Genomic DNA, 287,501 nt, shown 5'->3' with positions numbered 1-287,501 from the left:
TAAAATAACCTTCTTGAAACATCATCTGCACTGTCCTTTTCTCATTCTGGAACACATGAAACATGTTAAGCAGAAAACACAGAAATACAGAAATGACCACTCTGGTTGTAATTGGTTTCAGTATTGAGATTAGAGTTCAGTCCAGAAAACATTATTTACACTGGTCGTGGGTTTAATATACTCGTAGCATTGATGTGTTCCTACCTCTTAACTGTAGCTCCAATGAAGGTATCCATTTTAGAAGCATAAAACCTACTTTTCCATTTCTACTGGTGCCAGATTACTTTACCCACAAGTCCCTTGTTATGTCATTCTTTTTTGTGGCATGTCAGATGAGGAAACTGATGCATCTGATGCAGCCATGAATCTAAATTCTTCATGAATAAAGTATACGTTCTCCTGAGACAATTTGTCTTTAGCTCATTTTTCCTGAAAACAAACATTGTTCTGTTGGTAAATAATAGCAGAGGAAGAGAATCCTCAAATTCAGTCCCAAAAGCAGACTGTTTTTGAAACAGCATCTTTAGTTGTGAAATCCCCAACAAAGTCAGTGCACGTGCTCAGTGGCTTTGACCCAACCAGGATCTCAGCTGCACGAGAGCCACTTCTGATGGGAAGTGACAGAAACAGTTACATGTTTGGTTGTCAAACTGGAGAGAAGATGTAGCTTTCCATTGTTCTAGCTGAAGGCCAGTGTTTTGTCTTGGGATAACAGAGAGGAGGAAAGCTCCCATCTGTTGTTATAGGAGACTGACATCTGATTTCCATCCCCTCGCTGTTTCAGTTCCTGCCCATATTGTACCTTGTTCAGTTGGAAATACGTTTCCTTAGTGTCTTCTTTCTTAAATTCCACTGCCCACTTTCCTTTAAAATATATAGCATTGACCAGGACAAGTACAGTGGAGGGATCAATAAACCCAGCAGCAAATAGGTCTTTGATTTTACCTTTAAAAATAATGAATTAAAAAGAATTATTACTTTGTTCAGGCAATCAGCTGCATTTGACTATTAATAATTAATCCTGTAAATCTGAAAAGTAGTATAATGCTGTCAGACAAATAACAAAAACTTTATGTACAGCTTTTGAAGCCAGGAACTCAAGGCATTTTTGTACTTCTTCCTACATTTATTTCCTATTGAGCAAAAAAATGCAGTAAGTGTTTAATATATAAAAATCTTGCTATCTTTGGAAAAAAAGGTGGAAACTGAAATTCAGACATGATATTCCTAACTGGTTGGATTGCAAACCAAACCACCTGCACATATTCTTCTTTACCTTTTGTCTCATTTTCCACCCAGAAGTTAATCTTCTTTCTGGCTTCTTCTTCAGTGTATTTAAAATCGACTGCTTCCAGTTCTGCTCGATAGAATTTCTTTGTGGAATCCAAGTATTGCTGGAAAGTACAAATGACAGAATTTTATTGCAACATGATGAGTTTTATAAGATTGATAATTTCACGCCTTCAAGATAATTCCATGTACTAGATCAGCAAGAAAGGAATGAATAAAACAGGCATATGTAAAAAAAAAAAATCATTGAATTAACTCAAGCATGAAGTTTTTAGAGAGAGATTATTTATAACAAATCATATTTACAAATATATTTTTCTATATTTTCAAGCTGTACTGAACAGCAGAAATGTCTCATCACAGTAAAAAATATCTAAGACCAAAACTTACTACCTTTCTTTAAGTTTATATATCATTGTTCTGCTGCCTGTCTTCCCCAACCACCAAATGAAGAAGGTTGCCTTATTTTGAACAAAAAAACGGGATTGATAATATCACAATGAGATATGTGTGTGTGTGTGTATGTTACTCTGTGTAGATATATGTACTGTAAAACTTATAACTTGGGCACTCAGTGTTCCACAGGAATGTTTTAAGATGGTCAATTCCACTTAAATTAGACTAATTGACAAAAATCTCAAAGGTGCTGCTTTCTTCTAAGCCTTGTTTGAAAAGGCAGCAGGAATTAGAGAGTCCCATATTCACATAGACTCTGAAGAAAAGGTGGAAGAGTGAGTACAGTCATTTTATTAGAAACAGAGAAGACACTGGGGGAGAAAAAAAAGTCTTCTGCTGGTCACAGAGCTTTGTTTCCTTGGATAGAAATGACGCAGCAAGCGGCAGCTCTGTTAGACACCGGGTGTGCGTGGCAAGGATATATTGACAGTGATTAATGCTATCACATTTTCTGGAATGCCCAGGGAGAGCTCTTACCGTAGATCTGTTTCTTTATATAAAAGCTTTTAAGTCATGGCTTCCCAGTGCTCTGCTGTTCCCAATGTCTAACCGCTGGTCCATTGAGATGGAAAACCTCCCTGACCGCAAGGGCTGTGGAGTGCAGTCATTTGGCAGCACACCCTGACAGCGCCGTTGTGTTTCATTTCCTTTTGCACTTTATGATGGAAGAAATTCTGCTGAGCTCGTAACTACCAGGAGCTGTTAAAAAGGACAGCACGGCCACTTACCTGGAAGAACGGATAAGTAATTTCTCCAAAGAGCCTGTTGGCAATGGTGAGAGAGCTGCCTGGTCTGGGTTCACTGACTGCAGCTAACAGAGCCTGGAACTGGGAATGGACTCCTCCAGCTTCTTGGCACTTCGAACAGGAAAACAGAAGTTTCTTGGTAGGCTTGAGCTTTCCTGTGCAAAGCTGGACCTGAGGGTGAAGTGCAGCCTCCCTCTGTACGAGAATCCTGACTCCACCCAGTTGATATTGCATCAAGACACCACCTCCAGCTCCCCCTGTACCAGATGTACAGAATGACGAAACGATTCCCCTTCAGGCCCATGCCAGTCCACCTCCAAATCGCATTGTATCCTACAGTGATTGCTCTGCGCACACTGAGCTAAAGTCTGCTGGCTTAGATCCTGGGAGGAGCAAGCTCCGAGGTGCCTTTGGCGTGCCCTGTAGACAAACCTTTGCAGGTGGCAGTTTAAGCACTTATCACATTTTAGATTGGTACTACTGTTTTGGTTAGAAACCTGTAATGAGAAGGCTTAGCTGTTGAAATGTGTGATCTCACAAGGCCCCTTAAATAACTAATAAAAGAACAGTAATAAGCAGGTCTGCAAATCTAGACAGAGAGGCTGCTCAGCCCTGCCGTGCTTTCTGATTAAGTGACAATCTGCAAGGGAAAGGGGCTGACAAACTGGAACCTGTTGCTTCATCTCAGAGCTGCAACTGTGTCTTACCTTCTCAGAAGGGTATCTGTTTCCCTGGCTTGTACTGCTCAAAACTTCACTGAAATGAAATACCTGCAATGTAAATGTTGGGTGAATGCAGCTGAATGACGGTACCTCAAAGCTAAAACAGAGTGCTGCAAGCCTATCCCGAAACACAGCCAGACACAGTAAATGTGGAAAGTCCAGTTGTCCTTGCAAGTGAACAAGAAGTTTTCATAAAGGGCGAGTTCATGAAATCTTTTAAATCTTTCTTCTTGGAGTGATACCTCCAAAATACTTTCTTTAGCACTGACGTATTCATTGAATGATCAGTTACGTAACAGTGGTTAGTCTGAAAAAGTTTGGTATTAGGAATAGCATAAGAGAGGGGTTTTTTAAAGGTATGCTTGCACATCAGACCTTTCGATGCTTAGGAACTATATCAGATGGCACTATCAGCCTCTTGGCTCATATCTTGCCACCGTCCCCTTCTCAGAGCAAAGGAAACCCACCTTCTCAATCTGTTCCAGTGTGTTGCCCCTGGCTCCGAGGACAACCATCCCAAAGGCAGCTGAGAGACTTAGCGGCGAGAAGAAGATGTTTTCATTTCTTTTTATTTTGCCCAGCTCTCTGAAAAAGTCGAGACAGAACTTGGCATTGGCTGCACTGAGAGAGCACATTGTGATGCTGCGATCGCCTGCAACAAGGGAAACAAAGATTTAGTCTTCTCATCTTTACACCTGCTAAGCTTAGATGCCTTGGTAGAGCACAGTAAGGTTTTCTGCAGTAGCATGGCTGAGTTGTTCAGCACGTCACAGAAGACTCCTGACTCACCACATCTGGGATTTCACAGTGAACTTCACATTGAAACAACTCATCTGAAAACCAGCACCCTGAATGGCAGGAGAAACGTATTTTCAGAAACAGTATTCTGAGTTCAGCTGTTTCTCTGGCTCAAGTAATAGCTATGGTTTCATCACTTAGCACTAACCTTGTCCTAACCACAGTCCCAGCTCACTTTATGTCCCAATCTTTCTTGCCTCAAGTCCTCTAGGCATAGCACTTATTAATTACACCCCTTGATCATACCTCACTCTCTGTGCCTCTCTCTAAAAACTTTGTGCGTGTTAATCAGCTGTGCCTCACATACTGTGTCCTTCTAAGGCTGGTTGCTTAACGAACATTTGGCAGAAAATTGAACTACAGATAGGCTCACTCAGCAAGATTTTCAACAAAGGCACATTGTGTATTAGTGGAAAATTCCAGTCATATTTTTTATTTTATCTGCAGCTTTAACACTTGTCCCAGATATACTTCAGTAATGATCACAATTATTACTAGCAGATGATCCTGAATGTTCTGCAAAACTCTTCACATCTTACACCTAGGACAGAGTTCCTTTCTTATGAAAGTCTTTTCCCAGTGTCTTCATCCAGTAAAGTGATGCAGAGGCATCTGATCCCTTAGAAAGTCAGTTCAGTATTTTAGAGTTTCCACTATTCTAAGTCATTTTTGGTTTGATTCTTACCGAGATGGAATAACTTTCTCCACAGATATGGAAGATACCTTTCCCCCATTACACAAGAAAAATTATCCATGTAAATATTTAAAATATGGAATGGTGTAGAAAGATTATGTTCTCATAAATTACCAATCTGGATCATGCAGAAGAAGTGGGAAAAGGTTTGGTTTTAATCTTCTTTTAGAAACACACCTGGAAAAGCCATTGTGCAAGTTAAACGCAGCTTCATCACACAGCCCATACATTTTAATGCATTCCAAAACATTGCACAGCATCTTGAAAATATTCTCACTTCCTCAAAATGTTATATGCAGTATATATGTGCTAAGCAGATATGTACATCACTAATGCACATATCAATCTTTAAACATTTCATAGTTATGTCATTTGTAACGTAAAGGTTAGAATTAAAGATCAGGGAGATATTTACCTTCTCCTCAGGACTGATGGTGTCAAGTTGACTGCTGAGCTTGATGACAGGGCTTCTGGAGCAATGGGATATAAAGCCATTGCCACTCCCAGTGGCAGCATAATTTTCGTTCATGATGAATCACATTCCTGTCTGTTGCAAGCAGTTAGTATATTTAGGGGACCTTTTGTGGTATCTTGATTTTTTCCTTATCCCCAGGAGTTCAGAAAGAAGTCACCCTTTCAAATGCATACTGAGATGTAAAAAAATTCTACCTAGTTATAAAAAAGAAAGCAAACACCTAGAAACAAAGGAGTTTTCAGGTTTTTTACCTGTAAAAAAGTAAACTCTACAAAATTTGATGTGTGTTGTTGTCAGAAATGGCACCACAGAATGCAAACACATGTTTTTGTAATATAAATTAATTATTAAAACCTCTGCAGGTGGCACAGTAGCAAGGGGAAAAAAAAATATAAAATATAAAAGTACCTATTTGGCCAATTGTGATGTGAGGCAGTGGTTCCAGAGCAGAGGTTGGGCAATTCCCTTTGCCTGCTCCGGTTCTGTGCTTCTGAAGACTTCTGTCTTAAAGATCCCTTCCAGGGAGCATTCCCTACCTGTTTTCTTCCTCAATTGGAAATTTATTCCTTAATGGAGAAGAGGAATTTAGCCATTTATTCCAGAGTTTGTTGAATATCCAACAGCATGGACAAGCAGTAGCTTGCTTTCATTTGCATGACATCCTTGAAGAGCGTGCCCGGTACACGCACAGCACGACTGTGCCAAGTGTGCACATTGGGCATGCTGCAGCTGAGCACTCTGCGGTTGTTGCAGCGGTGCGGCACAGATTGTGCACATTCGTATCAACCACGCAGCATGTGCAGACTAACTCTGGTACAGCTGGGATGCTACGCTTCCTGCAGAGACACTGCAGTTAGGGGCTCCCCATGCACCATCTGCATTTCCTTAGGTTTTCCGGGTGGAAACACGAGAGTCCTGTTCCTCTTCTGGGGATTCCTGATATTTCTGCTGTAAGTGGGGAAGGCATTTGTGGCACAAGGGGCAAAACACAGAGAAGCTACCTCTGTCCACATAGTCTTCTTTCAAAACCCTGCATTCTGCAGATGTGTTTACAAGAAAGCTGGATGAGTTTTGTCCAGGCAGGCTTTCCGCAAGACACTGATATGTCAGCTAAGTTTAGCCCAGGACTTCTCATTACTCCTTATTTTTATCAGTGACTCTGAGGAAGTGTGGTCCTTGCCTTATATTGCTTCAGCAAAGCATAGGCAGCAGGGACAGAGCAACCTCATTATAAGTAGTAGTATGTTTCTGGGGCTATTTTCCTAAAAAAAAAAATCTTCCTTCACATTTGGGTTGATATGGTGTGTGGGTGGGCAAGTATTTGCATGAGTGTATGCAAGCACAAACACTTATAACACTGTTTTGTAAGAAGTACTTAGTTATTGTTATTAACATATACTTACATACATATACTTACATATCAACCCAGCCAGATACTAGGCTTCCCTGGTATTTAGGAAGCTCTGGAGACAGTTTCATATCAGTCATAAGACACCCATGAGTTTATTTCTTTTCCAGTTTGAATTTTCTCATATCTTTTTCATGCACAGATGTTGCCTGAAGGGAAGAAAGCCTTGGAGTCTAGTTTTGCTTGCTTAATGTTGGGGCAAGAAAACTTCCCAAAGAAGTGCCTGTTTTGCTTTCCTGGTTTCTGCTGAGGACGTGGCTGCTCCTCACACAGTCACTTCAAAACCCAGCTCCTGAGCTTGTTCCTCATGTTGTCACCTAAAGGAAACTGCAGAGCAGAACCGGGCAGATGCTGTTCCCTTTCTTGCAGTGGTGGGCTGTTCTCTGCATTCTTATTTTTGGCAGTAGGCATAGCACAGTTGGAGGAAAAATGTTGTGGAATATAAGAGGGGAAAGTATGTCAGTAGGAGCAGCAAGATGCAACAGCTCTAAGTCAGAGTGGCATTCAGTCATCTCCCAGAACAGAAGAAGGGAGATGGTTTTCAAGTAGCAAGACACAACTATGTATTTCTCTTTCAGGAATACTGGCAACTTTGAATCCGAATTAATATAGCGAATGTAAAAGTACAATCCTGGAGCACAATAAGTCGTGTCCTTTAGGCACAGGGGTGTGTGCTAGAGCCACAAGTCCCCTTAAAATTCATTCTTCTGTGTGAACTTCTGAGAGGAAGTTCAAGTTACCTGGTACGCTAGCAGAGTGAAACTCTACGCTCCTAGCCCTGCTTAGTTTTCTGATGCTTTTGAGCTCGTTTTAACTGCCTTAAATGAATAGGTTTGTTGTTGTTATTTCTCTGTCTCTTTACGTACTTCTGTTCCTATTACATTTTGAATTATCCTGAAGATTAACTGTCGCTCCATTGCTCTATTTTGTGGAGGTTTGTTTCACATGGATCATTTTCTGTCAGTGGTTAAATTATAACTAATGAAGTAGCTGGACGGGCATGAATTCCCAGAAAGGAACATTTTCTGCGGCTCTTCTAGTCTGTTCCTTTGGTATTTTCTGCTCTTCTAGGTTAGTATAATGCAGTTTAGAGAGTGGTTTAGACAGGCATAGGTCTCTAATGGGAATGTCTGGGAAACACGGGTGGTTTTGTTCAAGGAGATTGAAGGATCTCCTGCATCATAGGTTCTGAGGAGACTCAGTAGGCAAACGCCTGCTGGGAAAGACAAAGCTATAGCTCATCCTGCCTTTGGGCAGGGAGCTGGACTAGGACTCACAGCACCCCTCTCAGCCCTGTGACTTCCTTCTTGCTCTTGGAATAATGCAAAGGTTCATTGCCAGCCAGAGGAAAACGAAGAGGACTGAAGATGGTCATGGTAGTCTCAGAATCAGGAGACTCTCTTTATTCCTTTCCAAGGATAAGCCTCCTAACAAAAAAGGATAAATAACAGGAGGAATATTTTTGAAAGGTTACAGAGAAGTAGTTGCTGAGATGCACTGTGTGGAAAGGAAGATGAAGATATGAAAGCACTGCAAGTACAAAAGAAGTGACAGATTTTGTTTCAGATGGTAGACTATTCTGGAGAGAATGCAGACTTCAAAGACAGCCCTTTTAGCTGATGGTCAGATGCTTGTCATGGTAAAGTTGCTTTCAGACACAGAGGAGTGGATCAGTGGATCACAGGCTGAGCTGCTTTCTACCCCTAAAGTTCCCCACATTTAGATAAGACTGTAAATAGTGCCACATCCTTAGGGACAAGTTTTGTTCAGCACTGTTTACCTGTTTGCAGTCATTTTGGCTGAAAGTCTCAAACTTTTCTTTCACTTGCCAGGGACGTTTCTATTACTGTTTCTGATGGCCTTGGGGCCAGGACCAAGGGAATGAAGACTTCTCTGTATGATTTATAAATCGCAAAGGGTTCTGATGACATGGATGAGATAAGCATAGGAAGGCCAAAATGAGGAACAAGAGAGCCACTCAGTGATGTCAATCAGCAGAACAGAATTTCACAGCAAGAAGCAACAACTCACTCTGTGCAGAACAGACTATCAGCATGTCCCTTGTGATTATTCTTTGCTGCAAGTGGACACACTGCAGTAAGCGTGGATAGCTATAGTTCTCCCTTGGCTTTTTTCTCACCATTTGCAGCCATATGCTTCCCTTGCCGCCAGTGTCTGCAGGGAAGCAGATTCTTGTTGAGGAACCAGAAGCTGATCTCAAGTTTGACAGCAAAGGCTCCTCTTGTCCCTTTCATCTGACAAAATGCATATTCTGCTACCATGCTGAGACTGCTCAGGTAGTAATTACAGAGTACCTGATGTGTCTGAGGTTGCCTGTGAGTAAAGGTACCCTTGGATAAGTAGGGTTGCTGAGTGGCAAGAACAAAACAGACTCCTGTGATTTTCACTGGGCAAAGGACCAAGAGGGCCCACCCTATTTGCCAGACATCTGCTAAGTAAACATCACAAAAAATAACAAACCGTATACATTGTATCAGAGCAATTAGAGTGATAAAGCATCTGTGGTGATCCACAGCAACTTTAGTATGACAGAAAAATACTTCTTGAAGTTGATGAAGAAGTGGGAAAGACTTCAGATGTTGCTGATGGTCTCAGCTCATTTGGGAAGCACCACGTGCGGTAAGTCTGATATTAATTCCTGTGGTTTTCAGGCTGTATGAGTCAAGAACTTAGTGAAAAGCAAGTATCATGTTCTAAATTGCACTGCTGTCTGCTGACTCTCCAATACTGAATTTATGGGCAACAGAGTGCAGGAACTGATGAGTGTCAACTTTGCAGAGACTTGGGCCACCTCATGCTGGTCATTCAACTTGCCAGGGAAGAGGTGAGCCAGCACTGTTTTTTTTCCACCTGAACTTCTTCCTGCACCAGAAGTCTTTCCATGATTGCAATGGACCCCTTTACTCTCCAGGGAGATTTAGACATGACGCAAAACAGCATCCAAAAATTCTTCATCTTTGATTCACTTATCTTATCAGCATCCAAAAAAAGCTCTAGCAATGCAGCCAGTTCTGCCTGTTGTACCTTCTCTGCTCACACCCTTTCTCACCTGCTCATAAGCCATAACTAACAGGCAATTGCATTTGTAAGCAAGGATGTCTGCATGTGTCTTCTTAACTGGCTTCCACAGCGTAAGGGGTTATGGCTAGACAGATAAATATTTCTGCATGATAAGCCTATTTTATAATGCCAGCTGATCCAGGCCTTGTGACTGGTTTCATTTACAGTATCTCTGGATATCATTCCTTTGTGGCAGTTTAAATCATTTTATAAGCTAGGTCTTTTTACCTAAATAACAAATGCAGCATTTTTTAAAGCTGTGAGATACAGAATGTCCATAAATATTCCTCTCCTAGCTCTAACTCAGATAGTTAAACTTCTGTCCATCTCAATGCACAGCTTTTCTTGTCAGCCAGCATTGTGGGGTGCAGTGACGAAGATAGATAGTAGAAAACCTCCTTTGTATTTTAAAAAAGGGGCTGTTTTTCTGTATTGATTAGCCACTGAAAAAGGTAATAGATACTTTCATGCAATGGAGCTGTTGTTTGGGGTTTTTGAAAGTGCAAAAGACATTGATTTCCATTTTGAAGTTCATTCCTACAAAGGTAGTGACTGGTTACTTTTTTTTTAACAATGAAATGTATGCACGAGTGAAAATTCTGCTGAGATGAAACATCAGGATTTTGGCATTTCAGTCTAGGCAACAGTCAATAGATGATATTGCAGTGGTCTCTCTGGACATTAGTTCTTATTATTTCATTGCTGAGGCCCTGATAATCCTCCAAATCCATCATTCTGCAGCCCAGAAAATGATGAAAACCCAGAGCACAAATTCAAAGTGAAATTTGCCTATCATAATTCTGGTGGATTTTGGGGTGCTTCAAGTGACAGAAGTGGGAGTTAGGCATGTTTATGCACTTGTGAAAAGGAAATTCCTTGTTTTTTATCACTTAAACATTTCTCCTTGGAATCCTCAATCTTTTTTCAATGTTACTGAGGATGTTGAAGAGCGATAAACTCTCATGACAAACATTTATTGTTTCGTCACTGATAGAGGCATAGGTAATATCGTAGGAAAAGGTATATCTTCAGAGAATTAGGGATTACCACAAGAATTTATACAGTGCTAATTTAAATGAAATTTGGTGAGGAATTCCCAAACATTTTGGAGAACACAACACATTCAACACAGATCAGTGTTCATTTTCACGTTGTTCTTGGAGCTGAGTTGTAAAGAACAAAGGACTGCTCGGAAACATTTTGTACCTGAAGAAGTGGGAGAGATTTACTGCAAAATCTGCATTCAGCCACTGGCCACAATCTACATGGTCTGCAGACTCCTTCCTCTGGGGCTCTGGTACCCAACCATGGAAAATACAATGGATGGGCGATGGTTTTGGCATAGACGCAGCTGATAATAAAATCTGTTGTCCATATGGCAGATGAAGTTTCCAAGAGTAACATGTATGAAAAAGGAATGAAAACTCTATTCCCACCAACAGATCTTGTAATAACTCTGATACACTGAGCAAATCTCTGTTGTTCTTTTGCAACTCTGTGCAGCCATTAATTAGCTTTCATTGGAAATGACAGAAATGTGTGGCTAGAAGGAGCCTTGAGATTGTCTAGTGCATCTGCTGCCCTAGGGCAGGATCAAAGATGTCTGGATTACAGTTGATGAGTGTTTGTTGAACCTAGTTTTAGAAGCTTCTAGACAAAGAATTTCCAACCTCTGTTATGCTTCAGTGCTTCCTTATCCCTGGAGTTTTAACTCATCTCTGTCCTAAATTGTCCTGACTGTGAATTAGAACAGTTACATCCAGGCATCTTTAAACTTTGACATATGCTACTGGCCAAGTCACGCAAATACTTATTAGCCAATTTATTCTTTGCACAAGACATAGTGTTTGGGAGTGTCTCCCTGGTCATAAAATATAATTATTGTAGATGTACTCATGACCAAGAACTTATTACTACACTAATCACGCTACCCAAAACACTGCGGGTATTGTTAGCTACCGAGCTACTTCAACAAATTATGGACTTGGAAACGTGAAACGCCCTTCAGGGCTGCTCAGCCCTGTAGAGCATTGTATAATTTTCACAATTCTGAGAAGAAAGGTATTGCTTTTGGCCATCAGACTGGATGTTAAAGGTAATTGTTCTTCCTCATTCCCATGACCATCCTTGTGGTATGATTTCCATAGCTAGTCAAATTATGCCATTGCTCGTTAGTCTAATATGTTATTAGCATAAAAGTTAGTGTGGGGATGTTCTTGCCAGTACTTACAGCTAGTGAAATCCGATGTATTGTGGTCCAGAAGAGGAGTGTAAGTGATAGCCAATATTGTGTACATATTGTTAGTGACCGAGTTTCTGAAAACAAAATAAAATTTGGAAATACCCTTCCCAAGCTGCCAAGCCCTGTGAGGAACTCGCAGGTCTACAGTTTGAAAACACGGGGTCAAATTTTCAGCCAATGTAAACCGATTCAGCTCCAGAGGAGGTGTGAAAAGAGAATTTGTTCCCATGGAAAAAGGCTCTTCTTCAGGCCATGGAATAATATGGATGTGCAAATGGTATGTTTTCCCCATCCTGCCATGGAATTTGTATAATATATCATTTCACAATTCTGCAATTCAAATTCCCTATCTCCATGCCTGGGGTAACCAAGGACTACTGAACTGTCCTGAAAATGAAGTTCTCTACATCTCTCCCCATTTCTGCTTTCTCTCAGCTGCACTGATTTTTTCCATTGATAAAGTTGTTGCTTTCGTATTATCCTGGATAATATTTGACAGCTTCTTTATTTCTGGCCTGCCTGTAACCCAGATACATCACCTTGTGAATACCAGATACTTGTATCCCAGCTGGTTGTAAACATTTATGTATAATCTAATGTAGAACCTGTGACCAGTATCACTTACCAACAACCTTCATAAAACAAGATACTCTTACTACACAGAATAAGATATTAGAGAAAAGCTAACTTTAAAGCAATATGCTTCCATGAACTATTATTTCATGCAGAATACGCAAAGTAGTCCCTGCTATTTTGGTCTTGCACGCTGGTTGGATGCGAACAAGAATGCCTTGACAGAACATGATGCCCAATAGCTTCGGTAGTTGACCTGGGACACCCGTGTGAAATCTGTTCACACACAGAAGTGTCTCACAGTGTTCCAGATGAAGGCAGGTATCTAACTACAAAATGCTGATGAGGGAACATTAAAGGTGTCTGGGAAATCATGACACAACGCTTCCCACGCAACTATTTGTGGGCCTGTAGAACAGTGTCCCCGTGGTACAGCAGCACACACAACCACTGCTGCTGCTGGTGGAAAGTAACATTTGACCCTTTTCCTAAATCTCCATCTTGTACAAAGTAAACTTTACCACTAAGCCACAGGAGGTAACCAGGAGCTGGAACGCCATCAAATTCTTGTGGGGTGACTTCAAAGCTCTGATCCTGCCAGCAAGCCGCCTCATTTGAGAGTGGGGAAAGCCTGCAACTACATGTCTTCATTCGCAGAGCTGCAGCTTACTATATATTTAAGACGTGGTTCATTTTTTCCCCCTGTATTTGGAAACCAGCTACAGGATGTGCTCATAAATATATTCTCCCTTTGCCTGCCTTTGTGCTACATGGAGAGACGCAACAGTGTGGGTTCTTTTCTAATTTGAGACTTCATGATGGCCCTTTTTCCTTCCTGGTAGGCATAGGTGTCTGAGCAACTCAGCTGGAGACTTGGGGCTGAATTCTGTTCTCAGGCATGGGTGTAAATCTATCATAACTCCCCCGATATCAGTTCACTGGTATTTTAATAGCTTATAAATGCACACTGTGCAAGTGCAGAAAATTGTATAGGCAGAAGAGACCAGAATTAGACCCAATTTAATTTTGTGGTACAGCTCCATTCTCTCTGTCCCGGTTGTGAATCTCAACAATCAGGACTGCAGGTTTCCAAACTTTCGGCTTACTAACATTCACTAAAACCTACATGTACTGCAGTACTTCACTCACTCTTGTACAGACAGAAAATGAGCTTTGCTATGCAGAAGCAAATGGAGGATATGGTACTTTAGAGGAACTTTCATCCATTATGAAATTCTGGATTGAGAAAGCCTTTCCCCTCAGTGGTCACCCCTCTATTGTTTAGTAAGATAATTTCCCACTCATCAGGCAGAGGGCTGTAGAACTGGCAGGATGAGAGATTACAAACTTAGAACAGTCTTGCTCCAAGACCAAACATCTTATGGTCTTGAAGGAGTGTGGTTTTTCAGGCACGTGTCAAATCCCAGAGCTTTGGGGAAGAGTTTTCTTTGAAAGGTTTCCCAGTGATACTAAAAAAACCCCCACCTTTTGCATCCATTATTATTTTTAGGATGGCGTCAGACAAATGCAGGTGGAGGACATATAAGTTCCTGGTGGTGGTAAATTACACCTCACTATGCTTTTAGTTCATGAATGAAATACAACAGGCAAGAGACAAGACACGTGGCAAGATGTTCAAAAGATTTGAGTACCTAAGGCATCTTTCAAATCAGCATTCAAAAAGCCAGACCAATTAAATGCTTTGAATACCTCTATTGCTGCCTCACTATATGGTTCAGGAAACTACTACAGTTTAACAGGACTGCTACAGTTAAAATGACTTCTAAGCTATAATTCATTGTTATAAATGTATCAAGCTTTGGAAAACTCCACGCACTCATGGCATGCAATGGGTCAGACCATGTGTCTACAGATGATGCTTGCAGCAGGAGAGAAAAAAGAGAAGAAAGCAATATTCAGCTTTCCCCAGAAACAACATACAGGCATGGCACAGCTGAGAACAAAGGAGGTGCAGCCAACTTTTTGTTGTCAGACAACACATCACTGCAGGGTTTTGGGGTTCCTCCTGAAACCTGCCCAGGCTTTGTCAGACAGACAGCGGGCATCATTGTGAAGGTGTTCGTGGCTTGGACTTGCACAGCAGGGAAATGGAACTGCTCTGGTGCCCTTAGGGACCCCTTATGGCACAACACTGATGAGCCTGCACTCCCTCAGGAGGTGCTGCATCACACTGCAAAGGCTCTCTGCCAAATCACAGCCAGGCAAAGATCATAACCCTTCCAGGGCCCACCAGAGAGGAGAAGGCCTTCTCTCCCCTGTGCTGAATGGGAAGACCAGCTACCTATGCCCAGGGATAGCTTTTGTGTCTCTACCCCTGTGGAAAGGGCTCTTGTCGCTTCAGAGGTCCTTCCCAAAGGGGAGGACTGGAGAGGGTGCCTGAGGAGAAGAGTGAGGGACAAATGCAGCTACATATCTCCATGCCCAACATCTGTGTGGAGCTGCACTCAGGGCATGAACACAACCTGTGGGTTTCACTGCCATCGTGGCAGCCAAGAGCCTCCCTGCATGGTGGTGTTAATGCGCTGGAGATTGGGTTGCTGGAGACATGTGGGAGGAAAGCAGGGGGTTCCACACTGAGCTGTCTCTGTCTCTGGGACCTGGCAGCTGGGGAGAAAGGTCTGCAACACCTGCTGGAGGCTGGCCCCACCACCAACCTTGCTGTACAGCTGAAGAGGGGAGGCATCATTTTAGACTTCTTATTTATACAGCACTTCACCCAACTGTTTAGACAACCCGACTCCAATGAGAGTTTTCATGGCTAAGAATGAAATAAGAATTAAATAAGCTCCATTAGCATTGTTCTCGTTTGAGAAGAGCTCTAAACAGGAAAGGCCCATTATAATGTTTTTCAGTAGTCGTGCCTAAGCAGCTTGGTGTTTTTTCTTGGGATCAAGATTATGGATGTCAGGAAATGCTGGTGACACTTGATAGCAACATGTTTTTTATGCCTTACTCCTTTCTACTACAGTATTGTGCTCTCTTTGGGAAGAAGGATGTAGAACCTGCTCTACGCTTAGGGGGAACATTGGCCAAATGCACTTGTGGGGCCAAGGGGCATGCAAAGACCCACAAACACATCTGGGCTTCCTGACCATCCAAAGTCACACACTTGTCTCCCTCCCTTCCTGTAATTTTCACCTTGAAAAAGGATCATCCTGTTTAAGTCTGGCAACACTTTACGCAGCAAAGCAATGGGGTATCTTCTGCACGTCCACACAGGTTTCAGAGTTTGACGAGAACAGGGCTGAACTCTGCTCTTACCGTGCTTTTGGATGAAGTGTTGCCATTTAGCAGGTAAGTCTGCCTTGCCCTGCTTCACTTCATGCTACAGTTCAATGTTATCACACAGTTCAGGTACTATCTCACCTTTCCAGTGGTGCTCTTGGTTCCTGGACTTGCCATGCTCAGCACCTCGTGAATATGAGGCACCTGTGATATAAATGCAATATAAATCTATGTAAATAGATTAACGAAGACACAAAGAACACATTGAGGCTGCTCTGGAGCCTTACAGGCACTGCAAGTCAGATGCAAAGGAGAGCTTTGAGACCCGTAGCTGCCACCTCTTTCAGTTTGCTGTTTGTGAAGAACATGGCCTGGACTGCCAGAAGGCTCCTGCCTCTTTTCCATTTCCAAATGTAAGCCTCTAATAGCAGATCCCAGGAAAAGGGAAAGGAACTCACCTTTTCCATCTCTTCGGTTGTGTTGCCTCTGGCACCCAGCTGGACCATGCTCAGGGCAGCTGAGATGCTCAGTGAGCAGAAGAAGGTATTTTCATTTCTTTTTACTTTGCTCAGCTCTTTGAAGAAGTCCAGGCAGAACTTGGCATTTGCTGCACTGAGGGAGCCCATCGTGGCATGGTCAAGGCCTACAACAGGACAACTATGTAATCCATCTCACAAACGTTACCGTGGTCAGAGCACACAGTGCGGAGAGAGTTGGAAACACAGAGCCCTTCTCAGGAAACTCAGGAAACCCCAAGCACTGACTCACTCCCAGGAGAAGGTTTCAGACCACACTTAGCACTTCATAGAAAAGTGCACCCCACACCCTGACCCAAACAACCACCTCTGGGCAAATCACCCCTTTAGTCATACTCTTGCTCTTCCCCTGTCTGCTCCAGCTAGCTCCACACTCACTTTCATGCCCTTGATTTTTTTTGTAAAGGCTGTACACTGTGTAAATACGGTCACGTAGTCAACATCCTGTTTTTCTTGCAAGAACTGCTACATGGTTTAGAAGCATTGGCCAACCTTCAGACACTGTGCTTCACTGAAGTATATTGTATAAAAACTTATTTTGTTTGTATATTGTGTAATACATGAAGCACATTGTATGAAAACAACCAACAGAGAGACCAGCAAATTGGATTGCCAAGTCATAGCCAAACAACAATGTGGAAAGGCCTTCCTCTGCCTCCTGAATTTCAGGTAGCAAGTTCATACGTGTCCCAGCACTTCTAAGATCACTGCCTTGCCATTTATCTCCTTTTGCCTTTTAAGGGAATTACCAAATTCCCTCCTGCTATTGAGCGAACTTGTTCACTCGAGCAAAGAATTTGGCTACATACTTTCTACATCCTGGGATTGCCACATCCATGAAATGTGGAAGTCAGCCATGTAGGCAGAAACACCACAGCCTGCCTTTGTGCATGACTGCAACACACTTTGCTCCCCTCCAGCTTCTGTTTCCAGTACTATCTCTACCCTGAGGGAAGTTAAAGCTGAGAAAGTTACCTTCTCCTCGAAGAGCTGACTCTGACAGCTTCTTTGCTGATGGAAGGCAGTATCCTGCCCCGTCTTAAATCGAAACCAACCACTGTGTAGTCTGGCTCCCTACCCAGTTTATTTCTGAAGAAGGAGCGTGCCCGGGAAAATCAAGGGCCGACAGACAGAGTACCAGGAGAATGGCTTTTCACGTCCCATAGCAAAGTGGGAGACACGATCCAGTCTCTTCTGGTTTTTACTCTCTGAAACAAGTAGTGAAGGAAGGTGTTGTGGTTTAACCCAGCCGGCAACTAAGCACCACACAGCCGTTTGCTCACACACCCCCTCCCCCAGTGGGATGGGGGAGAGAATCGGAAGAGTAAAAGTGAGAAAACTCGTGGGTTGAGATAAAGACAGTTTAATAGGTAAAGCAAAAGCTGTGCACGCAAGCAAAGCAAACCAAGGAATTCATTCACTGTTTCCCATGGGCAGGCACGTGTTCAGCCATCCCCAGGAAAGCAGGGCTCCATCACACATAATGGTTACTTGGGAAGACAAACACCATCACTCTGAACATCCCCCCCTTCCTTCTTCTTCCCCCAGCTTTATATGCTGAGCATGGCATCATATGGTGTGGAATATCCCTTTGGTCAATTGGGGTCAGCTGTCCCGGCTGTGTCCCCTCCCAGCTTCTTATGCACCCCCAGCCTACTCGCTGGTGGGGTGGTGTGAGAGGCAGAAAAGGCCTTGACTCCGTGTGAGCACTGCTCAGCAGTAACTAAAACATCCCTGTGTTATCAACAGTGTTTCCAGCACAAATCCAAAGCATAGCCCCATACTAGCTACTATGAAGAAAATTAACTCTACCCCAGCCAAAACCAGCACAGAAGGAAATATATCTTTTTACCCTCCCACAGAGGAGGCACCCTGTTGATGCTGCTGCATCTCATTAGCTTGCTCTGCTGAATCATCTTAAAGATGTGGCAAGCATCTGCAGAAAGCATACAGTAACAGCAAGAGGGAAACAGAAACAAATCAGAAAATAAGAGCCTGATAGGCAGTGTTCAGAGAGGCGCCTCTCCCTCTCCCTGAAGTACTTATGTGCATCTGATAACCTCTGTCTCGTGGGGAGCCCTGATAGTCCTGTAGCAGATGATAGAGCTGGGCCCATAACTACAAGGTGTTATTTCTTCTTTAGTCCAGGCCTTCCCAGAGAGGTGCAATGGTCCAGACTGTGCCCCAGCAGCTTCTCTGCCTGAGGGCTACGCTTAGCTGGGGTTGCCTCAGCATAGGCACTTTGTCTGTCTCGGGGATCTCAGCATGTTTTTCTTCCTGTGTCAGCAAGAGCCAGAGAGCGGAGGGGGCACACGGTAGCCTTCAGCAGCACATCCCAACCTGAGTTTTGAGCATCTCCCGGACTGTGGGTCAGGAGGTGGCAGGCCTAACCAGGTGCTACAGGACCTGGTCCAGAGGGCAGAAGGAGTCCCAGTTACACAGCTTTAGGAACAGATCCTGGCACCAGGATGCTCCCATATGGCGAGAATTTTAGGGAACAGGCTTTTTCCATTGACCTCATGCAGGAAAAGGGCAAGAGGAGGTGAAGTGAAGGCACCACCAGCCCCGCCTAGGAGAGCTCAGTATGGCCAGCACTGCTGGTCACGTGCAGGGAAGAGCCCTGAGCTGGAGCAGCTCCTTCGTTCAGACTGGTGCTCCTTGCCCCTCCAAGGCTAGATGTGGATTTTCCCCACGACACCACAGAGAGTTAGACACTGCAACAGGAGCACTTTCAGCTGAGGTGCTCAGCTCTGTACTCCAGCTACGGATTTGGTTTTCTAACCCCTAGGTCTAGCCCACATGTTTCAGCAGAACTGTGTGGGGAGCTTGAGGTGTTGATGGTTGTCCTGGTTTTGGCAGGGATAGAGTTAATTTCCTTCCTAGTAGCTGGTACAGTGCTGTGTTTCGGATTTAGGATGAGAACAATGTTGATAACATACCGATGTTTTAGTTGTTGCTAGGTAGTGCTTACACTAGTCAAGGACTTCTTAGTTTCCCATGCTCTACCGACTGAGAAGGCTGGAGGTGCACAAGAAGCTGGGAGGGGGCACAGCCAAACTGGCCAAAGGGACATTCCATACCATGTGACGTCATGCTCAGTACATAAACTGGGGAAAGCTGGCCGGGGGGGCCGCTGCTCGGGGACTGGCTGGGCATCGGTCGGCGGGTGGTGAGCAATTGCACTGTGCATCACTTGCTTTGTGTATTATTATTATTATCATATTATTATTATTATCATATTATTATTATTATCATTTTATTTCAATTATGAAACTGCTTTTATCTCAACCCACGAGTTTTTCTCACTTGTGCTCTTCCAATTCTCTCCCCCATCCCACCGGGGGGTGGGGGGAGTGAGCGAGCGGCTGCATGGTGCTCAGTTGCCGACTGAGGTTAAACCACGACAATGGTTTTGGCTTGAAATGTATGTGGGGCTCATGAGGCTTTTGTTGAGCTCCACGGTCATTGTCAGTCTGAACCTCTGGATGGAGTTGTTCCTGTCTGGGGGCACAGGAGGTACACCAAAGGCCCCTGGGTATGACTTCCAGGATCCTTCATATTCATCATCATTCATGAACAAGGAAATGGGCACCACGCTGCCAAAGCACTTATTCATCTTTTGACCCTGGAGGCTGTTCTGCTCCACAAGCAGCAGCCAGCTTTTTCACAATGTTTCCCCCTGGTGTCTCAAGGCTGGTTGTGGGCCGAGCGCTGTGTTTATTTTAGGCCAACAGGCACTGTGCTCGGCACTGCTCCGGGCAAAATATTGTATTTCTCACAGAAGACCAGCAGCTGACTTCATTGAGCAAAATGCAGCTAAACCCCCATAGAGATATCACATGATGATTGCATTAATATAATCTGAAAATACGACTTGGGGGACTTTCCCCTATTACGAAGCTCTGGATTGAGAAAGCCTTTCCCCTCAGTGGTCGCCCCTCTACCATTTAGTAAGATAATTTCTCACTCGGCAGGCTGAGGGCTGTGGAAAAGGCAGGACTGGTCATTGCTGGCCTGTGTTTGGGACTGCTTCGTACTGACAGATCGCAGGGGAGAGAAGTGACAGGCAGCAGAGCTGGCTGCGGTGGGGGTCTCTTGGAAAAGGAGCTGTCAGGGGTGTAAGCGGAGGCAGAGCTGCGGCTGATGCTGCGGGGTTGCAGGCTGCAATGAGTGCTGCGCCAAAAGCTAAGCTGCCTCGCGAGGCGTTGTGCAAGAAAAGAAGACATCCATCAGGATATGCAATAGAGGTCCTTCAGTGGTGCTTTTCTATCGTGTTTAAAACTGTCAGTAAGTGTATGGAAAAGCTAAACCCTGTTTCCAAACTGTAGCAGTCAAGTGAGGGAGTAATGCGAAACAGTCTTGGAGCTGTGTACGTGGCAGTGCTCTTATACAAAAGCTGTGACACACCATCTCATAATTAAGAATCTATAATTTCACGTGTGAGGATTCAGATGAAAAAGCTGCACAGCAGCACCATCTGAAGAGCTGAAAGGAAGCTCACAACTGAAGTACTTTATTCACTATTTTCTTTTGTAGGCAGATATTAAGAAAGTAAGGAAAAATTCATGCTATCAGAAAGAAATAGACCAAAATACTTCTATATCGTTGTTATCATTAGGATACTCACCCACATATAGATACTTTTTTTCTGTGTTACTGGATTAAAACAAGAATAGTCCTGGGAGCAGCGACTGGAAACCACAACCCATCTACAATACAGTTATTGAACTGCAAAGTTATCAGTCCTTGAGTTCTCTTCTTGTGTCATTAAGCTGCATTCATTCCAGTAAGGGCTTCAAAAGGAAGATGGGCAGTTTTCCCACCCAGCCTATGGTGAAACCTAGTGCCTGATAGTGCTTGGTGCACTATGCTGGGAGACGCAGGCTTGAATTCCAGCGAGGGTATGGGATACACTGAAGACAGGCCCTTCACCTCCTGAGCCACATGAATTTCTCCACTACAGAAGTTATGTACCATTTGCACTTAAAAAAATGAAGTCACTCTAATGGCATTTTCAGGGAGCCCTGTTTGAATAGCTTGTACGAGGTCTGCTTTGAATGCATTCACTAGATGTTCTCCGAGGACTTGCGCCTCATTCCACCTCGTTCCTGAATTTCAGCATGGGCAAAGCGCCTCATTGCTCACGTCAAGGCAGTTCAGATCAAGCAAAGAAAAATGCTAGCTGCTAGAGAATTTACAAAAGGTGAAAATAAAAAGCCTACAAATTTTGGATACTTCCACATGCATAGGAAAGGACAATTTTTCTTTCAGATGGTTTTTTGGATGTACACACTTAAAGCCAGCCTATGTTCTGTTTAGGAAGGGCACATCACTATTTTAGTGTTGCTTGTCCTTTCTGAAGCCATCTATAATTCTGTGCATTAAACATGTCATTCACTGATTCTCCATTACATATACACAGAAAAATAAAGTTAGGAAGTGTGACTTCTGAATCTGGTTTTCATAAAGCCTATGAATACTATGATGTAGTACCCCCTAGAAGTGCTTATAACTCCATATAGAAAATGATCGTACTTTACCAAGAAAATAAAATCAAGGATTTACTAAGAGATGATTTTTTAATAAATATGGAAATTAAAAGTCTAGGTTATCCTGCTGCTGTTACTGTGTGACTGACTGTACAGCTGGAGTAGAATAGCACCTTGTACAGTACAGAAGGCATGAAATTACTTACATTGCCATCAGTCAAGGCCAGCCTTTGATGCGTGGTAATTTTATATTGTATCAAATAATACATTATTATAATTAATATTAATAAATTATAACCAAATAAAAGTTAACCTATTTACATTGATAATAAATCAATGTAATAAATTATGTACGATTTATATTGTATATCATACCTGATTGAACTTTGAATTTTAGTCCTGATAATCTGTTTATAATACTTTGTGCGGGTCTTAGCCAGAAGATGCTAACTAGTAGCACTGCTGTCCAGCTACCCTTCAGTCAGACCGTATATTTACTCCCTTGCTGCTCTGTTCAAGGGGAACAAGCCCTGGTATTATCTGAATATAGATAGATGCTACTATACGTTTACCCTGCCAAGTTGACTCTACTGGGCTAATGGAATAAAATATGGTATAACACCATATTTTATTTTTTTTGACAGAAGTCAAAAAAAGAAGTGAATTCAAAGCATTACTTCTGGATGATTTTCTGAAACCATCCAAGAAAGTGAGCTGGCACTTCCATAGGTGTGTTGGAAGTGTGGGATGGATGGTCCATGAGAGAGGCGATGGGAAGTTGATAAATACTGGAAGGGAGACTGGAAACTAGAAGTTTTACAATGTGTCAGACATTTTTTTGTAGGGTTGGGGAGATAAGAATATTTGTAAGAAATCAGTGACAGGATTGTTTCTAAACAGCATTTGATTACTGTTAGTATTTTTACTAATGATACTGCTGTGTTCAGTCTTAAGATCAGAAGGAATTACTATACTTATCCGAGTTTCTATCTAAAATAGGTAAGTCTCTAGCAATCCATAACACCAAGACCAAAACCAAAAATGACTGAGAGCCAAATTCTGAGAAGTTCACAGAACAACTTAGAAAATAACAGGTCGAATAAATCCTGCAAAGAAGCCTCTCTTGAAATGTACCAGTTGAACCTTTCTGGTTTATTTTTAAGCCTTTGTGGTAAAGCTTTCCCCGGAGTCAAATCAGTGTTTAAGCTTTTTACAGCAGTACTTCTGGGGATCCTGACTCCTCTGGAAATTTAAGTATGCCGTCTTTATTAGATCTGAAATACATGTTGAATTGGTTTCTAAAGTTTAACTCTCTTTGAAGATAAGTGAGTAATATCAATAGTTGTGTACGGGATAGGCATTTCACTTTACTGCTCATAAGGTACCGACTGATTTTGTGATTTAAGGGCCAAATTGTGGCCCTTCCCTCAGTTGATAACAGGGAAGAAGTGAGTACCTAATTCTGTGAGACGATGAGCACCACGTGACAGAGCATCCACAGCTGCTCACGAATCCTCTAAGAAGGGCTGTGGCCCCACAACTTGGAGAAGAAAGCTGAAACGCTGTGCAACCCAAATGCACTGTGCCAAGTTTAAAGAGGAGCAGCAGAGACTTGCTGTGTAAATTTCTACTGCCGCCGCTCGCCTCGCACCGAGAGGAAACCACTTGCAAAGTTAGCTCAGACTGAACACAAACATTAAAAGTGATACTGTGAAAGTGAAACGTTCAACACTGATCATGTCTCTAAATCCAGTCTCAGGCCATGAGCACTAAAAAGTAGTATTTCTTCACCTTATAGCTTAAAAGCTATATATTTTGCCAATAACCATTATTCCAATCACAGTCGAGTTTCTCGCACTTCCAGTTCCAGACAGAAGTAGGAAAACAAGGCAGATCCTACATAGTCAGTAAGCATAACACGGGATATTAAAGTCAGCAGAATTTGAGATTTTTAAATGTGCATATATCTTTTGGGTCTAAGACACAATACCTAATAACTCTTCTCTGTTTTACCGACTCAGATATTTTGTGATACAACGTGGTTACTATGAACTAGTTTGACCAGCTGTAAATCAGTAACCGACCAGAGCTGAGTGGGGTTAGCCAAATTCAGCTAACCAGCGTGCAAGACACAGAACCATAGAATGGGGTTTGGGTTGAGGGGGACCTTTAAAGATCACCTAGCCCAACTCCGGGGCGCTCGGGACAGGGCAGCAAACACATCTGAACCTTGCCATTTGCAAAGGGGATGCCTGCTCCCCTGGCGAGCTGCTCGCTGTGGGGAGAGAAGAGGCATTGGACCTTGTTTGCACAGATGGGGATTGGTGGAGAGAGGCACTCCCTTCAGTAGAGTTTGCACCGAGTGGAAAAAAAAAATGTAAAAAACCTATGTTGCATAGACGTTTGTTTTTTTCCTTCACAACATTAGTCTCCTTTTCATAGTTCACGAGATTGTGGCAGTAGTACAACCGCTGCCATGGCACGTACCAGAAATGGCCCAGCTTCATCTCTTACGCTGCGCAGGGCTCACCACACATCTTCACAGCTCCCGTGCTCTGGCGGCACAGGAACGGCCCGGCTTAGCCGGTGCTAAACGGAGACTTTTATTGCAAACCTCCCCCTCTATTTCTTTCACCTTCAGGACTAAGCTCCTGCATTCTTCACTGGTAGCAAGTGCAGATCCATTCCCCTTCTAACCCACAGTGTGGTCGGAAACTTCTGTTTTAACTCAAGGGTGCCAAAAAAGGATATGTTGGGGGTTGGGGACTGTACAACCATTTCTGAGAGAAGACAGGAATAAAGGGAAGGTTTTTTTCTCCTGTGGCATTTGCCACTTCATCACAGGAATCCCCGTCCCTGCATTTTCAGAAACACTGTTGATTTTTGAGGTTGCAGTGCTCAGAACTTCCCTGGGGAATATAAACACTGTATGATGACAGGTTTAGGTAACAAAAACATGGTCCAATAGGCAAACTGGGCTGCCAGTCTCCAGAAGGGAAACATGGACCGCAGCCTGGAGAACTACTGCTGCAGCTGTACTGCACCATCAGATTAGACAGTCAAGAGTAGTTTGTCTATTTGACTCTTTTATTGTCCTGCCCCTGACTGTTCTTGCTCAGTTATCATTCCCTCTTATTTCCTAGACTTTCTTGTCCAAAGGGCCCCAGGTAACTTATGGTGCATAAGCTATGGTAATCATGAATGCAGAACATGAGGGTGCTTTACACCCAATTATATGGCCAATATATATTTTCCTTTTCATGGGTTGTAAAGCACGTTGCAAATGTTAATTTGTTAAACCTCATGCAGAATCCCTCTGAGGAAGATGTTACTTATGTTAAACCAGCAAATTAGCAGTAATGTCTCCCTATCAGTCAGCGGCAAGTTTTATTTTTCTCCCGCAGACTACAAGCCTTCCCAGGTTATGATTAACTGTGATTTCTGTGATTTACACTGCCCTTTACAAAACCTTTCTTCGTTTCTCAGAGCATGGAGAGAGCTCTATCTTTCAGATCTGCATCTCAGATCGTTAAAATTCACCAGGCAGCAGCATGTGAGGAAGAAAACACATTTCTTGGAAGTTCATGGCTATAGTTTTCCACGTCAGTAACTTCAGTGGGGTGCTTTAGACCATTTCCCTCCTATTCCTTGAGATTGAAATCACCTGATTTATCCCCATATAAAAGGCAGCCTTCTTTATTTTGTAAATAATTAACCCTCTTTAGAAAAGTGTGTTTTCGTATCCTGTTCCTGCAGACACCGTGCATATAAAATTCTCTTTGGAGTCACTTGAGAACTTAGCGGCGGCTTAGGGGAGGTTGTCCAGGGAGGTGGTGGAGTCTCCATCCTTGGAGATTTTCAAAAGCCGTCTGGACATGGTCCTGGGCAACCGGCTGTAGGTGGCCCTGCTTGAGCAGGGGAGGTGGACCACATGACCTCCAGAGGTCCCTTCTGACCTCAACCGTTCTGTAAGCTTTTATTTCAAAAATGAATGCAGAAAAAGTCCAGTAAAAAGAGGGCCCAAATCCTGCCCTCCTGTACACATAATTACTGTTGTAATCAACTCCCTTTCTAGAGGTGTCCATGAGGGCAGAATCCTGTCCTTTTCCCTGACTAAATATTCCCACTGTTATTATCATAAAAACCAATGCTACTAATAAAAACTCACACAAAAAGATCCAGGGCTCATGAAAGGACTACATGTCACATCATTCTTCCAATTGGTAAGATGACACTTTAGATGTAGGCATACATCTAAATAAATAAATGAAGCCAAAGCTGCTTCTAGCATAAGCTTTTTATATAATGCAGAATAGCACAAAGGCAGATCCAGTACACATCACTGGGGAGAAAGCGGTACAGTTATCAGTACGTAGGTATATTTGCTGTAAATAAGTATCTCCTACTTGGCAGTTGCTACAGGAAAGGGAATTATCACGGCCAGGTCTCCACTGTGCAAAGGATTTGCCACAGCTACATAACGCAGATAAGAAAAAAGTGTCTCTAAAGCATCTCTCTGCTGACCAGGACCCAGCTGGCCAGGAATCAAAAAATACAGAGCAGGGGCTACTCTGTTTTTACTGGCAGTTACTGAAAATTGTTGCAGACAATTCTCCTCAGACAGCAGCATACCAATTCCACCTTTGCAAGCCCAGGAAGGTGCTGTACTACACTACATGGCTGGGCTGGGGAACTGTAAGGAATACAGGAGCATATGTGGGCCTCGAGGAAACAAAATGTTATTTATATCCAGTGAAGTTAAGGCAAAATTTACTCCTATTCTGGATTCAGATCAGTATTTGCAATTCAAGGAGCCTAGTGGCAGAGCATCCAATTGATGGGTTCTAAGCTAAACTGCTTGCAGTGATTACTTTGAAATGCAAACTAGCTGTCAAAGGATTAAGAATGCATTGGGAAAAAAATACTATTTCTGATTTTCATCCGCGTGTTTCTCAAAATGTTAGAAAATGGCCCTGATTTTAAGGTGAGCAGAGTTTGCCAAAGAAAAGAATGGTATTGGTAGGATTGTGTCTAATAAAGAATAAGAAAGGGTGGTCAGCCATAAACACCTCTGTGAGAGGAAGAGACCTCCTCACAATGACAGCTCCTGTACCAGCTGCTGCTATGGTGCCTTCCTCATTGACTTCCACGTATGTCTTATGGACAACCTTTGACAGCACCAGAGATTTTGCAAACGACATTGCAGAAAGATCAGCTTTTGATTCAGTGAAGATGTCAGTCATCCCCATCTCTTGTAATACCTCATTGAGGTTAAAGGTGCCTTCCAGCTTGAATCGGGGGAGGTAGACCTCCACTCTTGTCTCAAACATGTGTTCTGAAGAGGCCCACAGCATTAAATTTTCATAGGTCATTGTGCTTTCAATCTAGAAGATGGGGAAAAAAAGAGCTTAAAATAGGTGGGCAGCTTTGAAAAGTTCAGATCTTTACCCAGCCTTAATTCAGACAACCAACTTTCAGCCATAGTCCATGATATATACGGCATTACCTGCTCCAGCCCACTGGTAGATCCATCAGCCATGTCACCTGGCAGCAGGATGATCATGCTCAGTGACTTCTGAGCATAAGGGAGTTCAAGGACCTGAGCACCCATCTCCTCAATGTAGCCTAATTTAAACGTGCCTTTCTGATACATCATCTGCACAGGCTTTTTCTCATTCTATTTAAAAGAAAATTATACAGTCACTTAAGCAAGACAGCTCTTAACATTTAAACTTATTATAGGTGTCATATCAGTAGTCAGGGTTTCAGCAGTAATTGTTGTTAGGCTAAACATTTTTCTTTATTTTGTTGCATCTACAGTGACACACAAAACATCAGCTTTGCCATGCATAAATAAAGGGGTTAATTCTCTGGAAAAAAACCCAATTTCTCTGCAACTGCTCAGATGGTGAAGCTGCTTAATAGTGCTACACTTCCAAACAGGCTGATGCTGGTTGGATTTGCAAGTCCTAACTTGGACTGGGATAAAGAAGAAATAGCACTGCAAGAATCAGGCTGTCATTTATCAGACTGATTGTTTAGACAGGAAGCAATCAATAGGTTAAGAGCAAAATCATAGCCTTTCTCAGACACGCTCTTCCAGGTTTTGTTAACTTGCCTTTTTTGTGATGGGATTGTTTGAAAGCTGTGTAAAGACTCAAGTTTCCTTTTACAGTTAGCTAACTTCTTAGCTAACTTCTAAAGCAGTGAAAGAAGAATTTTGGTAGATGACATATTTTCAGAAAAAAGTTCTGCTAGTATTGATTAGCATATGAAGAAAAATCTATACAGCTTCTCCCAATCTCATAGTTTCTCCTATGCAGCAGCGCATCAAATGTTCTCAGCTATAGACCATTGCCAATATCCATATTCAAAGATATTTAAAGTCACAAATATAAGCACTCTATGACAGTTTCTTACTGGTGTCTTAACAATGGAATGCAACATGGTAACTAGAAATCTACATTTTTCTGACCTTTCTCTTTGATCTATGAGGAACACTCAGAAGAGACCTTTTCCCATACAAAGCTCTGCAAGTTAAGATCAGACCTAAATCTGTTGGGTTTTTTTCCTTTCGTTATGGATGAGAACTAATAGAATATTGGCACAAGATATGGAAAGAAGGCAAAACTGAATTAAATGAAAGTCTTTTCTGATAACATCTGTTAGGCTTAAATGGCACACACAATACTTGGAGGAATGTGCTTGTTAAAGAACTAACTTTGCAACCATATTGACAATACCTTAGTTAAACAATGAAAGCTTTGCTGATATCCCTAAGGCAGGAAAAAAAGGCTAAAAATTAAAATACGTTTAAAATAAACCTTCACATGTTGCAAATACTACAAGTAAACCAAAATACCCTAGAAGAATTTTTCCTTTTTCAAATTGCAACTGTGTATTTGTAGTTTGTTACTATCTGGCCTAGTTTGTTTGGTCTGTTTGTTTCAATCTCTCAAATGCATAGCTAATGTTAAAATGTATTGAATGTATAAGCACCAGGATGACCCCCTGGAGCCTGTATGAAATGGGATGTTCAGATTCGCTTCCATCCATGACAACTATCTGTAATGACTATGTTCAAAAGTGCTAATCAAGGCTAATACTTGTGTTTTGCCAGTCACCAAAGCAAAACGCTTGAGTTGTTGCAACTTCTGAGTCTTGCACACTTTTTTAGTAAAGATTATGCTTTTCTGTGAAAAACCCTCCTGCTACCTCTTCCCAACAGGAGAGGCACGTTAAGTTCCCAGCACACCCACACCTTGCTCACAGGGCAGCTGAGCCCTGGACATTGTGCTTCTATGTTATACTTGCTTCATTGCTCATAGTATCTAGGGTAAATAATGTTAAGATTTACAGAATGCAGATGTACCTGATTCAGTTTAAAATCTCTCTGTACTGTTTTTTGTTCCTCAAACTTGTGTTCCCAGGATGCTTTGAAGTAGATTACATTCACTAGCACCAGCAATGCACGTGCGTCGATCACACCAGGAGCAAATAGTTCCTTGATTTTACCTAAAGGAAATTTTGGAATACACAAGTATTTGCTAGTTGTCATTAAGACTCTGGACTGAGACTCAATTACTTGTCTGTGAACTTAGTTTTGGAGAAACTTAGAAATCTAGGTCTTGGTTTATTCAAAGGACAGGGACAATATAGGCAAACAAATGGTAGATTCCTCTGCACTGTTACCAGCAGTGAGCACCCAGAGCAACGATGGCTCCTAACCCTGTGCAAGGTGGCTCCTGAACATTCAGCCCTCTTACTGGGAGCCAACTGGGGTTAACAGCTCTTTCCCACACCCGTCACAGGCCGCTCTGCCAGTACAAGGACAGGTTTGGTCAGGAGCTGGGCAACTGAGAAATTACAGAAGCCTTCAAATCTATTTGCCTGTCCCCCAGTAAGTTCTGGTTTATGTTCAGCCACAAGATTTAGAAAATTCTCATCCCACTGCTACTGCAGCTCTGGCAAAGCTAAGGGAAAACAGCATATATCATGTTTAGTCTAATCAGCAAGAGCCAATGGCCCCTGCTAGCCTGTTAAGGGCAAAAGCTGGTTGTTTGTCACTTGTGATAGTGAGTCTCGCTGGTGGTCACACCTCTCATCTTTGTGGGCATCACTACATATAACCAGGTCCTCGGTCATCCTCCCTCCTCCCCCAAGTTGTTCCCAGTCTCACCACGAAGCTCACGGCTTCCATCCCCTGCTGTCCTGTATCTGCATTTGTGGCTGTTCGCGGAAGCAATTTGTCTGGTCAAGTCTTATAGGTATTATTGCAATTATCATGCCAGGCATAAGGGTGGGAATACAAAAGTATTTGACAACAAACACACCTTTAATTCAGAAATAATTTAGCTGATAACTTAGTCTAATATTTCAAGAGTGGATGGGAAGAGAAACCGTCTTTAAACAGCATAGGATAGAACACACAGAAACGTGAACAAGTCTTTGCTTTTCATACCATGGAATTTCTTTTGTTGAAGTAGTGGAAGAAGGCAGTGATAGTACAGCTATGGTTTTGCTTTGTTTTACCTTGTGTCTCCCTTTCAACCCAAGTGTTAATTTTTATTCTGGCGGCTTCAACAGCACCATGAAAGTCCACTGTTTGCAGCATTGCTCCATACAGTTCCTTAGCGCACATTAGAAATTGCTGTAAAGCAAAATAAAGATTATGAATTGGTCAAATCTGTTAAGCACTTATTCCCTTTTGAAAGAAATCAATGGTTCAGAACTATTTTAGAAATGGTGAGGGACCTGTTGACTCCATAAGGCAAAATTTGATTTTGGAAACATCAACTATCTGAAGTTTATTCAGAGAATCTTTGAAGAAGAGATAATTATTCTATTGCATAGGCAAAAAAGTAAATAAGTAAAAAAAGAAAGCCACAAGAAAGAGTCTTCCCATGGAGAACTGCATACCTGAGGTCCGGATAAAAATAAAAAATTAGAGAACATGCAAGATGTGTTGTTTAATGCTTAAGTATCCAAATCATTCAACAGAACTAATTGACAGCAAAGCGAAGATGTGACTAGCAAGATATCAACACTAGGTAATCTAGAGACCACTCTGTCATTCAGTAAGAAAGGAGTAAGAAGTTCAGCACAGCAGCTCTACGCATGGAACTATATAACATCTCGGGTGATAAGCCCTCTCCAAGCTTACTGCTGCCCCAGTCGTGCCACTTGCAAGCCCAGAAGTAAGTAGCTTACAGGCAGCTTGACTAGGCCATTTTTGGCTGTAGTCACACCTCTGGCTGAGTGTAGACATATGCCAAAAGCGAACAGACTCCTGCTTTATTTTTGCTCTATAGCCATTGATATCTACAGGGTGGGGGTTTTTTAAACAAAAGAATTGAAAGCTGACACTCTTGTCTCTTTTCCACCAGCCCCAGGAGATACGGCTCCAAGAAGCACATCAAGTGCTCCAAAATAGACACGAGGGAGGCAAAAGCGAGGCTGACAGTTACAGAGAAGCTTGAGGTCAGGGCCACAGCAGTTAGCAGACACAGCTAACTTACCTGCTGGAGTTCAAATCCTTGTTGTAGAAAGAGATTGTTGGCCAGGGTTAAAACATAGCTTTCACCAAGGTTTTGTAGTTGTAAAAGCAGTGCCTGGAATGCCTTATGGTTAAGGTCCCCATCCTTGTTACACTAGGAATATTACAAACACAACAATTATAACGATTCCTCCATACAGCTTTGTGCGTGTGATCTTGACTCCCTCCAGTGGTAGACTCCAGTGCTTTATAACTAGTAACCTACCATGCGGTGAAGAAAAGGCTCAGGTGCTCCCCACCTAAGGATGTACCTGTGAGAGGGATGACTGTCTTTTCTGGCTTTGTTCTGGCTCCATTTCTGGGGCTGCACTCTCAAGATCAGATCCAAGGCTCATTCTTCCTGCAGTTTTCCTGACATGGAGCACCTGCAGTTGAAGATGCCAAATTATGGCAATTGTAACCAGGGTAAAAGCATTTTCCTTGTTTAAAAGATTTGCTATGCTGTCCTGGGTAAATGGTGTAGATTTATGAAAGTTATTTTCTCAGCTTCAGTCAGGCTGAAATGACAGACTTGAAATTGTTCATATATTCATGTTCAAATTCACATTTCTATACTAGCAAACCAAGAAGAACTTGCACTTAATCCCTCAAAATGTTACTCTCCACTACCTCAAAATGTTTACATTTGATATGTATTTTTATTGCTACACTTACCTTAAATTTCAAAACAAAAAGTTGCCTCAGGCAAAGAGACAAACATAGTTTTCTTTGAAAACATCAAAACTGGCTTTTTGTAATCTTTGTAATCTTCTTAATCTTTGCATCAGCTTAGGAAATATGTCAAAACCACGGTGCTCTTAATGGAAACCAGTCCTTGTTTCTAATGTGCAAATATCTTGCTGAAAAATTTCCAGCAGCTTCTCCATTATAATAATGTTCCATCATACATAGATTTAATCTTTTTTATTGAGGATACTGGATCCCCATTGCTTTCCTAAAATAAGCAAGAGTCCCTGTGTATTGGGTTTATGTGCCAAGGTTATGGTAGCCAGGGGGCTGCAAGGGTGGCCCCTGTGTGAAGAGTTTGGGGGCTGCCCCCATGTCGAACAGAGCTGGTTCCAGCTGGCTCCAAAATAAGTCGAGTCTGTTTTGCCATGACAGTAATTGGTGAGTGATGTCCCTGTCCTTATCTCGACCCACAAGCTTTTTCATCTTATTTTCTCTCCCTGTCCTTGTTGAAGAGGGGGAGTGAGAGAGGGGCTGGGTGGGCACCTAGCAGCCACCAGCCAATGTCAGCGCACCACACCCTGGGAATCTCGTGAGGATGGCATGTCTACCTTGGTTGCGGGTAACCCAGCAGTCAGACTGTGCACATGGCAGTGTTAGGATATGATGGATGAAGATCTACCCGTACAGAGCCAGCTACTGACAAGAACCTCTGCCTTAGGATTATTGGTCTTTTACCAGTCATGGGCACAAACAAGAAAAGAGAAGAAGGATTGTAGAAAGCAGAACTTGCACTGCGGAGAGTAAAGCCACAGCGATTGAAGGGGTAGCTTTCTTCACCCCCTCCCTGCCCACCTAGGTCCCTGTGAGCTCTACAGGTGAGACATTTTGACTCTTGAATGTCATAAGTGATAAGTGAGCTAACGCTTCCAGCCACCCAGGTGCAATCACTTCAGGTTTCTGCAACTCTCCCCACTACCCACCCAGACTCACACTTTCAGGATTCTCATAGCAACCATGAGAGGAAGCGCCTGCCCATAATTTTGAAACAAAGTCTGATATTCTGGCAGCAGGCTGGGGGAAAGCCAGTGTGCCCCACTGTGGTGTATCGCCTCCTCTCATTCAGCTCTTGCTCCATGCCCCTGAGTCTGCATGGGGGCATGGTGCAACTCACACAAGCAGATGGCAAGGATCATAGCACACCAAGCACAGCTCTGCAGGCAGCAGCTGTGCTTGTATTCGTGCTTGTTTCCTATGAGACCCTCGCACACGTGTCGTGCTAGGATGTCCAACATTTCCATTAAGGGAACAGCAAGCAATGTGGAAGCATCTCAGCATGTTTCATTAATACTTACTTTCTCTATCTGAGCAGCAGTGTTGTTTTTTGCACCTAGATGGACCAGGGCCAGGGCAACAGAGATGCTCATTGGAGAGAAGATGATGTTTGTGTCCTCTGCATTTCTGTTGAGCTTATTGTAGAGATCAAGGCAAAACTCAGTAATTGGTCTAGAAATGGAGCCCATCATGAAGCAGCTGCTGACTGGGAGCACAAAAGAAAGAAGAAATTTAATGCAGCTTGTTGCCTAGCTAGATCACACCGTGAAGCATCTGTCTGCCTTGAGATTGTCCCATAGCTGGTTGCTAAATAATAGAAGTTTGCTAAATTCTGAGAGTTTGAAACAGCCAACCTTGCACACATCTGTCAGTCCATGCTACACAGCAGGAGCAAGGACACAGCGGGTCTGGAAAAGGGACCCAAGATCACAACATATGTGAATTCCTCAGAAAGGACCATTTTTCTGTCTTATCCCATGGTGTGTCTTATTTCAGATCATGGTATTGAAATCAGTCAACTGTGGATTAACATTTTCCTTCTCCAAACTGGTTTGACGTATACAGTTATATCAACTCTTTCCTCCTGTAACAACACGCGATTAGTGACAGAAACTTGGTGACAGAAACTACGCCTGCATATAACCATGTTTGGTAACCAGAGCTGTGGTATGAGGGTTTCAAACAACAGGTTTATAAAAATAAGATCACTATTAATTAAATGTCTTCATATATGAAAAAGGGCTATTAACAGCTATGGAGACTGAACTATATATGGAAACATAAACAGTTTGAAATACACTTTTTCCCTCCTCATGAATTTTCCAGGAGCCACAGATCCAGGCAGGACACACAATTAAAATCTCCAAACAAAGCAATAGCTCAACAGCCCAGAAAAGAAGTCTGTAAGTTCCTGCTCAATGATATGACAAGATCTGTGTCACTCTTTTCTTTTGTACTAGAAACATAACAGTCTGATGCCTTTCCCGTGGGTCATTTACATTAAATCCACTCTGCTAAGAACAAGCTGGGACTAAGTTCCAGCTTGGTGCTTGCAAGCAGGAGGCCATCTGAAAAAAAGGGGTTTAGAAACTCCTTTCCTGTCCCTTAGGAGAAGAACTGTAAAGCTGTTGTGTGGATACCAGTGGGATCACACGAGCTTTTCTGGAATCGTTATACGCAAAAAACACCACATCACTTTCAGTGTCAAACAAATGATATTTTGGACAGCACACCAGAAAAATGTGTGAAAAGCAAAACATACACTCCTGCCTGCTTGCAGACACAGAGATGAGTAGCTGTGTCCTGTGTTCCAGAAAGATGCTTTATTTAGGGGAAAATATACAGCCACAGTATGGAGCGAAGGCCCTCATGTCTTCCACAGCACAGATCTGGCTAGCTCTAGCTTTCAGCCTGCATCAGGACAAGTGTGGGTTGGGTCCATAGCAAACTGCCAGAGCTCCTCTCCGTTGAAAAGATGGTGAGTGCACAGCTGGGTGGTTATTCTCACCTCCCACAGAAAGCCATGGCACATCAGGTGCTTTTTCTCAGCCCTGTGCCCCCTGGCTGCTGCAGCCCGCAAGGCCAAGTTAGGTGAGGAGCTCCAACCTGTGTCACCAGAAGACTAAGGGTGCAAAAAGGTGGGTGCAAAGCTGAACTTCAGGATTTTTCATCAGCAGAGCCCTTGTATGGCCTGTCCTGGGCTGTCGGTATCCAGCAGGCACTTTGAGAGGGGTCTAGAGCCTTCTTGGGAAGGGGCTGCCTTGTGTTGGGGACCCCCATCCCCTCCCAGCCAATGCTCTCCTGCCACCCCATTCATCCACTGAGGCCCCAGCTCTTCTACCACAGCCACAGCCCCACACACACACGCAGAGCCTGCCCTTCACAGAGCTTTCTTTACTCCAAGAACTACTCAAAATGTCTTGCATTGCCCTCAAGGATGCAGAGCTGCCTCTTGCTCAGCCATAAGCCAGACACAAACTTTGCATGAGAAGCTGGGGCTCAGGCGCCAGAAGTTACCAGGACTTAGAGAGTTGTTGTGGCTCAGCTGAGATCCAGCATTTGTCTGTGCAAACCATCTTAGCCCGCAGCAAGTGCCAGACAATGGGAATGAACTCAGCCCACAGGAAAACAGACTTAGCCTAAGACAGATTGCTGCAGTGGATTGGAATAGCTGAAAAGTCAAGTTGCTGAATATATGAAGGTGCCACATGTGGCAAATGCAAACATTTCTTGCCTTTTGACTAGCTTGAAAAGCACAGCAATAATCAATGCTTCATCATGTTTCTGACTGATTCTCTGTGGAAAGAACCGGCAATGCTGAAAGAAAAAGTTCATATATGTTTCATACCAAGACATTTGTTTTACCCTCAAGTCCAGTACTTCACATAAAGACCTAATACAAGTGGGCAAAACAGAGGAGAAATACCCAAAAGGTTCTCTGAACAAACAAATTAAAAATTAGTTATATCTCATTAATTCTGAAAACAGCTGTTCTAGCTCTGCTGTTTGTGTCTTTGTATGTTTGGTCTTTCATTTTCCTTTTAATAACACAGTCATCTTACCACAAGAAAAAGACATTGCACTAAATAATGATTTCTCTTTTCTTCCACCTTCATTATCTACTATCCAGAACCTTCCGAAAACAAAACTCAGCGCTTCTTCAGTGCGGAAGTTTGTATTGCTCCACTTCCACACCTCTTGAAAGATCTGAAATGGAGCTGTGAAATCGTTCATGGCGAATGTAGGTCATGAGGCATATTGTAGGTGTGCCCAAACCTCAGAACGAGTCAAGGAGAAAAAAAGAGTTAATAAACTTCCTCAGCAGGAAGGAGGCACCTCCACCCCACCCTGCAGGGAGAGGACCGACTGCCAAGCGTGGAGGGAGAACCCAGAAGCTGGGAACAGGTTTTAAAAGCGAGTGCCTGGCCTACCAAGGTGGCCACTCCTTTAGAAAAAGCAGCAGGCTGTCCTCAGGGTGACACCCAGGTGCAAACACTACGGCCAACTCCATGGTTTTGTGAGTGGGAACTACTTAGAGAGCTGCCCTGGAAACCCAAAGCAAGGGAAGGGAGGTGTGGTCTGGTGGAGGAACTTTCTAACTGCAGAATGAAAGGATTTAGTGAACTTTCTTCATCTAAATTGGGGCGGGCACAAGCATATGAATGATTCCACACCATAAAGCCATGTGTGTAGTCTGTGTAATCATTCAATCAGTGAGAGTTTTGGAGTTACTGCGAGGACTGTGAGGTTTGGAGAACACCTACATGGTGGACAACAAATGGTAGCATTACTTTTGAAAGATCTTGGAGTGGTAAGGATAGAAGATATAAGACCAAAAGAAGAGTTCCAAGAAGATCATAGCTGCTATTCTGCACTAGCCAGTGTCTGCACTGAACATTAGCAATAGTGCAGAGACAGCAAGCAGGGTTGGGGCTTTACAGCTGATGAAGGGAGATGCTTTGCATGATGGTTCAGTAGCCTTTAACATAGTCCAGCAGATGGAAATTGCTGGCACTGTTATATGTGAGCAAGAAGCTACCCAGGAAAAGAGCTTCCTTCAGAAGAAACCACTGTATACCAGAGACCTTGTAAAGATGACAAACTTCTTCCATGGCTATGTTAAATGAAGACTATTCGTCATCTGTTCTCTCTTCACAGTTTGTTTTTGGCTAAGGGTAGATGAAATCAAGACACAAACTCTCAAAGAATAAAAAGCTGTGCTCAAAGCTATCATAATTAATAGGTGTATTAGATTATATTATGCAGTCAACAGGAGGAGGCAGTAAATAAGGTGGAGAGACTAAGAGAGCTGTAGCCTTGTTTTTAAGGTAATTCTATATTTAATACAAGGTAAAGCAAGAAGGAACCTGTTTTACCTGATGCCACATGATAATTTCCATTGCATGTTTTACTTATTCAATCTGCCTCCCATTAAGGTGCTTTAATGCACGTTCATTTCTCATACACAAAGGGAGACAGAATCGGCAGAAATGACATGTCTATCCTAGGAAAGGAGCACATGTCAGATAATACTGTCTCCTCACATGAAAAATCTATTATTGGTAGAAGTGACTTTCTTATTTTTCATGACCACTCACACAAAAAGACATTTCCAAGTGTTTCTGTGCTGATTTGGAGCGAAAGGGACAAACAGCACATAAGAAAAATGAAATTTCCTGCAACACAGAAATTCTAATCATCCCTATGTGACACAAAACATTTCCAAAGTAACATGCTTTAAATTAAAAACCAATACATTTCAGTACGAAATAATTTTTCAGGGGAAATGTTACCAAGCTCATTTTCTAAACAACTTAGCTTCTCAGGCTGCTACTTTTATGCCAAAAAGGGCTTTTTCTGACTGTTTCTATTATTTTGCATCAGTATCTCCAGGATGTATCTTTTCTACCTCTTTCTAGGCCAATTATTGCTGCATAAACAGACGTGGATGTACATTGGCCTGTTACAGGCTGTACAGTGGCAAGTTATTTGCTATGCCTATGTGCAGCTGCATAGGCTTCTCAACATCGTGGCCAAACCCAAGAGCTAGTATGTTGATAGCGAAGACTAGCATCCCCAGTAACAAAACAAAATCTGAATACCACTCCACCCTTCCTATTTTATATAGTCATTGTTTAAGAACATAAACAATCCCCCGGCAGCAGGGATCAGGGCACAGGGGAAACGCCTAAGCACCCAGTCAAAGAACTGCATGCCCTTTCTCTCGTCTAGTGAACATTTCAAGGCTTTTTCTTGTGCCACGGAAACCTGAGTAAAGAAGGGAAATTTACCTGTATCTCCCACTTCATGGGTGAGTTTGCCCAGGTCATCAGCACCATCACTTCACCTGAAGCCCATTTCTACCAGAGTGGGTAGAGGTGCTCTGGAAGAGCCTGCCCTTCAGCCCTTCCAGAGGCACAGGCAGAAAAGCATCTGCTTTCTGGTATAAGCTACTGAGCTGATCAGTCCTGTGGCAATGAGAGCTTTCTGGATGGGCAGAGAGGTCCTGGGGAAATTTCAGATTCAAAAGTCTGTGAAATTTAGGCAAGAAACTTTAAATTCATAGCTTTGGACATGTGTTCCTAAATTCCTCATCTATGTCCCACTGAAGACCAGCTCCCTTTGTGTGAGCTCTTGAGCCACCTGAATTTTAGCAGTGTGTTTTGCTGCCTGCACCCTGTAAAGGTATCTCCCCCTCTGTCCCATCTGTAAACATTATGTTTACTTTAACAACCTGTAGACTATTTTGGATCTGCCAAAAAAAATCACAAGTTATTTAAAAAAAAAAAAAAAGAATCGTTTACCTTCTTGCCCAAAGAGGTTAAATGAAGAGCACAACAGCTGAGCTCTGGAGCACGTTCTTGTGAATACTGTATTACAAAAAAGCTCCCACTCTCTTGTGGGAAAGCTGAGCCTCTAACCAATTGTTGATGATAGCAGCATGTTGCAATTTAATGCAAATGCCATCAACATGAAGTTTCCTGCAGAAGACTGGAAAACCTGCATATAGCAATATGCTAATAGTCTTTCTCTCAAAGCTGCCCAACAAGTTTGGCAGGAAACATCTGCTGGCAACATCTCCTGATTGCAATGCCAAGTCACCCTCAGCTGAAAAACTGGGCATTAACCCTGGAGATCCATGGCTGTACTGTACTACTGTGCGTAGTCCCTTTAAAATTTGATGGGGTCTGGCCTGGACAGAGGGGTGTGCAGGGTTCATGCCAGGATTCAGAGAAACCTTGTTTGGGGCTGAGCTTGCTTGCAGAGATAGAGCAAATGAATGGGAAATGCATGAGCTTTATGTTGCCTACAGCCATCTCCCTCTCTCAGGTAAGTAGTCAGCTTTATGCGTATGGAAGGAGCTTAATTAGAGAGGGGAAGAAGTATTTCCTTGAACTGTAACAGGAATCCCCAGCCAGGGGGTATTCTTTTAAATCATTGGAGTTAAGAATAAAAGAAGGCCAGGCGTGGTTGATCACATAGGTTATGTCTCCAGCATAAAGCGAGATGGAAGTAAAGAGATGGGAAGCACGGCGCTGCACCAGCACAGTGTTTGATCTCCCCTAACCAGCACCACTGAGCTCAGGTGCAACACTGGGTTATGGCAGCTGGACTCAGGGGTCAAAATTAAGTCCTCTAAGGTTGTATGTGGCTTTGCAACGCTGAAATTTTTCTGTCTTTCTCACCTCTTCTTTCTTCCTACAAAGCTGGCTTTGGATTCATAGGTTATTTGAGGGATCAGACATGGTGAGGGGAGAAAGGAGGAAAGAGGAGGAAGGTCTCCCAGAACCATCTTGCCCTTCCCACACTTCCCTTCTAGTGCTGAAGCTGGGCCACCCTCTTCCTCAGGCACAGCTCCCACCAGCTTTGCTGTTTCCTGCTCCTCTGCCAAGGTCTCAGCCCAGTTGCCCAGGCTCCAGTGCTCCAGTGCCCATCCAAAAAAAGGGATTTGTAAACAATGCAAGATACAATGATAAAATGAGTGTTCTTGTTACCCCTATTCTTTTCCGCACTTTTTTGCTTCCATTTGCCATTCACTTCCTTGTTTCTGTTTTTCCTTCCTGCATGTTTCTGTAGTGTTCCTTAGTCTTTCTCCTCAGTTCTTTCTGTCTCTTTATCTGTTTTTTTTTTAAATTTATTTCTGCACATTGCCTTACCATGTACCTTTTCTTCTTCTGCCTTTATGAGCCCTAGCCTCTTTTCAGTGACAGTCTAATATTTTTGAGTATCTTTCAAGACTTTACTTCTTCCAATCTCTCTGCTTTCTCCCTCCCTCCTATATTAACATCATTCCTCCACTGATTTATTTTACTTGCTCTGTACATATATTCTCTCAGAACTTCCTTGACATCGATTTAACTGCTTTGCCTCAGGAAATGTCAATGTATGTGCAAATACTGTCTTTTCTAGGCCCTTAGGATAGTATATTCATGTTCAAAACTGTACTGCTTTTCCAATGGGGCCAATTGGCTCTATGTAGCATTTTTCAAGTTTCAAACCCAAACTGCTCTTCCCCACAACTTTTGTTACCACAAGACATGTATCCCTTCTCTTCTACGAAATGCTGGGAGCAGGAAGTGGGCAATGACTGTGCAGCTGAGCAAGTGATGTGATGACTAGACACATAATGCTGCAGTTTGCAACTGCCTGCAAAAGCCAGCCACGGCTTGCTTTTTTCCATCAGGGCCATCACCCATCACTGGATAGTAATGCTCTGTTGAAAGGTGAGGTGGAGCAGCTTGGCGATCCGAGCCAGTCCTCAGCTATGTTCACTTTCTCCATCGTAACCAACGCCTTTCAGCACGTAAGTGTTCCTATACACAAGCTCCCACACACGTTTTCCCATATCCTCCCATGCAATTTCTTGCCCAAGGCCCGGAGGCCAGCATGGGTGGAACCAAACAGTAGACCGTAACAGCATTTCTCACACCAGCAGGAGCCTTACTGATACTTCTCCCTCACATGGTGCAAGATGGATAGGTTTCATACTGGGGCTGGTAGAGAGAAGAGGCAGAAGTGAAAAATGAACCTGAGCTTTTCATGGGCAAGCTACCCTGTTGATAAATGACCGATAAATGGGTTTGCCTTCTGTAGACTAAGACAGCTTTGTATCTCTCGCATCTGCTTGCCTTGCATAGGCTAGGATACCTTGGTATTAGTCAGGAAGTGGAGAAAGATGGGCCCCACCCTGAGGCAGCGTTTCTCTCTGCTTTCATGGGATAACCCTTCCTGGCAAAGCTATCACAAGGAACTCTCTGAGAAGACGTGCTTATGTGAATTTGTGTGGATGTGCTAAATGCTCTGATCAGCATTTAAACAGAGTATGACCTCCACTGAATGAAGACTAGCACCTGGACTGGAATGTTTTCAGAACCTGAAAAAGCTGAGAGTGATGTCTGAGGTTTCCTCCTTCAGGAAATCTCATCCAGGCAGAAAAAGAGGGATGGGGCAATCTGCCAGAGGTTTTCATCAGTCTAGCAGACCAGCACAGATGTAGCGATGTGTGATATGGCCTGCTGCACAACTGGAACTACCTGCCCAAGAGTCAGTGCCCAAACACAAACAAACTGTACAGACCGTAGGCAACTAGTCCATCTTGCCTATGTATGGACTGCCTGTGCAGCTGCTTAGTCAGTCATCAACCCCACCTGACCCACCTCCTACAGGAGAACCAGTAGAAACCACAGTGATGACAGCTCTGGATAACTGACCCCAGCCTCCAAAACAGATCAGACAATGATGGGGTGTGTAAAACATTTCCCAACCATTCAGCTATCACTGAAGTTATTGAGCTGGTAAAGATCTTTGCAAGCAATTCATTCTCAGACAGGATGGGCTGCAAAGTAATTGTTATATTTTGCATTTTTCTTCTGACTGCTATCCCTGTATCAGGACACCTGATGCCTATCAGCAAAGACCCCCAGAGGTCTACAGGGTCTCACCTCCCATTGTTTTTGGTGGAAGTTAGTCCCCTCAGTACCTTCAAAGATATGGGCCAATGACTCCAGTTAACCCTCTGGTATTAAAATGTATTAGAGCCCATTAAAGGTCCACAGAGGGAAGGAAACTGGTAAAACCACTGAATCATTGTGACTAAAGGCTTCTTGTGGATTGGCAAGGTCAAGAATCAAAACAGAACTCCTGTCTCCAAATTCACAATAACCACTGTTCTCTGGTGTTAGAAGAGAAGTATGCATATTAGGGGTTGCATGTTCCCATTTAGAAATCTCTTTCCAGTTTCTTTCAGACCTGAAGCACCAAGAGGAATTCTCAAGTAAAATGCTCCCATTTTTTGAGGATACACGATTGAATTCTCTGTATATTGTGATGAGCTAGTAACATAGTCCTTACTGGGAACTATCATCATGTGGTCCAGAAGGGCAATCCAGACATTGATTTAGTTTTTTATTTTGACTTTGTGGCCTAAGTGAATCTGTTCATTTCCATTCCTGTCATTTATTGGAGGTCAAGAGTGAACACTGACACTGTCAGTGAACACACAAGAGTGAACACGCAGACTGATGCTGGAGGTATTGCAGACATTTGATACGGGTTTTACAGCACTTTATTCTGAACAGTAATTAGGTAAACCAGTACTGAACATATGCAGCAGGCAGTCTTTAGATAGAAATGAAATCTGATTACCATGATTTCATATGGAATTTGGAGACTGGTAATTGCAATGTTAATCTCACTCAAGTTGAAGTCCTTATTTCTTTCTCATGCCTCAGACATTAAGTAATTGTATGGAGTCTCCTTAATGCTGAATCCAGAACTAGAAATGGCAGATAATCTGTGCGTGAAAAGTGTGGCACTTCCAGTATTAATCCAACTGTTTTCTATCCTAGAATTGCATAACGTTCTTTTTCTCAGGATATATACAACAGGGCTCCTCGTAGCTGCAGTGAACTGGTCCCCTCTTCCGTGTCTGAAGGGCAATGAGGCAAAAAATCCCACACAGCAGAGTCCAACCTCTCCAATCTATGAACTGATGTAGCTCATGCTGAAGAGTCTTCTGGGTATACATTTTGTGACCATGATTATTGCCTCTTGCATCCATAGGTCTCAGTGCAGCTGCTGTTTCACGGATGCGAACTCTGATGCCAGCCTGAATTGTTTAGCTACGCTGCAGAACTTGGGCGCTGTTTCACTGGGCATTGGAAGGGGCCGGTAGGGCACCCTGGGCCACCAGAGTGTAGCCAGGTACAAGGGGATGGCTATCACACCACATGTCCACATTTTCCCCTTCTAGGCAGTAGGAATCCACAGAGCGTGGGTCACGAGGGAGAGTGGTTTGGCTAGGGAGCAGGAATGTAGCTCTTCCTCCCAGAGCCCTTTCCAACTCCTGGTCTACCTAAAACAGGTTCTCAGTTCACTTCGTTTTGGGAAAAAGATGTCACAGAGGAACAAAATATACTCGTTGCTGAGGCTGGGATACTTCTCAGTAAAATATGATGTCTTCTTCACAGTGGGAATCCTTCAGCTTAAGGGGATGAAACATAACGAGATAAACTAGTTCTGCTGCATATGTAGAGTACATTGTATTACCCAGCTGATATATGAACCTCTTAGATTTCCTTTCAAAGGTGATAGCCAGGATGCCAAGCTTTACAGGAACATGCACCACCATAAATGTAATTGTGCTTTTTCATAATGAATACACCCTGCTTAAGGGGAACAGAATCGGCCCGAAAGAATCACATTGCGAGTTTTGTTGTGTCTAAACAAAAAGATAAATGGATGGTCAGCTTTAAATTCATCTTTGTGTTGCAGAATCCGATATCCTGGTACTTCTCGGGACTCGCCACCTTGTTCATTTAATTCCAAAGAGACTTTATGGATGATCTTTGACAAAACCACACCTTTTGTCTCACACATCTCAGAGAAATCTGATGCACTCTCATTGAAGATATTCGTCATTCCCAGGCTTTCCAGAAGTGGCTTCAGGTCATAATCACCTTCCACGCTAAACTTTGGAAGAAATACATTCACTTTGGTGTTGGCCATCATGCTGGGATTGGTCCACTGTAATAACGTCTCGGGGGTGAGTGCCTTTTCCAGCTGAAGACATAAAGGAACAAAGGAAATTAATAAGTAGTCCAAGGAAAGAGAAAAAAAAAAAGACCATTCCTGAACTTCCCACTCCTATCAAGCCCCCAAAAAAATAAAGTCCAAAAGGCAACCTTTGCTTTTGAATTCACAACTATAGCACAGGGTTAACATGCTCTCAGTTATATTGATGCAAGTATGATTTAATCCATAGGACAGGCGTCTGGAGCAACTCCACTGTATGTGCATACTCTGACTATTAGCCCCTTACAAGCTTTTGATAGGCAATCACCTCAACAACCATATGAAGGAACCTCATAAAGACAGTTCCTACCCAGGTTACACCCGGCCAACTGGCAGATCCAAAAGTCTTTATTCCTGACCCTACAGAGTAATGAAATTGCTGGTATTTGGGACAGAAAAAGACTCCAAATCCAGAGCCTTATCTCAATCAAACATGCAGCTGTTTGAGCAATTTTTTAAAAACTGGGAAGTGAGGAGGCAGAATTTGGGGCCACGACAAATTGGTATCAGGAAAGGCCTCACTTGCATTGTAAGATATGTGTTCTGTAATTTACTTCTACATATAAAAGTACCTTACAGCTGCAAAGGCAGATTCCTCCTGCCTTTAAAATTTATGGCCAGTTGCAGCAAATTACAAAGGAGACTTGCGTGATCATCTGTCTCTTAAACTTTAAACTTCGAAGAGAGGTGAAAAAATGTTCTAAAATATTCATAGAGAAATGACATAAGAAATAGTTGTTCTTTAGGAAATGCCTTATTCATTTTCAAATTTATGTGCAATTGTAATAAAAAATGGCTCATTTTCAGGCACCTCTGCTCAAAATTAAAACTTAGAGAATCATAGAATCATAGAATCGTTTAGGTTGGAAAAGACCTTTAAGATGATCAAGTCCAACCGTTAACCTAACACTGCCAAGTCCACCACTAAACCATGTCCCTAAGCACCACATCTACAGGTCTTTTAAATACCTCCAGGGATGGTGACTCAACCACTTCCCTGGGCAGCCTGGTCCAATGCTTGACAATCCTTTCGGTGAAGAAATTTTTCCTAATATCCAATCTAAACCTCCCCTGGCGCAACTTGAGGCCATTTCCTCTCGTCCTATCGCTTGTTACTTCGGAGAAGAGACCAACGCCCACCTCACTACAACCTCCTTTCAGGTAGTTGTAGAGTACAATAAGGTCTCCCCTCAGCCTCCTTTTCTCCAGGCTAAACAACCCCAGTTCCCTCAGCCGCTCCTCACAGGACTTGTGCTCTAGACCCTTCACCAACTTCGTTGCTCTTCTTTGGACGTGCTCCAGCACCTCAATGTCTTTCTTGTAGTGAGGGGCCCAAAACTGAACACAGTATTGGAGGTTCGGCCTCACCAGTGCCGAGTACAGAGGGACAATCACTTTCCTAGTCCTGCTGGCCACACTATTTCTGATACAAGCCAGGATGCCATTGGCCTTCTAGGCCACCTGGGCACACTGCTGGCTCATGTCCAGCCAGCTGTCAACCAGCACCCCCAGGTCCCTTTCCGCCAGGCAGCTTTCCAGCCACTCTTCCCTGAGCCTGTAATGTTGCATGGGGTGGTTGTGACCCAAGTGCAGGACCCGGCACTTGGCCTTGTTGAATGTCATACAGTTGGCCTCAACCCATCGATCCAGCCTGTTCAGATCCCTCTGCAGAGCCTTCCTACCCTCAAGCAGATCGACACTCCTGGCCAACTTGGTGTCATCTGCAAACTTACTGAGGGTGCACTCAATCCCCTCGTTCAGGTCATTGATAAAGATATTAAACAGAACTGGCCCCAATACTGATCCCTGGGGAACACCACTTGTGACTGGCCATCAACTGGATTTAACTCCATTCACCACAACTCTTTGGGCCTGGCCGTCCAGCCAGTTTTTTAGCCAGCAAAGAGTATGTAAGAAGAGAATTGTAACAAGAGAAGTGTAAGACCTTAGTAAAATAAATCATAGATACATGTCAACTGAAAAAAATGAGGACACCAGAGTAAATAATGTCAGCACTACTGAGTACCCAGTAAGCATGACTTTAAGCACTTTACTATAGCAAGAACAAAAATCTTAAGATGCAAATTATTTTGGGGATCCAGATTTTCAAATTGGTGCAGATTCCTGAGGTACATCATGGGCACCTTCTGCGCTTTACAATGTCTTCTGTGCACACCCTATCTAAAACAAAATCTTGTTCACAAGCTCACACTTGGCCACAGTGCAAACAATGATGTCACAAATATGAGGTCAGGAACAGAGAAGCAGAATGAGAAGCTAAATTCACACGAAACTTACTTTTTGTTTCCTTCTATATAGCGTCTAAATAACAAAACCTTCCATAAGCATATGGCATTATAAGCGGACTGTTTCCAAGGGAAGCATCATACCAATTCTATTTTTTTCTCTCACCTGCTCCAGGCCAGTGGTCTCATCTTCAATCTCTTTGGGCAGCAGAATGAGCATGCTTATATGTTTGTTAAGGCATGGAAGCTCAAGGATGGCAACATTTAATTCTTTTACATAGCCCAGGCAAAAAGTAGCTTCCAGATTCATCATTTGCACTGGTTTAGTTTCAGTCTGCAAAACACAGAAGAAACAATCTAGCATTCCTTTTAATTCACAAATAAGATGGTGAGAGAGAAAAGTTTGTAAGCTTGCATGGAAGTGGTACATTGAGTTACCATCAGAGAATTTGTTGGCTTTCATAGGTAATGAAACCAGCTGTAAGAGACCCTGTTGGCTTTTTACAGTAGGCAGCTTTCCAAAGAAAAGTGGAACAGAATTCTACTTAATACAACAGCAATGTACCGGGGATGCACCTTAAAAGAGAAATTTACCTAGTATCAGTGGCCCTTTGTGCCTGTTTCACTGAGTGCTACAAACTACACTGTCTACAGGGCATTGTCATGCCAGTGTCAAGCACTGAGCACATCTCAACAGTGAAGGTCAACCTGTTCATACGAATAATTGGTATTTTGGTTCAGGAGCTGAAACAGAATAAGAAGGAATTTCAGGCTTACCTAAAGCCCTATGTCTTTGCTTTTCATGAATGAAGCAAAACAAAACAAAACTCTTCCCTTCATAGGGAAGATTTACAAACTGTTCTGTTCACCTGGAAACTCATTTAAAATTCAAATTCAGTAGAAAAATGTTACTTTAGAAAAAAAAAACCTTGAGATGTTTCACTTAAAAATTTTAGTGTTGATTGTATAATTTAAAAAACTTTTTTAGCTGAAACTGTTGGCTGATGTGGTAATTTATGAGTATTTTCAGTGAACCTGAAATTCCAACTTTTCTCATGCATATATATATGTATGTATGTACATATTTGGAGTATAATCTCTTTATCTCATAAATGTTGCCCAGCTTTGTATCTTGGTTTAAAGATGACTGTCTGGTCACAATATTCATCACTGGTCACAGATTCCTGAAGGCAACAGCCACGGGTGCTGCACCCACTCGGACCTCGTGGCTAAGCAGGGCTGGTACGCAGAGGGCTGCAGTCCTGAGCCTGACTGGAAAGAGGGAGATCGATGGGACACCATCCCTGAAGAGGAAAGCACAGGGCCAGGCACCTAAGTGGTATTCAGAGAGACCCCACAGGTGTAGATGTTTCACTAGCTCTGTGACCACAAGAAATGCAATGTTTTGTGCTTCACCCCTGCTGGTTTTGGGATGCAGCCTCTGGTACAGGCTGTAACCTCTTGGAAGAAGCTACCCATGAGAATGTGCATATCCTTGCAGGCAATGGCTGTTTCTGATCACTTGTACTCAGCTCCTGTTGTCTAAATATACTAACAGGACAGTCTGTTTTCACACTGGGCCTTTGAAAGATGGATGTGAAAGCACCAGCAAAGTTTTAAAACAACACGACAAGCAAACTGGTTTAGGGACCCTTGCAACAGCACATAGGTTTAGACAGAGTCTAAGAATGCCATGGTAATAATAAACATTTCTCATTTTCTCTTGTTGGGATTTTCTTAGCTCAAAGTTTGCATTTTCTTGAGTGGTAACAGTACTCTTTTTTTTTTCAGAACATACCTTGTTGACTTTAAAAGGACATTCTTTGATCTCTGCCTCTGGGAACTTCTTCATCCAGTTTGTGACAAAATAAGCTGCATTAACTAGGAGGATCTGAGTCTGGTCACTTACACTATCCTCATTCAAAATATTCTCCATTTTGCCTGTGAACAGGTTTAAGATGGTTGTTAATACAACAATACATTATCAGTATATCAATTGCTTCAACTGAACATGGAAACATTTCACTGAATTAAAAAATTTGTGTCCTGCACCTCACAGGTAAAAGATTTTAATTCTAATGGAAAATTCCAAAAAGAAGCACTTACTTAAAATTGCAGCTTAATGTTTGAAATGGGATTTGGGATCAAGACAGATCTTCCAAATGACATGTTTTCTTGGCTTATATAGCATGGAATCAAAAATGTCTACTGCTTTTGTTCAGTACCTTAAAGAAGGTACTGAATTTTCAGTTGAAATTCAACAGGTGTAAGCGAAAAAGCATTTGTCATTTGGAGAGCAAGACTTAAAGGGAAGTTCTAGATTAGCAGCTACTCATTTCTAGCCTGATACATGAGAATAAAATAACCAGAATAACAAAAAATGCTGTTCTGATTACGGGTTCATAACCAAATACTGCTACAGACTTCAAAAAAAATATGGAAATGTTGTGTCCCCCCCTCGCTCTGTTTTAGACCTGTTCAAGCACTGCCATAAAAGACACTGAATTCAGAGCACTAGGGAGGCAAGTCCTGCCTTCATGCACGAATTGCACAGGCAGGGCAAGGTGCTTCCACAGGGGCACCCTGTGCCAGCCTGGGAAGGACCAGACTCATGCACCCATGTTTTCATATTTGTACCACACGAGGGCAACAGGCAGCAACCGACCCCAGAGCTACCGCTGCACAGGCTGCAAACAGCCTCTGTTATGGGCGCTGCATGCCCGCATAGGCCAGGGCTGGACCTCTGCCCCCCACAGACTGGGCAGGCTCTGCCTGGGGACCCTCACAGTCACTGATGTGCATCTCCTGTGACTCAGCCCAGCGGTTGGTGGCTCAGCGGTACTGCGGGAAAAGTGCCCGCAGCCCCGTTTCCACAGGAAGGCAAATAAAAATGCACATCTGCTTGTGGCACCCTTGCTGGCAAAAGCAGCTGAGCTGAGCTAAGCTGAGCTATTAATTAACAGCCTGAAATTCAGAGTCCAGCAAGTACTTCCCATTACAATAAAACTTTTAAAGGAAACCAGGGCCTGGGTTCGGTGTATCGATGTCAGATGTTTGTGAAGCTCCACAGCCAGGAGCTGTCATTCTCCCAAACCGTCCTGCTGCAGTCAAATGTGAGCAGCTTTCCCCAAAGCTAATACAAGGTCAGACTCACGTTTCCACCTTCAGAAATGCTGCAGTAGTAACGTTAGTGATTTCAAAACAGGCTGATGTTGCTGAACCTCACGAATCCAAATAGTAGGTCTAGTCCCATTGCTTTCACTATGTATTTACTTCTAAAAGCATTAGTAAAGAGGTGTCACGAGGACAAAGATCTTTTTCTCCAAAGAGGCAAACAGCATCCTCAAGGTTAAGCTGTACTCACCATCAGTTAGCTCTGAAAGAGATTTGTTGATCTTCTGTCGGGTTTCCTCAGTTTTTCCTTTGAACTCTACTAATTCCAGTTCAGATGGAAAAGGCCTCTTTGTGGAGTTGACAAAGTCCTGAAAGACACAAGGCACCAAAGTCATCCTTGGTTAAATGCCATCCACTCAACGGCTCTTTACAGAGCCTGCAACATCAGCATCCTGAGCTTCACCATGGGGTACTTGGGGAGTTTATTATGATGGACAGCTATTAAACAACAGCGGTGACAACCAGGTTGCGCAGCTGCATTCGGCACATCGCTCCCAAGTTTGTCTTCAGCCCAGTGGTGTTACATCAGCAGCTAAAGTAACTTTGGTATTGCAAGAGCGACCACGTTGCCAGAGTTTGAAAGGATAAAACAACCCTCAGTCCAGGCCTGGGTAAGAGAGAGGACTGAGATAAAGGCCACAGGGTGCTCACATCATGTCTGTCCTCACCGGATGAGACGTTTATTGCTGCGGATGGGTATTGGCCTTTGCTGTAGCAGAGGCTGAACAGCAGGCAATCTGATTATAGCATCATTTAAGCATGTTGAGTTTTCTGAAACATCACTTTTAGGCTGCTGTTGTCCTTGCCTGGGGCCCTGTTCCAAAGCAACTTGAGGAAAAAAAAAAACCACAACATTTTTCTCAGTTATTTGCAAGGTCCATAAGTAATAAGGCCAAACACCACCTTCCTCGCTTGTGTTGTTTCAATAGCCAGGCTTCTGCCTCCTCAGACAGATTAAGAAAACTACAGTTTATGCAGTAATTATTTGGGTGTGTGAACTGGACACAGGCTTGCACCACCAACCTTTTTTAAAACTCCTTTTCACTCATACTTACAATGCAAAGACCTTGATGTGGCATAGAAGCTATGTTGCATTCAAAACCTACTGAGCTACTGACCTAAAGCATATTAATGAAAGAATTAGAAGTGTTGTAATAGTTGCATAGCTTGGGGTCAAGCAGCACACTCATCCATCCTCCTACAAACTTTTATGGCAGCAGAGAATATTACGTTGTTCATCATCTGAGTCTAGTCAAGTAACAGCCAAAAGTGAGAGAATTTATTTTAAATAACATTGCAGTCTGACACCATAACCCATCAACACGCTGGCCAAGCAATTCATAGCACCAGGGCTTTTCTGCAATACTTACTGTGGTAGGATTAAGAGACTTGTCTACAAAGAGCCGTTTGACCATTTTTAGTGCAAAGAAAGAGCTGAGTTTGGAAACGTCTGAAGTTACTGTTTGAAACCCAAAAGAAACATCTTTGACATCTTGTAAATGGAGTACCTGTTAAATGAACATAATAAAATACTAAGCATCTTTTTTATTACTATTATCTAAACATGCCTAATAGCTTAGCAAAAAAATAATGCTAGTTTGTGACCAGAGCTGTGGCTTTTCGTATTTAAGCTAACAACAGAGCCTCTCACTGTTGTTACTCAAAAATCATTTATTAATTTTACATACTCCCTCACATAAATCTAGAAACCTGATCCTACCAGAACTTTAACCAAAAGCATTTCTTTCCTGTGAGCAGTCCAAAGAAATCAAAAGAGGTGTTCATGCTGGTGATGTGGCTTAGTCAATTAAAACTCTGTAGTATGGATTCGTAATGTTTTCACCAAACTTACATTCCTGTCCAAAAACCTGGAGCTTTTAAGCCAGATAAATGAGGGTCCCAGTTAGTCTCCTTTCTAGAAGTGGGCTACACCTTTAAAAATGCTTAACAGATCATCAAGTTTTCTGATTGCTGTAACTGATACATGGCATCACATGACATTTCAGCAAAAATTGATCAGATAGGTAACTACGCCTGTTTCGGTAGACAAAGTATGAGCTGGAGGTAGGGCTGCTGACCCACACCTGGCCACCTCCCAGCTCCTGGGAATGACAAGTCCAGTTCTAGGAAGTGTTCGGGTGACCTAAAACTCGCTGCTTTCAGGCACCAGAGGTGAGAGGTTACTGCTGGTTTTGTTTGAAAATAACCCTGTAAATATGAATTGAACTTCTAATGCCTTCATATTACAGGGTCTTTGATGGTGCCTGTTTCATTACAGGCAGCCTGCCCGACCCTCCTCACCTGTCTCAAACTCCTGCATGGGGCATAGCAGGCGCCAGCGACCTTCTTTTCCCTTTGTCCCTCACTCCTGCTCTTTCTCCCTGAACACATCGTACCTTCACAGACACAACAAATTGCTGCTCTGCCTTAGCCACCCCTCCGTGTCCTCCCCTCTCCTTGCTCAGTGGGAGCAGAAGAAAATAAGCTCCCAAGGACACAGCACCAGCACAGCTCTCATAGCCAAACTCCACGGTCATTTCCTCAGAAACAACTTTCTTAACGTACTTCCTTTCCCTCCAACAGTCTTATTTCTTAGCATGTTAAGTGCAGAAAGCTTCTGTGCCTGGAGACTATGTTTGGGGAGAAAGCTACGCTGCTGCAATTTCTCTACCTGGGAGAGCTTTTGGCACAAGTTTGTTAACTGGTATTCCAGAGTAAGACTGCCAGTCTGGCTCCTTTTGTATCTAGTATTTAAAACCCAAGCACGAACTCAGGGGCAGGCAGAAGCTAGGATAGACATGGAAAATAGGAGATATTACACTAAAAAACATACCAAGTTCTCCTTAGTATCTGTAGTCAGCACTTTTTATGTACCACTTGGGAAATATGAAACATAAATGCGCTTGTGTAACAGAGCTCCATTTGTGGATGTGTATGTTAACTTATTATGGGATGGTTCAAAGGAAATTGCAGACACAAGTGAAAACAAAATTGAGGGCAGGTTAATATTTTGAACTCTCCCATCAGAAAGACAACACTTGAATTTTGAAAGGGTGAGGAAGCTGCAGGGTGTCATTTAAATTTAAAAAAAAAAATCTAGAGTTAATCTTTAATTTTTCTTTTAATTTGGAAATGTTGGAAAAATCTGCAATACCTAGAAGATCTTCATGGCTATATTGCTGTGCAGCTCTGCGAATAGCACAAGATTCATTGTAATCTGTGGCATGAGTGGGGGCACAGGAGGCTGTGCTCGGGGGTACCTGCAGTGAATGAGGAAGTACAGGGAGGAATTCCCAAAGGAGGGAAAATATATTCAAATATGTAGAACATCCCTCAGAGCCAGGTGATAATCAGCATATAAATGCATACTGAATTTTCTTCTCATCCACCTTTAGGTAACTGCAGAAACCATGGGCACCCTCACTGGGATAAAAAGTAACTACACAAATCTCTGCGTACACAGAGGCAGCAGAAGAGGCTGCAAGGCTGCCTCCCTGCACCACAGAGTGAGCTTGATAAACTGATTGCATCATGACTGCCATGCTGCATCATGGTGTTGGAAACCCCTTGAACACCATGAGCTGCTTGTAATGAGAAACGTGGTTGAAGTTGTGCCCTCTTCTACTGCATCAGCCTCCTCTTAGCGGTATTGCGGGAGAAAGGGGAAATGTAAGTGACAGGGCTGCTAAGTATACTTGCTGTTGACAGATAATGGCAAAATTATTTCCAATTCTATAAAGCTTAGGCATTCTTGAATAATGAAAAAACAATTATCCAGAAAATGCAGTGATCTTGACTGTGACTTGCAGCCACAATCAACACTATGCTAAAAGGAGACAAGGCTTTAATGCAGCTGTTGAGGACTCTGCCGTGTTCCCTTCCACCTTGAGAAATCTTTTTCTTTATGCCAGATTTTCAACCTCTTTTGCTGTGTGGGGCCATGGAGTGTGGAACCGTTCAGGAATTTTGGATGGATGGTTTGCAGCCTGGCTTACAAGGGAACCAGATGTCCAGTAGAATATTAACAAGAATAAATAAGAAAGCCACCTCCGACAGCCATATAATTTTGCAGCCACAGAACAGGATGCTGACAGCTTACCTGTTTTATTTGGTCTGCAGTATCACCTTTCGTAGCTTTATATGCCAGAGCCAGAGACGTTGAAGTACACAGTGGGGCAAAAATAATATTGGCTGTTTTGTCCTTCTCGCATAGTTTTTTGAATATATCAACTGCAAAGGCAGTGTTCGCTACTTGCAGAGCATCCATTGTCATCCTGGAACAGAAAAGGGAAAAGAGAGATGACTCAGAGTGTAATTCTAGCGCCTGCTGTGGTGGGGCTGGGTCAGAGCACTGAAGGAGGCTGGACACCAGCATGGGGACTGGGCAGCTTGAACCTTCTGGGAGAGGAGAGGAGAGGAGATGAGAGGAGAGGAGAGGAGAGGAGAGGAGAGGAGAGGAGAGGAGAGGAGAGGAGAGGAGAGGAGAGGAGAGGAGAGGAGAGGAGAGGAGAGGAGAGGAGAGGAGAGGAGAGGAGAGGAGAGGAGAGGAGAGGAGAGGAGAGGAGAGGAGAGGAGAGGAGAGGAGAGGGCCTGACCAAGCCCACTCGGCTTCAGAGCACACTGGCAGTGCCTGAGGAGCAGGGAAGGTCTCATCCATGTCCAACCAAGCAAATGCAAGTGGCTCAGTGACAGCCATCATCTTCAAGTGGTGGCAATGCCACCTGTTACATGGAGCTAGTATTACCAGAAGCACTTGGGGAAATCTGGGTAGGTCAGGGTGACCCATGCATATTGGGTCAAATTGGATCACTTATTAATTTAATCTGGGTTTAGCTGATACTCTTAAAATGTGCCAACTTACAAGGTACTTTGCCTTTGCCTCCTGGCTCTCAGAGAGGCCTTTAATAGTCTCATAATCTTTCCTGTCTCTTGCTTCACGGCTAATTGTTCATTAAAGCTTTAGCTTTGGTACATGTCCTTCCTCTAAGGGATGATTCCCCATTGTCCCTAGCCTTGCTAGAAGTCTCCAGAAAGCTGTCTGGTCCTGTAGGTTGAGATTGTCCTAGAAACTTAAAGGAGGCCTCCTAAATAAATACTGCTGTGTGCCCACTCATCACTTACACTGTTTTAACTGCAAATATTTTCCTAGCCATTCTTAGTAACTGCAATTGCCACAGGGCTGTTAGATGATCTGTGCAGTCAGGAATGGGAAGGGTGGTGCCCAAGAGACAGTTGCTGCAGTCCATGCTCTGGGAAAGCCAGAGAGTATTCCCATCTTCCAGACTGCTTTCACATACCTGAAATTGCATTTTGGTGTAAGCACATTTGTGTAGATTCAAGCTAACAAGGGTGAACCACAGAATTTCAGTCAATAGCACAAGTCTGGCTTTAGACCAGCAAGCACACAGAAGACAACCCCTTTGGCATAGTGAATTTGACACTGCTCTGCCCCCAGTATCTCATATCCCTAAAAAAAAGGCAATCTGTTAAAATTGGTGTTAAACAGCTCCATCAAAGCTATTGACAGAGACAGAAAGGAAATGGAAAAGATGAATATTGGGAGAGACTTCAAAACGCATAAGATTTCACACAGAACCTAAAAGGTGTCTCCAGCATTTGCTGTCTCCAGGAAAAATGGCAAAATAGTGGAATAAATATGGTGTGGAGGGGTGATTTTAAAAGGTGTGTTCTTATCCAGACACATACCTATCTACATTTGCATTTCAGGCTCTGACACTGAAGATCTAGGTGTCTGATTTTATCCTATTATGAAAAGGAAAGTCAGTTATTTCTTACATTGGTAGGATGTTTGCTAATCTTTTGAGAAACACCTTAAGGACAGGGATTTCTCTCCATTTGGAGAGAATGTGTGGGCACACAGCAGTCTCAAACATTTACTTATCTAGTTCATACCATTTGCATCCTAGCCAGGAAAGATCTCACTGGGTGAGAGCAGAAAGGTATGAGAAGACAGAAAGGGGAAGAGGGAACATATGTGCAGGGAACTGTCTCCAGCAAGGTACCTTTCTTGACCGTTCACTTTCATCCCGGTTTGGAAAGGCGTTTTGAATTAGAACAATCTCCTATTTGAGTGCACGTGCCATACTGCCCAAACTTAGCTGAACATCTGACACCATTGTACAGAGACGCTGTGGAGCAGTTGTGGTACTTGACAGTAGTGAATGACTCCCAAATAATCTGTGGTATTTATACATTTTTATGGGAGTAACAGAATGGGTGCATAATTTGCCTGCGACATGGTAGAGAAAGACTTTGATTTACTCGTAAGGCCTGTTTCATTAGAGAAGGCCTCTTACAAAATAAATGTCTTTATTTTTATTTTAATTAACTTACACATGTTCTTGGATCTATTTGGTAAGGCAACTGGTTTATTTGGCAACTGGTTTGTTTTGGGCTAAAAGACGCTGTATAAAAGGTTACTGAAATGCATTGCACAATCTAATTAAGTAAAAAAAAAAAAGATACTGGCATAAACCCAAGGTTTTTTAAATCTGTATTTAAAAAGCACACCCAACCAGCTCTGCGCTCTCGCAAAATGTTGGTGGCATATCACTCTCTGACTGTTGGTATTAGCAACAAACTATTTGCTAACAAATCCCCTCCCACTGGAAAAAAAAAAAAAAGGAATTTGTCTTGAAGAGGGGAAACATTAAATATATATCACTGAAGAAAGTTATCCCCACATAAAAATATAGAGGAGTATGCTTTGCAACATCTAGATGCTTTGCCAGAACCCTGAATTCAGAACGGGTCTGGCCGGACTTGTCCATCTTCCAGTAGCCTGGCAGTGCCCAGTGTCAAATTCACTATAAAATAAAGACAGATTATTCACGTGAGGTCCCATTTTGCAGAGTCAGCAGTGTCAAGGTGAGGTTCAGGAAATGCATCTTGGAGATCTTATGGGTGTAAAGGGAGAACTAAGCGCCAGCCCAGCACTGCAACCCTCTATCTCATTTATGTAGTCACAATTTCTCACACATGAAAGCAACTAAATACCAGAAAAGTCAAGCTTGCCAGAAACCATGGGCTCAGCACAGACCTTAAAGGAGGAGAGCTTTGGGCAGAACAGGGGCAAAGGACACTTAAAACAAATTTGAAGGACTGAGACTGCTGATGAAGGAGTAACTTGGAACAACAGAGGCAAAGGAGCAAATGTAAAATCATCCTTTAAAATGCCTCTCTGCAGTTGCTCATCCCCAACGTGCACCTTTGTGCCTGTGCATGTCTTAAATAAACTCCCTTGCACAGGCTACCTATATTACCTTCCCCATTAACTCAACCATTCACACATGAACACACAATACATACGTATACTTTGTCTCCCTCTCTCTCTCTCTCTCTCTGCACCCTCCTCCCCCTCCAGCTAAAATTTGAAGATCTGGGGCAAGTACCAACTTCCCAGGTATTTCTTACTGAGGAGCTGGTGGAAAATTACCCGCGGAACCAAGAATGTGTCATTCGACATCTACCACCCTCAAGAAGAAAAACAATATGAAGAATCTCACAATGCAGAATGTGGCATGCAGTTCACCTAAAAAAAATTCTATTTGCTAGTGGGGTAGAATATCATTCTTTAGTGCTGGCTGGCCTGATATTATTCTATTTAGGCCTTTGGATCTTCCTTACAGGCTAAAAATCAATATTCAACCATAACCGCTTAAAAATACTTCTTGTTCCTTTCTGGCTTAATATTGCAAATGCTATGCTGTCATTCTAACATTAGTATTTTCAGTTATATTGGCAAACCTAGGGTGATTTTAAGATGTGTATGTGCTACCTGTATTTCACTTCCTCGGGTTGCAAGAGATTCAGAGTAAGAAAATAAAATAGGAAATTTTGCAAAATTGAATTAAACTCTTCTTCCTTATGCCAGTGAAAAGCTGTCCCATGGCTTAAAAACTCTTCTGACCTCATTGGTAACTCTGATACTCTTCATGTTGGATCATTTTCTACAAAGTTTTGATGATCCTTTTCAGTGAGGAACACGGGAGGTATTTCATGATGAACCTTTTATTTACCTTTTGTTCATCCATTAACTGCTGATACTCTCAAAGCTTCTTTTGTGCTGAGTGAAACTATTTCTGGTAGTGGTAAAGCTCTTCATTCTTATAATTTCTTTCTTTTAGTGCTACTATTGAAATAACGCTCATTCAGGGCATTTTGTGGGGAAAAAAAGCTCAGTTTCACCCTTAACCTTGAATGATGGGCTGGATAGCGAAGAATAATCTCTATTCCACCATCTTTTTCAGCTGCACCTGGTCAGTTAGTCTTTTATGCTCCATTTATCAATGATGTATGATATTTAGGAGCTCATGACATTCATATTTTTGAGAAGAATTTACTATATTAAATATTACAAAATTTTAAATCTCGTTAAAGCCTTGAGCATCCCAAGCCTTGTGAGTCCATTAAAGCCAGTTCCAGTGAAGTGAGAAGGGTTGAGGCTCCTGTCAAGAGGAAAGCCCATTAGCTGCCCATTAGCAGTCTTAGAAACCAGACACAGCTCCTGAGTCAGTAATCACAGGGAACCCTCAAACAGGGAGGAGTCAAAAAATTGAAAATGAAATTTTAAAAAGGTCTGCTCCATGGATCCTTGCTGAGTCCCTCCTTTCCCGGGAAAGCGGTATGTCAGCATTTCCAGAGAGGCCCGCGGCACTGGGGCATCTTCTAAGCACAGGCAGCTTGTGATCCACCCAGCTTTGCTTAAAACTGTGACTCTGCCACAGCATTATAAAAACACTTTCAGGTACAGAAGGGAGCCGAAAGGCTACTGAACCAGTTTAGAAAAACATGATTTAAACTTGTTTATTGGTATAAGACACCATTTTTGCTTAGTCACTTTCGAATGCAACAACAACAACAACAAAACCAAAAAAAAACCAACAGAGAGGCTTTGTTTACTATCTGCTTACTAAGAGAAAAGCTAAATATAGCTTATCTTTTAAAAATATAATAAGGAGAATAGCAATGTCTGTGTGGAAGTGTCTGACAAGTCAAGTTTGCTCTACGGTAGGGATAATCTGATAAAGCAGAACAAGTATTTGTTTTACTCTTGTCTCAGTTAAGCAGTCCTTCCGGGAGAAGACACCTGTGGCAGATAAAGTGTGGACAGTGCTGGCCATCCAGTGCTGGGGTGTGTATTGGGTTTACAGCTCAGGAGCTGTGAGTGCCAGTGCTGTAGTCTCTCTAGTTCAAACAAACTTCCACCAAGAGGATAAATGATATGAAACAACCCACACGCATGTTTCATGAGTGAGGCATTAATATTTGAAACTAGCTCAAGCATTTAGCGTGACCCCACTTCAGCTCTTACTCAGCAAACACAAAATATAAAGGAAATAAAAGACTTCTGTGAGCCTTTTCTTCTTACTTCGACACAAATGACAACTCTCCACCAGGCAGACTACCTGGCTACGCAACAAGGACACAATTTCCTCTGAACAGACATTTCTTGGAGGAACGCAAGACATCAGACTGATGTGGGACCAGAGCGTCTCATATGGTTGGGAAAAAGCACTGTCAGCAATATAGCAGGGAAAGTGACTCCAGGAAGGAAAGAGAGAAATGAGCCACCGCAATATGCTTTGTTGTACCTCAACAGCCAGTGAATTCTTCAAACTAAATGGTCACTCTGAAAATAAATTGGTAATTACTGGACCTAAGTTCCTGCCCTTCACTTTAAACAAGTGGGCATTAGTCACTTGATTAATAACTCAAAGCAAACAGAGCAGAGTGTACACACCTCTGCAGAAAATGAGAGGAATATTCCTCTGTAACTGAGACTTACAAAACAGTCTAAATCCTACTTTGACACATGGAGCATTTTCACGGCATCATACACAACCTGCTTTTTCTGATATGGGGAAAGCCATTTGCAATAAACCACCATATTTTAATAATTCCTAATGCCCTTGCTGTCTCACCTGCCAGATCCTATTCACCACTTCCAATGAATCTTTTCAGGGGGAGGAAATACAGCATAGCAAATGCAGCAATTTTGGGATGAAACTGAAACGTAGTTTGGGAAGGCTTTTTTGCTCCTTTAATTCCACATGATATCTTTTTGTACAGATTTCCTTATGCTACTCCCTCTACGCGATAATGTTTCACAATGGAGATTTGTTAACTGTTAGTTAGGCATTAATCAAAGTATCAGAGGAAGAAAAAAAGCTGTACTTACTTTGCAAGGCTATAATCCTGGTAAACGAATCAATGAAATGGGTACAGCACGAAGAACTAGCTACCCGTGGTGAAACTTTGCCGAGCAGAAGACTCTGTTAGCTTCCCTGCTCATTGACACCACTCCCACTTTCCCAACCTTAATTTGTGCACACACACACTCCCTCTCACTCTCGCTTTCTTTTTTTTTTTTCCCCCTTAATCATTCTTCATGGCAACTCCTACATTGGAGGAGTAAAATGATTCACACCAGAGTTGTCTTTGCCTGCCCAGCTACTGAAGACAACAACAAGCTCCGGCAGGAAAGAGCAGCCTTTGTGCGTTGCCTTCAGCAAGCACAGAACAAAAGGCACCAGACAAGAACGAACGACGATTACGAAGGAGGGAACACAGGAGTGGATGAGTAATAAAAGACCTTCTGAGCAAAACCAGTACTCCAAGTTACATTGGAATTGCCGCTATTTGCAGAAAAATTGTAATTGTGAAAAAGATGCCAGGAAGATGACCAAAATGCGTAGGCGTGCGTGGCTGGGCACTTTGCATCTGTATACGCATTAAGACAGTGTCTTAACTCTGTCTATGTAAGGGGCATATGTATGTATTTGGTTGTCCTAAAAGCCCAAGGTCAGACTGGAGTTAACGCACAAAGAAAAATATCTGCCCTTCTTGTTGCTGTAAAGCAAGAGCTTCCTCCCGTAGGCAGCCAGGTCTCTGCAGAGGAGCAGCCTTCCCTGCTGCCAGCTGTCCCCAGAGGTGAGAGGGGAACATAAAGCCTCATCCCTTCACCTCCAGGACAGGGACCGCTGGGCTCATGTCATACAGTCCACATTACTGCTGATGAACATGACAGGGTGGGGGAAGAAAGTGAGAGGGAGAGGTGATGGTGCAGCCTACCACGTCTATTTTTATTTGAAAGATGTATGCAGTACTTCGCAAGGAAGAGGTGTCCTAGCCCTGCTCCACACCATTCCCTGGTCGGGCAGCTGAGCCACCCGCAGTGGGGAACACCAGCAAGTACTCCCTGGGAGGCCATGGCTACATGTCAGTCCCCGTGAGGAAACGGTGTGCCACGCCACAGGCACAGCTCAGTAACCCCAGGTGGCCCTGCATACTTTTAGGCTACAAAAGGTAAATGCAAGATAATTGAGTTTGCTTTCAGGTTTGCAGTGCTGGAGTGCCCAGCTGCCCAAATGAAAGGGCTAGGAAACCAAAGGATGTGTTTTCACCGACACAGTGCCTCCTTGGTGACAGTGGGAATTGAGGAGCTGTTATCTCCTGGAATGACACGTTCCTGTGTTGCTCTGAGCATAAATCATGCCATGTCACGGCGTCCTGATCAGGTCTTACCCATGTTTCCTTCCAAAAGGCACCTAAGCTCTTATTACCCAAAGGAAATTACATTTTACTTTCTGCTGTGATGCAGATGGGGTTCACCTTCCGTCATTACCAGACAGCAAATTTAAAATTTGTATGCTTTGCCATAAGTGAATTCATAACAAAGACAGGGTGTGGATATGTTTAAGCAACTAAAAGATACAGGCCAGCTGGCTAAACTATGCCATCTGAGCCATCATTGTTATGTAACTAATTATGCCTCCTGTAAGAGAAATTTTGATGAAAATCCACAATAATGTTGGTTGCCAGACTCTTCTCAGATGTCTGCAGGTAATCTAAAGCCAAATATTGCTGTCTCTGCAGGAGGAAACTTTCTTTCAGATCCGGGTCTACCAAGTATGGTCACTATGATGTGGCTCAGGACCTTCTGGATAAGCTGCAGGGAGGTGGGCAACAGCCAGACTGCCTTAACAGAGACAGCACATCTCACCAGATCCATTTCCTTGCTAGTGATAGGTGGGAAATACAGATATAAGTAAGTCCATCAGTTTCTCTTAAAGGCTGGACAGTGGAAGAAGGAAAGGACTCTACATTGCCAAGCTGGAGGTGTGTAAACATCACTTACCCTCCACTAGATAACTGCTCTGTGGTAGCTGAGGTCTGTACAGCACTACGTAGCTGTACAGAATCCTTCAGCCTGACCTAGTTATTGCTGAGAAATTAATTATTTCTGGTCATGGTGCCATGAAACTAATAATCACTGCTGCAATTGTGATGCTTCAAATGAAGGAGACCACGCTGGCACTGGTAGCTGAGCGGCCCAGAGGGCAGTCCTGCTTCCCCTGAAAATGGATATTTTGGACTCATTTGCTGTTGGAGGTCATGTTAAAATAACTGTGACTTCCCAGTAGCTTCTTATTCATATTTATGGGAATTCCTGACATATGACTGAGTCTTACTTATAGCCCAACCAGGACGATGTGGAAAAGCAGAAGATGCTAACTTGAAAAGTAGAAGATGCTTAACCTCAGGTAGTTGAGGTTTGCAAGGGACAAGAAGTGAAGCAGTTCTCCCCCAGTCCAGGAACACTCTTTCTCAGTCTGACTGAATGACAACTACTTGCATCAGCTTCCCCATCTCCTGCATTTACCTTTCACTAAACTAGTTCAGTTTAATCTCAAAGTATTTTCAACGCACACCTATTATGACCTGTATTTCTATGACCAAGTTAAAAAAAAATAATAGAACCAATAACAGGATTTTTCATTATCAAAAAATCAAAACTATTTTTAAGCCCCCTGTGAGTTGGACACCTCCTACTGTGATTTTATCTCAGAAAATAAGGTAAATAAATAAGGTAGGAACAATGGGGGTGTGACGTAGAACACTTTGAATATTAAAGTCTGAAGCCTTGTAACACAGACAAGTTAGTCTACTGACAAAGTAATAACTGAGCTCTTGTCCTCACTATTCCAGGTCTTCAATAGCCCAAGCAAAACCACAGACTAAGACCTTGCTGGACACTAGGATCCAGCAGTTACATGTGTGTGTCTTCACCTATGAACCAGCAAGCCAGACACGCTTCGTTGCAGAAGGGATGCAACCAGCCAGGTGACCCTCCTGTTAGTCAGCCTGCTTTCTGTCCTTGCTCCCCGGCTGTCCTTGCCTCTCCCTCTGAACACCTCCTAGGAACGCTGTTCCTACATGCTGCTGGAAAGGAAAGGAAAACAGCCTCTTTCACTCCACCCTTTGAACAAGCTCATGTGGGGGGAGGGAATACTCCTGCTGCTCAACACCACCATGGAGAACTATTTCAACTATTTCAGAGACTCAAAGCATCCACTGTAGTCTTTTTTTTTTTGCCCCCCAAACTCACTAATGCTCAGTGCATGTCTGATTGCAATTAATGCTGTCATGCTTTGGAGACCACACGGGAAATCATCTGCAAGTGGGACTGAATAATGAATAGAACAAACTGGTGCATTCTTGCTACTCTGCCAGTCATGAAAGGTCTTCTAATCGAGCAACAGCTTTCACAGTAAGCTTTGGATCCTGCAAGGAAGCCAGTGATAGGAGGTCATTTGTACGCTTTTATTTTGATTCAGTGACCTACAATTTTAACACCATTAGAAAAATTCAAAGGGTAAGATTGCAGTTTCTGTAAACACGTATACACAGCAGAACTTTTCATATTCCTCACATAACATGGGTCTAGATCACTATTTAGCAACAGGAATAAACCATAGCCAAAATATTTTTCATTTTCATAAGAAATAGCAAAGATCAGACCGACAGTTACAAACCACAAGTTAATCTGAAATTAAAATAACACTTACAATAATAAAGTGTTATTCTACGGTTCCGTCGAGAGAGACACAAACTGAACAGTAACAAGCTGTCTCTCTCTCTTTTCTCTTTCTTCCCAAGGCGTTTGCACTGATATGCATAAAGGATGGTGTCACATAGCAACACACTGATTTAACATGTATGGTAGCAATACAGTTTTCTTCAGACACGTCTGCTGACGTAGAAGTATTACTCACCGGTGATTAATAACAGACAGGAAATTAATTTCTCATACTTACATGTGCTCACTTTTGGGATTTTTTTAGCGAGGCTGTTCTGGACTGGGGTATACATTTCATTGGGAAAAAAATGAAATAGGCAACCAAACAGCTGACAGCTTTCAGTGAGAACAAAGCCTTTAATCTGGTGAATGGGAAATGAATGATCCCATGTGCTGGAATCAAGGTTGTTGAGGATCTGACTATTTTCCCTAAAGGCGTTGCTCCCAAAACTTAGCACCAGGCATAATGCTTGGTGTAATACAAATAAATCAGCTTAATAAAGAGATAAATTTCACTGACTACTTGGAAGATCCTGTGAAAATAGCCTCACAATACGACTAGGCAGTCAAAATATAAGGGGAAATCCATATATGTAAGAGAGACAAAAAACCCTGATGCGTTATTCTGAAACTTTCTCTTTTTCCCACTGTACAAAGACTAAGATCAACTTCTGTGAAACAAAAGCAGAGAGACAATGCTTTGGATTAATTACTTCTCACTAAAGCATCTGTGATCCACTCCTTCCAGGAAGAAAAAAACTTGAACCCATCCCTCCGTGCACTGCTGGTTCAGGGTGCCATCTCATGGGGACACAGATTATATTCTTTTTCTTTTGTCACTGCTGCCTGCAGTTACTGCACTAGCTTCCTTTGCCAGGCTGGAACTATGACTCAAAACCACCTGCCTTACGTTTGTCCCGGAAATAATGCAAACGCACTCACATTTGTCGTGTTTCCTCAGTCATTTTTTTTCCATTCAGTGATACTCTCCAATCTTTGAAGTGCTACTCCCTAGTATTGTTTAGGTGAACGGATTCACCTTATTGAAACCACCTTACCATGGGAGTACCGTTACTGAGGATGCTTTCTCTACATATCCACAATTTATTGTGCTTGATTATAGATCTGTGGAGGACCTCAACTAGTGAATTATTGGCAGCATAATAATCCATCAGTAAGTTCCAAACTAAGCATAGGAGCAATTTTAGAATTATCCTCCTTCACCTAACAAAATAAAATCTGTATGGGGATAGGATTGTTCCTGTGACTAGATCAATGTAGAAACTATAAAGAGAGAGGAGATCACATTGACATAAGGTAAATTAGCAGGAGTAACTTTCCCAAGAGGAGTAAAGGGACCAAGCAGCCCTCTCCCTCAGCCACCAAACTAGTTTTAACTCAGAGTTTCAGCAGTTTCTGGAAGGGATTACACAACCTTTACAACCCACCAGAGCAGACCTGGACTCTGACACACAGCTTCCCTGCCAGCTCTGTGTTTGTATTACTCCCTTAAGTGTCTCCTTATAATGTACAGAGGAAGGGGGTATGAGAATTAGGGATTTTTTTTCCCCTCCTTCTTTTATCCATTGTCATCAGCAGATGAGTCACTTTCTTCTGTAATCCAAGTAGTTATGTGTCTGTGTGATTAATGTGGGTGAAGGCACACACTTTCCCAGAGTTGCTTAGTGCAGTTTCACAGCCTGAATATATGCATATTAAAGGAAAATAAAAGCTTAGAATCAATATTTGCTGAAGATTTCACTGGAAATGGGCACGCCTTCACAGGCTGAATTTTCTTCTGTTGTGTGTTTTCAGTGGAGGATGGAGCGAAGGCCTTTGTTGATCCCTGAATGCAGCTAAGATGAGGCGTGAACATGTTAATTCTTGCTTCTCCAGTTGGTATTTGGCAGATCTGTTAAAGGCAACCAAATCACAGTGTGCATTCTTTTGCTCTGCTTGAAGGAACACACCCTGCACATTGTACAATCAGTAAATTATAGAAGTTATAACTGCACACCTATCTTGACTTCCAGGTGTAAAATTTACAAATCATCATCCAAAACCCCACTTAATGTAAACTGATCAGTGCCCATGAAAGCAAGAGAGCTATTCCCATACTCAGCAGTTGATTCAGCTCATACCAGCACTAACCCAGGACCGCTAGATTTGCATCACAAAACACATAGAAAAGAATATTATGTTAGTCCTTAATAGAAAAAGTGTAAAAAAGTTGTAAATTGTAAAAATTTATTCTATATTTTACAAAAGAAAGTGCTAGGACTTGATAATAGAATGCTTCCTTTTCACTTTCCCAGTTACATTTACCCAGCTTTTTCTCAGTCCTTCTGAGATCTAATGATCCCATTAAGCTCTATGGGAAAACTTCAGAGGATACTGCATGCATATTCCAGCAAGCTAGTAAACTTATTAGCACAATAACATTAACATTTATATAACAGGAGTAGGACGTAAAGACGTAATTAGGTCTATAGGAACTTGTGGTAATGCAAATACATATCCATCTGTCTATCTAAGGTCAAGATTCAAAGCCCACTGCGAAGGTGGCTACCGACTTCAGTGGGTTTTGGGTAAAATAGGGCAACAGACTTGTTAGCGAGCATTGTATTGAAAGGTGTGGAGAAAGTGTTGTACATTTTGAAGGATTATAGACAGCTTATGGTAGAATAATAGCCTGCTTCAAAGATCTTCCTGCTTAAGATTAAAATTATTCTGCTAAGAGTGGCTTGGATGAAGAGAAAGTTAAATGACTTCTCTATCCAGTTTCTGCTCTTTTCCATACAAGACCTAGTTAAAAGGCTTAGGGATTAATAAAGAGGGATCTAGGAGGGAAATGCTAGCCCAGAAATCTAGCTCAGACTAGATTGCAGTAGCTGCACAGCCTGCGACTCCTAGTACAGCTGCTGGCCTTTGGTGGTTGTGGGACATCCCTGTGCTCCCCTGAGCCTGCGTAAGTGAGAGGTGCAACAGCAAGTGTCTTACCACTGCGGTGCTCATCCCCCAGTACACCACCACTGCATCTTCCGTACTGTGGAAAGAGGGAACCTACTGATTGGAATACACCTTGGATGGCCCCATTTCTTCCTGCCCTCCCATGAATCAAAGAACTGTGAGAGTTCTTCTGTATTTAAGGTTTTCTGCAGTTCTGAAGCAGAGGGCATGTTTAGACCCTTACTTCTTAAAATACCATTTTAAAGAAAATAACAAGACAAACCACCATTCAGAAGAAAAATGATTTGAAGGAGCTGCAGTATGGTCTAATCCCAGACTAGTTCTCTTCCCCTTTATCTCCTTATTCATTCAGACCGCAAGTCATTCAGTAACGTTGCAAACACTGCTCTCTACAGTCACACAGGCAAAAAACACTTTGCATTTACCGTGAGAATAAAGTCTGCTGGAAGCATCAGAGGTAGCATGTCAGTTTTAAAACTTACTCATGCAGTGTGACTCTCTGTTTTGCAACAGCTAAGTTCAGTTATTCTGCTGTATATTGGAATGGCAAAAGTTATTTCCCTGTCATCTGTGTAGAGGAGTCTGGTAAAACTTTTAAGAGTACCTACTGGAGCGGAACTGCTTTTCTGCTTCTCATTGCCTAACATGATTTAGATTTCTGGTGCTTTGGCAACAGTAAACACCACAGGCTTTCTATTGCACAGGAGAACAGATTCCCGGAAAGAAAATCTGGGTCAACTCACAGATTTGTGTCTTTTTAAGACAGTGAGACACAAGCTGTGACAACCAGCTGGCTTTAACCCTTGCATAACACAGGCAGTTTAAACCTGATCTACCGATTTTATGAGACCCGTGATTTCTCTTTGGATTACAGCGTATATTTTTAAAAAATCTGGCAGTGATTAAAAAAAGACCCCCAGGTGATGAGAGCATCTACAATATCCTTAGGAGTTGTTCCAAAGATTCTACAGGTCATCAAAATCTTAAATGAAGGCAACGTGAAGCAATCCAAAGTGCACAATCCAAACTTGAAGCTTTCTAAACTCTAAGAAGCATTGGCTGGGGAACATTTTTTATTTAACAATAAAACCTCTGAAGTGAGTAGGACTGTAAGCCTGTTAAATGCTGTGACTGTGAAGACATTTCAAAGAAAAATGCTGCTACACCAAACTCAGTAATGCATAGCACAAAATCCCTCCCTGAACTCATATATGGGTAGAAGAGTTGGCAGTTCCAGCTGGCAAAATTGGATATCTTAAATGAATATGAGTCAACCAATACAGCCCTGAAGCCACATCTGCTCAATCATTCATGAAGTCATCATCGAAGAGATTTTATTCCATTCAACCTCAATGAGTTAGCAAGACCTAACATATGAAATGCTATGCAGAGAAGACCTAGGTGAAATGTTTGTCCTTGGCCTGTATACAGAATGCCAGTATGAGTGTCCCTGTCTGGTGAGTTCATGATGAGGAAAGCCTCAGAAATCCCCAGACTTATGCTGTATAGGGCAAATATTACCCTTGAAGACAACACAGCAAAGCTAAGAAAAAATATTGTTTCAGATTTCATTTTTGTTCCTGACAATTTCTGCTGGTACTCAGGTAACAGTAGAAAAAAGTCCTGAAATTCACTATGCTAAATGTTGTTCAAAAAATGTAGAAGTAGTGAACTGTATATTTCACAATTTAAGAAAATAAGCTACATTTTTATTTCTGTGCTTTGTCAAAAGACCAAGTGAACAGTTTCAAAATGTGCCCTCAGTTATATCTGCAACCATTTTCTCAGGCTATTTTCCTGATGTGCTACGCACTATGAAGTAGAGGCGCATACATCTGGAGTCATTCCATTGCCTAGAATAAAGTAACTTAGTCCAGAAGATAACACATTTCATACGTACACACACCTGAATCAAAATCATAGTGCAGCTTCAAGCATTTACATATTTTGAGTTTCCAAGTTTAAAAACTAAACCAGAAGTAGAGTGAAAATTAACATAACTAAGAAATACAAAGATTTTAGCTCAAAAGGTACAAATTTAAGTTTTCTTTTCCAGGGAGGCACAACCAGACCCATTACTGTACTATGCCAGAAAATATATTGCCACCATCCATCACAGACTTTGGATGTCTTCCCAGTGAAACGGATGAGCAAGACCAAGGTCTACAAGCAGGCTTCACGTTCTCCCAAGCCAGGCTGTAAAAGTAGGAAATGGAAGAGGAAATGTTAGTTTTTGAATGCCAGTTTTGCAGAAGTAGATGATTCATCCTCTGAACTTGGTTTAAACTGGATTCTTCTCAACAACCTGTGACCCCACGGCCCTGCCCAGCCATGCCAGGGCTGTGTCTGACCCCGCTTCCCCTCATGGGGGCTGACCTTGACCCCCACCCATGGGCCCACGTCCCAGCCTGGCCTCGGCTCATCCCCAGGGAGGTGCCTGATGCCTGATGCCCAGGGCTGGGGCTGCCCCGGTGCCCCCAGCTGTCCTGCTCCTGGCTGGGGTGGTGGGACAGGCCATGGCCATGCCCTGACCCACCCAAGGAGCCACCTCAGCTCAGATTTGCTCAAGAACTGATCATTCCCACGGAACAAAATCTAAAACCAGTGGCTGGTGGCAGCATCAGCGGGTTGTCCCAGCTGCGAACCACCAGGTCTGGTGTGCGGGAAGGGACAGGTGGCACACGGCCACGATGTGTGACCAGTGACACTCAGGTGGGGAAGAGCTGGGCATGGAGGAAATCCCCGCCCAAAGGCTACTTCCCCCTCCCCTGCACCTGTGCTGAGCCTGCAGGGTCTCCTAGAAGGGCTGGGTTTGTCCAGGGAAGCCTCTGCCTCTCCCACCTGAACAGACACAGGGGAAGGGGAAGGCGGGAAGAGGACACGTCAAAGCGGGAAGGTTCTGGCTTTCAAAGCAGGGCTCTATTTTCCTTCAGTTGCTGCTGCGGCTGCTGAAGAAAGGGGTGCAAAGACCAAGGGCTCTGAGAAAAGGTTCTCTGACCTGTGGTGGACATGCTTGCACTGACACCTCGGGCCATGGGATGGGATACAGAGTCTGAGGACCACTTACTCCTCAAAATCCAGTGCTTCAAGTCTTGCCCCGAAGCTCACCCTTGCCTCTAGTGCCATAGATGTAACATGGCTTTATTTTGGCTTCAGTCTTTCTGGTACCGAGTACAGCTTTAACTCTTTTCTTCCTGGGCTCCATAGCTATACAACACCCTCTCTGTGCCCAGAGTCCTGAGTGCAACAGAAATAAGGGCTCTTAGGACACAGCCCTCCTCCACAATGCTGGCGTGGTGTCAGCGCTATAAAAAGTGGTTACGGATGGCAGCCATCCACCTGGGAATACCGTAGCAGCAGTACTCCCAAAGGCACTACGTTACAGGCGGACACATTCCCGAGGACAGCTGGTGGCTTGGATCTCAGAACAGCAGTGCTCCTGCTTTTCGGCCCAGCATGTTTCCCAGCGCAGAGGAGGAGGCTTGCAGGCCACGTGGCCAGACTGTCTATGCTCAGCACAGCTGCACTGCACGTCCATTGGAGGTCCGGTCTCAGGTGCATGAGCTCATTGTGTGTACACCAAACTGGATCGAGGTAACGTAACGGGATTTGGACAACCTGAATTTTACTTGCTAGTTTTGTTACTGACAGCCTTTGTTACCTAGGTCAGATTGATCTTTCTGCATCATTTCATCAGGCAGAAAAATATAGAAAAATAGAGGTTATATTTTCCTACCTTTCTTCTCTGCCTTGTCTACCTGCACTGTTAAGTTCTCTAAGGCAGAGATTTCCCTTAACTGCATGGCTCTCGTGTCATCTAGTTGATACCGAAGTCTCACTCTGATACTAACATTAGTCATCTCTAGCTACCTCCCAGCTGCCACAGTGGAGGAGAATCACAGATATGAGGCCTGGCTGTGCTGTAGACATGACTTGTTTTATTGACGTATCCAAGAGATGGTAGCAGGAAGCGTTCTCCACGACAGCTTACGCAGCCTTAAGAAACATGGGAGATCATGCGTGCCTGTGCCACCTAATGTCATAGCAATGTGGGTAACAATGCCCCAGGCAATTAGGAGATGGGCTTCGCTGAGGCCAATAGGTACCTATATGAACGTCTTTAATATGTTTTATTTTCACTACGCTTCGTTGTACACAATCGTTATGATATGGATTCTTAGAATACGGTAACACAGGAACTTCAGCACTGGGAACTATTAGATAATGTGACTGTACTTGTCCCTCAAACTGAAGGAATACCCTTGACGTGACACTTCATTAGCTTCTCGGGAATTAATCTTGATGTCATTACTCAGCATTCAGCCAGCGTTTCCTCAGGCAAAACTAGCTGCAAAGACAAATTATAGCAGGAATACTGTATGAGTAAGACTTAAGTAAGGAGTGCGAGATTTAGCCTGTTATCTGCAAAGACACAGGTGCCTTTTCTGATTTTTTTTTTTTTAAAGCTCATTCACATTTGCAGAAACCAGTTGTTTTTTCTGGAGTTTCAGGAGCCAGTTCAGTGTGACTGGAGCAGCACGTACTACTTACACGCCTGTGACGTACTTATTGTTTTAGACCTAGGTCTAAAAGCTAAATATAACATTACAGATTTGAAAATCGTAGGTACAGATGACACGGCCAGAGATATTAGCGACAGGAACATATCTGAGAATACTCAGTTGCACTAATCAGAATGGGAAAGTAAAGACAGAAGGGAAATGGTATCCTCAAGGAAGTAGTGCGTTTTAAATAAAAAGGAGGTTGACAGTAGACCAAAGGCTCCATGATGGCATAATCAACAGTGAAAGGGTAAAAAGGATGTTTTTGCCTCATGCTTTGAAGACGGAATAAGAATAAGAAAGGGATCTAGGTGATTTAACCCACAGAGTTTTCTTGAGCACTTCACACCACCGATGCTATGCTTGAATCCTGATGACAACACAGCTATAAGGTTCCTTTAGAAATCACCAGCTCTCCCGCCACTTGGCCAATTTCAGTTGTCTTTTGTGACAAACTCAATAAACCACACTTTCTCTGCCACGTCTCTTCACCATCTCATTTCCCAAAGCCTGATGACATGACTTAATCTTTGCCACATCATCTCTTTTCACATCTGCAAGCGAGCCGAGGAGAACAGCCGTCGCCGACCGTGCCTAAAAATCAACCAAAGCATCCTCCAGCATGTGGCTGTATGAGGACACTTACCAAAATAAACTGCCAACTAGACGACTTGAGGAAGAGACTACCACGACCTTCCCAGGTGCAGGGGCGGCTGGGGGTGTGCTTTTCACTCTCTGCCCAGAACAGGCAGTCTAATGACAGTGTCGAAAAGGTTTAGTGAACTACGTTATTGCAGAACAAAATCATAAAGCGACGGTGAAATTATTAAGTCAAACTTGCGCCGTGGTTACTTGGAGGTAGTTGGAAGAATGGGGTTTGTGAAGCTAGGGCAGTCTCCCAGCTGTTCCTTTTGGCCCTAGCGGAATTACAGTTGGACGGAGAAGGACAGGGCGCAGGTTCAGCAGACGCCCATACAGCGAGTCAACTTTACAAAACCGGTTTGTCATTTGCTACGTGTTCCCAGTCACTTCCTCCTTCGCGCTCTGCGGGCATCGCACGTCACCCGAGCTTTATTGCCAAACCGCAGGCGAGGAACACGCGGCCGCTCGTGGCTGTGCCCGCACTCCTTCAGGGCTGGTTCTGTGAACCAAAGCATTCGGCACCGGTATCAGATTGTGCGAAGGCAGGGCCGCTGAAGGCAACCAAACCTGGGCAGGGGGCAGGGCAGGGGCGCACGAAAATTTCTTAAACCTAGCGCGAGAGGGGGGAAAATTAATTTCACCCCAATCCCTGGCAACGACCTGACAACATTTTAGAGAAGCAATGCAAAAACCAAGCCAGAACCCTGCCGGTTCATCTGGCGATAACAAAAGCACGCACGCGCAAAGCGCCCTCTGCGGCGGGGCGGGGCGGGGCGGGGCTCCCCGGCGGGGCGGGGCGGGGCGAGGCGCATGGCACTGACGTCAGGCGAGGCGCGCCGGGCAGTGCCCGGAAGCGGAAGCGGGCCGGTCGGTGTTCGGGGTGCGGAAGCGCCTGGCGGAGGCCGCGGTTTCGGTTCTTGGGGCGGCGGGAGGGGAGCTCCACCACCGGCAGCCGCGGGCCCACGCTCTCTTCTCCAGTCTCCTTCCCCCCCCCCCCCCCTCCGCTCCGCCATGGCGGGCACCACCGGCAACCTGCAGGTAGAGCGACGCCGGCCCTGCCCGGGGCGGGGCGGAGCCGGCAGGCGGCGGCGGTCGGGGGGCCGCGGGCAGGAGGGGAGGGGGCCGGGGCCCGGGGCGCCCCCGCCGCCTGCCCGCCCGCGGGGTGTCCTGGGCCGGGCCTGCGGGCGGGGTGGGGGGACAGAGAGCGCAAACGCCTCCTGCTCGCGGGACCGGGGACGCCGGCGGGCGGGCGGGCCGTGCGCTGCCGCTGTCGGCAGGCGCAGCCGCAGGGGCGTGTCGAGGGGACTCGGCTTGGGGCTCGGAAGCAACAGAGGCCCCGGAAGCAACGGAGGCCCCGGGTTAATCCCCTCATCAGCACCGGCCTCCGCTGGCGGCGGGCGCTGAGTCGCCGGGGAGGGGACGGGGACTTGCCGGGCAGGCGGTCATGCCAGACCCGCGGGGCGCTGGGTCAGCGGGGCCCCATGTCCGCCTGGGAAGCACTGTTGCCTCTTGCGGTCCAGGCGCGTAGTTTGGCTTAGGTTTCTTCTAAGACTACTGACTGTAGGAAGTCTTTGCTCTGTTTTTCTATCCGCGTTAACCCTCAGTTGGGGCAGTATAATCGGTTCTGCGGCTGGTTGGCAAAACAGATCCAGAAATGCCTTGTGTTAAAAACAGTGATTTTTTTTCTTCAGCTGTTTTGAACCGTGATCATTTCTGTAAGCTCGTTATGGCCGTGTAATGCTTATACTGGCAAAGCCAGGGGAGATATCGCAGGGTCTAGAATAAGCAGAAGGAGAATAAAACCTGTTTAAGCCAACGTTCTTTCCGAGAGTGATGTTCACCAAAGTATCAAACTGTAGCCTGATAAATATAGTTTGTGCCTTATGGATAGTTAGAGCTGGTCATCTATGCCCTCGTTCATACAACTTTCTGATAAATTCTTTCCTGTTTGATAGCAGTGTTCTTCATCACAGTAGCAGGGTAAGATGCCAGCTGATGTAATGAAGTACTAGAGCTGAAAATCTAATACCCAAGTAATAGTCTTCTGGGTATTTACAAAAACAGAGTATACCAAACCCAGTCAATACATGATGTAGACTTCTTTCTATTTCAGAGGAGCAGGGCTGCAGGATGCCCTGTTTTCTGACAGTTCTGTTTTAGCAGGTAGTCTTTGCCGTTTATTCTTTGGATTTAGCGTCACATGGATCACTGTCTTTGTACTGGATCCAGGAATCATTGGACTGTTCTGTGGTAAAAGGGACTTAAGAACTTTAAGAAGAAAGTAACTTCTTTTTTGGGTTAGTTTTTGCTCTTTTGCTGGATTTGAATGGTGCATAGAGGGGCCTAACAGCCAGCACAAGGTGAGCAGCGAGGAGGGGACTGCCCATTTGTATGTAGTAAACTGCTTATCAGCTCATGGCTTCTCCAAAAACAAAAGTTGAAGCTCTGTTCCAAAGAAACAGATGCTTACAGTGTTCCAACACTTGCCACAACAGAGCTGTAGAATCTGCTTTATTGGATCATTGTTTTTAAATAAATTACTCTCTGATTTCGGGTAGATCTGATGAGATGATCTTTGCTTCCAAGACAGCAATGCAAAACAGTTGAATGAAGAGATTGTGCTGTTTCTTCTCTCATGGCTACCGTTTACTAGCTTTGTTTTGCCTGAAACGCATCGGAGTGTCTGGATAGTAGCATGAGTATGTGCACTGGAATGTCTAATGAAGACTCCTTGCTGCAGTTGAAGCTCTCCGCCTTGCTCCCTGATATTACCATAATCATCATGAGCATACTAACAATGCTTAGGAAAAGAAATGGACTGAATGTGGAAAAACGGGGGGGGGCTATAGAAGATTTAGTTAGTGTTGGTTAATTCTGGCTAACCAACTGTGTTTTTTAAACTTATGTGAACTAGTTGTTCAGACTGACAGTTTTAATTGTCCTGAAGTGGTATAGACATTCCAAGGAGCAAAGTGTAATAAAAGGTAATAAGCACTTAAGAGCAAAAGAATAACGGTGATACCAACAAATCCACAGGCCAGCATATGCAATACGATGGCTTAGATCACAGTCAGTTTTATCTGAAACTAGCTCAACAAACAAACTAAAAATCCATCCGTAACTACTTCTATGTTTTCTGTCTGGTGGGGTTTTTTTCTCCCCTCCCACTAGAGTGGTAATTAGAATTTCTCACTTGGGTATCAAGAGCCTAAATCCTTCTAAAGAGGCTAAAGAAATATCAGTCTTTGAAGCTGTCTCCCAGGACAGGGTTGGAAAAGTGATAGCACTAGTTGCAGTGCATTGCAATCACGTACTTCCTGTTTTGACTGCTATTGACGGGGTTTACTGATGTCATCAGTTATAGTTGAAAGCGTCTGGGTCTGTGACGAAAAAACTTAGAATGGATTTCCAAATCTTTCCATAATAAATGCAAGAGATTGGTAAGGAAAACTGCATGGACAAACCAGTAGTAGCTCCAACTTAGTACACAGAAACTTGTTCTTCTCACTTACACTTCTTTGTGTGCTAGTAAATTTCAGCAGTCTGTTAATCGTTGTTCATAAAAGGATAGAAATATTGTGTCATGTACAAAGCACCACCTAAGAGTTGCAATCAATTGGCTTCAACTTTTGGGGATAAATGTCAAAGAGCCGAAAAACTGGCCATCAAAAACAGTCAGAGCAACAGCTTAAAATGTCTCTTTGATCATGCAAAACGCTCTCGCGCAGCACTCAATTATTTGCTTGTGTTACAGAAAGCAATAGACCTTGCTAACAAGGCAGCGCAAGAAGATAAAGCAGGAAACTATGAGGAAGCCTTCCGCTTGTACCAGCACGCTGTGCAGTATTTTCTCCACGTTGTTAAATGTAAGTGTAATGTAATGGATGATTAAGTAGAGTTTAGTAGTCAAATTGCACAGAGTAATCTCTTACGTTGACATCAGTATTTAAATTTTTACTTTCATCATCAGTTGATACTTGCTAATTGTGGTTTGACTGAGGTCATCTATTTTGCAGCTTTTGCTTTTACTGTGTTGTGTGCTTGCTCCATTCTCGTAAGAAATCGGATTACTTTTTACTTGTGTTTTGTTTTAGTTTTTTTAAGACAGGGAGGCAGGGGTTTGCTGTCTCTCCTCTGGACTTGTGTAGCAATGTTTCAGGCTGGCCACTGCGCATGAGGAAATGTGACAATAAGTACAGGGATCCCTGTATTTCTGTTGTGCTGAAAACCACATGTTATACAAGAAGTCTTTGTTGTATCTACAGAGCGTTTTTTGCTCCTTAACTCATGCCGCTTGCCCTTCTACAACCTCTCTGCTGGCATTTTTTGCTCCTTAATGTCATAGTCTTGCTGTTCATCTTGGCCAACAAAATGTATCAGATGGATTTGTATGTTGTAATTTTTCTTCAGTTTCCATATTCTCATAATTATTATTTTATGCCTTTCTTTTCACACTTCTGTGTACCTTTTGCGTCATGTCCAGTGTTAGTAAGCAAGGAGTGGGCTTTCTTAATGTAGGTACGTCCCTACTCTAAGTGGGCTAGGGTTGCTCGCCTGACATAAGTATACTTACAGATCTCTGTACTATTTTCTTTATAGTGACTTAGGATAATGTATGTTTATCACTTCCTATCCATATATGTCTTACGGACTTATCAGAATATCACTTTCTGTGCTTTTAACAGTACCGATGTACTTCTCGAAACTTAACACATAAACCTAACGTTAAATTTTGATTGCTGATTTGAAACACTGTAATAGTGACTAAGAGAACAGTGTGGCTGTTGAATCACACCTAACTCTTGCAGATGTTTTATTTAATTTTTTTCTTTATGATGTGAGCATCTTTTTAAAATTAGCAGGCTATGGAAAAATAAACTATGTTTCTAAATAAAAACTGCTCAGCACAAGCAGCTTCTTGATGAGCTATTTTAGAAGAGGAGTTATTAAGACAATGTGTAGCAGCTTGAAAGGCTGACAGAAAAGCTTCCGGTGCCATTGTCCTTAATCCTTTACAGTCACATTTTAAGCCAAAGCAATGTTCAAGTGTATATTTGATTTCTGGTAGATGATGACGACATTCCTGTCACTTCTTTCCATGGTATAGCGGAAAAATAAGTAGTTGAGGTGTTTGGTTATGTGGTGAGCCCTGGGAGCGGTATATTGATAAGATAGAAAGAAGACAGATTTAGCATTGTTTTCTGATTGATGCGCGTGTGTTTTGCTGTTAACAAAGCATTGTTTCTCTTCAAACTCTTAGATGAAGCACAGGGTGATAAAGCAAAACAGAGCATTAGAACGAAATGTACAGAATACTTGGACAGAGCAGAAAAGCTGAAAGAATATCTGAAAAAGAGAGAAAAAACTGCACCAAAACCAGTTAAAGAGTCTGGTCCTACTGATGGAAAAGGGTATGTTTTTGGAGAAGGTAAAGCAAAATACTTCCTGAGCTCAGCTTATTCTAAAATTCAACTCTTCAAAGATCATTTTAACTAGTGTCTTTGAAATGCTTCAGATGACAATTAATGCTGAAATACAGTGGGCTAATAAAAGAAAAATAATGTGAATTAGCATCACAGGCATTTCTGTGCTTGTTTACTAAAATGTGCGAACATTTGCATAGGAAATACACTGAAGAATGAAAGCTGTTTCAACTAACACGCGCTTATCGGATTTAATGGCAATGAGCCCAATGACCCTCAAAATTTTTCTACATTTAAATACTTACTAACTAGAAAATAAATTCCAACTGATGGTTACTATGGCCTGAGTTTGATCTGTCTCACACTTGATAAGAGGTGCAAAGCTCTATGTAGGGTGAAGTTCTGTAAGAGGGACTGAATCACTCTAATGCCTTGCTGCTGCCTAGTCTCTCCGCTGCTTTCCTTTTATTCGATTTGTTTTTCATTTTGCGCATCAGAGAGCTGAAGAAGCAGAGCCTCTTTTGCATTTGCTACTGCCTTTACTGGGATAGGAGAGAGGAAGGGTTCAGGATGATACCTTCTGGTGGGACTGCCCTTTTTAGCAGTCCTGAACAGCTAGAGTTGCTCAGTTGTCTCTTGAAACTTCACCTGATTTTCAGTCTCCTTCATTGTCTACTTGTCTCATCAGTTTTATTTTTTGAGCTGTACTGTGTTCTGCTGGTTTATAATAGAAGGAATTGGTAATATCACAGAGGCTACATGTATTTTCATGACCTCCACTCTAATTGTTCACTATCTAGTCTCTTTTTTTTCCTCCTTTAACTTGTTTACTTTGCTCTGACAAGACGAGGGCGTAGAGTTTTATAGTACTAGATGGAACTGACCAAGTCCTGTTGCAATTCCAGGTAGGGGATAAGTGCCGATGTCTACAAATAAACCATTTTAGCGCTTCCATGTTGCTCAATACAAGGGCTTTTGTTTCCTAGAGGCTGTCTCAAAGCATGCAGAAGCGTGTTAAAAGGGCCTAGACCCAGAAGAGGAAGTTGAAAGGATGAGGAGGGTGAATTAGAAAGAACGTAGTGTAGAAAAGCAGGAGTACAATGATGTAAACTTGTAAAGATCTGAAAGCATCTCAAGGTTTCTTTCATTCCTCAGACTGGTGTTTTTTCTGCTTTTTGCATTCTGATTTTTATCCTAAGACAGCAGTCTCTTTTGTTGTATTTCAACATTTTTTCTTGTTTGCAAATCAGGAATGACAGTGATGGGGAAGGAGAGTCAGAGGATCCTGAAAAAAAGAAGCTACAGAATCAACTTCAAGGTAATTTTGAAGCATCCTTTTCTTTAAATAGGGGTGACTTCAGTCAAGCGAATTCCTATATTTTTCCCACCTAAATGTTATGGATTAACTTACTTTCTGAGAGTGGCTCAACTAGTATGTACTCTTCACATACAAAAGCATAGTCTTTATGGAAGTATGGGTTTGTGTGCCATGAAATTATACAGTGACTATGTTGAAATTTATCTCCTGTACCCTGTGCTTCATACTAAAATTATACCATTTGTCAGGATAGCATTTTCCAAAGGGAGAAGTTGCAAGATCCCAGGTAGCTATTGACTAAACTGAATCAGTATTTTTTACTCTTAAGTGTGTTAGTGTTGCCTAGAGGCTAAGGTAACAGACATCATACAAACAATGTAAGCAGGACTGTTCTTAAAAAAAAAAAAAAAAAAGCTTGTGCTTAAGTTTAGGAGTTGAGAACATGGATGCTTGCCCGTTTATAGTAATGGGCAGCATTTTCTCATATGCAGTGATGATGCCCTCCCAGCTGAATAACATAATAGTTTGGGTTTTTGAACTCAAATGCTGAATACAGTGATGCAATGTATAGCAGCTACCAGTAGTTTTGTACACAGTAAAAAAAAAAGGCATTGTTTGATATTTACTACCCTTTAATGGTGAAGAATTGTTCAGAGCTTCCATGCCAGAAGGTGCTTATTGATCTGAAGAAACTTCATTGTGTTCTCCCTAGTTTTCAGTGTAACAAAGATCAAATGCATTTACCAGATTTCTGCTTGTGTAATTTCAGGAGCTATTGTATCATATTTGGAAACTGTGCCATGCTTTTTCTACTTCTGTACGCATTTATTTAGTCCTATGCACAGTTCTCTGGAAGAGTTTCCTGTATTTTAAAATGACAGAAAAATGATGAGCATTGGACTCTCATCCTGTCTCTCACTATAAAGACTTCATTTTTTCCCACATGAATCGGACCTTCAGTTCTTACTTCAAGAAATAGTTTCTTGCACCCACCACTACTTTGATACTTTTTATAAAATGACAACATTCTTGCTTATACAATTGATTGCTTGAAAGTCTGAGGTGTGAGATCCTTGGTACCTTTAAACTTAACACAGGAGTCTGTTACTCAGATAATACAAGCTCTGGGCAGCCTTCAAATTAGTCATCTTCATTTTGCTTCCCACAAAAGCCACAGAAATTTCCTGTATTTAATTTTGCTGCTTTGTTACTCCTAGCTGACTTTGCTTTATGGAACTTTCCCAAACCTATGGGTATTTATCATGATTTTAATTACAATAGCAACTTGGCTTATTGTGGGAGAAGTGACCAGTAACATTCAGACTGGATAGTAGTTGTGGGTCTATTGTCATGTATTCTTGTTTAGAATTTTAAAGGCCTTTTGCACTCTATAGCTTAATCTTCCAGCTATTAATTTACACCTACAAAATTAGGAAGCCTACGATTCCAGTTCCATTTGTTTCCTGGTACAGGTAATCTCTTACGGTGCAGTAATTTCAGTTACCTTGGTATGTCTGGTGCAGATAACTGGTATTTTAACTCTGAAATAATCTCCTGTTCCTATCTGAACTGTTACCTGTTCTGCTAATTATTTTAGTGATGGAGCACGTAGTTCTGTTCACTTCAAGAAAAACTGAAATGTAATCAACCTAGCAAAATAATTTAATGCATTGGAAGCGGGTGGTTGAATTAATTTCAGTATATAGATTGCAAGCTAAGACAGTTTGCAGTCAGCTTTCTCTATAACATTTTTAACATCTTTAACAATATGATGTGGCTTTTGGACTCTAAATTCCAAATTGTTAACAATTGCAATTGTTAACAGAAATTGTTCATGTCAATCTGATGGAAAAGGAATGCAGCAAAAGAAAAAATCTCAAAGGACATACTTAAAAAGTAAGCAAGTGTTACTTGCTTTGTTCGTTAGCCAGTGAGTAACAGTAAATTTTCCATCCTGTAAAAGAAAAAAAGCCTTAAATTACTTCAGAGCTCTGAAGGCATAAAGTGAAAGTGTAAGAAAATAGCTGGTGAAAGCCAATTGTCAAATTATAGAAAGCCCCTTGTAGAGAAATAGGGCAACTGAAACTTTCAGTGTGTGAGTACTTAGGTAAGCATTGGGTTGGTTGGCATTTGTTCATCTGAGAAAATTTCTCTTACCTTTTGGATTTGCCTTGGCTGGGATTACAAGATCTACTATTCAGTCACTAGCTCAGATCCAAGTTGTCCCATCTAAAAGTAGTCAAGACAAAATCATTTTTAGCATGTCAGACTAACCAATCTGAAGTCTGAAGAGAAGGCTAAATTACAGCTCAGTTGGTTAAAGTCAAGCTGAACTTGTTGATTGAGCAAGATGAGACTTGGTGATAAACTTTGAGAGAACATGGCTGGACTAAGAAGATACTTCTGCAGCTAAGCAGGCTCCATACAACCTTTCTGATGCTTTCAGTCCTAGTTCTCAAAGCTCTTTATCATTAGATGGTCTGATTGTTTGCTGCACATCTGGAGATACCCAACAAGTTACTTCATCTGCTGGTAAATCTTATAAATCCTGGGCTAGTGCAGCTACATTCAAATTTTTCAGGAAGTACAATGGTGGTTTAGTGAGGAGATGGTGCCTGGGTACCTATTAGAGAAGGTACTCATCTGTGACTACTAAACACACATTTGCTGGGCAGTTATGGACTAGCTTTGACCATTGCAGGACTTCTGCTAACTCTCCAGTATTCTGGTTATCTGTGGTTTATTGTGGTAAAACAATGTGATAGATTTCTGTAGAAATAACATCCATTTGACTAACAGTATTCAGTGTTTATATCTACTTAGAAATGCCTTGGTTTTATTCAGTATAGACATAGGCGTAGATTTTTTTTTTTCCAAAACAGAAGTTATTGAAGTTGTGAAAAGATATGTGCATCACTAATTTATGCAATCTTTTCTTATAGGAGCAATTGTTATGGAGCGACCTAATGTAAAATGGAGTGATGTTGCTGGTCTCGAAGGTGCCAAAGAAGCACTTAAAGAAGCCGTGATCTTGCCCATTAAATTTCCGCACCTGTTTACAGGTCAGAATTACAGCATTTATTTGCTATTGGCCAGTCAGGACTGGCACCGGGGTCTGAGAGGGGTGTTATGCTGATGTATCAGAGACTCAAGCTGAGCTTAGCAAAGAGATTGTGATCCATTTAACAGAAGATTCATGGCTAGATGTGGAAAACCTCTGAGTAAATTAGAGGGGCTTCATCAGAAAAACAGGTTCAGTCTTTCTACAGTATCTTGAAGGCTGCTAGTTTCTCTCTTGCAGGAAAGAGAACACCCTGGAGAGGGATTCTCCTGTTTGGACCACCAGGAACAGGAAAGTCTTATTTAGCAAAAGCTGTGGCGACAGAAGCAAACAACTCTACCTTCTTCTCCGTATCTTCCTCTGACCTTGTCTCAAAGTGGTTGGGAGAAAGTGAAAAGTAAGTTGGAGTTGCTAGAGGTCCAGGAAAACATTGGCAAGAAGAAATTAATATAGAGCTAGATAAGTTGCTGTAAAGAAACTGAATTTGAGGGAAGGGTTCTGTCTTTTTTTAAAAACAAACTTCAGGTGTTTCTATGCTTCATGCTGCAGTGCCACGTAAAGATATCATGTGCTGCATTTTGTGCTGCTGCAGCTGGACTGCTTTTCAGTGCTCAAGATAGTTTTAAAAACTAGCTCAGAAAGGTTTCGGGAACACCATGGAGCTCATTCCCCTTCTGAACTCAGCTGTGATTGAACACTACATCAGTCTGAAGTGTTGGGGTACTCTGCCTCTTGGCATCTCTCCACTCATTTGTCCCAGCAGCTGTGTCATTAACATGTGGCATTTCTTTGTCCATATGGAGGTGTTTTTTCTTTATCCTGATTTCAAACAAAATCTGGAAGACATAAGAGACTTGCAAAAATAAGTTGAAGGAGAGGAGCAGCCATGAAAGAAAATTTCATGGTTGCCCATGCTAACTCTTCATTTGTTACTATGTGATATGTGAAGAACACCCAGAAGCCTGAAGTGACATATCGGCTGCCGTCTAGAAGTGCAGGAATTTGTCCGTCTAGGCTTCCAGTGAAGACTTCCTGAATTAAGAAAAAGCTCTGGGTTTGTTGTACAGAAAGGACTTTTGTATGAGGATGAGAATACTTGTCAAAACCACGCTTTAATAGTTTGAAGTGTGGGACAACTGAGCAACACTATTTAAAGTTGATAGGATGAGGGAGAAAGACCATTAGATAAAGTGTTTGAACTGGGTTTTTTTTTCCCCCAAACCTGGAAACCTTAAGCTGCTTTTCTTCTGTTGCAAAAGGAATACAGAACTGGAGTCCAGCTTGGCATTTTTTCTGTTTGACTTCATTTGAGACTCTTGCATGAAATTTAGTGCTGGTAATGTGAAAAATTTCCCAGCATGTTCCTATTTATTTTCCTTTTTAGCTTAGTAAAATGTGTTAATAAGATATGGATAGGGCTTGGGTTGGGTTTTTTTGGCAAACCAACTTTCCTTGTCATATAAAAAGTATTTAGTAAAGTTGTGTAAAGTAAATATACATGTTATTTCTTACAAAATCTCTAGAGTTAATCTGATTAGGTTACAAATGTTATATAAGAGAAAGCCATGTTCTTTTGAATCTGTCTAGAGTGGTGGTTTTGTATAGTCCAGGCTGTCTTGTAGAAATGTAAACCGAAAAAGGGCTTTTTCTTGCAAAACATTGCCTGGAGTACTCTAGAATGTTTCACCTCCCTTTATGCTGGGCTGTCTCACTCAGTGTAATGCAGAGTCTTGGAGCTGGAAGCATGTTGTATCTTTGAATAGCTTTATGTTAATACTTTTTCTCTTTTTAGCTTTCTCTAAAGGAAGTGACTGTATCATAATCTTAAGTTATGTGTGTTTACTGGTGTAATCATTAAGATAACTGAAGCTGTTTCCTTTTTTAAGATTAGTGAAAAACTTGTTCCAGCTTGCCAGAGAAAACAAACCTTCTATTATCTTCATTGATGAGATAGATTCCCTCTGTGGGTCAAGAAGTGAAAATGAAAGTGAGGCTGCTAGACGGATAAAAACAGAATTTCTAGTCCAGATGCAAGGTAAGTTTACTTGGTTTTCAGAATCAGAGGAATTAAGATACGTATTTTAAGTTTAGCTTGCATGAGAACACCAAAAAGACCTGCAGTTCCACCCCATTAAATTCTGATGACATTTTAAACCAGTCTCTGTTTATCATCTAAACGGTGAAATGATTTCTGCCCTGATATAGGGGTTGGTGTTGACAATGAAGGAATCTTGGTCTTAGGAGCAACAAACATACCCTGGGTTTTGGATTCTGCTATCAGGAGAAGGTATGATGCATTTTTTTCATGGTGTGAAATTTGCAACTGTTGTGAGGGTTCAGTCTGAGACTACTTGAGGTAGTAATCCAACTCATGATTGCACACATGGCTAATGTTCTACAACTCAGTTCCATGAGACGGACTGAGCCAAACTAATAGCCCCTTGCCCCTTTAAAGAGGTAGGTTGTTCACTCTCATATTGGCCCTGTAGTGTATTTGATCTCTTGGTTAGCTGATTGTGCTTGAGCAAGCAGAAAACTATTCTGTTTCCTTGTTGGTTGGTTTTCTGGTGGGCTTGGGAGACAAGTTACAAAATATGCACCTCAGAAGGGCAAGGGGGGGGTAGAGCTTTCCTTTTCAGCTGTTAACAAACTGTTGAACAGCTTGAGTTATTTTATGGAAATGTAGCCTTATGTTACACAGAAACACCATATTTTTCTACTGGTCAAGCATAATTTGTGATCTTTCAGTGCATGTTTTAACTGCTTTTTTGTAGATAAAGGGCTTCCATACCTGTATCTGATTAGCTGGATCTTTCTTTGAGCTGCAGAGCAGTAGAGGACAAATACAGCTCTGTGACAAGTATGGTTATGTTATGATGAGGACACAGTTTGGATAGTGGTCATTTTTGTAGGCTAAAGAAAGGTTACTTTTTTGTGACTGTCACTGACTTTTATTTATATACTTAATTCAAGCTGGCCATACTTCCATTGGGGGTTGGACCAGGTGACCTCCAGAGGTCGCTTCCAACCTGTATGACTGTAGTTTTGTGTGAGACAGATTTAGAGGTGAATGTGTTGCTTAAAATTTCAAGTCATTCTTGAGATTCCAGCTCTGGGGTCCACAGTACAAGACAGACATGGACCTGATAGAGTGGGTCCAGAAGGGGGCCATGAAAATGATCAGAGGGCTGGAACACCTCTCCTGTGAAGAAAGGCTGAGACTTGGGGTTGTTCAGCCTGGAGAAGAGAAGGCTCCAGGGAGACATTATTGCAGCCTTTCAACATATAAAGGGGGCTTATGAGAAAGGCGGAGAGTTGTTTGGGGGTTTTAACAAGGCCTGTAGCAACAGGACAAAGGGCAGTGGTTTTAAACTGAAAGAGGGTAGGTTTAGATTGGACATAAGTAAGAAATGTTTTACGGTGAGGGTGGTGAGACACTGGAACAGGTTGCCCAGAGAAGTTGTGGACGTCCTCATTGGAAGTGTTCAAGGCCAGGTTGGATGGGGCTCTGAGCCAACCTGGTCTAGTTGAAGATGTCCCTGCCCACGGCAGGGGGGTTGGACTAGATGATCGTTAAAGGTCCCTCCCAACCCAAACCATTTTCTGATTCTCTGCAGTGTGAAACAGTAGCTCTCTAACTCTTGTCCACAAGACTTAAAGGAACTTGTACAACAATGGCAGTAATCAAATTGATTTTTCATGGATTTGGCCCACTTTGTCATGTATATCAAGTTAATTGTGTTCTACAGAATTTGGAGTCGCTCTTATTTTGTGGGTGGGAAGTAATCCCCATTGTGAGAACAGATGCTGCTTCAAAGGAAGAACTGCAGTTATCAACGTTTTCTACTGACAACTGTATTAATATGACTTCAAATTTGCTTCCAACTATGAAGTTTTCTTTAATTTAGTTGGAGACTGTAGAAAGTGGTTGTGTCAGCTTGTTATCAGGCAGTTCTTTCTTTGAATGTGAAAACTGTTCAGATATACTTCCAACACTTAAAGACTTTTTCCCCTCAATTTTTTCTTTTAAAACACAAACTCTGCTGGAGAAAATCTGGAAAAACTTCAGTCTGAAGAGAAGATCTTTGTCATGAAAAGGAAGTAGTTATTCTGGATGTTAGCTTATGCTAGCTACAGTATTACTTATGAGAACAGGCTGTTGAATATTTGCCTTAGATTTTTTTAAAGGTTTATAATACTGAAACTGCTTCTTTCTAATATTGCTAGGAATAAGCTATATAATACTTATTTGCATAAGCTGCTTTCTACTGTGCACCTGCATGAGCTAGCATCTGTGGAACATTGTGTTTTCTTTTTTAAACCAGGTTTGAGAAGCGTATTTATATTCCTTTACCTGAAGACCATGCCAGGGCTGCAATGTTCAAACTTCACCTTGGGTCAACTCCAAATCTCCTAACGGAATCAAATTATCGAGAGCTTGGAAAGAGAACTGATGGCTATTCTGGTGCAGATATAAGCGTCATTGTACGTGATGCACTGATGCAGCCTGTTAGAAAAGTGCAGTCAGCTACTCACTTTAAAAAAGTAAGTAGGAATCAAAAGTTTTTCGAGTTATTTCATCTCTGAGAACTATCTTAATTTTAAAGTTCCTTGCAAGTAAACTGAATTTGGTTTTGGGTAATACTGCACGCTTATGAATGTCCTTTTATTGAGCAGGGAACTTGGGTATTCCTCCTCTTTTTTTTCTTTCCCCCGTCCCCCCTCGGTCCTCCCGTTAAGTCTGGTGGAGCTAGTTTCTGGGTATGTATTCATGCTGTGTAATCCAAGCTCTGATGACTCTTCATGTCTCTAGGTAGTGTTAAAAGCATTCAGTTTGAAGTTTGACTTAAATGGGAATGTTACGGCGGTGCTCTTTTTCTGGATCAAGTTACGTGGGTCTTCATGTTTTTCTAGCGTCTTGAAATAAATGTATCCCTCATCCACATGGGAACAGATGGATTATAATTATGCACACTGTTTACTTGGCATAGTTTTTTGAACTGAAAAATTAAGGTTCTTGTAAAGTTCTGGTAAAAACATTGAATCAATGTTACTTGCAACAGGAGTAAAGATGAAAGACAACTGAGCGAGGTCTGCGTTTCATTGTTCGGGCAGCATGCAGCATCCTATGGATGCTGCTGTAATGTGAAAACTAATTTACACTTACTTAGGTGCACCCTACAGAGACTATATTGAAACTATATTGTTTAGCTTATCTTGCAGTTACCTCTGCATACTATGTACTGACTTAAGAAATACTTCTTCTGAATGTTTGGATCTCAAACTTTATCTGACAAAGAACCAACTAGAGTTCTTCAGCACCAATCTAAATCCATTAAATCTGGGAATGCTTTTTTTTCCCCCAGAGAATTTGCACATATGGGTCTTGTTCAATCAAATTAATTGTTCTCTATAAACTCTTAAGCTCTTAAATGGAAAAAAGTGTGATAATGTTATCAATGGTTATAAAGAGTTCCAAATGCGTACAACATGTATTGGTTAAATAAAATTATATTTTTCCTGTGTAGTATTTTTAGAGTAGACCCACACTAAAAGTATTTTTTGTTTACATTTTTACTGCAAACTTTGATTTTACAGAAATTGATATATCTTGGGTGAAGGTGCGTCGAGGTATTCTGCAGAAGTTTTTGCTGCTGTAAAGGGAAGCGTTCATTTTCTTGCTCCTTAAAAGGGTAGGAGTGGGGTTGGGTAAGGTAGGAAAAATTTCAGATCCTAAGCTGTCAAGAGATACGTACCATGTAACTTGTGTTGGCAGCAGTTCTTGGTCACCTCAATTACAATTTTTTTTACCAGTAACTCAGCCTGACATAAAAGGGTTAAGGGCCCTAAACTGAATAGCTACAGTTATTTTGAAATTGAAGGTAGCCTTTTTTTTTCCATGTAGTTTCTTCCAAGGAACACATTCAGCTTAGGATTCAAAGAGAAAGGAATGCTTAAATCCAATATGGTCCAGAGTATGAGAGGACTATGTAAGTTTCCAGAGTCTGCATTGAGGAAACCTTTGTCAACTTTGTAGTTATTAAAATAAACCTGCAGCCTGTCATTTTTTTTTGGGGGGGGGGGGGGAGGGAACCCAAAACATTTTAAGGGGTTTTTGAGGAGCTTTTCCCAGTTTAAAAACAAAACGCGTATTCTGAAACACTGATTTGATAAGTTTCTTCTGGGGGCAACTCAGCAGTAACACTGATATAAACTGTGTTTGTTTAAAAATAAGCAGCTGTTTTGATATATCAAGGATTTCCTAGATGCTTCCTTCCCTTAAGCAGTGATGCCTGAAGTATTTATCCGTTGTTGACTTTAAGTGACAATGACATTTCTGGCTAAAGGGCTGTTACCTTTTAGCCTTTCAAATTTGGAAGAATCTGAGGCATGTCTCAGACTACCATGGAGCAATGAAATAACCTCAGATGTCACAGTTTGCAGAGCAACCCAAAAGCAATTCTTACCTCTTATCTCCTTTTGCCCGCAAAAAAGGAAGGAAAAAACGCCACAACTGCAGTACTTTGAGGGCTCTGACATAAGCCAAGTTGATTCCACTTGTGTTGCTAGTACTTCAATTGGGTGTGATTTCCTGTTTTTATAAGCAAAAACTTAGCTTTATTAATTGTTTGCATCATAACAGACAACTTGCTCCAGTTAAACAGTACTTTCCTCAATTATTACTAATTCCCTGTAAACCAGTCCTTGCTCTATGTGATAATACAGGTTTGTCAGGGTGCATTGTGAATATTACTATCTGTGCTCTTCAGCATCGTGCTTTAAAAGCACTATTTAAATGGAACAGCAAATGAAGCTCTCTGCTGTTAAAAATAGCCAGTTAATGTGTTGTCTTTCAATCTTTGCATGTGTTTTGAGTTCCTGTGGATGTGTGATGCTTCAGGTAACGATGAAGGAAAATAAAACTGTGGGTCCCGGATAACGTGTTGCAGAAAGGGAACAGACACCTGGTGTAGCTTTTTTGGGTCTGTCCATGTGTCTGGAAAAAAAGGATGGTTTCTGTTCTCCCACTAGATGGCCCTGTTTTCTATCGAGTGCTGCTGAGGTGGTGTCAGAAAAGGTGCTGGGAACTTCGTAGTGCAGTATGGCAAAGATTAAAAAGCCATCTCTGGCTTCCTGACTTGAGGGGCACTCAAGGATAATTATTGCGAAGTTTTTAGAAAGCTGTTAACCAGTGAGGAATGGACTCCCAAAGTGACCAGGGACTAGGAAGGGTGGTCTTCTCCAACTAGATTTCCTGGCATGTTAGTTTTCCACAGAAATCCTCAACCTTAGGAGGAAGCGGCTTCTGGGATTTGACTTGATGTGACTATAAGTATCTGGCTACAGCTGCATGTTTTCAAAGTGAATGACGCCAGTACACTTACACGATTTCTCTTTCACAGGACATGTCTTCCCAATGGGTGGGACACCCGTATAAAATCAAGGAATGTTTTTGCTCTAAAGATGCTGTTCAGCTTCTGGGTTTTGTCTTTAAAATTATAACTCCTATAAACTGAGTATTTTCTTATTTTTAGGTAAAAGGACCATCGGTGTCTAATCCAAATACGATGGTAGATTTGTTCACCCCTTGCTCTCCAGGTGATCCTGAAGCCATAGAAATGACGTGGATGGAGGTTCCAGGTGATAAATTACTGGAGCCTCAAGTTTCCATGGTAGGTATTCTTTTGTAGCATTTCTTTCTTGCTTTGCAGAACTCTGAAAAGACTTTAAGGTAAAGACTGTTTTTCAAATGGCTATGCAAGGCAATTGGATGAGTTGTTTGTTTTCAGAAATCCTGGACATACCAGCTAACATTTGAATTCCCAACACACAGCGCTACAGTACAGCATGCTTGTGAAAAAGCCAGCTCTCTATCCCTGATAAGCATTTCTTTCTTACTGCTCTTGTCTGCTGGCATGCAGCGGCTGCCCTTTCATCCATATACAGCATCTGGCTCTTCCACTGTTCTTTCACTTGTCTTTTACTCATTTAAAACCTTTGGAATCCCTGCCCCGTGATATGCTTCCTTCCCATCACTCTGTAGCATTAATGTTGATATTGGGAAATGGAAAATTATATTCAGTGTAAATTGGGAAGTGATGTGCTGTAGGTAAATATTGCCCATGAAATAAATGCAAGCATAAACAACAGAATGTAAAAAAGATGGTGGTTGTAATGGTAGCTTTGGTTACATTTCGTTATAGGTGATACAGCTCTTTCAGCTGTTTTCTTTGTGCATGTTAAAATACTTGCTTTGGTCTACGGGATAAAATATGTCATTTTAAGACAAACTGAAATTTTAGTTCACTGTTCTAAATTTAAAAAAAAAAAAAAAAAATTGCTGGACACTCATTCTGGATTTTTCCCCAAGAGCAACCAAAGAAGATTCTGAATTTAAGTAAAATGTTTGAGGGAAGGACTTGATATCAAATCTGTGCTGCTGTCAGTTCTTGTGTGCAAACAGTCCTGTAAAGAATGAAAGAAATCAGTGTATTTCATGGGAATCACAAACCTCTCAAACAGTAGGCACTGCTTTGTAAATATAACCGTCGCTATAGTTCAGAAAAGAATTCTCCGTGCATATTTGCATACTGAGGAAGCACAAAAGGATGTATGCAGGTGTAGGCCTGCCCTAAAACTTCTGCCTGCATGGTCTAAGTGGATTTTTAATCAGTCTTTCCTGGAATTAAACATAACAATTCCTTGTGTGCTCCTAATGGTACCTGGACTCTGATGCATATAGTTGCATAGGCAGTTGTTTCGGTGTCCAAAATCAGTTCTTGTCCTTAAAAAGATCAGGCTTTAATTCTTTCTAAGCAGGGTATCTCTAGTCTGAGACAAATATCAAGTCTAGAAAATCATGATGTTAACTTCTGGTTTTACCCCTAATTTTATAGTAATATGAGGTGTTACTTTTTTCAGTTGCCTTTGGCTAGGACTTGATTAGTTTTCTTGCCCCTTTTTATTCATAGGATGTTTTAACTGCTGCTTTCAACTTCATAGACCTTGCGATTTTTCTGAACTCCATTTCCTAGTATCTAAATATTTATCTAGGAAATTGACTGAATTGAAGAGACAGAAATTACCAGTCATAAACAGTAAAACTTTGCTAGAGATGAATCACAAACTACTGTTCTGTATTGTTGGACTATGAAGAGTACATGGGAACATCTGATTATTTTCCACTTTACCCTGCTGTAGATAAAGATGGGTTGAAAATAGTAACTGACCAAAAAAAAAGGAGGTTCAGTTCTCTTCAGTAAAAAGAGATGAATAAAACTTGAATGGATGAGTGGCTTAAACCTAAACCTGGGGTTGTGGTTTTGTTATGAGAAAACTCACTGACAGTTGCCTGTCTTCACAGAGTTAAAATGCTGCCTCTGTGCAGAAATGTTTAGGCTTACTTAAAAGTTTTGTGCAAATAGGAGCTCCTATAGTCATCTTGTTTTAATGGGCTTTTTAATGCATATTTGTCATGGCAACAAGATTGTTAGCAGCGGTACTATACTTATTTCTGAAAAAACACTTTTTTCTCTGGGTTTTTTTTTCTGGCAGGACGATATGCTCAGGTCGCTAGCTAGCACAAAACCAACAGTTAATGAACAGGACCTGGAGAAGTTAAAGAAGTTTACAGAAGACTTTGGTCAGGAAGGCTAAACCAAAGATACATGTGGAGCATTAGAACTTTTTTGCTTTCTTAAGTATTCTTGTATCTTTATTGATGGCACTTCAAATTAAATGCCAATAAAATCACTCCTTTCTTACTTTGCAGAAGGAATAGAAGATGCCTGTGCAAAGACCCTTAAGCTTTTGTATCGTATTGTTTTCCTCAGATGTCTATTTAAATGTCTTCTATTGAAAAATAATATGAAAATACAATTTTAGGGTAAGACAGCAAAGCAATGTGGTAAAGTCTATTAAATACTAGAAAACATTAAATGATTAGTTCAATTTTAGGTATTATATTAGACCTGGGTTTTAATTAATTTATTAGACCATGAGTTTTAAATTCCCAGTAGGCTCAAAAAACCCTTTTTTGAGGGGTGGAAGAGAACATATTTGTCGGGTGTTTTCAGTATCAGTCAATCAGCCTACATATTAATTGCTCTCATTTCACTTAGAAAAACGCAACAAAATTTGCTAATGAAGCATACTGCAAGTGTGGGTTTGCTATTAAAGTAAGAAAGAAAACACTGTGAGGATAAGACTACACGGGCCAGTACTTCGTTTAAATACTGATGAGACTGGTATTTGGCTTTTCCTGCTATGCTGTGTTAAAATTTTGCCTTAAACAGCAAGCTTTTGTTTTTAACTCTACTAGCTGATACACATGTGTCGCTGTGCAATTTAGCAAAAGTTTGTTGAATGCAAGTATCTCGGAAGGTTTTCTGCTGGCTGTTCTTGGGGTTTTTTTAAATTTGGATTTACTTTCTGCAGGAGTTTGACTAAAGTTAGAAAAAAGCATCAGTAATATCCTGTAAGATTCCACATGTTGAGGCTGGCAAGGTATAGGTACACTTTGGAGAATGTATGGGAGGTATTTTGGGAAATAGCGTACTTTCACACGTGAGGAGAGTGTAACGGATATTTTAGTCACAGGCTTTCCAGTGATAAATTAAGTCCGAACCCTCCCGATAACTACTGCAAATAGGTTACGTCAATTTAGTGTTTAAATTTTGTGAGAAGGCTGGCACTTTAGTACAGAAGTAGCAATTCCGTGGATCTTTTTTCTGAAGAGCTACAAATTGAGATGTGCCTGAATGTAACTTAACAACACTACAGAGTCAGCATAGAGTTTGTGCCTTGTAAGTTTGCACTGGCTGTAGATATGAAACATCATTAGGATACCTAGAATACTCTTATGTTCCATTATCGCTGTACAACTCTGTCCTGCATATGCTTTGTTTAACTTGCATTAAAAGAAATCTGCACATTTTGTGTGCGTATATGTACATATACACATATGATCGTCTTTTGATGGGGTTTGGTTTCCTCTATGTACATATTTTGTGTACTTTATAAATCATAGGATGGGTGAAATTTGCTGTACTTAAATGAAGTAAAATGTTACAGTACAACATCAGCATCTTTGAGTATTTCTTCAATGTTACGTTCAAGAATTTACCGCTTGATTTTTTTTTTTAGACTTTGGTTTCTACGTTTAACAGCTAAACAAGCTACTTAGTTAAAAATTCTTTGATCTGTAAGGTGCTAAGATTTTGTTTACTAACATGATGAAACATTCTTTCCAAAATCATTTAGTTACACACAGCTTTACCTTTGTCTTACGTTGGAACACGTAAATGTGAATCAGTGGACTGCAAATCTTTTCGTGGACCTTTGTGGGGGTGGGGGAAGGGGGGCAGGAACTCCAGTGTAGGTGCAGGCAACTACAGTTAGTAAACCTAATCCTAGTTGCAACAGGATTGCTTTTTCTTAGTTGCCTCTTGTGAACTCTTTAGAAGTGAGCCACATACTGGCAGGGCTCTCACTCAGAGGTTTGAAGCTACTATCCGAAGTACTTGTCTCGACCTTTTTAAAACGAGAGTCCTTACTGCAATCTTAAAATTCTCAGGAACTTTTTTTTTGTGGTAGGCTGCTTTGTCCTACGGGTTTGCATAAGCTTAACTGTGTAATCCCTTATCTTTAACGTAGAAGAAAAGTATACTGTATGTTTTAAATTTACATCTTGCTACTTACTCAGTTGTGGGATGACATCTGTAACAGAAGCATTAATGTTTGATGTTTAAAGTTGTTTATTCCAAATAAACATTGCTGCTTAGAATTGCAGCTACAAGGACGACTTTCTGGTTTGCTATCTTTGTAAAATGGGTATAAATTAATACATATCGCAGAGCTTCCTAGCTAAGTTATCCCAGAATAGATGATAGCCAAATGGGGGGGAGGGTGTGAGGGGGCTGCGAAATCACTCTTTAGTTTTCAGTGTTAATCAAAAATACTCTAAATTAAAGAATTTATGAAAGATCATATTTGCTTTACATAATCAAAACCTCTGTAAATACCAGCTAAATTAGTTGTGCATTTTTCATAAGGTCTGATGTATGACTTGTTTTTGGCTAGTTAGCTTACAATTTTTTTTCCCTGACTTCTGGTGTTACTGCTTACTGACTGCAATATGAAAAAATGTCATTTTCGTTCCTTCCTGTGGTAAAATAGTTTTTCAATTAAATCAGTTGTGTATGTGCTTGTTGTGTTTGTCACAGATGGTTTCTTCACATTGACATTAAACTTTGGATTTCCTGTCACTTGTGGTATACATCTCAATGCATATACTCATGGGGTTAGAAAAGCTCACTAAATTAACTTGTTACTTTTTTTTTTCCCCATGTTGCCTGACTAACCTCAAAAAATTGCGGAGTCTTGTTTCTTCCCTGATTTACCTGTCGGCTTTGTTTTGCCATCCTCTAGCACAACGAAAACGTACGAACCTCCTTGTGAGTTTTTGACTGGTTTTGTTTTTCAAATTATCTGCTGGTCTTCGAATATGCTTTTGTTTTAATTAGTGGAGCAGAACGCATGTGGCTGAGGCAGGTACTCTTGAATCGGCTTTTGTTCATGCTCCTGTCTGTCAGGGGTGTCTGGTCATAGTTTGCCCTTTTATTCAACTGAAGCAAAAAAGCTGCTGAATGTTCTCTGGTCAGACATTTTGATCTACTTTTTGTGTTTATTTAGTCTTCCTCCTACTAACATATTCTGATATTTTTTTCATGTTATTTCTGACGATTATCTTGGCAGGAAGCTTTCCAATAGTTCTGAATTTGCTGAAATAATGCAGGAACATCTTTATTTTGCTGTTTACTCTTTCCTTCCTCCAGAATGACAAGCTTGTTTCACGATTGGCTTCCATACATGTTTTTGGTCTTAACCAGATTCATCCTAGTAATCATGGCTGACTTAAAGCCATTGCCATAACTTACGTAAACTATTGCAAGAACTTGGTGGACCATTTCCTACTGTGCTGCTTTTCCAACAGATGCTCAATTCTTATCAAAGCATTGTGCCTTTTATTCTTGAGCAGTTAGCTTTTGTTGTAGCTCGTGGCATAGCTCTAGTGCTTTCCCCTTCGATTTTTCTTTAGCTTTTTATTAACGATAGTTTAATGATTTTTTTTTTATTCCACAAACCCTCTGTCGTCATAATTAGCTGTGTAAAAACTCTTAATTGTTCGTTCATCCTCTGTCCTGACATTTGCGTACTGACAGCCCAGGTATTAGATAAGCTTGTCCTGTTATTTGTCTTTTGGTCCCTGTGACCTAATTACAATTCTTCCTCTCCCTCCCTACCTCTACATAAACACACGCCCTTCTGATGGTAGCTTTTTGACTAGGTCACTGTTTTGTGCCATTTTCTGTTTGCTCACCTTTGCATCCTTTATCCTACCTAAGAGGCTCCAACTTGATGAATGAACGCTCAAGGATACTTCTTCCCTTTATCACATCGACTCAGTGTTTGGGGACGCCAGAGTCCATCTGTCCGTACCATCTGTGCACGGTACCTGCCACGTGTACAATCTGCTAGTCTTTTGCAGAAATACTTGACATCTTAGGGCTCGCTTATTTGGACTTCTCAACCGTTAGCCATGGAAACAAAATATGATGTCCTGTCTGCATCATAGCAGGAGCTAAGTTCTCTTCCAAAAAGGCTTTGGTTGTGTTTTGAGACATCTCCAGGAAATAAGCCACCGACGCCTGAGCGCAGGTCTGATGTTGATAATGGAGCCAGGGATTTCTTTCCTGCTTGGTGACCTATTACCAGGCACTGTGCCATGAATTGGCAAGACTTGCTTTTGCTTGCCCTCCCTCCTCCTCTGCTGCCTCAGCTAATTTAAATCTAAGCTATTCAAGGCAGGGACTTTGCTTTCAAACATGCTTAGTGTCACATGCGTTCTGTCAACTATAAACAATAATTTCCTCTGACTCACTCTATTGTCGGCTGATGACCATCCACAAGTAATTTGTTACAAAAATCTCAGCTGGAGTAGTTGCCTTCTACTACTGCTCCGACAATGTCTTGGCAATAACGAGTCAGCTAGATGAGGGACTGAGAAAGCTGCTATAAATATCACCATCTCATACAGGAAATAGAGTGGTAAATGAGGACTGTTACTTCTAGCTGTGACTTGGGCTCTGGAAGAGTCAAGTGAATTCTTTGCCCAACAGAAAGCTAGGACAAAGGGAAAATTCAAACCATACAAATTCAAATGATCGCTTCTCCTTCCTCCCCTCCTTGAAGGCTGGAGCATAGGCTGTAGCTGGGAGGCTCTGACCTGTCAAGGCCTTATTTTTGTGTAAGAATTTAGAAAATCTGAAAAAGTAGCTGACTACTGTTTTCAAATGTGCCATTTAAAATGCCAGTTGAAATGCTCATGCTCTTGCCTGGCTGAGCCTGAGCTCACTTTGGAGTTTTAATGACGTTTTAATGAATTAATCACAGCCATGAATTGCTCTGTACACAACCAAACAGCAAAGCAATTACTGTTTTTTTAATCTTTACACCTGCTCTTGTTTTGGCCTGGTCTTGTGTGTTCATGTCCACCCTCGCTCTGTCTCTATAATTTAAAAATGTTTCCTTTTTTAGTTTTTTACCTGCCCGGAAACCTCATGCCCATGATGCACATGTCCACTGTGAGTATGGAAACAAGCAGGTGGCCTGCCTGCCCGACAGCAAAGCTTGTGCAGTTGCAGCACAGCAATAGTTTCCAGGGGAGCCACAGGGCCTGCTGACAGAGCCTAACATCTTCTGTGTCCTTCATCTTCGCTGTTCCTTCACCAGCTTCAGGACGGAGAAGGGATGCCTGTATAAACAGATACTGTCATTGCCTAAATGCACGCAGAGGGCTGTGGTGCACCTGCATAGCCATATATGCGAACGCTGGTTACAGACACCTCAAAAAGGTGTGTGTGCCTGTGTGATGACCCACCAAATGCATAACAGATAGTCACTGCAAAGTTACCAGCACTTGTAGCACCGCGATGTGCCTGCTCCTTTCAGGTTTAGATGGGCTCGGTCCAGCAGGGAACGAAGTTGCTGGAGCGTTTGTGGGGTTTTTTTGGGGGGGGCATAGTGGTGGTGGTCTTCCTGGGCAGTCTGAGGCTCTACACAAGGTAAATGTGTCTACGGAGACACGTATGGGGTGAGGGACACCGGTCTGTGCCTCAGATCTCCTGTAGCTGGCACAGGCTGGAAATCGACTGGTGAACTAGGGCAGTGATGCCGATGCTCCGGGCTCCTATGGGGTTTCCGTCCCAGGTGTCAGCTGTGTGAAACAGTTTCCACAAGCTTTGTGGCTATCATCAGGCTTATTCTCTTGGGCCTCCTTTTGTGTAAACCGTGCTCGCCTCACCACAGTGGATACTGGAAATGCGTGAGGCCTCTTAGAAGAAGAAAAAAGTTTTGATGAGAATTTTCCTTTGATGTGAAATGTTAATTGGCAATCTATGCCTGCCTCTTTCCTATTGCTTTTGGGTAGCCTTTTTTTTTTTTTGTTCTTTCTAATTTTGGTTTCTTTTTTTTTTTGTCTGACTTCACACTGTTGGGTTTTTTTTTTCTTAAATGGAAGACAAGGCACCGATTCCTTTTTAAATGCTATTTCAAAGCTCTTTATGTTCTTCTGTTTCTCCAGCTTTTCTACCAAAGCAAGCCTATTCGCAGCAAAGCAAAAGCTGACGGAGTCTCTCCGATTTCCCTTTTTCCCTTCAAAGCGACAGGGCCCGTCTGTACATGCTGTCCTTTCCCTGGCTGACAGCAGGATGGCAATGGGCTGCCCTGTTAGAGGATGGAGGCAGACTTGCAGGAGCGCAAGCAACTCCAATGTATTTCATGGCAATGCAAGGGGGAGTGTCCTGGTTTCGGCTGGGATAGAGTTAATTTAATTAACCATGACAGGGAGAAATGGCTGAAAGTGGAAGTTTCCTTGTTTCAGCAAGCTATTTTGAGGACAGAGGAGAACTGAACTACGTACAAGAGATCTTCTAAATTTCCATTGCAAACAGCCACTTCTCTGCAGTGCATGCCAAAGATAATTTATCAGGGATTGATAACAAGGGCAGATGTTGTGTAACTGCATCCAGGAAATAAACACCAGCCTCTTGGCAGTGCTGTGGATATCCAGTGTGTTACCTGGAACTGGAAACAGACTTAATTTGTGTTAAAAGATTGAGCAAACAAAGTTCTCTGAATTGCTTTGAAAGAGAACCTGGCACGAACCTGGAGGAGGTGTTCCTCCAGTATTTTTAAGAGTGCAGCAACAAAGCAAAGAGCAATGGGAGAGTACGAAGCTCTCCCACACAGCGATGTGGGGTAGGGCAACCAGCTCTAGAAATGTGAAACATTGTCAACGAGAGGCATGAAGAAGCTCTCGAGAGCAATGCAGTAGCTTTACGAGCACAGAAACTACCTGAGAAGATCACCTACAAAAGGTAAGTTTGTGAGAAACCAGAGGCCTACCAAGACTGCAAATCATTAACTCAACCTCTGTAGTAAGATTGGGTCTCATAAATGTGCGCATAATAGACGTGGCTTGACTTGAATGACTTGGGGTGGTATAACTGGTAGCTTAATCCCCAAAGCAGAGAAAACTCACTAAAGTTTAGGACCTGTCAGTCTTCAAAGATTACCTAGAGGTACGTGTTTCCAAAGGCATGATACAAAGCACAAAACTACGCCTATTTTGGAAATACAACAATAGTGGCTTGGGTGGGAGCAACTTCACCACCAAACTGCTGAGCAGAAATCAGGTAAAGTGAAAGAAATAGGGCAGAAGTTGCTCAAAGTACAATTGCAAAAATGTTCCCTATCTGGCTAAAAAGTGAAAGCATTCATGAAAATATGTATCCAGGAAGGTAATAATGATAGAAATAGGGAAAGACTGCCTCTGAGGAAAGGCAAAACATGATACAAACATTGCTCAAGCAATGTGATAGCTTCAATGGCAATTCCTGAGGACTTAACTGAAAACAGCCAGGAAAGGCTTCCTCCCTCAGCTGTCCATATAGAATTACTATCTGAAAACCTAAAAATGTATAGTGACCAAGGAGCTAATTTCTCCACAGGTGAAATTCTGCATTAAAGCTGTTGCTGTATCAAACATGAGCTTAGAGATGGTAACTGCAAGCCACAGCAGCTGCGGATTTCCTAGATAGGTAGGGAGCAAGGGCAGGTGAAACCATGGTAATCTTCACCTTACTGTTCTCAGGGAAGAAAAAAAAGGTATTACAATATCCACATGCACTGCAGGTTTGTTAAACAAGGGGTCAGTGGGATTTCTTAGGTCTGTGAGACTCTTCCCTTTCCCTCATTATCCAGTTTCCCAGCGGGAGGAAGGTGCTACCCCACAGTAAGGACAGCACTGCCGTCTTCTCCTCTTTCACCCCCCTGAAGCAAAGGATTCGCTGTCGAAGCACAACTTCGCTCCTTCTGGACAGCCAATCCTTGCTTTATGCACTCAGCAGTTCGGCTCTTCCCTAGTACACCGGGGAAAGGGGGCAGCTGCCACCAGGATGGAGAAAGGAGTTACAGCATCCAAGTTCACTGGCAAAGGAGGAAAGGCTCTACCGCAGCACAGAAATAGAAGGTTGCAGGGGGAAGGCATGGAAAGCCAAAGCAACTACAGAAAAAACTGACACGTGTCACATCTTGAAATACCGTTATTGTAGGAATGGCTCTACAGACCAATTTTAGGATGACCACCTTCAAAATACAAGGACTAAGCTTTCTGCAATAGAGACTAGAGCACATCTGCCATTAGAAGAACAATCACTTTTTATTAGGAATCAAAACATCCTCTTACCCAGCATTCAAGGTAGAGTAAGTAGTGGAGAAAATCATATGTACTACACCTGAGAGGAAGGAGATTTTGGTGGAACTAGTTTTTCAAACTCACAAGTGTGTTGCTTCTACTTGTACTGTATAATGCATTTTCCTGTATGTGTTCAGTCATGGGGGCTGGGTGCAATAGGGTTGGATAGGCAGCGAGGCGATGGGGGTATTGTGCAGCCTGTCACGGCTTCTGAGTCAGGCAAGCACACGCTTTGCGCCTCTGTGGCTTCATCCGGTCAGACGACTGTTGTTAACCGATAATGTCACATGTGCTGTCTTGTAACATGAACTTCTGTTGTAATCATCTGCTTAAATATAATTTTTGAAGCGGTAAGAACAATTGAGAATGGGTGCTCTTATGTCAAGAGACAAAGTGGATGTCCCTGTGCGAAAAGCCTGCCTTTGCTTCTTACAGATCCTTAAAAAAGTTTTAGCACTGAGCTTTCCACCGCGAAGGACGTCCACAGCCTGTTCCCTCCTGTGCCCGTCCCCGCCTGCTCTCAGCAGTACTTGCTTCAGTGTGATTTCCAAGCCACCCGAGGAGACGGAAGCCGCTCAGCCTTCTCCTCCAACCCACAATCCACAGCATCCCTAACAAATATTTAGCAAGCTAAAGGAGTCTCCTATGTCCAAGTGTGAACAGAAAACTGTTCTAGTGTGAAGTCTGGTATAAGTAGGTGTGCCAAATGAAAAGAAACACAGATACTACATGAAATTCAAGACCATCTTGGTCCCAAGTTTAACTTACGCCTTTTTAAGTTAGACAGTAGAGATTTCCTTTTACTACTGGGTTGTCATTAATTTTATTTCAACACATCTGTTGCTCAATATGCAAAATATCAATACAGTTATTTCTTCAGCATAAAATAAAAAATTATTAATGGATAATGGTTCACAATTTAAGTGGTTAATTCTGGATATTGTTTTAGCTTTTTTTTAAACAACTCTGGCAAACACATCAACCAGTTAAATAAGCTTAAAGAACGGTGTGAAGACAAAAATCTGCTTTAAACAGTGCTTTCAGCATTCTTGTTTCCAGTGGGTGCATCCCAAAACAGCTGCAGAAGCCCTGGGAAACTACCCTGGTCGCTGGGCTATACCTGTGTACCTCACCTGCTTTTGTACCACACAATCAGCCACCAACACCTCCTCTGCTCCCAGCAGGCAGCCTCGGTTCATCCTGAGCCTGGGCTGCCTACAAACACCACCTGCCTGTGTGCTGGCAACCTTGGGGAGTGATTCTGCAGAAGCCCCTGGGCCATCAGCCCTGCCCAAGTTCATTGTGATAAGGACACCTGGAGTAGCTGGAGGCTGCGAGGACGCTGGGATCTGTCCCTGCTGCAAGCAAGCACCTCCTGGATGACCCGCTGAGTACGGGAGCACCGGAAATCTCCTTCTAGGAAGACCCACAAGATCACCCCGACGGCTCTGCAGCACAGAGGGTACCTAGAACAGGGTATTCTGGTCTGGGTAGCGCTCTGGGAGCCGTTTCGCCCTGCAGTACGAGGACAGCTCTATGATCTCTGCCCAGCATGATGACCAGTAGACAAGCTGTTGCCCAGCTACAGGGGGCCTGGTTTTTTCTTTGGGGAAGCACAGCCCGGCAGACAACAGGATGTGATACATATTTCAGTCACACTACTTTAGTCACTACCACATACAGGCCATCATTTCTTTCCTCTTTCCCAAGTATCCTCTTATGGACGACTGTCGGGGACAGACAGTATGTTAGATAGATCCTTTTCTGATCAAGTACAGCAGCTCTCATGTTCCCATTAGCTATTCTTCCCCAAGAGATAAGGGATCAAGAAAGTTGGTTGACAGGAACCACCCATCTAGGCTGCCATTATTCTAAAACCTGGACCTTCACTGCAATCCCAGAATTACTAACATGGCTCTAAGCTCTTGTAACCGTTGACGCTCATTTCCGAAGAGGGCCGTTGGATGCCATACCTACACTTGCTACAAAAAAAAAGGGGGAAGGCTGGAAAAGAAAGCAAGTTAATTTGGAAGGATAGAAGGAAAAAGTTGTTTTCCTTGGCCACAGAAGTTACTCTTTCACTGCTATTTCTTCTTCTAAATGCAGTGGCACAGGCTGGATGGAAATCACATCAAGAAGTCTCTGGCTTTATCACAGTGTAGCCTATAGATCCCGGTCTTCCCCCCCAGCTCCCTTCCCAATATGCAGACAACACAACCAGAAAATACAGCAGGTGAATAGTCGGGCACAATACAAGTGACTCCAGAGGCTGCAACCTTGCTACCTGCTCTTCTAAAACTTTATCCCTTCTCTCGAAGGCATCTTAAAACAAACCGTATTTCTTTTACGTGTACCTGGTATGTTTTGGGAGCATTTATCTTTTAAGAAGATCAAAAGGACACTTCTAATATCAGCCATTTGTGCTGTAGTATTACCAATTCACAAATTTGTTTCCATGTTTAAATGACTACTTTGATTCTTGAGTTGCCACACTTTGGTTCATACTAAATATCTCAACCCACAATATTGTTATTGCAAAAGTCTGTTGAAAGATTTAAATTAACAAAACTGAGGAAGCAGAAAACCACAGCTGCAACAGCTCTTACAGTTTGGCTGCTTTCACCTACTTGTATTGTATTCCCTCTCCGTCTCTAAACACATCACTGTTGTATTGAAGCGTCTTCTAAAGATTAATTAGCAAAGCAATGAGCATGTTTTATCCATTCTTTTCCCCTCCCAGTCCTCAGGGTATATACAGACATTGGTCAGCTTGCTCTTTAAAATTATACACTTCGTGATGTTATTTATGAAGGTCAGATTAAGTATTGCTTTATGTACAACTGCAGTTTGGACTGGAGAGCAATGATGTTTACATTAGCGTTCAATTTCCAGTTCCACAGTCATTGAGAAAACAGTTTTATAGTAAACAATTCCCTTGTGCCAGGAATGCACTTCCTCCGTGAATGAGGTCATATGAGATGAATAAAAACCAGATAACTTGGGGAGGACAAACTTTAGTTTCCGCTGGCATGCTTTAAAAGAATCAAAAAATCTGCTGGGGAATTCATTGGTGAATTATATGCAGTTCATAAGGTCTTCACCTTTGAATATACTCTCCACACAGAAATACATGACACTTTACAATCCAAAGAACAAAACAAGAGCAGACATTATCTGAGCTGCATTGTCAACCTCAAGGTTGTAAGGTGGCATCTTAGCCAAAAGGAAAAAGCAGTATGGATTTCTCCATAAAATCTACTGTAAGGGAACTCCACCGTAGTCTAGAAGGGCTTTTAAAACGTGGTTAGAAAGATGTGATCTTAACTGTGACTGATCAGGACCATACCGTGTGTTCAAGGCTTTTAAAGGCCCCCTACCAATATGTTTAACCTTCATTTTACTAGGAATTTACTGCAGGTTACTTCTTTAACTCACATCTTCACCTCACCTTGAAGTTGAGAGTGATATTGTATTGTGAAAGACACATTTATCTCCGTCTGCTTTGCTTTATATACTGCTGACATTTGAGCTTTCGAAGTCTCACTGTCTCCTGCAGTGGAAGTCTATAAATTGTCTATAGTTATTACCTTATTAATCTCCTCTTTTGTGCTAATTTAATATTGTTGGAAAGGTAACACATACAGACCGTCCTATACGTAAAAGAGGAAATGAACATATTTGATTGCTGCTTTTTCCAGTCCACATCGTATTTTGACTTCTGCTAACAATTAACATACTGTCTTTTCTTAGATGGATCACTAATCAACTACCATTGTTGTCACTGTAGCAGCTATCACCTTATTATGCACGATTTCTTCCTCTCACTTCCTCATGCCTCTGCAGCACTGAACTCAAAATGCCACCAAAGACATATTCCAGGTTAATCCCATCTCAGGACTAATTCTTGGTTTCTCATCCTTTTACTGCATCAAATTCAGGTTCTTTGTTCTCACCTTGAAAACTGCATAATCCCTGCCCACATCTCTGTTCCCATTTCCGCCTACTCACTACTTCTAATCTCCTCGCCAGTATTATTTTCACACCCTTCTGCACACCCTCTTGCCTAGGGGTTTTTGGTTTTTCTTTTTTTTTTTTGTAAACTATTTTGTACAAGTCAATGACTGCATAACAACTAGTGAGAAAAAGTAATTTGAGGGAGTTTTTCAGTTACAAATAATTATACCTTAAATTAAAAAAAAATCAAATGCAGACATTTATACTAAATAAATATCTAAATATCTAAGTCAAATATATGGAATTATTTTATCTGGACTGCTCCGGAAGGGTTTTTTGTTTCTTTGTTTTAATCGTTGTTCTACTATTATGCCTTAAAGCTGAAAACCATGCTTTTATCTTTTTTTCATGCGAATAACACGAAAAACCTGTCGTTTCACCCAGCAGGGAACAGCATGCTGAAAAAAAATTCGGATTTAGATTTTAGAACAAGGGAGCAGCATTAACTCCCAACTGCAGCCAGCAGAAACCGGTGGAGCTCAACCGCTCTGAAAACCGAGTTTTGCAGAATCCACATCTGTTTTTACTGGAGGCGATCATATAAAATAGGCTTTAAAATCTGCCCGTGATAAAGTCAGTTAATTATCTTTCATGAAACGTTTATGTTTTCTACCTCACTGCCACGCGATGTTTTCTCCTCCAAGGGAATAACTCTCTGCTTTCGCCCCTTTCTGGGTGCGTGTCGCAGAAACGGTCCGACACATCTCCACCATTTTAACCTCGTCAATTGGTAACCTCGGGCAACGTATTAAAAAGTTTGTGTACAAACAGGTGCTTAATATTCAAGACGTTTTTGTAACGTCTTTTGCACACGAGGAAGCCGAGATAAGTGCTTAATATTGCCACACTTAACCCACATCGCGCTTTTTTTTTTCCTTCCCCTCTCAAAACTGGCGTTTATTACCCCCTGAAAGGGGCATTCAGGGCCAACACCGAGCACACGCGTCTCCACGCCGCATTGGCGCACGCCGGCCATCTCCAGACGGACAGCTGCGGCAAGCCCACGGGAAGGGGACGCCCCCAAGCAGGCCTCTCGCCAAGAGCCGGTACCTTCACATGGGCCGAGCTCTTCTGACCGAAGCTCTTCTTCGGCCACCTCCGGAGAAGCCTTCCCTCCGCCCCCGGCACCAGCCGCCCCGGGCCCCGGCAGCCATCCCCTCAGCGCCCCCCTCCCCAGGGCGGGGGCGCCGGCCGGGAGTCCCTCACCTCACGGCACCACAGGCCCAGCCCCGTCCCGCCCCCCCCCATTTCGGCGGGAAGCGGCCGCCCGCCCCACGTGACGAGGCAAAGTCTCCGCCCCCCGTGCAGCCCCACCCGCCCCGGGAGAAGACCCCGCGGGGCGGCAGGCGCGGCTGGCGCGACGCAGCGCTGCCGCTCCGCCCGTAGGGGGCGCCCGCCCGATCCCCGCCTCCTCGAGAGGCATTCCCTCTTCCTCGCCGCCCTTTGCCTCCAACGACGACCCTGAAAACGCCCCCGGGCTCCAATCTCCGAGGCCCGTCCCGCCCCTCGGCCAATCCGCGGGCACCTTCCCCCCCTCGCCGGCCAATCCGAACGCGCAGGCCCGCGCCCGCCTCGGCAGCCAATCAGGTGGCGGAGTGGCGGCCGGACTCTCCTCCTCCTCCTACTCGCTCGCCCCGTGGCAGCGCCTTCCCCCTCCCGCCAGGTGCCGCGGCGCAGGCGGGCGGCTGCTGCTGCTGCGCCGGGCTGCGGTCGGCGCCCCCTCCCCGCAGCAGCCGCTGCCGCCTGACGGGCTTCGCCCCCTGCTCGCCGCCACCCTTCCGCGAGCGCAGCCCGAGCCATGCTGCTCCTGGCGGTCGCCTTCATCGTGGCCTTCGTCCTCCTCCTCTATATGGTGTCGCCGCTCATCAGCCCCAAGCCCCTCAAGCTGCCCGGCGCTCACGTCGTGGTGAGTGAGCCGCCCCGGGAGGGGGACGCTCTGTGTGGGGAAGGGGTCCCCCTCGCCGTCCCTTTCTGCCCCACGCCGGGGGAGCGGGCCGTTGGCGGGGCGCCGCCGCTCGGCCTCGGCGCCTTCCGCGGCGCGGGGAGGGGAGGAGCCGGGGGGGCTTCCGCGCGAGCCGCCCCCGGCCGTTTTGTCCGTTGGGCCGGCGCGCGGGTCGGGGGGAAGGGAGGGAGGCCGCTCCCGCCGTGGTGGGCGCGTAGCGCTGTGGGAAGGAGTGTCCCGCTGGCACCCGGGGGGCATGGCGGCGTTAGGGGCCCCCACGGGGAAGGCCGCGCTCCAGGGGGGGAGTGAGCGGAGGAAGCCTCTCGATCACGGGAACGGCGGGCTGCAGGCGGCGGGGGAAGGGGGGGGCTCAGGCGGGGCGTGCGGGCGGTAGATCCCTGCAGGCTTGGAGTTCGGCGGCACCCGCAGGGGGACTGGTGCCAAAGGCCCGCGCTGGGGAGGTTCGGCGTTAGGGGTGCCCGCTGGTTTGCAAGGAATCTTGGCAGCTGGCTGTAGCACCCCAAGCTACCAAAACATGGGAGCCACAAGTCCGAGTGATAAGGAAACGACTTGTACAGATGACTCTGACAACCGCTGTCTATCTCGGTTGGCTTAAGGCAATCTTTTGAGTCACCAGAAATCCAAAACGTCTTCAGTCTTAATGTTGACTTTTTGAGACATTGCTTTTGTATTCTTGAAGTTACTGGATACTTTGAGTTTTGTTTTCTTTTAGCATCTCCCACGGTATTTAAGTGGTGTGTGCACTCATACACAAAAGGCAAAATCTATGGTTTCCTTGGTCTAAAAAACAAGTCAGATGTGAGGAAATGGGAAGATTAATACAAAGGAATTGGTCAGATGACCCTCATGCACCTTTTCGACTTTAAGTACATAGATACCGATGTCTATGAGCAATATTTTTACTGTAGTCAAGATGATAGAAGTAAGTCTTTAGAAGGGAGTCTTCAGAAGAACATACCGTTGACACAATCCATGAGTAGTACACCACTAGAAGTTGTATGGGTGTGTGTCTTGGGGGGGGGGGGGGGGGAGAAGGAGAACAATACCCAGGTGCTTTCAGGTGGATCACAAAGTAGTGAATTTGGATGCATGAGAGCAAGTGAGTTAAGCAGTTGAAAGAATCAAGGTCCTAGAATCAGCTCTTTTAACTTAGCTTTAAATCTCTAAGGTATGTTTTATGCTGAGAAGCTGTAGTTTACTGTTTGGTTAAATTTGTTTTTAAGGGGTGAGTAGCGCTTGCAGATGCCCTTTATTACAGTGGGAGTTTGGGATAATCCAGAAGTTAGACCTTCTAGGTGCAAGTGAATTTACAGCTACTCTATAATTTTTTTTTTTTTGAGCTCTGTATGGTGCCTTTTTTGTTTGTTTTGGGGGTTTTATTATTATTTTTGGAGCTCCTCTTTGGAGGATGGAGCTGTCCCCAGAATAACTTAGACCTGTCCAAGTTGCAACAGTATTCCCAAGTTGCTTTATGCAATAGGTGTTACTTGGATGCTGTGACTGGCTTTACAGCATCATATACTGTGTGAGGTGTGTTCGAGCTGGCATTGAGGTTCTCTGGTTATAGCTCTCCCACAGAAGTAATGCTTGTTAAGGAGGAATCCTTCAATAGGATTTTAGGAACCCTTCAATACTCTGTGAAAGCAAAGGTGAAGCAGACTTAAGGGCCCTCTGTGACTTTTATGCAGAAATAGAATAGCAAACAATAAAAAGTTTAATGGATTTTATTCCAAAATTTTACTGGGTTGGGTTTTTTTATATATTGTGATTATCCCAAGTTTTGTCTGTTCTTTATGTGGTTAAACTCTTTAAAAGCTACTGTGCTGTTTTTTCTAATCAGAATGGTTCATTTTAAAAAAGTTCACATTAAAAATGATGAGAATATTCTTGTTGGAGAAACCTCCCTATAACCGCTGCCGCTAATTATATTAGCAGTTTAAGATCAATTTGATACAAGTGGAAGTCTCAAAAACAGTATTCCTGCAAGTCTTATAAAATTAGGAGTCCAGCTAGAGAAGTAACTATGTTAATATGTTGATGGAGTAAAAGACTGTAGATATATTTAACTTGATACGAATCAAAATCTTCAGGTAAACAGTTTTATTGCTGTCACCACTGGCACAGCTACTCATTTTCTTTTGGCTTTAGTTATGCTCTTAAAGTATTCATGCAAACTAACGAAATATGGAGCAATTGTTTCAGAGTTCACTAGTTCTTAGATTTGTAGATGCTGTTAATAATGCTGGACACTTGTACATTTGGATTTCAAATTTTCTAGTGTAATGCGTAAGGAAAAATATTGGATGATGGTACTGTAAATCAGAAATTTTGTTGAGGGAGGCTTTCCACACTGTGTGTAAAGTGAATTCTTACATCGTATACTGGGAATAAGTGTCTCTGCTGCTGAAATGACTGAGAGACTTCATGAAAATATTTAAGGACCGTAACATTATATAAGGACTTCTTTGAAGTCTTCTCATAGAAAAATATCAAAATCTGTTTAAGTAAGTGATCTGCATTTATAAATTCTTTTTAGTTTATTACTTGATTCAGATAAAACTGTAGATTAACATTTGGTAATCTTTGTCAGGCCTCAGTTAAACCCTTGAAATAAAGGAATAAAACCCACAAATTACATATTTAGCTGGTTAAGCCCTCTCAAGAGGGCAAGTGATTACCTTTGCACAGTAAATATAATTTTTCAAGATATACTTGAATGAAGTTTTTCTGAAGCAGAAAAAAGTCAGTCTTGTCTAGAAACTTCTTTCTGGGGGCCTGTTGAAAGTATCATGAAAATATATCTGTTACATTTCTGAAGGAAGGTCATTGGGCAACTTCAGATGCTATTACATACCAGTTATTGAATTTCCAACTTAAGACAGCATTCTTTTCACTCTTAATCATTCATAAAAAGTATTTCTCTTCACTCCTAACAGTTACGGTTAATAGATGTCTGAGTTATGGCTAAGTAACTGACTCTGGCCGCTTTTTGGGGTAGAAATTTGAAGCAGAAAACTTGTGGGTTTTTTCTCTCTGTCCTCTCCCAGAGTCATTTGCATGATGGAAGCGCTCGTTGTGTTAGGTGAGGCATGCCTTCTGGAGGAATCATTTTTCTCTTTTTCTTAGACAAGAATAGGACTGTTATTCAGAGTGAGAGTCTACAGAACTCTAAATTACAGTCTAATCTTGGGGTCCCCCCCCCATTTCTGCTATGTATTTTGGTGACCCCAGTGAGCACCATTAAATAAAAAGGACTTCTCTGCTATCAAATTGGCACAAGCATCAGGTTTAGCTTATTTAAAACAAAATGCTTTTTAGATGTTTAATACTACTTGTTTTGTTTCTAGCACGACTAGGAAAGTGTTCTCAAAGGGTCTAAAAGTTATTTTTGTGCTGTAGAGCTGCTGCTTCTTGTGCTGTACTTCTCCATGCTTCAAAATCCAGAAGACTATTTTATACACTTTTTATTTTGCCATTGGCTTTAATGCTCTCCTTGGGTCTCAGGCTACATACTAGCACACATCACCTATTCTGTGAGCATAAGCTATTAGTTTGGTAGCTGGTTGTAATAGTAGACAGGAAAATGAAAATAGGATAAGGCAGTCATCACTGCTTCATGTGCATCGTGCTCACTTGCATCACATTTAACTGCCCTTTGTCAGGGGTGTTACACCTGCCCTACACACATTCTCTCTGCTTTTTCTTTCCATTTCTCTACAAAGGTACTTTGCTTGATGGAGCAGAATGCAACAAGAAATTAAGGTGTTAGGACAAAAGCAGCCTTCTGTAAATTTCATGAGTGATTTAGAAACTGTCTTTGCTGAAATACCAATGCTAACCTTCTCCCTCTTGTTTCAGCCTTAATGTTTCTAAAACCAAGTTGAAATTTCTGCGAAAAAAACCACGAACTCAGTGATACGAATGCAGTTTATCAAAGTTTGTGGACTAACAATGGCAGGAAACGTAAAGATGTTCTCTGCTTGGGACTGTCTCCCATTCAGATTGAAAAGGGCCTTTCGCTTGGACATAGTTCAGGATGATCATGCCAAATCCACATGCATAAGGGTCATCTCTAGTCTAGAAGTAGTTTCACCACTTCTGTGCAGAGCCCAACTTGATAACTGCAGTCAACTTTAAGGATGGCCAATCTTGGTGTCTCAGCATTGTAGCTCTTGTGTTGGGAGTGATACAGTCTGTAGTTTGGATGAATCCGAGTGGTTCGTCAAGAGGTCATTTTGAGTCTAGTCAGGCATACTAACCACTTAGAGCAGATTACAGGGATGTTCTGTTTCAGTGGAACTAAATACCTTCTGTCAGAGCACTGTCTAAAAGCATGAAGCCAGCTTGCATCCAGTGCTAAGTGAAAGTTAATAAGCTCTGTTGGAGATACCATATCAATCAAGTCTTGTTTTTGATCATTCCTGATGAAAGTCCAACTCCAAATTAACAGAACTGTCTCATCAATTGAAGTGAATTTCCAGTATCTCAAATTTGAAAGTCAAACACAGCAATTCTCTGTACTTCACCCCAACATTTCCATTTATCAAGGGGGAAATAAACCCTATGATCCTTAGAAGCTGAACTCTGTTATCAAGGATCATAGCTCGAGAAGCTGGAGCCAGACCCTTTTTGGAATGGCTAATTTGGTACCTGTTGTTCTCAAACACAGGAACAGCTCAATAACAGTGCTTGAGGGCTGGTAGCATTGCATTCTGAACATCTGAATTAATACTAGGATTTAATTGTCCCTTCCTGTCAAGAAATTGGTCTGTGTTTTGAGTTGCTGTGATCAGATTTTTATTTTTGCTAACTCCCCTGAGGCTGGGTTACAGTGAAATTTAAAAACGGGATCAGCGGCAATTCAAATGTCTCGAACTAATGAAATGCAGTAGCACTGTAGAACTATTGGCCACAAGGGTAAGTAACCGTAATAACGTCTTGTGTAATGGAGTAGATGTGTACTCTTCCTTTAATTCTGAGCATCTATGTTATAAGTTACCTACCTAACAGACTTCATAGATTTGCTTAGGCTAACTTCATTGTAGCACAAAGCAAAGTTTTCACTAGTGTTAGGGATTTTTTTTTTCCTGTTACATTAGCATTCATGGTGAATGTTCCTGAAAGATGTGTGTATTAGTAACAACCTTCCACATACTAGTAACAGCCTTCCACCTAAATGCTAAAGTTCCAGCTAATTGATATTGCCTTTTGTCACTGACCTGAGCCCTATCCAGTGTTCTTGTGTGTGACTGTGAATAAAAACTTCCTTTTTCTGTTTCTTGCATGACTTAAGACCTTGTCTTTCTGAAATGAACTTTAGCGTTGTCTGACAAGCCAGAGGCTCGGTGCCAGTACCTTCACCTTCAAAGAATTCCTCAAGCACTGGTGTAGTTGACCTGTTCATGATACTCAGCAGTTTGTGCAGGTAGTAATCAGCTGTCTCTCAGTGCTATGCCGAAAATTGGAATTGGAGCAGTCTTCCATGCACATTGATTATTTCATGTGCTGGTGTGCCTGCTGCTGTTGAAAATCTGTAGAAGCAGCTCACGAGTGCTGTGGAACTGAGGTCTGCCTGAATGTATCAAACTGAGTCTTTTAATCTTTTCAGAGATGTATTGAATCTTGCAAGCTATTTTGCGAATACACTAAAATTCTTAACTTCTTTCCATCATGAAGCATTAAATTAATTCTGGGGTTCTCTGAAGTCCCGAATGGTTAACTAACACTTGCGCTCTTGCAGACTTCATTTACTTTGAAAGCAGTCATCCTTGGTTCAGAACACTGCAGACCAGGTTTCACATTTCTAGAACAGGACATGCATCTTGGAGTCATCCTCGAAGGTTAGGGTAGTGTGAAGCTAATCTTGCAAAGAGAGCCAGTTAGAAGCTAATCTGAAGCAGCTATCTCTAATAATAGAGGAAGCCTAAAGAGCTGAAATTAGTCTTTGTGAATTTTACACCCATTCTTGGCCCATTTGTGACTGCAGACGAACCAGTCAGAAACCATGGACCATGTTGTAAATCTTTGTTTGCTGCGATTATTTGACTTACACTAAGCTATTTTGAAGGTTAGTGTTAGAATACTCATAGAGAGAAGAGTTTAGTCATTCATGGGAATGTACTTCTGACTCTTTTGACTTTACTGCCTCCAGAAGTGGAAAGAATTGTAAGGATAATGCATCTCTGAAAACAAAACTCTGAGGCATTGGCAGATGAGGAGACAACACAAGGCTTTTGATAGGGTCTGTAGTTAGAGATTGGGGATCTTTCCTCTTCCACTAATGAGCTCAATGCCTTCATTTTCTCATACTTAGAATGGAGGTGATACTTTACTTTTTCTGAAGCCTTTTGAAAGGTTTTGATAAAGAACAAAAAATGATTTTCAGAGCAACCCCAATCACTTTTTTTTCCAGTTATTAGGAAATCTGTATTTCAGAACTCATTTCATTAACAATTTTTTTTACAATAACGGCTTCTAGTCACTTTGTTCCAATATTTTCTCAATTATAGCCTTTTGATATGCTGTTAAAGGAAAATTCAAATAATTTGGGTATATAAGGAAGATACCAGTGTTTGTTTAAGGATTGAAGGCACATGCAGACTGAGACTGGGCTTAAATGAACAAGTTATCTGAAGGCAGTGTCAGACAGGCAGACATTTTTATTTTAGTCAAAAAGAGAGGTCAGGGTTGTCATCTACATGTTGTTCCGCATGGAGTTTATGAACTCCAGGTTTATTGAGGGTAGTGAGAGAGGTGTTAAGGTGACTTTAACCTGTATATTGGTATCATTTGGCAGTGTATCCTCCTGCAACATATGATGCAGGGCTGTAGTCATCACCCTGCATTTGTCTGTGGATGAACTATTAATTTCTTGTTTGCGTATAAGACTATTCAGTGTTACAGTTTAGAGGAAGAAGAAAAGGTAATGGAAGTTTAGGTGCTGGCATCCCCACAAAACTGCAATTGTGGGATGGCACAGACAGTTGAAGGTCCAGACTGAGGGACTGAGAAATACTCCACAGAGGGCCAACTGTTGAATTAATGGAATTTTTTTAATAAGAAAGAAGGTATTTTCTGTTTATGTTGCTATGATGGTATCTTCAGCAGGCAATCTACAATTGTTAATTTTACAAATAATTTCTGCTGCGATCAGATATGGAGGGGCAGTATGCAATTGTATTATTATGGCTAACATTAATAGTGATTTCAGACTTCTAACTACTTCTGTCTTTTAGAAATAACATACAGAACTTAGTCAAAAGCATGTGAGAGAGCCCATGTGGGAGTGGGTCTAAGTGTGCCTGACATAAGAAATGAGCAAAAAAATACCACTGAGGTAAAACTGGTTTTGGGGTAGAAACAAATGCTCATCAATCTATTCAGATCTTTTTTCATTCATACATTAAAGTTAGTTTACTTATTGAGTATCTTCTGTATTCATACCTCATTGGGTGATATTTTAATCTCAGAATATTTTTAGAATTTTCATTTGATTTGACTCTTATCATATGGGAGAAAGGATGAGAATAGTGGACTAACACTGCCATTATCAAATAACTTTTAGGTAACTGGAGGCTCCAGTGGAATTGGAAAATGTATTGCTATTGAATGTTATAAGCAAGGTGCTTTCATAACGCTGATTGCAAGGGATGAGGTAAGTGTATGTGTATTTTTACTGGCTAAATAAACTCTGTTCACAAAATCTGTATAGGTGGGGAATAATTTTGGAATTGATAATTATTCATACTTTCTTCAGTGTATATTTTAAGGAGATCCTAAGCATTTCAAATTAATGCATTTGAAGAGGAGAGGTGGCTGCCTTTTTAAGGAGTGTAGCCCAACATGGAATTTATGATTAGCTTGCCTTAAAACTGTGCCAGTGCTATCACTTCTGTTAATGGCATTATTATTTCACTATCTAGATCTGTGGCAGAAGACAAAAGCAGGAAAAATCCTATATTCTTTAAAACTGTAGAATTTCCCTACAGTGAGCGACAACTGGGGAATTAAAGACAATTCTTAAAACTCACAGAATATTTTGGTGTCTAATCAGCGTTATGTCATACTTTTTACTAGTGAAAAACTGTTCATCAAAACAGCTTTGGAGGAAAAAGTGTTGCTTTGGTTTTTTTAACTAAGAGGTATTCAGAATTTAGTTGGAATGATTCTGTTTTCATAATGGGTTGTTATTTTATTTGTAGAGAAAAAACGAATTATTCAAGAAAGAAAAGCACTTACTTTTTTTTTGGGCCTCAGTCCCAGCTGTCTTTGATAATTTACTTGCACTTGAGAACTTATTTTGCATAACCTTGAAAGCAGCCAGAAATAACACAGTTTTTCTTGAAAGGAGTATGACAATTTGAATTTACCAAATTTTAGTTTAATTTTTATGATAATTCCATGACAGTGATTGTTCTTCAGAATAGTTTATGTAATATTACATAAATGTAAAATAGAAACAAAATACAAGAGAAAAATTAATACCTACGGTCTTAGGTGCTCTGTATAGTTGTATGAAGCAAAAGCATTAAGTCTATTATAGAAGTCGCTACTGGCTTTAGAAGATGAAGTGAAAAAACAGATAGGCGAGTTCTGGTAGCTTGATGAAGTTCATGTTTTCATCATATATTCATAAATCTGTAAAACGGCAATAGTAAAGTGTTAGAACTAGTTGAGGATAACTTTTTGGGGTTTTAGGGAATGTTTTGAAGCCTTATTGAAATACTGAAGACTCATATTGCTCTCAGAACTGTAATGCTTTAGCTGTTCTTATATCCATTTCAGAAGAAGCTGTTGCAGACAAAGAAGGAAATAGAAAAGTACTCTGTTAATGACAAGCAGGTAAGATCACTGCTAACAGTCGCTGTTGTGTGTTTTATTTAAGATAGTCACTACAACATAGTTCAGTAGTCCTGTCTTTAAAACAAAGCTGTTTGACAAAAATGAGTGAGGACTCAGTATTCGAATTCAAAAATACCGGTTGTCTTACATGAGATGTTCTGATCTGTGCTACATTTGATGTTGCCTAGCTAGTGCATTAGCCTGCTTTTCTTAGAGAAAAAGATTGATGTCTTCAGCTGTAGGTGTAGTATGCTTTTTTGGGTAGTTGCAATTTACTGTCACTCTATAAGTGTTCGTATTCTTCAAGATGAAGTGGAAGAACCAAATTTTTTTCAAACCTCTTGCTTTTTGCAATTCATAAATACAGCGATTGTCTTGGGAAAGAAGTTTAGATGCTTGTTTCCAGGTTTAGTTCACTACGTCGTACTTACAGTACTTTGCCAGGAAAAGGAATACCACAGATATACAAGTTAAATTTGTATTAGCTCTGAGACTTCTAAACACTGAAGCTGCTTAGGTGAATAGACGGTGCACTCGTGCATAAAGGCACTGTTTTAGAGCTTGCGGAGGTACTAGCTTAAAATAGGTAAGCTTGCTACGTTCAAAATATGCGACTTCAAGATGAAATGCTAGAATTACTTTTTCGCAGTACTAATAATCAAGGGAAGAGGGGAAACAGTATTCAGACTGTTAACATCTTTGACTACTTCTTTCTTGTGTTCCAGAACTTTTTCGTTACTTTCATGATTACAAATACAAGCAATTTATTTGTCAGTGAAAAGGAATTTGAATTGATAAATTGGATATTCTGTTGAAAAGAAGCCATGGAAAAAGGCTGAATATTTGGAGGCAATAATGTTAGTATTAGCTGATACAAAATTTTCTTAATACCTCCATTTATAAGATAAGATCCTGCCTTCACTTCCTTATATTTTTGTCACGTGGCTCAAGCCGATTTTTTTTTTTTTCTGTGCATGCTGCCTTACTCAGATCAACTTTATTTGAAAAACTAAGCCATTTGAGCTGAGGAGAAACTATATTTTGCCCATTTTAAAATAAATAAATAAAAAATCCCGATAACCATTTTCCTTTAGCTGCTCTAGTAGTTTCCCAAGCTTAGCATTAAAGTTAATCCCTTGTGAAACAGTGTGTCAGAATGTTCTTGTTAAAATCTGTCCAAGCTTGATAGATGCAGACTTTTTAAAAGGATATTACTTGGTGCATGTTCATAAAAGTTTCAGTTAAAATCTCAGAAAGTGCCTTCAAGGTTGAGCGAACTCCAGTGTGGACTGAACAGGACTGCTTTTGCAGAAGCAGCTTTAGACTTGCAGCCAGGTTAAGCATAGGCAGTGGGAGCGATAGGTAGGCTGGCTCTTCTGTAGCTATTGTTGGGTTGTAGACAAGGTCACAGGGGAGCCTGCCTGATCTAAATGCAAAGAACAGAACTGGAAAAAGCGGGGAGTCTGGGGCAGAGCTCACACTGGAACAGCAGATTGGAAGCTGGGAAGTGAGGGTAGCTGAACCGAGAGAAGCTGTACAAAAGGATTGCTGAAAGACTGTAGAGAAAGATGTTGTCTGATATGGATCACGTGCCCAGAGACCGTTACGTTTGCTCAATGTCGAGCCAAGAGGCAAAGATCCTCAGGAAAGATTACTTTTTATGTGAGCATATGCTGTCACCATTCAGCTCTTGGATATGTACCTGAAACAAGGTTGCATTGACAACCAGGGTCTGGCATCTACATACATTTTAGCGTTCGATTTGGCAAATGTTCTTTTAAAGATGTTTGCATGCGATTTTGAGTGCTGACAGTGCAGCCTTTATGGGTATAGGTGTGCAATGGAACAAAATCCTTGCCCTTAGAGGTTTTTTTGCAATATTTTTTTTAATCCCTTTCCTAATATACAATATTCCTAGTTACTTCACTGGGATTTGAATTGATCTTTTATTGTGAAAGCTTTATTAATGATCCAAGACCATGCAATATTTAGAACAAAAGGTGAGAAACGGCTGGGGATGTTAGACTGTTTCTGGAAGCACGTTCTGTGTCCTAGGCATGGATCTATAGTGCATGCTCTGGAGTGAAGGTAATCAGTATATTGTAGCAGAAGAAAGAACATATGATAATAGAAGCAAAGAGGTGAATTGTATAATGTGATAGTAGTCAATAAAAGCTGTAGTAGTTCCCGAGTGTGTTGTTCACAGTATGAATAACTAATCTATGCAATCTGATATATTAACCAACTGGACCAATTTTGTTACAGAACTGTGATTTTTAACCTCCTCACTGACCTTGCAAAGACATCCAGATAATAAATCAATGTTGTTTTCATTCAACTGCTATTTTGTTCTTCAACTTATGTGAAAGATAAATATTTCCAAAATGTAATAAATGCCCTAAGGGGAGATGCATGCAGACCTGCCAATAACTTGCACCACAAGTTTACTTTGATGTCCAACTACACACAATGCTGGGAGGCAGGAATAGCTAACCTGCTGTACAGGAATGGCAAGCAGATTCTGTTTATGCAGCTAAGAAGTGTTGCAGTCTGACCAGAGGCAGAACTGACAAATGACTAGCTGCCAAAGCAGTTAGTTAAACTGTGGTAGGCTTTTTCTTGTGTGTGTGTGTCCACATGCTCCATGGCAAGTGGTCATGATGATACTTGTTACAAACTGGTGATGACTATGTTTTATTTCGCCTCAAACTGTTTAAATGAGTTGACCGAAGTAACAGAAAGGATGGAAATTGGAACAAGAGTACGGGAGTCCCTCCTTTTGTTGTGATATGAGATTGCTTCTCTTTTCAAGATGATGAATTGCCCCGAAGCTCAGCTGATTGCTCAGCAGCAAGAGTAGCTTATTTGTAAATACCTGGCCAAGCTGGAGTGTGTAGTGATCTTACAGTTTGTAAGTGGTAACCCAAAGGCAGTGCTTCCTTTGGCCAGAAGTTGATTTGAAGGTGCTTCAAAACATAGATTCTGAGCTCATCTTGCCGAAAGTAATCAGTAACTTTCAAGAAAAACGGGGCTTAACTTTTAGCTGCAACAAAACTTAGGTATCACTGTCATCTGTTTCTTGTTGTCCTGCCCTGCCCGCCCCGCCCTCCCACCCCACCCCAGGCCAATGCTTATTTTCATTTTTCTGTATCTTTCAAACTAAACCCCATAATATCTAGTTTCCAGACAAGGAGTAAACATATACACGTTACTTCACTTTTTAGGTATTTATGACACTGTGCCACTAGTCAGCTTCTCACAGAATTTGTATTTTAGTTTTGTACTTGGCATGTCCCAATTAAACAGTATGCAACTAAGTTTACTACTATTCTTCAAAAAAATTTTATGAAAAAAAATGGGTAGCGTGCATTGCTGGTACTAAAGTTAGCAGGTTTTTAACACTTGCTTTATAAATTTTGGAAAAGTTTTTTTGCAGTGCTGATGCTGCAGTTTCAGAGCAACACTCTGCAACCATGCCTTTCTATGATGTGGAAAAAAAATGGTTTCTCTTAAAGATGAGCCTAAGCCACACATATGGTTTGACTTGTGTTTAGCGCTGATGAAAGTTAAATGTAGCACTGTGGAATGTTGACTGCCTTAGTTAGAATAGTTTTTACTAAACTTCATGTAAATAACTCGAGTCATAGTGTGTCTTAGTACAGTAAATTAGAAATGATACTTTGCACATGAGTAGCTCCTTTGAAGATCCTGAAGTGCTTATTTGTTCTTAATATAATCTTTATTATACTGGAATGTGTGTGTGTGAGGGGGAGGAGCTTGGAGGGGGCAGGGATTGCTTTCTCCAGTGTGGGAGAAGTGCAGGCTGTCCTGTTAAAAAGACTTCTTGTTTTTCTGGAAAAGATACGTCATTGGGTTTTGTTTCATTTTGAAAGGCTCGGAGTCAACAGTTACTGGACTGTGTTGTAAAAATGTTCTTTCACTTTCCTTTTCTAGGTTGTACTATGTATTTCTGTTGATGTATCTAAAGACTACGAACAGGTGGAGAATGTTCTAAAACAGGTGAGGAAGTAACTGATTCACCTATGTATCTTAAGCTTATCTGTGTGTGATGTATTTCTAATGGAAATAGTTTCTTATAATGATACTGTGCTATAGGAAGGTTTTTTTCCTGCTATAGAACATCTTAACCTCTATCCCTTCTTCCAGGCTCAGGAGAAGCTGGGGCCAGTTGACATGCTTGTAAACTGTGCAGGAACATCAGTTACAGGAAAATTTGAAGATATTGAAGTGAATTCTTTCGAAGTGAGTGAGCATACTTTTTTGTTTTATTATATGATGTTTCTTATTCAACCGTTAAAAATTAGATTGCATTCCTGTGTCTTTGCAGACTTTGTATGAATAGTGATACACTTGATTTGTGGTAGCTGTCAGAATTAGAACATATCTTTAGATTTACGAGGATTGCCTCTAATTTCTTACCTCACTATCAGTCCATTGATGGGTCAGAACAGTGAATTCTCCCTCTGGGATAGAGTCCTCAAGATGGCGAAAAAGCCTGGCGTGCATTTTTATAGTTTAATGCCCTGTGAAAGGCACTGAATTTCACATGGTCTCATTTTTTTTCCCGGTGAAGATTTTTTTTTATATATATTTTTAACCTGTTTAAGAAAAATTGACTGTTATCAGTGTTCAACTCTGCAAAATTTTTTTGCAGCTTGAGAAGCTGCTGCTTTGACGAAAAGACCCAAAAAAACCCCCAAACTCCTGTACTACCATTACTTTATGCCTACAGCCCCCAGGCCCCCAGTCATCTACAGGTAACATTGAGTCATCTGAAAATACTAAATAGGCATAATTTTATAATAAATTTGAATCATCCATTCTATTGCTTGTATAGGCTATCAGTTGTGTTTTAGGTCTTCTACTAGAGAGTGAAATTGAAGACTTCCCCTTATCCTGCCAAAGATTAAAATCTCTGAAATGCATAAATACATAGAATTTTTCCTGTTTCCTGTTTTAGAAAGCTCTTTAAACTTTGATTTCAGTATGTTCTTATACATCATGCATAAATTGGTTGCTTCCTAGACACTGTTTAGGTTAGATTTTCCCTCAAATATTCTTCTTTTTTCCTTGAAGGCCATATGGTTCACAGTATTATCAGTATCCTGGATGCTATTAACACTTGTAGATAGACTGGATTTCTTTTGGCTTGAAGTGAGATTTTTAGCTATAAAACAGTTTATGAAGCTGTAGAATAGAAAACAATTGTTGTTTCTTTTGCCAGCTGATAGAACTTACAAATCTAGTGAACTTCATTGTTAAAGCAGACTGAAATATGGATTTTTGATAAATAATACGAAACAGGTGAAGGATTGTGAATCTGTGGCTCAAATACCATATTAATATCGTTTGTACAGAGATTAATGGCAGTCAATTATCTGGGTAGTGTTTACCCGAGTCGAGCAGTAATCGCGACCATGAAGGAAAGAAGAATGGGAAGGATTGTGTTTGTATCGTCTCAGGCTGGGCAATTAGGCCTATTTGGTTATACAGCTTATTCTCCAACAAAGTTTGCTCTTCGAGGGTTGGCTGAAGCCCTGCAAATGGAGGTATGTGTGCAATAATTTGAATATTTTTGATTGTAAACAGAAATACTCTTTTTTTTTTTTAACTAGCAGCACAGCACATTTTCATTTAAATAGTTCTCTTTTTGTCTTGTGCAGCACTGCTGATATCTGTGTGCTATGTTGACCCTTTTTTTGGCAGCAGTACAATCCTATTGCTCTGCATGGGATTGCAGAAACTAAGCTGATTTCAGTTGCATAAGAGAGAATAGATTGAATCTGTTCCTAGAACTGAACACATGTGCAGACATTTTTTTAATCTTTTATTTTAACTAAAAGGACTTGGATTTTAAGTCTTTTGAGTAAAAGACTTTTTCAAGGCTCTAAGTTCAGAATGATGCTGAAGATCCTGTGGATGCATGAGGGGCGGGCCAGTGATTCCCAACTTGTTTGTGAGGCCATGGTAAGTGGTTTGTGAACCATATGAAACAGTAAAACTTGCAAGCTAGAATTTGAGGATTCTCCACAAAAAAAATATGTTGACAGTGGTTCACCCTTCTAAATTTGGTATATATGAGCTTTTTATAGTGCAATGATCAAAGCGTATGCTTAAGTCAAGACTAAAGACCAAACAAACACTGTTTTCATTATTCAATGGAACACGGTTGGTAAGTACGTTGTAGTAAGACAGGTAAAATTTATTTGAAAATTACTTCCCTTATTCTTCTGTTAAGAATGTATATTTTAGTTGTTAAGTGTTTATATATTAAGTGTCTGTGTTTGGTTCGAGACCCTTGCATAGTCCCTGCTGTTACCCTGTTCTGTTCAGTGTGGTTGTATGCCTTGATCAGGCATACAATGAATGTGGGGTAAAACTGCCTCTAATCACTTCTGGCCTGCCAAATAGAACAACGTGACTGCAGGGTCTTTCTTCAGACTGGTGACAGGTATTTTTGTGAAGACTGAATTATTCAAAACTAAAAATAGGGCGTTTATGGACCTGTGATGTGGTATTTCAGGAAGTGTTTTCAATATAGAATGTTTCATAATATAAATAAAAATGCTTAGTGCTTTACAACACTTTATTCAGAGGGCTAAGATAAAGCATTTTAATTTAAAGCTTCTTTATTTGTATTGGAGTACAGATTTGCATTGTAGTAGTTTCTGAATAGTAGTGCAGTAAGTGATGTAATTCTGTGACACCTACATACAAATACATAAGTAAATGCAATCTTGACATGAGACCTTCCATTTTTTCCCTCACGCTTTCTACTTATTTTTTTGTCTCCTTAGATTTTGACCCCTTGCAAGTTTATACCATGGGTTGAAAAGCCTTGTGACTTGAGTATACCTTTTAAAGACATCAAATTTGAGTTTTACGTTTTTTGTTGGTTTTTTCTCATATTTGTCCAGCAGTGAAATTATCTTGACATAAACAACAACAAAAAAGCATGCTAATAGGCCTCAGTGAAAGTCTTTTTGGCGTTGTGTTTATGAATGCTGGGTACTGGTATTTGGCAATGGTTTAGTCTTTTTTTTTTAAATTGAAATTGGTTAAATCATAGAGCTAAACTACTTTCACGTTCCTCCTAAATGTCTTAAAAAATGCTTAGATTCATCAAATAATTTACATCAAATGCAAAGATATTTTTATTAAACAAAACACCACAACTATCTCTTTAAGATCTTTGCTGTTTTGCTTTCTCATTTGACAAAGCGCTGAGTCTTGCAAGTGCTGAATATGAGGGTGACTTAACACTAGAAGCAATTTAAATTCATGCTTGCTGTATTTCTTCGGTACAAGAGAAATTAACGAAGTTATGAGGGACATGCAAAGGCTGTCAGTATTAAGATAACACTATTTTACTTTTGTAAAATACAGGTAAAACCTTATAATATCTACGTAACGGTCGCCTATCCTCCAGATACTGACACACCTGGCTTTGCAGAAGAAAGCAAAACAAAGGTAAACGGTTCTTCAGTAATACTGTAAAGTTTTTAAAGCTTCCCTTCATAGTAAGCAATGCATTTCAGATTTTATTCACTCCCGTAGTACTTTTGAAATCGGTGCATGTTAAGGTTTTAAGAAGTACTTTTAAACATTTCAATTTTATCAACCTAACTAGTCAGAGTTAAATAGCTTGTAGGATAATTTTGTGTAGTTTATTGTTCTGGCTTTAAATGGAAGAACTACCTACCTTTAATATCTGAAACACTGCAAAGTCTTTCTGTACACAATTGAAATATTGTTGTGGAATGGTAAACTGTAAAACCACTATTTGTCTTGTTGTCAAAGCTTAATGAGCCAAAAACAATATTCCTATTTTGCATCTTAGATAACATGCAGTTGTTCTGATAGATGTGACAGATCAAAATAAACCTCAGTTCCTTCAGTGAAGTCTGCAAACTAACGACGCTACGCTGTATGAATATATGTAATGACACAATTCAATAGTGGCTGTTGTCTAGTATTAAAGTAGGAAGGAAACTCTTGCATTGTGTTTGTAGTGCAAATGACAAGTATCACATTTCAGAAGGGTGTGTCAGCAGTAGGCCTTTTTCATTTGGCTTACCTTGAAAAGGAAAGTTTTGACCTTCAAAAATTTAGTTGCCTCTTGTCATTTGACATGTCTTTACATACGAAGTATAATTCCAAAAACTATGTTCAGGCCCCCTGTTCAGACTGAAGTATCAGGTAACCAGAGAAAAATGTGTCTATTTTTTATTTGCGTACCGTGAACTAGAAACCTGGTATCTAAGGAGATCAGCCTTTTCAAGATGCCCCATCATGTATAACAGGAAATTTGGGTTGAATTCCATTTTGTCTTTCACCCTTTGTATAGGAATCAGTGGGGATTGTACCACACAATTCTTAGTTCATCATTTCTTGATATAGATATTCTGTATTAAATGTATACTCCCACACATCCATATATGCCAGAATTAGGCATCTGCAGATACCTGTATAGCTTGCATATTCTCTGGGATTTTTTCTTCATAATAGCCTATTTCAGGGAAATACAGTCACCAGCAAAATGCACTGTTCATCTAAGATTTCTCTTTCAGAGAGATTCAGTGAGATTTATCTTACTTGTTAAAAAGGTATTGTCTTTTAAGCAAAGACTTATGCTTTGTTTTAGCATACATGAAGTCTTCGGGTGACTTGCTCCTATTGTGATAGTGCGCCTTAAATCTGCAATATTGCATTGCTCTGACAGTTCAGATACTCGTTTATTATTGTTGCATTTATTTAATACTGCTTAGTTTAGAACACCTGTCTCTGTAGTTTGCATCTCTTTAGGACTAGGTTATTTTTGTCTGTAATCATTGAATATAGTAAAAGAAAATGTCAGGAACTAGGATACAGCTTTCCTGTGTTTAATCATTAAGCTTTTTTTTCTTTTTCTTTTTTCTTTTTTTTCTTTTTTTTTGAGGTAACTGCTTTACAAATGATAACAGTTGCTTTGGCTGGCTGGCTAGCCAGATCAAGTATTTAATGGCCGATTTCTGTCTGCCTTTTTCTCAATATGTCATTAACTTCAGCTGTTGTTCCTGAACAGCTCCTAATTTTTTCCCAAACTTAACAGTATTTTAATTACTGTTGACATCCCTGTGTCTCTTTCAGATTTGGTTGATACTGGCCAGTAAGTTCAAAAGTACGTAGGGGTTAGGAGATGGAGATCTGATGACATAAGCCATATCATTGTAGGAAAGCATGTGAAAGGTGTTTGTATGTGACTTCTGCTGTCAGACACTGATTTTCCCCCCCCCTTAAAATAAACATACTTTTAAAAAAAAAAGTTTTCAGTGAGCCTGGGCAGTGAAATCAGGATTCATAATTCTACAGATATTTGGAAATAGGCCTGTTTCTGTGAAATTTAATTTCTGTGGTACTTTGGATTGATAATGAGAGGGAAACATGTAGTTGCTCAGCTCTTCCCTAGAAGTGCTTTTTTAAAGTACTAATCTCAGAATTAAACTAGTCCCAGTATTTGACTAGGCTTGAATGCTTCAATTAAATTTTGTTATTAAATGTATCTGAATTAGCCATTACAACAAGTCGACTTACAACCAAGTACTCTTCTCCCCATTTAGCGCTGTTTTTTCTTCATCAACAGAACCATCTATCTTAACATACTGAGTATTAAATAGCTTGCTGTGCAGTTAGCTCCATCGTTGCTTTATTTGTTAAAAGGACATGAATGACAAACGTGCTTCTAAATACTTTAAAGCATATTTTTGCCATTTGTTTTTGTAACAGACCAGACTCGTTGGTTTTTTGGTGGGGCTTTTTGTTGGTTTGGTTTTTTTGTGAAAGAATATGTGATTGCTAAAATAGCTGCCATAATTGCTTTCTTCTAGTGACGTAAAGTGGCATAAATGCTCTAAAACACAAAGAAATAAAATGCAGTGATGGATTTTGGTGGATACCAGTGTGTGGAGTTTGAGAAATTAAAAAAAAAAAAAGTTGTTTTGTAGGATCTTAAAATATTTCAGGCCTATCTTTTACTTCATTTCTGGCAAAAGATATAATTAACTAATAGAGGTGTTGAGAAGACATAGTTTAAGCATTTTGATAACTTCTACTGAAAATACTTGAAAATACTTGGGAAAAAAACACTTTTTCATATTTTATTAGTAATAAACTATTAAAAAAAAAAAGTACTACTCAAGGAAAAGCTGGCATTTCCCTTCATAAAATCAGACTACTACTTATGAAGGTGCTTTTACCTTTCTTTAAGTGGATGTTTTAGGTGACAGTATGATACCACTTGCTGACAGTGATGTCATCCATGACAAAAGACCCAAAACCAAAATTTGACCTTCGTATTTTTCTCTTCTGTGTGCTGTTAGTCAAACTTATATTGGTGTTTTTCTACTAAAGCCCTTAGAGACGAAGCTAATTTCTGAAACCTCATCTGTTTGCCAAGCAGAACAAGTCGCCAGAGTTATAGTCAAAGATGCCATAGTAAGTAAATTATCTTTTTAAACTATGTTCTTCGTTGGAGAGACTAGGATCGCATGTAATGCTTGTTTAAGACTGTAAGACAATGGCTAAGCTAAATGCAAAATCAATTTACATGAAACAGTACTCTTTGCTGGTTAGTTTGAACAGGAAGTATTTTCTTTATTCTTTTGCCACCATGCCCACAAATGATTTTATACAATTTCTTGGAACTAAAAAGTATCTGAAGTTGTACATTAGACAGAACAAAAGATGCATCAGTATGATGCAATGTCTCAAAGGCAGATTATGACTGACTTTAAAGCACTAAACTCTATTGACTTTTCATGTATCAAATACCATCTGTCTAACCTCAAAAGCTTGTTGGACTATCTTATTTTTCTTGAAGATGAGTTCATATAAAAATACTTCTACAATAAATGAAGGCAGTCTAGCCTTTTTGGCTTTTAATGTCTTAAGTATGTGATTTATGAGTGATTAAAATACATAAAATGCTGCTCTTAGTGGTTAAAAGTGTATTGCCTTTCTGAGGAATTTTTTTTAATGCTTTGTGCTATGGAATGCTTGCGTGCTTAATAAAGCACCTCAGAATGCAAACAAACATGAAATTTCATGTTCATAAAGCACAGCGATTGAATCCAAAAATCTGTAATTATTTTGCAGTTCCAAATACTCTTGACTTTCAACATGATTTATATCTACAACAGGTGTTCAATTGTGAAGTTTTTTGCAATATTTTCACAAATGCAGCACATAAACACAAAATGATGTGTCTTTTCGGGGTGGTGAGTTTTAAAATCAAGTACTACCTCACATAATATTCTGCTTTGGTGCTTAAGGAAAACTAACCTCGCTAACACGAGCGGTGTTCCCCAGGGCTCAGTACTGGGGCCGGTCTTGTTCAATATCTTTATTGATGATCTGGATGAGGGGATTGAGTGCACCCTCAGTAAGTTTGCAGACGACACCAAGTTGGGTGGGAGTGTTGATCTGCTCGAGGGTAGGAAGGCTCTGCAGAGGGACCTGGACAGGCTGGATCGATGGGCCCAGGCCAACTGGATGAGGTTCAACAAGGACAAGTGCCGGGTCCTGCACTTCGGCCACAACAACCCCAGGCAGCGCTACAGGCTTGGGGAAGAGTGGCTGGAAAGCTGCCCAGCAGAGAAGGACCTGGGGGTGTTGGTCGACAGCCGGCTGAACATGAGCCGGCAGTGTGCCCAGGCGGCCAAGAAGGCCAATGGCATCCTGGCCTGTATCAGAAATAGTGTGGCCAGTAGGAGTAGGGAAGTGATCGTGCCCCTGTACTCGGCCCTGGTGAGGCCGCACCTCGAATACTGTGTTCAGTTTTGGGCCCCTCACTACAAGAAGGACGTTGAGGTGCTGGAGCGTGTCCAGAGAAGGGCAACGAGGCTGGTGAGGGGTCTGGAGAAGAAGTCTTATGAGGAGCGGCTGAGGGAACTGGGGTTGTTCAGCCTGGAGAAAAGGAGGCTGAGGGGAGACCTCATCGCTCTCTACAACTACCTGAAAGGAGGTTGTAGCGAGGTGGGTGTTGGTCTTTTCTCCGAAGTAACAAGCGATAGGACAAGAGGAAATGGCCTCAAGTTGCGGCAGGGGAGGTTTAGATTGGATGTAAGGAAAAATTTCTTTACTGAAAGAGTGGTGAAACATTGGAACAGGCTGCCCAGGGAAGTGGTGGAGTCCCCATCCCTGGAGGTATTTAAAAGACGTGTAGATGAGGCGCTTAGGGACATGGTTTAGTGGGCATGGTGGTGTTGGGTTGACGGTTGGACTCGATGATCTTAGAGGTCTCTTCCAACCTCAATGATTCTATGATTCTATGATTCTATGATTCTAATCTTAAGCATCTGGTATTTCTACACCATGCTTTCCAGCACGTTGGATGATGTGTTAGTTCAGACGTGGTCTTTATGCACTCAAGCCATCAGCTAAGAGACTAAAATAGAAATTAAAAGGTAGCTCTGTACCATAGGAACTCACAGTCCTCTCAGGTGTATGTTGGGAAATAACCAAATCTCATATCCTCTACTACTTTGCATAGATTCACTCCTAACCCTGATTCAGGAACACCACCTTCTCATTTCACTTCTGCATTCCATAGATTTAGTCCTGCAGTGTTTCAGAAAGTGTTTTCCAGCATAAAGTCTGCTGGAAACAAATGGGAGAAGCCTGGGAGTCAGAGCTATAGAGCTGCAATTTTCCTGATGAGTAGTCAAAAACCAACCAAACAAACAACTTTTTCCTGGTGTCTGTCCACCCTCTTCTGCCAGCTGAATTGCTTAGCAGGCTGTGTATCTTGCAGTTTTGAGGAGAGCAAGTTAAAAATCCTTGACGTAGATGAAAGAGGACCTGTTACCTAGCATTTGAAATACAGCCCCCTGCCAAATCTCCTGTGATAGCAAACTAATTTTAACAAAAGGCAAGCAGTATTGTATTCTACAATTATAGTTCTGATTGGCGATCTGACAGAGTTAGGGTGTAATTCTGTCTCTGAAATATATTTACAGATGGGGAGACCATCATGCGTTTTCTCCATCAGTAAGCATGCTTCAAGAATAAAATTAGAGCCTTTCTATCTTGTAAAGATATCTGCAGTAATTTAGCACACCTCCCTCTAAAGAGAAGGTAGCTTCCTTGTCCATTTTTAAGTGAATGCCTTTTGGAATGTTGCTGTATAGCACAAAACATTTTTGAATGTTTTGATTCTTAATTGCATTATTATTTTTTTACATAAAAATATTTGTTGTTAGTGACATCAGTCAGCTATGTTCATCAAGAATAGCTGTTGAAATAAGACACATCATGATTTGCCACAACTGGGTAAATTACTTTTTTCTTAATTGCTGTTTTCCTTCCATCCAGCAAGGGAACTTTAACAGCTCAGTCGGATCAGATGGTTACATGCTATCAATACTGACAAGTGGAATGTCACCGGTCACTTCTATTACTGAAGGTCTTCAGCAGGTAAGATTTGGGAAGGCCCCGTAGTCACAATTTCTTGTAGAACATTATGCAAACACTGATTATTTTTTTATCAAACGGTTGTTAATACTGTGGAGACTTTGGTTTAGGAAACTGAAGTGGTATTTTCAAGCTGAAGCAGCAAGTTGGCAGGAAAGCGAAGATTACTACAGGCTACTCAGTCCTGAACTGTTACATAGTTATGATGGTTTTCATGAGTTTGTTTTCTTGAGGTTATATAACGCACCTGCCTGGAACTTTTTTTATCTCACTAGTACATAATATGCTGCAATCCGGGATTTTAAATGAATTGAAAGATGTTTCTCTCTGTTTCCAGGTTGTTTGCATGGGCATTTTTCGCATCGTTGGCCTATTTTACCTAGGAAGTTTTGACAGCATAGTTCGTCGCTGCATGATGCAAAGGGAAAAATCTGAAAGTGCAGATAAAACTGAGTAATCTTTACTTTGAATTGAAAGAAGAATGTCAAACAGTCCTGGACAGCTTGCTGCTTAAGTGGGACTCAGTTTTTCTCCTGAAGGATTTAGACTGGAAGTACTTGCATATGAGACAGATGAGTCCCCTCAAAAGCTATGAAAGAAAACAGAAGTACAACTCCAGAAAATGCCAAACTATGCAAAAGTGTGAATGAGGATTGGATTTTTTTTTTGGTGGTTTGAGTTGGAGAGAATTTGGGGAACTTGTAAGTGATCTACAGAGTAGAATTTGAGAATGGTCTATGTGCGGTAATTCTGGACAAATGCTTAAGTTTTCACACTTTGGTGCTTATGGACAAAATAAGTACCATGACAGACTGGGCTGAAGTAGATTGAAGTCCCCTGAACAAGTTGGTACCTTTTGCTAACGTTTTGGGACTGTTTTTAATTTAGAATGTTAATTTTTCCTTTGGCCAATCTACAGATCCTTCTGTCAATGACAGCTTTCCTTATTCTATCCAACATACAACCGTGGAAACCTTAAGATGGCAGATACATGATCCAAGCTTTCTCAGTCTGGGAGTAATTAAAAAGTATGCTTTAATATATGCATACTTTCTAAAGGGAGATGAAGAACCCGTTCCCACAGAGAAATGCTAGGAGATGTGACCGGGTCTGTAGCTCTTCTGGCCTTTGAAGTATGTTGTGAACAAACAAAAAAAAATCAAACCAGTATCAAGTGTGTTGATTATGACTTTGAGCGATTTAAGCCATTGAAATAATGTACAATTTTTACAGATACTTACTTTTCTTTATCTGCCAGTTTTTGCTCTGGAAAGGAAAGTAGCTTAATGCTACTGTTATGCACATTATTTTTCAAAGCTGCAAATGATGAGCCAAACCAGTAGTTGATGATAGAATCAGTTGTAATTAAAATGTCAGGCTCTTCCAGTAGCAGGAATGTAGCTTTTTGGGGCAGGGGGTCGGGAGGGGGAGGGGGAGGGGTGTGTGTCAGAATGCCATTCCACACTTAATTTTATCACTACACAGAAACTTTCACATGACAAGAAATTACTTAAAATACTCTCCTCCTATGCCCCACTTCTAATTTGTTTCATTTACATTATATGAAACAAGGCTGCTCAGTAACTGCTTCAGAATGCACAGAACCCAGTGGTTGTTTCTAACAAATCTTAAGCTTAACACTGAAAAAGCTTGATGCATAATAACGATGTTTTAAGGGTGCACTATGTATACTGTTTATTTAATGGACCACTATAGCAAGTGCCTTGTGAGCCGCTTTTTTTTTCCCAAAAGCTGCATATTTCGTATTTGTTAGCACTGTTGTGTTTCAATGTCATATTTTCCATTTTCAGTCAGTAATCTGAATCTAAAATGACTCGTAAAACTGGGCACTTTCACTTCCTTGAAAGTAGTATTTAACAACAAAATAGGCAAAATTGATTGCTTTTGTTAAGATAATATCTACATCTATTTAAGAAGAGGTACTCAATTAAACTGAGATGAAAAATAATAGGTGGTTAACTGGAAAACCTTTAAAATGTAATTTATTGAGGCTGTTTATTTTCCCTCTCTGAATTCGGCTGATCACTCTTCAAATTTTGTTCACATAGACTAAACTTGCTTTAATACCTGGTTTACAAACATATTTTGGGGGGAGGGTCACGTTGGCACTCTCATTTTAAGTGGTTAGACTTTCATTAGACTGCAAATGTTGAGGCATTGTTGAGTTCTTCACAAAGCCTATGTTTTAGGTCCTGCCTCCTGATTTTTTTTTTTAGATACGTGAAGCTGTGCATGCCTATAATATAATATTAATTTTGAGAACAGTGTATTCCTGCATTTTTAAACAGCTGGGCTTCAGTGCAAAGAAATCTAGTGTGCATACGTGTTCCCTGTGCTGCTTAATGTGAATGACATAATGGAACATTTATCATATATCCATTGTCAACGTTGCTGTGTTTCTTAAAGCAACATAACAATGCTCTTTTGACCCCATTATCTATGCTAATTCTTATTTTGATGCAAATCAAATACTCCTTTGACCACCTGCAAAAGATACCAAAACGGGTGAACCAGTTGTGCTGTAGTTTCAAAGAAATGCTTATGTAAATGACTTGACATCAGCGCAAGCTTGAAGGTCAGGACTTAAAACCAGTAAGACTTTGGATACTTGAATTTTTGGATCTTCAACTTGGAATGTTAAAGGGTTTGCATTTAAGAAACATAATCCAGAAGGTCAGAGCACACACAAGACACTATGGCAACTGGGCCTCTTTGAAATATTTCAGGTTGGACATCTTAGATCACTAATCACTCTTTCTTGACTGAAGAGTCCTCCAAACAATGACTGACACAGTTCAGCGCAAGTGTCTGTGAAGGAGGAATAAGGATACTGGGTGAAAGTTACGGCCCTGATCTAGAGAGACTTCAGTTCACACCTAATTTTGCATAGTGTAAGTGGTTGTATTGACAGTAAAACTGTAGGTTGAACCCCTCAGCAATTCTGGAAATTGGAACGAGGCGAGTTTTTTGAAGGAACAAGTAAAGAATAATCTTTTTAAATGTTCTAGTTTCTGCTGTTGCAAGTTAATGCAGTTAATTTTAACTGATAAACTTTTCAACTGTTTTATTGTCAAAAGATAGTAAATTGTCAACTACAGCAACCTTTGGTGTAAATTTTGTTTCCTTATGCACATTCTCTATCTACCAATGTACTCATTTTAAGGTCCAATATTAAGTGAAGGAGATGCCTTGTATCTTGTGGAAGAATGTTTAGCAGCCAAAAAACTGTTTTGCCAGTTTAAATGTTACAAAATCTCTGCATTGAAATGTTTTAGCAGTGTAGTAGATCCATGAAGAACTTCAAATAGGCTTTGTTACTTTTTGTCAAATTGTCAATAATTTAATCACTTGTGCCATATCAGTCGGTGTCTTGTCTCTTGTTTTCTTGATTGATCTTTAAGATTCGATTTAGGCTTTGGTAGTCTTTTCCGTTCCATGTAGTTTCTATTGACCGTCTGCTTTAAGTAAAGGTTTATTGTAACTTTACGTATAGTTTACTTCACCAAGGTGTTCATGTGCAATTTAAATAGATTTAATATTTTACTAAGAAAAACAATATAGGTAAATAAACTTTATTTGCTGTGAAAAACTCTAGGCACTTTTAAATGGTAAAAATATATAGCATTGTTTGTAAAAAGGAACTTGGAACTTTGTGCTTATTGCTTCATCATTTTTGTGCCAGAACTGTAAACTAGTTTTCATATTTTATATTTCTCAAAATAAATGGAGAATCAACAAAGCCTGTAACTTCTAAGTTCTTTGAGGGGATGAAGAGCAATGGATAAATTCATTTGCAGGGCTCGGTGTCTTTCTTTTGGTGGCTTTTTGTTGTTGTTTTGTTTTTTAAATCTGGGATTAGTTCAGCAGGATCCTCTTAATTTTGTAGGACAGCAGAGGGGCAACATATCCCTCCATTTTGGCAGCTTAGGGCAAAGGTGTACAGCAGATGAAGATGTAAAGAATTCAACTGAATATTGTCAGCAGACCCAGTGTCATCAAACCATAATGAAAGTGGGATTAAATTGACAAAATCTGCCTTTATTGCAGGAGGTGCTGCCAGCATAACTAGTGCTTGTGCTCTCTGGAAGTGCTTGTGAATCCTGATGAGCCAAGTGATGCTCGTTCTTCCTAGTGGAAAACAATAGAAATAATAGTTAGGGTAGCTGTCTTTCTGTACCACCACTGAGCATGCAGCTGTATAGAAAATTACTATATTACGTTTCAGCTCTGTGGTAGGAAGGCTTGAGTGGATAGCTAGCTCTAAGGTAACAGTAGGGAAGAAAGCCCCAAGATACTTATTCTCAAAGTAAATCCAAAATCGCACAAGTTCAGTCTTTTAGAGAGATGTTCTGATTAAATTATCAGAGAGCCAAAATCAAAGATGGATTGAGGAAAGTATATGCTCCTTAAAATGCGTTTTAAAGCTGAGGGGCTGATGTGAATCTTCCAATGTTGGAGAATTAAAAAATTTTTAAATGGAAGAACGCCATGTTGCAACAGGAGCTGCTGATTTTTCCTTTTAAAGTAAAAGTAGCAGGTCAAAGTAGATTCTTCTTCATTCCTTTTTGTAATTGGATTTCGGCTACAAGGCTAAATTATATAATCATTTTTTTTTCCCCCCTTGCCCAGCCAGTACTAAGCACACTGAAGAGTAGGTGCATGTTTGATTGTCTGTCAAAGCTGGTAGTGAAACTTCATGAAGTCATTTCCTTTCCTCTGTCACTGGGGGGAGATTCTCATGAGAGCCAGAGACCTTTAAATGAGGTGTCTGTCTTGCCACACCTCCCATCCTCTTTCTCTTACTTCCTTTCTTTCAACCTAGATGCACTAAATCGGTGAAAAAGAAGACTGTGCTAATCTTCCGTTGGTGGTGGTCTGCGGTGGGGGGAAATAATACTGTTAAGCTTTTGGACAGAAACTTGCACTGAAGGAAGCGGAAAGTGCCAATACTTTTTTTTTTTTTGGTAAAAACCCAAAGATGTGTATCTCATTTGATTGGGGGGGGGGGGGTCAGGGGAGAAGCATTTCATAAAGCTGATTGGGAAGGTTTGCTGTTTGGGGAAACCTTGACGAAGGAGTATAATACCAAACCTCCCCTGTGGTAGAATACCACCAAGCCAGTCTGAAATTTTGTTTTGCTAAGTTGAAAACAAGTTTGTTTCAGCTTGGAGGGGAATCCCCATGCTAATTTTAAACCTTTCGAGTTCTAACTATGAAGTTTGTTCTGTAGTAGTGCTGCTAAAGCAATGTAAATAAATAAAAGGGGCAAAAGCAAAACATACATGACTAACACTAAATCATGCTACCAAGCACTGAGAACCAACTCTCTTGGCTGAAATAAGGTGTTAAATCTGTAAAGATACCAGCTGTAAATAATGTATATAAAAATAAGTCTAAAAACAAATTTTAAATGTTCTAGGTAACTTGTAACTGAAGGGAATACCCTTTTCAAAGCTAACGGGGGCTTCAAAGAAAGTAGTTAAAATGAGATGTGTTGATCTTTATGTCAAAGCATTTACTCAAAAAAATGCTTTCCTCCTTTTTACTTTGAGAAATTTTAACAGGTGTAATAAAAGTTTATGGATCAGAGATAGATGTTCCTGTTTGTCCAGCAGACTCTTCCCATTTCCTTTTCCTCCATGCTGAAACTGTCTCCTTCACTCTTCTGCTCTTTCAACTGGGAAGTTGGTCTCCAATTCCTTTTTCCATAGCAGAAAGAAGAAAGGGCACAGGCGCCATTGCCCAAATCACAAGAATAGGTTGGTGGCTTGTGAAAGGTGGTGAGACAGCTCAGATGCTGTCAAGACCAGACCCTGTTGCCACAGAGCGAAGTAGAGATGTCAACGAGAAGGATTTCCAGCGCCGGATGCAGTTGTTTCGCCTCCTTCCAATCCAGACCATGGGGCCTCTGTGTCTTGATGAGAAGTGAAGGTGGTTGAGGGATGAGTGCAGTGAAAAGGAGTCTGAAAGTCAGGAGCTGTTTGCTATGTTGGACCCTAAGGATGTTATCTGAGTATCTCATCCAGCTGCCTTTCCTGATGAGTGCAATTAAGCCCCATGAAATAAACAGTAATTGCAGGTTGAGCATGCTTTAAGCGTTTTACAGTAGCATTCTCTGCTCTGCAAGCGCTTCCGGCCAAAAAGGGTCCGCTCCACACCTGTACAGCATTTGCAACAGCGGCAGGATGAAAGGCAATCTCCCGTTTCAGGAATGCACTCTGAAGAAGAAGTTTGTTCAGGTTAACCTGCCACCATCCTGGTTAAAAATGAGGAAAAAACGCATCCAGGCTTCATGGGTGCTACTTTCCCCTATACTTTTTACATGCAGAAAACTGTTTTTTAAAGCATTTTATACGACAGACCCTAGCTGCTGCCTAGATAGCCATGTTGGGCAACACGAGCAAAACAGGTGAGACGCTCTCGGCAATAAACGGTGTTCTGCAGTTGATAGCAGAGGATTATATGCATGCATGCAAGTCTCTGGAAGAGCATTGTTTTCAAGGCATTTCATGCAGCTTGACAGAGATACCATAGGTCCGTGGGTATCATGGTCTCGTGGACAGAGACAAACGTGGAAGATCATGCAGTTGGTGGTTAGCTTTAGTCAGGGCAAGTTAGAAAGTTCTTGCAGGCACAAAGGCACGCAGAGCAAATACATGCCGGCGTGGAAGCGAGAAGCACTGAATGCCTTGAACAGAGGAACCCAGGTGAAGCACGGCTGTGGGTGGCACAGGCAAATGCCTCACTGGACATAGCACCAACAAGCGTTTACAGTGCCATCGGCATTTACAGGCGTTTGCAGTGCCATTGGCTGCTAGTTTTCATATGTGCAAATTCCCCACCCGTGGGCACAGTCTTAGCGGACTCTTTCAATAAACCCAGTATTTAAGCTGTGCTAGAACATCGTAAGGCAAAGGACCTCTTTGGTTGTCATAATTGTATTTACCTATACCACTCTAAATAACTACTTCTGGGTTACTCAAATTTAGTTTTTTGTTGGGGCTTTTTTGGTTTTGATTTGTTCTACAATAGAAAATCTCTGCAGATTTACAGCAAAAACACATGGCAACGTCCTTGCTCACTTTGAGTGCTGTCACACGGTGCAAACATACACCCCAGTTGTTTCATGCCTGCTCAGGCAGGGCTTTAAACAATCGCTTGCTTCTCTCCAACTGGCCTGCTCATGAGCCAAGGAAATAAAAGGGTGGGCAGGTCACCAGGAACCGGGGTGGCTGTTGAAATCCTGTTGATGTTAATACAAAGGTAACAGGGAAAAGGTGTCCACTTTCAGATTGTCAAGAAGTTCGGTGTTGCCAGGCACAAAGAACTTTTCTAGAGTATTTGTTAATAATGCATCCACTGTACATTGGGCACCTGGGAAGCTATCGAAGAAACAGCAGGCTTTGCAGGATCCTGCCTGTTTGGTCAGTTGCCCAAGCACGGATAAGAAAGCCGCCTCACGAAAATAATCTGTCCTTTACACTGCCAGACCTGACTGATGCCTGTTGTTGATGCTCCTACCTCTGTAATTGTCAAGGGAGCTTTTTTCACATGAGCTTCTCTTTGTATTCCTAATTGAGTTCCAATTCTTTATACAGCTAATTCTTCTTATTAGTCTGATTAACTTTGGTGGGCCAGCGGAAGGATTTGCAGGATCAGATCCTGCGTAGTCAGCATGTTGTTCTGCTACCTAAAAGCACCGTAATGATTTCTTAGCTGACTTTATGCGCTCATTCCATGTTCCTTGATAAATCCTGAGCCTCTCTTGCGGTTTGTTCTACCTACCCCCAAAAGCTATTGCCTTTGTTTTGGATGTCTTTTTAACCCGCTGAGCTCAAACAAACAAGCAAGGTAAAAAGCAGTACTGTGATGCAAACTTGTGACACTTTAATAGATGCTCATCAACCACTCAGGCAGCATTATAATTGGTTTTAAGATGCTGTTCCCTTCAGTTACAGCCATAAATGCAGGTCAGATGCAACGCATTGGACACATTAAGTTAAGAACAAGAAAGGCTGTTTAAATGCATGTAATTTTGGGTTGCTTTTTTACAGAGGCCCAATTTATCATTCTTCAAGGTATAGTTTTTGTTTCCTGTGACTCATCCCTAACACCCTTGCCTCAAGCAAACAGTTCCTAGGATTTTCTCTTGTGTTTTCCATTTTTTTGGTACAGTCTCAGCTGTGTTTGGTATTAAGCTTTCTTGTGAACCATGACCACTATTTTCCTATTAAACTTTTAAAAAGGCTGGGATCTATCATTCTTATAGCGAAGTGCTGAATGCAGAGCTGGTGGGGGAAAAGCATCATTCCTAAATCCATTCCAAACAGAGTATCTCATAAAGTTTTGCCATACCTTTTTCTATCAGAAATCAGTTATGAATTCTGAAACTATTTTATTTTACTGATTATATGCCCTCAGTATACTCTGTTCACTTAGTTGATCTTACTTGCATTTCCACATACAAAATACATTTAAATGCCCTAAGGAAATTCAGTGATATTTTCAATTTCTCCTTACAAAAGTCCATCAATTTTATATGCATCTTTGTTTTCTGCATCAGTCCCACACTGATTTATCCCCTGGGCTTTAAAACTGATCCTGCTATGACATTGTTGTGTAGCTTACCCAGACAGTTTTTCTGTGTTACTTAACATCTGCGTCTGATGTATTTTCAGTTGCAGGACCAACTATATTAGATTTAGTCACTAGCACAGCAACAGACTGAATCAGCAGCCTGGTTGGTTATGGCTATTCTGATTTTCTGTATCACTTGTTCCATTTAAACCATAGCATGGTACATGGAAAAGTCAGATTACTTTCTGTATTCAGAGGAGACCTTTTTTTTTTTCTTTCTCTTTTGGTGCAAGAATATAGAGGCGGTGATTTTGCTTGGTTGACAGATCTCGCCTACATTTCTGCCATCAGAAGCAATCCCTCAGCTCATCACAAACGCCTGAATTTCTGAAGGCTTTTAGACGGACAGAGATCAGGCGTGTTTGCACGCCAGCGTTTCACCATGCCGTGAGTGGCACGCATGCACTGGTGGGGTACAGCCCTTTGCCCATGTCTGCGCAGAGCATCGTCCATCTTCTTTTGACCTCATTTCACCTGCTGTCCTGCAACCTCTGTCCCTCTCAATCCCCGAGAACTCAACCAACCGCGACCAGCCCCCTTTTAAACATCAGGAGGCAGGAGTGAATACGAGACGGAGCGGGGGGGCACCGCGATACTCTCCTAATTCCCCGGGCGCGTACGAGGCGGGTGAGCCCTTCGCTCCTTCCAGCCTGCAGGGACGGGGCGGGGGGGGGGGGGGAAGAGGGGGTCCCGGCTGCCGCGGCCGAGCCGCCGCGCCCGGGGCGAGCAGCGGCCGCTGGGTGGCAACAGCCGCCCGCCGGGGCGGCGCTGCCGGCGGGGAACGGCGCTGCCGGCCCCCGCTCCGCTCCGCACCGCTCCGCACCGCTCCGCCTGCCGCCCCCGGAGCCTCGGCCAGCGGGAGCATCGCTCCTTTCGGGGGGCTGGGTGCGCTCGGCTGTCACTAGGTGTGGTGCCGAGCGCCTTCTTGTGCCCCCCTCTAAATAAGAGACGCCAGAACGATTAAACATCCTGAACGCCTCTTCAGGTACCTGGGAAGGTGCTGGTTTGTACACGTTAAAGACACATTCCTCGGTGCGGCCTCGAAACAAATCCCTGGATGACCCGGGGCACGAGCGAGCTCCGTCAGCGCATGGGGAATCTTTCCCATTTGGGTGCCAGGACCTCCTCTTCTTCTGGACGGAACAAAAGCTGATCACCCGCCCCACTCCAGTGCGTTTTCCTCAAGCAGGGGAGCTGCCAGCCTGTGAACCACGCGTGATGGGTCAGTGTGTGAAGGAAATGTGACCCTGAAAATGGAGACTCGGGGGGGAGGCATTCATCCTGTGTGTCCCCTGTCAAAACTAACTCACGTTCACAGCTTAATTCGTGCCTTGTCTTCCTTTTCGGTTCAGGGTAGTTTATATATGAGATTATCAGCCCAGTCACCCTCAGATCGACAAAAATTGAGAGAACTTATCAAACTTCTCTTTTCCCCCGTCATATTAAGCAGAGAAAGGTGCCGAGTATCTCCTGCTCCCGTTTCACCTGGCTTTACCCTGGGATGGCTCCCCATTTCAGCCGGGGCTGTCCCAGCATCACTCATCCCTGCCCTGCTGTCGCTTGTCGGGGTAGCAGGGGGGCTGAGCCATCACTATTTCCCAGCGCCGTGGGTTTAACCTCTTTGAAGGTTAACTCTGCTTCTTTGGTCAAGCTCCAGTTTAATCGACTCTCCAAACAGTTCGGTTGCCCCCTCTTCAATCTAAAAAAAAATCCTCAGGCCGGGCGCAGGGACAAATCTGAGTCCCGTTTCTGCAAAAAGTCCCAAAATCCAACTCCCCGCCCGTCCCACGGGCACGCCTGAAAACCGACCGGGCGGCGTGCGCGGAGCAGGTGTGCGGGTCCCCGCACCGCCGGGGCTGCCGCCGGGGCGGGGGGGGCACCCGCAAAGGCGGCCACGGGGCCCGGCCTGTCCTCGGCCCCGCAGGGGCTCCGCGGCCGCGCAGGGGCTGCTGCGAGGGCAGACGGCCCCGACCCACCCGCCCGGAGCCCCTGTCCGCCTACATCGGGCCACTTTTCGTTTTAAAAGGGTGATTCGGGCTTTTTTCTCCTCTCCACCCCCCGTTTTATTTTTTTTTAATTATTATTTTTTTAAATAAATCCGCGCAGCTGCAGCCTCACCCCTCCCGCACGGCGCGGGGCGGCAGAGGCGCGGAGCGCGGCGCCGGGGCGCTCCCCCGCGCAGGGCCGGCCTCCCGCCGCGCTGCCTCCCGCCCGCCCAGCCTGTCTCCGCCGCCCGCTTCCTCCGCGCGGGCGGAGGCGGAGGAGGGCGGGCGGCGGCCCGGGCCGCCAGCACCACCCGCGGCCCGAGTGCCGCCCCTCCGCGCCGCGCCGCTCCGCGCCGCTCCGCCCCGCCGCCGCCGCCGCCCCGCCGCCGGCCCCAGGCCCGCGCCGCGATGGAGGGCGGGCCCGGGCTGCGCGGGGCTGCTCGCCTCCCCCCGCCGCCTTTTTTTTCCCCTAGCGCCCCCCCTCCCCATTTCCCCCTTTTCTTGAATGAAGCGTGAGGCGGAGCTCTAGGAAACCACCGCGCCCGGCTGCGCCGCGCGGGGCCGGGGCCGGAGCCTCCCCCTCGGGCTCCGCTCCTCCCCGCCTCTCCCCGCCCCCGCCGCTCCCCCCCGCCGCCGCCGCCGCCGCTGCCGCCGCCGCCGCCGCCGCCGCCGCCGGGAGAGCTCCCCGCCCGCGCCCGCCGCCGCCGCCGCTCGGAGCCGCCGCCGCCGCCCGGAGCCGCCGCCGCCGCCGCCGGCAGCAGCAGCGCGGAGCGCCCGGAGGAGCCGCCCGGAGCCGGCGGGGTGCGCGGGGCTGCGCGGGCGGGCGGGCGGGCGGGCAGCGGCGCCGCGGCCGCGGTCCCCATCGGCACCAGTCACACCGCACACACGCCCCGTCCGCGCCCCTCCTCGGCAGCGCCAGGGGCTCTTCCTCCTCTGATACAAAGCTGCTCGGGAAATGGCATTTCTCCCCGGAGCCACAGTCAAAAGCAATTTTCCTTCTTTATTTTTGTTTCTATTTTTTATTGTTGTTTTCACGCTCTTCCTTGTGAAAAAGAATTAATTACCTAAATACATTTTTTTTTTTTTTTTTTGGTGTGTGCGTGCGTGTGTGTGGAAGCACCGGGCTCCTGCGATCGGTGTCTGAATGAAACTACGTAAATGCGTATGTCTGTACGTTGCACTGGAGGGAAAAACGGAGCACTTCTGCGAGAGCTTGGATTCAAATGTGGTTCATCTGGTCTGCAGGATTTTCCGTCTCTTTGGGGTTGTTCGCCTTCCCGGGCTGCGAGGCGGGATTTTCTGAGCTTTGACACATCTTTGGAGATGTCTGTTAAACAGGAGTCTGGGAAAAAACATTTGAAATCGTAGAGAGATTTTTTTTTTGTCCCTTTCCCGTCCCCTTGGTGACTTGAAGCATCAAAGCGGCCAGAACTTAACATTTCTGAAGACTTGTGATGTTTGGGTTTTGTTGTTGCTATTTTTTTTTTTAGAGGAAACTTGACAGAGGAACATATTTATAGTCCAAGTAAGTACTTTACAGAGGAAATTTAGTTTGTGTAACTTAACAAAAAAAAAAGCAGTGTTGAGGTTTCTAGCTTAAAGTGCGTTGGATTAACGTTCATCCAAGGCTGTTTAGCAAATCGTATTGAGTTGCAGTTTTTACGGTGTGTGTTCGTCCGCTCCTTCGTGTCCGTGGTAGTTCAGCACCTAGGGGAAAATGCACCTGATTTTGAATTGCTATAATATTTTTTAAGATGTATTTCAACACCGAGGAGGAAAAGGTCCTAAAGTAAATTTATAATAAGTAATAAATGTGCACCTGGAAGTATTTACAGCATTTTAATCCCTATTTATACCGTGCATCTCAAACCGAGGAGGAAACACTGAGAAGACAAAAGTACCTCCGAGACCCTGAGAACTCCCCCACACCACCATGAATGAAACCGTGCCTGATACAGTAACTGGATTATAATTTTTGGTGTTATTAATTTTATTATTATTGGCTGCTTTACTTTTTTGGGTTCATCCTGCTCCTCTTCTTCCTCTCTCCCTTCCTCTTGCTGCTTCCTCTTGGAAATTATGGCTCATCCGGGGAGAAGAGGCTACGATAACCGGGAGATAGTGCTGAAGTACATCCACTATAAACTCTCGCAGAGGGGATACGACTGGGCTGCCGGCGAGGACAGGGCACCCCTGCCTCCAGGTCTCTCTCCTCCTGCTGCTGCTGCGGTTGCTGCTGCTGCTGCTGGGACTTCCTCTGATCACACTGGGCTGGTGTCTCCGCACCCCGAGCCCCCAGGCTCGGCTGCTGCTAGCCACGCGCCCCCAGCTGAGGGGCTGCGCCCCGCGCCCCAGGTCGTTCACCTCGCCCTGCGCCAGGCGGGGGACGAGTTCTCCCGCCGCTACCAGAGGGACTTTGCCCAAATGTCCGGCCAGCTGCACCTCACGCCCTTCACGGCCAGGGGCCGCTTCGTGGCGGTGGTGGAGGAGCTCTTCCGAGATGGGGTTAACTGGGGCAGGATCGTGGCCTTCTTTGAGTTCGGCGGCGTGATGTGTGTGGAGAGCGTCAACCGGGAGATGTCTCCTCTCGTGGACAGCATCGCCACCTGGATGACCGAGTACCTGAACCGGCACCTGCACAACTGGATCCAGGACAACGGAGGCTGGGTACGTCCCCCGATCGCTTGTTCCCTCTCCCGCCTCTGGCCCGCAGCCGGTGGGGCTCCAGGGTGGGCAGTGACCGGGGGGTTGCACTCGCGTTGGGGGCAGCAAAAGGTTTGCCTGGGGGGCATCTGCACTGGCGTGTGCCAAAGCAGCATAAGCCTTGTGCCAGCTGTCGAGTTTTACCTCGTTGCGGGGTTACAGTGGAGCGGTTTGGGATGGGGAGAGCGGCTACAGCTCAGGAATGAAAAGGATGAGCGAGGCACCCTCTTCACCAGTGGTCTCTGCTCTCCTACCCCCATCCACCTTTGCCTGCTGGCTGTACCAGCCCTGGCTAAGGCAGGGTCCCACAGTGGGGTGGGAAGGGGCAACAGAGGTGCCCGTCCAGCTGCCGGGGGCAGGCACGTCACGGCAGGTCCCAGGCGCAGAGGCAACAGGGACCGCATGTATGTGCGTGCAGGCATCCCTGCCCGTTGGGGGTGACATGCCAGGCAGGCGCGTGACAAACACGAGATCCCGGTGCTACGGGCGGGCAGGTGGCCGTCGGTGCTGGCGTCTACAGCTGCGGTGGCAACGGGGTTTTACGGTAGAGGATATGTCTAGTGTGAAAAATCTGTCTTTGTCTCGAGATGAAACAAAGGTGCCAGGAGCCGTGTCCGTGGGATTGTTCTGGAAAATGAGTATTTGTTGTGATCCGATGGGTGACTGTGTTTCTGGGGTAGAGATCACCTCTGGCCGGGGCTGGCTTCAGCATCATCCAGAAAGGGAAGATTTCCACTTGTGGAAAATGGACAGCTTTTACACTGGTAGTCAATCAAAAGCCTTTCCTTTTTCTCCCTCTCTCTTTCCAAAATAAGTAACTGCAATGAAATTGGAAGGGTATCTCTTTCCTTTTTTCCTGTATTAATTAATATACTGTAACAAAATGTGGTCCCAGCCGCTCCCCTGCAAACCAAACCTGTTGTATGTGTAAAGCTTACAATATTAATGCGTTGGGGGAAAAAACAGTAAGAGTTATACCAAAGGAGAAACTTGACGTATGGGCTGAGAGCTGGTGTAAGTCACCTAGAAATGGAGGTCTGCTAGGTAGGGGCCCGGCAATTTCAGGTCCGGTCCCCTGTGAAATGCAGAGAGCTGACTCAATTACACAGCACACCTTTAAGAGGCGTGTGTAAAGGAATGTAAAGTACAGTATATGTTTCCCCGTTAACATGGTTTGCAAGCCCGGTGTTTGTGAAGCATTACCACAGTAAATTCTCAGCACCGGGTCTCTTGCAAAGTCAGCGTTAGGCTCAGTAACAGGCCACCCGCATGGACCATCTCTGTTAAAAAATGAAGATGCTGCCTTCCCGCTGCTGAACCCGCCTGACTAAAGGGTATATGTGTCCGGGGATCCAGAGAACATCTATGTGCTGCTGTAACGGAGGGAGTAAGGCTTTGGGGCCCTTTTCTCAGCAGGAATCCACACTGCGCACCTCCCAGAGGAGTGCTGCAGATCCCTGGCTACAAGTCATGTTGGAGGCAGGATCGTTCTCCTGCTCTCCCCTGCTTCCACCAAGAAGAAAAAAAATTCAAGATTCCTGGGGCCAGAAGGGGGAGCAAAAAAATGTGTGTGCGTGCATGTGTGTGTCTGTATTTATATACATATATACAAATATGCTTACATACACAGATGCACACACACACACATATATATATGCACACACACACATAAAATGACTCCAGCGCTTAGTGGTTGGGACCACACTTGGGAGAGGGAGACCTATCCCCTGATCCCCTATTTCATGGATCACTACAGAGGGTTTGTCGGTGGGGTTTTTTTCACAAAGCAGACAACTGGGGAAAAAAAAAATCTGCAAACAGTTCAGGCTTTTGGAGACCTTAGCTGGTTAAAAGGCGAGCAGCTAAAGGGTTAGGGATTTTGCGATTGCACTTCTGGGCTGGGATGCCTAACTTGTGCGTAAGTCCCTCTTCAGGCTGGAAGCCCTTTTGCGGAGCTGGGGCCCTCGGTTCGCTCCAGAGCCAGTGAAGTCATTCTGTTGACTCCAGTGAGCTTTGGATCAAATCCGTAAGCATGCTGGAGATGTATTGTCCTGCGAGTGTATTGTGTAAAGAGAGACATAAATAATGAATAAAACTGAGACTGTGAAAAGACAGGTGTTACCAGGCGTGATTGGCCAGATGAGGCGAGAGCTGGAGCTGTTTCTTGACCGTTAGAAATACAAGAAACTCAGGCTATGAACACTGACTGCCTTTAAAAGGAGAAGATGCTTCGTATCGATAGCCGTTCAGTTGTTTATTGAGGTTTCCCATAAACAAAAGCTCCAGAGTTTGGAAGCATGTGATGCCATTTACTGCCGCGTGTGATTTGTAATGTACACGTGGAAGAAGATGTGCAAAATATTACCCCAGGGTGGCTTTTGCCTGTCTGCCTGGTAAATGGCTGGTACCTTTGAGCCATGGGATTATTAAACACAGGCAAAACCTTCTAGCTGGTTACAAAGAGCAAAAGACTAACATGAAGTTGCAAACACAGCTTTTAGGATCCTCTCTTCAGACAGAAGAAATCAAGGATGGCACGGGGCAGTGGATTTTTCTTGTTTTCTTTTTCTAGCTTTCAGGATCAGTCAGCGGAAAAGCATACCTTAATATACGCACTCGGTCTTCAGCTTGGCACTTGCACCACGCCCCATGTACGAACCTTATTAAAGCATCATAAAAGGCTCTTCCAAAGTAGCTGATCACCTTGCAGGTGGTGATGCTTTGTAGGACCTCGGCACAGCTGCGTGCAAGATCTCCCTGTCACGCGCATTCCTGCAACAAGTGGGAGCGCCAGCTGTTGTAGCCTTCTCCTCCTTTACGTTGAGGCTCCCCGGTATGTTGCGGAGTGGTGAGTTTATTAGAGACTGTGGAGCAGTAGCGAAGAGAGCATCGGAGTTAGTCACGAGCATATGTTACACAGTGAGTAAGTTGGACAGCGTGTGCTTTGAGTCTATTGTATGGGCCTATGTCTTACACTCAGGTCTGAAGTTTGGTTGAAATGTCTTTCTTATTTACCTGTTTCTTTTGAATCGCTTCTATAAATTGACAGTGTGTTTTCAGGACATGAATTCTTTATATTGCAAGGAAAACAAAGAAGGAAAGAAGCGTATCGATGCGCAGGTTGGAAGGGGATATAGCTGGTGAAGTATAAATTTTAGGCACTAGACATCGCTGTTAATGGTGTCTGGGGATTGTTAATACCCTTACAATACACAGCATCATGGGTTTGTTCGAAACTTAGAAAAAGCAACAGATGGGGACTGCCTGCACGGAGGCTGTGTTATTAGCTTGTGGTTCTGGTGGCAAATAAATGCAGCTTTCAAAGATTTTCACGTAGGCCAGGATACCACAATATTGTACTTTGGCCTGATAACATCTTAATTGTGTTACAAAAGAAATAAGAGGAGAACCAGCTCATCTCTGCAATTTCGTCGTACTTGGTATAATGTATGCTTTCTGATTGACAACTTAATGGCTTCATTTCGTTTTTTAGAACTGCAGAAGGACTGGCTTGGCAGCAGGCTGTCGCCTTGGCGACTTTTGACTTTGATGTAGGGAACATTGAAGTGATGCAGCCGGTGCGGGGGAATGTCTTGCAGTGATGGGTTCCCTCTTTGGGCACACAACCTAACGTACGTGGGAGCCATGCTCAGTTCTGGGTGCTTCCAGTCCAACATACGGCTTCATCCCTGAGCTCTTCAAGAAATAGCATGAGAGCTATAGAAGGAGACACAGGCACCGTCATATATGTGTAGACAAATACATTTTTGATGTAAAGAATGTAAAGAAGCTCAGGTGAGAGAAGCAGCAGCGTGTTGAAAATTCGGCCAAGAAAGCATAATTTTAAATGACAATATTTACATTTGAACCAGGAGTGTGATGGTTGTGTGTTTTCATCCGATTCTGTTCTTTTATTGCGGTTCTTTATTCTGTTCGAGAGTTAAGGCCAGATATGGGGAAGGATTTAGATGTCTGAAGTGGACCTTAGGTGGAACATAAGTGCTTGCAGCCTCTGAGTGCCTGCCTAGCCAGAACGGTGGCAGAAGTCCCTGGCTTCTCGCCGTTCCTTGCCCAAGCCAGCCGGGAGCTGCTCCTGCCTTGAGAGAGGGGAGCCACTCGGCACGCTGTGGGGGACACCGTTCCCAAGAATCTCCGTGTCCCGAAGCTGGCAGGCATCCTCTGGCCCGGCTGCTGTCACTCACATGCCATCCTCACATGCAAATGCAGCCGGGGAGAAGCCCCCACTTTTCTTGGTGGCTCCTTGGTTAAGGCCTCTCCTGAGGTAACGGGAGGTTTGCCTACGAGACCTTGTCCAGCCTGGCAGGGGGGTATACACCCACATCTACGACATCTCAGGAGGCTTCGCCTGCCAGATGGCTGCTGGTTTTGCCAAGGTGTCCTCCCCTTTGGCAACAGGGCTCCTCCTCCTTCTGCGGGGGTGAGATTTCATTTGGTGGAGGAGGAAGAACCGGGGTGTCTAATTCCCGCTGTCTGATGTGTTTTCTCAGGTGGCTGTCTACAGCCAAATGAATAAATGCTTCTTGGACAGCAACTAGACCCCAGGTTTCCCTTCTCCTGGGTTGACTGCCCTAGTCACTGAGCTTCCTCTTTTTTTTTCTTTTTGCCTAGTAAATCATTAATTCTCTGTGCTTGGTGGCACGCCTTGGAAAGGAAGTGTGGAGAGTCGCCGTGCCCCGCGACGGTCCGTAGCCCCCTCATGGAGGTGAGGGATGGCAGATGTGTCTGCCTCCAGGACAGTGCTAGAGGTCGTGGATATCGGTGTGACGCAGGGGCCTTTCCGTGCTTGTGCGTGAGGCACCGACCGAAATCTCATCCCTTTTGGCCTCTGGAGCTGCTCTCCCAGCAGCTCAGCCAGGCACCCACCTGCGCAGCACGTTGCTTCTCTTGCAAGTCCTGAGCAAAAGCCTCTCGCTCGTCCGGCGCGGGACGGTGCCTTGCTCAGGGACGGTGCTTTGCTTGGAGCCGGATGCCCCGCGCTGGAGCAGAGGCACTTTTGAGTTTTTTTTGCCAGCGACATGCAGCCTTGTAACGACTCAATCCCCAGTGGGGCTAACCCCAAGTCACTGTTTGACTGGTAAAAGGAAACTATCTGAAATCCACTCAGTTAAATAAATGAATTGTCAGTTTCAAGTGTTACACCTTCTAGGTCCTTTGCCAGTTTTTGTGGCTTTGTGGGTTTATAATCGAATTCTCAAAATATTATCAAAATATTTTTCTTTTTGCTGTTGCTGAGGATCGAGAAATTCATTCTGCAGAGGATCTGTACCGAAGCAAGGAGTAGAAGAGCTAGGGCAGAAAGAGAAAATGATTGTGGTTCTCTAGTCCCTTTCATTTATAATAGCTTTCTCCGTAACTTGCAACAACGTTAGGGTGCGTATTTTCTCAGAAGTCTCGTCTTTTTTTTTTTTTTTTTTTTTTTTTAAATATATGTATTGACCGTGACCTTTAAAATTTCAGAACCAGGGGTCTCGGTTATGGAGATGATGTCATTTGCCTTGATCTTGCAAAGAACCATAAAGTTCAAAAGCAATCCTATTAAAAAGTTTTACTTCACTTTCAATATTGAGAAAGAAGTTAGTTCTGTGCCTGCACTAACACAGGCCTCTCTCAAGCTGCTGCATTAGCTCTGCTGGGCAGTAAGTAGCTTAGTTTTTCGAGTATGTAGCTTGAAATTCAGAGTCGGTAATCCACGAAGAAAATCCAGTTGAATTTTTCTGCCGAGGCACAAGCGTTTCTCCGATGGCAAAGCACGGCTCTAGCAGGAGAATCACAAGACCTATGCAATGATGTGTGAAATTGCATGTGGAGCAGAAGCGTTTTCTCAGCGGCCAGATACCAGGGCCGAGGCTTCCTAAGGCAACACAGGAACTTTGTACTGCATCACCAGCAAACATTAAGCCCTTGTGCCCGATACAGGCGTCCTTGATGAGAGGGTCATCTTTCAGTGGGTTGGACCTGGGACAGTGGAGGGAGGTGGATGTAGAAACGGGAGCAGCGCTTGGGTGTCGCTCCGAAACCTCTGCTGTGGTTTTGGTCTCACGTGATGGTTTGTGCCTGGCGCACTGACGAGCCAGCCTTGCGCTCCGCCGTTGCCACCGAGGGATGCCAGGCCCGGGGCTTGGGGCAGGACCGGCTGAAGTGGCGGCTCTCCATACGCCGCTCTGCTCGCTAATGCGAGCTGCCAGCAATCTTGCTGTGTCCTCGCTTTTCCTCTCACTCCACAGCCGCCTCGCCGGGCTAGCCCGCACTGTTTTCACACTGCAGTCCTACCCCAGGGCTGCTGGCAGGGCAGCGGGCACTCGCTCCTGGCCTGGGGTCTGGGCAGCCGCAAACTAGGTCAGCAGCCTTGGCAGTCGAGCAACCGTAGCTAAAAAACAGCACAATAGGTCTGATTAATAACAACTCTCCTGTGGCAAAGTGAATTTTTGTTGTTTGGCTTTTGCACTTCCATCCCTTTTAGTGATCAGGGTTACGGTGAAGGGTGCGGCTGGGCAGGGGTGAGCGCGCAGCTGTGCGCCCCATGGTGTGCTGGCCAGGCATGCTCCCCGCTCCCATGGCGCACACGCTTGTATTTGGCAGGTGTCTGGTTCTTTGCCTGTTTTGTCTTTCCACTTCATGGAGGACTGGCGGTCCTCGGCTTTCTGCAGGCCTTTCTGACCGTCCCTTTCCATCACCGCTGCTGGTGCCGGGCATTGGGCGTCGGACGCGGTCTTGGGTGCTGCTGCCCGGCCATCAGCCGCGGCATGCGCCGGGTCCGGCCCTTCCCACCTCCCTCCCTGGCCTGTTTTATTTTCCTTCACGCCCTTGGGAGGGTGGAGCCCAGCCCTGTTTGGTTTGTTGGGGTTTTTTTAAATAATTTATTTATGAGCACCTCGTGGCTGCCTCTGTACCTGCTGATTTAGTAATAATAATAACACTTGTTACTCGGTAGCAGCAAAATACTGATTATTTCTGAGGGCAGTACCGGCCTGTTTTATTTTCCATTCCTTGTGTAATAATAGGATGGATGAAGGTGTGCGGTGCCATAAATCTTCTCTTCCCCAGCAGGATAACATCCAGGCCTTCTTGGCAAACACGAATGCCGATGACAGATTTGAGGGATTTTTATTTTACTCTGGTTTTCAGTCTCATTAACAATCTGATGGCTTCCCCCCCCCCCCCCCTTTTTTTGGCTCCTCAAATACTATGAAACCGGATAACGTTTCCAAATGCATCTAAAAGACTGGAATTTATTTTTTGTTATTTTATCCTAATGTTAGTTTGCTGTCATAATTACTGTATATCGATAGACTTTGCTAAATCCCCCTTGCTGGAAAGTTCCTTGTGGGTTTCTGGATTTTACAGTTAATGAGTAAGAAAACAAATCTGATTTTAGAAAGTGTTGCCGTTGACTTCAATAGGAACAGGAAGAGGCACTTAATTGGACAATTGTAGCTATGTTTACTTTGTATATGCGGCAAGAAAAATAAGATCAAATGAAAAAGCCACAGGTTTTCAACTAATAGAGAAAAACAGCCTTTTCTGCAACGCATGATTAACCTTTGGGAGCTGTTTTCATGGGAGAGCTGTGAGTGGAAGTACTGAGTTGCATTCAAGAAAGGTTTAGGTATTTGTAAGAGTAAGGGAAACATCTATACTTATGTTCAAATAAAATTGCTTGGAAGGGCAGTCATACACCTTGGGGTAAATTTAACATCAGCTGCTGAAATGAGATCACCAGGTGCTGAGGGTAGACCTTTCTCCAGGGAATGCTATTTCAAAATTATATATTACATTGCTTCTCCCCCAGAGCACCTGGTGCTGGTCGGTGACTGGGGATACTGGGATGGATGCACTGCTGGTCTCATCCATCCGGGGAAAACTTCTTACTTCTGCATGTGTTTTGTAAAGGTAATTGTAAATGTGCTTGTTGTGTTGCTAAGAGCACCCACATCACTGAATTTACTCCTGTGCTGACTGAAGATCTGTTATGAATTACCACATTTAGAGTTAGTTAAAAGAAATAGCATCTTTAAGTGCATACATCATTTTATCGCTATTTTATTTTATTGAAGCATAAAAAGGATGATTCCATTTTGTTGATTGAAAAGGCAACTCAGTGGGTTTCGGGGTACTTCAGTGACTAATTTATATACATGGGCCAGGTACAATCAAAAAGAAAAGGCCCCATTTTTCCCACATAGTGATTGAAAGAGGCTGTCACGCAGTTGTTCGAGAAAGCAACGGAGAGTCAAAACTTAACTTCCTCTTCTTGGCTCTACTACTGAGTACCCAATAGGATATGGGGCAAATCATTAATATCTCTCTTTTTCAGTTAACTCAGCTATGAAATCGGTATTCTTGCTAGCTATACAGCACACCAGGTCTGGGAAATGTATTGTTGCCCACCGTGCTATCATGAGTTGGGCTGATGGTTTTTAATTGAAAAAAGGAAGTCATACAAGGTACAATATTGAACAAAATGTCCGTTGTGGTAATTTGGGGCTTAGAATAAAATTCAAATCTGTAGCATTACATTTTGTCATTGCTGGAGCTCACTAGCCTGGGAAAGAGCAAAGTGAGTCAGATTGTGAAACTACCTGGGGGTGAGAGTTGAGTGGAGAGGGGAGGTAGAAGAAAGAAAGAAAAAGTTAAATGGAAATTAGGCTTAAACTTTTTCAGCTCCACTGTTCGGATGTGTTTAGCAATGCTTGTGATGGAAACAGATTAAACAGATCAGTTTCAGGTGTTGATTTCTAGTTTTTATTTAGGAAAAGGGTGAGCAGTGTGAGAAATGGCAACTGGCAATGTTAGTGTTTTCCTTTATGTATCAGCACAGTTCATTGGGTGTTTCAAGAAGGAAATTGTCCTTCCTTTTCCATTCCCACCATATGTAAAAGCTGTCTGTGGCAATTCAGGGGAAGGAGCAATAAGCTGTATTACATGCACCTGTAAGAAGTAGCTTCATGCACACCTATTCTTTTGCTTCCATTCACAAGCTTCATTAAGTGTTCAGATACAAGCAGAAAAAGCAATTTTAAAAGATTAAAAAAAAAAAGTGAGTAGTAATCAAGCCTTTGGGCTTGACCATGAGGTTGAAGTTAGTTTTAACTATCTTGCTGAACTGAGGCTTGGGAGACAAAATTCCTGTTGCATGCTCTGGAGAGACTTGCGTGAGTCACTGGAAAGTCAGGATAGGGCCTTGGACGGGAGGCCAGTGAAATGCCTCCCTCTGCGGTACGGGACAGTCCTGTAGCGTGTCTTTGCAATGGAATAACTATTGCCAGCTTTGTCTCCAGAGGAAAGAACTCCTTTCTTAAGAATATTCATCACATGTTCGGACTGTGTATTATAAAATGTAGTAGAGGACCCTATTTCTAATCTTTTTTCTAGAGAAAAAAGAATTAAAAATAATTCAAAGACAAATTCAAATACAGTAGTAAATGAGTTGGCATTTCCATTAGCAGAATAAGATGGTTGGTGTTGTAGGTTAGTAAAATCTGTTGAACTTCTCAAGAATGTACGCACAGCTCAAGTAAAAAATGACATTAAAAAAACTGAAGTAAAAACTCCCTTCTGTTCATAACAGAAGCAAATCCTACATCGTGCTCCAAGTGTCTGCAAATTTTAGTTCAAGTTAGACATATCCAAAGCCCCTCTCCTGAAGTCATCTGGCAAATCACAGTAAATCACGCTGTCTAAATATCTAATCCCCAGTCTGCTGCTGGATGCAAAAGATCCCAAATATAACCGAGAAGGAGGCCTAATGCCTGTGTTATTTTCAGGTTCCAGCTTGACCTGGTCCTTTCTCCGTTGCCCAGATCTGCAATAAATAGCAGCGCTGCCGTGAAGCCTGGGCAAGGGGAAGGCTTTCCTCCTTGCGGGGCTGGAGTGCAGCGGCAGGGCGCACTGGCAAGGGAGGAAATAAAACCGGTCACTTGAAATGTCAGGTGGCAATCAAGGCTGCAAGTAAATGAGCCGGCCTGGAGTCTGTTCAGGCTTCTGCAGTAGCTCATGTCTGTCTGCCTGCAAAAAATTCCTGCAGTAGAAAATTCACGTATTTGGCTCTGGACTGAACGTGTGAAATCCTTGCCTGGTTGGAGTCAATAGCTATTCTTTTTCCAGTACAGACGCTAAAACCGGTGGTATTCAGCCTCATATAGCAGTGAGCGTGTGGGCAGACCCAAAAAGGGATCTATGAAGTGTCGTACAAAGCCTTGGTTGTAGTGGATGGTTGGGCATGTCTGTGCAGCGGTGGAAAACTGGAGCGAGGCTGCCTTGGGTTTTGCCTTGAGAGTGCTCCTCAGCTTCCCTAGGCGTCCTCGCTGTAAGGGGAACCTGGCCCGGCATGCTACAAACGTCCCTCTGACAGTGCCTCTGTGGGCCAGGGGTGGTAGTGTCCACCAGGACCGCAGTGGCTTTCTAGAAATTGGTCCTGTTCAGCTTCGGCCAGTAAAGCCATGCCTCAGCCCCAGGGGCGAGCTGACGAGCCTCCCTGGTGCTTTAGGACCACGAGTAGGGGAGCTCCCTGCTCTGCTTTCCAGCCTGGGTGGCACAAGTGGTGGGGAAACCTGTCAAGGCGTCTCTTCGTACCTTTTTCGTATCTGTTGAAGCTGATTGTTTCACAAGGGAATAGTGTATTTATTTTGCAAGCAATTGGAATTTTTTGCCTTTTTTTATTGTTTTATTTTATTTTCCCCAGCCCAGCAAGAAGGATGTCTGGGGCATGGTAGCACATCCTGCAGGCTGGGACTTCTGTGGCAGTTTAATGGGCTGAAGGAAGAGGCAGCACTGGCACGCTGTTAGGCTGTGTAAACGGGCTTAGGGTTTGTTTTAGAAAACTTTCTCTCTTTTTTCCCTCTCTGCTTCCTTCTCTCCCCCCTGCAGACACAAATACATCATTCTCACAAACGAAACTGTTTAATTTTAATAACTGGCCTAGAGCTAAAACTGACAGTGGGAGAGGAGCTGTTTGGTTTGCAGTCGCTGACAGCTGGAATAAACTACCTGTTCCCTTGGAAGGGATGGACAGCCAGCTTGTTTGGTTTTGAGGACACTTTGATCCCTAAAGAAACTCCTCTCAACAACAACAAAAAAAGACTGGAACTGTGGCAGCTTGGTGTTACTGACTGCTCTTTATACGTAAGGCTCTAAGTATGATGGAGAAACACTGTGTGCAGACGTCCCTTGTCTCTGTAGTTCAGATCCTTCTGTTGAGAGCAACTCCTCATCGTGAAAGGTCACTGTCACCAGCACCTTGGGAGAGACTTGGGGTCCCGCTAAAATAAGTTTCCTGTGATCAAGGTCCAGTCTGGTTTGACAAGAGCTCTTCGGTATAGCTAAATGGCCTGGGTTCTCAAAACCCTGCCTTGAAGCGATGAAGGCTGGGTGATTAGTTAGATATTAAATAATTTTGCAATGACTAGTTTTACCTCTGGCTCTGTAAGAAAGTCAGCCTTCTTATTTTGCCAGTTCTCAGAAGAAAATGGCAGCACTCCCATTTCCTTTTCTCCTCCCTCAGGGCCTGCCACCCTTTTTATTTTTAATTTTTTCCTCCCAGGGCCATTAGACAACATGCAAATTATTGTTAATAGGGCCAGAACAATACTGCGTTCCCAGTGGGATCATTAGAGTCAAAGCCATCGTGTGCCAGCCCTCAGTGCGATACTAATTTTGGCCGTGTCTGCCCCAAGGTTTGGAGGTCAGGCGGAAGGGGACCATGAAGCACGGACCCGAGCAGGACCTGTCCCTGCAGCCCCCCTGCCCCACAGCGGGCTCTGGCCGGGCTGTGCCTGGGCGCTCTCCTGACCCCCCCAGCAAGGCTGGTGTGCTACAACGCACCGGCTCCTTGCTCTACCTCTCCTGCAACCTCATCAGAGGTCCGTCAGAGGAGACAAGTCCTCCCCTGGGTAGAGACCTTGTAGACCGCTTCCCTCCCTCCCTTCCCCTGCTGTTCCACAGAGGCATCTTTGCACCTGAGAAGTAAGAAAGCACTGCGTGGCTCATTTTGACATGAGCTCCCACTTGAAATAGCAAAAAGGGTGGCCATGAGGCTGGTCTTGCCAAAGGGCAGCTGGCAGCCCTCATCCGCCCTGAGGTTTGGCGCGGAGTCTCCAGAGGACAGGGACAGGTTGGGGGAGCTGTGAGGAGGCTGCTCTACCCCACATCTCCCTCCTCTGCCCCAGACCCTTCCTCCTGGAAACCCTGAGAGTCCTCCCACGGAGTGACATGAGGGCAATGAATGTTTTAGCATTAGCCCTATAAACTACATGGACTGTCTGCCACAGCTCAAGGAAGGAGGGGGATTGCCTTCAGACCTTGGCCTTGGACTAGTTTCTGTCTCCACCTTTGCTTCAGAATCATGGGGTTTTGTCAATGAGGTTGTTGGGGAGGGGGATTAGGGCATTTGCAAGGCTCCTTTTGTAACACCTTTTACAGGTAGGTGGCTGTAACTGTATTTAAAAGTGAATACAGGGGAAGAAAGAGAAATGTACCTCTGACATCGCTGACTGAAGTAAAAGCAGAGTACACTGGATGTCTCTGTCAAGACTGGGGTTGTGAGTTCCCTGTTTCTCCTACGAGACTTGCTGAGGGGCGGTTACCCCTGCCACAGGGCAGGGGCTGAAATCCCTGCCTTGGCTGCACTTTTGGAAATGGCAAGGCCCTGACATCATATCTTCACCCCAGGTTTTGGTGCATGAACAAAAGGAACGCTTTGGATTTTATAAAGTATTTCAAGTAGTGGTTTGGGTCTTTTTCTTTTTTTTTCCCCCCTCTTTTTGACCTTGCCAGGGATTCTGCTAACTCCCCAGTGCTGCAAACCCGGATGTGCTTACCTTTAAGAGGTAGCAGTAACCTCGCTGAAGTCCCTGACTTCCAGGGAAGCAGGATGATAGGGCTGAAGTAGAAAGTGAAACTCTCTAAAAACAAAAATGCAAGAGCAGCCCTCTTTCATTTTCCCAACTGAGCATAATGCAAAAAGTAAACAGTTGGCACAAATGACTAATGCAGGTTTGCCAGGGGGTTGATCAAAAACATGCCGAATTCAGCAGTATGTTTTGTACGAAGTTCAACAGGGTTTTGCATCAGATCCGTAGCAAGGTAGGCAAGAATATTTTTTGAAAGAAAAATGTCATTTAAAAAATGTGGAAAATTCTCCTGTTCTACCTCCTACATGTTTCTATTGTCAAACAGTCACTGATCTTATTTTAGACTTGACCTTCGTGTTCTTTCCACAGCACGCAGGCTGAATGACATGTTATTCAAGTTCTCAGACAATATTATGATATATCTGCTTTTATATTTAGCTGTAACTTTTATTCTCCTTATAAACAAACCCACCTAATGCAACCACCACCTATCCAGGGAAAGTATTTCCATTCCCCTCGGTTTAATTTGGACAAATTTGGCATGAAAACATTGAATAGTTCCATAATAACCTTTGCAACAGGATGCCTGCTGTGCTGACATGCAGGTCTAGAGCGACTTGTACCATGTGCCAGGAAATTGCATTCTTAAGAAAAATCTAGACATAAATTCTGAACAATCAACACTTAAATTTTGAAGTCTGGCAGCAAGCTGTTATCTGCCTCATGGGTTTTCTCTTTAATAGCTTTTTACTTTCTGAGCTCTACCTCTCTGTCCTTTATGCGGGCTGTAGGCCTCTGGCCCAAGTCAGCTGAGCTCTGTAAAGTGGAGAGAGGGGGCAATTAGTTGTTTCTCTCTTGTTGTTGTGTGCCTGTGTGCTCCAGCACTGCACCTTGACACGGCGGGGAGGTGATTTCTTACCAGAAGAAAGCAGAGCTTAGCTGGAAGTTACACAAACAGGTGTTTAGCTCTCAGTGGGCATGCATGCAACAGGAGCTTGCTGGGTTGCAGTGCAGTTCAGCCTTGCCTCCCAGCCTAGAGAGCTGGAAAGGGGATGGGAAGGGATGAAGTACCACCAGACCCAACTGTCCTAGATCAGCCGGGGGTGTCCTTCGCCCTGGGACAAGCCAGTTTGCTGAAATATGAGGGGACCGAAGAGTAGACTGACTCCAGGGTGAGAAAAGGTTTCCTCTGCCTTGAGGTTTCTTAGCACTTCAATCTTGCCGCTCATCTCATTGGAAGTGGAGCAAGCAAACAGCATCCTGTGGATGCCCATCTTCCAGAACTGCTGCCGGCTTGGCTGGAAGGCTCCATGACTCTCAGATGTTCCCAAAACCTGCATTGCTCCTACTTAAGGGAGCAACAGCATGGCTGGAAGACCTTTATGCGACTCTCTGCCGAGACCCTCTAGATGCACGTCGAATGTTACATCAGCAAAAAAAGGGTGACTGTAGACAGACACAACTGATCCGTGAGCTTTGCCACTAGGAGATTGCAAGAAAAAACTGGCAAAAAACACACGGCTCCTTGAGAAAGAAAAAAACGACTGGTTTTTGTGATGAGTTCAGTAAAGCAACCAGCCCATTTAATTGGCAAAACATTAAATGGGATTCTAGGAGGAGGCGGGGACAGGGAGGGGATGTTCCATGGATATGAACTCGAAGCAAAATGAAGGGCTGTGAAACCGTGTGAACTGAACCCCATCAGGGAAGGCTTACTAAAACTTGAGCCAGGAAAAATTACAGAGCTCTATAAATAGCTAAATTGAAAATTGAATGCATTTGTGTGTGTGTGGATGCACACATCTATCTATGAGGTCATGTGTGTAAAAGAAATACAGTAGTACTTCATGTGTTGGGGTTTTTTTAAGTAGTGGAAAATGTTTTAATGATTTTTTTTATTTTTATTTTTTCCTAGAGACAGTACGTTATGTTCTGTCCTTAGGGCCAAAAACACAAAGTGCCTATTTTCATGAGGAATCCTACAGAAGGAGGAAGGGAAAGTATTATGCAGTGTAGCAAGGGTATAGTAGCCATTCCACAGTGATTACACATCCAAGCAAAGCCTGCACTAGAAAACTCAAAAATGTATTAGAAGCGGAAAACAAGATGTGTGAAGTGTTTCCTATTCCCTCCCCACACTTAATGACAACCAAGCAAGCAGGGAGGCGGTCGTGGAGTTTAAATTTAACCCCTTGTATTTGATAATAAGACTGTATTCCAGTGGCAGGCACCAAGCATGTTATGTACACACTAGATTGAGGACTTCCTCTGCTTATTAATTTTGCTCCCTCAAAACTTTCAGTTATTTTCATTATGTTAAAATAGTCGAGACACAAACCAGAAGTGACTGGAAGCACTAAATAATGCAGCAGACATTCAGGAATTAAGGTAGCCGAAATGAATCCCAGCCTGAACGACTCCTTAATTGAAGTACAAAACTGGTTTTAGTTTTATACCAATAATTTGTGATTCAAAGTCTGATCCCCCCCATTACCTTTTAATACCTTTCATTCATCCTGCGATGGTCAAATGATGAATGAAATCAGTCTTCTGGGGGGGAAAAAAAAAAAAGAAAAAAAGGCTCTTTTTCATATGGAATTCAAATGAACTAAAGAATCTTTACAGTTGTTCAATTTGAATTAAGAGCAAAACACAGTCTGGAGTGTAATGCCCTCATACCATGAGGGAATCAAATTTGTATTCGAGTCTCCTTTGACGGCTTGTTTAATCGTTTATGATAACATCAGTAGCTTGGTAAATGATGTAATGGGAGTTAAATCAGGATGACCAACATAAACATCTGTCAGTGCATGTGAACATTTGATGTATGACCCCAGGGCCCAGTGCAGCAGTCAGTATCTTGGCAAACAGTCCTTGGACGTCAGCATCACTCGAGGTTGCAGGATCGCACGCTGGAGAGGATACGTGCCGTCTACTCTGTGCTGTTAGCCAGTAATTTGGTACGTGATCTGGCTGGTTGGTATCAGGTGTATCACTAGGCAGCGTGTCCCCTCCAGTTACTCACTGTGGGCAGAACTCACCCCAGTGCTGAGGGTCAGGGCAAGACATTGGCATCGCGGTGCTTCTCCCAGTGAGCCTCAGCTGGCATTGGGTGATGAGTAGGTTTGCGCAGGTCCTTCGAAGAGCAGGAGAGTTTTACAGAGATAACTGATATCATTCTGGGTAGCCACGTAGACCGAGATTCACAGTCCGACTTGTACCCAAAAAATCAGCCTTAGTGTTTTGTGACCTTACTATCAGAGGAATAATTTCCTAGGCTTGGATTATACTGGTGTTACTTTCATTCAAAATCATCTTGTCATCATGTTCTTGCATGGATTTGTGATTTTCTGAAAGCAAGCTGGCTGATATGTTCATGTTCCTCATTAATCTTTTTTTTTTTTTTAAATGAGATTCATATGGGAAGCTGATAGTATCTAATATGGACAAACGTGTAAGTTATTGAATGTGTGTGCCCTCCGCATAAATGGACAGAAAGGATCTGAAAAAAATGTGTTGCAGAGGAAGCACAGAGCTAAGGGAACTCTGCCTGCTATGGTTTGGGTTAAATTGTTCTTTGAAGGCAAAGTCTTTGGTGCAAAGGTAACACAGGTGAGAAATGCCTCAGTGAGGGGTACGGGGGGTGGATGGCTCTGGCTCCCGTGTCATTGACAGAAGCCTCAGCCTATGCAGTGGCCGGACACAAAAACCGTGGTTGGTCCCGTGTGCCCACCCACCCTAAGAGAAGCTTTGCTTTGATGCGTGGAGTTACGGGAAAACTGTTCCCATTCATGCTACAGCCTTGCTGTTATAAACGTGATTGTTTTCACAAAAAAAAAAAAAAGGCGTATTTAGCTATTTTACTCCTTTTTAATCACTTCAAGGTACTGCACGCTTATAATTCACTTCAAAAGAAGTCTTTTATCGGTCTTGAATAAGTACATGAAGTTGCAAAACATAGACATCTTACTGCCATGGCTTTTTAAAAGAGAGCTGGCAGCATCCCTCGGTTTTTATTATGAATATAATCTAGAGTCTATTTGCAACAAGAAGGAATAAGTTACATATTCCAGAGTTAATAGGATTTTTTGGAGATGAAATGCAAGCCATTCAAGAATGCAACTTAAGCTCCATTACTTCAAAATAAATTTATAGAAATAAATATAAATGCAAGCTAAAATATTTTATCTCTTTAAAGAGGCACTACCAACTTTTAAAAAAATCATAATTAGCTGGATATGTTAAAATTAAAAGTGCCAGAACAGCGCACAGTTATTCTAAATGAGAAGGAAGACTGAAGAAATAAACCACCCCTCCTCACCCGCAGATGTGCGCACATGCACCACACATGCCCAATTTGGTTTTTACAAAGTATGCTGTCAAGTGAATACTGTCATGTTCCCTGTTTAATCAGTTTCCTCTTTTATTTGTGTGCTGTTGTATATAAAAGGAAATCTGCTTGTGAAGTCAGGCTTTTTAATAATTCATTCAAAAATGATTAAAGTTCAAGGAGAAAGTTGTTCCTTTAAATGACTGAGCCAAACAGGAAAAAACCATGGGTACCAGAGGGTGAAATTCACTTATGCCTACATTATGTATCGTATGTTTAAATTCTGTGTTCAGAGCTCAACATTAGGCTTAAAGGGGAATGTCAGTAGTTATCAGCTCTATTTGGGTCCTCCTTTACCCTCCATTTGGGTAAATTTCATTTGTTCTGAATCTTCAAACATGCTTTCTTATGCAATATGATAAGAAAGATGATTTTTTTTTTTTTTTGGTCTTTACATGTTCTGTGTCTTCCCAAAACCGGCTGAAAAATCCAGCTGGAATGTTTTTTTTTGCCAGCGGTGATTTTCATCTTCTCTTCAGGCTATGCTCTACTAAGTAGCCCAGCAGCATCCCTGAGAAACGGTCATTATTTCCAGCTAGGTGCTGGGCTCCATGGGGAGTACCAGGTGCGGCAGGATGTTTGCTCCAGGAGAGCGGAGATGCCGATCAGCTCCCGTGCAATGGCCATTTAAACAAATGAAATGGTGCTGACCGATTTGGTGGCGCGACATTTGGAGGCTGGCAGAGGGGTGGTGTGAGCAAGTTGATGGGTGGGCAGGGCACGGGACCAGCTGGGCTTCAGCCCTTTGGGTGACTGCGCCTGTGCCCTGGGAAAGTGCTTGCAGTGGGTTTTTTATTTCATGTTTTCCCTCCTTTCTCTTGTGCAACAAAACAACTACCAAGGGCTTGGATTCAACAATGTGTTTAGACTCGAAACTTCCCTTTGAAATCCCTGTCAACACTTTCCCAACATTCAGCTAAAGCAGTGAAACAACAGGGCATGAGGACGCTGAAGCAGAGATGAGAGTCTCTGCGTTGTACTGTCTCCGGTCTCCGAATGGTCCACGTGGCCCCAGAAAGCCTCTTTCTATTAATGAGAACATTTCCTTCAACTGTTTTGCTTTCCAGAAGCAGCCTAACCAGCTGCGACCTGCGTTTCCAGTATTTGCTGGGGGCTGGTTTTGCGAGTGCTACTCAGAGCTTGCGTGGTGAGACACAAACACTTTTCCATTTCGGGGAGGCTCAGCTGAGGTGGTCTGCACTTCCCCCATGCAAAGCTAGTATATTTGCGTGTGGTTAGCGTGTGTACCATCCTTGGGGATGCTGCCGTGCCTTGCGCTTTGTCTCTTGTCCTCCTGAAGCCACTCTTGAATGAGTGGAGCGACGTTGTCCAAGTCACTCGAGTGTGATGATGCCACTTAGATGCGACTGAAGCCCAAAAGATGATAGAGGCATGAAGAGGAAGAAAGACAGCGCTTGTCAGCACTCTGTGGTCAGCAGATCCAAGGATATTTTTAGGTCAATATTGCAGATATGGTCAGGAGCACCTTGGTCATGGGAATACATCATCTCATTTTTTGAGCTGGAACAGCCTTAATCCAGGCCCCTGGTATCATATGAGCTGGTTCAAGTCTAAGCTCTAGGCGTCTCAGCATGGGAAGCAGTTTGGTAAGGCCCAGAAGTGTCGTTGGGGTGTACCCGCCATGTGTGAAAGGCTGTTAGTGACAGAGGGATCCTGGACCTGGTGGGGTCCATGGTTTTCCTGGAGGAATGGGCAAGTGACAGCTGGCCGTGGCCTGCAGGCAAATAAATAGTTTGATGCTAGGTACGGTACCAGTAGATGGTGCTGAAGAATGGATAGCACAGTTCCTGGATTTTGCGAGGACCCGTTAAGACTTCTTGTTTGGGGGCATTTTACTAGCTCCTTGCATGCCGGTCTTCGAGTGGAGGTCGTATCATAAGCTGGGTGCAACCTGGGCCCTGAGGTCTGAGCCAAACAGGTTATTGAGTATATCGCAAGTTCAGTTTCTCCTGCTAAATTGAAGTTGTTTCATGTTTCAAAATTGTGTGTGTTGCTAGTATAACATTCCCTCTACTAAGCATGCTCTGAAACTGCTTACTCACTGGCAGTAAACAGCATTATTTTAGCGGCTTATCATAACACCCAACAGCTGCTCATTTTCAGCGAAAGGCCAATGTTTATTGGCCTCCTACTGTTGCCTCTGTGCTCTTCTGTCATGTACTGCTTTTGTCTCAGAAGGTCTGCAGTCCTTGCGGGCGTGATCCCAGTCCCAGCAGACTCTCACTTGACCTTGGTACGCTTTGAGTCAGATCCGAAGCCGTCTTTTTTCACCTCGGGTTGTGTCCTACTTGCTACAAGTCAGAAGTGCTGGAGTTCATAACCGAGTAGGTCATCGCTATAGCGTTTTCCATTTGAGGTAGGAAACCATCTGTATGAGAAAAAAAAAGTAGAATTTGAGATTGTTTAATGAAAAATAGATTGTATATTTTACAAGTTCAATTATGAGTGATTTTCCATTTTTAGCTTTATATGCTTTTAATGTTGAGTCTAAATTAGGCCACAGGAAAAGGATGGTTTATCTTCAAAGAAACAATTAGGCTGATTGCGTTCTTCAGATTCGTGGAAAACAGCTGTGGGTGTAGCGGTAGCTCTCAAGCTTTCTTCCATGCTAGCATACAAGATGCGGGTGCAAGCTGGATACTTCTGCTGTGTGGGAGTTTGGAGGAGAGGCTTGGTAAAACTGGTTGGTGAAATTACCAATAGAGCTGTAGAGCTGCAGTGGTAGGACCTTTTAGAGGTGCGTGAGCCAGGGGAGGAGGACAGGAGGAAAGGCAGCCCACATCCTCCTCATGCAACTATTAAGCCTCACTGGATTTTCTTGGACAGAGACCACATTGCACAGATGCATGAATACGTTCTTTTTCACTGCTGCCTGCCCACTGAGAAAAGTTTCTTTAAGTACATAATTACCGTTGCTTTGCTTGAAATGCAACCCTATGGGAGGCATGTCTTGTGCATTTATTACATGTTCTCAAACCTTTGTGGGATGTTTTGGAGGCAAGTGGGTATGTGGCTAACTCTGCTGAATTAAGAAGGGTCTTCAGAGAGGCAAGAGTAGGAAAAGAAAGTGTCTTAAAATGTATGAATTGTACTTAGCTGTTCAGTATGTCTTCTTGCTACTGCTTGTGCAATGTACTTTTAGAATTAAATTTAGAAAACACGACACTAATTTTCATGTACTTGTTTGCATGTTAACTTTCATACACAAAGACTGAATTTATATGCAAAATAAATTGCTAATTTTCCATGTGAGAATACCATTTTGTGTGTGAAAAGGCACGTTCATGAGGGATCACATGTATGCAGAGTGATAGGCCATGAAAGTCACCAGTGATTTGGTTGTATCCAAGCTGGAAGGTGGTACCACAGGGAGAGCGCCACAGAAACCCTTTGGGAAACCCATAGTGGTTCTGCCAGCAGAGACTCCGCTCTTTGATCTTTAAGGTTTTGTAGTGACCGTTCTTCTGATTTCCTAATAGCTTTTCATACAGCTCATCCAGGACAGTTAGTTAACTTCCACTGTTCATATTTGGTACCCAATGACCTGCATGTAGGTCACTAACATATCTCACTAGTCCACAGCTTGACATTTTTGATGACACAGATTTCCCAGGATTTCTCTACTCACGTGTTATTCAGAAACAGGTATGGAGGAGCAGCTGTTCCTGAACGAGTCCATGAACCAGTATTTTTTTGGAAAGAGGCCACGTTGCTCCTGAGCAGTCTTTAGGGTATTGCAGCGTTGGTTTTGGCTAAAGAGGAACAAAGGGCTCTTATTGCAGAGCAAGAGTGGCAACTCCCGAAAGAATTCAGAAATAGCTGTTCTTCAGTAATCCCACATAAAGCCGAGCTCTATTCTTTCAGTGGACTCTGTGGATGTGCTGCAGGGCTTGGTTTGGGGCTTCTGAAGACCTGTCTTCACAGTTTATGTTACTTAGTGGTTGTCTGAATGGTGACTTCAGAAATATTTAGCTTGGCAGGCAAACTGAACAAGCTTTGTTTAAATAACCAGACAGGTACAGGAGGCTATTTGATGTTTGGAATTGCCAACAAATGATGTTGAATATATATTTTCAGCAAAATCTTTTAAGTTTCCTACTGCTTCAAAGTACAAATTCAGAGATCAGGGTTGGTTTGACAATATTAAATGTACAAGTGCTTGAATGTGAGGTGCTGCAGTTTGGTTTGGGCAGGCAGCTATTTGCTGGCTTGCCAATGGTAACAGAAGCAATAGCTGGGCCTTGCAAAAACATGTGTTTCTCTTCTTCTGAGAAGCTCCAGCCCTTTCAGCAAATACAAAAAAATCAGCAAAGTTCTTCATTGTTTTGGTGTCATGGATTTCATCGGCACCTGGAAGAGGAATGCAGTTCATAATTTAAAACCTCTCCAGTCCCCTTCCAGCACAGGCCAGTTGGTGTTTCTGAAAGAGACTCTCTTCATGTGTGTGTCCGGACAGGTCCTGTAGCCCATCTTCTGTTTTAAAGGTGAGAAATACAAGAAGTCATTTTGAGTGGTATTCATTCTACCTAATTTTCATTATACCTTCCTCTGGCCAGGCTGTGATGCCTTTGCAGATGCTGAGGACTGCTGGGGCTATCGGAGAGCAGCTGCTGAGCCTCCCCAAAGGAGCTCGCTCTGGCCCCGGGCTGCAGCAATGGTCAGACCCGCAGGCTGCATTTGTGCCCAAAAAGCCGAGAGTATTTATGTGACTTTTTTTGCAGCAAATGCCGATATTTCAGTACAGTACTTTGCATTGCTCTTTGTCTCTTTGGGTTTGCAAGTTACTGAGACTTAGGAAGCCTTCTTGTTTGTTGTTCCCTCTCTCACTTTCACATGACTTTTTATTGAAGGCCTGAGCACTTCTTAGGCAGAGTGTTAGATTCAACATTCTTTTTAAATTAAATGTACTGGGGTGACCTAATCAGATGCTAGCTGGTTGACCACAGGAATGGGAACCATGATACTCTGTAATCTAGTTTAACGTTAATTCACTCTTTGACCTTAGGCAAACAGCTTAGTTGCTGCAAAATGGGGATGATAATTCCTTTGAAATGTTGACAGAAGATTGAATAAATAAGCAAGTTTTACTCTCTGTGGGTCAGGCAGTCTTATTTTCAAAGGGACTTCAGAGCTTCCATTCTTTCAAATGACTTCGGAGTCAAGGGATGTAGCACAGGCTTCTGGATCACTGAGGACTTATCGTGTTTTCCAATACTGACCCCCATACCTCAGCTTTCTGTTATGCGTGGGGTGGGTTTTTTCAGGATGGAGTGAGGGATTCATGCCTTGCCTTCAGTGGCCATGCCATTTGCCATCTTACACCTTGGGGCATGTAGACACTAGACGGATGGACATCTTACTTCCCCTTCAGGCAGAAACGTGACACTCAATTCCATGATGTTTTTAGTTTTGAAATAGTGTGCCTTTATACTAAATAATGACGTTAATGAACTCAGCTCCGTAGGGTTAAGTGCAGCAGTGGCTTCATTTGCTGCCAGTGAGTTTGCCTCTCTGGCTTTGTCTGAAATTTCCCGTGAAGCCCAAAGCGATCCACTTGCTGTTTAACATCCCAGTGACAAAACACCTCGTGACAGCAGAGCAACCTTTCCAGTTTTTCATTTCTCAGTTGTGTTTTTTAAACTTTGAAGTGCCATTTATTTTGACACCTGGTATTTTTCAGGCCTTTTATTTGGTGGGAATAGCATTAACGTGTATTAAAGGGAGAAAAGCCTGAGGAAATGGTTAGAAGTTATTCCCAGAATGTAAATAATTTCCTAAATTTTGAGCTCTACAAGTCTGATGTGTTTTAAATGGCCTTCCAGAGTGCAAAATGAAACTCAGCATGGCATTTAACCAACAGTTTACAGAGGTGCTAGTTATTCCACTTGGCTATATTTAGGAGTCCAGGAAACAACAATGACAAAAAAAATAGCGAAACATTCTTGCAAAAAAAATTAAAGGAACAGTTTCAACTATAAAACTGATGTCTACAGCAAAAAACCACAGCTGCTAAATGTTACCAAATCATAATAATTGTGACAGAGTTACATCCCGATCTTTCTTTAAGACATCTTCACCCATGTGAAGGCCTCTTGATTTAAACAGGGCTCTGCAGCAGCAGGGGGGTTTATGTTAGAGGATCCTGGTAGAACTGGACTGCTTATGTAAATCAAGGCTTATTTTTGCATTCCGAAGGGTGAAAAAGTCATATGAGGGGAGTGAGACGCAAGACGTGTGAAGAAACCTTTATACAGAAACTCTGCGCTGGTGAAGTCTCGGCTGGATGCTGTGCCTTGCTTCGAACAAAAAAGCAGTTGACCAGTATGAGAGGGAGTCCAGAGGACTCCCCTGTAGCCTGGGGAGCATCGCCCACAAGGAAAATCAGAGCAAACACTGCTTGTTTGGTCTGTGAAAGAGCGCAGAAGGCTAAGGGATGGCAGGATAAGTCTTCAAATGAGCGAGAAGCAGCAAGAGAGCCCGAAGGGGGTAGGACAAGAGCAGAAGTGTCAGAAATTGCGTAGGCATAGTTGAGAGACCACCTCTAGCTTAATGAAACCTTACTTAGTAAAGACGAGACAGTACAATTAACGTAGGTAAGTGGACATAATTAGTCCCCTCTCCAGCAAATAAAGTAGGTAAAGTAACTCAAGCTGATGTTTTGCACTCTGCCTTATGAAGTGATGTAACTTTTACCAACCTTTAAAATACTGATTGTGAATGAGTCAGTGTTTCTCAAGGGCTTTGGTCAGCTGTTCCCGTTTACTGGTCTGGAATCTCACTTTTATCATACAGTCTCACTGAGCTTCCCCTCGTGTTTAAAACCAAAGTTACCATCATTAAACTGAGATACTGTCATAGTATCGAGGTCGGAAATTCACTGTGACAGATGCTACTTAAATATACAGGGAGGCAGAGTTACCTGCTTTTGCAGGTCTGTGGTTGAATTGTTTTCCTGCTACAGTACGGTTCATTAGGGCTGTGATTTCTCATCACGGCGTTTTTATAATGCTAGCATAAATGCAGTTTTATCATCAAAAGGGTGTTTTTTGCTGCAAGAAAGTGCTAGAGAGCGTATTGATGCAAGCTTCCTTCCTTAATCCCCACCCTCCCCCAGGATAAACGGCGTTTGCACCGCCTGAGCTCGCCTGTGCGATTAAGCTGCCGCAGTTCCACTGGTCGGCTATTCCTAGTGCCGACCTGGCCTCAGCCCGGGCTGCTGTAAACACAAGATGCATTGCAGATTAGAGGGCACCCGCTTGAATAGGAGCATCAGTGGGCCCGGGCTGGGCACAGACGCCGTATTGTTAGGAAGGGGAGGGAGCTCGTCTCGCAGGGCTAGTCTCAACATCCTCCGGCCGTGCCAAAGGGAGAGCCTGGGAATGACTGTGTTAAAGGGTGGGTTGACATTTAGCTCTCGTGTTTCTCCTCTAAGAGTTTTGCCGCTATCCAACGGTGATTACTCGACGGGCAAAACACCCCCTTTGCCCTCCTCTCAGGCAGGTAGAAAGTAATTTTATAACCAAGCACCCTCTTTTACCCATCTTCCCTCCTGCCCCCAGCCCCTTGCCATGAACAGGTCGACGGCAGTCGTCAGAGGCATCCCTAATGAGGTCCCTAGCTGCTCGCTGGGCTGATTTGGTTGTAGTTTTTAATAATGCGAGGTTATTTTGTTAGCGGCTTTACTTTCCAAGTCTTTTCCCCCTTCCAGCACCCCTAGGTACAGCTCTACTGGATCAGTTACCATCTGCTCCAGTGTTTGCATTTAGCCTGCAGGGCCTGTGATCTCAGAAATATTTCCTGTAAATGGGATCTCTCATGCCAGGCCTGTCACACAATAGATATATAATTGGATAAAACCTAAACTGAAAACAACAAACAAAAAGAAGAAAACTACATGTTGTGCCATACACAGTGCGTGAGGCTGTCCAAAATGGGATATGCTCCTTGTTTATGTCTGAAGCTGCTCTCGTATATCTTTTTTATTCTCCTTTGCTGTTTAACGAAATCACATTAATGTAATAACTAAATTCCACGGTGCATTTTTTCCCCACTTAATATTGAGCAGCTTGCGGTGTGCAAGCAGAACAGCATTAGCGCCACAACAAATGCATTTGCTGCGTTTTAAGTCTCGATCCTGGTCTTGGATACCAGGTGGAGCCCACATGTAGGTCGCCAATCTTTCTTCTTCTCCATGGGTTGGCCGCGCACAGCATTTCTTGTTCGATGGCAGGCAGGACGATGCACGGCCCGGGAGCAAGGCTGGGCCCTGGGAGAAACAGCAGGCAAACCACAGGCAGCCAATCCCCTGGTCAACAAGAGCAAAGGTGAACATGGCAAATGATGCGTCCCTGATCCTTGCAAAGGAAAAAGAAATGCAAGATGTCTTTAAATCCTTTAAACACAGTTTGAAGGCCTCCTGAGCGGGGTACGGGTTTGCGTAAGGCGCGTGCTGCCGTCTGGGACGACTTGCCTTTGGGACCTGCCCGCCTTTCTGCAAGAAGGTGGAGGTGACAAAAAACATCTGATGTGATGAATCCACACCTAAATGTAAAAAAAACCCAACTGATTAAATAAATCAGAAATCAATCGCTGTGATTTTCCCCTTGCTCATACTGGGAATTTTCTTCATCATCACTGCAAGAACAAAGTGTGTATGAGTCGTGTCCGTGCCATTATTCTAGTAGTAATAAGCTTACAAGTATATTTTCTGTTTTGTTGGAGGGACTGCAAATGCTGTACGCTAGACATAGCTTGCAAAAGCTACTCGGAAGTGCACTGTAGAACATCAAAAAATGAATTGAATTCAGCTTCAGTCAAGACCAGTAATTGGTTTTTATACTTAAAAAAAAAAATCCCCAATCAAAAGCTGTTCATCTGTCTCTGGAAGATAAAAAAAAGCCCAGAGTTTGGATTTGAGTGCCCTCCCTTAAGGTAATAACAGTAATCCTAATAAAGGGCCTGATTTGTAAATTTTTCCCAACAGATTGTCTACGACGTTATACTAACTTAGGCTTATTTATGATAAATGTAGTCTAAAGCACCAGAAATATAAACCTTGAATCCTTTTTAATTCCATCATAAAAGGATTATGTTTTATCAATATAGCTTATCTCCTAGCACTCTGCCTTTTTTCTTGCATTCTTTTTTATGAACCTGCAAAACATGTTTTTTCTCTTCTTTTTTTTTTTTTTTTTTTTTTACCATAGGCAGCAATTTCTGAATCAAGACTAAAATCCTAGTGCCATTTTTGGCAATGGGCTATTTTATTGATTTCCACAATGCCAGCATTTGATCAATAACAGTTAAATATAGGCCTGTAAATTTACCCTTCCTAAAAGAAAGTGGCCTGATGTTTCGTAGCAGCTTCCATTTGCCTTTGACTTGAACTGTAGGTTTAGTGGTTCAGAAAAAAAATTGGGTTTGATGAGCCTTAAAGAAACAAATAAACCAAGCCAGAAGCAATCAAAAATACATGCGAGTTCATAAAAAGTGAGCCTTGGTTTCTTTGTCTAGAAGATTAACACTTCCTCAGGAGGGCTGTAATAGGATTGAGCCTTCCCCATGGTACTTCAAAGACATGTGCTCCTAAAGACTTTTACTGCTTAACTTACGGTATCGTTGGAAGCTTTGCCTTTGCTTTCCTCCCAGTTTCTTTCAAAACTTCAAGGAAGATCTGAACTGAGGATCGTGTTGCTCCTCCTCTTTATTTTTATCCCCCAAACATTTTCTCTCTTTTGTATGCAAATTTTTATCCTTAAAGAACAAAGATGTAAGTTGCATAACAGTTGGAGATTGTTAAACACAAATATCCATCTCTTTCACGTTACTACTTCAGTACTTTCAGGTGCAGTATTTGTGCATTTAATGAGGTATAATAAAACACATAAAATATTTTTTGAATTCAGTGAGACCCACAGCACGTATTTTTGTTACATCCGCAGCGCTGTCGTTCTTTCTCCAGGAGGACACACTGTAAGCTTTGATTTCCCAGGCACTTTGTACGGGGTAATGAATTTAGCTCTTAGTGTTCATCTGAGGTTGTAATGTGCCATCTCCTTTTTTTCCATGCTTGGGCTCTTTTCCCCACTGAGGAGGACAGCCCCCATTCAGATGGTTAGGCTGCTTTCCTTGGTGGTGGAAACCTTCAGACGGAGAAAGCCACTCCCTAGGTAAGTGTTAACTGCTGGCCTGGAGATGGCTACTGCTATGTGTTTAGAGAAAAGAAAGCATCTGTATTACGTGGGAGAAGCTGGTCCTGTGCATGGGTTAGGCGTGCTCTACTGGTTTGGCTCCATAGGTAATAGGTCCTACCCGCTCGGGTTGGGCAGCTTTGAAAAGCGAAGTTGTGGTGACCCAGCAAGTTCCCCTGGCTTCAGGACTACGCAGAGCTGGGCGCTCTGGTTCTCGCTGTGGGTCTTACAGAGACCCGTGGAGCCTGTGTCCTGCTTAAATGCCTGCAATTGCCTTTTCTGGATCTGGCCATGAGTTGATGTGCCCAGTGTCAGGCAAGGAGCAGAGAATCAGACCCAGATACGTGCAATCTTTGGCCAGTTGGCTGAATCACAGGATGAAACTCTCTCTATATGCCCCTAGGAGACATCAAGGAAAAAACCAGAAAGTCCCCAGGTGTCTTGTTCGTTTAGTTCTTGTTCTTTCTATGACAAGTTTTGCTCTCGTACTGATTGAAATGAATGGGATTAGACGGAGCACACCAGTTACGATTTAATTTTTCACTTCAAATGTGCTGTCAACCTCTGTAATTCTATTGCCAGGACTTCTCATAAAGCATCTTGGTATGTTAGTTAATACATTTAAATCTACTTAAAAAGCCTCTCTCTCTTGAGCAAATGGAGCCCTGCTTAACATTCCTTATTAGCTTGCTTAGGGGGAAAAAAAAAACGGTTGTCCTTGCCGTATTGGCTTACAAAGGAGTTGCATTCTTACTCCATGTACTTTGTAATCTTTCGCTCTAACTAGCTTGTTTCCATCTTCTAGCGATTTGGTCATTTTAGTATCTGCCTTGACTAATAATGCGGTGCAGCAGTGCAATCTCAATGACCACAGATAAGCAAGCAAAAGTTGCAGACTAATTCTGGTAGTCGGACGTACCCAAACAGAAATTTCCCGCCCGCCACGCGTCGTTCACCTAAGCCCCAGCGAAGCAGCCCCCTCTGCCCAGCCTCTGGGCCCGCTTGTCACCTAAGTGATTACCAGGAAACATTAAACAAGCTATGGAAAGTACCCTTCGCTGGCACTTCTCACATTACTAAGTCGTGCACAAGGGCTCCAGCCGCGGGGTGAATAATCCCAAAGTTTCCCAGCACGGCTGTGGGGTGGCAGGACTTGGCGCCAGCAGGGCGTTGAGGGCTTTTTGGAGCAGCTGGGTGGGATGGGACCCTCTTCTGGTCCTCAACCAAGGGGAAGGGGGTGGTGGGTACCTGGGGTGCCCCTGCTCCGGTCGGTACCCAGGGCTCTGGCTGGTGACATTGTCCAGGTGTGACCCAGCGTGCAGCTATGGCCCGTGTGATGGAGGGGCAACAAGTGGTGTGTCGTTGACTTCTTCCGTATCGGGATTGGGCTCCTGGCTTATTGCAATCCTGTAAATTAGGCCTTTGCTTGCTATAAATTAACCACCGTATTAAGTGCAAAGTCCAGAAATAAAAGGACATAAATACTTGCGTTTGAAAGCTGTATCATCGTCTGTAGATGTTTAAGTGGGGATTTTATCCTTTAGATTAGAAATGCCACTTATCTCATCCTTCTGGTTATTTTCACTACCCTTCTAACTTGGAGATAAATTTCCCTTAATGGTTTTTTTATGTGTTTTATTTCTTTTTCCATGATGATCAGATCAGTTCTGACTGAAAATGAAGCCAATTATCAAGAACAATAAATAAAAAAGAAATGCGCGTTGCTCCTTCTGCACTGGAAGGAAGAACAGTAAGTTGAGACAAAACAAATTTGGTTGCCAAGTCCAAGTACCAAAGGCAGCAAGGAGAACTCGGGCCCCATCCTAATTAAAGAGATCTAAACACAATGAAAACATATTGTACTGATGTCATATGTTAAAATATTTATAATTGCACAAAAAGGAATTGCAGCCTATTGAAAACATTTACAGAGCTCGCATTTCTGCAAGCTAAAGAGAAGAGTGACTAAAAAGGACTGGTTTTGCTCAACCATGAAAGTTTTGCTCTTCAGGTTTCTCCTGTGAGGTCCAACATTACCTTACCACTTCATCTTATCACTCGCTAAGATAAATGAAGAGCACTGCTGACATCGTATCTGAAGACAGGAGATGGTATCTATCAGGAATTGCTGTTTCCCCCAGGCATTGCGTTGCGATCGGCTCTGCTGGAATAATTTCAGCTGCTGGGAAGCCGTTTGCAACACGAGGGCCCTTCATATCGATCCGGCCTGTGGGGTCACGTACGGGAGGGCCGGGGGCTCCCAAAAGGAGAGGGGTTGGCGAAGGAGAGCAAGGCAGGCGGTTTCCTCAGATACATTTGCCAGGCTCGAGATTCAGTTTGGCAAAGAGAGATACTTTTGCCTGCGTGCTGCAGGGAAATAGCGAGGGGAAACCGATGTGCTGGAAATCACGGTCCCTTTCAGCAAAACCAGAGAGGCAATAGGAAGACCCACAGCCGTATGTATAGAGGTCTTGAAAATGCTGGCAAGTCAGGCTGAACCAATTTTCGAAAGCTGTGTGTAACAGGGAAGGTGGGCAGAAGGCATGGGTGGCTCACGATGCTCCAGAATCTGCTATCTAAACGTGAATCCACCTGTGTACATTGTGTGAACAAGATCCCCGGTATACGTTCCCACAGAAGCTTACTGCAGATGTGCTCAGTTAAATGCTTTCTGTAGTATAAAAATAGGTTTTTGGCTGCACATCATGTACTCACTGGAGTAGGAACTTTTCAAATGTGGCTTAATTTAATATCTTCCTTGTTTGTGTTTATGTTTCTTGGTATTGATTTTCATGTTTTTCTTCCTCAAATGCTGGTGAGATCCTTTTGTAAGTAAGTTAAACTAATACAAGCACCTTCCTAAGTTTCTCTAATATTGAAGAGCTCTATGGCAATGTGCAGAATGCTGAGGTTTCTTATTAATGCATTGAAGAAGAGCATTTATTAGTTACTTTTTTAATTAGGAATTTATGCGGCACCAGAAAGGTGATTGGAACTTGAAATATCTAAAGCATCGTTTTAGGGAAATAAGAATATGTTTAGCTAGTTAATGTCTACCTATGATATTTAATATGAGATGAGACACCAACTTGTAAATCATACAACAGAGGAAAAATGGGGTTACCTCTCTGAAATTACTAATGAGCCAAGAAATGCTATTGCATTTCTGTATGGCTTTGCTATAATTGGAAAAATTGACACTTTTTGTCAGAAAGAGATTGATAGCTCTGCAAGGGTTCAGGAAAGAACAAAAGCAGGTTAGTGGGGGAGTGCTAAAAATACACGTGTGAGGAAAGATGCCTGTGGTTTTTCTAAGTGGCTGTGGGTCACAGCGTGGGGATGAAGACAATCCCACACTCACCCCGCTCACCCACCAAGGGCAGCTTGAAGGTTAAGCCAGTTCCAGTCCAAAATCTATACACGTGGGTGAGCATGAGGCTTTCCCCAAGTAATGCACTTGCTGGGAAGCTGGAGACAGTGGCTGGAGTAAGGTGCCATGCTAACGTGGCTGCATGGCTTTCCAGTGGCGTGGAGGCAATTCAGCTCATGGGTGGCCGGAGTGACTGACTCTTGGTAAGCAGGACTGGTGTAATGAGGACTGACGGCAAGAGCTCGGCGGGGGCAGAACGCCACTGAAAAAGCAAAAATTTAGCTTAAGTGCCAAGGAAATCTTTCTCCGGTAGGTTAACAGCTTATAGGGTTTGCAGTTGTCTCCTGAGGGAAGTGAAAGGTGGCAAACCGTTTGCAGAACGTGAGCCGGGATAGCTCTCCTAAAGCCAGACAAAAGTGATACCCAGGTGAAAAACCTTCAGAGGCAGGGGAGGGATGGATGACCGCTTTAGCCTCCAAAGCATACTCTCTCCACCCCTCAGGTTGGTGGTTCCCCACCTGTGGCACGGACATGGCAATGTTACCCGAGTCTGCGCCAAGTAGCGTATGACCCTCTCATGGTCAGAAGCAGCCATCAGATTTGGGGATACCTGCTAGCTTTTGTCTTTTTCTCTTGATACCGCTAGCAGCAACAGTGCATGGCCAGAGCCCTGCAATGGCTTGTTTCTCAGTGCTTCCCGACCCAGGTTTCCTAGTGCTCCTAACAGGATGGTGCCGGTGTTTGCTTTCCAAGAGGCCAGCCTACCGCCCGTGCACGGCTCTTTGCTAGAGCAACGTGGCTGCTTGCCTTACCCATTGAAGCAGACGTTAGCTTGCCCTTCTGCTGCAAAGCTCTGTTCTCTATTTACTCCTACAACAACTCAATTAGTTTGATGGAAATGAGATGTCAAAATGCCCCAGGCTTCGGTGACTTACCCAATGTCACTCAGAAAGCTTTGGCAGAGCACTGCCTCCTGAAATCTGCATGCCCTCTAGCAATGGGCTATTTCTCCTCCTTACCTTCAGAGACAGCTAGGGCGAGTGAAAGTCTGAGGCGTTCAAAGGACAGTTAAAAAAAAATTCACTTGTTTATTTAACTTTCTAACAGTTTAATCAACATCCTATTATTCTTAGGAAGTTTAGATACGGCTCTACTTTTTTTTTCTTTTTTTTTTTTGCTTTTCCTTAATTTAGTTTGACATATGGACTCCTGGGGTCAGTCCTTTTACACAAAGCTTCAGCCTTGGCAAGATAAATCTAGACTAATAGAGATGAAACATATTTATATGATTTGTTTAATAGAGTATGGACATATTCCTACAATTCAATGTTTAGCAATTGAAGCTTACTATGAACATAATTTGACTATAGGAAAAAACCCCCCTTGCTTATCTTCAAATACTGCGTATGAGACCTGCCTAGCTGACAGATTACAGAGCAGGTTTTAAAGTGGACATGAAAAGAATGCCAAATTCAGCTTTCCTGGTAATAATTGCCGTAGAAAGAAGCTGGATTAGAGCAGCTGGAATAAAAAGTCAAGCACTAAAAGAAAAATGCTAATTACTGGTTTCTCTAATCATGTAAAATGAATGTTTTATGACATTTTGATATGATGCTTTTAGCCTTTCCCACTTTGTCAGTGCCAGCATCCTCTGAGCAGCTCAGGGATGCCGTAATTACGTGCTCGAAGCCATCAGCTGCATTGTGCCTTACCTGACTGATTCAAGCTGAGCTGGAGACATGATATTCTGACTCAGTACTGTGCAAACCACAGCTCATTGGGAGGCAGAAATGAGGACGCCAAAACAGCAACCCCTAGCACTCACTGTAAGCTTTTGGAAGCAGATTTCTTACGGAAACCGAGTCTTGGGATCTAGAGAAGAGCCTTGCATCTGCGGTGTCTCAGTGTGGTAAAGTATCTGAACGTAGGCTCTTGATATAGCTTATTAAGAATATATGGGCTAGTCACAATGTCTGGATATAAATTTAGACCTCCACAAAGTTTAGGAGCATTTGGATCTCAGCTTTGGGGCCAACCCTGCCCCTTCAGTGAGATGAAAACCCTTTACATATTTATTAAATTTGCCTGCCATCAGCCCCTAACCATCTTCGTTTTTGAGAGGGTTGATTATAGATTCATATTTGAAAGGGGAACACTCATCTACCCTTTCCTTTTCTTAAGGCTTAAAATTTTCCTAAGGCCAACATTAATTCTCTATTGATGCCTAATTTAGATGGTGAGATTGGCTTATTTACGAGATGACTTGGGTGCACTACTATTGAAATTAAATCTGAAGTTTAATTTCCCTTTTAATCTGTTTCTTCATCAGAGAGAATCATTATTTCTTGGTAATGCTCTGTAGGAGGAGAAGACTGCTGTTTCTATTTCAGCATTGCACCTCAGAGGTATACTGCAGGATTTGGACTTAATGCATCTCTGTGAAGTTGCTAATTTCCTATATTTATTCAGGTATATGATTTTTAAATAGTATGGGAAAGTAGGGGGAAAATATTCTCATTTCAAGTGGATGGTGCAGACTGTATACGACTGTTTTCCACCCTACCCCCCATCAGGACGTGAAACAGCTGGTATGTCTCTCCAGAGACTAATGTGCTGTCTCTAGCTCCATTTTGCCTTCGTAAGCCTCAGGCATTACTCTGTAAGTGCACTCCAGGAATTAAATTAATTTACAAGCTGAGGAATACACTGTTTCTCCTTACTTACAGGTCTCAGATAGGACTGCTACTGTATGGCTGGGAGGATAACGTGCACGTTGCCATCGAGACTAGCTAGCATCTTCCCAGGGCAGTCAGCACGTTGGCCAGGGCAAAGGCAGCCTTGCAGCCTGCACCCCTGCCTGCCCACGTCATTTCAGGTCCCAGTAATGTTAGCTCACTAGTGGGGTTATTAGGAGATAGTTCAGATAAGCTGTGCCTCCCCTTGTTTTAACCTTTATCCCTGCCATGCACGTGTTTCTTGATACACGAGTTTGGCTCTTCTAAATCATGTCCATCCGTACTTAAAACCAAATAATTTTAAACTGTCTCCCTGGAAAATGACTGCTTCTGGGACCTAGGTCGTGTTTTCCTGCATAGAAAATGCAGCCAGTGTCTGTCTTTGAATCAGTTCGAGCTCCAACCCCAAATACGCACTAGCTGGCCTTAACCAGCTAATGAGAGCAATCCAAAATGGACCATGGTTTTTTGTTCACGTCAGTAATAGCCATGTCAGTTGTAGTTGCTGCAGGAGCTCAGTGGTTCCTCCTTTCTCCCCCCTTTGCCCAAGCCCCCCCGCCTTCCCCCCGCCAGGGTGTATGTTTAGGTGTGCTGCTGCAGTGCTTCATCCCTGACGGCCCTGGCACCCTCGTCTGCCTTCCCGCATTGAGGTTCATCAACATATGCATTTAGTGCCCACCCTCGTTAGCACTGAAATAAACCAGAACTTTGCTCCTGCCTTCAGCCGGAGTGGGGTTCGTCTCTGCAGTGAGTCCGCGATAAGATCTGGTCTTGACAGCCTCACGGAGGCTCTGCACATAGGCGCAGTTGGGAAGTAGGGAAGTATCTCGCCTCATACTGTATTACTCTATTAAAATGAGATTTTTGACACAATGTTTCAATGTTGCCGGTACCTTTAATCCCGCTGACATCCTCCGTCGTTGGACTCAGCCCCGTTCGGGGCTGTCCTCCTACTGCTTTCCATCACGCAGCCAGCCCAGCAGCTTGTGTAATCAATTGAACCCGGCGCATCCAAAGTTTATTTTTCTGTTTCTACATTTGTTGCTAGGGAGGTTCGCTATACCTTGCCTTACGTCCCTTCCAGTGAAACGCCACTCACAGACGGGTTGTGCGTTACAATAAAAAGCTGTACACCTACATGGAGAGGAAGGGCACCGGCCCTGCTGCACGCCGGTGTTAGAAACCCGGCGGTCAAACGGCAGTGTTCGAATTAGGAAAGCAATTTTTAAACAGCTTCAAAGCGTAATTCATGTCACGGTGCAGGAATGCCGAAGGCTTTTTGATCTTCATCGTCATGGACCTAAAGGTGAAGGGCTTTTTTTTTTGGGGTAGTTTCTTAAATCCCCCGAGAAAAGGTAACTATAACAATAAGGGAGCAGATGTGTGGGAGTAAATGCAGCTGTAACTGAATCCAGACGCTCTTCTGTATGTAGGGACATGAAGGGAATGTTCCAATAAAATTCACGTAATAAAAATCTGAGCCCTTTTTTTTTTCTCTTGCTTAAACTTGGATTCACATGTGTAGAATTCCTGTGGACTTTGATGTGGATTGACATTAGCACCGTACAAAACCGGGCTGGGAGAAGGATTTTTAACAGGCGTGGGGTACTGGAAGGTAAACGATCTACGGAGACCTGCAAATTTCAATAGAAAAACACTTGCCCAATTAAAGAGTTTAGCAAACCAGATATTTAAGTGATGCAATCATCCTAATAGGATGAACTACCTGGTCTAGTAAAGAATTTCTCAAACTTTCTGAAAGTGGGACTCCCTTTTGGCTCACCTGTTTCTGTGCCACCCTGAAAGCCATGCAGAAGCAGCTGGGCTCCCGGGGGAGAGGAGAGCAGAGGGAGGGTGAGCTGTAGTCACTGGCTGGAGGTGCCCACGCCTCCGCCCAGCCTGGAGAACGGAGCTGCTGCTGGCGACTAAAGGAGGTGAGCGGTGCCCTGCCAAAGGTAAAGGCTCCCCGTTTGTAGCTGCTCCTCGTTCGCTCTCCTCTCCTCTCAAAAAGAAGTTTGTTGTTGTTGTTGCTGCCCTCTGGCACTTGCTGTCCCCTCACCTTCCTTTGAGCTGCCTGGGTTCATGACCAACAGTGTAGGCAGCTCTCTTTCTTCTAGGAGAAAGGAAAGAGCGGAGCAGCAGGGTAAGCCATCCACTCCTACTTGTTTTCCTGTAGTTCGGATAGCTCTGTACTGAATTAATTTTTTACCAGACAACTTACATTGCACAGTAGTGTATTTTGTTCTTGCCCCACACATGCTTCCAAACGCAGGCGGTACCAGACATTTCAGCACGGCCAAAAGCACCTTCCATCTGCCTCACAGCAGCTGAAATCCTCTTTGTGTACAAAAACAATTTCATTGAATGCACACAAACCCTGTTTGCGCTCGCGCTTGTATTCCTCTTTGCCGGGATGTAGCGGGAACACTGCAGCATTGTCCCGGCGGGACATCTGTAGTGCTTCGCTTCTTCCTTCACATGATATCCTTCCCCATGCCCCCGGCAGCCGCCTCCCTCCCGCACCGGGGAGGACAGCAGCCTTTCGCCAGGAAACATCGCTGGCTGTTTCTAATCAGCCCGGTCGGTCATTACTCGTGAAGTGTGGGCTCGTTAAGGTGCCAGCGACCACGAATTGCCTGCAGGGCGCAACATCAGTTGAGCAGGCAGAACTCGGTGCATTTGCTGAGATGCTGGGTACCCATATAAGGCTCTTCTATGAGTCTGTCTCTGACATAAGACTATTTAATTAGTCCAAACTCCATCAAGCATCAGTTTGCATAACAATTTATCAGAGAAGTGTTTGGTGATTGGTACGTGAAAAAATGGTGAGCTCTCTAAAGCACTGGCCTTGTCTTTTTGTAGATTTTCCAAGGGAGGTATACATATTTCCACTCCGTGTAGCTGTTTATTATTATTATGTCCAGTTTTAAGGAATAATTTTGGGCTTACTCGGGCCCTGTTTTACAGCTGTCCTTAGTGGGCGATACCAGGAATTGAGAGAAATATGGTTGTTACTGACTTGTTTGCAATTGTTTGGCCTTCTAACCATTTAAATATTTAGTCGTTATGCTACTTGCAGAGGAAAATTTCAGTTCTTGTCCAAACGTACTTTGGAAGTATACGTACATAGATTATCTCCCTGGTGTCTTAACTGTAAATATGTAGCTATATGTATCTCACTGTAGCTGGAAAAACTTTGCTGAAAGACATTTTCACTTAGCAGACTGCAAGTTATTTTCTTCCTTTCTTTGGAAGATGTGTACTGGAATTACTGCTGCGTCATAAGGCTCCTCAGCTTCTCTTTTGCCATGTCGTGTACGCTCGGTGCCGCTCACTACTCTGTGACAGGGAGATACGTATGCCCAGTGGAAGCAAGACACAGCGAAAACTATTTTGCATAGAGCTGCTACGTTCAAAACCATCTGCCTGCCTGGCACGTTCCCCTCCAGCACCCCTGGGTGATGTCCTGCAGCACTGAGCATCCTTCGCACCCACTGTGGTGCCTTTCCTTAGGCGCTGGCTGCTGCAGCTGAGGATGCTCTAAAACTCGGCAGTCAGGGATGCTCTGAAAGTTTTGCCCTCTCTGCTCTTTGCCCAGGCTAGGAAATCCGGGTCTTTCTGTTGTGTGTTTTGATTGTAGACTTTCCTGCTTTTAGGAAATTTGGACTCATTTATTTTACTACGTACAGCCCGATTATGCCATTGAAAATTTACTCAGTGTGCTTGGTAGAAATGTCGACGCTTCGTTAGGCAGACAATGCCAGCTCTTACCCGGCAGGGGCTGGCACATGCCCACAGCCAGGCTCCATTTCCCCTGCACCCAGCACACAAAGGCTGTGATTCAGCCGCCTCCTGAAGTGCGGACACGGCTTTTATGTACCTAAGGAGGCCCAGGAACTGATAGCGATTCAAATCCTGCGGTTCAATGTCTGGCTGGCAAGGGGTTAAGTTGTTTTACATGCACTTTGCACAGATGGAAATGAGTATGGAAGCGGTAGGAGCGTGCCAAGGGGGAAGCAGTAGATGCAGTGTGTAGGTCTCTCTTCTTTTATCTTGCCGACCTCAGTGTGGCTACAGCTTTACGCAGGGGGCAAATGGAGCGGAGATGTTAGGACCTGCTTTTTCAAGCCTAGGATGGAGTTTCAAAATCCTCTCCACCCACAGCTCCCCCCAAAGGTCTGGCTTATTTAGGTCTGGGTTATTTGCCGAATACCACAGGGAAACGTGGTAACCCCATCTCTGTCTACATTCCGGGGTGGGGACATCACTGCCCTCCTGTCGAGTGCAGCAGCACGTTGCTGGCAGCAAAGCTGTGGCTCCCACTCCCCCCGTGGGTACAGGGAAGCAGAGGGATGCAGTCCATCATCTCAAGGACCTTCAGGAAGCAGCCGCCCACCTCAGCGGCCAGTGTCCCACCAGAGGGGACAGTGCCGATGTGGCACGGGAGGGTGGGCCGCCCCACGCTGCCAAGGTGGCCTCACAGGGTGCCACTGCCACAGCCTGAGCAGTGCAAAAAAAAATGAGGCTGTCCAGAGATCAGCTGTAGATGTTCTGTGCCCTCCGTGTGCTGTACTGAAAAAAGGAAGTGTTTTTTAAAAAATGAAACAAAAGGGGAAGATTAGGCTATTGAAAACTAATCTGTGCAGAAATTATTTAGTAATAATGATATTCATTATGGTTTTATAGCCTTAGTGAGTAATGAACAGTGACAGGAAAGCATCACAATTGCATCAGGATTTCCTTGCTAACCGACCTTGCTCTACCTGAGACAGAAAGAAACTGAATGCTGAGGGGGAGAGAAGGAGGGGGAGAAAAGGAAAAAGTTGAAGAAGTAGAAAGTAAAGGGAAGATAAAGCATGAGGTAAAGAAACTGAGAAAGAGACAAGATTAGTACCATGGTCTGTACCAACAAAACTTTAGCAGTGTTTCCACAACTCTGTGTTTTAGCGATGTAAAGCCAGACAGTTTAGTTTTTTGGTTTAGTGTTTGTAGCCACAAAAATGTGTATTATTTCCTTCTTACCCACAGTGTCCTCAGAGTCATCCATCCAATACAGAAGTTAATCCCAAATAATCTTGTCGCCCAGAATAGGGAAAGTGCCTTCAGTTTTACCACCATTTATTCACTTTTTACTTACATACATATCTTAGTAGAACTTGCGTTACAGTATTTTGGAGTTGATAACCCTCTTGCTGTTTTTTTAGATAAATAACTTCCTTAGCAGTAAGTTATGCTTACTGTCAGTTTTTCTAACTGTCGTGGCATAGTTCACAAACCTGGTGTTGGAATGGACATGCTGAGTTCATCGTAAGGTAAACTGTAATATAATCCCTTTCCTAGATTTCAGTGCTTAAGTAGAGGAAGATTCAAGAGCCTCTGTATTTTTGTCAGCTATTTATATAGAGAAGATATTATAAGGTTAGAGGTTGGTGGAAAGAAGTACAGCTATATTCAGGCTCACCCATAACCACTGGCTCTGCCCTTACACCTGGGGAGGGAGTTGTTTCATTAATATTATCAGCAAAGCAATAATTTGATGCTGTTATCATTTAAGTTGTCCATATAGCTCAATGGGAGCGGTTCCCAGAGCTTTGATCTTTTTCTGCCGGTATGCTGGTAGGCTCAAGAATATTAGCGTCACATCAGGTCACATTCAGAAGCTTTGCTTTGCAACTGAACAATGTAAGAGCTGACTGCTTAAAGTAGGGAAACTGCACTTTGGGACTAGGGGAGAAGTCCTTCTGTGATCTCTGCACATCCACTAAGTCCATTTCTGCTGAGAGGTTTTAAAAAGTATTTTTTAGAGAAACAGAGTTAAGAAAGAAAACTGCCTCTGTTCCTTCTGCCTATGAAATCAAAGAACTAATGGTGCGGTAGTGGGACCGTGCTAAATACCTGCAACTTCATGGGCAGGAGGTCATAATTTCCCAGTCACTACCCCTAAAACCCTGAAGTTTTCTATGGCAAAGCAGTAACATATGGTGCAGAATGCCCAGACTTTCCGTTTTAGTCACTGTGTTTTTCATCATGTAGGCCTTAAAACACTTGAAGAAAAATCCCCAAGCTGTGCAGAACCTCCCTAAAAACTGTTGGTAGCAGTTTGGCATGAAACAGGGAGAAATTTTTACCCTGGGGATTACCCATAAGAGTGAAATCAGTCATGAAATAGAGACTCATCAGTTTGAATTTGAGGCAGTCTATCTGTTGACTTGCTGTTGTAAGTGCCTTTTGGTATCTCTAAGGCATTTGTCGCTGTGGAAGCAGAGATGCTTTTTGTCTGTCTGTAGTTCTCCTCAGATGGGCCTCTTGGGTTTCGGAGGCCTTTCGGACTACCACGTACATTGGCAGCATTGCCAAGTCTTACGGGGCTGAGTCTCACCCTGACTGATGTTCTTAAGGCCTCCGCTTCTGGAGCTGGTTGCGGAGAAGTTTCTCGGTTGTGGAGAAGTCCTCTGAAAACTCAACACCAGTGCAACCGTAAAGGGTCAAAAACAGAGGCTACACAAACCCCCCAGAATTACATTTTTTCCGAAACCCAACGTGTTATTTTTAAGCTGATGGCTTGGAAGGGTTTTGGCTCTCATGTGGGAATTCACTAGGGAGTTTTCCCGAGAGGGGAAACTCTCTGTCATCTCTGTCATCCTAAAGCAATTAATTCCTGCAGCTAGATCTGTACTGAGCTCCACCATCTTCTTTGGAACTGGACGCCAAAAGTAGAGTGAGCAAGAGGCACAGGTTTATACAGACAGCAGAGATTTGTGTCCAGCTGTAGCATCAAAGTGGGATTGAGCCAGGAGCCCTCTGGTGTTTCAGGCAAAATTGGGTCTCATGACAGCACATATTCAGGAAGGAACCCATCTAGCAGATGACTGGAGAGAAAACACAAATGTAAATTCAGCCCCTCCTAAAACATGTAAAAAGCTAGAACTACAGAAAAAGGCATGTTTGCTGCAAAGTTTGATTATGTGTTTGTATTCTCTTCCTCACCATCTCGACTAAGAGACTTTATTTCAATTGTGTAGTGTGCCTGACGAAGTAATAGTTTCTTCAAACATTTTCTGTTGAAACGAAGTGGCTCTTTGGTTTGTTTTCTGGCTGGAGAAATTGTTGAGATTATGAAAACTAAGAATTCGGTATTTTTCTAATTACTGTCAAAGAATACTAGATAAAACACGTCATTAGCCTTAGATAGATTCATTATAGCGTTTATTAACTGTTTAGTAGTTAGAGATGATTGTGCTTTTCTGCATAGGATGGATTTGAGATATCTAAAAATTAGGCATCCAGCAGACAGACGCTTTCAGAAGGTGATTCATCTTGTCCTAAAATAGGTAGGGCGAAGCGAGATGATTCATCTAGGGAAAAAATCTAAATGATTAGCTTAGTCTAGACTTGCAGTTTTAAGACAACTCAAACTAGGTAAAATGCATCCCACCCTACATTTCTTGACTTCTCTGAGTGGCCTGATAGTCCGAGCAGGGAACTGACAGCGAGGGCTCAGCCGGTGGTTGTGCTTTGTCACCGACGCAGCGGTGTTTATCCCCACCTGCAAAATGGGCCCAACGCTATTTCCATACCCAGCAGTGACGGACGAGTGACAGAATTCACAGGCACTTAAAAAAATATCTCTAGATCCTCAGGCTAAATATATGATATAAAAAGCCAAGAAGGATTACCGTGACCTGGAAGACTACCCATCTATCTAAAGGCAATAAAAATTATAATGATGGCATTTTTCATCTCTTTCTCCATTGTGGGAGAAAAGGGCTGTAAGATTTTCCTATTTCTCATTCCACTGCTATATTTAAGAATAATTAAAGCCATTCTGGCTAAAGGTGATATAATGCATATATTCAGAAGCAGGCTTTCCGTTTAATTTTTCCAGCTGGTGGGCCTGTTAGCCCATTTATTTGACTAATCTTCACACGTTGACTGAAATAGGTAATTGCTCTGTTCCCCCTGAGATTTCACTTCCATTTTTTTCAGGCATGAAAGATATTAGGCTGTGTGTATTTTAAATTCAAATACACTGTAGGATAGATTTATGTCCTTAAATGCTATGCAGATCTAGCTATAATTCATTTCATATAGAACTGGAAAATGGATTAAGACAAGAGTGCTAGACAAGAAAATCCAGAGCCTTATCTGATGAGGCTGGAGTCCTTTAATCCTCACTCCTTGAAGTGACAGCAGTATCTCCCTTCATTTTATGTTCATTTCACGTTTTTATCTTAATGGGAATGCGGGGTGGATTTGTTTGTTTGTTTTTAAATTTTTGGTGTTTCCTTAACGTAGTGAAGTGGGATTGTGGATAAGATACCGAAGGGGTGTAAAACAGGATGGCGCTGCTGAACCTGGTGGGGTTGTGTCAGACCTTGCAAGTCCAGCAGTTGGCCTTGCGGAGTGGGTTGTGCAGACCCACACCTCGAAATGAACAGGCACCGAATATTTTAATAGTCAAAGGCTGTGGACTGGCTATATTCAGAGCTGGACCCGTGCCAGTGAAATGTTGCTAGAGGAAAGAAGCAGCAAGAGTTTTAAGGTCCAATAGCTCATAAATCACCAGGGATAGAAACACATGCCGTATCCCACGGGAACGCCGGGATTATACTGTTGCAACAGTATCCAAACAATGTTCTAGCTGTATACTATCTGAGGATACTAACCTTATATAAATAAAAGCCTTCATTCATGTATATATAGATAATACTTGTCATCTTAATTCAAATTTCAACACGCTTTTGCTGTCCATCGTGTCAGGAACTATCAGACATAACAACCCCCTTCTTCATACAGTCCAGAAACGCAGCATTCAGATGGTACAAAGCAGGGGTTGCTAGTCTGAGGAAATTTTAGCTAGTGGGCTGCTGAAATCGTTTTGGATTTAAACAGCAGGCAGGAGATGGGAGGATAGGGTTCAAGGTGCTATTTAGTATCAAACGTGACTGAAGTACATGATTTTTTCAGATAAAACTCCTGCTTCCAGGATGTGTTAGGTTTCCTGAAATAAAATTGAAGAAGGGGAGTGATATGGCAAGAATTTCTGAATCGATATGCAGACAGTTTCCTAGGTTTATTTGGTTTTCACCAGCTGTTCTTGGATTACTAGTGTTGTATTTTTCAGGTCCTAACAAAAGAGAGTGTCATTTTCAGGTAAGAGGAAATCTTAATACCCAGGTATTGCGTAGTTTATAATATATATATGTGTATTTCCCCTAAGGCAACTTTAATGTCTCCTCCATTTTTGACAAGCTGCAAACCCCATGAATTCTCGCTCAGTTTATTCTGGTGGAGCGTAGTTTTCGGGGTAATAAAATAGGGTTGCACTTACATTAAGTCCTTTGTTACAGATTATTTATCTTGAACTTTGGAAATGACTGAACTAAACCCAAGTCTTCGTGATACCTTTAAATGTGTGGGTGTTGCTCAGAAGCCTATTTCTTATTATTACTGCTTAGGTATTTTGCTCTATTATTAGCAAAAATGCAATCCAGAAGGATGGTATGTCATTGTGTATTAAGGTTTTCTTTCAAAAGTACCTTAAAATTGCTTGATATTTTGTAGCTTTTTGAGGAACTGGGTTAGTGTTTTCTTACCTATTTGCTGCTGCAGAAACCCCATTTTGGCTTCTTGTTGTTTGGGAAAACATTCCAATATGTCACCATCTGTGAAAAGCATGAAATGCTGGCTGAGGCCTGGAACCCATTGATTTCATAGATATCTTGTCCTCCAAATATTTTTCCCATAAACATGAAGTTGCATCACACTTTCTGTTTTTTCCTCCTCCATCCCCCTTCCCTCCCACCCAAACACTTGTAACTGGGCAATGGAAAGCAAAAATTAATTAAACTCCCTTCTCCCGCATACACTTTGTTTTGGTTACAGAGTTTGATTGGAGTATTTTCTTAAAAGATTAAGGCCACTATTATCATTGATAATGAGTAGATAAAATAGATGTGAGAAATTATGAACTACATCTTTTCCAGTGCACTTAATAGTATAGGTTGTCTTAATCCCGTACCCTTCTGGGGTAAGACTTTAGAACTTAATACCAAGAGAAATCATAATCCACAATTTAATATGGCTATTATCTGGTTTTATCTGTCTGTGAAGAAGATTAAATTCCAGATGGTAGAAGTTATAATCCAAGCCTGTTATGATCACCAAAATGAACCAAATAACCAAATGGAAAATGGTCTCACCAGAATTATTTGTTCAGGAGCTTATCTGCTGTAGCCGCCATAAGAAATGCAAAATATCAGAAGTAGATTGGTGCCCCCCAGCAAACTGAGAGCTGCTGTCAGGCAACATACTGGATGTGATGAAAGCCCATTTCCTAGGTCATCACTTCAGACCAGTTTTTCAATCACCTTGTTACTGTCTACGAGCCGTATGTTCCCTCCTCATGTACGTCAGCCTTTGGAGAGGAGGAGGGAAGGAGCAGCAAGAGCGGTATGGGAGAGGATGGGAAATAAATGCCTATGAAGAAGTGCCCTGCGGTCATGCTTGCCTGGTCACACTTCATGGACATGTTCAGGTGCTGCCGGAGGCACCCACAAGAACACCAGAAGTGGGGTGAGCTCTACGGCAGTGCTTCCAGCCCTGGTGAGGTACGGGGCTCATCTGACTGCATCGCCCTGAGGCCAGAGCGGGGATGGTCAAAATGCTGTCCATGCCCATAGGCGGTCTTGGTCTCTGTCCCAAAGGCCTTGCAGTCTGACAGAGATTTGGCAGATGTGCTTTCAACTTGTGCTAAGATTTAAGGCTTAGCGAAAGCTGCCATCTAATCAGTGGTTCGTGCACTGCTTCCCTAGAAAATTGGGCTGTGACATCTCTCTGAAATTGCATAGGTCAGTTGTGAAAAGTATGTAAGAGGAGCAGTTTATATTTTAATGGGCACTACCAGCAGAATTCATGCTGATCTTATTCATTCGGAAACGGCCTATGAAATGGGCAACGCAACACACTTCTTCGGGGTCATTCAGGGAAGATTTCCTGTAACGCATCTCAGAAGCTGCATTTCAGAGAGATGTTAAAAACGATGGAGCATGAGTACTCACATATGTGTCAAATATGTGATGATTCCTCCCATTAACAGTGGCTTCCCTGCCTAGAAAAAAGCATCGTGTGTCTGCCTGTAGATAAGCAGTCCTATTTCCATTTTTATTGAGGAAGAAATTGAGTTGCGTGGTGGCAAAGCAACTTATCTATGGTCGCCCTTAATGGGAACTGGACAGGGCACAAAAACAGGTTCCCCTCTTCCCAGCTTATCTCCTATGTGTCCCAGTTTCTCCAGTCATTCCAAAACATTGACTCCCAGTCAGCTGCAGAGGTTTCCCAGTAAACAAAGTTACTTCATGTAGTCACATGCAGGATCCCTAAAGGATTTATTTTTTTAAAGGCTATGATTTGTAATAGCCCCTTTTCAAGGACTAGCTGTGCTTAGGTGAGGTTAAACCAGAGATTATTCCGAAGTCCTGTTTTCAGTGCAGGCTCTCTGGATGGTTGCTGATTTTGTTCCATTTAAAGCATTTTGTGGCATGAACTCACTTTGTTTCTGCCCACATCACTGCATTCCTGGGATGTTTTTCACAGGCCTTAGCAAGATCATCTGACAGCAACTAGTGAGGTCAATGAACTTTATACACAATTAAACACTTGAAGCTAGGAGAATTAATTGTTATTTTTTTCCCCTGCAAAGTTAGGGAAGGATACACGGTATGTTATAGCCTGTAACAGAGTCAATGTTATGTGTGGTAATCAAGCTAGTTTCACATGATTTAATGCTGAACAGAGTCAGAAAATGATTGCATCCTTTACATGGGCCTCACAGAGCAGTCACCACCCACACTGTTTATTCAGACTCGGAGCTCTGCCATTCACTGTTTAAGCCAGAGGAGGAAAAAAATCCCTTCGTGAATGCTCTTGAAGCCATGTATTCTCAGTGCAAAGTGGAGCTAGGGGGAGGAATCCAAATAAGGTCCTTTCGATTGCTGCAGTTGCAAGGAGGTGCGATTTTCTTCGAACCTCCAGCGGCACGGTAAAGGAAGGATTATTTGGAGCCGGGGATATTGGGGGCAATCAAACCAAACATTTGTTGATGCCACTAAAATTTCCAGAGACAGCTGGGTAGCTTTTCTCCTCCCAGCCTTCCCATCTGTTAGTACCTGGACAAAGAGGTAAAATTACCTCCTCTGCTCTCTGCAAAACTGGTACGGTTTGCTGAAAAGGCATGTGGTGTTGCGGATTTTGTTCAACTCGCCTCTTTCAAGAGTGAAGAGTTTTTCTGCTGTCTTATGCCTTAACTTTTTTGGTAATAGAAGTGTTTGGGAACCAGTTCTTCGCTCCCTCATGCCTACCCATCTGTTACAAAGGAAGCTCTAACCAGAAGAGGTTGCGAGCGAGGATGCGAGACATCTCTGACAGCCTACTAAAATTTTATATGCATCCAGTGATAGTGTTTTTACTCCTTCTATAGCTAAACTACTCTCATCGTGAAGGCTTTCACTACATGTCCATTGATATTTTCCCTTTTACAGTTCTTCACGTTTCTTCTGCCTAATCCCTTTCCTTTTAAAAAGGGATTCCTCACTTCCCCAGGCACTTACATTTTAAAGTTTCCGCAGATCTAAGCCACTCTTAAATTTATATCTGCAAGTTTCTGAGGTTATAGAAATACCAAGAGCATATCATCAGCTAGTCTAGAGACATAAACTAGAACACCCACCTTAATTTTATGCAGCAATTAAAATTTTCATCTTAGGTGCTGGATAATCCGAGTGGCAAGCACGAACTGGTCGGTCCCTCATCTGAGACTGCTCCTGTGCCGTGTTCTATCCAACACGCAATTTTGGGTCCATGAGTGGGAGATTTTGTTCGTCCTCTCCCCACCTCTTAATTGCTGGTCTGTTTGGTGGTTTTTTTCCCTTCTAATTTGTTTTGAATAAATGAAATTAGGATTCCCTTGCTCATTAAACTCACAGAAAAAAAAAAAAAAAGATGAGTATTTTCCTTCTTACAATAACAATTGTGTACTATATAGTGATGTAGTGTTAGAGTGGTACCTTCGTGTTATCTTATTGCCTTGAAACGTTTCAAAACCCACTCAGTTTATGTATTCCCTTGACTGGAACAGTTTTATTCTGAGCTCAGGTATCTCATCCATTTTTCCATTTAAGAACTGATCATAGGATTTGCAATAACTGCATCCACGTGCTTTTGTTCTTCTCGCCAGACTCTTGCTTCATAAACTAGAGCTGAACCACGGTAAACCCAGGGATCTGGAGTGTCCTCCAGGTTGCTATCTAAAAATACTTACGGCATTTTTCCAGTCACCCAATATCTAAGAAGATGGATTTGTTTTGTGTTCATTGTAGTTAAACATTATGGGTGAAATTCTTCTTGGAGAAGCATAAACAGGGCTCTCACTGACTTCAGTGGGAGCTGCATGTGCGGATCAGGGAATAAAACTTGTCCAAAGTGTCTCCTATTAGGAGGTTATGGGGCACGTGAGCTTACAGAGCACAATGACTATTTCAGTCATTGTTTTCCTTGTTATTCAAAACACTTATATAAGGCAGTGCCTGAAGGGAAAGAAAGTTAATTATCCCCAAACAGAAACCCCTTTAGATACAGTAAAGGTTACTGAGGCAGTATTTATATTTCCAGCATAATGCTGCTTTCCCACTTGCCTTCAAGATGTGACAGAAATGTTCCTCTCCTCCCACCAATGAATACGTTGTTAATACAGAATTCATTGGTACCAGAACTGTATTTGTATTTCCACACTGGGTCATTTGAGTACTTTTAACCCATGTTTGCCTCTTTCCTCAACAACCTGGAAATTGCAGTACGTAGTGTTTTGGCTTGGTCAACCTTGGTCAAACAACCAATCGTACCTTCAGCCCAGCCCCACGTGTTTTGGCTCTCCTTGATCACGGGTGCCCCACCGAATCAGCTGGCTTAGGAGGAGAAAAATTATTATTTGCTTTGTGAAGTGAGTGAACTTGACGTAGGAGTCTCTGTGGGATGAAATATCTTTACAGATACAAAATAATCATATTTGATATGGAAAAGTGAGTCACCCAATGGTTTTGGTTTTTTCCTAGGCATCGCTGGAGTCTTTCCACTTTCCTCCCAGATCTGTCAGCCTTACGGGGTCAGAGGGGTGCGTGAAGTCTTTGCCCAACTCAAGCCAACGAGGGTAGTAATTAGTAACTACTCAGTTCAATGGTGCCCAGAGCCTATTTAGATTATGGCACAGACTAGTGCAGAGCTCCTCAGGGTGTGCCTTGAGCCAGCTCTGGCCATGGGCAGGCGCTGCCAGGCTGAGCTGGCTCATCCCGCTTTTACACGGCCCCTGTCCTGCCTATAACCGCATTTTAATTTCTGTCCTCTGTGATCACGGCTCTGTTAGCTCTCTTGAGGACTCAGGGAGTTGGGAAACTGATTTTTCTATTATTCGCTGCTTTTCACAGGCCCTGCTCCACTGATATCTGGATGTCCTACATTACTCTGTACCATTATGATGCAGGCAGTTGTCATTTTACAGCAAATACTGCCCAAAATTGCAAATACATTCAGGGAAAATGTCAGCAATCGCTCTGAGGCTTTGGTACAACCAGTGGCCACCTTACCCTGTGAAGAGTACCTTGGTTTTTACTGTCGAAGTATTGAGACAGCTTTCAGTTCTGCTGGATTTATTTCTGAATCCTGACACTGACCTAACAGTGAAGGCCAGAAACTGTCTGACTGTGGTCACCTGGAGCCTCTTCTGCCAGATAGGGCTTGTTAGACTTTCCTTTGTCATCTGGAGAACAAAGTCATTGCAAGCTTGGATTGATGTGGGGCTTGTTCATGGTAACACGCAGCCCCTTGACTCCTGCGAAACCCTGCCAATAAATGCTTTATTGAAAGGTGCTCTTTCCCTTCAGCTACCTTTCCTACATGACAGCAGGATTAAACCTAGACGGAATAGAAGGCTTTCAAGTCACCTAGAAAGCTCTGTGTTGCTCTTAAAATGCTATAATATGCTAACAGAGCCTCAGGTGAGTCTCTCTACCTTCTGACTCCCACCATCAAGCGGATGCTTCAGCGATGGCTGAAGGCTGTGCTAGGACAAGACCCGTGTGCCCTTTTCCTCCTCCCCCTGATTTCCTTGGGAAGGGGACAGACATGCATGAGCCTGGAGGAGTGCAGGATATACCCCACAAGTCTCTTTCTCCTGAGGACGGTCTGTGTCGCTGGAGCTCAGATTTTGGTTGCACTGTGCAGGTGCAGTGCTATTAATTCCTATTTCTTCTTTCCTGTCTGAAATAGCGAATAGAAGCCCACAAAAGTAATGTTACTGGCAGTTTGTTGCATTAGGCGTAGGAAAACATCTCCATGGGTTGTTTTGCTGTCCTGTTCCACAAGCCTTGCCCTCCTCTGCAGAGAAGCTGCTTTGCCAAATACTTTTTGTAACCACACAGCTCATGTGAACCCAACTTCGGATACCAGCGCGCTGTAAAGGCTGTTCATGCTTCTCCACTGGAAAAATCAAGCGAGCCTGAGGTGGCCCTGTCAACCCGGCAGCGCTGGTGGCAGCACCGGCTGAGGCTGGGCCATAGCACGTAGCCCAGGCGAGCAGGAGCTTGTGGAGTTTGCTAGTCCCACAGGTCTCCACGAAGGGTTAAGCGTGGGCATTTTCAAACTGTGTTTCTGAATCGGGATGCTTGCTTGTTTTGGAGACTGATTTATTTCCTCCTGTACGTGTTTGGGATCAGAGCACTTGCTTCCTCTGACTGCTGGTGTGTCTGTGGTCTCTTTGGACTGCAGCTCTGCGAGGGAGGGACTCTTACTTTGCTATGAAGCTGGCACAGTAGGGCCTCTCGGCACCACTGTAACCCAGAAGATCAATAATAATAAGTGGTGGAGACGTTTCAGATGCCTTAAATTAAACAGTCGTATGGAAAAAGAGTTTGTATTCCCCATGGCTGTAACGTGGATGCCTAACAGAGTGGGTCAGGAGCTTGTGTTGGGAGTCAAAATGTTAGATGTGCATTTGAAAATCCTTGCTTTTGGATGGCAGCAGCTGGGGGGTGGGGGTGGAGGTGGGATTTAAGACCCTTAATTCTATATAAATATAGCTTTGTGGTTTAATGTGCACAGCAGTAGCTCTGTGGTTTATCATTTACTGAGAACTATGCTTTTCTAAGAAAATGCTCTCTTCCTGGTGCGTATCTAAGCCAAGGCCTCCGCTGTCATTTCGTTAACCGTAAGGATTACTCTTTAAAATAACTGTTTGGTAGTAATAAGGCCAAACAATTGCCCGATTCACGCCGCAGGTGAGTTTAACAGAAATTGTGTTGACTAAAGCTACCCTGAGCAAGACATCAATGTTGCATTTGAGTATTTGCCAAGAAAAACCTGAAAGTTCCTAAAACTGGCTACAAGGACAAGGGATTAGCCTGTCCTTCCAAGCCTGTAAATAAGTGTCCTCAGACACTTTTTCCACTTGGGAACACAAATGGTGACTGTTTATGTTTTTCAAAGAAAAAATAAAAAAATCCTGTGATTTTGTAGATTGCAAAGAGTCAGTTTTGCAGTTGCTCACCTACCAGCATGTGGGTCATTTGATGTTCTTTTCTAATCAGGAAAGCATTGTGAAACTGCTGTTCCTTGCAGTGAAAGGTCACTGGATTTTTAATTTCTATTCGCTGTTTGTATTTTTCTAATAAATCACACCCTCTGATAAAGTGAATGACTGAAACCATGGAGAAAATGAAACTTCGAAACAAAGCCTTTCCTTTGGCACACATATGGATCCTAGAGTTTGCCTGAATTTCCAAACAAGGTACCTTTTTAATGAAGTAGTTGGTTATTGGGAGGCAGGCTAGATTAAGAAAATAAAGGGTGTGCACTCTGTATAACTGTGTGAGTTTGGGCTGCCAGAATATTTTGGTTTGTTTGTAAGTATGGATATTTAGTTTCAGAATTAGTATAGGGGCCGGGTAGTTGACAACCCAAGCTGTTACGACTACATTCACAATGCAGAAACATATCAGAGTGCAAGTTCCAAAAAATATAGCTTGGTATTTGTGATGCTGTTAAAAAGCATCTCCTGCTGTATCTGTTCAGGAAAGACCAAAACCATTGCTTTGTTGCTCGGTTTTATGCAATGCGACTCCCATGAAATGCCTCCATATAATGGATTACCGGTAGAGAGTCCTTTACTGTCTTCTCTTTCCTCTTTCCCTTCCTTAAAAAGAAAAAAAAATCTGACTTTTATAGCTAAGGGTTTGCTGGTTTTCAAATAATGGGAGTTGAACCGGTATAAAACTGGAACAAGGCGATACTGAATCAGACTCGGAGCTTCGTTTTTTTATCCGCTGGGACCCGCGCTGGGACAGAGCTTGGGTGCGGGAAGGACTGTGGCCAGGCTAGAGCTCCGTGGCTCGGAGCTGCTTGGCTTCGCCTCTCCCTGTCACTCCCCTGCTGCTGAAGAAAATATTTCCATTTGTTCTCTCCAGGTACTTTATGGCAGTGCGACGTGGCCAGAGAATGCAGTCCTCCCTCCGCGAGAGGGGCAGGACATATGTCCTTTATTTCAATCGCCCGCTGCTTCTGGTTTTGAGCAGGCAGTCTCAGCTCTGGCATCTCTGACCTTTTGAGTACTTGCCTTTGCAAATTTAGGGTTCTTTTGACTGGAGAGGGTTTTTTGAATGTCCTGTCGCTATAACTTATGGATACTTTTTTCCCTTAATGAAAAGAAGAGGAAAAGAGAAGACATACGCTTTGTTTTGCAGATTCAACTGAGACACAAAGGGTGCGTTGTTCTGGCCCTCCTGGCACACCGGTAAATTTTTTATGTTGGCAAAAGGACCTGGACCTCAGAAGTCCTGAGCATTTCTGGTTTCCCGTGCAAGAGCTGGGGCCTGCAGCATGAGCTAGCACAAAGTCTGGGAGCTATGCCCGGCAGAGTGAGCGGGAGCCGGCAGCCCGTGGGATAGAGCATTTCCTGGGGTGGCAGGGGAGCTTCCCAGCATCGCTTCCCTGCTCAACTGAATGCTGCTGCCTGTTATGCATTGGATAGAGCTCTATAGGAAATATTTGAGGCTCTGCAAGTGCCATTCGCAGGCATCTAACTTTCCTCACGGTACCCTGTGTACCCACGGCAAGCTGCCCAATTCACCTCATGTGCTTCAGCGTTAGGCATGGCACTGCCAAGGTCTGGCCCTAAAGCTGTCAGGAAGATGCCCGGCCCTGATCTAGTGTCCCGGACCCCACGCACATTTCACAAGCGAGTTTGGTGCAGCAGAGAGCTGCCTCCACGATCCAGTGGGAAACCTGCCTCAGGGCTAGGAATCCCAGCAGCTCCAGAGGGTCCCAGGAGCTGAGCGCAGCCGTGCTCAGGGTGGTGGCAGCTGAGCTCCCCCACAGCACCAACCCCTCAGCTAGTAAGGCCTAAGACAGGAGGATTGGACAAAGGCAGCCCAAATACCATGTTCATTTTCTCCTTGCAGTTGTTTTCTGGCAGCCAAAATGATTCCCTGAAGCAAGAGGTGTCCTTTAAAACAGGGCAGTGGTGAGCGCACAGACGCATCACTTGTGTTCAGAGGCAGCCTCCTACATCTGATGTGCAGAAGAGATTGTAACTCCGATTCACTCGCACAAAGGAAGTGGCCCATCCTCGCTTGGAGGGTTTGCTTCCTCGCTGGAGAAGCGTCAGTTTAAGCTGCTGCCTTGGTCTTCACCTATTCTTCAAGGTTTCGGAGGGAAGAAAGCCTTTCCGCAGAAGACACGCAGCAGAGCATGCTAGCATTTAACTCTGTGCATCAGCCAGGTATTGTGAGAGAAGAGCAAAGGATATACTTCCTCTGGTGGGGTGTTTTCGTACGCCATGTGCTCGTTCAGAGGAACAACTTGCTTTTTAGTTTTCTGTGGAACCGGCCCTCTTACCATGAAGTGCTTCACCTGCATCCTCCCTCCCTCCCTCCCTCTGGCGCACACCCCTGCATGCCCAGGATTAGGGCTTCGGCTGCAGCAGCGGGGATGCTGCAGACTTGCCCCAGGACCTGTCCTCTCCCTGCTTCAGCAGGTGCCTCTGTGAGGACAGCCCCACTTTTGTTTCCTGTGGGAAATGCCGGCGGGGGCGTTGAGGCTGGTGAGGCCGGGGATGTCCCTGCCTGCCTCCCTGCCCCCTGGGGCCACTGTGATTCCTGGTCCCTACCCGCTGCTCCAGGAGGGATGGTGCAGGCCGGGGCACTTCTGGTCACCTCCTGCCCTGTCTCAGTGGCGGACAGAGCGCGAGCTCAACCGGAGGTATCATCTCCATCAAGGGGCAGGGTGCCGCTGGGAGCCCGGTAAGGGCCGGGGCGGAGGTAACCGTAGATGGCTCTGATTCATTCGGCTTCCTGTCTCTCTCTAAGAAAAAGATGTAAATAGCCAAAAGCCAGGGATTCCAGCGAAAAGAGCAGGCGGGTGTCATGCGGTGCTGTGCCGTGCCAGCTGCGGCGCCCGGCCTCGTGGAAGGCCGGTAGTGGTGAGAACTGGGGTTCTCAGAAGTGGGGGAGGCACAGGCTGGCGCTGCACTGCATCGCCCCGTCACATCGGAGAGGCTTCCTGCAGATGGAGGGGAACGTGGAAGGAAAAACCTCTGCAGCGACAGTGACCTTGCCCCTGACTACAGAAGGGGTGTGCCCTCGCCTCTGCACCCCGAGTGGCAGCACTACCGCCGGTGCCCTTGGAGCCAGGCAGGCACCCCTGTGCTGTGGCCAGCCTGCAGAGCGGGGAAGGTCCCAAAGGGCTGACAGCTGGAGCTGCTGTGGCATTTCTTCATGGGAGCTTCATGGCTTGAGGCCACTGGCAGAGTATTGTGGGCAAGCTTTGTGTCCATACTGGATGCTCATACTCATGCCCATGGGTGTTGAACAACTCCCTCCTTATAGAAATACAGCCTCTCATCACCAGTGTTTTCCATGTTCCCAATGCAATAGCAAATTACAGTGATCAAACAGAGGCTCAGACACCAGTGTCCTGCTACCGTAAGAAGGCCAGTGTCACTCTGGCCTCCCCCTCTCTCGAAGGCGTTGGCTGGGTGGTCTCCTGAAACCAGCTGTGCTATAGACACTTGACAGCGAGGTGGTGAGCTCCTTCCCCCACCTCATCTCACGCATCACCTTCGCAGTCATCAGCCAGTTAAAGACATGCCACCAGTAGTGCCTTCACCTAGCCGTCTCCAAAGTCCTTTTGCCTTTTGCTGTTTCCTTATGCTCAAAAGGAGAGCGCTGAGGCGGCAATCCAAGTAAAGATGGTGCAAAGGGGTTTCGGTTTTGTAGCACAGGCAAGTTGTGTGCATGTAATTGGGATAATGTTGTCAAGGGGCATGGGGGGCGTTAGGCACCCACTGCCCACTGACAGCCAATAGATGTGGGCGTTCATCTGCTTTGCTTACCTGTGACGGTAATCTTTGTGTAAATCTAACACCCTGGTACCTTTTTGATGAGGAAGCAGGGAGGATGGCTCACAATGCCATGCTGGAATCACCCATTTGGTGTCCAGCTCCACACTCTGGTGGCAGGAAAGCAACACACGCTCCTTGTGTGCTTGCCCTAGCTGTCTTTAAGGCTGTTACATACCTACAAAATGCAAGAGCTGATGGCAGAACTGAAGCCCGAGGTATTAATCTGGAGCAGAGTTTGAGATCTTTTTTGGAGCGCAGCTTTCTGAGACAAGGTCGCAGTGACAGAGTTTGTGGCACATTTGGAACCAGAGTATGAAGCTGTTCACTTGGGACAGACTCGTTTGAGGGCAGCACAGCTCTGCTTATTTAGAAGTAGCTGCATATTTAAGTGGAGCTCAAAGAACTCGTTGCTTTCGTATTTTCTGTACTACAGGCCTAAAAATTTACTTCATCGATGGCAAAGCTGCAGGCAGCAGAAGGTGGGAAATGCAATGCTTTTTACAGGGAGCAGTAACCTAATACAAAATACATGCAAGGCTTTGAAAAACCAGGTGCAGGTGGGGATTAGCTAGCTGTATCTGCTAAGTGAAGGCTGTAGGGAGGCTTCCAGGTTACAGATAAATTCTTCATAAAGAAATTCTCAATGCAACAGATACTAGCAAAACCCCACAAAATTTCGCATACAGACTGGTTTATTATTAGGAATATATTTGCTGGTAGAAGACAAAGTTAATCTACCGGGTATCACTCTGGAAGAGCCTAGAACCACCATTACTGACGGTACTGATGGAAGGGCGGTCTGCTTTCCCCACCATCTTCTCTTCATTTCCCTGCCAATGCACTCTTTTTACTTTCAGGCTGCTCAAAATGGTTTCTGCTGTCTTCCCGTAAGAAATTCAAGTTCCACCTGTGTTTAATTAGATATTGGATAACCTGGGTTGTTGTATTACGAACATCTAGGGCAAGAGTCTAGAAAAACTAATCAGTCTGAGGTCAAAGAGCAACTGAGTTCCAATTTTAAGCCAAGTGAAGTGATAGGAGGTATAGAGCACGAGACCTAACAAATCCAGAACAATTGTTAAAGAAAATAATTCAGTGACCCCTGTTGTTCATACCTACTGGCTCATAATATATTTGTGATTGCATAAAGAAACAAACATATAAAATGATCTTTCTCAAAGACACATGAAAATCATTAATTTTTACAAGAGGTTTTCATACCCTTTAGTTCCTTTACATTCCTCTCTTGATTCACAGCTTTAGGAATCGGGACCTACATTTGTTCTACAGGAAATTTTAGATACACAAGGTAATTCCTACTTACAAAAGCAAAGAATAAAGGAATTATTTTCCTTTAAATGCTCATGCCAGCTTTCGAAGAAAGGAAGGAAAGCAGTGTTCATGCCTCTAAAGGAACTGCTCCAGTGATATACAGCATTTCTATGGCCTAAGGTACCACTCAGGGAGTGCAGGGATCTGCAGGTTGCTGCCTACCCCAGTGAACGCTAATGCTAGAGGGAGGCAGGGTTTGTAATGAGAGGTAGTATCTTTTTAACGTTGCTGGTCTAGTGGGTGGCGGTGGGGAACAGATGCACTTTTGGGCATGCAACCCTTCTTTGGTGCCATACGTGCTGGATCTCATGGTTGTTCCTCGGTGAGGGCATCTGCTTCTGGATCACAGGGCTTGTTCCTCCCTCTGTCTCAAGAAATTAGCTGTGAGCTGTGGAAACCCTACGGCAGGAGGGGCTTGCTGCATTTTCAGCTTGGGGTAACCCACAATGTTGGGTTTGAAATGAAGTGAAAGAGTGGGCTGCAATCCCTTCAGGCTGGGAGAGGAATGATCCCAGGTCTTCCCATATCCCTGCAGAGTGGGGTGAGCCCAGACCCCCTGGGTTAGATCAGAGAAGTAATTTTGGAAGGAAGAGGAATGTACAGGCCTCTGGGTTATTTTTTTCTTTGAAGGAAAGTAAGTGCTTCCAAATGTAAGCGTCTAAACTCCCTGAGGACGGAGGCATTGCTCTGCAATCCTGAGTTAACCCCACACTTCGGCCTTGGGGTGAGAGCATGGTTTGTCTCCCACATTTTCTCTGGGCTAGCTCTTTGCTCAGCCAGCTGATTTCCACTAAGTCTTTTCTTAAATGCTTAAAACTCCCTATGCTCTGAGCAGGGAAGCCCCAGCACCACATGTAGGGTTGGCCGGACTCAGCCCTAATGGCGAGGTGCTTGCAAGGCTTGGGGCTGTCATGAGAAAGACTCTTCCAGGGCAAGGTAGGTAGGCGTGTGTAGTGCCAGGGGCTGATTAGAAAGCCTGTGACTTTGGCACCCTCTGCTTGGATATGTGAAGGTGTCCTTAGTTGTAAGAAAACTTTCTCAAGATCTCCGTGCCATAGGATTTCATTTTTCTAGCTGCAGGCCCAGTGCAACCCATGCCATCTCTACAGCTGATGAACCTTCAAGTTCATTGCAAAACCTTTCAGCCTTCAGATGCTAAAATATATGACTCTTTCCCCCTCCCCACCCCAAAATTTCAGCAGCCCAGCAGCAGTACCCTTCCTCCTACAGCATCCACCAGGCTCTCCCTCCTGACTCCTGCTGGTCAATGGCCAAACTCTCTTGCCCTTAATTTGTTTCCCTGTGGGTGAAAAGGGGCTCAGCTCTAATGACAAAAGCTCTGATGGTTATAAACATCCTCATCTGCTCTCCCAAAAGCTCCCCTGCCACGCATACGCTTGTCCTTAAGAGCTTGTGGTCTCCTTTCACTGCAAAAGCTCTGTGAGTCAGCAAAGCTCATTGGAGCGCTCGCGTACCTTCACACAGAGCTTTGTAAATACTGGGCTTTGTTTTTGCAAAACAGCCAAGTAAAACTTATCTGTTTATGATATGATACCTGCAGATGTATCTAAATACCTTCCAGCCTTCATTCGTTAGGCGCAGTTCCTCTGCCACCAGACTGACCCCAGTGCGGCTTTACATGCCTTCTGCCTTGAGATGAAGAGCATGTCTTGTATTGCCACCTCAAACTGGCTGGGGGGGAGCTAGCTGGAGAGTAGTTAAATGTGTTTCTGATCTGTGGGAAAGAGTAAGCATCTCCTTAGGTTTGTAGAAGTTAGGGGCGTAGTGGCTATTAACTTGTCTAGCCTATTTGCCTGTGTGTCATGCATAAGTTTCACCCACATGTTCATTTGCTAAGCCTGAAAGATTTTTATATTGCACTGTTTTGGGCCACAAAGAGAAGGGAAAATGAAGTGTCACCAAGTGGTCCCAGAAATATAGGTCAGATGATCACAGCAGGTAGATGGATCACAGTGGTAGGCTTGTCTCCTGGCCCCGGATCTTTTTTGTGATTCTCTCTTGAGTTTTCCTATGTGTCTCGGAGCTGTGGGACCTTTCCAAACCATGCTGTGCTGCTACTATGTGGGGCAGCGATGTGCAGGCTCCAGGCTAGCTATGGGTCCAGAAACACGAGAGCAAATCAGGACAGAGACAAACTAGCTGAGCTAGAGTTTCACTACTCCTGCTCCTGGAGAGCAGTACCATCACCAGCATGGCGTTGCACCATGCCGTGTTGCCCCCAAGTCTCACGTGTGGCTCCCAGATGTGGTGCTTCCCCCCTGGATAAGCCTCATCCTCTTTTCGCTGGGTTGGGACCATGGAAACAGGCAGCAGGCTTTTCACACCAGGCTCCTATTCTGATTTTTAAATCCTTTACTAACTAAATTTATGTCTTTTTGGTTTTCCCACCATCTTTTGTACTTTTATGTTTTATCACTGGTTCTGTATCTCCTAGAAACGTCCTTCTATCTAGACTAATAGTTTTAGGCTTTTTTTGTTTTGAACTTGCCTGTGGAATTGTGGATATCTTTTTATAAAACTATGTTTTTGTCAATTCTTTCTATTGCTAATTTTTGTTGCCAGTCACGCTAATACATCAAGTTTAGGGATACTGACGCATTTAAATTTCTGTCATACATTTCCTTGGTTGATGCTTTATTCTACTTGATCCTAATATGGTCATCGTTATGCACAGCCACCTGCTAATTCTTCAATCTGTAAACTCTTTTTCTTTTTTTTTTTTTTTGTCTATCTGAATGAGGTCAGTACTCATCTCAAGTATGCTGGGTGCATGACCGCCTAAGGTATTTTTTGAATGACCACATGAGATCTCCAGCAAATATCTCTGAGGCTGAAGTCACCAGCGATGGTAATTCCTCTTTCTACACATTACAAACAGATGGTTGAGGAGATGTTCCATTCACTGGTAAAATTTGTTCTGTAACAGATGCCTGCCAGCTGCCATTCCCTGCCCTGCTGCGTGATTTTATAGAGCTAACGAGATTAAGAAACTGTCAAAATTTATTTTTGCTTCTAAATACAGCAGATCTGATTCTGAAAATGCAGGGAGGGCTCTGTCTCAGGTGGTGCAAGCTGGCGCAACTCCAGTGAAAAGTCAGCAGAGCCGAACCACTTCACATCAGCCACAGCGCTGCCTTGAAGAGCAGCTCTCTTAAATGAAAGTGTCGGCATTAAGAAATCAACAACAAAAAGAAGTTTCCAGAGTAGAACAGCAATGCAAAAGTGGGAAGAGCGGAGAGTTCGGGACAGTTTCAAAAACTACCCTTCACTCATACCAGCAGTTCAAAACTGCTGATACTTCTTGAAAAACGCCTTTCGTTGGAAACTCCGGTACATCAGATAGCTTATTGCTCAGCCTCGGTGCTATGGCAGAAGGTTGTTTTGCAGTCTTCGAACTTGCTCACTAATGAATCAACACTTCCCACCTGTAGCCACTGGGGCTGAAGGCACAAAACCTCCCAGGCTGAAATCCTTCTGCTGATAAAAATCTAGAATGAACTCGGCGTGAAGCTGTGGAAAAATGCAGATGTATATTTTGAGAATCCGTGGTCGGGCTTTGAACAATCAGATGAGTATTAAGAGAAAAAAAATGCAGTAGTTTAAAAATAACAGATCAACTGCATGGCAGCCATAAAAGGAGATTTTAAGGAAAGGAACAGAAAATCATGCCAGATGAATGCATTAGGAACAGCAGTTGATACGGCATGTACAAATGACAACATATATATCCCCTTTCTCTCCAAAATACATGTGAGAACGTTACAGGAGCAGCCAGACCCCACTATTGAAATTCTACTCGTACGGATAATAGAGTTCGCCACATCTTTTTATCACAGTAGACTTTTGCTGAATGCTACTGCTGTTGCTTATGTCTCTGGCCAAAATTTAAACTGAGATCAAAGCTTTAGCAATGCTTAATTGAACAAACCAACTTAAAGCATTATGGGCTGTTTGAAAGCATCTGTGACCCAACAGATTTGAATAGTGAAAAACGTGACATTCAGCATGACCTTTCCTTCCCCACTGCTCTCACAGCTCCTTTCTTGTCAGTAGGTGTTTGAATCTCTACCATCTTCCTAGTCTCAGTGCCCGCTACGCTTAGTTTGCTGCATCCGTCCCACCAGGATCACTAGTTGCAGGGTCATTTATTCCCTCTGTTTTGTAAAGGGACGAGAAGGCAGTGCCAGGTGTCGGCAGCACCCCCCAGCTAGCCAGACACTGTCACGGGCTTCCCAAACACCCTCGTCCCCAGAGAGCAGGACTCTGAGGTCTGTCATGGTTTGGTCTAATCGGCAAAAGAGTTCAGGCTTGCCACAAATGTGCCCTGCCATCACCACCCCGCAAGCCCAGCCAGTCTTAAATCACTGTTTGCCTGCTGCCTACATCAAAAGTCCTTTGTGAAGAGCACAGTTGCTCCTCTGTAACTGATCTACATGGAGCAGGTCATCAGCTGCTTATGAGCTTTCCTTTTTTTGTTTTTCAGTTTTTTTCTTTAAAAAAACACGGTATGAAGTCATGTTAGAAATAAATAGTCTCATACTTCTCCCCTAATTATAGAAAGAGGAGCCTTGTTAGGCTACGTGTGATTTTCAGTGTCAGCTCCTCACCTGGGAGGATGAGTGGGTTTCCGTACTGCAGAATAGGTGTCTCTACAAGTTACGGCAATCGGATTTGGCAAAAAACGAAACAAAACGCTTTATTTTCTGCAAGTCCAAAGGGTGATATTTGAATTACCGAGTCTTTCCTCAAGGTGACTTTGAAAGCCATCTCCCTCACCCCAGCAACAAGATCTCTGTGCGTGGCATACAGCTGTGGCGGTCCCTGGAGAGTTTTGTCCGAGCCAAGAAATGAAGAGCCCTGTCTAATGGGGTCATCGGCTGCTAATGAAGTTGCACGTTCATAAACTACAGTTACAGCCCTCAAGGGAAACTCCCCACCATCCCTGCTTCGGGAGGCGCAGTTTGTCTGTGTCATAGCAGTTCATAGGACCTCTGAGAGCTGCTGGAGGCAATCTGCTGTGTGGGCTTTATTTTTGCGGCCCCCCCACCGCACCCCACCCGGATCAGGTTCTTCTTTCATTCCCAAACTGAATTGAGCAGAGTTTTAATTTCGATGCCTATCTCAATTTGTTGGCAGTAGTGAAACGAGACGGGAGTTATTTAGCTTTTTTCCTCCTGTGGAGGATCAAACAACAAATCTGTATAAGGAATTCCTGATGGAGAAGCCTAAAAGGAAGATTATGAATTTTCAAAGCTGTGGCCTTGTAAACCAAGCATTTCTGCAGAGTTCAGGGAACAAGAGCTCGTTAGGAATAATCATCAAAAACCTGACTGAAATCTCTGTAGCTTTTCTGCCTTACACCAGATGAAGATCTGATCCATTCTCCTAGTTTTCAGTCCAGACACACGCTCTTGCGGTGTAGACATAATTTCCTCTGCATCCTGTAACCATTGCTTTGCACTGTGACAAGCAAATGTTTATTTGGCTTTGTATGGCTCAGCGTGAGCTTATAACACATTTCTTTATGTCATTTATTTTGCTATAAATGATGTCTATTTTGGTGTTTTTGCCGCTACTTTATTTGACGCTCGAGATCACTCATTTCTGAAGCACAAGTGTGACATCTTGGGAAAAATAACTTCCACTCGCTCAGTACTAATCTATCATGTTGACTTTATTTCCGTCGCAGCATACCAAGAGCAAACAATTTCCTACTACTCCGTGCTTTTCAGCTAAATGCCTTTTCCAAAAGGCTAGGGAAATGCTTGTGTCATGGAAAAAACAGGATCCAGCTACGCAGAAAATAAAGCAAGAGGTGCAGTGGATCAGGCTTAATTGAGCACTTAACAGGTTCAGACTAGCCTGAGCTTACGTTAACTGAACCACTGAACCCATCCAAGCTGAACAGATGTAGAGCATTTTGGATATGCAGTTAAAATACGCTTTAACGTGGTGTTCTTTATCTGCAAGTAGTAACACATAACCACCTGGACAGCCGCGCTGACAATTACTCTGCAGCGTGAGCAGGAGAGAGGGGCTGCGGAGGCAAGTTTGCATCAGCGCAAGGCAAGCTGCTCTTGGGGCGTCTGAGTAGGATATGCCCCTCTGCCTCTGAAGATGCAGCTAAGGATGCTCCCAGGCTCTTGTTCTTTTATTTTCTCAAGTGTTTGTCCTGGGAAACAGGTGTCTGGGGATATTCTCAGGATTTCAGCTGGCTCCAAGGCAGAGGGACTAGTGGATGACTTCTCCCTCTCCGCAAGAGCTTTGCTCTTGCACGCCTCTGACGTCTCGCTACTATGATGCTACTTTTTCCTTTCTAAGGAGCCAGTGTCTCAGAGTCAGTGTGGGGATTGCCCCAAAAATCTCCACCTCACTAGAAATAGTGCTTCTAAAGCTAAGTGTTAGTCTTGGCTAACTAGACGGTGTTGCTACCACCCGTCACAGCTGTTGGTCATTCTAAAGTACTTTCTGCTTGAGAAGGGTTTTTCTTTTTGACCTGGGAAAAAAAAACCCTGTGCCCACTGTTATGCTTGGACAGGTGATAAAGTGCCTGTCCTGGGTGATCACAAGACAGTTTGTATCATTACTATGTCTGCAGTTAATTTAGGATTCTTTAAAGCAAATGTTCAGGGGAAAAAAGTGCAGGATTGCAGTTTAAGGTCGTGGTTATTACAGCATCCCTGGCTCTAGCAGGCAAATCAGGAACATTGTAGCTCAGCATTTTCTGGATTGTAGGGATCTATCTGTTGGCTTAGGCTTTGCTAAAATGTAAGTGGTATTTACAATTGCACTTGGCCATGAGCTGCTTCATTTTGATACGAGTCCAAATGCTAGGGTTATAATTACTGTGAATATTGCATCCTGCAATCTGGAAGCATAAGCCTAACATGCATTGGGTTGGTCTTCACAAAGAACTTGCAGAGGGCTGCAGTGGCCTTCCCTGAGGAATCTTCCCACGGCCCTGAGTTACGTAGCAAGCCCTCATCTATGTCGTCTCCTCTCAGTGCTGTTTCATTTTGCCTGCAGTAACTGCGTTAGACACCATTGCAGACTGACTCTGCAGCCTGATGCTGGCCCAGCCATAAGATGTGGGATTCATCCTCTGCCAGTGGCTAATTTTAAATATTTAAAACAACATGGAAAAGCTTCAAGAGGAAAGAGACCCACTTAAAAAGAGATACTCTCTTATAGAGTAGTCTTGCAGGTCATTTTGTAGTCCTTGAGTGAGCAAGGGAGGGAACAAACTTTGATTCTCCCAAAAAGGGGAGTAGTAGCACTAAGATAATACAAGTTCTGTTTTTGTAAGGCCTGATCCTGACCGTGATTTGTGTGAGCACATACCAGATCAAGCCAGAGCAAATCAAGATAGGCAGCCAACACCTGGAGACCTAGGAGAATATTACTGGTAGAAAAAAAATATTACTGGTGTCTGCTGTTGCTGTTAAAGGGTTCGGCATTGCCCGGGCGAGGCCCCCAGCTACCAAGTGGGTAGCCTTCCTAAGGGATGGACGATCGACACCTCTCAGGCCAAAACAACACTTGAAATCTACTGGACTCAGTGGATGAAAACTGAAGCTAAAACCACAGCTGAAAGTTTGGGCCAGGCTATAAATAAAGTACCTAAGTAAACTGAGGAGAAATTGTTTTTAAAGGAACTGAGTAGACGGGGGCACCTGTCCACATGCCATGCACTTCAGTGTTGGGACGAGGCTTGGCTGAGTTTTTTTTCTGGTGGGTAATACAGTGTGTGCTTACAACAAACACATTTGGACAAACATGGATGCTTCACGATATTGGTGGGTTCTTTTTCCCCCCATAAGTAATTTGATAAGATTTTCTGTAAAATTTGATTAGCAACATCCTTCTCATAATGTGTAATTGGTGAATTTCCTATGCTAAACACATTGTCTTACAAACATACACTGAAAGAAGGTTAAGAGATTCTTACACAAGACACAGGTAAGCTCATAGTCTTAATTTTATCTAGAAGGAAAAAATCCCCTAAAAACTAAACTGGTCTCAAAATACTCTTCTCTAGACTTTGGTTTTGCACTGTAGTCTGAATTTGACACAGCAGAAAAATTTTCAGCTAAAGATAGAGGGGATTTTATACAGACTGACTTGCTCTTTCTGTCCTGTGTGTGTCTACATATATATTTTTTTATATATATACACATATATAGTTTAGAGGAGAAAAAGATGAAATACGCCTTCTTTAGCTTTGTAATAAACTCAAACTTAAGTGAAGCCAGAGGAAGACTTTGGCTGTGTATTCAGCCTCTGCAGGTAGAGTCTCATTTCCAGTTTGTTCCATAAACAGACTCTTTTCTTCCATTACTTAAAACTGCTCAGCTGCTTCTCTGCAAGAAAACAGCAAAGGCAATTGAATACAGCCTTGGTCACGTAAGTGGCTCTTATCTCAAAAGCTAGTTCGTATTCGATGCTGTCCTAGTTTTTCTTTTCTCAATCCTATAAAGGTCCTTTTCAGAGTTGAAGAAATTCCAATTAGTGAGCGCTGGAATCTGTGTGTGAGCAAAAAAAGTACAGTATATAGTGTACTGCTATAAAATTACATATAAATATTTACATACCCTTTAATTTCACCTCATATTCAGTTAAACTGTTGGGGTTTTTTTTGCAGCTTTTCTCTAATCTTCATCTGGCCATTTCAAGCATGACTAACTTATTTTGAATTATTTGTAAACTTCCAACATCTTCTTTGTAAAAAGAATGTACATGAAGGTGCAGGTGGCTGAGCTGAGTTCAAAGGATTAATTTGCCAAGGAGACCTAGGACTTTCCGACTGTATTTCTGTGCTTGAGTTTCTTAATAAAGCCACTGCGTTATCCTGAACTTAGGCTAACTCCATGGTTACAGTGGTGTCGATTAACCGTAGTGTCAAAGAGAAGAATTCAGCCTGAAGCAGCCAATACAGGGATTTTTATTTTCCTCTCCTCTCCTCTTTGCCAAGCACGGACAAAGGGGTGGGTTGCTACATATTCTTGTTACACCTTATCTAAATATATTGATCAGTTCCTCCAGACTCTTATCTATTTGCTCAGCAATGGCTCTGGTTCATTCACACCGGGATCGCAGGGGAGCTGAATGAAAGGTACCGGTGGGCTGGTTCAAGCCGGGTGACACCGTGCCTGGCTTCTCTTTTGTTTCTCCTGGCTGGTTGTTTGACATCCGCCAGCCTCTCTGTTCATTAAGTCGGCGTGATGAATAGAAGGCAGCGAGTGTAATTCAGGCAGTTAGGGCCACCTGGTCGATAAATATAATAAACATCCACTAGTGCATCTCTTTCAGCACCCCGTGCGTCAGTGAAGTGCAAACTGGAAAATTTATGATAGTGAATGGAAATCTTAAATCGATGTGAAGATACTAGCAGTTTCCAGAGTAACACTGGCTTCTTTTGCCCCCAGCCTTTTTAAGCACAATAAAAGAACATTTTCAAAGGTGAGGTTCCCCCAGTAACAGAGAGATTACATTATGTAGTAGTATTTTTCGTGCAGAAGACGTCTGGTTCTGCTGGTTTTTACACTGGGATAACTTTATTGGAGTGGATCCTGCACAGCCCCAAGGGTAAGTATACCCAGCCATGCGGGATCAGGCTGGTGCACACAGTCTGCACAGTGGTTTCTGTGCCATCTGTGCACTGCGTGTGTGGCACAGGCGATGTGCTGGGGAAGGCAGGAGAAGGGGTCTCTTGCACCGCCGGTAGTCCTTGTGCAGAGTGGGGGAGGAAGTTCGGCCCCCAAGAGCCCCAACGCCAGCTGATTTTAAACACCAGCTTTGCACTTAACACTCCCAGACTGTGCCTTTGCCTGAGCTGAGCTCTGCCAGTCCTGACTTCAGCGGCGTTACCTTGGGCCGGAACGTGGCATGAGTCAGAACCAGGGACGCACCATTTGTGCACATGACTTGATAATATTGACTCGTGGATGCAACCCTGGACTCAATGCTGATCAGTGAAGGCAACGCTTATGGCGTATGGGAACAGCCTCACACTGGCCAGTGAGTGTAATGTCTTTAGCAGACTTTACATCATGAAGTGGTTAACGAATTCTTTTGTACTGAAGGGCTGGATTCAATAAAAACGTTTCTGGGGCAAGTTACCATAGCCTGCCATACTGCAGTGTGTCAGGCAGACCCTTTTTTTTGCTTTTCATTTATTTTTTCTTCCCCTTTTAATTTTAAATTGAGTGCAGCTGACTGCCTCCAATGCTGTTAACAATGGCACTTCTTTCCCTGGGACAATGTAACATTTAAAATAGATAAAAGCCCATGTGGGGCTAATAAAAGTTTGCCCCCATCCTCATTCCTGTAGGGCAAGTTTCCCCATCGTTAACACTTTAAGTAGCAGGCAACTATGAATATGAATGTGATTGACTTTTACACACTATTACTCATCAGCGGGTAACTCTGAACAGGCGTCACTAGAGGGATGTGCTGAATCTCAAAGAAACTTTGCGTGGCCCAGCAGCGGGGGAGCAATGCAGAGCTGCATGAGCTGTAGCCCAGTGGGGACTGGGGAGTCAATGGGCAAACAACTGTGGGGAGCAGCGAGCTGGGCAGGGCAGCCCAGCTGCCCCAGTCCAACGAGAGTAGGAAAACGGGAAGGATCTGCAGATGACACTCAGCGTTTTGCCCCAGTAGGACTCCTGTGTGCTCCTTCTGGTGGCTCATGGGGAGAGGGAGCAAGTCAGCGGGTCCGTTCCAAATTTTCCGCCTGAATTGCTTGTGCAGCTTGGGTTAGGGGTCTAAATGAAATCCTCTGAGCGTCGGTCTTTCTGTCTGTATCAGGGAGAAGGCATATGACTTGCATACCTTCTTGGATGGAGAGTATTCATTGAATCCTTACAAAAATCCTTACAAACAACATTATGATTTCCAGGGCACTATAAAAGCGTTAGGTTTTATGAATGCACCTTGAGGTGACTTATCTCCTGAGCAGTTTCGGCATGGTATATATGTGCTTTTACACAATTCAGTCTAAATTCTCCTTCAGTTAGCAAACCAACTAGTTTTAAAATAGTATGTGTGTGGCAGGGGCGTGTGTTTTGACTATCCTCCATGCAGAGCTCAATCCAGAACGTCCGCGACTGGAGTATTCCTTTGCCTTCGGTGGTCTTTGGATTAGGCTCTGTGTTGTTTTGCGTATCCATGCATCTCTGTGAGGGGGCTTTTTGGTTTGGGTTTTTTTTTTTTTCAAAAGGGGTTTTAAAGCCTCTGTCAGTGCTACGATGGGAAGGTGCCTCTGTTCCTTTCCTCCACCTCCTCCCCGTCTCCCTGTTGCTGGACAGCTCTTGGTTCCCCGGCCTGTCACCGGTGGCTGTAGCTACCAGACCCGCCCAGCTGCGCGAGCTGAGCCCTGACCTGCCCTTCCCACCGAAAATTCACATCAGTAACAGGACCAAAGAGTCGGCGCGGTATGGACTGTTTTTATTTACAAATCTATAAATACAATTGCTCCCCGCTGGTGTTTACCAACTATACATTCCAGCCAAAGCACGAATGAGTCATTTTTACATTGCTCATAGAAAATAAAAAAAGGCTTAAACAGCCACAAAATTTGCTTACTCTTCAGGTGTAGCCCCCGGAAGGGTGAGGACAGCTTCCGCCGTATTCTGTTTGGAAACATCACTCACATGACTATTGGGAAAGTCGAACAGTCCCTACCAGTGATAGGTGATGTGCAAAAAATAAGGAAAAGACCACGAGGTCAAATCCTGAGGACAGTTTTTAAAAAAGGCTGGAATGCAAAAAGTGTACTTGACTTCGGTAAGGCCTTTTCATGACACGTAGCCCGACGATGCTACGTGGTGTTTGTAGGATTAAGTTGGTCTTTATCCGCGCAAATACGAAGTTAGATCTTGTGATGCACTAGTGGCTGTCTGCAGACTGATACAGGTGGTCATTTTGTTCAGAACAACATGCACAAAAGTATCCCAGAGGTGAAGCTCAAAATACCTGCATTGCTTTAGTGTGCCGCTCGCTCTCTTTCCATTAATGCAAAATGACTCACAGGCTTGAAGAGACACACATTGATCAGAAGACCAAAGAGTGATTTACTGGTGCGGGATGGGACAAGATGTTGTTTTAGCCCAACAACCAGTAACTGCGTTTAGAGGTGAGTATTGCCAAGGGAGCCCAAGGCGGTGCTTGCTTACTAAATTGGGTAAAATGCAGGGATTTCACCAAATGCAAATGACAATGAACAATATGTATGACTCAATATATCCGCTATGCTTTCAATGTGCAGTCAGAGGGTGGTATAGCTGACCTTTTAAAGTGATGCTTTTCAAACCACATTGTTATGATTATTAAAGTGTTCATTTTAGAATACAATATTTGGACTCACTCCCATTAATATTCTCCTGTATCGTCTGAAGGCTGTTTTCCCTGCTGTTTATAAGAAAGCACTTCCAGGCAGCCCCTAGAGTGTCATACTTTTATTTCTATGTCGAACCAGGGAACGAAATTTGCCATCGGTTCTCCGAGGCTTGACGCACACCTCTGGAATACTTCGAGTCACGTATGGAATTAGCTAAAATAAGAAGTTTGATGGTGATTTTGCGTGTCCTTCCTGTGTGCCAGAAATAGTCTCCACGAACAATGTGGGGCGAGAAATATTCTCTGCTCTTTAGCCTCAGCGTCCTTCTATCTAAAAGCCATTGGTGGCATCACTGGCAGCACAGAGCAGATCCCAGCACGGCTGTGGGGTGACTCCAGTTTTGCAGTACTGAAAGAGAAAGAAAAAATCTGGGATCAAATTTGTAAATTTAAGTGTAGAAAAAGCAAAAAAAAAAAAAAAAAAAAAAAAAAAATCACAGCACAGTGTCTCTAACATGGTCAGCCCAAGGCCAGCAAGCAGACTGGAACGAGGCCCCCACAAGTCTGAAGAGAGGCAGTTTTGCTGGGATGCATTTCCTCCCCATCCTCCATCAGCCAAGCCAAAAACTTAACAGGAAAAAAAATAAAAAGGAAGCCGTACAGAGCAATTTGGCTGCACAACGGTAGTCATTACAAATAAATAGCCTGGGCCTGGCTACTCCGTGGTGCGGGGACGCAGCAGGGTGCTCAGGAGCCGGGCGAGACGCTGCCTCTGTGACCAGCGGTGGCCACCACCCTGGTCCCCGCAGCACCGCTCATCCCCGAGCAGTCACTCGAGGGGAGCAGGCCTGCGAGGGGTCTGGCACAGGCTGGGCCGACCACAGTTAAAGCGCGGCTTTCCTGAAGCGTGAGCTGCGATGGTCAGATACCTGATCGGGTGAAGAGTTAAGTACTAAAAAAATAGCAGAATCTTTTATCAGGTTGAGGATGCCTTATTTTGATCGTGGAGGTCAGACACAGACGTGGGAATTCCCCCAAGTTGGTTTATTTGCAGATTTGTTCAGACAGTTTCTTTTTTTTTTTCTTTCTTTTTTTTTTGACAAATCAGCCTTTTTTTATAATAATCTCATCTTGAAACTTGAGAGGAAGGGAATGTATGGGTGAGCAGCTAATATCAGTGAGTTCTGGAAACTCCCTTTTTATGATCTCTCTCGTTTAGCAGCTGTACTGTTTTGATGCTTTCATTGCATTAAAAAGTTATTTGACAATACTGCCAATAAAGTAACTTCATCTGTTCCAGTAAAATTAGCTTCAGCTCACAGTAAGTTTGAGAAAAGCACTACTAAATAATATTAATATACAGACAACAGGGCTTTGATCTAATATATCATAAAGAAGAAAACGTCAGAGGTGTTAGGATCGGAGAAGGCAAAGCTATTTTCCTTTTTCTTTACTGATTATACTCCTGGTTCAAATATTATTTTAAGAATGTATATGTAGCATCTAGTGACTGGTAGATGTAAACACTGGTTTAAAATTAATTTAAAAATATGTCTTTATACAAAGCAATATATTTACTGATTTAAATCATACCCATCTGGACATGTTTATCAAAATCAATCCTTGTCTACTATGAGCCATTTGCTGCCATTGCCACCCACTGGCCAGGGACAAATAACCATCCTGTTACTGACCCAGATCAACAAATATCCTGATTAAACAGACACATCTTGCTACACATCCAATTGCTTCCTATACAGCGTCTTGCCTTTAATACAAAATCTGGCCAGCTTTGTACAAAATTTATTTACTGATTTTATCTTCAAAACAAAAGTCATAGTCCGGGAGAGGGGCAGGGGGGAGGGAGCATGTTTTGCAGACCGTGAACTCTGATCTGGTAGTTTCATCCTTCTGTCGTCTCTTTAAATGTACTATTTAAAAATGAAAGGATCTTGTCCTTTTATGTTTCTGTAATACAAGACACAGTTTTGGCAATATATAGTAAAATAATGAAACTCAATTACAGACTGTAGGGAGCCATTTTTCTCACATGAGGATCAGCATACATGGTAATACTCTGGATTAAGGATGAAATTGCTACAGGACTGTAATAACTAACCTTATTAATCTCTTCTCATTTTCTTAAGAGTATCACAAAAAGAAATATTACAGCAATCGCAGCTTAACATTGGAATCCTTCTCTACTTCAATCACAGGCCTTTATGTACTGTGATTTTGTGTGTTATTTTGTACTAAACATACTAACAATTAATTTAATAATCATATCTGTTGTTGTTGCTGGTTTACCGCTTTCCTTCACAAATGATTTTAGGGCCCAATATTTGGGCCTTTGAAACAAATTTGAAAAACTGATATAAAAATGATTCTTCTTAGGGGAGCTGCTCTTCACTTAGGTACCCATAAAGAAAAGGTAAACCAGGCCCTTACATTTCTCTTTCTTGTGCCTTTCGGTACCATACCAGGTGCATACCACAATGCTGAGATAGCCTTCTCTACAAATGGTTACTCAGAGGCAAAGAAAGGCAATAATGTTTTGTTCTCTGCATCATTAGTAAGGGGGAAGGAGGAGAAGGACTTAGCAGAACAACTGCATCTTTTGTTTTTAAGTTCTTTGGAACAATTCTGCCAGGCAGCGCATTTTCCCTCTGTTTCATTTGTCTTTGTTATTTTCCTATCTAATTAAAATTCTGCAGTGCTGTCATGAAATTGTTGTCCGTTTAAGGTCACAAACAGCTTCTGTCCTAATGAAATATGAATTGCATTAGTTAATTGAATTGTGCACTTATTGTATGTTGTGAATGAACTGAGCACACTTATATTCTTAAGATATACTGAGCGTTTTATCAGTCTAGGAAACATGTGGACATAGAAAATGCTGCTATCGTTCTTTGCTTCACAATAGGGAGATTTAATTGGCAATACTTGGAGCTAAGAAGTATTTGTGAAGGCCAAGAACTGTAAGATCTCACACAGGCATCTACTAGTCGGGATGAGATCGGCTCTTCAGTGGTCTGGGGTCAGGTCACAGTCCCAAGCGGAAAGCTCAGATAAACCCATATTATGCATGGTGTCTCTGTGATGTCTGCAAAAATAGGAAGAATCAAGGAAGAGTAACGAAACATCTGTGGCCTTCTGCAGCAGCAGGCTTGTTGGGTTAAGTGAACCTCGTAATTGAAACCCTCAGCGCACGGTCCAGACCATTCTCTTCCAGGATCGTCTGGTCTCTGTGCAGATACTACCCTCATAGCCCTGGTAACACAATGAGCTTAGCTCTGGGGTCCTTTTCACAGATGGGAGATTTTTCTCTGAACTGTGGGAAAGTTCAGTTTAGCACATTGAGGACCTGACCAAAGTCAAATGAAAACAGGGGAACTCTCCCTGCTGACCTCAAAGCTGTGGATGAAACAGGTGCTTAAGGAAGGTGCAGGCTCTAGCACTCAGCCTTTACAATGTCCAAGATGGATATATTGCATCTGTAACCACTCGTTGGTGGACTCTACTAATGAACCAGGTGTCATGCCAGCAACCAAGCCCCACCCAGCCGCTCGCTCACTCCCCCCTGGTGGGATGGGGGAGAGAATCAGAAGAGTAAAAGTGAGAAAACTCGTGGGTTGAGATAAAGACAGTTTAATAGGTAAAGCAAAAGCCGCGCACGCAAGCAAAGCAAACCAAGGAATTCATTCACTGCTTCCCATCAGCAGGCAGGTGTTCAGCCATCCCCAGGAAAGCAGGGCTCCATCACGCATAACAGTTACTTGGGAAGACAAACACCATCACTCTGAACTTTCCCCCTGCTTCCTTCTTCTTCCCCCCCAGCTTTATATGCTGAGCATGATGTCACATGGTATGGAATATCCCTGTGGTCAGCTGGGGTCAGCTGTCCTGGCCGTGTCCCCTCCCAACTTCTTGTGCACCCCCAGCCCACTTGCTGGTGGGGTGGTGTGAGGAGCAGAAAAGGCCTTGGCTCTGTGTCAGCACTGCTCAGCAGTGACTAAACCATCCCTGTATTATCAACACTGTTTCCAGCACAAATCCAAAACATAGCCCCATACTAGCTACTATGAAGAAAATTAACTCTATCCCAGCCAAAACCAGCACACCAGGCTATTTCAGAGGACAGTCATTGGCTGGGAAAACAGTAATGGAATACTAAATTTAATTTCTTTACATGGGTCTTGATTTTTCACTTAGTTGTTCAAACTATTCAGCATTATACATACATACGCATGTATTGGTGTATATATACACATATATATCATATACATATGTATATGATATACATATGCATATACACTTATCTCCAATGTTTAGTCTTTAGATTTATTTACAGAGAGACTATGTTTGGATTCTGCATAATACTTACGTAAGATAATAGATCCAAATATAGTACCTTCCAGTTACTCTTTAACTTGACAGGCATGGAGAGATATCTATTGTTCTGTCAAATAGTGCCTCCCTTAGCTTGAAACGATATTTCATTCAACAGTAGGCTGAAAGAAAAGATAAGCAATGTTCAGGTTGAAGAGTAGTTGAGAAATTTCTTGTTATCATTTTCCACTCAAAAACTGAGGAGATAAATGCAAATGGCAGTTTTTCTTCTACTGCAGCGAACTAATGCAGGAATATAAAACCACTTAAGATAAACACAACTAAAATTGTCTTGCCATGATACACAATTCCCAAAGGGAAATACCATGACCCTTTCTACAAGAGTAACAGAGAGAAGAGTATCTATCCTTGATCTGAACAGGCATGGACAACCTCTTTGTGTGGGACTTTCCAGCTCTGTGCACACGCAGAGCTACTCGTAGCTTTCCGCTGCAGGCGATCCTCCACAGCTGCTGTAGCAGTCACCTTCCAGGAACACTCCACCACATGCCCCAGTCAAGCACTTCATTACCACTATCCACAGATGATGCACTGAGATACAGAGATTAAATGAGGCATTCTCGCTCGGGTATGTAGGCAAGGACTTTCCCTATACACTCAACAGAGGCGGAAAGAGGTTTCTCCAGAAGGCAACTTGGGGATAGCCACGTTAGGATGCTTCTTCTCTGAAGCACCTTCTGGAAGAGTTTCTCTCTCTCTCTCTCGATCATTGTATTTACAGAACCTAAGGGGACCCGCCTCTGGGTGTAGTTGTTGCATTGCAGAAGTGCTTCAGGCAGATGAGTTTCCTTCACTCCCCAATCCCTCCGAGATAGGTAGTCATACCTGCTAAATCTTCTGACTAAGGAATTTCCCACCTAGCACCCGTATCACTCAGTTATCTCCTCTCTCTCTTGCTTTGAATTTTCTGCATTTACCACAGTACCGACAGCTCTAGCTGAGCTACTGTTGAATAACCCTGCCTGCATGAAAGGGTTCAGGAGGTGAGCAAGAAGGGGTGGGCGTCTGCGATGGTTTGGTGAGGTGCATCCTGACAGAGTCACGGCAGTGGGCAAATGACTGAGAGCGAAAGTGGTGGGATGGGGCGTGAAGGGTGATTGACAGTGGTTGCTTAGTGGTCTGAAAAGAGGTGAGTGAAAGTACTCGGGTGGCGGGGAGGGGAGTTTGGGAAGCACGGCTGACCGTGAGAAAGACACCACTACGTTACCCGTGGCACACTGCAGGCGTATATGCTGTATTCTCTTCCGTGAATGCAATTTTAAAAGACTTGATATCGTTAAAAATATTCACGTACTCCTATCTAAAAATATCTAATATAGTGATGTATAATTAAGGAGGGGAGGAAATGAAAGAGATTCAAGGAAGGTTGAAAAATAAAAATAAACCGAGGAGTCCTCTAGGGAGAGTAGAGAAGAAGCAAAGACCGATACAGCCTTGCAGACTTTAACGTGGCTTTGTTGTCTTCTGCAGCGCCATCACGTGCAGGGAGACAGTCTGGGGCCCTGCTCCTATGGGTGGCCCTCCATGAGGACACCTGCGCTCAGGCTGCCCTCCTCCCCCTGGGTCCAGCCACAGGGTCCAGTTGCCCATTTGAGGCTTGGTGGAGCCTCATCTGCCCCAGCGCCACCAGCCGAACCTCTTGTGGCCTTCCCTCTTCCAGTGGCCGCCCCCAGCCCTGTGCGGTGCAGGGATGCGTCTCTAGGTGGCAAAGAATGGTCCTCACAGCAGCCTGGGAGAGTCTGCTCCCCAGCTGTAATTAATCAAATTAAAAAAACCACAACTAACTGTCATGGTCATCTATAGCTGGACAAAGGAGCGAAGGCAGCTGTACGTGAACCGTAGCATTTTATACCCTGGCACAGGTTTAAATTCAGTATCGTTAGCAGGTTGTTTAGCTTTATTTTCAGTTCAATAAGGAACATGGCTATCTTTTTTTTTTAATACAGCCTCTTCCCTTTATGTTGCTGTCATTATATGTTTAATTACTATTCCTTCCATTTGGATAAAGCACATGGACAAAACCAAGTTTTTATTCTGATTACTTTTTAGTTTTCATTATATATTTTATGAAAATGTTCCTTATAAGGTTAAAGAACTCATCCATTTTAAAAATCTGTCTTGAACTTCTTTTCTTAACGTTTTATTATGACTGGCATTTAACTTCCAGCAATTTTTTTGAATACTAAGTAGTCCCGTTAGTTTTCCAGATAAAAAGACATATTATATTTTTTTCTTAAGTTAAAGGTACTATGTTGCTCATTTTTTAAAATTTCTATACAAATCTTATTTTAGGGATCCATGGGTTTTGTCTCAATCAAAGTCTTTTTTAGTTAGATGAACACTAAAAAGTTTAGAAAAAATATTTGTAAAACACTGAAGGTCACAAAACTCCCCTTCTCAGCTAATACACAAGTATTAAAAATTGTCCTTCCTCACGAAAATCATGATCCATCCAGCACAGACTGTGCCTGTGCTCAGCACCACCTGCTTCAGATGAAGGCGAAGAAATGCCACAAGAGGCGGATTTAGGATAATCTCTTCTCTCTCTCATCCTTTCCCCTGTCCTACGTAGTTCCCATGAAGACCGTACACTAATCCCAAGAATTCAGAGATTGATTTAATCCTTCAAGCATAAGGCTTCCAATATTATTATTATTATTGTTGTTGTTATTACTACTACTACTATTATTATTACTATTATCATTATCATTATTGTTACCACCACTATTACTACTACTACTACTACTACTACTACTATTATTTTGGAATAACTGTTAACAGCTTTTGTTTACTATAGAAATATTTAATTATTCTTTAAAGCTTGCTAAACTCACTTCTCAGCATCCTGTAGCAATCATCTAATTTAAATAATTTAAATAATAAAATGGACTAATTGTGGATGCTGTGCAAAAGTACGTCCTCTTACCAGCTGTGAATTTCCTGTCATTCCTCATGTAATTGAAATCCCTCTATTTCTTGCATGATGAGGACCGGGAGCGCTGACTTTCCATACCTACTTTCTCTCTCCCTGTTACTCATTCTTCAATGGACTCCTTGTTCAGTTGGTTGGTTACTTACTATTACGGCTAATTCCAGTGTCCTCCCTACTGAAAAGTTTTTTCTATGCTTATAGTCTCATTGCTCCACTCTGATCCCTGTCAAATAAATAGTGCAGAAGATTCGAACACAATTTTCAGAAAAGATTTTTTAAATCCCAACGATTTTAATTAAATTATCATCAATGCAATGATTATTAATGCATAATATTAAAATTTTAGAAATGGGATCAGGAATTTAACTTCCCCTGTCCCCATTCAAACTGTAGCTTTGTAATGTATTACTTGGCCCATGACTTTCAATGCTTGGCACCTACCTAACTTCAGACACCCAAGGCAGGAGGTCCCTGCTGTGAAACTCGGTCTATTCATTTAGATGCCTACTCATGTGTTTAGGAATCTATCTTGAAAGCGTTTTTTTAAGATTTAGGGAAATGGGATACATGATAGTGAGAATGAGAAGGAACTCCCTTGGGCAATACAGCACTGACAGTCATTTGCCCAACAAAAAGCCCACCATTTTATTAAAACTTAAGCAAGTAGATAAAAAGACAGTAACTCTTATTTTGACTAGGGAACTGGTTAAAATATCTTACCTTCTGTTAAGGACCCTTAATCTTACAAAGCTTCTGCTTCATTGCTTTCAAATGTTCTGAAATCCCACAAATGTCTGTGAGAAATTGAGGAACCTCAGAAGCTGAAAGGTCATTTGGGAGGGGAAGGGTGGCTCTTAGGCACAAGCTAGCCAATGCTCTGTTTTAAGAAGCCAGCTTCCTGATGGAAGAGAAGCTCAGCTACAGAGCGGGGGGTCGGATCACACTTCTCTGCCAGAAAAATGCGATTCTTTGCAACTGAAGATGGCTTTTGCCACCGCTCAGAATGAGACTGGTGAGACAAACGCCCCCAGTCATTCCCGGGAACGCAGTCATGAGGAACATGAACTCGGCAAGCTTCTTAATTTCAGCCAAAACAATGGATATCATGAGACACTGGATGAGCTTTTCTTACCAGTAAGTGAGAGAGACTGTCTGGGAACTAACATCATTTGGCTAGATAGAAAACTCTGGGTCCAAGACAAGGCTAATGGCTTTGACTCAGTTATTCCCAGTTTCATATGCAAGTCTGATGAGGCAGTGAGATCTATGCCAGTTCTGAGTGTGGCCAGAAAAGACTGTGCAAGAAGGCGTTTTAGTTTGTTAGATGGAGAGTGAGGAAACCTTCTGGGGAAAGGAGAGCCTAGAAAATGGAGAGGACCAGAACAGAAGTAGATCCTGCAAATAGCCAGAAGTTATGAGGATCTGGGGAACATATTAGTCAGATATGTCTATTAAAGACATCTGTATATATGGCAGCATCTTGTGAATTCAGAGAACACGATGCCAATTACGACCATCGGAGAGTCATAATTTTGGTAAATGCATGAAAGGGAATTCAGTAAAACTGGGAAGGTATCAGAAAAAGGAGGTGAATAAACGTAAGTATTTAGACAAATGTAACAAGCTTAAAAGCAAAAGAACAATCGGAGTATTTTGCCGTGGAGGATGATTTCAATAATAATGGGCGGTACGGAAGTGTAGTGGAACAACATCATTATCTACCTACAAACTGTTCAGGAAAGAAAGACTGGGCCACAGAGGCAGAGGAGATACTGCTGTATAGAAGGATAACCTGAACATTATTTAGCTGAATTTTAAGTGGGAAGGACTATGCAACTGAATCTCTGAAGACAAATAAATAAATGCTAAACTAGACATTCCAAAGCATTTTAACAACTTTTGGAAAGTAAAGACATTAACAGGTCTTTGTTGCTAATATCCAGCTTAAGAAAAGGAAACGGAATGAGCAATGTTGAACTCAACTGCTAAGAAAATTGTAGTAATAGGGACTTTGGCTACTCCCCTATGCTTGGCCAAATAGATCAGGAGGCACACAGATCAGAAGAGAGATTTCTTGACACCTGAAGCAACAGCATCTTGGAAAAGTGACACATAAAAGGAAGAAACTAGTCTTAACTCAGGTATTAATCACAAACTGATTGTAGCTGACTCACTAAGACTTAACATCTAGGTGGACCACAAGGCTAATTCAGTATAGCAGCTCCTATGTTCATGGATCATACCTTTCATCTCTTCGAGGTGATGCTATTTTGTTTTCTTCAAAAACTGTGACATAAGTACGTATTTTAGTATCTAAGAAATTCAACAAAGAGCAACTTCATCTTTCTCCTAAATCTTCCCTTAAAAATTGACCAGAGGAGAAGTATTAAACACGGCTTTATGAGCTGCTCCTCCTCCCAGCAGTGTGAAAGCCTTCAGAGAGCTTCTCGTATGGCTCAGTGGCTACCAGCTTCTTGATAAAACACACAGACGTGCTGAGCCTTCCACATTTTAGGATTCACTGAGCAGGGCTGAACTACAGCTATACAGGTCCCAGGTATTCCTGCTTTCCGAGCACGGTTTTATGTTGGCTTCACAGCAAATGAGACACAACCGATGTTTGCAACAAGCCTCGTTTCAAACACTCCTACCCAACCCTGCTTGCTTCTAGAGGAACACCACCTCAGCTTAGGTTTATTCAAGACACAAACAGGGTATGGGAGTCTCACCGAGTACTAGGCAGGGCTGGTCTTCGCTGCAAGCTACCACTGTGTCGCAACACAACCTTGAAGAGTCCCCTTGGCACAATGCCCACGGTGACTTGGCAATTACATGCACCTAGGCTGCATTCAGCATTGTGGCAGCCAGCTGCAGTTAAAACCGGCTGGGACCACAGCTCAATCACGATTAGCTGGCACAATGACATTCATGTATTTGTCTCGCTAACTTCAACTCTATGGACAGGAATAAGCAATATACCGGCAAGAAAAAGTGTGACTTGTATAAGCACAAATGCTTTGCAGAAACTGTGCAAGTAGGACTGGATGCATGAAAAGGAATAGTGAAAACAGAGGTAATGAAGGAAGGAAGGTTACACAGCCATAGAAAGAAAGAATCACACAAGGAATAGCTGAAGAAACACACACGAGAAGGAAAGCGAGTACGTGAAATAAGCATGCAAAAAAACCCAAGGAATGAAAGGGGTGCAAGTTACGAGGTACAATTTGGGAGTGGACAAAGATGACAAAATTAGACTAAAATGAATGTACAGAGTCAGGCAGGCATGAGAAGAGGCTCACTAACCCTCCCATGGTTGTTACATGCATAGGAAGGCCATTTGGATGGGACAGAAAACGTTAGGCAAAAAGGATGCAAAGGAGCCGTGTATTTTTTCCAATCAAAAGCCATCTGTAACGTATGCTGAAAATGTCTTTTTTCTGCATTTCAAGCATATTAACAGTTTAATATATGATAGTATCGCTGGTGGCACTGAGAACACTGGGCTTTAATGAATCAATAGATTTGTTTCATCTTTAACTAATTTGAACCCTTAATCCTCCTGCTTGTGCAAAGTCTTCTTCCTTCAGGTCAAACTATTAAATAGGCTCAAGAAGTAAATAAGGAAATAAATACCAGAAACCCCGTGGGGAACATTTAAATTAAAGTTTTCTAATAGTCAAATCAACTTAATGCCGTGATCACAGGCTCAGTTCATCTTCTTCCCCTCCCCACCCCCCCAACTCTATGGCTAAAGCTGTGGGAATAAATAGCCAAAAAAAGGAAGGGGCTTTGGTTTTCTTTTAGTTTCTTGATGCTTGTGTTGCTCTAGATTTTTTTTTTTATTTTAACTGCTCTCATTATAGACATACAGGAACTTTTAAAACACAAATTTGTAAGAATCAAAACACATAGCCCAAAACATTGGCCTGCAAATCTTCCCCCGTGTTTCATGCCTGGTTTGCACTCTACTGTACGCCCATGTTGGTTATGCGTCTGACTTTTTTTATGGATATAAATTATACTGGTGCAAACCCTTGCGTAGACAAAAATCTTGCTGATATAACTGTCTTCCACCAGCACAACATATTTCAGTTAATGAGTCAGAATATACTTTGATATCAGTTTAAATGGTTCCTCCTGGGGGGAGGATTGTTTCTTTACTGTTAAAGTGTAGGTAAGTTCTGAACTTTTCTCTTCCCTTACTTGGGCTTAAACCAATCAAACCCATATCTAGTATTTCTCATCCAGAAATAATACAGCTTCTTTTCATCACCTTTTTGACTGCTGGTCCCTTTCTGTGTTCTTGCTTCGATTGTACGATCATCAGAAAAGGGTATATCTAAAATCCTCTTGAAAGCAGAAGTTCTGTTTCAAGCAACAGCAACCGGAGGATCAAACACCTCCAATCTTAAAAGAAAAAGAAAGAAAACTGACTTGAAAGTTTGAAGCTAACAAATGGTTTGTAGTTGGCTGACACACTTGTATTTAATATTGAGGAAGCAATGACTTTCTGGCCTCCAGTGGAGCATCTCCTAGACAGACAGGCACACAACAAAATGAGGTCTTAATGCCGTGAGCTTCTTGAGAATGCTACAATAACATTCTGGCAGACTGGGGTCCCTTGGCTCCTGTACTCGCTGCAATTTGAATATCTCTTTCGGTTTAGCGTGATGCTTGGCAAGTTTCCCAACCTTACATTATCTGGGAAAGGAAGACAAGAGAAGCTGGTACGTTCAGGGAGCCTTTGAAGAAGCTTCTTCACAGTTTGCTCATAGCAAAACAGTTGGCTGCGTGTAGGAGAAGTGTCAGGACTCCAGCTTAGACTGCTAGCTTGAAAAGGGTTTAACTGAATTGCATCCAGGCACCGAGATGCTCAGATACCACAGCAATGCGTGTGGTATAAGAACCTAGATAGAAGAAGATTAGATAACAAATCAGACAGAATTTTGCATGTGATTTCCTGGGTTTGTCTAAACTTATAGCAGCAACAGTTAATTATAGGAGGTTCTGAAGGCAGCTCCTGGGTGGGTTATGTCACTTATACATTAGATTCCAGCCATAAATTGCCAGCTGAGAGTTACCCCTGTGGCAGGAAGCCCTATTAATGCAAAGCCCAGGGGTAGGAGCAGCAGACATTGGTGATGGAAGATCTGGGGGACAAGAAGCAGGTTGACAGGAATGGCAGAACTCCAATGAAAAGAGCATCAAGATGGGCACAGGTCATCACCCAAAGAGAGACAGACGCAGGAGGTGGTTGCACCCAGGAGTTATTTGTGGTCATCCTCTAGATGATTGCTGTACGTACTTCCAGATCTAGTCCCTCTCCTTCTACCACACGTGAATCCGTCAGCTCCTATAATCACTTCCTCTGGCTCTTAAGCAAGGGCAGCTCTTTAATTGCAGATTAATGCTCTAATGAAATTCTTGAGGCTACTTTGAAGTGACTGGGCAAGAGAGAGTGGCCTTTCAGCGGCAGCTGCTGGCGTAAGAGTCACTGCGCACATTGCTATACGGGGAAGGCGTTGCCTAACACTCTCTGTGCGCAGCAGGATCCATCATTTTTTCTCCGGTAGTGCCTCAGGGCACATCTACATGACACAGCGCAGCACTACACAGGGATATTTGAGCTGCCTGTAAACAGTGGTTGCACTAGTTTCACAGCTGGGATAGTTAGCCCACCTGGAGTACTACCCTAATATACCTATAGCGCTTGCAGCCCTATACTTGCCCCTGAGCTGGCTTGTTCAGTGCAAGGTCAGCTCCCTCTTCCTCTCCATAGAACTGCACTCTGCTGCGTGGACCCACCTGCACTTAGAAGTATTTAAAAAAGTAAATGATAAAGTTTAGGACCTTATATCAATTTTGATCTGCAGTTTCCGATCTGTGGGATCTTATTTATTTTAGAAAGTGGGAAAGCTTTCAAGCATTGATTTGATAGGTAATGCATTTATTTTTTCTTGGCTGATATTCCCGATTTTGTTTTTTTATTCTTTCCTTTGAGTATCTGAAATTTTGCATGAAATTTCTACTCACTTGGAAACACCAACACATGAAGTAATTACCAATCTTTCCTGCCTAAGTTAACGGCCTTCTCCTTCCTCATGCTATTAGTTCAAGGTCACAATGATAGATTTAAATCCTTCACGGATTTTCATCTGACTTGCTGTCCACAGAATTTGTTCAGTAAAAGATCCAATTTCCATTGGCATTCTCCCTTTCAAAGGATGTCAACAGGAAATATAAATGCTCAGCCCTTTGTGAATGATCTGCAAGGACATGCAGGCTTATGAAAAAAAAAGCAGCAGTTAACCAAATCCTTTAGTTTCTGTTTTGAATGACTGGCCATAGGAATGCAGGCTAAGCTGTATTTCAGCTGTTCCCAAGGATGTGTATGTGTAACTTGTTGATAGCGGTAGGTACTTCAGGCTCCAGTGACAGCTATGTGACCACTCTGATGATCATTGTCCTGTAGCAGAACCAGCCCCTGCCTCCTCTCAAGAACACCAGGCACGAAAGAAAACAAAGAGGGATCTGTTTTTTCAGAGGACTGGCACTCGTACCTCCTGCTCTTTACAAAAAAAAGAGAGGTCCTAGGTCACCTCAGCTCTCACCCTATGCTCCCAGCAACCATTAGGTTGTAAGGAACTGCATGACTTGCTCCAGAAATTGATGTGAATGTCTGATACCTGGGAGAGCTGAGACTTCTGCCTTACAGGACCTGTAGGGGATCTGATTGATGGGAGCAAAACTCAATACCCAGAACACCAACTTACTTCATTGGGAACTACCCATCACAACCAAAAGGAAAGAAAAGCCCACCACAGCCTTAAAGTTTCAGCGTTACGTTTTTAAAATCTTACCGGTGTCCAAGGTATATGTCTTTCACAGTAAAAATTACTTGGAGTGCACTGTGAATGCACAGACACAGATCAGTGCTGAACATCTGGTTAAAATAAATTACAGTCTTATTTTGCAAATAAAAGTTCCTAGGGTCTACATGACAAAGTCTGGCCAGCATAACTATCTCATGGGGAAAAAATCACATCCCTAGCCTACAAAGATAACTATTTTGGCATGATTCCCTTCCCCACTATGTAGACTTACATAGACTTACACCAAATAGAGGAGTCCTTTTGCCAGTATAACTCACATTGTTTGGGAGGTACTTTGACCATGCTGGCAGACTCCTGCAGCTGGTATAAGCCATGTCTCCATTGAGGGATTTGGCCAGAACAGTGACACCAGCAAAGCCCCTGCAGTACAGAATAACCCTTTTTCTCCTGCTACTAATCTCTAACATTTTTCAGTTTTAAAGCTTCCTGCTAAAAGGAAACACGCAGAATTTGCGCCCTTTCTTGTATCAGCAAGACATTTCTTTTTACAGAGGAATTCAAGTATACATATGGGTAGGAGGTCTGTCGCTTCCAAACATCCCAGTAGTACTTGCTTTTGGATGGGAGAAGATCCCACTTCTCCTGTAGGATGCCTGTTGTTTGTTTGGTGTTGGTTTTGGAGGTGGAGGGGCAGAGGTGGTTTGCATTATATTAAGTCTTCATATTTTGGTTTTGTGTGGTGGCATTTGAATAAATCTAATGGTCATAGTTAACGGATTACAACTGTGTATGCAAATGAATTTGAGCTGTTTTGAATAACAAAACAAAGTCCTTTAGTCTGTTTGTGAATGGTATTCTTACACTCTGACTCTTCCTTGTTTTTTCATATGGTCCCTGTTAGCTCTTACTGATAACACTTGCCAAAGGACTTTCTGAATGAACCCAAAAATTCATGATTTACCAGTCGACCCTAACCTATGAACCCCCCATAAGGCAAGGCAACTCATAAAGCTATCTTGGCTTAAAAGTAGGATTCAGCTCATTGTGGCAACAGGCAGTTTTCACCTGTCCTATTTAGACAGTTCATTTTGTCTAAATTCCCACTTGCCTCAATCTACGCAGACTCTCCTCATTACTTTCCCTGCTCCTTCACCCTCCATTTGTCTCCCAGGTCTTGTGCTTTTGCGCAAGTGCTGAACAGAACAAAGGACAAGAAGGAGGAGTGGAGGGGAGGCACCCAAACCAAAAACAATCTCTTCTGAGCAGATGCAGACCAGGAAATTCCCCTTATTTTAATTTCCCATTATCACTAGCTGTGAAATGATGAAAATGTGGAGCAAGCCACCGAGAGGCCTCCATTCTTGCGTGCACCGTGTTGGAAGCGGGGCACTTGCAGCTTGCTCCATCAGGCTGCCTGACTGCCAGGACATGTCTGCCTCCCCTACAGCTAACGCTGACACACAGTACCCGGTGGAGTACAGCACCCAAGGGCTGACTTAGGAAATGGCAAGAGAAAGCAATGACCGAAAAATGCTGCCTCTTCTCTGCCTCAAATAAGGCTTTTACAGGTGAGCAGAAATGGTTTGGGCTGCTAATGAGGTGTAGGCTGCCAAAGAAAACATGTGCGCAAATTCATATTTTCCAGGTGGCTGCTGGTAGAAGTGTAACTGTCCATTGAAGTCTACAGCATAAGCTTTTTTTGCACTTACTCATTAAATTGCAGTGAGGTTACTTTATCATAACATTAGCCGTGTTGTCTCATTGGCCCTGTAAATCAGTTGATTGTCACAAGATTCAGAAAAACCAAGAGCCTGCTTCAAGTCATGTGAGGAACAGGTGGCACTTCTGCAGAACGTGCTGGTAGCTCTGCATGACCTGTTGCCGCTGGAGTGCCAAGGAGTGCCAAGGCCACCGCTCCAGCTCAGTGTTACTCTTGCTCAATGCCGAGCGCGAGTTAGTCAAGCTAAAGGGATTTGGATCAGAACTGAGTGTTGAGACAACAAACACAGGATGGAGTGTTTCCCTGAGGGATGTTAAAACAAGAAGCAGAAGAATGCATGACTGGTCCCTCGTGGTTCAGCCAATGGGACAACCTGCTGAGGCTGGTTCGATTTCACCCTTCTCGTTCACACGTGTGCTCTGCCTTTTCTGGCCGAGGCCGCCCCGAGCCAGGCCCTCCTCACCAGACTGACAGCCTTGCTGTCTTGCTTTCCCCTCTCTACCTCCGCTAATACCTGTGCCTCGAGCCCGGCAGAGCTGGACATGCTTGTTAAATAAAACCCTCGGTGGTCTTGATGACAAACGCTGTGCCACAGCACTTCAAGCATTTCTACAAGCAGCTGCTTTCAGTTCCCATTTCTCAGGCAGTTACGTGATTTAACTCTTTTGCGGCGGCCCGAGAGCGGCACGGGCAGCTGGAGCAGGCAGGGAACATAACGGGGGATGTGTTCACGTTTGCCTCTACTACCAACGTACACGCTGCAGCCAAATCTTGAGATTTGGGCTTTTAAATTAGGTAGGCTATTTCCAGTGTAAGGGCTCTCATATTGAAAGTAAGTTACAAGCAAGACGGAGAATTTAGACAAGATTTTGAGAGAAACAGGCCTGCATTGTCATTCAGACCCATTTTGTCATTATTTTCATTTTAAAGTCATTCTGAAGATTTGACAGGGGTCCTAATGCATCTAGCTTCTTTTCAGAGCAAGCAGGTGTAAGAGCGATGTTACGGGATGAGATGAGTCCCCCCAGCAGCTCTGTGACACTTGTTCTCTCCTCCAAAGTGATCCACAAATCCATAAATGAGTGTTTGCTAAGTTTACTGTTGTATGTGAATGTAAACTCTCTAGAATGGGTTTGATAAATTTGAGTAGAAGGAGAAGAAGGTGACTTAAAACTGAACGGTTCTCACTGCAACTGAGATTCATTAAAATATGTGCAGGGACACATTTGTTTTCTAGGTACGAGTTACACACAGCTTCTAGCACTCTACCTAAGTAGGTAAATAAAAAGTTGGAAAATAAAACTAAGACTCCTAAATATTGATGCAAACAAATAGCAAATTAGTTGAATAGGATTATCAACCCACAAAAGATCTGAAAAGAAAATTGTGAAGGATCGAGTAGAGCAGCTTTGACCATGTTGTTTGAACATCGAGGGTTTTGTCCAGAAGACCTTCTCACCTTCTTTCTCTCATTAATGCTAATATTGCTCTCTCAGAAGTGGCACCCATTAAATACTACCAGCTAGCTGCTGTAGTGACATTACAGCTGTTACGCTGATGCCAGAAATACCTCATTTTAGTGTGGGCCTTTCCAGGAATAAGAAAACAAGGCAGCCTCCACTAGGTCTGGGCTTTTGCATATTGCAGAGCCACGTCTAACTGAATTAAGTAGAGACGCCAAGACTAAATTACTGAAACATTTCTCATGCTGACTTGGTTTAACAAGAATGCAGCCTAGTCTGAACATGGCATGGATTTCCATGCAAGCTGAATTATCAACACCTTACGAATTCTGTGTTTAAAGAGATGGCTTGACCATTCTTCGAAGCCTGGGTTTGTCCTTCATCTCGCGGAGGTCCAGAGGAAATCTGCCTGCCAGCAGGGTCACTCTCCGGGAGCGTGGACAAGAGGAATAGTCATCCCCATTGCTGTAACCACTCACATTTATATATTTCTAAGCATATGCATCAGTTTTCATGAGCAAACCTAACAACGATTAGTCCCTGCTCCTTAGATGTCTCCATCTGAGTGCCATGTTTAGTCAGCCTTATGCAAATAATATTTCCACTGATTTAAATTCACACAGACTTCAGTGAGAGCCTGGCAAGACTAGGACCTGCAAGGTATGCCCCGAAGATCACAGGCTCACCGAGGCAAGAATTTATACAGATAGATAACAAGGACAGGGAACAAAGAGGTTAGGAAAGACCGCTGTGATGAGAAGCAGTTTTGTCCAAATTCAGAAACCTCAGATATCACTGGAGAAACAAAAGGGTTATGCAGCTAGCAACTAACACATCAGCTGCAGACCTAAGACTCTTTTGGGCATTGTGGAAACAGAGAATTCAGAATAGACCCAAGGGTGAGGGGGGGGAAATCTGGATGGGGATTTGATCAGGGGTGCACGTGCCAAAGCCACTCCCCAGGCAGGTTCCCCACCCGTGGTCAGCAGGGCTTGTGTGATGACACCTTCTTTTCCTTCCCATTATAATTCGAGAACGTGCACCTGGCTGGACTGCCAGCATGTCGGCACTCCCAGGCTTAAAAAGATATCGGCCTCTAAAGATACCGACCTCACGAAACACCACACCTCGGCACAACACAGTCAAGATCTGAGCTGTCCTTATTTGCATGTACTCACGACTTAGGCTTGCATAAAAGACCCATAAACTCTTCGGGAAAAGAACAGCTACAGATTTGTCTATTTTTTGTGTTCCAAGAACTTTTCTCGTTAGCTTCAAGATGACATTTTAATGAGGTTTCACTGCATAGAAAACATGGGACGACTTAACCAGCTCTCTCTGCTCCCTCCCTCCCTCCCCAAACTCTTTCTGCAATGAGTTACCATTCGGGAACGAAAGCTTTTATGAGAATTTATGTCATTCGTATGGAGGCAGGGGTGAGGGAAAAGTCATTCAGCTGCTAAACCTTGGCATCGGAGCTTATGCCATTCCCTCTCCTGCCCCGTACCGGGTGGCAAAGCCACCTCGTTCAGACCTGTGCAGGTTTCTTCAAAAGCCGTGAGTTAGTATGTGTGTGTTTGTTTGTTTTGGAGTCACGGAGAGGGCAGCGTAAAAAAGCCGCAAGGCAATTCCCGTTCAGTAAAATGGAAGTCTCACTGGCTCTTCATTCAATACAATGTGGCTCAAGAGGATATCCTGTCAACCCAATGATAACGAGGGAAATAAAGTCACTTCCTCACCAGCTGTTTGATTCAGGTAGAAAAAGGAAGCCTTTACTTCCTTGTGTTTGCTCTCCCCACCGCCCCCTCAGTCAGAAATGCCAGGCTGAAACTGCCTTCTCCCTCTGTATTTTCAGTAAGGAGCCGTCAGATCCATAATGCTTCGCTGGGCTCAGCCTATGGGAAGTACGTACTTCTCTGCGGCCGAGAAGCTATGCCTTGCCTCTCAAGCAGGGGTGAAGGCTGAGCTGCAAAAGGACCAAGACTGAACAAACTCAGCTCAGTGCGCAAGCAAAGAATGCCTGTGTAATTAAAGATGACATTTGTTTCTTGGATCAGAGCTGCCGAATTTGGGCCAGCGGAAGAGCGGGGTAGTGTGATCTGGATGCTTTGTTTTGAGACTGCCCTGACTCAGTGCACTATTACCCTCCTAATCCTCCGAGGGTGACAAACTCCACTTTTGCCCTGGGCTCCCTGCAAATCCCAGGAACTTCGGCCAGGAACATGCTATGTCCTCCCTGCATATAGTTCAACAGGCAAGAGGGCAGTGAGGGGTGCCCTCAGGGCAATCTTCCTGGCCTGCCAATCAAGCCCAGGTAGGTGAGACAGGCATCTCGGGTGCTTTAGTGCTAAGAGGAGCTTAGGCAGAGCATCTTTCCCTTCCCCACTCCCACATTTCTTGCTTCACAGGAACAGTCAACGTAAAGTTGCATAGTAAACCAGCAATGGACTGATTTGACTTAATAAAAGCTTCTTAAGAAATTACTTTTTAAAAACTTACAGACCTGAATGAAGAGTTCTTTTCCATATAATTTTTAACTGCCCTGATATAATTTTACATCCAGGATATAACTTTCCATTAAATTTTGAATAGGTAGGTCTTAAAAGCAAGGCCTGCAACCATTTTCTTTCCAATTGTGTAAGACTTCCAGAAAGGTTGACCAAGCCAGAACTTGCCTCAGTCTATTTGCCAAGGGGACCCTTGCTTTCATTATAAAGAGTGCTTTTCAGAGGACATCAAGTGTTTCAAGCAATTTTCCTACTCTTATTTGTTTTAGCAGAGATTCTCTTATTTTAAACAGACCGGTTTAGGCGACAAAAATCCAGTGACAAATACATGCGTTTACAGAAGGAGACAAACCTTATGAAACAGTTGAGATTCTGTTTAGGGTTCTCTTTGTGCTAAAATAGTTTTCAGCAACGGGTCATATTTCCCTCCCCCCCTCTCCTTGTTTTAGTACATAAAATGGACATGTGTTTATTTAAAACAGGTTTGAAACTTAAACAAATAGTGACAGGCTGTTCAAACAAGCTTCGGAAATAGGCCTAATCAGGATGTTTGAGAAGGGGAGGGGGAACGATCATAAAGAGCTACTTGTAATATATAGTGCAGACACCATTAGGTTGGGTTCATGTTATTGTTGTAATAATCTCAGACGAAAAAGTACTGCATGCTGCACATTTTTTGTTAACATTCCTCGTTTGAGCCATAGGTTATGCCATACTTTCGCCCTGTCTTCAAGTTCTACTGTAACCCTCCGTCCATCTTCATACCCAATACCAGGAGCTCTACTGAATCATTAGAAATGGTGTCCCAGACAAACTGGGAGGAATGTTCCTAAACTGGGATAGAAGGGAGGCACAAAATACGCTCATTTTGATAGTGATACTGTGTATGCATCAGCTGTCATGAATATACAGAAGTGAGACCTTCCCCACAGAAAGAAACCATGGAAATCTTAACGTTAAAATGTTTTCACATGACTTGCATTTCTATGGGTTTTTTTTTTTCATTTCCTCTCTTTTCCACCCATAATAATATCACCAAGTATTGAACTTTACCCTTGTATTTTTATAAGGCCTGATCTTGAACTCCCTATACAGACAAAGCTCCCATGGAAGTCAGTGAGTCTGCACTGGCGACAACAGGATTTAGCCCAGTCTGTAACATTTTAGGATATTGTGTTACTTCATAGCCTTAAGGAGAAATAAAAGCAGCTTTCCAAAGAGCTGCACAGCAAACTGAGTGTGCTTTTTCAGGTCTGCAACAGCACAGCAGAGTATTAAGGCCAGTTTGCAAATGTCTATTTCAAAAACCAGGCAGCTAAGCAAAAGTTGCCAAATTTTCTCCGGAATGAAGAGTTTGCATTAAAACATTCCCCCCAAAGGTTAAGCTGCTTTCACTTAAGAATATGCCTTTGGAAACCCAGGTTTGAAAATGATTGCCTGGAGGAACAAGCATTGAGAAGTAGCAGGAGGCAGACGTATTTTCAGGTCAATCTGTTGGCCAAAGCCTATAGCTGTTCTGTTACCGACTCTTACCTACTGACACCCACTCTTACCTACAACATGCACCAATATTGCTTAATATAATAACATATTTTGGAAGTAAATACCTATTATTTATTTGAATCTCACTCGGTGTCTAGTGAACAGGAGTCAAAATGGCAAAATACTAAAAAACCTTACACGCCCTCTCGTGGTAAAACCACAAACACTCTTATTCTGACAATAACTAGAGATGGCTAATGATGGAGGCTAATTTAACTGCATAATTTATGGAAAATTAACTTGCCTGGAAGGTTTATATTAATAATGGAGACCTTTCTCTCCTTAATTCCTGCTGTAAACCATAACATATATGCATTTTTAGAAGGCAGGTTACCTCCTAACATAATAACATTACAGAACAGCTAAAGGCACTGTAACATAAATGGAGAATGTTAACTTCTACCAAAAATAGGAAGTCTAGAGTAATAAAGGCAGAGACGGAAACCCTGACATTAGATAACTATTTCATGGGTTTATCTCAGTAGTTTGGGAGCAGACCTTGACTGGCTGCACAATAAAAGAGTTGCCCTAAATGATGTTATCAGTTTTGTCACATTTTTGAAGTTATTCAGCTTTGCTATTTACTGCTTTCATGCCATACAGTATGATTTATCTATCTCTCAGGAATGCTCTGAAGCTTCATGTTTGTTAGGAATTGCAGCCTGAAAGAAAGGTGTTACGTGCAGAGTGTCACCAATCTGATGACTGGTCCAGTCAGATCCCACTGTATTTATGAGTCACAAAAACTTTATCTTTGCTACTTAAACAGCCTTTCCATTTGGTGCCTACACGCACCTCCAGACTTTCCTGGAGCAGCTTTACAAAACAGCTCTCCATACACAGAGGACTGCAGCTCGAAGGAGAAACCCAGGGTGGCTTGGGCTGGGCTGAGGAGAGGACTCCCCCTACACCTCACACCAGGTGACTTGTCGGCGGCCATGAGAAGTGGCATCACTGTATGCTTCCCCTCCTCTTCCTCTAGCTGAATGTCTTGGCTGTAGGCTGGAGGGCAAGTCAGACTGATAAGATGATCCCATGGCAAGATAGCTCTTTTTTAGGCAGGACTGTCAGATCAGCTGGTTGGCCCAATGGACCCTAAAACCAGACCGCTGCCACATCCAAGGCATGATTAGCAGGAGCAGAGGACCAAGGTGTCACCCCTTTTGGTGACAGTTGTAAAAGACGGTCAAAGGTGTAACACAACCCTAACAGCTTCAGTTCATATGGAAGAAACATCTGTGGCTACTACGCATAGTCTTCTGAACCCATTCCAAGGGAACCAAGTAAATACTGCCTTATCTTCAGTGAAGCCGACCAGCAATATAGATGCCCCATGTCCAGTGGAAATGAAAGGTTTGGAGAATGAAGGTCCATTTACCTCCCTTGTGTATGTTTGTATATACAACATTCAGGAGCCAAAATGGTGGTACTCGTATTTAAAAATGCTGCTCCTATACTTTGTTAGACTGGGCATGCCTAAAGCAGAATTCATGACTGTAGGTAATTACAGCAGTATTTGTAAAGAAACAGGCAGGAGAACTTTGTGCTAAGCACTGCACAAAAACGTAGCTCTCAAATCACTATTTTAATGGGTTTGCATGGGTTTTTTGTGCCGGCGTGATTGCTGGACGACCATTGAGCATGAAGAAGTTGCCCTCCCTCTCTGAAGAAGTTACTGCAATTCTAATATTCCGTTATTTCCCTTTCTAGGATGCCTTCGTGGAGTTGTATGGCAACAGTATGAGGCCTTTGTTCGATTTCTCCTGGATCTCTCTGAAGACTATCCTGAGTCTGGTTCTGGTGGGAGCTTGCATCACTCTTGGCGCTTATCTCGGACATAAGTAGAGTCACCCAGTTTATCGTGGATTACAAAAGTCTTTTAAAACAACAAAATAATATTTTTTTTTTCTGTAGCACAATGATATTTTATGAGCAAAACAACTTCCCAGCTAAAGATTAAATCAGCTATTACTGCCAAAGGAAATATCATTTATTTTTACACTGCAGGAAAATTATTTATTAAAAGATATTTACATTTTAACCTGCTATTTTCAGAAACTCTGCAAGTTGTATCTGTCATCACATCACGTTGTTATTCTTAACTTCAATGAGGGTCAAAGTCTATTAGGTTCTTATGTTAATTAATGCAGCTGGCTGGATTATTTTATCTCTGAAGAGCAAATACACTGTCAAAGACCTACCTGCTTACACTTACGAGGGCAGTTACTTGAGCTGCTAAAGCCTGCGCAGTTGTGTTGATTTTCCTTGCATTTTCCGGATGGCTGGGAGGGAACTGAAAGACAAGGTCAGCGTGAACAAAGTTCTCACCCTGTCCTGCTGGCAAGAACTGATGGAGTAAACGATTCAACATGGTACATACGTGGAGTCAAGATGGCAACTTCTTGAAGGACACCTGGCTATACCTACAGGAGAACAGATGGAAATATGATTGCCTATGCCTTGTAAACATGCGTTTTCAAGTTACCAGTTGTGCCATCACGTCATAATCACAATACCCTAATACATGTCAACTCGAATACTTTTTTTTAATAGAATTGTGAAGTTAAATCTTTGGGGCTTGCAGGAAATTGCTGTTCCAATGATTTTCTCAGCAGTAAAACGTTTTTTGCGGCTACTGACACAGAAACATCAGGAGACCTTAAGTGCCTGCTTCGACAGAGCAGAGCTGGAGTCTGAAGACCTGACCTGTGTCCCACTTTAGTGGGCTCATATCTGCAACTAATCCTGTTTACTTACTGAGTTTCTCCAGGGGTTTGAAACCAATTAGATGCGGTCTCTAAATCCCTGAAAGTTGAAAAAGATCTTAATTTTATTTGGCAAGAAGCAGACCTCAGCTGAGTTACAGATTAGCTCTGACTATCCTTGTTTATCAAACTGGACACCAAAATCAAGTTCATTTTCATAACAGGAAAAGAAAGTGAGCTTTATCCTCCTGTCCCTCGCCCTCAAAATTATTTAATGCTAATAATTTCCTAGGACTGTCTACAGAAGAAAAGATGATGAAGAAACTGCAAATCCTCTCTCTGGACAGAAACTCTTTGACACCTTGATCGCGCAGGTGCCTACTGTCGTTTCAAGCTAAAACAGGGTGGAGGAAAAGGGGGGGGGTGAAGTCATCTGCTCATGTTACAAAATGCAACTCAAGTAAAATTAATGCCGAGTACTCAGTATACAGTTTTATAAACAGACCTGTGTTCTGAAACCAGATGTGTCAGTGCATTTTAAAGCGGGGCTTTCTGTGCGCTCGGAGGGGGCCAGGAGTCCGGACGAAGCCTAAGAGTCTGAAGCGTGTCCCACAGGCTGCTCCGAGGCATGGAAATGTCCGGCTTCAAATGTTTGAGTCAAGCGCTCGTATTTTTTCTTTGAAACTTTTGAAATCTGGGATTTGTAGGTAAATGGACGTCCAGACATAAAAAGAAAAGCTGTTGCAAAAGTTCTGAATAAAATGCACCGTACAATACATAAGTGCTCTAAGGGTGAAAAGAATACAGTGAATAAACTGTAGATTCAACCTCAAGATTTCAGCTGAATAACTTTGTGGCATTATATGCAAATTTTCTCCATTAACTTGGGAATGTAATATGTTCAATGTTAAGGCTGTAGTTGATGTGTCTTCAAAGCTGCTTTTTTGTTTGTTTTTTTAAGAGTTGTACATCTCAGCATTTTTACTGCTATTTAGTCGTGGCACCTACACTTTGTATGAGCAAAGATGGAGAGAGCTTACATTTCAAATTTGAAATGACTCTTAATCTTATAGAAACATAGAAAGGAAATGTTTCTAAGAACACAAAAATGTGAACTGTGCTTGATTAAAGAAAAATGAAAAATCCCACCATCAAACGAAAAGCACCTGCAATGTTTTCAGAGTGCTTCTGTCAGAAGTGGGCATGCTCGTGTAGGGTTCGTATGAAAAATATTTGAAATGGGAGCAACCGACTATTGTGGATTGAGTGTGGGCTTTGTTTTTTTTCAGCTTCCAAGCTGAATTTGTCTGCAGCCAATTTCACAACTGGAATTGGCTGGTATCGAGCTAATGTTTCATTTCACAATCTAGTCTTCGTTTCAATTTGTGCCCATATGCCCATTAAAGTTCATGAACTATTAGTCCTCAAATTGTTTCCATATTGTTTATTTTATTAAAGGTTTACATTGTCAAAAGTAGTAAAAGAGTAATTATCAATTCCAGTGCTGCTATACTACCAGGATAATTTGAATGGGTTTTATTTTTTAATACCTTCCAATGGCAAAAGTTTTTTAAAGCTGCTTTAGAAATAATATGAAGAAGACACATGATACACATTTAAATAAATACTGAGGATTTTGTGTTCTGTTGTGTCTACTCACTGGACTTCCCAGTGTATTTGTTAATACCAGGCAAAAAGAAGAGTCATGATGACTGTTGATTTTATTTTATTAAAGAGCTAATGGAGTTTTCCCATCCTGACTGCAGAATAGTACAGTATTGTGGCTGCATTAGGTATAATGATAGTTGATAATACATTTATTAAGAAACATATTAGAAACATCGAATGTATATAAAAGCTTGAACTTCTTTAATAAAATCCTCTTCTGTCACTCCTGCATTTCTTTTGCAATAATTCCTGTCTCTCCTATTCTTCATCACGCTTTCACATAAGATTTTTTTTCCCACAAAATGCCTTCTAGACTTCCATGCTCCAAGACTATGCTTCAGTGAAAATCCATCCTCTGTCACTATGTATGCACACACAGGTGACCACTCCCAGCATATCCAAGTTGTAAAAGCAAAAAATAAAAAAAGAGGGACACTTTTGAAGTTGGTTAGGTGTGGAAGATCAGAGGACAACAAAGGAAGAGGTCAAGAAGTGGAGGGAAACGAAGAGATCACTGAAATTCTCCTTGATTAAAGATGACTGTTACCTGGAATTTGTTCATCTCTCATCCTTTCCCTTGAAAAATGATGATAAAGGGTGGAGTAAAAGATTACAGAGACCCCACAATTATTCTTCACTATAAAACTTTGTTAATTCTGAAGACGGTCTTTGGCAGAACAGGAAATCCGTAGGAATTTAAGAGAGATACTTGATTTTGCTATATTCAATTTATTTGTCGTTAATTCTTTTTCACTCCATTTATTAAGAAAATAACGAAGGAAAATATTTTGCTTCTGAAAAAAAAATATCTGTAAGATCACCTAAGATCTGTTATAGATCAGTAACTTAGGAACAGATGGAAAAACAAGAAAAAAATTCTGCAAGTTAAGTATTCTGAAATCAGAGCTGACACAGAGGACATTTCTTAATAGAACAAGCACTGGATCCACCAAAGGAGCAATGGGGCTGTCGAGATAACAGAGAATACACAGATAAGGAAGGGGGCTGGAAGATAGGGAGAATGACATTGGTATGTAAGAAAATCTCGAGTTTCATATGATGCAGGAGTTCACCCAAGATGGTCTGAAAATAACTTTTAACTAAAAGCAGCTACAAATGTGTGCACTACATGTCTACAATTACTAAAAATTTTAAATTACAAAATTATTTGTAAATTATTATAAAATTATCCAATGACTATAAAAGTTCATCGATTTGCTGTTGTGATTGGGGATTACACAGCCTGAGTAGGGTTGCACTAATAAGGAGCAATTATGAAAAAAAAAATGTTTCTCTGAAGCTAGATATGCAAAGGAAACACGAAGGTGATGCAGTTCAAAGAACCCAGTACCCCCAATCCTTGCACGCACGCAGTCTCCCCAGCTGAGGCAGTGGGAGTCAGCTATAACTAAGGACTGCATGCTTTGACCCTGAAGCATGACACTGTGCTTGGCTGTGCACCTGCACTCCACTTCACAAACCTAGAAGTCCTATTGATTAAAAGTATAGCGAAGTAGCATGTTTAAAGCCTATCTTTTTTTCCCCTCTCTCTATCTTTAAACAAGCTAGCAAAATGATTCATTTGTATTATGAGTTCATGGCTCAGTACTATATGAAAAATTAAACATCTTTTGGTTTATGAGTATAAAAATTCTTTCTCATTGCAAAAGCCCAGCTTTGGTTTTCATTCCTATCTCTCTTTCAAACAAGGCTAAATACAAGGAAGACAAAAGAGCTAATTTAATCTGTATTTGGTTTAAATCACACTCCTATACTAAGCTAATGCAGCTTCATCACACAATGAAATCTTTTTCAAAAAGTTATACAGCATTAAGAATTCCACACAAAAACTGTATATTTTTATAATTTAAAAGGCGTATTTTTTCTTTTTCTTCTGAATATTTGAATTTTAATTATCACCAGCATAAATGTACATAAGCAGATATCGTTTATCCAGTACCTTTGGATGATGTATGTATGGTAATGTAGTTTGTCAGTTTATCATCATTTAATATGATTATGTTGTTCTTTGTCTTTAGAATGTTAGAAGAACATGCTGCCATTAAACTTTCCATGTCTGTCTAGTTAATATTGTGAAAAAATAATAAAGCACACTGTGAGTTACTTGGTTTGCATTTGCATTGTTTAGGATTTGTTGATAAAAACCTACTCAAAGATTTTGAGTGTAATCCCATAAATGAAACATAATGTTTCCTTCCTGATAGTTCTGTTGACATGTTCTGCTCAATATAGGCCAGTATTCGCCAGCCTTCCTCAAAGGCCTCTGTGCATCGAGATGCAATAACCCGGGTTTGATAAGCTGCTGCTGTGTGAAATACAGTCCACAGGTGTACCACACGCTTTGGGACCCAAGGACAGTGTCACCCATTCTGCTGTTCCATACATCTGATGTCTTGTGGAAAGTGCAGCAAGACTCTTCTATTTATTTGCTAAAATTACTTTTCGTCCTTGTAGAAAGGAGCTGGAAGCATATTAGCAAGTTATTAGCAAGAGAAAAAGAAGTATTTTTGTTACTGCTGAAGGTTTGTTACAGTTATAATTGGTTTCCAGCAGGTATTTAGGTATTTTGCTTCTTAAAGGCTCATATTAACTGGCCTTCAAATCGCAGTTGTTGCCACATACCCTCTGCGGCTTTAGGTCATGTAAAACATAGCTAAATGAGCTCAGGTAATGAGTATTTAACTGCCCTAAGAATTTACCCAGCTTCTTGAGTGGGATTTGCAGCCCAGCACTGTGCTGTCATGGATGCACTTGTGAGTGCCTGAAGTTAGTAGTTTAATGCCTTTCAAGGACAATTCAGACATGTGCAAAACATCTACCCCTGTGTCCCTGAAGGCAGAGAAGGTGGAGGAACTCAGCCTGAAACCAAAAGAAGCAGCAACAGTAGCAGAACACAACTAATAGACTCTGTCCTCTGGGCTCTGGGATTAAACTGTCCGGCAGAGAGCAAGGTTACTAAATCCTTTGCAAGGCAGAAGGCAAGCAAATTTGCAATTCTGCAAGTACTGCCATTTCCCCCCCATTATTCTGTGAGACGGAAAAAAGAAGAAAAGGACCTGGAGGAAAGTAGCCTCAGCACTGTCTTTTTTCTAGCTAAAACCTAACAAAGGAAGATGGGATTAAGTTTCCCTAGGGAGGCAAACCGAGTTCAGCAAAACCAGGCAAATCAGTTCAGTGATTCTCCTCTTTCTGCCCGGTCAGATGTCTCCAGTTTTTCTAAAAAGCGAACAGATTAGCACCCATGATTAAATGCCTACCTTACCACTGGGACCAAGCACAGCGAACAGACGGGGAGAACAGAAGAGGTCTGGATAAAGACAAAATGAACATTAGACCTGATAACTAAGGTGGGTTTTGGCTATCTGAAAATTAGGTAGGAGAACCTTTAAAACAAGTTTTGCTGGGCCAAAACCAGAAAGCTCCCTTCTCAAAATATACTCGAATAGTTTCAAGCACTGTAAGTCTCCACAGAAGCTGCACTGCTGGCGGTGCGCTGCAGTCCCTCTGCGGCAGCAGGCTCTCAGTCCCATAGTACCTATAGCTCCTGCTTTCGTCCCCCTAGCTTATTAAATATTTAATGGGAGACTGCAAATGATACAAAGTGAAATTTATTCCAGTGTGAACGGGCAGATAACAACTGCATGCCATTTAAGTTTCACATAACACCTGACCCTAAGAGGAATTAGCTTTCTGCTTGTAAGTAACTTTTTGGTATCAAGAACTGCTTCTGAGGACATTTTGCTCAGGGCAAAAGACCAAGTAGTCAAGATTTGTGCACCGCAAGAAACTGACTTGCACAGATGGACAAACAACAAACCATCTCTTGAAGCATCCCATCATAGTCTGTAGTTTACCGCACCCTGCTACAATTGAGCGCGAGTACTAAAAATGTTCAGAATGGCTCTCTAAAACCTCAAAGGGATAAATACGCAAGTCAGTAAAAACCATCAGTATCTAATTTTTTCAGGACTTCTCAAGATGCAGGCATGCTCCTTGCTATCCTGCCACATACTGAAAAGTGTTTCTGGATTAGTTCAACCAGAAGATGCCTCTTGCTCTCCGATGGGAATACCTATTCCGGTACTGACCTGTGCAACTCATTTTAAATGTACTGAGTTGCCTCTTGGATATTCTGGAGAAATGTATTAGTGTGCCCTCTTCTGCATGTATCCTCCAGAATTCCCATTACAAGCATGACCACAATGGTGGGAACACAATGCCTTGATTATAGTGAGAAGCTCTGAAATCTGCACTCAAACTCAAACAAGGTCCTGGTCATGCAGATAAAAATGTGCATCTGGAACAGACAGTACTGGTGCAAAGCTTTATAAAGGCACAGGTGACAGAAATAAAAGCCAGACAATCTATTTATTTGGAGATGAAACAGAAAAAGGAACCTCCTTCCCCTTCCTTGTCCACCTGATAAGCTACAGATACTTACCTGCCAATGCCCTAGTTAGTAATTTTCTTGAGGTCACCTGGAGTTTAAATTTCTCCCCACCTGTACGTTTCCACACTAAAAAGATTACTGATCCTCAATGTAACCAGTAAGTAAACTTTTCCCTTTCCCACCTGTGCCTTGAAGAATATTACTGTTCTCACCTCTCTGGGAACACTAAAGACCCTTTGGCAGACAAGGTGTAATATATGTGGATGATACTATTAGTGGATTATTAACAATAATGTCCAATGTGTGTATCTCGGGATATGCTACGGTGATCACAAGCACCGTGGTGGTCTCTGCATTGCTAGACCACCGAGCTGAGATACTTTCATCCAGATTATGAAGAGACACCTGATGCCATTTCTGCCAAAGCAGCCACAGCCCATGCTAAGGTGTTTACTCAGGCTGTAGGGGGATGAATGACACCTGATCCAGCATCATCTGGTTAGAATGGCACAAACAGGCTTTATCCCGTTGACCATAAAGCCCTGTGGCAGAAAGTTAACTTACAGTAGGGGAAAAAAAATTTGGTCAACTTGACCCAGCAGGGGTTACACTGGAGCAGTACTTCATGTAATGCATTTATGTAAATGCATGCCGTGCAACTACTTCATATTCCTTCAAAAACTGCTCTTTCAGTCAAGTATCATGAATCCCAAAACTGGATTTATTGTACCACTGAAACAATAAGCTTCATGTCTTATACACATGAACTGACAAGTGTGTCTGATGCAAACACATAAAAGGTCAATGCATGCAGTCTATTACTAACCACTGACTGGGGCCATGAAGTTACTCATTCACACTGGGGTGGCAACAGCTTTGATAGACCCTTAATCTTTGTCTTTGTTCGGGCAACCACATCAGAAATTGTGAAAGGAGAAAATGCTGCGTTCAGCACTAAAACAGACAAAAAGCTAGACTGTACATTATTGCTGCAGTGGAAATAATCATCCCTGATTTACTAAAAGCTTACTCAAAAAACCTGAGAACAACTCACTTGTCAAAAAGCCTCTTGCTCTCTTCTAGGGTTCAACCCTCCAAGACACTTGTGTGACAGCACATACCTCTAGTTGTCTGGGCGTACTTAGCAACATTCAAACTACGCAGCATTTCATAGAATCAGAGAGTGGTTTGGGTTGGGAGGGACCTTCAAAGATCATCTAGTCTAACCTCCCTGCCGTGGGCAGGGACATCTTCAACTAGGCCAGGTTGCTCAAAGCCCCATCCAACCTGGCCTTGAACACTTCCAATGAGGATGTCCACAACTTCTCTGGGCAACCTGTTCCAGTGTCTCACCACCCTCATTGTAAAAAAAATTCTTCCTTATGTCCAATCTAAACCTACCCTCTTTCAGTTTGAACTTGTCCTGTCACAACTTACACATTTCAAATCTTAACAGCACCTCAGAACTATTAAAAATAAATAAATAAATTGACAGTGTGACTCTTGGATAGTTTGGAAAGAAAACAGCGGGAGATTGGAAAGTGAACCCAAGTGCCACGTGAGACACCGTAACAGGCGACAAGGCAGTTTGGAAATGCACTTCCTTCAAGACAGTATCACTGCAAAATGCTGGGAGGCATCATGCCTCCATACCTGTTACTCTGTGATCCCACAGCACTGCAAACGGCAAATCAAAGTGACTTTGGCTAAACAGCCCCTCTTCCTGACCTGCGCCATATCCACTGCCCCCTCCCTCCGAAGAGCAGAGGAACCCACCGGCAGGACCCAGCAATGCAAAACACATCAACCAACCTCAAACACAAGTTTTGGCAAGCCCACTTTCATAGCGTAAAGATGCCAGCACCCTGTAATACTCCTGGCAGGCGGAGGAGAAGCCACAGTGCTGCAGTGTAATTAATGTTGCTTTTCAGCAGGGAGCCAGGGCGCAGACGTACCCTGTAATGCTTTTGGCAGAGCCCAGCCAGCAGCCTGTGCCGTCTGCTCCACCGCCCAGACGGCGTGGCGTGAAAGGGACCGCTGCCTGCACTGCTCTGTCCTCTGGTAATTTTGCTTGAAGCCAAAACTGGCAGCAAACCAAGGTGTTCTCTCATGAGACTGTAAATTAATGTTGCTGAAGGAAACTGGCTAGTAGTTCATGTGGCTCTGGGTTTGCTTTCCATCTGGTGTCGAACTTCAAATTCCCTCTACAGCTAGGAATAAAACAGGTGAGGTGCCTGGCCCACTCAGCACCCCCTACATATTACTAATTTCCTTTCATCCAGGCCTTTAAAAAAAAGATCCCCGATCTTGCTACAGTTTTGAAATGTTATAGGGGATTTTTTGCACTTAAAAAAGCAGCTGTTATTTCTCTCCAGGCTTTGCAAACATTCTCACCGCTAAGAAACTCATTTGCTGCTAGCAGCAGGCACAGCTTCCTCCAACACACAGCTCTAAAAGAAGCTGATACATTTTACACTTAAAAAAGTAGCTGTGGAAAAGAAACAGATGTATTTTAAACAAAGGTGCTCATTTTCAGCTCCTCCTCACTCCTCCTCCTCACAGACAAGGTATCTAATAAGCCCTTCACTCTAGCTGCTGACCACCTAAATCAGCACGATGAATTGTCCCGGTGTTTGCATTAGGGACATAAAATCAATCTTTAACCAAGGACAAATAGCGCTGCTTCCAGTTACATCCAAGTCACAGCTTCCAGTTCTGGAATTAGACGTCAATTCTGTTACTTTGCGGCTGCTCCCTTGTTTTCTGCCAAGATGGAGGGGGAAAGGAAGGCCAGTCCAGAGGCCATAAAAGATATTCAAGAAGCATAAAAGGAAAAAAACTATACAGCTATCTCCAACAAGAGATGAGACAGCATCTGAGGTTCAGATAGGTCTAGGCTCCCCTTCACATCACACGCTTTTCAAAGCGTGCTACCAACTCGAGAACTACTCCCATCACCATCTACTGGGAAACTCCCATTAATATCAACTGGAGCTAGGGAGAGGTATTTTAGTACTTGCACTGGAAGTGGAGCCATTGATAGCTGCAGAACAGCTTTAACTGCTACACAAGGTTATTCAGCTACCTGAGAAAAGCATGGATCTTTCTTCAAATATCTTTACTTTTCTTACGTTCAAGTTGATTGTGGTGGGAAGCTCTGTGGCTGGAAAAAAATCAGAGCGCCATCCCAAGTACTGCTCATCCCTTATGAGGACAAAACCCCAGCTGTCCCTTTACAATACTTGCAAGCCCCTTTGAAAGCAACACCAAAACCCGTGATACAGTCAGAAAGGTATTAGGAAAATGGAACATGACACACAGCTGCGACATGTATCACAAGTGAGCACAACACGTGCAAACACAGATGTACCCTGGTCTAAGCGGTATCGGTTTCTTTGCTTATTTTGCATGCTTGACAAGTGACATTTTACCTCATGCTTTCCCAAGCCTTTCTGGAAGTAATTTCTCTATGCATCTTCAGAATGCCAGCAACAAGGACATGATCAAAAAGTCTCCATTCGCTTCCCCTAAAATGTTTCTCCTACAGGAGAAAATTTATTAAAAAAATCAAAGTCCCTGGTTCAATTCATTTTTTTGATTTAGTAGTTATTTGGAAAGAATTAGCTAGTCAAAAAATATGTCACTTTTGGCAAACAGAAGTATACACACCCATGTAAAAAAAAAAACCCTGTCCTTCATTTTCAACTGTATGTCCACTGCTGAATCATCCTTTTCTTCAATTACAGCTGACAATTGCACAGATGTCTCCAACGTAGTTTGCTCATAAAGACACATTCATTGCAATGAGATACATGACAGACTTCACACTTAACAGTTGTCAACATAACTTCATTAATGTGTCTTGAGTATCCATTTGCCCACCCCCACCCACTTCAAAACCAAAATTAAAACCCGCTTTTCTTCTGTCATCACATCCTCCAACAACTATCACCACTCACTCAAGTGTTAGGAAAATAAGTCACCGCTTTTTCCATAATCTCCATCAACTAATGCTACTTCCAACAAAAGCAGTGTACAAACAAACTCAAAGTCACAAATGAAAGAAGCCATTTTCATTTCCCAAAGACCACATCTATTTATCTTGTTGACCCATCCAATTAAGTGGTATGATTCACCAATGACTAGTAGCACAAACATACATTCATGTCTTAAATTCTGTCAAAACATTACAAAATTAGACAGCACAAAGCAGCTACCATTGGCATTTTAATGATGTGCCCATGGTGACAGTAGCTGGCAAAACAAATGCTCCAGCGTTACATGAGGCCTTTTAATACGTAAAGTATTTCCTATAAAAATAAGCTTGCATACTTAGAAGACAACAGGGTGGTAGGGTCAATTATAAAAATTATCTTTACGGGGTAGAAGATACGTAAATGTTCTCGCTTATGAATGTCAGGCAAGCTTATCTTATGTACACGTGGGGCAGCAGCCCCAAATGGAAACAACAAAAGCTATGGGACTCTAAACAAGAAGAATGCTCGTATTTCATATTTGTCTAAACAGGAGGTGAGCACATGATGGAACATGTCTACAGATGGAGCCAACTGTCTGAAAACAAGAGATGTGAGCAGATTTCGGTTTTTGAGCAAAGACATTTATCAGTCAAAACTACTTGTGACTCATGCTGAGATTAAGTTTTATAATAGAACAATCAATTAAACCACCTGTTTATGTCATCATTGAGAAGACTGATAATCAACCTGCACACATGAACTTTGCTGTAAAGGTCTATTGACAGCGATAATCAGGGACTTGGCTACAACACTGCTCACTTTTCATACTCTCACAGGAACAGAAACAAAATGTTCAACTCTGGTACCTCTTTATGATTACTTGAACTGAGGGAGGACTAAGGTAGAGCAAGTTCAAGTAGGATTCAGTAGGTCCTCCCTACTCATATCGGGCTTTGGATTTTGCAAGATATTTGCATCTTTAAATCCTAGACGGAGCTAAGGGTGTTGTGAACCTCGTAAGGGTCAAGCCTTTGGTGACCTTCAGAGCCAGGAGAGCACTACAACCTGAAGGGAATATCGATGCTAGGAGGTGGGGCACCAGCAGAAGGAAATTTCCCTCCTTATTGGAATTTGGCTTAGGAGAGAGTCCCTTTGAATCCCTCCACTGGTGTCTCACTCTGCTCCTTTGCTCTCTCCCCTCTTTTGCACTGCAGACGTGTGCACATACATAGCTGTAGCTTAAGACCCCAGCACCGATGAATGTCCTCCTTATTGTCAGACAGGTCTCCCCGCCACTGGGCTATATAGAGAGCATTTACCGTCACAGGTAAGTGCCCTCATGAAACAATCAATGTTGTGAGACAGCTTTTTCCCTGAGTTTCCCTCTCTCCTCCAGCCTCCCTGACCTTGTTCAATGGGAAGATGGAACAGGGTAAGGGAAGGAAATGGTACAGCTGGAAGTTCCCCAGGAAATCTTGGAATAGTTCTCCGGTGGAAGAAAAACATCCATGGAAGCTATAAAATCACTTCTAAAACTCATATATCTGTCTTGCAGGAAGTATGTGGTGAATCTTTCTTCGTAAATGTGATTTGAATATATGTAGGTAATACAGTAAGACAAATTCAAGTTCTGGCAAATGAAGACTTTCTATTACCATATATACTGTACTAAGCAGAAATTCAGAATTACACACAAGAACATGAGAAAAAAGTAGTCATACGGACAAAAGGGGGGGGGGGGTTAAATGTATTGATTTTGCCAAAAATTCCATCTAAACGCAAAAGCTTAATATAATGTTAACCATGATGCTGCTATTCTACCTGTATAATCAGCTTACTGCCTCTGAAGATTTAAAGAATAGTGTAGCAATTATGTGATTGCACCTTAATGCCAGCTTTAAAATGAAGGGAAAAAATCACTTCTGTATGCCTCACTGAAACATGTAATTGCTTTAAATCCATCTTCCTTGAAAGCAAGCTGTAAACTCTCCAGTTTCAAAACAGACAGATGAATCTTATGCAATTTGTCTGGTTTCTAATTATTAAGATAATTCATAAGAAAAAGCTGGAGGGGGAGAATTAGGTGCTAGGGAAAGACGTTTGGGCACACATCAACCACCAAAATGGATTGAGATCAGATGAAAAAGAGAGAACAGAACGGCTATTAAACTTCTGCCTAGTCTTCACTGGGGCTGTTGTTATAAACTTTGAGTACAGCTGCACTTAATGAGTTTGTGTAAAAGCAGACATCATACAAATGGGAGAAAGTAGGAACTTCATCCAATTAGATAAGAGAATTGGCCAGCAGCCTCCAACGAACTGAAAAGCTCTTCCAACTTCAGGGATGAGAGCTAATTATAACTTTATTTTTGTGTGTGTGCGATGCTACTAAATTATTAAGAAATATTGTTCTGTCAAAAAACTATGTCATATGCACTGACTTGATTATTACAGATAGAGTATTTGCCAGAGACAGGGCTGGAAAGTGATTAGCCTTGATAACAAGAGAAGTCATTCTGCCATCAAACTTCAGGGTGCAAATAGCTTCCCTTCTTGAGTTTCTCCCAAAACTTGGGCAACGGGGTGGAATGGCAAGAATTTCTATTTCTTCTTCTTGGTAGTGAGGATGCAAGGAAGACATGTCGACTTATAGATAGTTGTATGCCTGTTCAAGAAAGGCAGTTCAAGAGATGTTCACTGTTGAAACTAACACAGAAACTGGGGTATTTTTTCCCCTTTTTTTAACACACAATAAGACGAAGAATCAGAACTGAGCTAGACACGAACGGGCAGAAAGGTTCTCACTGTTGCTTGATAACAATAAGTACCTTGTCCAGGGAGTGGACTAAGCTATGGAGGAAGCAAGGAAATCATGTTCCTTCTCCTCCTCCTTCATCACCCCCAAGCATGCCTCCTTAACACACTACGCTACAACTACTTAGGGTGTGCAACTCCCAGCAGCAATGGCCCAAACAGCCTTCTTGGCTCCATGGCCAAGTTGGTCCCCCAGACACCTCCAGGCAACACTGTCCATCAAGTCAGGCAATTTTCAAGAAACAAATGACATTCTATGTGAGGAGAAAAAAGTGTGAGAGGGCATGTGCTCATTCTGTGAAAGTGCATGCTGAGGGCAGCAGGGAGGGGAAGTGAAGATAGAGAATGTATTAATTGAGTATTAGAAAACAGGTTCAAACTCTGGACTGTGCTATTTCACTTCACTCATGTCTCCTTTGGAATAAGTGCTTACGACCACTGCCAAACAATGTCACTCCTGATAGCCTAACTCCCAGGTTCTGTGCTCACTGACAACCTGTGCAGACCATCATTATGAGCATGAAGCATAGCTTGGTTTTCTTTTCAGGACAAGGTAGAGTCACTGGGAGTCCCTGAAAGAAGCCAGAAAAACAAGACAAAAAAACCCTGGAGCAGACAGAGCACACCGGAAGGCTGAGGCTGCTAATGGGACAGCTGTAAACAAGGATGAAAGACTCAAATATGGGATTAAAAAGGGCAGTGGGGAGAGTCCAGAAGAGCGCTGTGTTTGCATCTATCCAAGCCATACTTCCAAACTAATATATTTTAATTCAATTATCCTAGAAGCAAATAAACTAATTAACTTAGATTTATATCATCAGTAAGACAACAGAGCCAGTGACATCTCAAGAGACTTACAGCAATCTTTTGAACTTTGAATGAAGACTACCAGTGCACCTCCTAAAACTAACACAGGCAAGAGAGAGGTTTAAGGCTTATAAACACAGATTCAGTGTGTCAATTTAGAAATGCTAAATAAAAGCAGTGGTGCCTTATTAAACGAAAAGCAAATCACCAAGAAATCAGCTTTCAGGGATCAGCTGAACTGCCGCATTGTACTCGCACGGAAAATTACCCAGCAGCTTTTTCTGAACTAAGAAACACAAATCAGTTTTGCTTAGCAAACGCAGGAGCCAAACTCTTCCATTGTGAGGGTTTCAATAGACGCTCAAATAACTTTGACAGCGTGGAGGGGGAAGGGTGTCTCTGACCCAGTTTCTATATTACAGCGTCGCTTGGGTGATGGTGGTACGAGTATTCACAGCACAACCTCTTTTTTTAATTTTCCTCTCCTGCTTGCCCACCATCGCTTTGTTTAAATAATCCACAGATGTTATCATGGGCTCAAGAATAAGATTAATTGAGCTTAATGATTGCTGGCGACTTCTTATACGCATTCAGCTGGTGGTGTCTTCAGCATAGAGGCCCTTTACACAGTGCGAGAGGAAAATTTGCTTTTTTCTTTGGCTTTCTCATTTCATAGCCATTTTGAAAGTGGAGTTCTCATTTCTTCCTGACATCTTTGCCCAAAACCTCTTAACATGCCGTGAGAAATTTTGAAGGTCAGACCCTCTTCACCCAGTGGAACCTAAATGATTTTTTTCTAGGCTCTCTGCCAAGAAGTTTCCTGCTACTTCTCATGCCACTGATCCGGGAGAAGATGCAACTGCTCCTTTCTGTAGAACAACAAAAGCCTATAGAGGCAGGGAACTGGACTATTGAGCAAGGGGATAAATGCCTGAAAGAAAGGCTCCATGTGCACAGGTGGCAGGCAAACCAGGAGTCCACGTCTGCAGGCACGTAAGGGCAGTGTCCCCGCCAGTCACCCAGGCAAGAGATATGACAGATGAACTGGGATGAAAACACTGAAAATCTGAGTAAAAGGGGCAAAATCCAAAGGATGCACGTGAAGCTAAAATGACAGGTTCTTCCCACAGCAGGGGTTGAAATACACTTACAAGTCTGAACATCCACAATAATAATTTTCTCTTTAAAAAGCCCTCACTGCTAGCCATGTTTCAATCTAGTTTTCAACAGATCTTGAATTATTATGAGCCTTCATTTGTCTGCTTCGATATGTCACAAGCCATCACTAACCTGACAGCTCTCTGGCAGACTTTCAAGCATCTTCAAAAATACAAAACCAACCTTGCTTCTAGTGCTTCCCCCACTTCCAGCTCCTAAAACAAAATCTAATTCAGAGGCTTGAAAAGAGCAGAATCAGAAATAGAGCTCACCAATGTCCTGATAAAGAAAGCTGAAACTAGAAAGTTACACTGTCAAAAGCAATGGAATAAAGGGGAAAAGAAAACCAGGAACGGTTTTATGTCAGCCCGTAGGCTGCACAGCGGTCTATGCCACAGCAGGGGTAACCAACCCTTGAGAAGCACACAAATAATTCTGCTATGCATAGACCGGGATTACACCAGGTGACTCCCAGCACAGGTGCACGAATCTGGGGGCTACTGCACAATCCGAACCCAAGCAGTGGAAGGAGGTGAGCCAGCAAAATCTGCTAAGGAGATCCCTGTTCAATCCTATCGGCCAGTAAAGCAGCCAAAGACCTAAGGAGCCACTGTAGTCAGCCACAAGACCTCTTCCCAGCTCTCTCTCTCTCTAACTCCGTAACTAAGGAGCGTTGTTCAAAGTGCTGGTGCACGTTTTTTAGGGTTAAGGAGCCTGGACACTCTTGTACTAGTCAGTTATACTCAGAAGACAAAAAGAAAAGACTAAGACTGGAGAGGGGAAAGCCTGAAGAAAAGATGCGATGTAGTTCTTATTTTTCCATCAATGATACATTTGTATTCTCATTCCATTTGAGAAACCAGGTCCCTTTTTTGCTTTCCTCCCCAGAAGGTTTTCTTCCTTTTTTTTCCACTGGGGAAAAAGAGATCAATTGGAACTTTTACATTATAAACCTAACTCATTTTGGTTTGAATCCAATGAATTTTACTTCACTTTCTCAAAATACACGCATTGTCTGCAAACATTTTGTATCATTTGAAAACTCATGTTTGTTAAGAAAATAGTGATGGTTAAAACTTTTGACCATTTCTAGTGTTTCCTTCTTCATGAGAATTGTGGCACTTCCCTGGAAAACGTTAGCTAGTACGCTAACTTCAGGAGTGTTACATTCAGTCAGGTGACAGAGGTGTAATTCCCTCTGCTGCCAGAGACTTCCCTCTTGACTTTCACTTTGCCTCCATGCTCCTCAAATCCAGCTATAAAACGGGTATTATAGCAACTTGTACCTTACAGAAGCACCATGGGCATAAAACCACTCGTTAGTGTGAAGCTCTTGCATACTGTGGAGGAAGAAGGTATAGAATATATAATAACCCACATGAATTAGGCTTTAGAAAGATGCTGCAGAGGATGATGGACTTGACTGAACTACGATGTGCAACTGAGCAAAGCACTGTTATTTCCTGAACGACCAAAGCCTTAAAACACTCTTACTCTTGCAAATAGCACCACAAAATCTCTAATGGATTACAGACAGGCAGGACTTCTGTTTTATATCTCAGACAGAAGACAAGAATCAGTCTGCTGCTCAACGGGCTAAAAACATGCAGTGGGTCAAACAGACCAAAAGGGAAGGCAGCCAGTACCATAGAGTCAAGACCTACGGAATAAACACCATCATTCCTAAAGCACTTTAATTTTATCTCCAGTGGAAAAGCCAGGCTCAGCCTTGCTTTGCTAATAGCATATGAAGAGTTCGCTGCCTGATGCGGTATGCCTGTGATGTTGCTTCAATGCTGGACATTTGTAGCTCCCCTCCTGCAACTTAAAGCATGTTTTCTGAACGCAGCCTTAGCTAAAACCCTTTCTTGACAAGAACTGCATGATGGCATTTACTTGTTGGTCTTTGACATCCCTCGTCTAGATTCAGGGCGGTCTATTCGCTTTTCTCTGAAGGGTACCTCCCTTCACACACCAGAGCTGAGCTGGACGTAGTGAGGCTGGTGGCATCCCGGTGCAGACACATGCTGACAGGGAACGGCCGAGAGCCCACTGCCCTCTTCCTCCTCTGCAGATTATCAGCAGTGACTGGTATCGGAGCTGGAGGGGAAGGGGAAAAAGAGAGAAAAGCTGAGAAAAGTGAACCAGATGATTAAGGAGTACAGAATGGCAGATGAAACTAAAAATAGTCCTCTCGGCAGTTGTAAAGGAAATTCGTTTGACAGGAGGCTGCTTCTTTTGTCGAGAGTGGTTTGTTATGCAAGAGACGATACCAACACCGGCTCTTCTTATCTTGGTTGTCAGTTTAACTGACAAAAAGGAGCAGGGGTTAACATCACTGGAGCCACAGCCAGTCTTAACATTTGTTTGTTTTCATGCATGTGTGTGTTTTAAGAGGCAGCCCAGGGATTAATACTGGCAAGAAACTGTGGTGCAAGTTCAGTTAAGCAATTTCACAAAAAATCTTAAGAGTACTCACTCATTATTAAAGGCAACAATTAAGCCCCTGCCTGCTGCTGGTTTTTTTCCCCTGCCTCCTGCTTCAGCCATCCCAAGAAGGGGATCATGGTGACTTTCCCGCACAACAGAAAACTTAATGCTCACAAGTTCTTCCATGCACAAGCAGCAGGGGACAACCTTGCCCCTACTCTGCTTTTCCAATTCTCAAGGTAGATCACCCAAAACATGCAGAGCCTTCTGGATACAAGAAAATGCAAAATTAAAATGAACAAAGTTGTTTCACTTTCCCCCCACTCCTTCCTGATGCTGAGCCTTCAATAGCATTTACACCTCTACGTACAAAGGTAAGTAGGAAGGAAGAGGCTTTGAAAGACACCACCTTAACATCTCCTCTCTTACAGAAGAGAAGTCACTGTGAAACTGGGAGGAGAAGAGGGAAAAATGAGGCCATCAGCAGCTTCCCTGACAATTGCCCACAGGAGTGCAGGTAAGCCTGTATGTTCCTCATTAATGTGCCTTCTGGCACGCCTGCAAGCTTTTAGAGAGCCTGGTGGTCACGGCTGCCAATATCTGCTGGTGAGGAGGTGAGCAAATCGCAGTCTGTCCAAGTGAAACAAGTAAAGGCCAGGACTTTGAAAAACTCAAGAGACACACACACACATGCACACACACGGTGTGTGGGAGTGAGCACTCAGGTATGATGTAGGTGCAAAGGAAAACTCACATTAGTCTTCTCTTCATCGGACTTCCCTGAAACATTCATTTTTAGACCAAGTATGCCACGCTAAACCGTGGGTTAGTTGAAAACAGGACACTCGCAGTCTCTCCTCAATTCCTCTTTTCTGAGGAACTGCTCAGCAGCACAAAGACAGCAACACAGGAGTCCTGTCTCCTTGGTGGGTAACTGAAGTCATCCTCTCTGTCCCAAACACCAAAGTGTTTGGTAGAAAAATAAGCAGCAGAATATAAGATAAGTTGGTGGAAACCTCGTGTTGAAAAGTACGTATCAGCTTTGTACTTCAGGTTGAAAATGTGCACCGAATTGAAATACTGTGGACCTCTTTTGTAAACTAACTTAGAAATAACTTGATCCGTTTCCCGCTCGGTGCGGGAAGACCTCGGTGGCGGGTTCTGCCCTGCACCAGACCCACCTGCCATGAACTGCTCGGGCCACAGGATGCCACTGTTGCGTTTCTTTTTCAGGGGGTCAAAAGAAACTGTGAAAAATTGTTTGTGTGAACTGGACACCTAAGTTTAATGCCTCTTTTCCCTTCTTAACACATACAATTGCCAACGTTACAGCCCCAGACAGACGGACCAGATGTAAATAGCTCAGAGCTGCACAGGATTATGTGTTTTGATCAGGAACAAAATGTTTGGATACCTTTTAAGGCTAGATTACTGAACCCAACATCTCCGTGTGTTCATAAATTTTCTATGCACAAGAAATCTTTCCAATGACTGCCAGGAGTGTTGACTCCAACCCTGATAGTTTTGACCGCAAACCAAATATCCCGTTATTGGATTTTATCTATGTCCAGATGAGAAAAGAAAAACACTAGATGGGAGAGTAGATTAAATGAGAGAGAAGGCAGACTGCTCGTAATTCCTACCTCTTGTAAAAGAGGCAAGAGTTCCTACCATGTTAATAAAACTTCATAAATATTTTACTAATATAAAATGGAATGTAATGTATTCATGCCAGGAGACAGGGAAGTGGCGTGAGCTCCCAGGTAGCTCCTTCTGCTGCAATTTTGTGCAATTTGGAAGCTGGCACCCAGAATCATAAGCCAAGGACTACTGAAGCCTCCGGGTTGGTCAAGACAAAGGCACCTCACAAAGGTCCATCAGTGTGAATTTTAGAGCAGTCAAGACTGCAAAGATCTGCACAGGGTCTAAATGTCCTCTGAAAGCAAATTTCAGTCCTGAAATACTTTTACATTTAAGTGGCAAATTATTATAGAAAACTAAGTATGGGATTACAGATAGTCTCCAAGATCTACTCAGACAGGGGTTCCCCCAAGTGCAGCACAACACAGATGGAATTTGTGAGAAAGGACTGTTAAGAAATGAGGGAGAAATTTTAGTGCGAACAGTTTCTCAGATTTCAAAAGCCGTTTTGGTTTTGCTCATCATTTTAGAAGGGGAAAAATGGCTTCAGCCTATTACAACTCCGCTTAAGGACAGGGAAAAAGAAAATGAATGATAAGGTTTCAGATACAGCTTGGGTGGCCAACAACAGCAGAACTTGAGGAAAGTCAGCATGAAAGTGACAGCTGTGGTGATGCAGAGCATTACTGAGGCCGGTGTTACAGCTCCGTACTTCAAGCTGATACAAATACGAAGGGGCTCACAGATAACAGTCTTTCGGGATTCAAGGCTTCAATAGAAACATCCTCACTGCCTTCAGCCTGTTTTGGATGTGTCCCAGAAGCCGGCTATTCCCCAGCCAGAGTCTAGATTCAGTGTGACAAAATCCCACTTTTCAGAAAACCGTGTTGCAAGATCTTTAAATCAGAACTAGGCAATTGCTCAGAAGATGCTGGGAAGGACTCAGCCTTGGAAAAGAAAAACTACCAACCAAACAATTCACACGTTACCAAAGACGACAATAAAAGAAGCCCAAGGATGGTTTCCATTGCTTTTAAAAATAAGTATTTGCAATAGCACACACCAAGGATACGATATTAATATTAAATCAGTCATGATTGTTTACATTTCTTTTGCTGAAGCAGTACTTGGTGATGGTTTTTTTCCACTAGAACAGGGAAAAATGACCAACACATAATCAATTACTTAGTTCCCAAACTCAATTTACCTCCCATTCCAAAGACCAGGGATTTCAAAATCTCTTTAAGAAAAGAAAAAAAAAAAAAAAAAAAAGGAATAAAAGGAAGCCTTCAACCCAAATTCTTTTCTTGTTGTTTATAACAATAAGCAACAGATTTCATGTAAAAGTAATACCAAGAGGGCAGGAAAAAAATGTTCCAAAGCTAATTTTAGTCCTGCTGATCTCAGGAGCTTAGTGTTCCCATCAGACTGAACAGACTCCAGTGGTGCCCTGCCTGCCTGGTTGGTTGGAGAAATCTGTCCCTGGAGGTCTATTTATGGTACCTTGTACCCTATACCTAGGTTGGTTTTTAAGTTTTTTTTGTTTTGTTTTGTTACACTGGAGCAAGTGTCCACGACTGCGTTGATCTAAGACACAGATGTGACCTACTCAAGTAAATTACCAGAAAAAAAAAAATCAAAATGGTTCACACTTCATTTTCTGCAAATCAGTCCTTCTGGACTTCAGCACCTAGCCAAAATTCAGTCCCAAAAGTTATTTCTATTAAAAGGAGAAACTGATGACAGAATCAGGTGCATCTTTCTTTGTATGGGTTTGTACCCATCTGCTTACATACAACACAGCATCCTTTTACCTGCAACAAGGTAAGAACAAATGATGAGATCTTTTTTCCTTGATGGTTCTCATCCAAATTCAGCCAGTACCATATCCAATCCCTTCATGAGCTCCTTCTACTTTTTTCTCTTTAGAGACACATTCCTACTGCTACCTCTGGCTGTCTCTCCCTAATCAGCACCGTTTTCTGTGGCTTGATTCACTGGTGCTTATGTCATATATAGGCAACTCCAGCAATCACTACCTCAATGCCTTGTGTTTGCTTTATGAGTTCCCAGGGAAAATCCCTTTGGTCACATAGTTAAGTTTTTAATGTAGGTCTCACCATGTAATTCTGGGTCGGTTGCGACCCTGTTGTTTCAACCACCTGGTTCCATAATGACTTTAGCCACTTTTTAAACACTTACCTTGCCCGTCAGCTTCACTGAATTTTACCCAGTCCATAATCGTATCCCTTCAGTTCCACACAGTCTTCCAGCAAACCAAAATGGCCACACCCTAACACTTTCAGTCCAGAAAGAGAAAACAAAACTACTACTTATACTGTAGACAGTGGCTGTCAAGGTACTTCCATATTTCAGCCCCCCCAAAAAAAGTCTGTTTCCAGCCACGTCTCCTTGTGATTTTTCTATTACTTGTATGAAACCTGCCTACTTGAAGGGAGCTGTAATTCCTCATGCCCCCCATCAAGAGCAGACATCCTCTGCTGGATGCAAGTGAAGAATGTATTTCCCAAATGTTTATCATCTAGACAGGAGAACAGAATTCATGCAGGCACCCTAATCCTCTTCAGGGTAAAATCTGCCGAACTAGCCTAAACTACCTTTAATTAGAAACAGTAAGAATTAGAAACAAACAGAACTACGAAGCAGTAAAACACTCCTGCTGTTAGACTGCCTTTGCTAGCAGGACGACAGCCCCAAACTGAGGTGTAGCGACTAACTGATGGGTAGTAGTGTCTCAAACTGCAACTTCACATTAAGGCTTCAGTTACATTCACCACTCACTGCTGCCAAGAGAGGTAGCCCTCTCCCCCCATCCCTCCCCGTTTCTTCCCTGTGGGACACGTGCTTCTGCCAAGTCCTTGCTCCAGCGCACACTTCATTGCAGTACAAAGCCAATTCAACTCACTAAAACAGCAGAAAATAAATTGGTTTTGGCTGGAAAGCAAGCTGAATTGGCTTATTATGGGATCAAGTGAGCATTAGGGTTGGTGCAAGACAGAGAAGACGAACTGTACAGAAGGCAGGAACAGCAGAAGAGGTCTAGGCAAGGTGAGAATGGTAAACGAGGTGAGAATAGTAAACAGCAAAAGAAGCTGTTAACACAGCTCAACCGGAGCAGGGAATCACAGTCTTACCACGGTCCAGCAATTTACAAAACACGCCTTGAGTATGCAGTTCCTGTAGATATCTCCTCACTTTGGGGACAGCAGTTCCTCTGATACCTTCATGTTACTTAAAGGGGATTTCGGATTTAGCCCTAGCATGGGACTGCACTAACAGTTACATATCTTAAGCCCAAATTCAAGAAGCACTGGTATCCCAAGCGTGCTGCTGTGTAAGCCCTGGGAAGGAAAGGGATTTTCTGGTCCCAGCTCTTGTGCAGGGTAGCACCACAGCCTAGGGAAGCTTTCCAAGGCTCAAGATTAGCCGGGCACAGTGCCATGTTAACACCACCATCCTGCTTCTCAGGCACGGAATTTTTTTGTGTACAACTGCACAACGAACAAGCTGTTCATTGCAATGCCGGTTCATGGGTCTGCCCCAGGCTCTCTACAAAAATAGATATATCCCCAACAGAAAGCATCCTGAGGGAACAAGCGCATCGTTCCTCTGCAAGAGAAACATCACAGGCTGGCAGCGAGGAGGCAAAGCCCCTGGAGATCTGCCACAGGGAGGGCTTTCAGCAGAGCACCAAGAAATGAGACTGCATGCATTCAAATGGTCAATTATCTAAAACGTGGCTTTACACCAGAGGAGAGTTTAGTTGCTTACCTCCCTTTTCAACCCATCTAGGGTAACACGGCCTGTTCCCACCCACTTGCTCCTGGGGCCAAGTTTCCCCCGTTTTCTTTTACCTTCTATCCTCTGTACATCTCGTACTGCAGTGCTTCCTGCCCTAAGCACTGTGAGTCAATGAAGTTGGCTTTTTTTAAAAAAAAGGCAACCTCTGGGGACCTTGAATTTTAACTTTATTAACCTTCAAGTTTTATATCCTCTCAGGGCCCCGCTTATCAGATTCTTCCTCAGCACCATGGAGCACGGGGACCTCATTTTATTAAACTAAACAGAAGTCCAGGTTGTCCCACACCCCCAGACATCAGAGTTCCCCCTCGCTTTCCAGCTCCCCCCCACGGCCGGGCAGGGCGGGCCGGGGGCAGCACCCCTCCTTCCCCCCGCAGCGCTCGTCCCCAGGAAGGAGAGCAGCCCCGGCGGCGCCGCGATCCGGCGGGCAGGGCAGCACCTGCGCCGGGGGCCGGCCCGCCGCAGGAGGGAGGCGCGGCGGAGGTGGGCGGCCGGGGAGCGGAGGGCGGCCCCGGCTGCTCGCGGGAGCTGCTGCTGGGCGGGACGGAGCTCGGCGCTCCCCTCAGGTGAGGGGCGGCAGGGGCCGGGGCCGGGGCCGCTGGCCTTCGCCCCCGGGGTGCCGAGGGACGGGGCTGTCCTCAGAGGAGCAGGTGGAGCGGAGGCGCGGGGCCGTTGCTGGCCGGCGGGTGGATGGCGAAGGGCGCAGCTCTTTCCCCAGCGGGACGTGGGGAGGTGCCCGGTGCGCGCCGGCCACGGGGCATCGCCCGCGGCCTCAGCTCCGAGGCCTCAGGCCGGGGCCCCGCCGGCAGGGTCACTCCCGGGGGCTGAAGGGGGTTTCGGCTTGCTGTCGTGGCGCTGAGGGGACGGGACCCACACCAGAAACCGCCCATGGGGAAAGGTGTGGGGCTGCTTCTTGCTAAATGGCTTCTGCCCGGAGCAGAGGAGCTGAGCTCCCCCAGAGGAAGGCACTGTTTTGCGGCACTAGCCGCAAACAAATAAAAATTAATTTCTTTCTTTAGTGACACCCTAAGGAGACGGAAGGGAAGTCATTAAGTGAGTCCTCAGCTTGATCAGTCAAAATTAAAATGAACTGCAGGCACTTCTGCAGTAATGCTGAAGGGCTGGGATGAGGGCAAATGAGAATAAAGATTGCTTAGATGCTTAAACTCTGCGTTTCCATGTTTTACAGGTTTGGGCTTAAGTGCACTGGGCTTGAAAGGGTAAAGACACTTTCAGGAAATAACATCCCTGTAATATTTAATACCAAATTATCAAGGATGTATCTTCTCGCCAACTTATTTTTGGCCCAGCACAGCTTTGCCTGTACCTAACGTTTATCCAGATCACAGGCAACGTTCGGTACTGCGTCTGTTTACACTGACGAGTACCCTCCTCTGAGAAACTTCCAGGACAAAGGTCACAGCCTGCGCTTTCGGGTTTGCCCTGCCCTCGGTGGCAGTTGTATGCACGCTCATGCAGTGCACTGGTGTTTGCTGGGTTTAGTGCTTTGTGTAAGAGACAACATTAGAGAAGCCAAGATTCATGTTCTTGGTGGACACCATGCCTTGTCCTTGCAGCAAAGGTGGGAGAGTCAGAGCAGACCTACTAAATAAGCGCAATAAATGTTGAATATAGAAACATTACAATTACTTGATGAATACGAAAATGTAAAGAAAAACTTCCTTCTTTAATGAAGTTACTTTACTTGTAGTTTAAAGGGTTTTACTTCCTTTGCTTCTTAAGGAAGTCTGTACTAAGACTTGAATCAGCATGAAATGGATGTGAGTGCTGGTCAATGAATAACTTTAAGTAGAGCTATAAAATGAACCAGTTTTATTTCTCTGGCTCAGGAAGTTATTTTAGAAAGAAAGAATACATGTGAGAAACAAGATGTCTCATGCTGGGAGACGATACCAAGATAAGCAATACAGGCACCATGAGAACCATGGATCTGATAGATATGAGGAAGACAGAAGAGCGAGAAAACCATATCCATACAATGCAAGGTACGTCTTTATCACCTTAAAGAAACATATCACAGCAGGTCTATAACGTCTGTCATCTTCTTTCTTTGCTTTTTTTACCTTCATATTACAATAAGTAAAGAAAGCATTACTCAGCCTTGAAATCATGAAGAATGAGCACGCCACATTTGGAATCAGGGAGCTATTTTACACTTAGAAATTTAACCTTTTTCTTATTGAGCTCGAGAGGGGGCAGAAAGATAGGCTGCGTGACACAGGCAGTGTGAATTTCCTGGGGTTATCTGGATCAAGTTGGGTCACAAGTAGGTGACGTGTGGCCATGTGTCTTAGTACAGTTCCTGAAGAGGCTGGTCAGCAGGTGACGGCAAGCCATGGCTTGCCAGACATGCATTGCTTAAATGAGAATGTTACATGACTGAGACCAGCACAGGGACTTACTGAACTCTCAGGTTGCTCTAGTTCAGCTGTGAACAAGTTCATATTGATCTAAACTAAAATTAATTTCAGTAGTTGCAGTCAATAAATGAGTACTTGTATAAGTGTCTAAGGCTGTTTGCAGCACTTGGTAGTGGGTCAGCCCCTATCAGCACAATAAGCAGATTAACTAATAGAAGGTTTGGAGTGACAAAAACACTCTTAGGATATTACAGTTCTCCTTTCAGCCTGGCTAACCTACAGCATATTAGAAGTGAGCTTAGGCTGTTTTCCTTTGAGTGCATGCCAGCAACTGCATTGTAAGAGAGAGGTCTGTAGCTCCAAACAACACTGGCAAACTGGCCATGGCAGCAAGGTGTTCATCACTCCTGTTTAGTCTCTGGGGGCATGATTGTAGGGCAATTTAAGAATAGAGGCAAAGAGGGAGAGGAAATAAATATAAAGGTTATTGAAAAGCTGAGGTACTGAAGTAGTCCATGATAATATGCATTTTAGCAAGAAAAACAGGGTGAGAATAAAAGCAGTAGTGAAGAGCACTGTGTGGACTAGAAGGTCTACTTATGGCTAAGTATAAAACATTTGGATGGTGGTAATCCTATTGTATTATGAAAATAGCAAATGTTTTCTTCTGTCTCTCTTGAATCATGACAAATTGGAGAGAAATGGGAACAAAGGTCAGCCTGAGAATCATCCTCAGAGGCTGAATGACTGTCCTTAGCAAAAGCAGAGATCAGGAGGGAGTATAGTTAAATTTTTATCTTGAACATATTAGAAGTGAGAGCAGCAAATGCCAGGAATGCATTAATTGCACTGTGGAGAGAGGAGAAAAAAAAAAAAAAGGGTTGGAGGGGTTTTTTTTTGTGGGTGGTTTTGGGGTTTTTTTTCATATATAGCATAGTGAAAGCAATGCGTGAAAGGATAGCTATAAATTAAACCACCACTTCTTAGTGAAGTTCTTCTCTGGACTTCTTGTTTTTGCTGTTAGTTTTAAATGACTCGACGCGTAGACTGAAAATTGGTGGAAGGACTGTGAAGGCCAACAGACCATCCCTGTATCCACCGGGGATTAGAGGAAGGAAAGCAGCAGCTACGGATCTGCAATAGCCATGGAGATAATTCTTAGAGTCAAGCTGAGAATCTGGGGGGCACCAGCCCTCACTACAACTAATCAAAAAACTTTTCCATCAGTTGTTTTGATGGAGTTTGGCTTAACCTAACAGCATTTCCCCTGCTTAGCTGGCACAACAAAACCAGTTGCTTTTGTAAAGAAATTTCAGTATTTTGGTGAAGACGTAGGCTGATGGACCAAAAGACCTCCAGATACTATAATGAAATAGATGGGAAAGGTTTCGTGGAAACTGTAATTTGGGTGCCTAATGCTTTCATCCCTTACGAGCAAGACCTTCTAGCCAGAGCATTTCTCTTTCCAAATGCATTTCTGTCTGAAACTCCTATAGCAAGCTTCCTCTCATTGCTGAGGAGAAAGAGTTGCATTATCCTGAACTGGAAAGTCCTGAAGGAAAACAGGAGCGAAGGTGGCCAGAATAGGCCATTGTGAGGAAAAAAGCATCGAAAAGAAAGAAATTTTTTTTCCTAATTGTACTCTGTTGCTGAACATTAGGGGTTTTTTGTTTTGTTTTTTTTGTTTTGTTTTGTTTTCTGGCAAGTAGCAGGATACAATAGAGAGAAGCAGCTGCATCAGAAGTACCAAAGGGATTGCTTTCAAGTGAACTGGAAGTCTTATAAATCACACAGCTTATTTAATTTATGTGACACAGCTGCGCAGGATGCTTTAGTGGTTGCACAAGACACAGGACAAAGGTCAGAAAAATCAGAACTGTTTCGGCCAAATAGAGCTGTTGGCAACTACACGCGGAGATGTTAGCATTGGTCTTGTTATTGAATGTCTTAATTAAAATGTAAAAACTACAAAGAACATGATTTAATGTGGATGGATGAGATAATATTTGTAAGTTGAATCTGGAATTGGATGAAGATAAACCTTAGTGAAGTGCAGTGACACTAGGAAACAAAACTACAGTTGAAAATGCTGATCTGTGGATAAGAAATTCAAGATAAAAACTGAATAGGAAGAAGACTTTTAAAAATAATAATGCTGAATGAGACTTAAAATACCCTTTAATAACAAAATCATCCAGCTGTACCTTGACAAAGGCAAGCTCCAATTCTGCTTCAGATGAGGGAGAACATTTAGATTAGACCAGACACTTACAAAACAATTTACAGCCAATGTTTCTTTTAACCTGAGTGTTAGCTCAGTTAAAAAAGGGCCAATTGCACTTTTCCCATAGAATAATCTGAATCTCACCAACCTTAAAAATCATCAGGCTTCAGATGTGGAGCTGTATGTCGTTGCAGCAAAGTGGACAATTCCATTTTGAAGAGTCTAATCGGAAACATGAGAAATTGATCTTTTTGGGTTGATTTTAGATTCCTCTTCAAATACCATCAAAGACCTCAAAAAAAAAATTTTTTTTAAATAGGCAATTTTTTTTTCCACTTTAAAATCTTTATCTGTTTCTTTTAATAGCTTTCATTCTTTCAAAAAGGTATCTTTGTGAGACACGGTAATTGGAAGTACAAACTTCACAAAATGCTTACCCGTGAAATAGTTGTGCTACTTTACACGTTTATTATGTGAAAATATTTCTCATTTTTATTCTCTAGGCTGCTACGGACTAGCTAAACATGTTTGTTTTTCATGAAAAAGCTGTAGTACAATTACCTTTTGCAGATAACCTAAACAATTCAGCCAGCCTACTCAGTGAGTACAGAGTTTTCCAAAATAACAACGATCAAGTGCAAATATCCTTGTGAACATAGATTTATGCAAGTATTTGGGATATTTGCTTTCAAAACACACAAGCAAAAAAGGTCAGATACCTATGAAGCAGGCTAGCTGCTTCCACTAACAGGAGCATCTGCCAGTTTCTCATGTTCTAATGTTCAGGAGAGAGCATGATCTAATTAATGTACATTAGTCGTTTACTCCATTGTAGATCGACAGAAGAGATCCGGGGTGGCCAGCACTCAAGGACTTCCACTGTTTGCTTGGACCCTTACTCTAAAACCTCAGGAACAGCACGGGAATATTTTGACCCACCACCAGAATGTTATCCTCCCAAGGAAACCTTCTCAATGAAGTGTTCAAAGGTATGCACAACAAGAGGTATGTGAGATTCTTACTGCCTGCCATCCGCTCCTCTCCTTCCAAGGACTTGTCTTGGTTTTGGTTTCTGTGTTTAGAAGCACAGTAAAGTAAAGCTAGAGGAATATAAAAAAAAAACCCAAACAAACTGGGAGAGTTAATGAATGGCATAACTGCGGGTTACTAGCATGTTTTAGGCATCTGAAGGCAAGATTCATAGAGATATTTAGATACTTGAAAATGCATCTCCAGAGTATACATACAGAGCATCAGAGTGGGTCGCGTGCGTAATCACTCGGGTTGTGCAGCAAGAGTTAACCTTTGAGATTTAGGAATAAAATAGATATTTGCATCTGTAGGCAATTTAAAGATGGCTGTTGAAGCTCTCATGCTAGTTTATTTCTGACACGTTCTTCTCAGACTTTTTATCAACTCTGGATTTAATCCAGTTATCACTGATACATCTTTATAAAGCAACATTGTGGGAGACAAAACTATTTTATGGACATGAATCCAATAAAACAGCTCTTGAGAAATAACTTGGTTTTTTCATGGCTAGAAAGTGACTACAACAAGCAGAGAAACGAGCATTAATATGGGAGGAAATCAGCCTTAACACTTAGTAAACTCGTTCCCGTAAACTGAAAAAAAAAGGCGCTAAAATATCCATTACTCCTTTAAAGTTTTCCCTCTTCCAGGACAATGAACTTTCTCACCTTGTTTGTAGGAAAGGCCCACTGCAGTCTGAGTTGGAACTTGCAGCTAGGTGCAAAGTCTTTGGCTGAAATCTACAAACAGCTTTTCAGTGTCCTCCAGTAGAGAGACAAATGAAGAGTTCAGCTGTTGGGAGTAAATTAAAATACATAATGTTAGAGTATTTCTTCACTCCGTGAAGGAAAGTTAAATAACACACTCAATTTGCTCTTAATATTTCGCTATATGTGAATATGTGAACAATTTTAAGACTGAACTGAACTATTTTCTCTTATAAATATGTTCTGTGTATTTGTATGCAGTTTGTTTTTCATCTCGAGGAGATTTAACTCCAACAGTTAGTAGAGCATATTTAATGATGCAGAGCCATACTGATATTTTATCCCTGATAAAATTGTATCAGCAGTTTCTTCTTCAACAATACTAAATTATTTTAACTTGTCTGAGAAGCTCTAGAAAACTCCATGCCTTATTTTATCACAGCTTTAGAAAAATGAAGTGGCAAGTTATTTTTAGTTTTCAGTTTCACTGGTTGTTTAGACTTATTGATAGCTTAATGTGACTTGCTGGGGTTTTTTTGAACTGCATTTGCTTCTCATTATTTCAGTGCATTAAACATCATTAACATTTTCAAAATGTACCAGTTTTGGATGCATCAGTTGACGATGATGATTTCACTCCCACCCCTCCCCTAGGTATTGCTCAGTATTTTCCAAAAATTTAATGTCTGAGGTTGCAGTGGAGGAGGGAAAAGAGATCATGTAGAAAATAAACCCTTTTATTAGCAGTTCTACTTCAAAAAATGAAAAGATATTGGAGGTTGATAAGATTCTGAGAATGTTACTCCCCTGTTTAATTTTTGAAAGTACCAAGATTTAGCAGAATTTCCTAGAAGTGTTTTGAGAATTCTGTATTCCCTGCAGTCATAGTAAATGTTATAAATGAAAAGCTACATGAATTGTTTGCTAAGAAGTCAGTACATGTGAGCTACAACTTCTTACAGCATGAAAAGTTCCTGTAAATACTTCTTAACCATCTTTCTTTTGCCAATGATTTGTCAGCACTCTGGTGAAATTCCCCCTTCCTAATCACCGTAATTCTAAAACAAACTAGTATCAAACAAGGCTGGGAAATCAAGTGATGTACCACAGTCTTTTCCAAAGCAACAGCTGAAATGTGAACCTTAGTTTCTGACCATGCATCACTCTACTTTCACTATGGCTTTATTTTTTTTTTCTTTTGCCCAGCAAATATACTTATGGTCTTTGTGCATGTTGACCAGTTTGGCAAACTAGAGAGGAATTCTAAACAACCAGAACTCTGAAAAGTATATTTCCTTCACCCAGATACTGCCCTCTTCATCCATGCTTTTCACCAGCAATATCCCAAAAAGCCAAAGGTGAGTTTCAGAAATAGGCAGTTATTTTTGCAGTGATCATTCGAACATCTTAGCTGCAAGCAGCAGCAGAAAAAAGGACATCATTCTCCTATCTTTGTTATTCCCACCTTCCCTCCCTAATCCCTGCCCCCTTGTTTTTCCTACAACCGAATAAGACAATAAACCCAAACCAAATATAATGGAAGAAACAACTAATGCTGACCCCTTTTGCCGGTAGGAACATTTTATACCATCTAAGAAACTTCAAAACATTCTGCTCCTTTTTCTTCCTTTTATCTTGAAAACAGAAGGAAAAAAGTCTGTTAAAACATTGTATGAGCAATACCTATTCAAAGCCATTCAAGTAGGATCACGTGGCTAGCAGTACTGGATCATACAAGGCACCTAATTACGTATCCTCTCAAACAATGTACTAGAGTGCAAATTTAGGAGGACCATCGAAGTTTGGACCAGTACAGCGTGAGCTGTCCTCTGGAATACTCTCCAAACTTTGGATTGGTGGAATTTTCTGAATTGGAAAACTGCATTCACTTCTGTTACATTTAATACCTCTTTACAGACCTACCAAATTTGTTTAATCCTTTTCTGAATCCCCGTTTGAATGTTTGGCCTCCACATTATCTTATGACGAGGAGTTCCACAGTTTCTTTGTGCCACTTGAAGAAGTACTGTTTTGTTCCTTAAAATGTTTTAAAGAAGGTGTCTCTGATTCTGGTGGTATTCAGAATACCTAATGATAATCTCATATATTCACCTTCTCCATAAGATTTATGATTTTTGAGTGAAGTCTTCCCTTTCTCCCTGTCACTGTGCTCCTAGCGCTTCTTCATAGACTGAAGAATAGTCAGTTCTGTCCCTATCAAGAGCAAAGTCTTTCCAGTTCTGGTTAGCTTGCCAGCCTTATACCTTTTCCAGATCCATCGTACCCTTTTGAGATGGGCTGACCGGCACTGCACTCAGAATTCAAGATAAATTCCTAAAGGAATCAGACATCTGCATAAAGGTTCTGGTTCTGTAGTCCTATCCTAATGCTTCCTAGCTTTTCGTGTGGTGTTTGACTACCAGTGAACACTGAGCTGATGTTTTCAGAGAAGGCTTCCTGATGTCTTTCCTGAGTGGAAATGATTTGTTTAGAGCCCATCCGTGTGCTCTGTAGATGGGGGGGGGCTGTTTGTGTATATGCATGAAGTGTGAGATTGCTTATTAAACGCTGATTTCATTAGTTTCTCATTCAAGAGAATGAGAAACAGCAGCCTACCAATTTTACAGTTGGCAATCATGAAGAATTTTTTGTGATGATTATTATTAAAACAGACTTCACCATCTCACTTTTCAATCTTTTCAGTTCATTAGTCTGTGCATCTACCATAGGTTTTTTTGTGTGTACTTTTGAGATGAATCTCTTTGGAGTCCCCACTTACAGCTCTTTGGGCCATGTTGCAGAGCAGTCTTAGGATGCACAAACTATATTTCCTTCAGATAAAACTAAATGAGAGGGTGAGCTGTAACTACTAGCAGGCACTCTGTGCTTTGGACCAAACTAGAGCTAAAATGAAGTACTTCTCTCTCCCCAGAAAATGCCTATCATGTAGCCCCTAGGTCTTCGGCTGCAACTGTTTGACTCTACAGATTCACTCCCATTGCACTGCTAAGATGGGCATAGCTAGTGACAGGCAGCACAAAACAGAGATTTCTCTCTTAACTCTCTCTGTTTGAAAACTGGTTGTTTCCTCTTACTCTTTATTTTCTTCTAACCACTACTAACCTGTGAGAGGATCTTTTCTCTCACAGGAGCTTTTGTCGTTTAAGAGCACTACCACTTGGATTGCCTCTCTTCATATACCTGCTGATTCTCTCAAATGACTTCCTTCTAACAAACTTTTGACTCTTCCCTGCTATGCTATCTTTATGTCTAGTTTCTGTATGTTTTTTTTCATAGGGACGTCACACTTGTGGATCTGCAGATTACAGATTCAAAAGGCAATAGAAACACAGGAGTCTGCCACATTCTGTTTCTGTAGTAGTGAAGGAGACTTACGGAACAGCTTATAGACTGGTGTCAAGCTGCCTAGATACTCTATATAATTATATGGGAACTGGAAATAAACAGTTCATGATAAAGACAAACCTTTCATCAGCTAAGGAACTACTGCTTGCAGTAACCATTTCTTACAACTTATGCACAATAGTGTGTGCCGTTTAAAGCAGCACGCGTTGAAAACAACAAGAGTTTTTGGCCTGGGGATACTTAGAGCTGAAATTCTTTCAGAAGAAAACGTTCAACTTGCTTTTCACAGCGCAGGTAAAATTTCTGTAGTTCTCTCTTCTGTGTTGAAAAACTAAATTAGTAATCATAGTTGCCTTTCAAAGGACCCCCGTCGGGTCCTTTGAAAATATAACCAGATTCAGTGCTTTTGGTTACCAGAGGAAATGAGAGAAGTGTTCAAGGCTGGCTGCCATGCTGCTTCCTTCACCTTAGAGAGAGCAAAATCTAAGTTGAACCCAAGAGTGAATTGCTGATCTTAAATCGGTCATAGATACTTGGTCACTTGACCTTGAAAACTTTTCATTTTATTTTTATTATGTATATTGGTGTGAAAGAGACAGAGCAATGCAATTCCAGGATAATGCTTCCTTTAGTTTTGCTTAAACAGTGAAGGTAAAACTAAGTTTCTCCCATCTTTGGTCAGTATGCGACTCAGGAAATGCCTGCACTTTTGCCTTGTATAGAATTGTACTGTGCTGGTCATAATTTCTGAGCTAATAACTTTTTTTTTAATTCTTCAACCCACTTGGCATTTAAGGGAGACAGCACTAAAAAGGTTAGAAAACAGTTTGTGGGGGAGCAAGTATAATTGAATCCCTGTTCTTTGCTGCCATGAATAGTGTCAGATTTCTTAAGCATATTGTAGGCACTTCCAAACAATCATGCCTTTAGCCTACATTCTAACATCCATAATTGTTAAAACCTTCAGACCAATTTCCTCTCAGAAAAAGACAGCATTATGGTTTGTAACAACAAGAAAAGTCTCCAATTTCAAGCATAGCCAGAAGGAAATATCAAACTGAATTTATTTGGAGGAGGAAATAGAATTAGGGAGTAACAGTGACTTTCTCCAGGATATATTCATGCATTAACAAGCCAGCATTAATTCAAATGTAAACATCTACAAGCTTTTGTTTTTACAAAACAGAGTTGAATTTTTTTCCTGTAGCTATGCATGCTGGCAAATACTCATAGACTGGAAAAAATACTGAGATGAAAAGTCACCCTAAACACAGGGTTCACACTAGTAGACACTTGGTTTGAGTTACGGCATTGTTCATAACCATCATACTGCCGCTGCTATGTTGCTCTGTTATGTCCTGATACTGTTGTTTTTTGAGTCAGATGCAGGAGCAGGAGGGGAAAAATATTCTGCAGAGCACTTGTATCCCTTCCAGTGCTGTGGAGATGTTGGGGGAGAATAGTGGTCAGCAAGAAGCATTGGACTGAAGTAAAAGACCTTCTGTAGCTTCAGTTATGCATGTTCAAAAACACTGAACGGTCATTAAATGTGCATAATGCAGGTAACTGTGGATGAAAACAAGCATTTGACAAGTATGTTCAGCAGCACATGTTAGATCTCTTCAGCGGTGGTCAGCAGGATACTTACATTTCTGTGGAGGCACCCAATAGGATTAGAAACTGCTGTATTTTGTCATCGCCATCTTCACGTTTTGCCCCTACAGTCTGGCATGCTTAGCTCCTTTGAATTGTGTTCAAAGCTGTCATACACTGTTCCTGTGGCAGTTAATTTCAACGTATTTCTGCTGTAAGAAGGGAGCACTAAGGTCCCCTATAGACTCATTGTAATTAATCATTAATTCCCCCTCCTATCTGTTACGAAGTATATTTTAAATACAGAGCGACTAACAGACTGAATTTGCCATCAAGTTTTTTAATCTGGTAATTGGAAGACAGAGGATATTAGTAGTGGGAATTGGACAGAGCTGTACAGATTAAAATAATCCCAGTTATTCAAAATACTTAATTAAAATTGCACAGTAACAAGATACAGTGGCAGAGCTGCAGGTAACGTTCCTGTTCTGAAGTTAAAGTATTTCACTTGGAGGTAAGTCCTGTTTGCTGTGAAATACAAATAGCCACGAGCAGTTAGCTCTATAAAAACATGCAGGGGAGCTACACTAGTTGCAGATGCCACATGTTACCTTTAGCAAACTGTTGCCCTGCCAACATAGGGGACTTCATTCTGCCCATGTCTTTGTATGGGATTTTTTTCATCCACCTTTTGGCATTGTGCTAACATGTACACTATTGTTTTTAGAGACAGCAGAACTACAACTGAGAAGACTCACTTAAGTTGGCAAGGGAAGATACTGGCAAAGTTGATGTTAGCTGTTAGGTATGTGTTAGACTCTAGCCCGTGCTTCCCTATTGGGAAAACTTAGTTAAGTCTGCTCTCTACCAGTATAGAACAGGAGTTGCACCATCTTTCTTGTAAGACCACTGGGTTTGTCTTCCCCACATCTGACTCAAATTCTGGGAACCAAGAAAAACTCAACTCTTTAAAAAGTGGCTCTCGAAGCTGATTGATACAGCACGCTGACTATCTATTGAATGTAGCTCTATTTCTTGAGCAGGTGATCTTAGCTCACTTACTTGAAGGAGAAAAATCCACCCAGTCAGGAATGTTGCTCACCAGGTGTGACAACCCACAATTGGTGAAGTGAATGAGAAGCTCAGGTTCACAGGTGCCTCCAACCTGACCTACCTTCAGCCAGACTATGATTACTTAAAGAGCAATAACACCGCAATCTTTGTACTTTCTAAAGGTGGCTTAGTTTCAGTTCAAATGGAGGGAGTGGCTGTGGAAAGTTGTCATAAGGGACAAGAGTGTTTCATTGTTTTCTGAACTCTGAAAAAAAAAAAATCCCGCAAGTTTGTTTTGACACCAAGGTATTTGTTTACTACTTGAAAGAACTATGGGTACATTAGGAAGAAAAAAAGGCCATTTCCTGAAACGCAGAACATTAAGTGACCATGCAGAGACCTACCAGTGCTACAAATACACGTACAGCCTTTTACAGGCGCTGCATTTAAATCACTATTGCCAACTGGTACAGTTTAATGCAAGACCTTTTGCTTCCCACCCTCTCCAAAATTGTGGAAGATGACTCATGCTTGGTTAACAGGAGAGAAATCAAGCACATGTTAGAAGTGATGCTTTAAAGAACTACTGGGAACAAGTAAACTAAAGCTGTTGTTCCCAGGCAGGGGCTGTGTCTTGATGGAAAGTAAATCTTAGTGTCATACAGTGGTCGGGAACTATGGGGATAGAGGCTGATGCAGGAGTTCTACAAATCAAGTCCACCCTTTCCTGTGAAAATTGGACAACACTGTTTAGAGGATGGGAGGGTATTAAGCAGAAGGAATAGAGCAGGTGGGACAGTAGTTCTTTAAGGGAAGATGATACACAGAAAACCAGGACAATACATGTGGGTCTGAGCACTCTGGTTGTGAACGTAAGGCTTCTCTGAATCATTAAAAACAAGGCTGGTCATCCTTTGAGATTTCCTAATGGAGTGATTATCTTGCCTAAAGAGGGACAACTTACTAAAAGATAATAACAATGCTTCTTTCTAGAGCACATAAATCATTTAATTTTCCCAGTTTTAACTATTTTTTTCATCGATTTCCAGTAAGATGGATATCTCAAATGAGCATAAATGTGTTGGGCACTTACGTGCCATTTAAATTCAGTTGGCTCTGAGTATGTAGTTCCCTTAGGTCCTTTGAAAAGCCAAGATTCTGTTGGTGTTACATTGCCTAACTCCTGTGTTTTACGGTTGGGTTGTGTTTTTTTCCGCCTTTGAACATTACTCCATTAAGGAGATTTTAGCATAACTCAGTGAAAGCTAAATCCCACCACTGGCTGGAGAACAGAGAGACCTACAAAAACAGTGGTGGGGTGGGGGCTTGGGGGGGGATTTGTTTGTTTTCGACAAAGCTATGTATTGCCCTGATCCCGCATCAGTGAAGTTGGTTGAATTCTTGTTGCTGGTTTCAGTAAGATCTTCCTTTGTACTGGTATACATAAGGGGAATAATACCGTTAGCAAGATGTTTTAATACTTTGCATCCAGATTTAATGTTTTTAATCTGTTGCGACTGTTGTCTCCATTTCATTTCCCTTGTTCAGTTCTCCTCCACTGTTTTGGTTCCTCCCCACTTCTGTCACATTTTTGTCCCCTTCTAAAAGCAGAACAAAACCCCTCTTTCCTTTGATGTTTTCTCCCTCTTCCCCCTTACCTATTCCTCCTCCCACTGACTCAATTTAGTAGTGAGGTGACCAAAGCTGCGTGTTGAGCTGTGCCTTTGCTCTCTGGGGAATGCCAAACCTGCACTGGCAAGAGAAGTTCAGCATTTGAGATCCTTTTCAGGACTGACTGCTGCTTTTGTAAGTCACTATATATGGACAAAATACTTGTGTGCTCCTTTGGGGCGATCACCTCTGAAAAGCGGAAAGCTACCCAAACTGGGAAAAAAACCAAAAGACAACTTTCAGTGAGAAAGGCTGGGAGAATGATTTCTAATGGGTGTGTTGTAGCCTCTCATTCCTCCCTTCCCTTCTTCTGGAGTGACCCCTAATGGGATGTGACAGAGGCGCCACTGACCTGTGTGGCTCCTAGCGCTGCTGCCCTGCCTCTGGGGTCGAGGTGTCCGAGAGGGACAGCCGGGCACCCCCGGGGCTGCCAGCTGGGTACGGCTGGTCCTGGTGGTATGTGGCCTGCAGAGGAAGCAGGGGGACAAAGCAAGCCAGAATGGAGAACGGCAAACATAAAATACCTTAGAAGTACACAGGGATGTTAACTCCAGAGGAGGGAGTGATACCAAAAGAGACAGAAGAAAGAGTCCATGTGCAGTCAACAGAGGAAAAAAAGTGACTACTGTGCCAAGACACAGTGGAGGGAGACACTTTGAAGGCCTCCTCTATTAGTCAGGCCCTCGTAGGGTCAGGGGAGTTCAACAGAAACAGCCAGAACTGGCTGTCCTGCAGATTCATTTATGTCAGCTGCAGAAACATAGGAACAAACATGAATTGACCATTTTACTTTATGTACACGCGTACGTACACACACAGTGATCCTGACACCTGAACATTGGGGCCATCCTGCCACAGTGCCTGGATGAAAATGCCTCTTTACAGCTTCCGACACGTGAGACTTGAGCACGCAGCTGAGTTACTGGGTACCACACAGTCAGCCACAGTGTAGTTTTATGAGGCAGAGTATGCAGATTTAACAGCTCACCTCACCTGAAAAGGAGAGTTTCTGGTCTTTCTCTGGTCCTGGCTGTGTTATTTCCCCTGCTAAACTCATGCCAGCACGATTGCTCATCAGATACGCTGTGAGTCACTTCAAGTTGCTAAAGTTGCAGGAAAAAACAGCAGCACACAAGAAAAGAGTTGAATTGTTTCCTGCTATTTTAATTTATTAAAACAGCTCTTGGAAGGGCCTAATGCTAGGCCGGAGTTATTACTGGGCAAGGGAGAGAAGTGGTGACTGCCCAGCCAGGGGTAGGAGCCGTTAGAATAAGGTCCGCTGCCTGTGGATCTGTACCCTTAACAGCCTGCTTGGCTGCTTTGCTGGACGTTTGAGGCCACCATTTGACAGAAGACAAAACCACCGATCAGTGGGTTAATACCATGGCAATAGCCCAGCATGTATCTGGTATAGAAGGGAAAGGAAAAGTGAATAGTAGATTAACAGTATAAATTGGAAGGCAGCTGTTTGTTATAGCAGGAGGCCTCCCCACAGCAAAAAAAGACTGGATTCAAACAAAGTTAACAAGTACAATACATTGAACTTACTATCCATTGCAGGTTTAGTTTTTATGGAATCAGTGAAACGATTCTCTGGAAAGCTCCAGCAACACCCACTGTCTTTTAGATTGCAGCCGTTCTCCTCACCTTCAGTGCTGAAAAGCAGTGCAGGAAAGAAGCGTGGGAAAGGAAATGGAAATCCAGGAGCCCAGACTTGAGTCTCGTTACTTGCTCAGTATGGAGGGGGTTAGTTCCCAAAGCCAACTGTTCACTGTGCTAATTCTAATACAAATCAGTAACATTTTAGATAGAGCCCAAGATTTTGAACTTGAGAAAGGAAAAAATAACCAAACCGGTGGAATTCTGAGGTTTTCAGACTGCCTGTCATTTTACACTCAAGTCTTGCAATGCATTCATTGTTGCATGGGATTAGGGAATAGTTGTAGAAATAAGTAACTTCCCCATAGGAAGACCTTTTGGCAGTCTAGTTTCTGCAGCTATAAGTCTAAGATGATGTAGCTAGCCGGCCTGCGCAAGCAGGAATGGCAGCATGGACTCAGAAGCGTGGCTTTTAAATCGGCCCTTTCTGCCAGCAGTACACTGCTTGACATTGGTCACTGCTAGCATGTGTGTGTGTTAGCATACCTTGACAGAGCTAAGAGTCAAAACTTAACCATCCTTTTATTCCTTATTTCTCAAGTCCGTCTGTCCTGTTTATACTAGTATAGTGGGATTGGGTATCAGCTTGTAACTGTCACAGATCAAGGTTGCGTGAGGCTTTTGGGGCACCCGGGTCAAGATCTGAACATACTGTAGGCCTTAATATTTCCATCAAAGCCGTGATGATTGTACAAGGCCTTAGGGATTTCCACTAATTGTCTGCTACTTTCACAAACCCTGCTGGCTCTCATCGTGGACCTGTAATTCACAGCTTCATTCTACATACTGCTTATCATTTTAGGATTTTCTTTAATACAGGAGGCTTTGTTATTGCACTTTTTTTTTTTTAAAAAAAAGTTAATCCATGTGATGCAAATAACTGGTGGAGTGACTGCTAATGAACCTCTCTCCATTGTTTAGTTACTCTAATCAATTCTACAGCAGGTGTGTGTGAAAACTGTAGAGGTACATACAAAACCTGTCCAACCTGAATGTCCCGTCTAAGGACGTTTTTCAAGCATGCCATTAAAGCATCTACTGCTGCAGTTAAAAATACAGTAGACGTAGACTGATTGTATTTGTCATCCCATGAGCAGAGAGACATGTTCTGGCAGCCCTACTGTGGTACCAGCAATCAGCTCAGTGAAGTTAAGGGGTTGCATACAGAATTTGTGTGAATACATAGGAAGTTTTGGAGCAGCGTCATTGAGGATTGGGGTCAGTTATAAATGTGGGGAGGTTAGCAGCAAGTGCTGACTACTTTGACAACAGAAAATTGCCTTTTCTAAAGCTCAGCAAGGTGATGTACAGGAAAAGTTGATGCTCAGCGGGTCAGAGTGCCTCACCAGTCATAGACGAAAAGGAAATTCTGAAGACAGCGGTAGAAGAAAGCTGACTGGTCATGAATTCCAAGTTCCCAAGCATATTTAAAATTTATGTTTCCTTTAATCAAATAGTCCTTCCTCCCTGTAGACTTGTAAGAACTGCTTCCTGATGGAGCATCTATGAAATCAGTAGTCAGCCCTTAAAAAGGGAAGTGGCCTTCTGCATCCAACACTGTCCAAGGGCCCTGAGGACCTAAATTGACTCCCTGTATTTGGAAGGCATATTGTACAGCTCAACCGAGCAGACAAAAAATATCTGATGCAGTTCCAATGAATGTCCTGTACAGCTATTACTCTCTCAAAATATTTTGAACAGTCATGGTAAAGTGATGACTCTGTACCCATTAAAACATTGAGTCTTTTGGCTGCGTTGTTTGGATTTGATATAAGGAGTTCCAAATCCTGTCTCATGGACCAAGATTTAAATTTCTCTTCACATTTAGCTTCACAAATATTTCCTTTAAAATATTTGGAGCCTCCTGAACAGATTTAGGAACCAGCATGGTTATTGCCCTGCTTCACAGAAGTGGTTTTGTGGAAGGGTCAAGGAAAACACATGTTGTCATGCAGAAATCAGCATCACCTCTGAACAACACATACATAGAATTGCATGCTTAGTTCCTCCTCAGCAAGAGCACTTTGTCTTCTCTGCCCGCTCTACCTAATTATTTTTAGGATATGAAATCTGTATCTGTATGCGCTTCTGTATGTGTATATATACACACACACAAACTGAAACATGCTGAGCCTCAGATACTCTATTCCCAGGTATTACCACCATTATCACCGCTCCCCTTTGTGCTTCTGGGATGGTTTGCAAGGCCATGATGTGAATGGGCTCAGTACCTACCTACAGCTGCGTTAGCAGAAGTGAGGAGACCAGTCTGGGTACAGGGGGAAGCAGGAACTCCTGAAAGTGGCCAAGGCCCTTGTCAAACCATTGCAAGCACCTTCCCATGAAGAGCAAGCGGCAGCAGGAAGGTGCTCGTTACCTCAGCCCTCTGTGGAGGGAATAAGAAGGGGCAGAATGGGAATATCCGGTAATCCTTCATGGTGGCTGTCACTGGCTTTCTTCGGTTAGAAGGATCTGGCAACACAAGAGAGGAATTTGTCTAATTCCCTTGTGTGCTGCTTCAGCCCTTTCTTTTCAAGTCCATACAATCTTGACAGCTCAAGAGGAAAATGCCACGGTGATCAATGTTAGCAGCATAAAATGAAAGTCTGTATGCAAACTGCAGATCCTGCCCCACTTTAAAGACAAATATAGGACCACTGTGTCGAACATCTTACGTTCTTGGCTGTCAGACTGCAATGGAATAATAAGATTCACAATTCTGTAATTAACTTCAGAATTTGAGGAGCAACACGCAGGATACACTAGGAGTTTTCATTTCCCAAATAGGCAACTCTAGCTATGCTATGCTTCAACATCCGTCATGTTTACTAATCTTAGCCTGACCCCTAGTGAGCTGCCACAGAATAAACAGATTTATCTAACAGATGCTGCACCTTCCTGACAGGCAACTACCACACAAAGAAGTGATTTCTCCGCATTTTTTTTTTTTTTCTTAAAAAAACCTTGGTTACCTTTATCAGTAGCATAACATAAGAAAAAGAAGAGTCAGCTCAGAAGTCATGAGGCTTTCTTCTGAAGGTGGGGGTGTGGAAGAGAATGCAGGACCCGCTATCAAGCTTACTTAACTTACCTCTGCATATAAGGTGGTTTTTGCCTCCTTCTCCTCCTCCTTTTTTTTGTGTAATCAGGAACTGCTTCTTCAGATTTATGAAGAGTTTTTTATCTCTGAAGGAGGTGAAGTGGAAGTTGCATCTGGTTAGATATATTTAAATAAACAAACACTTAAACACAAAAAAAGGGTGTAAGTTAAAGCAGTAAACACATTTTAAAGGACCTAAATAACTTGCACAATTTTTTAGAAGCTTCTAAGTTTTGTTAAGCTTTAACCTCAGCATTTTGTTCATACTGGATATTTCTTGCTCAGTGTGTTTATGCCAAGTAGTTAGAGGCCAAAATACAATCACTGTGCACTTGCCTTGGCAATAACACAAGCACAGTAAAATTTTTATGGATTTCTTTCCCCGCATGAAGATCCATTTATCAAGCACACTGACAAATTAAAAAAAGTAATTTGCCCAACCTCTGAAATGTACCCATGAGAGCTCACGCTTTTTTTTTTCTTAAAGCAGCATTCTTCTGTAGCTGTAGCCAAGAGGACTATCTCGGTAATAGTGCTCTCTGTCTATGGTTTTGGTGTACTTCTGTCACCCCCAGTTTGCGCAAGATGTGATTTTGACACCTATTCCCATCTTTCTGCTCCCTCTAGGCATTTTGAAGTTTGTGGAAATCACGGTTAACCTCCTGGTGCTGATTTGCGTGGGCGCTGCCCAAGCCTCTGTTGCAGGCTTCACATCTCTCGGCGGCTTCGGCACCGGATCCTTTAGCCTGAATTCGGCCTATAGCCCCTTTGAGGGCACGGAGCTCCGGGAGGTGAGGGAGCTAGACATGCAGTTCACCCAGATGAGAGCCCCTTGCGTGTATGGCGGAGTAGCCTTCAGCTTAACAGCAGCAGCACTTACCCTTGTCTTCCTTGTCGTGGGGGCAAAACCCATCCAGCAGCTCAGGATAGGGCTGCTGGCAGGCGAATGTGCCTTCAACCTGCTGGCCGGCGTGGCGTACATCGCAGCAGTCGGCCTCTACCTGCATTTTGTCAGCCAGGTGAACTCCACAGAAGTTTGCAAGAGGCGCGAGAGGCTGTATGCGCGCCGTGGTTATACCTCCATGAACTGTGTGGTCCAGGGCGGCGACGCGGCCGTCAGCCTTTTTGGTGTCGCTGGTGCCTGTTTGTACTTTGCCAGCTTTGTGGTCTGCATCCTTGCTATCCGAACCGTCCGGGCCTTCCAGAGCCACGCTGCCAAGGCTCAGCACAGCCCCAAAAGCAGCATTAGAGACAGAAGCGTCAGAAACGACCATGCCATCTACAGGACTTCTGAAAGCTCCCACAACGTCCAGGCTCTTGCCACGTTAGTGTGAAGTCAGCTCTGGGACTGTGCCAGAGAGCTGGAGCTTCAGCAAGGGACGGACACTGGGCATCGCATGCTAAACAGGTGACCAGTCCACAATGTATTGTCCTACAAGGTGCTGAAGTGTGTATCGAATCGCCAAATGTAACAATACTGCTGTAACATGATGTAATAAAATTGACATTGAGTGGATTTTTTTAACAAGGTTTTTTTGCATCAGCTTCTCAAGCTGGACTCCTGCATTTAAAATGTGTTTGATTGTAATGTTTTCATCCTGCACGGAGCAAATCCAAACAGCAACGGGCTGTTAACTGGTTGCAACCACAGTGCTGCCAAACTTGTGCTAACAAGCACTTCCTTTCCTCTCCCCATGACGTAAGGAATTCAATACACAGCTAGGATGGGCAGCCTTCAACAGATCCTGTGCCTGTCGATGGATCCTATTGCCTTACATCACACCGCTCACAAAGCAGAGGACACTCGAGTGCTTTTCTGAATCACAACTGGAGCTACACTTCTGACCTGTTTCGCTTGGGCTAGTGAAGCTTTTTATCTTTTGAGTCACAGGGATTGACACATGCCGATCATGTGCTCCCTGAGGAATGCTTCTGGGAGGAACTAGCTGCAATTTCAAAGGTAGCATTTGGGTCCTCCTCCAGTTCCCTACTATGTTTTCCCCATCTCACTGAGTGCAGATCAGAACCTGAGAGTCAGCATATTGGTCAGCTATCAGCTTAGTAAAGATACCGCTTGCTTCTGGAACCACCTAAACAAGGTTTGGCTTGCTGATTCCACAGACGGTGGGCAGAGCCCGAGTCGGGAGCACGCTGGCTGCCCTGGAGTTTTCCATGGGAATGCTGTAACAGTGACAGAAAGTACATGTGTCCTTCCAATATCTAAACACACAAAGCATGAGTGAACAGCAGTAATTGTATGCCCCCAGGGGTGAGAAAATAAATTTATGAGAACATCTTTCAGGAGTCCTTTGTTTGAGGCAGATGAAATAGATCACTGGTCTTCATAGATGAGGGAGTGAGAAAAAAAGGCTGCTCTTGAAGTACATAAGATTTGTCAGCTTGAGAGGAGGGAAGAGGCAATTTTGATTCTGGCTGTGCTCGCTCTTTTCAGTTTTGTCTGGCTCAGTCATTGCCCAGATGAGGCTCTTTTGGATCATAGTAGAGCTTATTTATTGTATACTTCATATATACACACACAGAGATCTCAAAGGATTATATTTGAGGTAATATAAGCCAAACAAGAAAATGTTATGGTTCTGATTAGAAGTGATTACATGGGCCTTTACAATAAGTATTTATCATTTATATAATACCTTAAACATCTAACACTTTAAACATACAAGCTTCATAGCATTATTATGCTTATGAAGAGACAGGAGTGAAGAGTTTTTCCAAACTTGCAATGACTCACAGTAGTGATAGAGTCATGAAATTAAGACTTCAATTGCTAGCTCTTTCCCCAAACCCAGACCTTCACTGGTGTGCTGTAATCAGCTGGAAAGTCTCTCTCGGGGATGTCTGGCATGCAGCTAAAGCCGCAGCTAACCACTTGTTAGGCATTTCTGCCTGCACACTTGTTCCTGCGCTACCTCTACATCCTGCACATTTTAAATGCAGGCTTAGTTACATGATGGCACACTGTTATTAACTTGCACAAACAACAAAAAGCAGCACCTTGAAGTGACACATTCAAAAGATTAGAAAAGGCTGCAGATAGGAATGTATAAATCTTAACTCAGTCCTGAAATACGTGTGCAATATGAATTTTAATCTCAGGGCGTCTTACTCTGCCCCATTCATTTTTGAATGCTTGTCTGCCATCACTGCAATAGCAACAGTCCTCTGTGAGCATCAATTCTGTCTCTTTTTCCCATGTGTGTGTGTCTTAAAGGCCTCATTTGTTGCAAGGTAATTCAGTTTTTTGAAAAAGGTGCACAGAGTTTCTCTGTGGACTATTGCTGTAGTGTTCCTCCCTTGGACACTTGGGTTCCTCACAGTCAATCCATTTTGGGTCCCTTTCCTGTTAACAGGAGCAATTTTATGCATTTTACAGGCACAGTCAAAAAGTAGCTGCTAGTTACAGGTGCTCAGTTGGAGACTCCCGGGACCCGCGTGCTGCCCCAAGCATCCGGTCGGTCCCAGTCACGTTCTGTCAGCTCCTCACCCTGCACTCACCATCCCCTTGTGTTTCTAACCTCCATAGCCTCAAGTTTATTCCTTATATCTAATCTAAATCTACCCTCTTTTAGTTTAAAACTGTTAACCCTTGTCCTGTCGCTCACAGGAGGCACTACACTCTCCATATCTCTTATTGGCCCTCTTTATATATTGAAAGGCTGCAATAAGGTCTCCCCGGAGCCTCTTCTTCTCCAGGTGGAACAACCCCAACTCTCTCAGCCTTTCCTCATAGGAGAGGTGCTCCAGCCCTCTGATCATTTTTGTGGCCCTCCTCTGGACCCAATCCAACAGGTCCATGTCTTTCCTGTGCTGAGGGCTCCAGAGCTGGACGCAGTACTGCAGGTGGGGTCTTACCAGAGCAGAGTAGAGGGGCAGAATCCCCTCCCTCAACCTGCTGGCCGCGCTGTTTTGGATGCAGCCCTGGATACGATTGGCCTTCTGGGCTGCGAGTGCACATTGCTGGCTCATGTCCAGCTTCTCATCCACCAGTACCCCCAAGTCCTTCTCCACAGGGCTGCTCTCAATCCATTCATCACCCAGTCTGTACTGATACTGGTGATTGCCCCAACCCAGGTGCAGGACCTTGCACTTGGCCTTGTTGGAACTTTGTGAGGTTCACATTGGCCCACTCCTCAAGCCTTGAGACCCTGACAGGTCCCTCTGGATGGCATCCCTTCCCTCAGGCACACCAACGGCACCACTCAGCTTGATGTCATCCACAAACTTGCTGAGGTCCTGAAGCACTGCAAGCAGAGGGACCACAAAGAAAGCCAAAGCCCAGTGATTGCCAGCTTCTTGAAAGCTTTGTCCCTCAAATTTGTTTCCTTCCCTGCCACCATGAAGAAAGATTGCTAGGAAATAATCGCGAAGAGGAAATAAACATCAGTGCTGTTTCCTCCACTCACCTTCATGGAGGGAAGTGTAGGAGAGGAGAGGGGAAAATCCCATAAATACTCCTCCTGAGACGACTAGGGCAGGGAAGAAGCAGCTTTCCTTCCCCTTGGGGTGAAGGGTGAGCCACATACCATCAGAACAATCCAAACAACCCTGCTTCCCGACTGTAACAAGACCATGCTTGGTATCCTGTAGCCGACTTGAAAATCTTTACTCTGCAAGCTGGGAAGGTGTAATACAAGAGCAGAGATTTTCTGGCACACACACACGAGTAAGGCTGCAACAGGCTGTCATCCCCAGCTGCCGCTGCAGGTGGTCCTACCCTCCGGGGCAGATTAGCCTTCCCGCCTTCTGCTGCAGATGGCTGTGCCCCACTGTTACCTCTGCACAGTAACTGCCAGTTAGTACGGGACAATAATCCGCATTTTGACCAGTAAACAAAGGCAGGGCAAATGGCTCCTGTCAGCCCTATCATTTAGCCGTTCCCTGTTGCCTGCCCCATGCATGCATGTATGCACCGCCTGCGTGCAACCTTCAGGGTCAGCGCTGAAGATAAGCTCACCCATTTCCCTTTGCTGCTTCGAAGCAGCCCCTCACAGCCCAGTTTCACCTGCAACCAAAGGACTGCACACAGTCGTCACCCTCAGTCCCTCTTTGGTGAGAGGGAACCTTAGGGTGTATCCAGCTTGCCCGCTGTGACCACCATCAGCTTATGACCTGCTGTGAGGGAAACAGTGATACCAAAGGTCAAGTCTGTGCTTCCCTGGGAGATTGTCTTGTGGGTAGGCAGTATGGCCTCTCTCAACCTAAAAGCCTTGGGGGCCCCACCACTGGTGCGGTAGGAAGCCTTCTGGTACACCAAGCTTATTCTGAACCTTCAAAAAGAGGAACAAAATGGCCACCATCCCGTTCCTTGGAGATGCTAAAGAACAGATGCAGGCTGCAGGGTGAACCGGAGCTGCCTGACGGGAGAAAAGCCCCACCGCAAATGATGGGTCACTGATGCAAGGTGCTGGGGTGAGCTGAGTAGCTCATTTATCTCAGAGTTACCTGCAAGACTTCCAGCCAGCCCCTTTGGACTTAAACCGTCAATTTGCACCTGTCTCCTTCAACGCGGGAGCAAACGGCTTTAGTCAGTCTGAGGACAAAACCTCCAGCTGAGCTCCCCAGCCATTAACTATCCACAAAGCGACCCCCTCCCCACAGAAGAGCCTTGGAGAAAAACAATCTCTCTTTGAAAACATGTCTCCACGCCCTAATCCAGAGGGGGAAACAAAGCGCATTAGATGATAGTTAGGACAACTATATTAAAAACCAAACCAAACCAGAAAAAATCCACCCCCTGATTCTGCATCCCACTGCTGAGTAAACTGCCATGAAAATTTTGTCATGCTAGATCGTGTACCTTTGAGCACCCATTTTCCTGAATGTCTCCTTTATTCAAATAATAGTTCGTAAAAGTAGTTCAGTCTGGGGGGTCCAGAACAGAGCAAATCAGCATCCAAAGACACAGGTGTCTTGTTTCAATATAAAAGGCAAAATTGTTGGGGGGTGAGGCTGGAGAGGAGAGAGTATAATTACTCCTCCAAATAGGCTTAACATAACCTTTACATTTACCAAATAATTCAGGTATCTGGAACTGTAAATCCGGCGCTGCCAGAAGATCTGCGTGTGTTAGGGCATTGCCCTCCTGCCGCTGACCAGCTGTAAGGAGGAGGGACCTTTGTACCCATCCACAGAAAGGAAATTTTCAGGTAAGCACAAACAACAAGTTTTCCTATTTTCTTAATGAGTTTAAGAAAACATTCCTAGAATATTTTAAATTTTATCACAATTTAAACTTTTTCCATTAGTTCTTCAGAAGAGTTTGAGCGTATCCGATGTGGAGAAACAACTAGGGACACAAACTGGTTGTGCAACAGCAGAAACTGAATTCAAGGCTTAGCATTAAGAGAAGCTGGGATCTCAGTTTACATGAGAAACTGCTTTAAAGCGATGAGAGTGCATACAGGGATTAGAGTACCAAAGAACAGTCTGAATGGAAATTGTTCTTTCGTAATCCATGTATTTTACTCCCAGTGCAGATTTATCTTCATTAAAGTTGGTCTTCTGGTAATTTTCCACCACAGCTTACATTCACCGTAAGTTAAGTAAAGCTATAGATACACAACAGACCTTCAGTAACTCTGATCTCTCAATTACATTTGCAGAACTTGAGTGTATCCATTTCTTTTTCAAGACTCGGCTAAGTTATTGAAGGGGACTATGACCACGTTGTTTATGACAGCTGTGACATTCGTCATTACTCATGTCTTTCACAACATCCATCTCCAAGAAAAGGTGGCGCTCAGTGTATTGCGGCATCTTAATGCCAGCACAGCATAAAAAGTGTCACAGATGCTCACCATCACCCATCATAAATAAAACATGAGACTCCTTGCAAGGTCCGCGGGTTGTCAGGGCGTTTGATGTAATTGGTTTTGGCGTGTGACAGTGCAAAACGGGCAAGTCACAGGATGCCCTTCATTACTACAAACCGTCTATTGATTTCCAGCGATGCCATTCGCACACAGAGCTGCACCTGCTACTGGACGTCCCAAAACTCTCGGGCCGTGTTGAAGAGCTCAAGTGAGGGAAACGCATGCATGCATTTTACAGGTTATTAGTTTTCCAGAAGGATGTAGAAAGGCTCGTGAGACAGATGCACGCAGGTAAGGACCCTATGTTTTAAACAGGCTTTAGAAAACTCAGTTATGGTTTGGGTATATTACTTTCAATACTACAAGAGAAACTGTGTAATGGAGGTGTTTAGGCATTTATAGGTATATGAAAACCTTGAATTTTTGCTATCCCGTACTGACTTCCAAGATAAATATGGATAATGGAAGTGCAGGAGGCAAAAAGGAGGCTTGAATTTGCCCAGCTGTTTAGTGAAAATTGGAATTTCATCAGCTGTGAAGACACTATGTGCATTGCATATACATTACTCATAGGCTTCCCACCATACCCAGATTTATAGCTTTAAGCATAGCTTCGTACTATCATCTGCACGCCCACACCACTTCTTGCCCACACCACAGCAGCCCGTATCTGCAAGCATGAAGGACCCACCACAGTGACTTCCAAATACTCAGTATTTTAGGGCAGGATTCTCAGCACAGAACAACGGAAGCCATGGGACACTGGAAGAGCTGGTGGCAGAAAATTAATGAGTTTAAGACTTTCTAAGTGGAGGTTAGCTAGCATTCTGAGTCACCGTAGGGGGGGCACAAACAGTAAAAAAGCGTGTTTTCCTTCCTTCAGATTGCAAAAATAACTCCCCAACAAGATGGCCCTATGCCTCTGAGCAACTTAAAGGAGATTCAGATTTTTTTTACACTGTTGTGGATCAGCTCTGATGGTGAAGATTAGGCAATTTATTGGTCCAAACAAATAAGGCACGCTCTGATCAAGATCTCATTGCCCGTTCGCTAAGACTACTTGAGAGCTCGCTGAGACCATCTTCTTAGCTGGCAGCGTTGCAGATGCTCTACTGAGCAGTAGCAGGTCTGGCTTCCCTGGCTCCCTCAGCCCTCGCATCCTTGTTTAGACTTGCAGCAATCGCTTCTAAGACTCAGGGGGCTTCGGTGCGTACGAGAGCCCTTGGCCTGTATGAAGCAGCTACCTGCTATGCCAGTGTTGCTGCCTTGCTGCCGTTTGTTCAGCTGAAGGAAGGCTTCTCCGGACCGCTGGTGTTCCTGCACGATTTCGCACGATGATGTACGCGAGGGTGTAAGATGCACTCGTTTCACTGGCACCCTCCAAGGATGAAGATGCAGCAATTCTGGTCCTGCCCCGCGGTAACACGAGGGGGAGCCCTTGCAGTTTTCAATTAACAGAGACGGCAGCAATACGCCTTTTTCTACCCCAATTACAAAGGCTCAGTTCCTAATCAGAAAAAAACCAAGAGGCCTGAAAGCCATTTCTTACCTTCTTCACAAGGAGACTGCTTCTGGTTCAGACAAGTGCACGCCACAGGTCACTAGGAGAGGGGAAGGTCACTTGCTGCTGATCCCCTCCCCACACGTCCCCATTTCTGAAGAGGGGGCAGGATGGACTGTGGACACATTTTCACATGTTCTCATCTAATTTGTCATTTCAAGGCACTCCAAGAATGCTGGGGAAAGACTTTGCTGGTACCTGAGCTGACTCTGAATAGCCCTGTGGTCAAATTTTGCCCAACAGAAATGGGATAATCTCTTTACCCCTCCTTAAGTGATCCTACCACAGGTGACTTGTCAATAGGGCTCACAAAGCTTGCTTTTTGGGGAGCTTTGCTGCTTTCGGGAGGACAGCTTTGGCCACTTGGAAAAGACACAGCAGTTTTTGCTCTCCCTCGCCACCCAATTTTAAATACATTTGAGCAGAGTACTTCACTATATGTTCTATGCACTATTCTGTGCACAATATGTCACTATATATTCTGTAATTCTACTTACATACTCTGTTTTTCAGGACCAAGATAAGGACTAACTGCAAGTGCACCTACTGCAAGATTTTTAAATTTTTTTTTTTTTTCCTCCCCTTCTCCAAAAAAAGGCGTCTCTCTCCTTAGGAGGGATTACAATGAAAAAGCATCTTATTCATAAGTCACTGAGTCACATACTTCTGCTACACCAGCCTTCCTTCATAGTTCTGCGTCCCAATTTTCTTTAAAGCATTCAACAGCATACATTCAATTAGCAAAACAATTCCATCTGTTCTGTGAGTCAATACTGACAACTTTACTGTTAAAATACACGTATTTCTCTTGGTGCAGCTGTGCTTGACCTGACAGGGGGTAGAAGAGCCTGCTGTGCTCAGAGCATCGTGTCTAGTGCCCAGGCTCCCATTGCAGGGCTGCAGCCCAGCTGACACCGGGGGCTCCCGAAGGCCTCCACCGCCCCATCCCTGGCCACTGCTGGCCCCTGGGACCCCTAAGTCACCTACATACCCTAAACACAGGCCTCCAAAGGCACTTTCACAGAACCACTGATAAAAGATCCCTTTTTCGGTGGTTTGCTTACATTTTGACAAGTGACACAGAAGAAAAAGGTCAGATGAAAACATGAAACAGGCAGCAGGGCCATCAGGACACTGAAAGCGAGACCCTAATGGGGGACGGGGCAGTAAGAGCCAGCTAAACCTCATCCACCAGCAGGCACTACCTCCCAACCTTGGTACTGCCAACTTCATCCTCTCCCCCCAGCCTGAGGTGCAGGAAACCATGCTCTCTGGTTGGAAACCAGGATCTCTGGTTCTCCTACAGCAGAAAGCCTCAGGAGCTCATCTACTCCTGGGTCTCCCTGCCAGGGAGCAGACCAGCCCTGCCTGTCCCGGGTCTCCGTCACATTGCAGTTATGATACGACAGCTTCCTCACTGCTGCAGTGCCATCATGCTCCTGAGGAGCTCTTGCAGATTAAGTGTCTCCCTTCAGCTTACAATATTAAGAAAATATGGAAAAAGATGAGATAGCGTCTGCCCTGTTCAGATCCTGCGTCAGTCATAACCTAGAGGGCAAGCTTAGCTCATTGCGGGAGATAAAAGGTAGGACGAGGTATCCGAGTGAACCGCAGGTGAATCCCGACTTGTCAGCCTGAGAAAAGATGATCTAAAGGATGAACTGTTGAACTCAACAGGAATGGAAATACAAATAAAAAAGTCTGGGGAAAAGTAAGGACCAAGCATTTGAACCAGGGACTTGGAGCAAACAAGGAACTTTTTCCCCCACTGATGTCCTAGATAAATGGTATACTGCTTCTGCCCCGCGGCTGTTGTTAATCTATGAAATATTTAGGGTTTTTGCACCCCCACCTTTTGATTGAAATGGCTGCGATGGGGTTTACTTGTTCTCAGGCAGCAGGTGAATTTTAACTTTCATCTTTCCATAGAAGCAGCAGTCTTGTTACGTAGGGCATTTGAACACTTACGCCATCAGCGTAGGACCCAGCACACCCCTCACCAAAGTGCAAGCAATCAAGAGTAAGAGATTGGTTCATGCAGTGCTCCATGAAATCCTCACTGCAAGCAGTGCAAGCATGCAGGTAACAAATCAGTAAGAAACAAATCAGTTACTCCAAGAATAGCGCAATATGTTGGCCCTGAAGCAAGTCAATTGAATTAACAAAGCAGGACAGTAAAGCAGGTTAACAGAAAAAAGTAAACGTAGAATCATTTAACAGACACCAACACGTCCTGGTTCCAGCTGAGCCCGAAAGATATTTTTACCAACTTCTGGCCACGCAGCTCCCCCTGCAGCCAAAGCTCTGAGGGACCTGACCCTACAGCACTGCTGAGAACTGCTCAGCTTAAGATTTGAGTGCCTTCTTCTCTTCAAAAAGTTCATCTCTTCATCGACGGCAGGCAGTGTCCAGGGAAATCAGGCTGACCAAGCTAAAGTTACTGTTCCGTTTACTCCTTTGAATCCTAGTGCTCTGCTTGAATCAATTCAAGCACTTCTGCACCCCAGATCGGTAAACTGTTCATTAGGTCATCCCAACCAACCCACTCAAGTGAATGTTCGCAAGCCCAGACCTGCAAGGTTGAACCCAAAAAACATCGTCCGTGACTAGGGCAGAGATGCAGAAATTACCTCCAAAGGTGCGTGTGACACTTCATTAACAGCCACCCCCATGTGGATGTGCTTCCAAAGTAGCAAAGTTATACTTAAAAAAAATAAATAAGTACAATTTGCTAGAAAATTACGCATATGAGTTGTAAGCACGATGGTCAGGGATCGAGCTGAGATTGCTATGAAGAGACTACTTAAAGGGTAACATACGGGGCGCTGCAATAGCAGCGCATTCTCTAGTAGTGAGGGAGACAACCTACGTGGACATAGTTGGCACACTCCAAGAGCAGTAAGCCAGAGGACGGCAATGCCACCACGGCACTGGTTACCAACATGAAGATGGTGGTGCCATGCGCTGAACGCACAAGCAGAACGCCAACAGGTTATTCATGCCCAACAAAACGCATTATGTTAGAGCACTATGGCACAAAGCAAGAAAAAAGCTTTTATGCCACAAAAAAAGGCTCGCATATACAAGCACATAAGCGACTCAGTTACTTCTCAATACCATCATCGCTTCCTGTTTAATCTTCCAGGAAATAATGTAAATATGTTCGTTTTTCTGCCACCAGCCATCTACCTCCTTCTGTTCATGCATTTCTGCTTGTCTCAGATACGGCTATCGGCAAGTTTCAAAGGACACGAAAGGTTTGATTATAAAGGTAATGTGGCTCTACATTCTCCCCAGTTGAAAGCCTTCCTTTCTTTTTAGCCCCCAACCTTTGCCCCTGCTACAGCTGTCAAGTTCTGCAAACAAATCCACTTCTCTGTTTGAGTCAGATAGTTCCCAGTAGGTCAAAATTGTGTAAAACATACCGTGCACATAATCATAAAATCACGTATGATAGTAGTGCACCTAGATGAAATCAATGACTTCAGCTTCAGTCCTCCCGAGGTAAGAATATTCTAGCCCCCTTTTGTGGAAGAGGACAGAGATGCCCAGAAATGTCACGAGTTGCAAAAACTGTACCTTATTTCCAAGTCCCAGTTTAAAGCCAGAACAAAATACCCCTTTGCCCTTGTTTAAAAAGAAATACTAAACTTTCCAAAGAGGCTCCCAGCCACCCAACCTACTATCTAGTTCAGCACGTTAGGGAAAACCCAGTAGAGGGATGAAGTCGCCCCTATGAATGCATCAATCCTTCGCATTATGACTGGTTAAGACAGGCTACTACCACAAATGTCTTCAGGCAGACCAGAAATCCAAAGGTACAGCTCCTCAGCCAAAATCCTGTCACTTTGATGCTACAGAAGCCCTGACTCCAGAATGCCATCGTTAACTTTACAGAAGGTACCATGCTGAAAGCGGCAGGCTTTGGCGGGCTGTCAGTTTTGACCATCTATGCTTCAAGGTAAGGGCACGAGGAGAGAAACCGCATTGTGGCCTGGAAGCTGCTAATGCCACAGGGGCTGGCAAGTTCTTGGAGTTTGTCCTTCAAATGAAGGGAAGGGAAAGTCTTTATGAAGCCTGCGTGCATACACTCCTATTCACACGAGCAAAGGGCACAGCAGGGAGCATCAATTCTCAGCGCTGGGCCAAAGTTTAGCTCACATGAAACGGCTCCTCTTCCACCCCTACTCCGAGCTCTGCTCCTCTCTCCGGAGTACTGCATGTACAGCATACCAGAGGCACCTCATCACGAATAGAGACCACAGACAGCGGCAGCAAGATTACTCCTCCCCTAGCAGTGGGTGCTACATGGAAGAGAATTGCCTTTTTTTTTTTTTTTTTTTTTTTAAGGTACAGAGAATTTTCCAGCTTGCTCAGGAAACCCCAAACTTGTAACCACTTGCCCAGGCCATGGTAGTGTCCTTGCTAGTTACCACCTTCGGCCTCAAGCAACATCTGAACCGAAGGAAAAAAGATAACACTTTCCAAGGACACCAAGGAAAATTAATCATTCAACAAAATTTGAAATAAACAAACTGTTTACCAAAGAACACCTAAGAGTTACTACCCAATAAACGATAAGCTTTTTTTTTGTTTAAATACATTATTTAATGAGTTTTCTTTAAGAAAGAGATATTTTGAAGCTCAAATTACAGTGAAGTACAATCTTCTAGATCTACAGTAGACAGTGCTATAAACATTTACCAAACCAGGTATTTTCATGTTTGCTCCTCTACTATTATTGTTATTACTTAAGGAAAAGAAACTCAAAATCTCTTGTTAACAGCAATCCTGCCCTAACTTGGCTATTTCACCCTAGAAGAGAGTAAGGACAACAGCTTGTTACCACAGTCCTCTCCCAAAATACAGACCAAATGTCAAGCAGGAGCAATACACTGTCATGATCACACTAATTCAGCTTTTTAAAGAGTGACAAGTAAAATGGAGCAGTTGGTTGGAAGCAATGTTGAAAAAGGGTGTTGCTCCTTTCCCACAGGAATCACAAAAAAAATGCCCTTCTGCTACCAAAGTCAAACTGCCACTGAACTCGTGTTCTTTCAACACATTCGAGCAAATCTGAGTTTACATAGGTAGCTTTGAGTTCACTTTTCCACCGTCTCTTTATACTTTCCCTCTTCTCTCCGTATCCAATGTTTTCT

The 287,501-nt window shown here is 43.1% G+C and overlaps 7 protein-coding genes across 13 annotated transcripts in view; 4 read left to right on the top strand and 3 right to left on the bottom strand.

Annotated features, from left to right (window-relative positions):
- Positions 1 to 5,162, bottom strand: part of LOC143156632 (serpin B4-like) — a 6,835-nt gene extending 1,673 nt beyond the window's left edge. Inside the window, exons 1-7 of one of the 4 annotated variants that reach the window (XM_076330425.1) lie at positions 5,122 to 5,162; positions 3,682 to 3,866; positions 3,200 to 3,262; positions 2,475 to 2,603; positions 1,277 to 1,394; positions 803 to 945; positions 1 to 46 (exon numbers count right to left, since the gene is read on the bottom strand). The exon at positions 1 to 46 is cut by the window's left edge and continues 122 nt beyond it. In XM_076330425.1, the coding sequence (XP_076186540.1) occupies positions 1 to 46; positions 803 to 945; positions 1,277 to 1,394; positions 2,475 to 2,603; positions 3,200 to 3,262; positions 3,682 to 3,849 (667 nt within the window). In that variant the 5' untranslated portion in view covers positions 3,850 to 3,866; positions 5,122 to 5,162. Of the gene's footprint in view, positions 47 to 802; positions 946 to 1,276; positions 1,395 to 2,474; positions 2,604 to 3,199; positions 3,263 to 3,681; positions 3,867 to 4,003; positions 4,063 to 5,121 lie in introns of those variants that run through there. The other 3 variants (XM_076330426.1, XM_076330427.1, XM_076330428.1) reach the window with 3 other exon arrangements.
- Positions 5,163 to 26,035: 20,873 nt separating this feature from the next.
- LOC143156631 (serpin B12-like) lies at positions 26,036 to 38,697 on the bottom strand. Of its 3 annotated transcripts, none has more exons than XM_076330421.1 (8): positions 38,617 to 38,697; positions 33,334 to 33,518; positions 31,564 to 31,677; positions 31,275 to 31,406; positions 30,289 to 30,406; positions 29,129 to 29,271; positions 27,263 to 27,433; positions 26,036 to 27,140 (listed from the first exon to the last, which is right to left on the bottom strand). In XM_076330421.1, the coding sequence occupies exons 2-8, from the start codon at positions 33,502 to 33,504 to the stop codon at positions 26,736 to 26,738; spliced, it is 1,254 nt and encodes a 417-aa protein (XP_076186536.1). In that variant the 5' UTR covers positions 33,505 to 33,518; positions 38,617 to 38,697; the 3' UTR covers positions 26,036 to 26,735. The 3 variants fall into 3 exon arrangements, with proteins under 3 accessions (XP_076186536.1, XP_076186537.1, XP_076186538.1); XM_076330422.1 differs by lacking the exon at positions 38,617 to 38,697 and adding an exon at positions 38,104 to 38,154; XM_076330423.1 differs by lacking the exon at positions 38,617 to 38,697 and adding an exon at positions 35,330 to 35,352.
- Positions 38,698 to 42,354: 3,657 nt separating this feature from the next.
- On the bottom strand, positions 42,355 to 59,610 carry SERPINB5 (serpin family B member 5). The gene is made up of 7 exons (XM_076330429.1): positions 59,507 to 59,610; positions 53,405 to 53,579; positions 50,676 to 50,813; positions 49,496 to 49,613; positions 47,930 to 48,072; positions 46,298 to 46,465; positions 42,355 to 43,873 (listed from the first exon to the last, which is right to left on the bottom strand). The coding sequence occupies exons 2-7, from the start codon at positions 53,576 to 53,578 to the stop codon at positions 43,481 to 43,483; spliced, it is 1,134 nt and encodes a 377-aa protein (XP_076186544.1). The 5' UTR covers position 53,579; positions 59,507 to 59,610; the 3' UTR covers positions 42,355 to 43,480.
- A 12,627-nt stretch (positions 59,611 to 72,237) lies between these two features.
- VPS4B (vacuolar protein sorting 4 homolog B) lies at positions 72,238 to 92,963 on the top strand. Its single transcript, XM_076330420.1, has 11 exons — positions 72,238 to 72,399; positions 75,116 to 75,227; positions 76,622 to 76,772; positions 78,035 to 78,102; positions 81,045 to 81,164; positions 81,404 to 81,560; positions 83,050 to 83,198; positions 83,369 to 83,450; positions 85,489 to 85,708; positions 88,699 to 88,836; positions 90,719 to 92,963. The coding sequence occupies exons 1-11, from the start codon at positions 72,373 to 72,375 to the stop codon at positions 90,818 to 90,820; spliced, it is 1,326 nt and encodes a 441-aa protein (XP_076186535.1). The 5' UTR covers positions 72,238 to 72,372; the 3' UTR covers positions 90,821 to 92,963.
- Positions 92,964 to 104,679: 11,716 nt separating this feature from the next.
- Positions 104,680 to 128,671, top strand: KDSR (3-ketodihydrosphingosine reductase). Its single transcript, XM_076330419.1, has 10 exons — positions 104,680 to 104,901; positions 112,523 to 112,612; positions 113,743 to 113,799; positions 117,754 to 117,819; positions 117,967 to 118,062; positions 119,178 to 119,369; positions 121,207 to 121,290; positions 124,210 to 124,293; positions 127,171 to 127,272; positions 127,607 to 128,671. The coding sequence occupies exons 1-10, from the start codon at positions 104,794 to 104,796 to the stop codon at positions 127,724 to 127,726; spliced, it is 999 nt and encodes a 332-aa protein (XP_076186534.1). The 5' UTR covers positions 104,680 to 104,793; the 3' UTR covers positions 127,727 to 128,671.
- A 10,108-nt stretch (positions 128,672 to 138,779) lies between these two features.
- Positions 138,780 to 236,230, top strand: BCL2 (BCL2 apoptosis regulator). Its single transcript, XM_076330431.1, has 2 exons — positions 138,780 to 140,579; positions 231,440 to 236,230. Exons 1-2 carry the CDS (start codon positions 139,992 to 139,994, stop codon positions 231,572 to 231,574), a joined length of 723 nt encoding a protein of 240 aa, XP_076186546.1. The 5' UTR covers positions 138,780 to 139,991; the 3' UTR covers positions 231,575 to 236,230.
- A 19,454-nt stretch (positions 236,231 to 255,684) lies between these two features.
- LOC143157431 (MARVEL domain-containing protein 3-like) lies at positions 255,685 to 275,464 on the top strand. Of its 2 annotated transcripts, none has more exons than XM_076332254.1 (4): positions 255,685 to 255,728; positions 257,013 to 257,168; positions 260,603 to 260,772; positions 274,576 to 275,464. In XM_076332254.1, the coding sequence occupies exons 2-4, from the start codon at positions 257,053 to 257,055 to the stop codon at positions 275,280 to 275,282; spliced, it is 993 nt and encodes a 330-aa protein (XP_076188369.1). In that variant the 5' UTR covers positions 255,685 to 255,728; positions 257,013 to 257,052; the 3' UTR covers positions 275,283 to 275,464. The 2 variants fall into 2 exon arrangements, with proteins under 2 accessions (XP_076188369.1, XP_076188370.1); XM_076332255.1 differs by lacking the exon at positions 255,685 to 255,728 and adding an exon at positions 256,005 to 256,060.
- The last annotated feature ends 12,037 nt before the right edge of the window (positions 275,465 to 287,501 follow it).

Source organism: Aptenodytes patagonicus, chromosome 2, assembly GCF_965638725.1.
Source record: "Aptenodytes patagonicus chromosome 2, bAptPat1.pri.cur, whole genome shotgun sequence".
Lineage (NCBI taxonomy): Eukaryota > Metazoa > Chordata > Aves > Sphenisciformes > Spheniscidae > Aptenodytes > Aptenodytes patagonicus.
Note: the sequence above shows the minus strand (reverse complement) of the source record. Positions and strands in the feature narration are given on the sequence as shown.

What these genes read in the sequence shown, in the direction of transcription:
- LOC143156631 (XM_076330421.1), bottom strand. Translation starts at nt 33,504, where the DNA reads ATGATGGGCTCCATTTCTAGACCAATTACTGAGTTTTGCCTTGATCTC. An exon ending in GACAGTCATCCCTCTCACAG is followed by an intron (nt 31,407 to 31,563) that starts GTACATCCTTAG and finishes TAATATTCCTAG; the next exon opens with TGTAACAAGGATGGGGACCT. An exon ending in AAGGATTTGAACTCCAGCAG is followed by an intron (nt 30,407 to 31,274) that starts GTAAGTTAGCTG and finishes TTTGCTTTACAG; the next exon opens with CAATTTCTAATGTGCGCTAA.
- SERPINB5 (XM_076330429.1), bottom strand. Translation starts at nt 53,578, where the DNA reads ATGACAATGGATGCTCTGCAAGTAGCGAACACTGCCTTTGCAGTTGAT. An exon ending in GTCCTTTTAAAGTCAACAAG is followed by an intron (nt 46,466 to 47,929) that starts GTATGTTCTGAA and finishes TGTGTTTTGCAG; the next exon opens with ACTGAAACTAAACCAGTGCA. An exon ending in AGACCACTGGCCTGGAGCAG is followed by an intron (nt 43,874 to 46,297) that starts GTGAGAGAAAAA and finishes TTATGTCTTCAG; the next exon opens with CTGGAAAAGGCACTCACCCC.
- VPS4B (XM_076330420.1), top strand. Translation starts at nt 72,373, where the DNA reads ATGGCGGGCACCACCGGCAACCTGCAG. An exon ending in ATTTCTAGTCCAGATGCAAG is followed by an intron (nt 83,199 to 83,368) that starts GTAAGTTTACTT and finishes GCCCTGATATAG; the next exon opens with GGGTTGGTGTTGACAATGAA. An exon ending in TGGAGCCTCAAGTTTCCATG is followed by an intron (nt 88,837 to 90,718) that starts GTAGGTATTCTT and finishes TTTTTCTGGCAG; the next exon opens with GACGATATGCTCAGGTCGCT.
- KDSR (XM_076330419.1), top strand. Translation starts at nt 104,794, where the DNA reads ATGCTGCTCCTGGCGGTCGCCTTCATCGTGGCCTTCGTCCTCCTCCTC. An exon ending in TGGAGAATGTTCTAAAACAG is followed by an intron (nt 117,820 to 117,966) that starts GTGAGGAAGTAA and finishes CCCTTCTTCCAG; the next exon opens with GCTCAGGAGAAGCTGGGGCC. An exon ending in CTGAAGCCCTGCAAATGGAG is followed by an intron (nt 119,370 to 121,206) that starts GTATGTGTGCAA and finishes TGTAAAATACAG; the next exon opens with GTAAAACCTTATAATATCTA.
- BCL2 (XM_076330431.1), top strand. Translation starts at nt 139,992, where the DNA reads ATGGCTCATCCGGGGAGAAGAGGCTACGATAACCGGGAGATAGTGCTG. An exon ending in TCCAGGACAACGGAGGCTGG is followed by an intron (nt 140,580 to 231,439) that starts GTACGTCCCCCG and finishes TTCCCTTTCTAG; the next exon opens with GATGCCTTCGTGGAGTTGTA.
- LOC143157431 (XM_076332254.1), top strand. Translation starts at nt 257,053, where the DNA reads ATGTCTCATGCTGGGAGACGATACCAAGATAAGCAATACAGGCACCAT. An exon ending in CCATATCCATACAATGCAAG is followed by an intron (nt 257,169 to 260,602) that starts GTACGTCTTTAT and finishes ACTCCATTGTAG; the next exon opens with ATCGACAGAAGAGATCCGGG. An exon ending in AAAGGTATGCACAACAAGAG is followed by an intron (nt 260,773 to 274,575) that starts GTATGTGAGATT and finishes TGCTCCCTCTAG; the next exon opens with GCATTTTGAAGTTTGTGGAA.